The sequence below is a fragment of the Rhinopithecus roxellana genome, chromosome 19, assembly GCF_007565055.1.
Source record: "Rhinopithecus roxellana isolate Shanxi Qingling chromosome 19, ASM756505v1, whole genome shotgun sequence".
Lineage (NCBI taxonomy): Eukaryota > Metazoa > Chordata > Mammalia > Primates > Cercopithecidae > Rhinopithecus > Rhinopithecus roxellana.
Window position 1 is genome coordinate 73,033,314 of NC_044567.1, and position 279,175 is coordinate 73,312,488.

Consider the following 279,175-nt stretch of genomic DNA (forward strand, 5'->3'; position numbering starts at 1 on the left):
TCGGGCGAGGTTCCTAGATCCGCATGTGAAGAGGGCCGAGGAAGTTCACGCCGGACGGCTGCCGGGAGTGGCTTTTTATGTCTAGGGCCTGGGAGTGGGCGGGCAGTAGGCGGGACACGGGCGTGTCGGGGGCGTTCCGTAGGCGCGGCCAGGTAGGGGTTTGGGTCTCCTCCATCGGACGTCACGTTGCGCCTGCGCAGTTGGTCTGCATTTTTGCCGGGCGCAGGCTGCATTTTCCCGCGCGCGGGTAAGTTGGTGATGAAGAACCCGGAAATGCGCCATCTTAGTCGTCTTTGTCCTCTCCCTCCGTCCAGACACTCAGGCCCTTTCACTTACCCGGGAAAGGTAACGGTCCTTAACGGCAGCCAATAACGGCTCCCAGCGGCTCAGGCACAGGCCAGGGCAGGCTGAAATCAAACCTTGGATTTTGGAACCTCCACGCCTGAAACCCTAAACCAGCATCGAACTACAACTCCCAGCATGCCAGGCGGCCGCCCGGTTCCGAAGGGTCGGTCCCACCAACCTTGGGCCCCTTCTTTTCTCAAAGCGTGGCCCAATGCCTAGGCTTCCGGGTATTAGTGGCCCCGCCCCTTGACCCGACCGGAGCCGTGCCTGGTGATTTCTGGGTATTGTAGTCAGTTTCCTGGGAAAGAGTCGCTCCTAGTGGCAGCTCCCCTCGCCAGAAAAACTACAAAACCCAGAATGCAGCGCAAATCCCCCTTGTCCAATAGGAACCCCCTATGTAGCGGGGCGCGGAGCCCCGCTCTCGCAACTCAAGATGGCGGACGAGAGTGAGACAGCAGTGAAGCCGCTGGCATCTCCGCTGCTGCAGATGATGGAAGGGAACGGGAACGGCCATGAGCACTGCAGCGATTGCGAGAATGAGGAGGACAACAGCTACAACCGAGGGTAACAAAATCCTCGGAGACCAATTCCCATCCAGCCTCCCACAACCTGGGTTCTCTGGGGTGCGGGGAAGTCACCGGGAGCTTAGTGTAGCCCCACCCTCATATTCTTATTGGCTAAGTCACTAGGATCCTGTCTGGCGATTGGTTACTACTTTTGTCATTTACCAAGGGGGGGGTGCTCTGGCTATTAAGGGCCGGAGACGTTCAGTACTTTTATTATGTAAAAGTTCTATGCAATGTTCCACTCGTCTGCTTCAGGCCAGTCCTGGGAAAAGAGCATGTTGGACGATGGTTTTCGATGGTACAACACAGGACAGTCTAGTAACAGTACAGTTCAAAGGGAACGTTACTTATAGACTTGTTGTTTGAGCAACGTGACTAGCAATAAACGAATAATAAAACATTTCGCAGCAGTTCACCCTCAGTGAGGAAATTCATCAGACTATACAAACTGTATATATAATTATATTGTAAAATATCACTACGAGAGAATCCCAAAATATAAACTCACCTTATAAACCCTATGTAATTAACCATATGGTAATGCTTTGATTTACAGAGTTTCCATTGCTCCAGTCATAAGTATCCTGAACAATATATTAATATAATTAGGTCTTCGAACATCTTTGCCTTATTAACTTTGCAGAGTAGCCCCAGGCTTCGAGAAATGAGCGATGTTGCTTCTTGGAGAGTATTTGGAATCCTTGGGCTCCATACTGCCTATCCTGTACTTTAGGGTCTTGCCATTAGTTACTATTTGTTCCTAGGGATGAAGAAACGCAGCAGGCATTTGAATGTTGAGTTTTTTTTCCAAATTAGTTTTTACTTCTGTAAGCCACAGCTTATTCATCTTTCTTCACATGGTTAGTGCCTGGCACTGGCACTCACGCTGTCTCTCCCCATCTTCCTGTCTATATTTGTAGATATATTTTTAAACTGAAAGTCGTGAGAGATTTTTGGGTGTATAACTTGCCGAGTTTGAGGTAGTCTGATTTTCATAGCCAGCTTGTTATTTGCAGTATTGGTGGTAGTCCAGGTATAAAGGTAGAAGATTGAGGTCTTTGTAGAAACTTAAAAAAAAAAGAAAAAATTCGCTACCTTGTATAGAGGGGAGAACAAAGTATTACAGTCATGCGCTGCCCAAGGATTGTGTAGAAGAGATGGTCCCACAAAATTATAGTACATATTTTTATTGTATCCTTTCTATGTTTAGGTATGCTTAGATACACAAATACTTACCGTTGTGTTATAGTTGCCTGCAGTACTCAGTAACAGGCGGTAGCCTATTGCTCCTAGGCTACAAACCTGTATAGCATGTTACTGTAATGTATACCATTTAGCCTAGGCACTTAGTAGGCTATACCATCTAGGTTTGTGTAAGTACACCCTATGATGTCTGCAAGACAAAAATTACCTAACCATGCATTTCCCAGCACATATCCCTGACGTTCAGTGAAGGATGACTGTATTTAAGTGGTTTATAACCTGCTTGTGGTGAATCTTAGGTTAAAAGATCTACCTAGCTTTTATGTTCTTCAACCAGCATTAAAAATCACAGGAAGGGCTGGGCGCGGTGGCTCATGCCTGTAATCCCAGCACTTTGGGAGGCGGAGGCGGGCAGATCACGAGGTCAGGAGTTGGAGACCATCCTGGCTAACACTGTGAAACCCCGTCTCTACTAAAAATACAAAAATTTAGCCGGGCCTGGTGGTGGGTGTCTGTAGTCCCAGCTACTCGGGAGGCTGAGGCAGGAGAATGGCGTGAACCCAGGAGGCAGAGCTTGCAGTGAGCTGAGATCACACCACTGCACTCCAGCCTGGGCTACAGAGTGAGACTCTGTATCAAAAAAAAAAAAAAAAGAAAATCACAGGAAGAATGTAGAGGAATAGGAAGCTTGCCAAATTTAGTTTTTATTGCTATAACTCACAACAGATCTAATGTAATAAAAGTCTTGTTTTGAAGTTTGATATTCCTAAAAATGGAAGAGCTGAGAAAGAGGAAGTAGGAACAGGAAGAAGGGAAAGTGAAGCTCTCCTGAGTAGAGATCTGAATCACAGATGAGAGTCGGTGAATGTGAAAGTCATTCCAGAAGTGAAAATGTGGCATTTTCTTTGCTCTTTTTATAGTTGCTTTTATTTTTCTCTTTTTAACTGTTGTCCTGACCAGTGTCCTTAGGTTTGTGCCCTGTAATCTGTGAATCACTTTGCAAAACTGTGTGCGTGAAAGTTATTTTATTGGCCTGGTGTGGTAGCTCACATCTGTAATCCCAGCACTTTGGGAGGCTGAGGCAGGCGGATCACTTGAGGTCAGGAGTTCGAGACCAGCCTGACCAACATGGTGAAACCCCGTCTCCACTAAAAATACTAAGTTTAGCTGGACATGGTGGTGCACACCTATAGTCCCAGCTACTCGAGAGGCTGAAGCAGGAGAATCACTTGAACCTGGGAGGTGGAGGCTGCAGTGAGCTGAGATTGCGCCACTGCACTCTAGCCTGGGCAACAGAGCAAGAACCTGTCTCAAAAAAAAAAGGTGGTGTGCAGTGGCTCATGCCTGTAATCCCATCACTTTGGGAGGCTGAGACGGTTGGATCATGAGGTCAAGAGATGAGACCATCCTGGCCAACATGGTGAAATCCAGTCTCTATTAATAATAGAAAAATTAGCTGGGCATGGTGGTACATACCTGTAGCCCCAGCTACTCTGGAGGCTGAGGCAGGAGAATCACCTGAATCCGGGAGGCGGAGGTTGCAGTGAGCTGAGATCGCGCCACTGCACACCAGCTTGGCAACAGCAAGACTCCATCTCCAAAAAAATAAAAATAAAAATAAAATTATTTCATTTGTAATAGAAGTAAGTAATAACCTTAAAAAACGTTGACAGTTTGCATGGTGTTTCTCTGCATGGTTATGGTCTGGGTGAAAAAATTATGTTTATTAGCATCCCAAATCTAAAGGTCTGTGAAAATGAGTTTGGAGGTAGCAGGTGAAAAACCAAGGGCCTAGTCTGGAGGACAGAGTCTAATTCTGGCACTAAGAATCCGGGGGAGAGTCAACATTTTTACATGAACTTTAAGAGGAAATGGTTTTGGGGAGAAGCAGCAATTTGGGAAAATGTAGCATGGCACAGTGGAAAAGCATGGACTTTGGAATCATTTAAATCTGGTCTCAGGCCAGGCGCAGTGGCTCACCCCTGTAATCCAAGCACTTTGGGAGGCTGAGGTGGGCAGATCACTTGTGGTCAGGAGTTTGAGACCAGCCTGGTCAGCATAGCGAAACCTCATCTGTACTAAAAATACAAAAATTAGCTGGGCGTAGTGGCAGGCACCTGTAATCCCAGCTACTCGGGAGGCTGAGGCAGGAGGATCGCTTGAAACCAGGGGGCAGTGGTTGCAGTGAGCAACCTCCACTGCACTCCACTGCACTCCAGCCTGGGCGACAGAGCAAGCCTCTCATCTGAAAATCTCCTCTCAAAGCTTGGCTCTGATACTTAATGGTCCTGTGACCTTGGGAAAGGTACTTAACTCTGAGTTATAGGGATTAAATGAGATAACATCTGGAATGCACTCCTCTTCCTCCCTCCTCCTCTTTCTTCACATCTTCCCTAACCTCCCAGCTTGTCCCTCTGCTCTTATCACATGCTGTATTGTTGCTTTTATCATAACAATAAATGTAACTACATGTTTGGTAATTTTTCTTAATGTGTCTGGTACCTGTCTCATCTGACAGTAAGGTGCATGTAAACAGGATTGTGTCTTCAAAATGCCTAGCACTTAGTAGGCATTAGTGAATATTTGCTGTATGAATGAATGGCAGATATTAAAGTACCTAGCCTAATATTAGTGAAGTTTTATCTCCCCTCACCAAGTAAGAGGATATCAGATTTTTCTTACATACACGTTTTCTCTCCCCAAATAATTCTCATTGTAAGCCTTACTACAATTTTTATGAAATAGCTACAGAGGCCGGGCGCGGTGGCTCACGCCTGTAATCCCAGAACTTTGGGAGGCCAAGGCAGCTGGATCACGAGGTCAGGAGATCGAGACCATCCTGGCTAACACAGTGAAACTCCGTCTCTACTAAAAATACAACAAAATTAGCCGGGCGTGATGGCGGGTGCCTGTAGACCCAGGTATTCGGGAGGCTGAGGCAGGAGAGTGGTGTGAACCCCGGAGGCAGAGCTTATAGTGAGCTACAGAAACACCTACAGAAATCAAGAAGCTCCAATTTGTTGTGGAAGCTTTCCACTGTGTTTTGCTTCTTGAAATGTTTTTTTGTCTTTACTTAATATTATTTAAAATCTTCTCAAAAATCATGTAAAAGTTGACAGAGAAGTTTTCCTTTCAATGCTAGAGAGTCTAAAATGTGTAATATACAATAAAGGTTAATCATAGTTCAAGCTAACCTTTATTCTCTTAGGCCTTTTTTTTTTTTTTCTTTTTTTGAGATGGAGTCTCGCTCTGTTGCCCAGGCTGGAGTGCAGTGACATGATCTCTGCTCACTGCAAGCTCTGACTCCCAGGTACACGCCATTTTCCTGCCTCAGCCTCCCAAGTAGCTGGGACTACAGGTGCCTGCCACCACGCCAGGCTAATTTTTCTGTACTTCTAGTAGAGACGGCGTTTCATCGAGTTAGCCAGGATGGTCTCAATTTCCTGACCTCGTGATCCACCCACCTCAGCCTCCCAAAGTGCTGGTATTACAGGCGTGGGCCACCGCGCCCGGCCATTTTTTTTTTTTTTTAAAGAGACTGTGTCTCACTGTGTTGCCCAGGCTAGTCTCAAACTCCTGGGTTCAAGTGATCCTCCTGCTTTAGCCTCCCAAAGTGCTGAGACTGTAAGCATGAGCCACCACACCCAGCTTCCTGGGCCTTTTTTTCAGGAACTAAAGTCACAGTGCTCTATGCTAATAAGATGAGCTAAATTCATGTACTGGATTCATGGGAAATGCAGTTGTATTATTTCCTTTTTTTTTTTTTGGAGACGGAGTCTCACTCTGTTGTCCAGGCTGGAGTGCCGTGGCATGATCTTGCTCACTGCAACCTCTGCCTTCCAGGTTCAAGAAATTCTCCTGCCTCAGCCTCCTGAGTAGCTGGGACTACAGGAGCACACTGCCACACCCAGCTAATTATTCGTATTTTAGTAGAGACGAGGTTTCACTAAAACTGGTCTCACGCTCCTGAGCTCAGGCAGGTCTCGAACTCCTGAGCTCAGGCAGTCTGCCTGCCTCGGCCTCCCAAAGTGCTAGGATTACAGGTGTGAGCCACCACGCCCAGCCAGTTGTATTAGTTTCTTATGTCTCTTTGTATATGAGTTTAGTTCTTGACTTTTCTAGTCTTGTGTTTCCTCCATAATTAAATCAGCATAAACATTTGATGAATATAAAACTTCATGTAGTTGTGTGTAGTGTAACCTCAGCACATTGGGAGGCTGAGGCGGAAAAATCACTTGAGCCCAGGAGTTTGAGACGAGCCTGGGCAACATGGTGAGACCCCATCTCTATAAATAAAACAAAAAACCCCAAACCCTTCATGTAATATAGGTATACGTATATATGTGTACATGCATACATATGCAATGTGTATGGATGCATCTCTTCAGTTTTTCTATTTAAAAATTTTTTAATTTAATTTTTTTTTCTTTTTTTGAGACGGAGTCTCACTCTGTCGCCCAGGCTGGAGTACAGTGGCACGATCTCGGTTCACTGCAAGCTCTGCCTCCCGGGTTCATGCCATTCTCTTGCCTCAGCTTCCTGAGTAGCTGGGACTACAGGTACCCGCCACCACGCCCGACTAATTTTTTGTATTTTTAGTAGAGACGGGATTTCACCATGTTAACCAGGATGGTCTTGATCTCCTGACCTCATGATCCGCCCGCCTCGGCCTCCCAAAGTTCTTGGATTACAGGCGTGAGCCACTGCGCCCGGCCTAATTTTTAAATTATTATTATTACTTTGGAAACAGGGCCTCACTCTGTTGCCCAGTATAGTGGTGTGATCATGGCTTACAGCAGCCTTTGACCTGGACTCTAGCAATCCTCCCACCTCAGCCTCCCAAGTAGCTAGGACTGTAGACACGCACTATCATCCCTGGCTGATTTTCTTTTTAAAAATTTTCTATAGAGATGGGGTCGCGCTTTTTAGCCCAGGCTGGTCTCAAACTGCTGGCCTCAAGTGATGCTCCCACCTTGGCCTCCCAAATGGCTGGGATCGTGGGCATAAGCTCCTGCGCCCAGCCAGTTTTGTTTGTTTTTTACTGCACTCAATTTCCCCCAGTTACGTGCCTAGCATAATTATCCTGAACAATTTAGAGGACAGTCAGACTAAGATAATCTTTATGCAGCATCCCCCTGTAGTTCGTGATTCATCTATATGGTTTAATTTGATTTTTTTTTTAATGAGAGTCTTTCCAAGAAGTATTGCCAAAGAATAAATCTCATCAGGTGGCAGATTTTAATTTGGGGATAATAAATGAAGTTTGTCCGAGTGTTTTGGAACAAAAAAGAACTTTTAGACTATTGTGTTCCAGGAGTCTTTCAGAATTTATTTTGCAATGTCTTCAGTATCATTGAGATCCTGGTAAGCATGGGTCAAGAGCCCCCCGACAAGAGGTGTCTCGTCTCCATCCGGCTCTCTTACTCCTTGGGACAGGTTAACATGGATTCTTTATAAGTTCTCCTCACTTCCTGGTTATGAGATATTATCCCTTATGAAAACTTAGGAGGAAAGAAAAGTCTTTCTGAAAATACATTCCTTAAAGCTAGCCTTACTTGCTTTTGTTTTCTTCTTCAGCTTCTCCAAGAGTCCTTCTTTCCCTATTTATTTGATGGCTTATAGCTGCAGCTAGCTCTTGGAAAGAAGAAATCTTTTTAGTTCCTTTTTAATTTCTCCCTTCAACTTGTGGTTTTTCAAAACTAGATCAAAGCAGAATGGAAAGAGAAACCTCATCACTGATATCAAATAAGTGTTCTAATTTTGTTTCCCAATTAAGCGGCAATTAAAAAGAAACTAATCAAGAGCTGCTTCAAAGAGAAGAGACTGGAAAGCAGAAGAAATGGAAAGTAAATGAGAGCCTATTTCAGGGACTCGCTGCTTATGGCAAAGCAGTTTTGCTGATTTTTCACATTGTTCAACTAATATGCTCTCACGCTAAAATTCCCCAGCTTTACTAAGTTGGCAGTTAACCCTTTCCCTATAGAGCCCATAGATTCATGAGCCATACATTTAGTAACTTCAGGAGGATGCTGCTTTAACTCTTTCTCTTTAGCTTTTTATCTGAAATCTCTACCCTTCAAGCCTCTCTTCTAATTCCTCAAAGAAGATGTCCTTGTGATTGTTACATTTAAGGGACACAAAATATGGTGTTCTCTATTGAGAGTGCCAAAATTACTAAACCGGAATTCCTCCACAGGCTCAGTATTAGCCTCAAAAATGTCCCAGCACTTTGAGAGGCTGAGGTGGGCAGATCACTTGAGGTCAGGAGTTCGAGACCAGCTGGGCCAAAACCCCATCTCTACTAAAAATACAAAAATTAGCTGGGCGTGGTGGCGTGGGCCTATAGTCCCAGCTACATGGGAGGCTGAGACAGGAGAATCACTTGAACCCGGGAGGCAGAGGTAGCAGTGAGCCCAGATGGCGCCACTGCACTTCAGTCTGGGCGAGAGAGAGAGACTCCATCTCAAAAAAATAAACAGAAAAAAAAACAACTTTCTAGAGCTGCTCTGAGAGGCAGCTGAGGAGTCACTATGGTTAAGTGTTTAGTAAAAGTTACTATTATCACTACGGAGTGGGCATTGTGCTAAGCCCTTTACGTGGATTATATCCTCCATGATTTCACTTATGAAGACTTTAGGGTTTTTGTTTGTTTGTTCGTTTCTTTTTTTGAGACAGAGTCTCAAAAAATGGTCTCTGAACAGCATTTGATTTTACCTTGGAGTTGCAAAGTCAAAGTCTTAACTTGCCAAACAAACTCAATGTGGAATTTACACATTTGTCTCATTCCAGTTTTAAGCAGTTTAGTATAGCAGAGCTTTTGTGACCTCTGAAAACCAGTTATCGTCCATGACAAGAATTGGCTTGTTCACCCTCAGTACTCTCAGAAAAACACTCTGTCACCCAAGCTGGAGTGCAGTGGCATGATGTTAACTCACTGCAACCTCTGCCTTCCAGGTTGAAGCAATTCTTGTGTCTTAATCTCCCAAGTAGCTGGGATCACAGACATGCACCACCATACCCGGCTAACTTTTGTAGTTATAGTAGAGACGGGGTTTCACCATCTTGGCCAGGCTGGTCTTGAACTCCTGACCTTGTGATCCATCTACCTTCGCCTCCCAAAGTGCTGGCATTACAGGCGTGAGCGATCATGCCTGGCCAGACTTTATTTTAATTTATTTATTTATTTATTTATTTATTTATTTATTTATTTATTTATTTATTTCAGACAGAGTCTTGCTCTGTTGCCCAGGCTGGAGTGCAGTGGTGTGATCTCAGCTCACCACAACCTCCACCTCCCAGGTTCTAGCGATTCTCCTGCCTCAGCCTCCTGGGTAGCTGGGACTACAGGCGTGTGCCACCCTGCCCAGCTAATTTTTGTATTTTTAGTAGAGACGAGGTTTCACTATGTTGGCCAGGCTGGTCTTAGAACTCCTAACCTTGTGATCTGCCTGCCTCAGCCTCCCAAAGTGCTGGCATTACAGGCGTGAGCCACCACCGTGCCCAGCCAGACTTTAGTTTTTATAGTGAGGCTTGAGATTTGCATCTCCACTGGTCTCTTTGACACCTCAGAGGACCATTCTGAACTTGCTAGATTTCTTTCCCCTGCTGAATTGACTTCTGCATCTTGAATCTGCAGCAGTGTGAATCCTATCTTTGGATCCATTTAACAGCCTATGGACATTCCCAAACTTGGGAACCAGTTTGTCTCTCCATGATAGACAAATATTTTTTTCAGAAGTCATTCTAATCGCGCCACTGCACTCCAGCCTGGGCGACAAAGTGAGACGCCGTCTCAAAAAAAAAAAAAAAGTCATTCTAGTGGGTGAGATTTCTGCCAGCATTGAGCCACTGCTCAAAACATTCTTGATAATGGTCTCTGAACAGCATTTGATTTTACCTTGGAGTTGCAAAGTCAAAGTCTTAACTTGCCAAACAGACTCAATGTGGAATTTACACATTTGCCTCATTCCAGTTTTAAGCAGTTTAGTATAGCAGAGCTTTTGTGACCTCTGAAAAGCAGTTATCGTCCATGACAAGAATTGGCTCGTTCACCCTCAGTGCTCTGGCTTACTATCCCAGGGAGGGCCGAGGGTGGCAGCAAAAGTGGTCTTTTGTAATCCCTTCTTATAACCTGCTGTTCTTTTCACAGACCTCCCACACTCTGTCACTCAGGCTGGAGTGTGGTGGTGTGATCTCGGCTCACTGCAACCTCTGCCTCCTGGGTTCAAACGATTCTCCCGCTTCAGCCTCCCAAGTAGCTGGGATTACAGACACCCGCCACCATGCCCAGCTAATTTTTGTATTTTTTAGTAGAGACGAGGTTTCGCTATGTTGGCCAGGCTTGTCTTGAGCTCCAGGCCTTAGGTGATCCACCCGCCTTGGCCTCCCAAAATGCTGGGATTACAGGCATGAGCCACTGTGCCCAGCCCCAGGGTACCTTGATGGCAGTACTAAAGTGTTTTTATTTTTCCCATCATTTGGGATTCACAAGCAGTTTTTGATATGACTAATTGGTGGGAATGTGCAGAGTCGGGGGCAGAAGTACAGGGATTAGACAGCTGATACTGATTCATGCCATGTCGTTTCCTTCTGGGCATCTTTGCCATTTCTTTCACCTCTCTTTGGGCTTTCTGAGTACAAATAGGATTACTAGTGAACTTACCATACTTCAAGAGTTAATTGATTTGCAAAAGGATTTCCTGATGTCTAAAAGTAGAATCAAAAGGATATTAGAGGTTAGGGTTTATTTTAACAAGTTTCTCTGGAAAATTTGTATTTCAGCCCAAAAAATTCACTTTTTTTTTTTTTTTTTTTGAGACAAGGTTTCACTCTGTCACCCTGGTTGTAGTGCTGTGGTGCAGTCCTCCTACGTCAGCCTCCCAGGTGGCTGGGACTATAGGCTCATTTTTTGGTCTGTGTATGTAGAGACAAGGTCTCACTATATTGCACAGGCTGGTCTCCAACTCCTGTCTTTTTTTTTTCAGAGGTAGAAAACAAGTGGCGATTGGTCCAAGTGCAGTGGTGTTTATGACTAATTTGTCATAACCAGTTATAGATTTCTTTATTCCTTTTCCACTCCCCCTGCTTCACTTGACTAGCATTTAAAAAATACAAGTAAAAAACAAGTGGCCATGAGATCTGAGAGCTATAGTGAAAAAAAAAAAAAAAAAAGAAGTGGCCAAATTTGTGAATTTTATTTCCCAAACTTTTTTTTTCTTGTGTTGTAAACCTGTGGTCTGTGTTTAAGACATTGAAACCATTAGAAATAGTTAGAGTGGAGCTTTTTTGTTTGTGTTTTGTTTACTTATGAGAGATGGGGTCTCACTTTGTCACCCAGGGTGGAGTACAGTGGCTGTTCACAAGCGTGGTCGTGGTGCACTACTATGTCATCAAATTCCTGGGCTCAAGAGATCCTCCCGCCTCAGCTTCCTGAGTAGCTGGGACTACAAATTCATACCACCACACCTAGCTGGACCTGTTTTAACTTTTCAAGGAGTAGGACAGAGCCTAAGGAGAGAGAAGACAATGAATAAGAAAATTAGGGCTGGACATGGTAGCTCACATCTGTAATCCCAGCATTTTGGGAAGCTGAGGCAGGTGGATAGCTTGAGTCCTGGAATTCAAGACCAGCCTGGGCAACATAGTGAAACCCTGTCTCTACAAAACGTATAAAAATTAGCCAAGTATGGTGGCGTACGCCCGTAGCTACTCAGGAGGCTGAGGTGAGACGATCGCTTGAACCTGGGAGGTTGAGGCTGCAGTGAGCCACGATTGTGCCACTGCACTCCAGCCTGAGTGACAGAGCAAGAACCTGTCAAAAAAAGAAAAAAATTTATATTTTTATTTGAGACGGAGTCTCACTCAGGCTCAGTGCAGTGGTGTGATCTTAGCTCACTGCAACCTCCCCCTCCCATGTTCAGGCAATTCTCCTGCCTCAGCCTCCCAAGTAGCTGGGATTACAGGTGTGCACCACCACACCTGGCTAATGTTTCTTTTTTTTTTTGGTAGAGATGGGGTTTCACCATGTTGGCCAGGCTGGTCCCAAACTCCTGACCTCAGGTGATCCACCCACTTTGGCCTCCCAGAGTGCGGGGATTACAGTTGTGAGCCACCGCGCCTGGCCTATTTTATTTCAATTAAAAAAAAGAAAGTTGATAATTTAAATCTCAATCAGTAGCTCAAGAGCACAGCATTTCCATTGCTCTCATAGAATTAACACAGCTGTCCTGTGCAAACAGTACTAAAGATGTTTTGCTGACCCTCTTTTGGGCTGTAGCTTTTCAAGGTCTTATTTTAGTCTATTATGCCTGTAAAGCATCAGTCAGGCATGTAACTGTTGAACTGTTAACTGTGTGCTCAGCACAACTAGAGGCTGTTGGAAACAGCTGTATAAGATGTAGTCTGGCCGGGTGCAGTGGCCAGTAATCCCAGCACTGTAGGAGGCTGAGGCAGATCACTTGAGGCCAGGAATTCGAGACCAGCCTGGCCAACATGGTGAAACTCCGTCTCTACTAAAAATACAAAAATTAGCCAGACATGGTGGCACATGCCTGAAATCCCAGCTTCTCAGGAGGCTGAGGAAGAGAATCGCTTGAACCCAGGAGGCGGAGATTACAGTGAGCCAAGATCACGCCACTGCACTCCAGCCTGGGCAACAGAGCAAGACTCTGTCTCAAAAATAAAAAAGATGTAGTCCTTGTTCTTAGGAAATTTTTAACGTTATTGGGAAGCCAAGAAAGCCATATAGTATTATATATAAAAGTGTTTTAGGAGATTATAGTTTTAAAACAGGCGGACATCAGAGAACTAGAATAGTCAGAGCTTTCTGGATAAAACATGGCTCACTTTCCTCATTGCTTCTAATTCTTACTCCTCTCAAACACCAAAGCTGTGTTCTATAGCCTAGTGTGAGGAAACAATATTCTCTTGGCTTTGGAGGATTCTCAAAAGTCAGTTCTTATAGGGAACGAAGCCATAGCCTTTGGGGGGAAATGGCCCCAAGTCTTTAGAGATTGATGGCTCCTCCCTAGATGCTAGTTGGGTAGTTGATAACCAATTTGCCTCACATTTCTGAGCTTTGGTTTCCTCATCTATAAACAACAAGTTAAACCAGATGGTTCTGAGATTCCAGTGTTGGAGGCTCAACTTCCCCTCCCCTATGATAGAGCTTTTTCTTCCCAGGCATGCAGTTTTGAGCGGATTGCATCATCCAGTAAGACTGAGAGGAGGCCCCTCGCTGCTCGTGTTGTCTGGAAGTTCCTCTTCGCTTGCCGTTCATCTGCCAGCTTGCCCTTACCTCCCACCCGCTCACATACCTAGCACTGCGTTCTATTTCTAGAAATGAGTACTGAAGTTCGTTTTCCATCTCTTCCCCAAGGTCTGAATGTATACAAGAGCGTCCTTAGGATGTCTTAGGTCTTCGAACTTGGAATATTTTGGCCTTCATTAAAAGATGACATTTCTTGATTGCTTTTCTGCTCTGTTCCTGGATATTTTATTCTAATTCACCCTGTATTTGCTGGGTTGGTCATTGATGAATTGATCAACTTTAGAATGTAAGTCTCATAATTTTTCTATGAGCTGCCATCTCCCTTCTTGGGGAGGAGGCACTTCTGTCGCTGCACCAAGGCAAACTTGACTTAATTCTCTACTCTGTTTTGGAACCAAGTGAAACAAGTTGGACTTTGATTTGCTATATTCTAAGATTCTGGTTCTGGCCAATCTCAGTTTGAATTAAGGTGAGTGGCAGCTTAGATCTCTGAGAGATTTCTGTTTCAGTGTGCTGAATCATAGTATGCCCTAGGATTCCCACCCAGTGGGTATGGACTTCAAATCCCTTTGAAAAGGATGCCAGCCAGGCACGGTGGCTCATGCCTGTAATCCCAGCACTTTGGGAGGCCAAGGCAGGAGGATTGCTTGAGCCCAGGAGTTCGAGCCCAGCCTAAAATTAGCCAGGCATGGTGATGCACGCCTGTAGTCGCAATTACTAAGGATGCTGAAGCAGGAGGATTGCTTGAGCCCAGGAGTTGGAGGCAGGAGTTGGAGGCTGCAGTGAGCCATGATCGTGCCACTGCACTCCAGCCTGGATGACAAAGCAAGACCCTGTCTCAAAAATGAACAAATAGGCAGGTGCAGTGGCTCACGCCTGTAATCCCAGCGTGTTGGGAGGCTGAGGTGGGTGGATCACTTGAAGTCAGGAGTCCAAGACCAGACTGGCCAACATGGTGAAACCCTGTCTCTACTAAAAATACAAAAATTAGCTGGGCCTGGTGGTGGGTGTCTGTAATCGCAGCTACTAAGGCGGCCGAGGTATGAGAATTGCTTGAACCTGGGAGGTGGAGGTTGCAGTGAGCCGAGATCACACCACTGCACTACAGCCTGGGCAACAGAGCGAGACTCAGTCTTTTAAAAAAAAAAAAAAATGGCCGGGCACGGTGGCTCACGCCTGTAATCTCTGCACTTTGAGAGGCCAAGGCTGGCAGATCGTGAGGTCAGGAGTTTGAGACCAGCCTGGCCAACATGGTGAAACTTTATCTCTACTAAAAGTACGAAAAATTAGCCGGGCATTGTGGTGCGTGACTGTAGTCCCAGCTACTCGGAAGGCTGAAGCAGGAGAATCGCTGAACCCAGGAGGCGTAGGTTGCCGTGAGCTGAGAACATGCCACTGTACTCCAGTTTGGCAACAGAGCAAGACTCTGTCTCAAAAAAAAAAAAAAAAGGCCAGGCATGGCGCTCACAGCCTGTAATCTGATCTTAGCACTTTGGGAGGCCGAGGTGGGCAGATCACCTGAGGTCAGAAGTACAAGACCAGCCTGACCAACACGGTGAAACTCCATCTCTACTAAAAATACAAAAATTAGCCGGGCATGGTGTTGTGTGCCTGTAATCCCAGCTACCCAGAAGGCTGAGGTAGAAGAATCGCTGGAACCTGCGATGAGGAGGCCGCAGTGAGCCGAGATTGTGCTGTTGCACTCCAGCCTGGGTGACAAAGCGAGCCTCCATCTCAAAAACAAAAAACATGAATCAACAAACAAACAAAAAACGATGCTAGATTCCTGGAGAAGGATTAGCCTGGCTTCTGTGGGGTCCTCTAGTTTTGTTTTCCCTTAGTCCAAATTGAGGCCATTCTTTTGTGAAATGGCATTGGCTTGCTAGGATGCTTTTGAAGTCCTACTTTCAAGGCCTTCAAGTCCTACTTTCAAGCTTGGTTTCCTATGAATCATTAAAATTATTATAATTATCATGAAAGCTAACTGTAGCAGACTCCTTGCAAGTCTGGTTTTGGTGAATTGGTTGTCTTCTGTTTGGGGGTGTTGACTGTAAGACTATGAACTCATAGTGTGTCCTCATGGATGGGGCTCAATATTTGGTAGCTCAGTGAAAATGACTCGTTAAAGGAAAAAAAAAATGCAGCTAGGCACAGTGGCTCACGCCTGAAATCCTAGCACTTTGAGAGAATGAGGCAGGTGAATCACCTGAGGTCAGGAGTTTGAGACCAGACTGACCAACGTGGTGAAACCCCATCTCTACTAAAAATACAAAAATTAGCTGGGCATAGTGGCACATGCTTGTAATCCCAACTACTTGGTAGACTGAGGCAGGAGAATCCCTTGAACCTGGGAGGCGGAAGCTGCAATGAGCTGAGATTGTGCCATTGCACTCCAGCCTGGGCAACAAGAGTGAAACTGTGTCTCCAAAAAAAAAAAAAAAAAAACCAACAAAAAAAGACTTCCCTCTGTTAGCCATGTGCTTGATATACAAGTTGAAACAGGATTGTTGCTCAGTAACTGGCTGCGTGTACAAATTCAAGCCAATATAAGGAAAATGAAATTTGCTCTCTGATTTTATTTTCAGTCTTGGAGATTTCTAGACACTTGTATTGGCAATGCATAAAGCAGAACAAGAGTTCAGCCCAAGATCCTTACACAAAAATTGGATTCATGAGGTGATAGCTACATGGAAGTATCTCCACACAATAGCAAGAACAAAGGCAGGAAGGTAGTTTTTACAGTGATTTTGCATGTTTGTAAAGACTTTTAAAGTTAAAAGAAGTAATTTCTTCTATTTTCCCTGTGTGAAGTTATGTTTAGTAAGTATCCAGTTGGTTAATCTACAGCAGTTCTTCACCTTACCTTTTTGATTCTTTCTTTTGTAGAAGTATAAAAAGTTACTTGTATGGTAATTCATATGCTGGGACTAGATAATTTGTTCCATAAGCTGATATGAATAAGAATTTATGTTATAAATCGTATCCAACAGTGGTACACTGCTTTGTCTCCTAATGTCAGCCTGGATTTTTTTGTTTGTTTGTTTATTTGAGACGGAGTTTTGCTCTTGTTGCCCAGGCTGGAGTGCAGTAGTGCAATCTTGGCTCACCACAACCTCTACCTCCCAGGTTCAAACGATTATCCTGCCACAGCCTCCCGAGTAGCAGGGATTATAGGCATGTGCCACCACGCCTGGCTAATTTTATATTTTTAGTAGAGACGGGGTTTCTCCGTGTTGGTCAGGCTGGTCTCGAACTCCTGATCTCAGGTGATCTGCCTGCCTCGGCCTCCCAAAGTGCTGGGATTACAGGCGTGAGCCACCACACCTGGCCTATGAGCAAGTTTTTAAATCCTTTTTTTTTTTTCTTGAGACGGAGTTTCGCTCTTTTTGCCCAGGCTGGAGTGCAATGGCGTGATCTCAGCTCACCGCAACCTCCGCCTCCCGGGTTCAAGCGATTCTCTTGCCTCCACCTCTCGAGTAGCTGGGATTACAGGCATACGCCACCATGCCTGGCTAATTTTTGTGTTTTTAGTAGAGACGGGGTTTCTCCATGTTGGTCAGGCTGGTCTTGAACTCCTGACCTCAGGTGATCCACCCGCATCAGCCTCCCAAAGTGCTGGGATTACAGATGTGAGCCACCGCGCCCGGCCAAGTTTTTAAATCTTATAATGCTGCACATAATCCTGAGACTGATGTGAAAATATCTGGAGTAGGAAAACTACAGAGTTGTCCTGGGCTGCAGATGGTCCTGTGTGCGATAACAAAATTGAGTTATTAAGAAGAAGAAGTTATCTTTAGGCCATAAATGACTTTATGGTTTCTGTTCTTTGCCATGGCCTTGGGGGTTTTGCTGAGCATCTGGTTTTAAGGAAGTTACCTTATTTCCCCTTTGAATGTTCTCAGTCTTCCTTCTATGTTAATGCCTTCTGGGTCTCATTAATATCATACCAAGTAGGTGCACTTGTGTCTAGACTTCATGACCTTATGCTTGGACTAAAGGAACCTCCAGACTTAACTCGATCTCTCCCTGTCACAGTCTTTCTGCATCAGGGACATTGAGAGGCCCGGCCAGATGGAAGCTGTGGGAGGCAAGGGTGGACAGCCTAAGTGGGAACTGAGGGTGATGGGCCTAGGGAAAAATTGGGCTTGACACCTTCCAAGTTAAGAAGCTGCTGTCACTCCAGGATTTCAAGCATGAGAGAGACACATGGAAAGCCATTTTCACAGAGGTGAGTCCCACAGCTATATAGAGTTCAGGTGATACAGAAAGATTGTGAAGGCAGAGAGATCCAGAAAAGGCTGGAGGGGTAAGGTCATGAAGTCTGGATGTGAGCCTTTCTCCCAGGAACAGGAAGAGATAGGATAATCTGAAGACGTTCTATGAAGGGAAATGACAGCATGTGATTTCAGATCACTTTCTGTCTGTATATATGCATATATACAGTATCTCTCTGTGAGATGAGAGTAATATTGATAATAACTCCCAGGCATTTTGAGACCCTGAAGTCTTTCTGAATTATAAATGGTATTTACCATAATGTTAATGAAAAAATGTATTTTATGTTGTTTTAATTCTTGGGGTTTTGGATTTTTTTGTTTGTTTGTTTGTTTTTGAGACAGTGTCTGGCTCTATTGCCCAGGCTGGAGCATAGTTGTGTGATTTTGGCTCACTGCAGCCTCCTCCTCCCAGGCTTCAAGCCACCCTCTCAACTCAGCCTCCCAAGTAGTTGGGACTACAAATGTGCACCACCACACCTGGCTAATTTTTGGATTTGTGGTAGAAACGGGGTTTCACCATGTTGCCCAGGCTGGTCTCAGACTCCTGATCTCAAGTGATCCGCCTGCCTCGGCCTCCCAAAGTGTTGGGATTGTGGGCATAACCCACCATGCCAGACCTTTCAATTCTTTGAGAATTGGTTATCTAGAATATACAGTTAAAATTATCCCTGCGTTTAGCTGATCCTACAGATTAGGATTCACTGTACTCAGGTTGGACTTCTAATTTTGACTTTTCTTTTTTTTTTTCCCTTTGCTTTTTCTTTTCTTTTTTTTTTTTTTTAAGACAAGAGTCTCACTCTGTCTCCCAGGCTGGAATGCAGTGGCGCCATCTCCGCTTATTGCAAGCTTCGCCTCCCAGGTTCACGCCATTCTCCTGCCTCAGCCTCCCGAGTAGCTGGGACTACAGTCGCCCGCCACCACGCCTGGCTAATTTTTTTGTATTTTTAGTAGAGACAGGGTTTCACTGTGTGAGCCAAGATGGTCTCGATCTCCTGAGCTCGTGATCTGCCCAGCTCCGCCTCCCAAAGTGCTGGGATTACAGGCGTGAGCCACCATGCCTGGCTTTCTTTTTTTTTTCTGAGATGGAGTCTTGCTCTGTCGCCCAGAGCTGGGGTGCAATGGCGTGACATTGGCTCACTGCAACTGCCGCCTCCCGGGCTCAAGCAATTCTGCCTCAGCCTCCCAAGTAGCTGGGATTACAGGCACGTGCCACCACGCCTGGCTAATTTTGTATTTTTAGTCGAGACGGGGTTTCACCATGTTGGTCAGGCTGGTCTTGAACTCCTGACCTCATGACCTGCCCGCCGTGGCTTCCCAAAGTGCTGGGATTACAGGCATAAGCCACCACGCCCAGCCAGTTTTGACTTTTCAGTGTAGCTAAGAGGCTGAGCATGGTGGCTCACACATGTAATCCCAGCACCTTGGGAGTTCAAGGCAGGAGGATCACTCAAACCTAGAGTTTGAGACCAGCCTGGGTAACATAGGGAGACCCCTGTCTCTATTTTTTAAATTAAAAACAAAATTAATGAGGCTAAGAAACTATTTGCTTCATTGATCGGGTGTGTCATGTAGGGAAAAGCAGCGTAAGGAAGTCCCCTTGATCACATGCACACATGTACACTTGCATACACACACGTTTCTTGTAATCTCTCTATGGCAGGAGTAACTGGGTGCTATTGTTATTTTAGTTTCCCAAGATTCTTAATGCTGGGTTTTGCCAGTGGTGATCCCGCAGTCTGAGCTTGCCAACAGTTGTCCTCAATTCTGCAGACCTGATTTAGGCATTTCTTTTTTTTCCCTTTTTTTTTAAGACGGAGTTCCGCTCTTGTTTCCCAGGCTGCAGTGCAGTGGCGCAATCTCGGCTCACAGCAACCTCCACCTCCCAGGTTCAAGCGATTCTCCTGCCCTAGCCTCCCGAGTAGCTGGGATTACAGGCATGCACCACCACGCCCAGCTTATTTTATATTTTTAATAGAGACAAACTTTCTCCAGGCTGGTCTTGAACTCCGGGCCTCAGGTGATCCGCCTGCCTCGGCCTCCCAAAGTGCTGGGATTGCAAATGTGAGCCACCTCACCCAGCCTTTTCCTTTTTTTTTGAGACAGAGTCTCTCCTTCTGTCGCCCAGGCTGGAGTGCAGTGGCATGATCTCGGCCCACTGCAAGCTCCGCCTCCCAGGTTCACACGATCCTCCTGCCTCAGCCTCCCGAGTAGCTGGGACTACAGGCACCCGCCACCACGCCGGGCTAATTTTTTGTATTTGAGGTAGAGACAGGGTTTCACTGTCTTAGCCAGGATGGTCTTGATCTGACCTCGTGATCCACCCGCCTTGGCCTCCCAAAGTGCTGGGATTATAGGCGTGGGCCACTGTACCCAGCCACCTTTTCCTTTTTTTTGAGATAGGGTCTGTCTCTGTCATCCAGGCTGGGGTGCAGTGACGTGATCTCAACTCACTGCAGCCTCCACCTCCTGGGTTCAAGCGGTTCTCCTGCCTCAGCCTCCTGAGTAGCTGGGAGTACAGGCATGTGCCACCAGGCCCCAGCTAGTTTTTGTATTTTTAGTAGAAACAGGGTTTTGCCATGTTGGCCACTCTGGCCTCAAACTCCTGACCTCAAGTGATCCACCTGCCTCAGCCTCCCAAAGTGTTGGAATTACAGGTTTAAGCTACTGCACCTGGCCGATTTAGGCATTTCTCATGATTGACCATTTTGGACACAGATTGCAGGAATGTTAATGTGCCTTTTTCCTCATCCCTCACTCCCTTTCGTACTGTCTTGTGCTCCAGATCCAACTGGGGAAAATCATGAAACCTAATACATTTGGGAGGTGGAGGAAGGAAGGGCAACGCATTCCAGAAAGCCCACCACTGCCTTTTGGCTGTCATCCTTTTACATTCAGAGTTCAAGGAAGTATTGTGGTATGAATGCCTTGTTAACAATTATCATTCGCGTTTGGTGCCATTACCCTGGCAATCTAAAGAAAATGAGCAACATAAAAGCAAGAACGGAAAAGGCCCTTTCACACAAATAGGACATCCCTTGCCCAGCACTCCCTCCCTGAAAGCCGAGGGGGCGCGAGTCAGGAGGAGTGCTGGTGTCCTCCAAATGCCCTTTCTGGACCTGGGTTCTTCAGCCTGCTTCTGAAGCCAAAGGCTTGATTAAGGAAGGTCTGACTCCACAGAAAGCTCTTTGTCATGGGTAGCACAAAACAGATTTTTTAAAAAAAATCCTGCATCAGTATTTACTTTTTGTTACAGTGGTTTGAGTCCAGCCAATGACACTGGAGCCAAAAAGAAGAAAAAGAAACAAAAAAAGAAGAAAGAAAAAGGCAGTGAGACAGATTCAACCCAGGATCAGCCTGTAAAGGTAACAAGGAGGTTCTGTTTTTTGTGACTGAGTCACTTTTTCACATGAGAGAGTTTTGAGGTGAATGTATAAGAACAACTTGGATTGACATTCTCCACTGGTATTACTTCAAGATGGAAGAGTTGGATCCCACTGCTGTCCTCTGCTGCCCTAGACCTAGGTGATGAAACTGCTCTCAGTACCCTAAAAGACACGGCAAGTCAGACACTGACTCCCAAGCATGGTGCCCATCAGAATGGACAGGTGCATACTGCATGTGCTGCTGTGCCAGTGCCCCGGGGAGCTACGTGTGACAGCCCCTGGTGCCTAGAGCAGTGATTCTCTGTCTTAAGTCCCCACCACTCTGACAATGAGAGGCCCCCATTTCTTTTTGAGACAGGGTCTTACTCTGTTGCCCAAGCTAGAGTGCAGCCTCCACTCCTGGGCTCAAGTGATCCTCCCACCCCGGCCTCCCAAGTAGCTGGACCTGCAGGTGCATGCCACCACACCTGTCCAATTTTTTTTTTTTAATTTTTTGAGTCTCACTGTGTTACCCAAGCTGGGTCTTAAACTCCTGGGCTCAAGCAGTCCTCCTGCCTCAGCCTCCCAGAGTGCTGGGATTACAAGCATGAGCCACTGCATTCAGCCAGAGACCTCTTCTTAAGACCTTTATATATTTGCAAACATTCTCTTAATGCCATAGTCATTATAATGAAAACCATGAGTCCCACAGAGTCTTTCTGAGTTCTACTCCATGAGAAACACTGGCCTAAGGCTTACAACCCGAGAGTGATGCACTGGCATGAAACCCAGAGATATGGGTAAGGATTGTTTTGTTTCTTAAATAAAACAACATTACAAAATAAAACAATTTCAGGTAAGTGTTGTCTTCCTCAAAGTAGCTGACAGGGGCAAGGGGACAACTCAAACATATTCATAATTCACCTTTTAAAACTGTCTCTGAGACCAGGCACGGTGGCTCATGCCTGTAATCCCAGCACTTTGGGAGGCCAATGCGGGTGGATCACTTGAGGTCAGGAGTTCAAGACCAGCCTGGCCAACATGGTGAAATCCCATCTCTACTAAAAATACAAAAAATTAGCTGGGCGTGGTGGCAGGCGCCTGTAATACCAGCTACTTGGGAGGCTGAGGCAGGAGAATCGCTTGAACCCAGGAGGCGGAGGTTGCAGTGAGCTGAGATCGTGCCACTGCACTCCAGTCTGGGCAACACAGTGAGACTCTGCCTCAGAAAATAAAAATTAAGTGGCCAGTCACGGTGGCTTACACCTGTAATCCCAGCACGTTGGGAGGCCAGGGCGAGTGGATCACGAGGTCAGGAGTTTGAGACCAGCCTGGCCAACATGGTGAAACCCCACCTCTACTAAAGATACAAAAAAAAAAAATTAGCCAAGCGTGGTGGCACGTGCCTGTAATCCCAGCTACTCAAGAGGCTGAGGCAGGAGAATCGCTTGAACCCAGGAGGTAGAGGTTGCAGTGAGCTGAGATTGCACCATTGCACTTCAGCCTAGGCAACAGGGTGAGATTCCATCTCAAAAAAATAAATAAGGCCGGGCGCGGTGGCTCAAGCCTGTAATCCCAGCACTTTGGGAGGCCGAGACGGGCGGATCACGAGGTCAGGAGATCGAGACCATCCTGGCTAACACGGTGAAACCCCATCTCTACTAAAAATACAAAAACTAGCCGGGCGAAGTGGCGGGCGCTTGTAGTCCCTACTCGGAAGGCTGAGGCAGAATGGCGTAAACCCGGGAGGTGGAGCTTGCAGTGAGCTGAGATCCGGCCACTGCACTCCAGTCCGGGCGACAGAGCGAGACTCTGCCTCAAAAAAAAAAAAAATAAAAATAAATAAATAAATAAATAAATAAATAAATAAATAAAATTTTTAATAATAAAAAACTGCCTCTGAAACAGTTTATAAGCCTCGCAAAAGTCCATTCTCATTCCAGTATACCCACGTTTTGCTTTCTGCCTCAAATGTTATGCTTCAGCTTGAATCTACTACTTTATTGAGATATGACTTCAAGTAATTTTTTGCTATTTCAAATATAAAACCCACTATGGAAAAAATACCATTATTATTTAATACCATGTTGCACTTCATTTAAATTAGCTCCAAACCAACCATCACCATCCCTACAAGGTAGGTGGGGGTCTTCCCTTTTTTTTTTTTTTTTTTTTGAGAAGGAGTCTCGCTCTGTCGCCCGGGCTGGAATGCAGTGGCCGGTTCTCAGCTCACGGCAAGCTCCGCCTCCCGGGTTTATGCCATTCTCCTGCCTCAGCCTCCGAGTAGCTGGGACTACAGGCGCCCGCCACCTCGCCCGGCTAGTTTTTTGTATTTTTTAGTAGAGACGGGGTTTCACCGTGTTAGCCAGGATGGTCTCGATCTCCTGACCTCGTGATCCGCCCATCTCGGCCTCCCAAAGTGCTGGGATTACAGGCTTGAGCCACCGCGCCCGGCCTTTTTTTTTTTTTTTGAGATGGAGTCTTGCTCTGTCGCCCAGGCTGGAGTGCAGTGGCGCGATCTCGGCTCACTGCGAGCTCCGCCTCCTGGGTTCATGCCATTCTCCTGCCTCAGCCTCCCTGAGTAGCTGGGACTACAGGCGCCCACTGACACACCCGGCTAATTTTTTGTATTTTTAGTAGAGACGGGGTTTCACCGTGTTAGCCAGGATGGTCTCGATATCCTGACCTCTTGATCCGCCCACCTCGGCCTCCCAAAGTGCTGGGATTACAGGCGTGAGCCACCGCGCCCGGCCTGGGTCTTCCCTTTTTATTTATTTAGTTTATTTTTGAGACTCTGTCGTTCAGGTTGGAGTGCAGCAGTACGAACATGGATGACCGCAGCCTCAACCTCCTGGGCTCAAGCAGTCTTCCCACCTCAGCTTCCCAAGTAGCCAGGACTACAGGTGCACACCACAACACCCGGCTCATTTTTTGATTGTTTGTAGACACAGGGTCTCCCCACGTTGCCCAGGCTGATCTCTAACTCAGGCTCAAGAGATCTAGCTGCCATGGCCTCCTAAGTTGCTGAGATTACAGGAGTGAGCCACTATACATGGCCAATAATGTATTTAATAAACAGCAAGGGGAAGAAAATTAAAATGCCACCTCCCAGGACTAAGCAATATGAACATGTTAGTTTATATTGTTTCTTTCCTTTATAACCTAAGTGAAAAATAGAAAAGTAAATAAAAGTATTAGAAGAAAATGTATGTATTTTTATTAACCTAAGTCTGACATAGGACCCAGAAGCCATAAAACAGAAATTGACAAATATAAAACTTTGTAGAAGTCAAAAGATAAACAACAATCTGGGAAAATATTTGCAACATATGTATTAGTTTAAAATGATTGAATAGGCAGTTCAAAAAGAAAAAAATGTTTAATCAGTGAATGAGATGGTTAAAGTCATAATGGAAGAAATGACCATTAAAGCGATAATTTTTTCTCTTAGATTGGTGTAGATTAAGGCTTGGTAAATTTTTTTTTTTTTTAAATAGGGACAGTGGTCTCACTATATTGCCCAGACTGGCCTTGAACTCTTGGGCTTAAGCAGTCCTCCTGCCTCAGCCTCCCAAAGTCCTGGGATTACAGGTGTGAGCCACCATGCTCAACTGAGGCTTAGTAAATGTAATGGTGAGGGTCTGGAGCTACTCTCTTACACAGTTTGTTGGATTATTGATCTTTTTAGAGAGCAAATTGATGATAAATAATTTCAAAAGTGCATACCTTTTGACCCAGCAAGCCTCTTTCTTAGCTTCATCCTACAGAAATATATATCCCAGTGGGTAAAAATAGATGTATAAGAAAATTTATGCTGGGTGTGGTGGCCTATAATCCCAGCATTTTGGGAGGCTGAGGTGGGCAGATTGCTTGAGCCCAGGAGTTCGAGGCCAGCCTGGGCAACACATTAAGACCCCCATCTCAACAAAAAAACAAACAAAAAAATTATCTGGGCCTGGTGGCACATGCCTATAGTCCTAGCTACTCAAGAAGCTGAAGTGGGAGGATCCCTTCAGCCCATGAGACAGACGTTGCAGTGAGCCATGATTGTGCCGCTGCACTCCAGCCTGGGCGACAGAGTGAGACCCTGTCTCGAAAAGAAATTCACTGCAACATTCTTGTATTACTGAAGAACAAAATCACTAAAATGCCCATGAGTAGGGGGCTGGCTAAATATACTGTGGTCCATACATACAGTGGATACAGCAGATTTAGTTGGTAGAATGGGTTTTCATGTGTTTCCATCTGGAAAGGTCTCTAAGACATAGCTTTAAAGAGCAGTTTGTACGATAATATTATATGGTCCACTTTTAGTTTTTGAAAAGTGTGTATGTGCATTTGGAACTTGCATGCAAAAAAGTCTGGAATTATATTTGCCTATTCTCACCCTCCCAAGTGAAGACTGTTGATGACAAGCATTATATTTGGGGGATGGGATTATTGGGTGTTTACTTTCTATGTGTCTTACACATTTCTGCATTGTTTGAAATTTACATTGAGCATGTATTACTTTTGCCATCAAACAACATAAGACTAGTAAGGAGAGAAACCCTGCAGGCAGCACCCACCCATCATACAGCTCATTGTCAACCACTTTTTCTTCAGTTGTAATGACGTCTGGGATTAGGACAGAGGAACCAAAAACCCTTTCTTTGAGTTGTACCCCATAACTCTTTTTTTTTTTTTTTTTTGAGATGGAGTCTTGCTCTGTCACCCAGGCTGGAGTGCAGTGGCGCAATCTTGACTCACTGCAACATCTGCCTCCCGGGTTCAAACAATTCTCCTGTCTCAGCCTCCTGAGTAGCTGGGATTACAGGGACATGCCGCCATGCCTGGCTGATTTTTTGTATTTTAGTAGAGACAGGGTTTCACCGTGTTGCCAAGGCTGGTCTCGAACTACTGAGCTCAGGCAGTCCACCTCCCTCGGCCTCCCAAAGTGTAAGATTACACCACTGCGCCCAGCACTCTTTTTTTTTTTTTTTTTGAGATGGAGTCTAGCTTTGTCACCCAGGTTGGAGTGCAATGGTACCATCTCGGCTCACTGCATCCTCCACCTACCAGTTTGAAGTAATTCTTCTGCCTCAGCCTCCCCAAATCGCTGAGATTACAGATGCCTGCCACCATACCTGGCTAATTTTTGTATTTTCAGTAGAGACAAGGTTTCACCATGTTGGTCGGGTGGGTCTTGAACTCCTAACCTCAAGTGATCCACCTGCCTTGGCCTCCCAAAGTGCTAGGATTATAGGCATGAGCCGCTGCACCCAGCCCCCCTTAACTCTTGAACTTATAATTAATCAAAAGTCATACTAATATAATGCACCTTTTCTCTCCCCAACTTTGTCTTGTCCAGATGAACTCTTTGCCAGCAGAGAGGATCCAGGAAATACAGAAGGCCATTGAGCTGTTCTCAGTGGGTCAGGGACCTGCCAAAACCATGGAGGAGGCTAGCAAGCGAAGCTACCAGTTCTGGGATACGCAGCCTGTCCCCAAGCTGGGTATGTATATGCTTGCTTTCTTTACCAGGTCGGGGTGAGGGATCTGCCTCAGCTGTGCCTTCATGAGGGTTTCGTCCTGAATTATTGTAGGGAGGGCAGTAGAGTCCTGGAGTTCCTTGGTAGTTGTTTTCAGAGGGTGGTCTTTAAAAATGCAGCATAAAGACTATCATTCAGAGACCTTACCATTTTATAGCAGCGCACATTGAGAACAAATAATGATTCTTGCCAACAGCAGTGGCTCACACCTATAATCACAGCACTTTGGGAGACTGAGGTGGGAGGCTTGTTTGAGCCCAAAAGTTCGAGACTAGCCTGGGCAACATACTGAGAACCTTGTTTCCACAAAAAGTAAAAAAAAAAAAAAAAAAAAAAAAAAAAAAAATGCACCTGTAGTCCCAGCTACTCAGGAGGCTGAGGTGGGAAGATCGCTTGAACCTGGGAGGTCAAGGCAGCAGTGAGCTGAGATCAGCCTACATGACAGGAGTGAGACCCCCAACTCAAAAAATGAACAAACCAAAAAACCCCCCAAAAAACAGAACTGTTGGCACATGAAGAGTGGGAATGTCTGCCCAGAGGTCTTTTTTCCATTTAAGTTTATAGAGAGTTTGTCTTGTTTGTCTGGGCACATGTTTATTCCTGGAATGGGCAAAGTCCCCAGCCTCTTTGTCTCCTAGCCAATGCATGCTTACTAAATGCAAAGTGGTTTGAGATTTTGCTTAGCAGTGATGGTTCAACACTGGGAATACCATATATAGGTTTCATCACACCCCTTAAAAAGCTATAATGAACTGCTAAAGGGGTGGAATAAGCAGATTGTCTAAAAGGATTCTAGAAGGGACTGGATCCTGTTAGACGTGCCTGCCAAGACTGAGCCAAGCCAACCTTGATGGCTAACTTCAGGACTCAGCTGACAAAGTTTCTGAAGTGGTTGTATCATGATTGTGGACCCATTGGTGGCCTAGTTCCTGTTTTCTTTGTGACTGGGAAAGTAAGTATGTTGAAAAAAAAACATGTTCCAACACCAAATGTAAATGACTTTCAGCTCGTCCACATTACTTCTTCTCTCCAGAAACACAATGAGACTTAACTAGTGTGTTCAGTGCAGAGCAGGAGGGTAGGGCAGGGCCAGGCAGGGTAGGGCCAAAGACTGGTGAGGGGAAGAAGGCAGCTGTGCCCAAGGAGATTTGTCTGCTGCAGAGGTTGGGAGCAGCTACTCCATGAGGCCTGCAGACCTGCAGGATGGGCATTGCCTAATTGCTAGTAGAAATGCAGTTTGTCAGGCCCCACCCCAAAGCTGCAGAATCAGAACTGCCAGAGGATTTCTGTCCATTTTGAAAGTTTGAGAAGCTCTGCTCTAGAGCGGATGCAGTTCTCAGAAGCTTGTTCACGACAGAAGCAAGCTGAGTAGGTGCATCCCCACAGGTGAGGGAGAGCAGGGCACTGCCCGGGTGGATAAGAGGGGTGCCGATTCCCCCATCACCTTGTGTGTTTGGCTGCCCCCATCGGCCAGGTCCCAGGCCCACTGGCTAAGCCCTCCAGCAAGGCTTTGGGCCACAGGGTGGGGTCCCAGTGACCAGGTTCTCGCTGAGGAGCAGGAACGATGTAGAGAGCCACACATCTCATCTCCGAATGAAATCCCTGATGAGGTGTTACATGGTGGCTGCCATATATCTTGGCTGTGTTTTCAGATGGCATTTTGGAGTTTTGGTTTGATTTTATTTTTCCTGAGGAATTTGCAAATGAGTAACCTTGCTACATTCTTCACAGATAGTGTCTCCTGGTAAAGAGGCAGATTGAGGCCAGGCTCAGTGGCTCATGCCTGTAATCCCAGCACTTTGGGAGGCTGAGGCGGGCGGATCACCTGAGGTCAGGAGTTTGAGACCAGCCTGGCCAACATGGTAAAACCTTGTCTCTACTAAAAATATAAAAACTAGCTGGGCGTGGTGGCACGGGCCTGCGATCCCAGCTACTCGAGAGTCTGAGGCCGGAGAATTGCTTGAACCTGGGGAGACGGAGGTGGCAGTGAGCTGAGATCGCACCACTACACTCCAGCCTGGGCAGCAGAGCAAGACTGCATCTCAAAAATAAATTAAAAAAAGAAAAGAAAAAGAAAAAAAGAGGCAGATTGGGATTAATTTGCTTCTGTTCCTCTTCAGCCCAGCAATACTTTGTTTTCCTCTCACCTGTAAATGTAGCAAGTGCTTCAGTTTAGTTCTCAGAAAGCTCAAGAGAAAACCACACAGTTGCTCATACAGGCCCTGACACTTTGAGGAAGGAGGAACAAGGTCTGGGTTTATTTCTTCTGACTTTGCCTCCTGTGCGGTGTGTGGTGTGGGACTCTGTGGAAGAGCGGTTGCCCTGAGCATCTGACTAGTCTGTCTTTGAGGTCCAGGGTCAGTCAAGCCCCAATTAGGTTCCTTTGTTTGTGTCAGCCTGTAGAAAGTGCCACCTTGGCAGGCGTGTTAGCCTGCATGGCTGAGGCATCACCCTAGTTCTGAGTTTTCTCAGGGGTGGTGTTACCTACAGCTTCTTGCCCTAATTTTTTTTCACGTAAATGGAGGACTAATGATTATAAATCTCATGCATTGTGTTTTTACAGCACTCCCCAGCTTCTTGGGAGAGTTTTAATTAGATGGTATTCCGCTAAAGAGACCTACAAGTCTCTCCCTCTCTCTTATTTATTTATTTATTTATTTATTTATTTATTTATTTATTTATTTATGAGACAGAGTCTCTCTCACTCTGTCACCCAGGCTGGAGTGCAGTGGCGCGATCTCAGCTCACTGCAACCTCTGCCTCCCGGGTTCAAGCTATTCTCTGCCTCAGCCTCCCAAGTAGCTGGGATTATAGGCGCCCGCCACCACGCCTGGCTAATTTTTGTATTTTTAGTAGATATGGTGTTTCACCATCTTGGCCAGGCTGGTCTTGAATTCCTGACCTCGTGATCCACCTGCCTCAGCCTCCCAAAGTGCTAGGATTATAGGCGTGAGCCGCCGCACCCGGCCCTCTCTTTTATTTTCTTGAGACAGGATCTCGTTCTGCTGCCCAGGCTGGAGTGCAGTGGCATGATATGGCTCTCTACAGCCTTAATCTCCTGGGCTCAAGCAATCCTCCCACCTTAGCCTCCTGAGTAGCTGGGATTACAGGTGCCTGCCACCATGCCTGGATAATTTTTAAATTTTTTGTGGAGATAGGATTTCACTATGTTGCCCAGGCTGGTCTCAAACTCTTAGGCTCAAGCTGTCCTCCTGTTTCAGCCTCCCAAAGTGCTGGGATTACAGGCGTGAGCCACTGCACCTGGATGAGACCTGCAATTCTTTAGAAGCTTAAAATTATCCTAGGTTTTTTATTTTAAGCTTGGAAAGGCCTTCTTAGGCCGGGTGTGATGGCTCAATGCCTGTAATCCCAGCACTTTGGGAGGCCAAAACAGGAGGATTGCTTGAGCCCAGCAGCTCAAGACCAGCCTGGACAACAGGGTAAGACCTCGTCTCTACAGAAAAATTTAAAAATTAGCCAGACAGGCCGGGCACGGTGGCTCAAGCCTGTAATCCCAGCACTTTGGGAGGCCGAGACGGGCGGATCACGAGGTCAGGAGATCGAGACCATCCTAGCTAACACGGTGAAATCCCGTCTACTAAAAAAAATACAAAAAACTAGCCGGGTGAGGTGGCGGGCACCTGTAGTCCCAGCTACTCGGGAGGCTAAGGCAGGAGAATGGCGTAAACCCGGGAGGCGGAGCTTGCAGAGGCTGAGATCCGGCCACTGCACTCCAGCCTGGGCGACAGAGCACGACTCCGTCTCAAAAAAAAAAAAAAAAAAAAAAAAATTAGCCAGATATGGTAGCACATGCATGTGGTCCCAGTTTCTCAGGAGGCTGAGGTGGGAGGATCGTTTGAGTCCTGGAGGTCGAGGCTGGAGTGAACCATGATTGTGCCACTGCCCTCCAGCCTGGGTGACTGAGCGAGTCCCTGTCTCAAAGATTAAAAAATAAATAAATAAAAAGGAAAGGCCGTAGCAGAACTGTTTTAGTCTGTATAACAACTGTAAGAGCCCTCAGATGAACTTTTGATCCCCCCCCTTCAGATCATGTCATTCTTTTTAAAGTCACCCCTTTCCCACTCATGTCAATGGAAGCAGTATCCTTTTCTGTCTTTGGTCAGTGGAATGCAGCGTGGCCACTCTGTTTTAAAAAGTAACTATCACAGGGGAGGATGTGCACTCACCTGGTTTCCATGGGTCCCAGAGGGAAGCTTCCCCTCTCTTTTCCCTCTCCCTGGTTTTTGTTTGGTTTAATGTTTTCATTAAAGCATCTCAGACATTCTCATTTCTCTGAAGTCCTTCACAATTGCATCGCATTGCTTAGTTTGGGGTCTTTGATGTTTGATGTCACAGAAAGAATTTTGGGGAAGAGTGTGCAGAAAGAAACCCATTGAAAGCTCAGGGTTTTCTTTAAACTTCCAGATTCTTTTAAAGCAAGTTCGAAGTGTCATCTTTAGTCATTTATTCGTTCATGTCGGCCTTGAGAGAATCGGCTGTATTCTTGCTGTGCTCTGCAGAGCAGCCTTCCACCCCTGCTCAGCAGGAGGTACTCAGAGGCCATTGTAAGGGAGAGGGCAGGCTGCTCCCCACAGAGCAGGACAAGCAGAGGCCATGATGCTGGCACCAGACCAAGGACAGCACAGGAGCCTTGGGCTGCTTCTTGGCATCAAGGGTACTCCACAGTGGGAGTCTAGTAAAAGTGGCTGCTCCCTTCTCAGTGTTTCCTGTAGCTCTACTTTTTCACACCCACCCTGCCCCACATAGTCCACCTGCAGCCTAACTGACTCCTAATTATCCTTGAGGTCTTGCCTTTACATATTTCCTCTGAGAGGTCTTTGCTGACACACACAGACACAGGTCCCGTAGCACCCTGTACTTCATCCTTACTGGCCCTTGCCATGCCGGGTGGGACGCGCCTCCTTGCTCGTCTCTTTGGTGTCCATGATGGTGAGGACCTGTGTCTGTTTCATTCGCCAGCCCCTGCCACAGAACTGGCACATTCTAGGATTCAGTGAACACTTGGTGAAGGAGTGAGGGAATGGAAGTGCCTATTACGTGTAGGACCTCGTAGCCAGCCTAAATGAGAAGATTTAGCCTTGAGGTTATTTTAGTACAGTAGGGAAGACCATCAGTATTCTTGGCCATGGAAATAATTAAAGGGGAAAAAAGGTTCTGAAGTGTATAGGGAAAGGTATAAATTCAATACAAGTTGGGAAATCAGCACCTAGATAAGACTAGAGGGTCTGGCCCTCAGCTTTGTAGGCTCAAAAATGTTTAATATACATAGCTGTCAGTTGGAAGCAGATTGACTTAAATTCACAAGAGCTACTTTATGAATAATCAAATGGTGGGTTTTGGCTGGGTGTGGTGGCTCATGCTATAATCCCAGCATTTTGGGAGGCCAAGGCAGGAGGATCACTTGAGTCTAGGAGTTCGAGACCAGCCTGGGCAACAGTAAGACCTCATCTCCCCTCTATGAAAAGTAAAATTAGCCAGGCGTGGTGGCGCATGCCTGTAGTCCCAACCCCTCGAGAGGCTGAGATGGGAGGATCGTTTGGGCCTAGGAGGTTGAGGCTATAGTGAACCCAAGTTACGCCACTGCATTCCAGCCTGGGCAACAGCAAGACCCCGTCTCACCTGGTCATGAGCTTCCTGACTAGGGAAGAAAAATATGACCTCTCTCCCAAGCAAACCTGTTGGGAAGCCTGATTACCAATAGAGCAGGCTGCTTCCCTGCTGTGTCCCTGCACTTTCCAGATCCTGACCCTCAGCACGTGGATAATGACTCATTTATTTACTTTTTCCCCAGAAGATGGTATGTCTTGTGAGGACAGGGACTTGGTCCTTTTTCCTGCTGTACACTAGGGGCTGGCATGGTCACTGAGTCACTGGTGCATGGTTGGTGCTCAGTAATGTGTCTGATGAAGAGGGTGAGATGATCAGTGCTGGCGGTGGTGTCGTGCACTGTGGCCTTATGCAGCTCTTTCCACCACCCTTGCCCCACAGATTCATTCTGGGAAGGTCTAGAACTGCCTGTTACATGTTAGAATGAAATGTTTGGACTTTGGGAGGCCGAGGCGGGTGGATCACTTGAGGCCAGGGGTTTGAAACCAGCCTGGCCAACATGGTGAAACCTCATCTCTACTAAAAAAAAAAACCTCCAAAATTAGCCGGCGCGGTGGCGGGCACCTGCAATTCCCAGCCACTCGGGAGGCTGAGGCAGGAGAATCTTTTGAACCGGGGAGGTAAAGGTTGCAGTGAGTCAAGATCGCACCGCTGCACTCCAACCTGGGCGATAGAATGAGGCTCTGTCTCAAAAAAAAAAAAAAAAAAAAATTGGATCAAGAGTCTGAAAGTCAGTAAAAGCATGAATTGAGTGCCTAGTCTATACTGAGGCCTTTGCTAAGAACACTGTTACTGAGTTGGTCCCTTTTGAAGACGCCTGTTTTCCAAAATGCACTAAACATTGCATTCTTCCCAATGTAAACATGAGTGAGCCCACTGTAGAACCGAAATCATCCCAAGGGTGAAAATTCAGTGTGAATCTCTCAGCATTTATGAGTCCGATTGAGCTCGGATAGGAATGAGGGCTGTGTCTTTGGAGCAGTCCCGCAGAGGAGGGGCCTATGCTGCTCAGGGAGGGGATGTTGTGTCACGGTGACTTCCCGGCAGCACTGTGTAGACTTGGTGATTCAGCCCAAAGGCACTTGCAGGACTCTAAACACTGAGGGCCTGAGTTGGCAGGAGCAGTTAACTGGCTCACACTGCTGAAAGCCAAGGCTGGCAGGGCCACGATTGAGCCTGGCGCCTAGAAGCCATCATCTGGTTCAGAAATGGGCCCAGTACATTGTTGTTGCTGTTGACACAAAAGCAGCCTTGTTGTGACTCCTTACAAACCCATCCAGACTGATGGGCCTGGGCCAGGGCCCTGACAACACTCTTTACACCAACCAGGAGGCAGGAAGCCAAATTACTAAAGATAAGTGTTTGTCATTCAGTGACCCAAGGGAGATTTAAATGGATTTCCCAAACACGAACCACCTTGGATCCCAGTGATTGTCCTGAGGTTTTGCCATGAATTGGCCCTCAGTTAGGGGCTAAGGGTAGCTGGAAAGACGGTTTGCAGTTGCCAAGCACAGAATGTTCTTCAGATGGAGGGCTCCTAGGGACAAGAGGAATTTGCTCTGGTTGAGTTTTGAGCTGAGCCATTTACTGCCCTGAGGGGGCAAAGGGTGAGGCTCACAGCTATGTTCTTCTTTCAGGTGAAGTGGTGAACACCCATGGCCCCGTGGAACCTGACAAGGACAATATCCGCCAGGAGCCCTACACCCTGCCCCAGGGCTTCACCTGGGATGCCTTGGACCTGGGCGACCGCGGTGTGGTGAGTGGGCCCTCAGAAGGTTACACCTGCGGGTAGGAGCCACTTTCACAGTAAGCCCTGCAATCTCACCAAGACCACGTCTCCTCGAGCCCTAGAGAGCTGAGCCAAGGAGGTCTGAACAGACCCCCTTCTGTAACTTCCTGGGGTATGGCCAAGACTCCACATAAATAGCTCTTAGCTTTTCTGGCAGGTTGAAAGTTAACCTCTGTAGCTCTCCAACGTAGATACCTGTTTTTCATTTATTCTTTTTTGTTCATTCATTTATTTCCTTGTTTTCTTTCTAGTCTGTCTCCTGACTGGAGCAGCTGGGGCTGCTAAATGAGGCTCTGTCCTCCCCTTTCCACCCTGGCCACCCAGAGCCCCTTGTTTTGACCTGAGGGATTTATTTCCCTTGTAAAGAATGATGAAAATGTCGCCAGGCAAATCCCACCACTTTGAGAGGCCGAGACAGGTGGACCATGAGGTCAGAAGTTTGAGACCAGTCTGACCAACATAATAAAAGCCCGTCTCTACTAAAAATAAAAAAAATTAGCCAGGTGTGGTGGTGCACGCCTGTAATCCCAGCTACTTGGGAGGCTGAGGCAGGAGAATCATGTGAACCTGGGAGGGGGAGGTTGCAGTGAACTGAGATCGCACCACTGCACTCCAGCCCAGGCGGCAGTGTGAGACTCTTTGTCTCAAAAAAAAAAAAAAAAAAAAATTCTGTTGACATTTTTTTTTTTTTTTTTTTGAGACGGAGTCTCTCTCTGTTGCCTGGGCTGGAGTGGCAGTGGCATCATCTCAGCTCACTGCAGTCTCTGCCTCCTGGGTTCAAGCCATTCTCTTGCCTCAACCTTCCGAGTAGCTGGGATTACAGGTGAGTGCCACCATGCCCAGCTAATTTTTATATTTTTAGAAGAGGCGGTGTTTCACCATGTTGGTCAGGCTGGTTTCAAACTCCTGACCTCAGATGATCCTCCCGCCTCGGCCTCCCAAAATGCTGGGATTACAGGCATGAGCCACTGTGCCTGGCCTTTTATTTATTTTTTGTTTTTTGAGACAGTCTGGTTCTGTTGCCCACGCTGGAGTGCAGTGGCACGATCTTGGCTCACCCCAACCTCTGCCTGCCGGGTTCAAGCGATTCTCCTGCCTCAGCCTCCTGAGTAGCTGGGATTACAACCATCTGTCACGGTGCCTGGCTAATTTTTGTGTTTTTAGTAGAGACAGGGTTTCACTATGTTGACCAGTCTGGTCTCTAACTCTTGATCTCATGATCTGCCCATCTGGGCCTCCCAAAGTGCTAGGATTACAGGCGTGAGCCACCGCGCCCAGCCTTTTTTTTTTTTTTTTTTTTTTTTTTTTTTTTTTTTTTTGAGGTGCAGTCTTGCTGTCTTTCAGGCTGGAGTGCAATGGTACCATCTCGGCTCATGCAACCTCCGCCTCCTGGGTTCAAGCAATTCTCCTGCCTCAGCCTCCGCAGTGGCTGGGATTACAGGCGTCTGCCACCACACCCAGCTCATTTTTTTATTTCTTAGTAGAGATGGGGTTTCATCTCATTGGCCAGGCTGGTCTTGAACTTCTGACCTCAGGTGATCTGCCCACCTCAGCCTCCCGAAGTGCTGGGTTTACAGGCTTGAGCCACCACACCCAGCCAACAGAATTTTTTAATACCAAAGTTAGGCCAGCAGATGGAGATAGCTGAGAAGGCAGAAAAAGGCCTTTGTGGCTAGGTGTGGCTCACACCTATAATCCCAACAATTTGGGAGTCTAAGGTGGGAAGATCGCTTGAGCCCAGGAGTTCAAAATCAATCAGCCTGGTCCATATAGTGAGACTGCCCCCCTACAAAAGAAAAAATAATAATAGTTAGCCTGGCATTGTAGTATGCACCAGTAGTCTCAGCTACCCAGGAGGCTAAAGTAGGAGGATCGCCTGAACCCAGGAGTTGGAGGCTGCAGTGAGCCATGATCACACCAATGCACTCCAGCCTGAGTAACAGAGTGAGACCATATCTCGAAAAGAAAGGAAAAAAAGGCCTTTGTTTGAGCCAGATGGTAAAAATCAGACAAGGTGGGAAATAGCAGTGACTCTCTGTGGAGTAATTTCTTGACTAGCTTTGAGAGTCATCCCTGCACAGCACTTCACAGAAGTCAAGACCAGTGGCTCTCCCTTGTTGATGGCGCAGAATGATGAAGTGGTTGGTTAGTTAGGTGGCATTCTCGGTCTGCCACTCTGCTACGTGATGGCTCCGTTTTCTACTCTAACTAGGGTGCTTGCTCCAAGAGTTCCTAACGTGCCAGGGGGCAGAGGGATTTGTGAGACTCCACGTCATTTTTGGTGGTTTGCTTCATCCTTCTGAAAAGCCTAGAGCCCCGGGGTATTGGAGTTGGTCTCCTTCCTGGCAGAATACCTCCAAGTGAGCTGCTTATTTCTTTACAGCTGAAAGAACTATACACCCTCCTGAATGAGAACTATGTGGAAGATGATGACAACATGTTCCGGTTTGATTATTCCCCAGAGTTTCTTTTGTGGTAAGTTGTAGGGGCTTTCTTGAGGTTCTTGAGGGCAAGGTGTAGAGCAGAACCACCACAGGACACCAGAGTTTTCATCCCTGCCAGGGGCCAACCTTTGAATGGCAAATTAGTGTGTCATTTTTGAGTTCCTGCATCTGAAGGAGACTTGCTTTCACTGGCGCTTAGAATTGCAACCTTGTTTAAGACAATTGACAGGGTGAGGGAGACCTTCGTAGAGTTGGTACCCAGGGAAGAGGTATGCATTATCTGGTGACTTTATGTAAGAAAGGAAGGCGCATGAGACCTACTAAGACTGAAAGAAAAGAAGGCACATTTTCTATCTAGTTCCTGAGCATGCTCAGTAGTATAGCCTTGCCTGGCTGAGCCATTCACCTGCCCAGGCCACGTTTAATATCCAGGAAGAGAGAGGCATGCGCCGAAATAGAGAGGGACTACCTGAAAGGGAAGGAAGAATTTATACCAGAAGGAGGGAGACGGGAGACCAGAGCTCCAGGGTTGCCACAATCAGCTCTCAACCATGGGACCCACCGTCCTCTGAACCAAAGATGCCAGTCCCTTGGTTCAAGCTGTCAAAATGAACACACAGAAATTGGATCAGGCATGAAATCCTCAGTATGATAACCTTGGGTTGGATGAGTAACTAGGCCCAGTGGGATGAGTAGCCAGAAATGGTGATGACTCGATTCCGTGTGTCCAGGAGGGCTTGGCCCTAAAGAGAATTCAGCTATTAACCCCCAGGGAGGTGGTAGCACCAGGTCAAAACCAAATTTGGCTGTGGAACCCAAACAGCTTGTCCAGCCTGCCGGCAAGCAGCACAACAACCCCAGCCTCTCTTTTCCAGGGCTCTCCGGCCACCCGGCTGGCTCCCCCAGTGGCACTGCGGGGTTCGAGTGGTCTCAAGTCGGAAATTGGTTGGGTTCATTAGCGCCATCCCAGCAAACATCCATATCTATGACACGTAAGCACCAGCACCTACCTCCAACCCCCACAACACCGCCATCCTGCTTGGTCTGGGAGGGAGGAGAAAAAGGCTGAACAATGTGCCCCATGAAAGAAAGAGGGACAGTCTCAGGAAGGGAGGACGCCCAGCTGCTGGGACTGCAGATTCATCATAGGAACCCCCTGTTCTGCTCAGAGTCCCAGCTGGCTCCCTTGTTTGTGGCCCGGGTTGGAAGGAGCCCAGCCTGAGAGCTGGTGTGCCTGCTCAGCAGAGGCTTGTTTTTATTATTTTTTAAATTTTATAGAGGCAAGGTCTTGCTGTGTTGCCCACGCTGGTCTCAAACTCCTGAGCTCAAGTGATCCACTCACCTCTGTCTCCCAAGAGTGCTGGGATTATAGGCGTGAACCACCGTGCCTGGCCAGAGGCTTTTTTAGTCTCACTGTGTTGCCCAGGCTGGAGTGCAGTGGTGCAATCTTGGTTCACTGCAACCTCCACCTCCAGGATTCAAACAATTCTCCTGCCTCAGCCTTCCAAGTAGTTGGGATTACAGGCATGCACCACCATACCTGGCTAATCAGAGGCTCATTTTTGAATGCCTGTACCAGTCACACATGGAAGCACTTGAACAGCAGCAGAAATGAGCCAGAGCCAGTGTGACCCAGATTCAGATAGTCCTTGGGGCCTGTGATCTCTGCTCTTCATTTTCCCTGGAAGTGTCCAAACCATCTGCCTGCCACAGTCTTCAGGGCTTATCAGCTGTGTTATTGAGGGAATCAGAACCTTGAAACCCTAGAATTGCCTTGACCTGCCCCATGGGTTCCCTGTGCTGCTTCCCTGCATGCTAACAGTGGGATTCCCCAGCCGACTCCTAGGGATTCATCAGGGAGATGCTGGTGGTGCCTTCAAATAAAGGCGTTTGCTTGAGTCCCACCTTCCTTTGGAAATAGACTCTGTTGAAGTGAGGCAGGCTCCTGGCCTGGTGGAGCATGGTGGGGAGTCCCAGTACTGAGTACAGGTGGCAGCTAAAAGTACACCTGTGCTGCAGACCTGGTCCTTCCAGGTGTGGCTGCACGTGCTTGAGGGGATCACCATTCCCTTCCCTGTTAAAAACCTTGTCACCTGGATGTTTCCCCCTCTTAGAGAGAAGAAGATGGTGGAGATCAACTTCCTTTGTGTCCACAAGAAGCTGCGCTCCAAGAGGGTGGCTCCAGTCCTGATCCGCGAGATTACCAGGCGGGTTCACCTGGAGGGCATCTTCCAAGCTGTTTACACTGCCGGGGTGGTACTACCAAAGCCCGTTGGCACCTGCAGGTAAAACTGTCTTCCTGTAAGTCCTTTAAAATACTGGTGTCTGCACTCTAGTTGAGGAGCATGGGCCACTGTGAGTTACAGCTCCGCCTTTAGCATCCCACCTCTGGAGTATCTGGTAAGGCGGGCACCTGGTGCCTGCAGGAGCCAGATCGGGAGCGTGGAGAGGGCGGGAGGGTTGTAGGGATGGCAGACTGGCAAGTCTGTCCCTGCCTTGTCTGGAGGGCTCTTGGTGTCTGCTGGCTGCTGCTATTTGGAGATGGTGGGGGCGGTACTGGTGGTTTTTGTTTGTTTTTAGGGATGAGCTCAAATCTGGCTTTTTATGGGAAATGTCCTAAAATTTTAAATGGTTGGCTCAATTTGTTTTGAATATTGTGTGCACCAAATAGAGCAAGTCTGCTATGTGATCTAAGGGCAACCTCTGCCTTAGAAAGTTGTTTGAAACAATTGAATAATCTCTCCCTAGAGAACTTTAAAAGTAAAAACACCAGGTGTGAAGGCAGAAGAGGAGGAGGGAGGAGGGTGAGTGCCTCTGCCATCATCTTCTGGGCATGACTACAGCCCTTTTCCGTTGACTTGATTCTAGGAGTGAGGATTGTTCTCCCCAGACAACCGCTGTAGCAAAGGAATAGTTTTGGAAATTCAGCAAGAAAAATAGGGAGAAAGAAGATCTAGGAGGAGCTTTGTCAGCACTCACTGGGGGGAGGCTAGAGAGCAGGGTGACACCACTGGCTCCGGAGGCACCTGATGTGTCTCTCACGCCACCTGCTGGCCAGCTGGGGTCTCCCTGCCATTGTCCTTGTAATAGGGATTGGCCAGAACCCTGAGGACAGGACATTTGTGTCCCCACAGGTATTGGCATCGGTCCCTAAACCCACGGAAGCTGATTGAAGTGAAGTTCTCCCACCTGAGCAGAAATATGACCATGCAGCGCACCATGAAGCTCTACCGACTGCCAGAGGCCAGTGGTGCCCCGGGTGGTGGACAGAGAGAGGGCAAGGAGAGCCTGGCTGTCAGCAGGAGAGAAGGGCTCTGGGTGGAGAGGGGGCTTTCTCCTACCAAAGGCCAGTGGTGCCCCGGGTGATGGGCAGGGGGCAGAGAGAGGGCAAGGAGAGCCTGGCTGTCAGCAGGAGAGAAGTGCTCTGGGTGAAGAGAGGGCTTTCTCCTACCAGAAAAGTGAACCAGCCCATAGTCTTCAGATTTCCTGGACTTTCTATTTCTGTTATCTGCAGCAGGATTTTATTTTAGTTTAACTTTCTCAGTTCCTTTGAGCCTGTGCCTGGACTAGCTTCTCTGCCATCTGTTGAAAGGCTCAGAGAACACCTATTCCCTGTAATTTTAGCCTAAGTAAAGCTTAAATAGAATGATGAATCCACTTAGTGAACCTTCATACACATGGCAGTGTGTTCCAAAGCCCAGCGCAGATGCACTCGAGGGTCTGTGGCACCCCTCTGCCGGGCCAGGTGAGGGGTGACCTGAGCTTGTGAAGGAAGCCCTGATTTCTAATCCCAATTTCCCTACCCAGATTTGGCACTGAAGGACTGGGCAGCTTTAAAGTGAGCTGCTTTTCTATTCTGGGTCTCAGTTTTCCTAGTTTCCCAAAGAAACAAATGCTCCAACTGTGGCTGGCTTCAGGTAGGGATTCTTTTTTTTTTTTTTTTTTGAGACAGGGTCTCACTCTGTTGCCCAGGCTGGAGTGCAGTGGCAGTCACAGCTCACTGCAGCCTTGACCTCCCAGACTCAAGTGATTCTCCCACCTCAGCCTCCCAAGTAGCTGGGACTACAGGTGTGCGCCACCATGCCCAGCTAATTTTTGTTTTTATAGAAACGGGGTTTTGCTGCTGGGCACAGTGGCTCACGCCTGTAATCCCAGCACTTTGGGAGGCTGAGGTGGGCAGATTACACGGTCAGGAGATCGAGACCATCTGGCTAACACGGTGAAAGCCCATCTCTAGTAAAAATACAAAAAATTAGCTGGTCATGGGATGGCGGGCGCCTGTAGTCCCAGCTACTCAGGAGGCTGAGGCAGGAGAATGGCATGAACCCAGGTGGTGGAGCTTGCAGTGAGCCGAGAACGCACCACTGCGCTCCAGCCTAGGCGACGGAGCAGGATTCCGTCTCAAAACAAAACAAAACAAAAAAAGAAACAGGGTTTTGCCATGTTGCCCAGGCTCATCTGAACTCCTGGGCTCAAGTGATCCACCCACCTCCAGCCTCTCAAAGTGCTGGGATTCCAGGCGTGAGCCACCTTGCCCATCCCAGTAGGGATTCTTAAAATCCCTTCTCAGGCCGGGCGGTGGCTCACACCTGGAATCCCAGCACTTTGGGAGGCCAAGGCGGGCAGATCATGAGGTCAAGAGATTCACTGCCAACATGGTAAAACCCTGTCTCTACTAAAAACAAAAAGTAGCTGGGTGTGGTACGTGCCCGTAGTCCCAGCTACTTGGGAGGCTGAGGCAGGAGAATCACTTGAACCTGGGAGGCAGAGGTTGCAGTGAGCCGAGATCGCGCCACTGCACTCCAGCCTGGCGACGGAGCAAGACTCGGTCTCAAAAAAAAAACAAAAAAGAAAATTCCTTTTTTTTTCTCGGAGTGCTTCTGGTTGGCCATCAGTCCACACAGTTACTGAGTTCCTGCTGACGTGAGGGCTGCCTGCCTGGACTTCTCAGCCTCTAAACAAGATTGATCACTCTGAAATCAGGCTAATCCACCAGCGGATTGAGGTCATTAGTGTCCCATCTTGAGAGACTGCTGCAGTACCGTTAGACACTGCCAAAAGCACAGGTTTGGGGGACTGTGGTATGTGTCTTCTTCCTTCTGTTCTCATGACAAATCTGCCCTGCCTTCTAGGCCGGTGGGCAGGCAGGCAGAGAGCATTCTTATAGTGCTGCAGCAGCGAGAAGACTGTCTCACCCATATCGGGGTGGAAACCCCAGCATGGCTGTGTTTTCAGTCCAGGATTTGAGGCATCATTATGGGAGCTGCCATGTAGAATGAGGTCAGTGAGTGTTCCCTAGAGAGACGAGGATTTAGCAAGGAATTTTAGAGGCTGGAGGTTCTAGAACTGAAGTTTTAAAAGCAATTCCTGCACTGGGAAGCATTGTGTCAGGCACTGACTGAGGCCTGTAAACTGTGACACCACCCTGTTTGCAGATTGCCCCAAGCCCACCTTTGTGTATCTGAGCCTCTGGGGATGTTCTACTAGCCCGGTGTTTGCTCCACAGCATCATATGGTTTCATTCCACTGAAGCATTTTTCTAGCAAAAGCAGCTGCTGGGTGGTGGGACGCTGACTGGGGATGAAATCCTGGGAGTGTGCTGCTTTTCTTCTGCATTTAACTTGCAGCCATGGCTCTCTGAGAAGTAGTGGTGTCACAGTGTCTGGGTGGGCAGACCCTGACTAGGCCCTGGGGTCTATGAAGTGCTCTAAGTCTAGCAGAGAGAGAGCAGTGAGTATGGGATGGCATCAGTCACAGTTCAGTGAGAAGCTTGTGAGGACCGCTGGGCCGCATGGGCAGAAAGTACAGCTAGAAAGGCCAGCCTGGCCCAAGGGTAGAAAGTCTTGTGCTCTGGGGCGGGGAGTTTGAAACAAGGGTGGAGCATGAAGGGTTGTGTTTTCTTAGGAAGTCAGTCTGGGGCCATGTGGCTGATTGATTGATGCAGCAGCCTGAGTCCGCCTGGACTAGGAGGGAAAGGGCCAGAAGATATGGAAGAGGCAGGCCCTGTGCCTGAGGAGAGATGCACAGGGGTGCAGGGAACCTCCAAATGACCAGGGATTCTCTCTTGAGGGCCTGATCTATCCTCACCATGGATAGACCCAGGGTGATCAGCTCATCTCACTCCATCTCTTCTGTCTTGCTTCCAGACTCCCAAGACAGCTGGGCTGCGACCAATGGAAACAAAGGACATTCCAGTAGTGCACCAGCTCCTCACCAGGTACTTGAAGCAATTTCACCTTACACCCGTCATGAGCCAGGAGGAGGTGGAGCACTGGTTCTACCCCCAGGAGAATATAATCGACACTTTCGTGGTGGAGGTGAGTCAGGGAGTGGTGTTCCAGGCCTCTAATGGGTTCCCAGAGAGGCACCCCCCTGAGTGGCCGGGTTCCCAGGGCTTGAGTGTTGGCACCCTAGACTTCCTTGACCATCCGTGTTTGGTCCTCCCTAAAAACAAGGAGTTGGTGCTTGAATTTGCTGAAAAGATACCTTTGGATCTGGCTTGAGCCCTTCTCCCCCTCTGCCCCACTTTGATAACACAGAATAGAACTGAGCCCCGCTTAATCCTTCAGGAAAGCCTGCAATTCCCTGCCTGTCCCAACTTAACCCAGTGCTGACCAGACATAGGAGACACAGTCTGGGGGTATGTGAACTGCAAGAAGAGGTCCCTGGTGGTGCCCCTGCTGGGAAAGAGGTTTGGCAGTTTCATTCTACGATCATGGCTCTGTCCTCAAGTGCCCTGAGCCAACGTCCCTCCTCCTCCCCACGTGTCCTGTTGCAGTTTCCACCTGTTTATCTAGAGGGGCAGAGCTGCCTGAAGGCAGAGCGAAAGAAAACGTTTTGTTCCTGGGCCACAGTACCACTGTGCATGCTTGACATTGCCTCTTTATTGCCTTCCCTTCAGAACTCAAATGGAGAGGTGACGGATTTCCTGAGCTTTTATACGCTGCCCTCCACCATCATGAACCATCCAACCCACAAGAGTCTCAAAGCTGCTTATTCTTTCTACAATGTTCACACCCAGACCCCTCTTCTAGACCTCATGAGCGACGCCCTTGTCCTCGCCAAAATGGTGAGGAGCAGACCAGGGGCTCTCTGGAGATGTGTGGGGAAGGGGCAGTGGAGCCATGGTGAGCACAGCTCCCGGGATGCAGCCTCCCATGGGCTGGGAGGCTCCGAGTCCTCCTCACCTCCTGTTCTGCTTAGGCAGGGTTCCTGCAGTTTTTAGCCAGAAACTCAAAACTCGGAAGGAGCAAGGAGCATCCGAAGTGAAGGCATTGAACTCCTCCTGATTCATTTCAGTGAGTTTCGTTCTCACAGGAGGCGCCACCAAGGAGCCTGAATAGCCAGGCCTGCCCTGGGAGGACACGGGTTCTCCTCACAGCTTTCCCAGCGTGGGAAAGGGGTGATTGCTCTCTGTCGTGGTGAGTCATCGGAGTGTCTGACTGCCAGCAGCGGGTGGACAGCCCGTCGGTCAGTGCTTCGCTGTGGGTTCTGGTGACCTCCTGCACCCAGCCCAGCCTGCTGTGGGCAAGCTGGTCCCTGCCCTGTGAGAGCTTCTGCTCCAGTTGGTGAGGTTTAGGAAGCATCTTCACAGTCTCCAAGCGACACAGCAGGTGTCATATAACATGAGGTGCACTGAGGGCCTGAGAGTTGGGGTCTACATGGAGTAAGGAAGCAACACAAACCCCAGGTAGCTGATGGCAGCCAGCTTCTCAGAGGAAGGGGCTCAGGGCTTGGACTCCAGAGAGGACTGTGGAAATGACTAGAGTTTCAGGGAGGCATAACCAGGAATAGCAAGAGCCCCAGTCTGGATACTGAGTACCTATGTGTATACTCAGAGGGAGACTGGGCAGAGGCCAGGCTGGAGGGGGCGCCCAGAGTGTCCTGAGAACGCCTGGAGAGCGGGGATTAATGCGGAAGCAGCAGAGCTTCTGAGGGAACCTTATTCTTGTGGCTGCCCACAGGACAGCTTTGAAATGGCAGCAAAGGGTTAGGAAGGAGGCCATCCCCACCTGTCCTCACCTGTTCTTGTTTCTCCGTGCTGCTTTGCAGAAAGGGTTTGATGTGTTCAATGCACTGGATCTCATGGAGAACAAAACCTTCCTGGAGAAGCTCAAGTTTGGCATAGGGGACGGCAACCTGCAGTATTACCTTTACAATTGGAAATGCCCCAGCATGGGGGCAGAGAAGGTGGGCACCACGCAGCCAGAGTCCAGGCTGCCCGACCCAGGGAATCAGTGTCTCCAGCAGAAACCAGGCCATGGGTTGGGGAGACAGCTACAGTCTGGGTCCTTGTTACCTGGAGTTGAGCCTTTGAAAATGCCCTCCCTCCCTTTCTGGCTAACACTGTGAAACCCCTTCTCTACTGCAAAAAAATAGAAAAAAAATTAGCCAGGCGTGGTGGCGGGCACCTGTAGTCCTAGCTACTCGGGAGGCTGAGGCAGGAGAATGGCATTAACCTGGGAGGCAGAGCTTGCAGTGAGCCGAGATCGTGCCACTGCACTCCAGCCTGGGCGACAGAGCGAGACTCCGTCTCAAAAAAAAAAGAAAAGAAAATGCTCTCCTGGGCGACACAGCGAGACTCTGTCTCAAAAAAAAAAAAAGAAAATGCTCTCCCTCTGCCCTCTGCTGGCCAGACCAGCAGGTCAGCGTTCCCCTCTCAGCAACTAGTGTGAGATGGCAGAGGGGACAGAGCCACACAGGAGCAGGAAAGTCATCTCCAGTGAGGCCTTCCCACTTGAGGGAACCGTGGAAGTTGAGTTGCCCACGGTTTGCCAGGAGGGTAGGGCTGCGGGATCTCTGAGGAGATTTCCTCTCCTGAGCTGCTGCCCTCTTCCTGGCATGACACTTTCTTAGCCCTTCCTCCCCCAGCGCCACAGGGGACATGAGGGTGAGCTGGAGCGTGGACCACTTTTCCCTGGGAGGTCTGATGGACATGTGAACCCTGGTGTGGAGGTTGAGCATGGGGCCAGCTGGGTGTGAGTCTGCTCCCACAGTGCAGGCGGTGGACCCCGGGCCCAGCCAGTCGGAACTTCGGGGATGGGAGGTGTGGGAGAGTCTTTGGACTACTGTCGACTCAGCTCTGCCTCTCCCTGTTGGCTCTCCTAGGTTGGACTGGTGTTACAATAACCAGTCACCAGTGAGATTCTGGATAAAGCCACTGAAAATTCGAACCAGGAAATGGAACCCCACCACTGTTGGTCCAGTTTTCACACACGTGAGAATCCCTGGCAAAGGGAGCAGAACTGAACCGGCTTTACCAAACCGCCAGCGAACTTGACAATTGTATTGCGATGGCGTGGGCTGCGTGATGTCACCTCCGGTCGTGTCTCTGGTCTCCGTGTTTTCCAGTTAATTACATCTTCATGCAGCCGTCATCAAGGGAATGTAACTGCTGAAAACTAGCTCGTGATTGGCATATAATGGAGTTAACGGGTGAATAATAAAAGTATATATATATATTATATATATATAAATATTTTAAATATCTTTCATGTTCCAAATGTGCAAGGATGTTTGGTCTTTAATGTAAAGCTGAATCCAGATCATTCCTCAGAATGAGGACCCGAGGACAGTGGCAGACAGATGCGTTGGCACAGTCATGGTTTCCTCCAGAGGAGACATTGACTTATCTTGGGGAAAAAGAGGATCTGGAGAACCTCATCCAGTTCCCCTTCTGAATCAGCTGGGATGACTGGCTTTGAGAAGGAAGGGAAGGTGGAACAGGCTCAGATCTCACTGGATGGCACGTGGAGCTCTTGTCTGGGGCTGACCCTGGGCAGGGACTTTCCTGCAGGGCCAGACCTGCCTGCATTTTGAGACACAGCAATGGGACGGTCCGCAGAAGCAGACCTCATTGATCGAGTCCCTTCTTCCATCCCCTTGACCTGCTCCCTGTAGGAGGTAATCCTGCCAACTGATTCAAAAGGGCTCTTGAGCCAGCTGTTGCCAACCTTAAAGGGATGAGTCCCCTGTGAGATTTTGCTTTTCCACTGCCTGGGATGACTGGCAGTTTGAAGAGGCCCTTGGACCTCCTTTGTAGCATCAGGGACCTTTGGAGACCATATCAGTGTAAACCCTGCTTAGCTCATCTTAGAGCAAAGAGCCAGCACCCTGATGTCCCCAGGGGGTCTGGGCAGGAGTGGCATGGGGTCAATACCCAGACCCCTTCAGCCACCAGCCCCTGGCCTGTGCCTTCCAACCCATTAGCCATTTCTTGTTTCCAAGATACAGCCTGCAAGTGGCAGCAAGAAGTGATTAGAGGCAGATCTGGACTTGGCAACAGAAATGGTTTCCCATCACCATTGTCTGAGTCTGACTTTTGCTGATGCTGTTTTGTGGATTTTTATGGTAGTGATGGTTGTTGATGCTGCCAGTTTCCCAAAAAATAATCAAGCCTCTGGCCGCATGTCTGTCGATGTAGGCATTCTTGAGTGGTGTTCAGCCACGTGGCCTGGGCAGAATTGGGCTGTGGAATTGTCAGGAACCCACTTCCAGGCTTGGATGTAATTTTTGCTCTAGAGAGAAGCAAGTGGTGGGGAGGAGGTAGCATGACGTGTGGCGTGTGGGGTTTCCTTGCTGCCGTCACCTCTCCGCTCATACGGGAATGAAGCCTTAGCCAGGAGGCCAGGCTCAGCCCTGTGCCACTCACCGAAGCCACGCTCTGCAGGCCAGCAGGGGCTTGTTTCAGGCTGTGGGTTTTGGTGTGGTGTGTCAGAGGCTAATTCTGCAGAGTTGCCAAAACCAGGAGACATCGTATGCTTGGGATGGGGGCCGTGCCACCTGTGGGGATGCTGCCCGCTCTGCAGGATGGGGGCCGTGCCACCTGTGGGGATGCTGCCCGCTCTGCAGATTGCTGCTAGAGCCAGCAACTTCACTAAGGTGGATTTTCGTCAGAGGCCTGCAGGGGCCTCCCTTTTCCCATTGTTCCTGTGCTGCAAACTGTAGGCCCCAGCAATCGTGACTGACGTTTGACTCCTTGACTCCAAGAAACCAAGACCAAAGAAGCTGCTGTTCTTAGCAAGATGCGCACTGCATTCCGCAGACGGGAGGAGTCGGAGGCAGGGGGCTTGCTTTGCAGCCTCACAGACAACAACAGTTGCACAGCACCTCAAGCCCCAGAGTGACTCACCCTGTCCAGACCTTTGAGGATATCAAAGAATAAAGTGCACAAGTCTTTCCTACGTTGGGGGAACCTGGAACTTGGAAAGGCTCCCTGTCCTAGTCTTGGTCTGTTCTGGGCCAGGTCCCAGCTTGAGCTGCCTCTGAGATTTGGGCTGTGTGGATCTCTGGAGTGAGCTCTGTTTCGGTTGACCCAGGTCATGGAATGGAAACGGTGAGGCCCCAGTGGCTGTTCTGGAAGAAACAGATCTCCTGGCAAAGGCCCAGGCATCTCCCTCACTGAAACCAGGTTCCCTGCTCCTTGGACTCTGCTTTATCTCACGGTGAGAACCCTGCTCAGGTGTGCAGGGAATGGCTTGGGGGCTGCTTGCTGCTCGTCTGATTTTTGTCCCAATAGTCCCTGCGTTCTTCATTCAAACCCTTCTGGGACTTCAGGTCAGAGAGCACCATCCTGGGGGTCAGGGCCTCCCCACAGGAGCCCTGCAGTGTGGTGGCGTCATGGCTGGCTTGAACCAAGCAAAGGAAGGACCCTGAAGCCTTCACGCTAACCGTCCTTGAGCAGCCGCTGTTGGAAGGCCTCCCTGGGTCTGGCCCCCACCCTCTGCCACCCAGTCCTCCCAGCTGCCATGTTTCAAAGACCACCTTTACCTCCTGCCTTTGGATTGACTGCATTTGACCACGGACTCCAGTCTGTATAGGGAGAGAGCTGAGTTGGAGGCCTCCGCTCCGGATCGAGGTCTGTATAGGGCTCGTTTCCCCACACATGCCTATTTCTGAAGAGGCTCCTGTCTTATTTGAAGGCCGGCCCACACCCAGCTACTTTAACATCAGGTTTATGGAAAATGTCAGGCCTTCCCCACAACTCCCATATAACTGGTATCACTCCCCTACTTGCTGGCTCTCGGAAGCCCAGGGGAGTCCCTGTGGTCCTGAATTCTTTCCCCGGAGATGACCAGCATTTAACCAACCTAAGGGCCCAAAGGCGTTGGACAGCTGCATGGAGCTGTGGTCTGGGAGAGGGAGGGGCACCAGATGCTAGGTCAGGGGAGGGGGCAGGAGTGTCCCTCCCGTCAGTGCCTACCCACCTGTGGGGCAGCCTTCTGACGGCCTGGCCCACCTTCCCCAGAACCAGGGGAGGCCTGAGGCTTCAGTTTTGCTCTGCTGCAAAATGAAGGCAGGCCCACAAGCCGACTGCACCTAGGGAGGCTGTTTAGGACAAATTTCATTCCATTAAATTAAAAAATACTGACCAGCTGGCAGGCAGGTGCCACATCTGGGAACAGGGATGGGGGAGCTTCACCTTTTTGTCGTGGCTTTTCATTGGGCTGTGGTGGGGGGGGGCATCCATTCCCAGGGAAGGGGAGGAAATACCAAATGCATTGTTCTGCTCAATACATCTCACTTGTTTCTAATAAAGAAAGCAGCTGAACAAACCCTTTTGTCTTCCTGGTATTCCTGGTCAGCAGGTGACAGTGGAAGAAACGGAGTGCTGAGGCCTAGGCTGGAGCCAGGATGACAGGGCTTGGCCACAGAGGCCCTCAAGCCCACAGCATCAGGCCAGCTTCCAAAGGCCTTCCTTTAAGGCTGCCCTTCTTCCAGGGCAAAGTTGGTGTTGTCAGACCTTTCCCACCCGCCAGAGACGAGCTGGTATTGACCCAGGTTCACTCCAAGTTAGAGCAGCAGCTGGGCTCTCAGCCAGCACCTGAGCACCTCAGTGCAGGAGCCGGCCCAGGCTTCCCCAGCTGAGCACAGAGCAGCCCCCTTGGTCCAGGTCAGCAGTGGCTCCTCCGGTGGAGGTGCAGGCCCCGCACCTTCCCACTATGCCCAGGTGTCATGTCTCTCCTCCTGCACCATTGGCCAGGTGGTACTTTGAGTCACTAGGGGTGCATTTTAACATGGCAGGTTGCTGGGCCCCAGTAGCTGTGTTTAAGACTTCCCATTCCCCCTGTTCTCATCCTCTGGAACTTACCCTTTCCCTGACCCCCTGATCCTTTCAGGTCCATGGCTGGTGCCTCCAAGCCCCTTTCCAGGAAAGCTGACAAGACACAGGACCTGCATGACCCCTCTAAAGCCCCCCAACCCTCCTGTCCCAAACCAAGTCACTCAGGCTCCTACGGCCCACACCTTCTTTCCTGCCCTTAGCTTTGGACTGAGAGAACATAGCCCTATGTGTGGTTTCCACCCATGGGCCTCTGGGTTAAAAAGCTGTGATTTTGGGCTGGGCGCAGTGGCTCATGCCTATAATCCCAGCACTTTGGGAGGCCGAAGCAGACGGATCACAAGGTCAGGAGATCGAGACCATCCTGGCTAACACGGTGAAACCCTGTCTCTACTAAAAATACAAAAAATTAGCCGGGCATGGTGGCGGGCACCTGTAGTCCCAGCTACTCAGGAGGCTGAGGCAGGAGAATGGTGTGAACCTGGGAAGCAGAGCTTAGAGTGAGCCGAGATTGCACCACGGCACTCCAGCCTGGGCGACAGAGCGAGACTCCGTCTCACAAAAAAAAAAAAAAAAAAAAAAAAAAAAAGGTGTGATTTCTCCCTCACTTCCACTTCCCAGTTCACTTCCTTAAAGACTCTTGTCCTTTTGGCAGGTCAAGGCGGGCGGATCACCTGAGGTCAGGAGTTCGAGACCAGCCTGGCCAACATGGTGAAACCCTGTCTCTACTAAAAATACAAAAATTAGCCGGGTGTGGTGGTGCGTGCCTGTAATCCCAGCTACTGGAGAGGCTGAGCCAGGAGAATCGCTTGAACCCAGGAGGCGGAGATTGCAGTGAGCCGAGATTGCGCCAATGTACTCCAACCTGGGGGACGAGCAAGACTTTGTCTCAAAAAAAAAGACTCTTGCCCTTTCAAGGCAGCTGTCTCAGCATTGGGCCCTCGTCCTAGCCTTCACCCCTTCCTCTTGGTACCACATACGAAACCAAAGAAGCCAAGCAGGATGGGGACCCAGACCCCCCAGCCAGAGCTGGCTCTGCAGGGGCTGGGCAATGCTAATAGCTCTTCATTCGCTAAAACTGGACTTAGCCTCCCTGTGCCTCCCATCCTGAGGCTGCAGTTTGGCAGCCTGACCCTCTTGACAGCCCTGAGTGCCAGATGCCTGGGCTGCCTGGCCCGGCCCATTCCTTCTGGGCCCTTTTGATTCTGATTATCCTCTTTCAGACAGACAAATTCACCAGAGCCAAACGCCACTCCCAGCATGAAGGAGTGGGGGACACTGCCACTTTCTGCATCAGTTCTTGGAGTTGCTAGAAGGTGGAGTCTGCCCCAGCCTTGGTTTTGGTTTCTGCGGGGCTTGGGGCCAGTTCAAGGCCTATCCCAGCCCAGTTCCAGGCCACCCTCTGGGGACTAATGTCAAGTTCTGCCCTTGTCCAGTGCCGGCACTGTCGCCTGGCAGAACCTAAAACACCAGGCCTCCACATTGTCACCCTGACGGGGGGTGCAGGAATTTTTCCGGATTCTGTTGTCTAGTGTCCAGTGGCTCTCCCAGCATTCCTATAGAGGGGGCCCAAGCAGTGTTTCCAGCCTTTGTGTAAAAGGCTGGCTGGCTGGAGGAAGGAAAGCCTGTGTCCTTGGGATTTGCCCTACTGAGCAGACAGGGGCCTTGAGCCCAGCCAAGCGTGGAGAGTGGCAGCCTGTCTGAGGGTCCCTCAGACTCCTGTCCCCTCCTCATTCAAGGCCCCTCTGTGTGTGTGTTGTGGAGAGGCGCTGACCTTGTGAATTGGCATCCTCACACAGTCTTGTGATACTCGCAGCAGCTTTAAGCCAGGAGCAGGGGTTGGGCTATTTTGAGCTGTGGCATCTCCTGCTGCCACCCCCTGGCTGTCTTAGACAAGTCCATGCCCTGTTGAGGGGAGAGGGCCAAGGGACTCATCCAGCCCTGTCCCTCCTCATGGGCCTGTGGGGCTGGCAGCATAGAGGTGATCAGGGAGTGGTGGTGGTAAAATAAATGAGCTTCTTTATTTTTTAAACTAGATAGGCTCATTCTACTGTCTTCTCCAGGGCTCTTCTATGAAACAGTTACAAACCTACTGCTAGGCCGGGGCAGTGGCTCACACCTATAATCCCAGCACTTTGGAATGCCGGGGCAGGAGGATCACTTGAGGACAGGAGCTCGAGACCAGCCTGGGCAACAAAGGGAGTCCCCCCCATCTCTACATAAAATTTAAAAATTAGCCAGGTGTGGTGGCCTGTGTCTGTAGTCCCAGCTACTCAGGAGGCTGAGATGGGAGGATCGCTTGAGCCTGGGAGTTCAAGGCTGCAGTGAGCCGTGATTGCAACATTGCACTCCAGCCTGGGCGATGGAGCGAGACCCTGTCTCAAAAAATAAAAACCAAAACCTACTGCCAGTTTCCCCAGGGCTTCATGCCTCAGTGCTCCCTTCTTGCTTTGAGAAGGGAAGGGGAACTCAGGTTCCAGAGCTGGAGGGAGGAGTCCAGGAAGGCCTAGGGTAAAGGAGGGCTTAGGGGCTAAGCCCGGTGTCCGGACCAAGTGGGGTGGACTGTGCTCCTCTGGGGGAAGGAGGCTGGGATGGCCCACGGGAGGACAGAGGGGAACTGAGGGCCCACAGGTGTCCTGCTCCCCAAGTCTCCTGGCAGCAACAGGTTTGGCTCCTCATAAGTCACAATGAGGGGTAGGCTGAGGACAGGAGCTGGGGCCATCTCAGGGCCCCAGGGTTGGAGCTCACTGAAGTCACGTGAGCACCTGTTAATTCTTCAGGAGGGGCCCAGGCAGCCCTCAGCACCCAGGTGAGACCAGCGCCTGGTGAGTGGGCTGAGTGGGCCAAGTGGGTGGACTGGGGGGCTGGTACTCCCACCATCTGACTCCGGAGGAGGAGAGGGCTCTGCAGGGGATGTGGACTGGCACTCGCAGAACCCCAGGGTGGGTGAGCTGGGCCCTCAGGGGCGCAGGATGCGGATTTGAATGAAGAGCGTAGCTGGTGACAGTGAGGCCCCGTCCTTGGAAAGCAGGTGTATGTGGCGGTACCCTGTGGGGAAGACAGCCAGGCCTCAGGTCCTCTGCGTACCCTGGGGGTCTGGCCCAGCCTGGACCCACTTCAGGGCAGGAAATTCGAGGCACAAAAGTGAACAGGGTCTGCAGGGCCTGTACCCACATCCCTCTCCATCCCCACCAGCTTCCACCAACCTTGCTTTAGGCTGCTAAGAGGCAGTGTAAACTGGCCCACAAAGTCATTGGGGGAGGTGGCATCATAATCTTCCACCACAAACCGGACCAGCGCCAGCTCTGGAGCCCGCAGCTGGAACTGCAGGGTCTGCCCCCAGTGGGGGTTGAAGCCTAGGGCACAGGGGTGGCAGTCAGAGCCCCGAGGCCCCAGGATCCACCCTGCACCCCCCTTTGCTCTCTGCAGTCTCCCCCCGACACTTCTGCCAGCAGCTGCCCACCATTGTTGAGCACATAGTCAGTCTCCTGCCGGGCACAGTCTGCGGGCACCCCATGGATCTCAACGCGCACCAGGGGGTCCACAATGGAATGTGGCTTCTCAGCATTCAGCTTGGGCAGCTGCTGTGCAGTCAGCACCTGTGGGGTGAGGGAGGGAGCAGCTGGGGCCCACGCCCACCTTGGCCATCCCCTCATGGGCCTCAAGCTCAGACCACCCGTCACTTCCAACCTGTCCCCAGCCTCCCTTGCCTTCCTCCACCTCACAAAGAGCCTCTCCAGAGCCAGTGTGACCCTAGGCTGGGGCCCGTTGCAGCCTGCTGACCTGGATGCTGAGAGTGGTTCTGGGAGGTCCCGGGTACTCGGGGTCAAAGGTTGAGTCAGGTTGCCGCAGGCAGGCAGGTTTCAGGACGTAGCCACACTGCCCATTGACCAGGAAGCGCCCGGCATTGAGGTCCATCTCGTAGCCTGGCGTCTGGAAGTTCAAGGCCACTGTGGACACAGCAGGGTCAGAGCAGGGGCTCTCAGCGGCCCTGTTCTCACTACTCAGTTTCAGGGGACTGCATTCCTCTCTACAAAGGGCCTGGGGTCCCACTGTCTGCTCAGTGCTGCTCTGCCCCCACCATGACTTTAGGGGAGGGGGTCATGGACCCAGCCCCCACTATCACCTGTACTTCTGCCCTGGGATCCCTCAAGGCTGGGGTGGAAGGTGCTGAAAAGCCCCCACCCGGCTGGGCGCGGTGGCTCAAGCCTGTAATCCCAGCACTTTGGGAGGCCGAGACGGGCGGATCACGAGGTCAGAAGATCGAGACCATCCTGGCTAACACGGTGAAACCCCGTCTCTACTAAAAAATACAAAAAACTAGCCGGGCGAGGTGGCGGGCGCCTGTAGTCCCAGCTACTCGGGAGGCTGAGGCAGGAGAATGGCGTGAACCTGGGAGGCGGAGCTTGCAGTGAGCTGAGATCCGGCCACTGCACTCCAGCCCAGGCGACAGAGCGAGACTCCGTCTCAAAAAAAAAAAGAAAAGAAAAGCCCCCACCCTCAGGGCCAGGCGTGGGTCAGAGCCAGGGGTCCGAGGAAGCCTGGGGTTGTTTCCACCCTTACCCCAAGGAGATGATACGGCCTCCTTTGGTGGGGCTCAGTGTCCCCCAGAGCCCACCCTTATCAGTGTTGATTTAGTGGGACTGCCAGGTGTGTGGGGGTTGTGTGTGTCCAGGGGACATGGGAGTGGAGGTTTTAATTTCTACCATCCTAAAAATGCGAGACCTGTACACTGTCAAGAATAAACGAGCTTGATTTGATTTTCCCACCTACATTGCTGGCAACTTTAAAAATAATCAACAAAATGCGTGTTTCCACCGTCTGGAAGCCTGTGTGGGCCCTCACTGCTGAGGCCTCTCCCACACTGTGGCACCCCGCCTGCTCCCGCTCATGTGGCCGGCCCCCCCTTACCCAGCTGACAGCCCGAGTTCCACATCTCCTGGGGACTATAGTTGGCCGAGTTCATCCGCAGCCCCAGCGGGTACACGCGGGTCAGCTGGCGGGCGTTGTGCCTGACAAAGCTGTTCCCTAGGGCAGAGTTGGGGTGAGACTGTGACAGACCCCGGGGTCCCTCACCCAAAGCCCGGGCCTATAACCTCCAGGGAGCAGAGGCCAAGCCCGTCCCCAGCTCGCCCTGCCCCTGCTCCTCACTCTCTTCTGACCTAGGGTGAGAGGGGAGCTCACTGAGGAGGCTGCAGGGATCCCCTCCACCCACACAGCCTGGCTCCATATCCCCAGCCCCCAGTTCCCCGCTCCTGACAAAGTTCCAACCAAGTACACTGAATGCCCACAGCCCTCCAGCTCCACCGTGGTTCCTGGAACTCTTCTCCAGGCCAAGCTTCCAGGCCTTCAACAACCTGTTCCTCCTGTCTGGAAAGCCCTCCCGCCTCTTCACCTGGCTGCTTCCTAGTCCTCCAGGTGATGTGTCTTCTCTGCATCACCTGCCCCAGGAACTCCTCCCCAGTGTCACAACAGCGGCTGGGCTCCCCCAACCCCCAGCCCAGCCTGGCCCATCTCCTTCTATGGCCGGCCCCACCACAGGGCTCTGAAGGCAGACAGCAGGCCGCCCTCAGCTTGCCACTCTCCCCTCCATCCACCCTGGCATGTGCAGGGCCCTCATTCCCTCAGCCCAGCCCCTCTCTGGGGTCCTCTTGACCTCTTTACTGTCCCCCAAAGCCCCCTCAACTCCTTTCCAGGCCCCCTTCAGGAGGTGCCCCCATCGCCCTCTCGCCCCCAGGCACCCAGGGCCCTGGCTCCTACCTGCTTCCCGGATGAGTTTCTTGGCTTTGCGCTCGCTGAGGGAGCTGACCTGGCAGGGCTGCAGGACGTCGGGGGCAGGGTGCAGGGTCCGCAGGCGGGTGGCGTGGCAGTATACGACCAGGGCCGACAGCTCCGGGGAGATCTGCTTAGCCTAGAAGACCGGCCTCAGCAGGGCTCAGCGGGCCCCCGCTCCCCACACCCCTCCTCCCACCTTCCCCCGCTTCCCCACCCCCCTCACCCCAGCCCACCAGCTCTCACCAGCCGCCTCTGTGCTGCAGCCTCCGCCTCCTCTTCTTCCTCCTCGTCATCGTCCTCCTCCTCCTCCCGGTCTGACAGAGCCCGGCCATCCTCGCTCCGAGCAGCAGGCAGCTTCTTCCCCTTCACCAGGACCCGGCCCTTCAGCTGCTGTGGGGGCCAATGTGGAGGACGAAGGGTTAGGCCTTCTTGCCCCTATGGCGGCCGGTCAGTCAGTTATTCAACCACCACCGTGTGAAGGGCTGGCTGGGGGTGGGAGGCAGGAAAGGAGACACAGAGATGAGTGTCTAATAGGAAAGAGTGGAGAACAGCCTAGGAAGCCATCAGGAAGGGATGCTTAATAAGGTCCCTCAACATCAGAATATACACAGCAGCCACTACAATGCACGCGGCAGCTCAGGACTGAAAGGGAAGCGACCCTCTTCAAAAAAGATCTGACGTGGAAGAAGTGAGGCTACAACCTGGAATCACATAGTCCTTTTTTGGTACCATTTAAAAGAGAAGACAGTACACACATGTACACAGGTAACGTGTGTGGGGAAGTTCGAGAAGGACACGCAAGAGAGTTGGAGATGGTTACTTCCTGTGAAAGAGGACAGGTCACTGGAGGAAGGGAAGAACCGTTCATTGTGTCCCTTGGTACAGCTCAGTTTTCTTTTACCATATGGGTGTGATTTTCATACTAATAACAAAAATCACGTCTCACACACACACGAGGGTGAGTCAACCCTGCCTGCATGTTGGGGATTGGAAGTAGGAGGGGAGTTTTCTCAAGGAGCCCGACAGGATAAACGTCTGGAGAGGGCCGAGGGTGCACTCTGCGGTCTGGGGGAGAGCAGGAGGCTGCCTCAGACCTAAGAGTTAGGGAAGTGGATAAGGTCACAGGAAGAGGCAGCTGAAGTTGAGCTGAATTCTAAGCAGGTGATGCTTGGCAAGTGTGGATGGCTGGGAAGGGACTTCCAGGTGGAGAAAGTGTCAAACGGGGCCTTGCAGGAGGGAATGGCAGAGCCTGCAGGACTCTACCGGCAGGGACACAGGGCCAGCAGGGCAGAGCCAGGTCATGGAAGAGGGTGTGTGTGGGGGGAGGTGGGGTCTAGTCAAGAATGGAGAGCCAGAGGGCAGCAGCAGGACGAGACCAGGGGGTGGCAGATGTCAGATGAACGGAGGAACAGAGAAAGGTTAAGGCAGGGAGAGGTGAGGGGTCCTGAGCCAGAGAGGTGGCACGACCAGTTGGGGGAGGCGGACTCCCACCAGACTTCCCTCCATCCAGGCTGGGGGCTGGGGTGCGTCACCTCTGGGGAAGGCAGCTCCTCAGGATTTGGGGAGTCCAGCGCCTGTGTCACCAGCATGTCCCCCAGGATGGTGCGGAGGTGGCGGGCCATGGCAGCCTGCTGCTCCAGCCCGCAGTGGTTCTCCAGGGATAGGATGACAGGGTAGGGGGACAGCTGTGTGGGGAAGGGCAGTGGCTCAGAGCCACTCCCCTCCCTCTGCCAGTACCTCCCAACATCGGGCTCCCAGACCCTTCAGGACAAGCAGGCAAAGCAGGGCTCTGGAGAACCCAGGGAAGGGCTAGACTGTCCAGGAGGCTGAGGGAGGCTGCAGGAATGATTTTTTTTTTCTTTGAGATGGAGTGTTGCTCTGTCACCCAGGCTGGAGTGCAGTGATGCAATTTCAGCTCACTACAACTCCATCTCCCAGGTTCAAGCGATTCTCTCTGCCTCAGCCTCCGGAGTAGCTCGGATTACGAGCACCCGCCACCACACCCGGTTAATTTTTGTATTTTTAGTAGAGACAGGGTTTCACCATGTTGGCCAGGCTGGTCTCAAACTCCTGACCTCAGGTGATCTGCCCACCTCAGCCTCCCAAAGTGCTGGGATTACAGGTGTGAGCCACCACGCCCGGCCAATTTTTGTTGTTTATGCTTTGGTCTAGCTCCATCACCCGGGCTGAAGGGCAGTGGCGCAGTGTCCCCGTGTTCTCCAGTCCTGAGCTCAAGTGATCCTCCCACCTCAGCCTCCTGAGTAACTCAGCCTACAGGCACCTGCCCCCACACTCAGCTAATTTTTATTTTTGTTGAGACAGGATATAGCTATTTGCTCAGGCTGGTCTGGAATTCCTGGCCTCAAATGATCCTTGCATCAGCCTCCCAGAGTGCTGGGAATACAGGTGTGAGCCACCGCACCTGGTCCCATAAATGCTTTTTACATGTGAATGACATTGACCATGTCAATGATGTTGAAAACTCTCCTGCCATCATTTGCTGATGGGAAGATCTGCACACTGACCGAAGCTGCAGTGTTTATGCAGGTGCCACTGGTGAGCTTCTCTTACAGCTTATTCTTTGGAAGTCATGATTCAAATGTCCTTCCCGGCCGGGCGCGGTGGCTCAAGCCTGTAATCCCAGCACTTTGGAAGGCTGAGACGGCCGGATCACAAGGTCATGAGATCGAGACCATCCTGGCTAACACGGTGAAACCCCGTCTCTACTAAAAACTACAAAAAACTAGCCGGGCGAGGTGGCGGGCGCCTGTAGTCCCAGCTACTCGGGAAGGCTGAGGCAGGAGAATGGCGTGAATCCGGGAGGCGGAGCTTGCAGTGAGCTGAGATCCGGCCACTGCATTCCAGCCTGGGCGACAGAGCGAGACTCCGTCTCAAAAAAAGAAAAAAAAGTCCTTCCCTCCCCCAAAGGTTTTCTTCTGGACACTCTGTGATTTTAAGACATTTTCCAAATGTGAGAGGGAACATGTTTCCCAAATATGAGAGTGGCATCTCATTCAGCTTTATTCCACCCCATTGGCCACTTATCCCAGCAGCGCTTGGTGAATGAATGATTCTCTGGGCAAGGGTTTCCTCTGGAAGGACTGAGCGCAGCTGGCACGTGGGTGTGGACGGAGGTCATTGTGAAGGCTCTGGGGCTGGGGCTGGGCATCCCAGGGGCTCACCGTGAAGGCATGGTCACGCACGGCTTGGACCACATCCCGGAAGAGAATCTTGGAGGTGAGAGTATGTCCGTGATAGATGACGGGCTCCCCTCCTGGCCCCTCCCAGCAGTCCAGCTCCACGCAGCGGCATCCCTGGGCAAAGGCCCTGTGGGTGGACAGATGGGTGGACGGGCAAGGTGTTGCGAGAGTGCCACAGAGCAGGGCAGCAGGCAGGCTGAGCTAGGAAGGCCCCAGGAAGCCAGCCCCATGTCTCTCCAGGTGGGGCTCCCGGGCACGTTCACCCCCTACTACAGTACCTAATGTAGGCCTCGGTGCTGCTGGGTCCCCCAATCTGGGAGTCAGTCAGATAGGTGTTGTGGGAGGAAGAGATGAAGTAGTGGGCGAGGGGCTGGTTCATGTCCTGGAACACACACGTGTGGGTGGTGTCCAAGGCAGCCCCCTCCGGCGACAACAGGTACATCATGAAGCCATCCAGTGTCATCAGCTCGTGCTGCTTGGCTGCAGGGTGGCAGAAGAGGGCATCAGGCCACATGGGAATCCCCCATGTCCAGCTTTCAATGCCCCCAAGGCCCACTCAACTTAGGAATAATGACTAGACAATCTACTGACTAGACTCTACGTAAGTCATGCCACTTAACCTTCGACCAGACCCTGGGAGGAAGGCAGGCTGTTGTGCCATTTTACACATGTGGAAGCTGAGTCTGGAGGAGGCAAGCTAATCCGGCCGAGACAGTGCCCGCAGCCAGCCCGCAGCAGAACCCACTTAGCTGGGAACACGGCCCCGTCAGGTGCCACGACCTGGCCGTGCCGCCCCCCACCTGTCTCGTTGAGCTCATAGGTCTGAATGAGCTGCTGGGCGCGGGCCAGCGTGGCGCCCTCCTCGCCCTGGTCCTCCAGGAACTCCAGCAGCTCAGGGGCACTCAGCACGCGGTCCTCGCCTGAGTACTGATGGAAGATCTCCTCCAGCTCCGGCCGCTTCAGCAGCCGCCGCAGGAACTCCTCAATCTCAGCCCCCTCTAGACGGTCATTGTTGGAGTGGTCACACTCCTGGGAAGCAGTGGGAGAAGCTCAGAGGAGGCAGACACTCCAGGAAACCTGGCCCCTTTAACCTATCTGTCATCTACCACATCTGAGAAGGCAATGTTCCCCATTTCACAGGTGGAAAAACAGAGTAAGACTTGTGACTTCAGCTTTGTTTGTTTTTTGGGTTTTTTGTTTGTTTGTTTGGTCTTGCTCTGTTACCCAGGCTGGAGTGCAGTGGCATGATCATAGCTCACGGCAGCTTCTAACGTGTGATCTCAAGTGATCCTCCCACCTCAGCCTTCCAAATAGCTGGACAGCTGGGACTACAGGTGTGAACCACTGCACCTGGCTAATTTTTGTATTTTTTGTAGAGATAGGGTCTTGCTATGTTGCCAAAGCTGATCTCAAACTCCTGGCTTCAAGCAGTCCTCCCGCCTAGGCTTCCCAAAGTGCTGGGATGACAGGGGTGAGCCACTAAGCCTGGCCTGCAGGGCTGGACTTTAAGGGAGGTCTCTCTGGTTCAATGCCTGCCCCTCTGCACCATGACCTACCCCAAGAATCAAGATGTGGAAGGAAAAATGGTGACCCTGGGGCAAGACAGGGCCCCTGGGCCCTCACACTCCCCTAGGTGGACATGTTACCATCCTGACATGCACATATTCACACCCAGGGTCACTGAACAAGTCAATGAGAATTCATGGAGCATCCCTGTGAAGCTGTGGCCCAGGGGTCCAGCTGCCATGGGCTCTCCTGTCTTTCCAGGTCACAGGTGGGTCCCACTGTCCACATGCACACAGAGGTCTGCCATGGGCTCCAGCTGGGCCGTAGCTGCAGAGCCCACTCCTGTGTGCCCCTGTGCTCCCATGCATGAGGTGCCAACACGTGCCACAGTGGAGGGTCTGCATGGAGAAGGGTGCACACGTGTATCTGTGCACATGCATGCCTGTAGGCTGACTCCTGCCTGTGCCCCTACATGCAAAAGGTGCCCTGCAGACTCAGGGAAATGAAAACAGCTTTGCTGCTCACTTTGGAGGGGTAGGAACTGAGGGTGAGGAAAGTTCTGGGCCCTGGCTCCCCACTCCCTTGCTGGCCCAGTGGCCTCAGGGGAGGCCAAAGGCTAACTAAACCCAGATGTTGCCTTTATGCAGGGAAAGGCTGCTGCTCCAAAAAAGCTGCAGGTGGAGAGGGCAGGGGAGCTGATGACTCAGATGGCTGGGGGCAGGCAGAGGTCAGAGTGATGGCAAAGCCAGGGGCTGGGGTTCAAGGCAGAAGCCCACCTTGAAGAGGAGGTAGGCGTACATGTCGTTCATGTCCACGTTGACCATTCTCAGCAGGCTCTTGATCTCCTTGAAGCTCATCTTGCTGTCCTGGTTGGAGTCAGCCCGGTGCAGATAGGAGTGGATCCAGGTGTGGGTGCTCAGGAAGTAACAGTAACACGCCAGGCTGTCCCCGGCCCCCAGGTAACTGGCCGGTAAGTCAAACCCACCTGGATCTGGGGGCTCCCTGGTTTAGGGGCTGTACTTTCCCCTTGGCCTGTGGACTCCCCGAGCACGGTAGCAGTGTCTCCTCCCCAGGACTGGGGCTCACCAAAGACAGGAGGCCCTGTCTCCCTCCTCAGAAGGCCTCAGGCCTCCCTGAAGGAGGCGCCGAGCCACCCCCTCCTGGTGGGAGCTCGGACCTAGACAGGGCACGTGTCCCCACTCTCAGTTTCAAAGACCTAAGGCTCCGACCCAGACTGTGCGCCCTCGGGACAGGGACCCTGTCTCCCCTGGGCCTGGGGGCTCTCCAAGGATGGGGCTCTCCAAGGATGGGGCTCTCCAAGGATGGGGCCCTCCCTCCCAGCCCCGGCAGGATATTGGTCCAGTCGCTCGCGCTGGCTCATGGCGTCCAGGCGCGCGCGGAGCTTGGTCAGACCGCGCACCCAGCGCTGCGCTTCCTCAGCCGTGGGCGCCGCCAGGTCCAAGTTCTTGCGGCGGCCCTTGAAGGCGATGGTGAGGCAGCGCGCCGGGGCGAAGGCGCCCCCGAAGCGCCGCAGGCCCTCGGACTGGTGGCCCTCGCGGACTGCCTCGATGTGCTGCACGAAGACTGCGGGAAGGTCCGGGTCAGGGCGGAGGACCCGGTCTGTCCCCACCTCCCTGCCCACCCAGCGCTCCCCGGCCGCTCACAGATGTGCTGCGATGGCGCACGCGGGATGCGCCGCTGGAACCACACGCTCAGGCCGTCCTCCTGCAGCCGGTACAGCCGCTCCTTGTGCCAAGTGCGCGAGCGGATCTTGCGGAGCCGGGAGCCCCGCAGCATGGCGCGCACGTCCTCGTCCTCCGTCAGACCTGCGGGGGCGGGAGGACCCGGGTTTCAGGCCGTCCTTACCCGGAAGCTCCCCCTGCTGCCCCTTCCTCCAGCCTCTCCAAACCCAGGCCTTCGCCCCACAGTGAGCTTCCCTGCCCCTCGCAGGCCTCCCCCTTCCTCCCCGATTGTAAGAAGCCTCCTGCACTGGGTTTGGCTTTAGGCTTTGGAGCGCTAAGCGCCCCCCAACCCCCACCCGTACCCCATCTCCCTCCTTCCTTCCAAGCAGCTGCCTCTGTTGTCCCTCAGTGTGGAACTGTCCTCGGGCAATGCCTGGGACTCAGGCCTCACTAAAGGTTGTCCTTTCTGGCCAGGCGCGGTGGCTCATGCCTGTAATCCCAGCACTTGGGAGGCCGAGGTGGGCGGATCACTTGAGGTCGGGAGTTCGAGACCAGCCTGGCCAACATGGTGAAACCTCATCTCTACTAAAAATACAAAATTAGCCGAGTGTGGTGGCACATGCCTGTAATCCCAGCTACTTGGGAGGCTGAGGCAGGAGAATTGCTTGAACCCAGGAGGCAGAGGTTGCAGTGAGCCAAGATCATGCCACTGCACTGTAGCCTAAGCAACAGAGTGAGACTGAGTCTTAACAAAAAGAAAAAAAAAAAGTTGCCCTTCTGCCACTATCCCCCACCACATGGCTTCCAGCCCTCAAGTTCAGAATTTGCCACCAACAGCCTTTTTCCCTTGATGTGAAACCACAGCCATCAGGAAGGTCTCACCATCTAACCTAGATCTCTCTTGCTGTAACCCAAGCACCTTGCCACTGCTTTCCCAGAGACAAGGAGGACAGCAGAGGCCACCCCAGCTCCAGGATCACAGGTCAAGGACTCCAGGATCAGCCCTGCCCAGCTGATCTCCAGGTGTCCTCTTTGTGTCTGGTGGGGCCCTGCCAAAAGGAAGGTGTCCTGTGACATTTGGTGCTCCCTCTTGCCCAGCCAATGCTACCCACCACATGACCCTTCAGCTCACATGCACTCTGCAACCACAGTGTCCCCCTTCCTTAATAAAAGCAAATGTTGGCTGGGTACAGTGGCTCATGCCTGTAATCCCAGGTACTCAAGAGGCCAAGATGGGAGGATCGCTTGGAGCCAGGAACTGGAGAACAGCCTGGGCAACAATGCAAGACCCTGTCTCTACAAACAAACAAAAAAAAAAAAAAAAAAAAAATTTTTTTTTTTTTTTTTGAAACGGAGTCTTGCTCTGTTGCCCAGGCTGGAGTGCAGTAGTGCAATCTCGGCTCACTGCAACCTCCACCTCCTGGGTTCAAGCAATTCTGCCTCAGCCTCCCAAGTAGCTGGGACTACAGGCACGTACCACCACGCCCCAGCTAATTTTTGTAGTTTTAGTAGAGACAGGGTTTCACCATGTTGGTCAGGATGGTCTTGATCTCCTGACCTCATGATCTGCCCTCCTCAGCCTCCCAAAGTGTTGGGATTATAGGCGTGAGCCACCGTACCTGGCCTCTGGAAAAAATTTTAAATTTGGCTGGGCGTGGTGGTTCATGCTTGTAATCCCAGCACTTTGGGAGGACAAGGTGGGCGGATCACTTGAGGACAGGAGTTCGAGCCCAGCATGGCCAACATAGCGAAACCTCATCTCTACTAAAAATACAAAAAAAATTAGCCGGGCATGGTGTCATGCACCTGTAATCCCAGCTACTCGGGAGGCTGAGGCATGAAAATCACTTGAATCCGGGAGGCGGAGGTTGCAGTGAGCTGAGATTGCGCCACTGCACTCCAGCTTGGGCAACAGAGTGAGACTCTGTCTCTAAAATATAAATAAATAAAAGCACCTCCTGTATGCAGGCCCTGCTCATGTATTAACAGACAAGGAAACTGAGGCTCAGGGAAGCTTAAGTAAGTTGTCAGAATTCCATATTGGTAGAAGCCACTTTGGGCTCTGGAGGTCGGGCTCCAGAACCTCTGCCCTTGGGCCCTGCATTGCACCGCTCTTCTAGGGCTTCTAAATTCAGAAGTCTGGGGAATAAGTCTCAACTCTGTCACTTCCCAGTTATTTAAATCATAGCCCCGGTGGCACTAACCTGGCACTAAGCCTCATGTTCTCCATCCATAAAATGGAGACCACAATCATACCTGCTGCAAAATCCAAAATGCAGAGGTTTCTACAGCGTGACTGACACTGTACCCTGGAGAGGTTCGGCCTTCTTCTGGCTCTGGCCCCCTGGAACATGTGATGCCCAGCCCAGATGGTGCCACACCCTGCTCTACAATGCCTCAACGAGAGTCACAGCCAAAGATTGTTGAGCCATGGGACAATAGAGGAGGTGGGAACTGGGTAAACGGAAAGTCCATGGCCTTTGGAGGTGGGGCACAGCCCGGAGTGAATGAGGGCCCAGAGTTTCCAGAGAACCGGAATCTAGATCTGTGTGTGAAGCCTCCAGATATTCTAATGTTGGCAACGAAATCAAATTGAAAAAGACAAAAACCAATAACCCCTGTATGGGCCAAAAGAAGTATGACAGTGGGCCTCTCTTCCTCCCTTTATTTCAACAGACCCTTAATACTGGGTTTGGCTTTGCGACCCCAAGGCCCTTGCTTGCCCAGTTGCAAACTCTGACCTAAGGAATTGAGTCTATATCTCTGGACCATCTCCTCTCACCGTCTCTTGGACCCTTTTGGAGGATCCTTCTCCCTTCTCTTCTTCCTACCTGAGTCCTTGAAGGACCAGTTCAGATATCACCTCCTCCAGAAAGCTTTCCTTGATTTGTCCTCAAGTGGGTGTTCTCCTTCTCTGACCACGAACAGCACTTTTTGCTTTAATTAAAACACAAAGCCCACCTATAAACTTCAATAAATCTGAGGCCAGAGTGATGTCTTATCTCCTCACCACAGTGCTCATCCCAGAGCTAGGCTCCCAGCTAGTGTTGACTGAAGGGGCAGGCAGGTAGACAGGTAGATGGGGGGACTGAGGGAATTCTACCCCCAGCTCTGCCCCATCTGTCCGGAGTTCAGGGCAAAGGCCTGGCAGGTCAGGCTTTCTCAACCTTAGCTGTGCATCGGAATTACCCGGGGGAGGCTGCAGACACCATGGCCCAGGGCATCTCACCCAGCTGGTGTGGGATGGGGCCTGGGCATCTGTATTTTTAAAAACCACTCTGACTGTGACTGAAAATCAGGGTCTCAGGGGCAAGAGGAGAAATCCACCTCCTTAAGAGGCCATGTCCCCTCTGGAGCCAGCCTGCGGCCCTAACGGCTCTAGAGGGTCCCTCAGGGTCTAGACTGTGGCCCTCTGAGTGAATGCCCACTTGGTGCCCCCTGGTCAGGAAGGGGAAAGTGGAACCCTCCTCTCCAAAGAACTGGGCATACATGGCATGTGCCAGGCCGAGGGGTTCACCAGACCCCCCCCCCCCGCCACCCACCAGGTCTAGGTAGCCTCTAAATGGTCCTATCCTGAACAATGACAGGGTGAGGGCAGAACGGTTAGGGGGAGCTTGCAGTGCCACCACACTTAGGCACACCCTCCTACACCCCCTCCGCCGTGGGAAAGGGGACTGCTCGTTGCCACGACAACCAGGCTCTGCAGCCGAGGCCACCTCCCCTACCTAGGCCAGCCCTCTGATGCCAAGCGCATGGGTGTGGGGGAGGTGAGTGACTAAGACCGGAAATGGGGGTGAGTCACCGGGGCTTGCTCTGTCCAGAGCCTTCTGCAAACAGGCCATCAACATAGGCACCCTGAACGCCTGACTGGGCCCCCACTGGGGCAGGCTCCCAATGGAGGGGGCCCCTACTCCTGGCCCCTTACCCTCAGCTCCCCAGGAACCTGTTGGGGTAAGGGGTGACATTCCAGGCTGCCCCACAAACTGGCACTGCCCCCCAACCACACACCCAATGGAAAAGCCAAACAGAAGGAGGGTGCAGTCCCCGGTGGGGCCAGGTGCTGAGTCCCTGAGTGGGTGCTTCTGTTTCCCCATTGTTCATGCTTCAGAACCCTGGAGCAGTGAGAGGACTAGGGTGTCCAGCAGGAAGGGCAGGACCAACAGGTAAGGAGGCAAAGTCAGAGGGGGGGCTCAGGGCCAGGACAGTGATGCTACAAGGACCGTGGCTCTCCGTCCAGCCACCCAGTAAACATTGATAGGTCCTGCAAGGCCCAAACCCACAGATGTTGCCTTGACCTTGTTCCTACCTGCTCTGAGCAGGTGCACAAGCCGCCCACCTCCTACTGTTCCCGTAGGGTTTCTATCTACTTGAACCATCTCTGCCTTGATCCTGCAGCTGCTGGGCCAGTGACTGAGTGGGTGGAGACAATCACAACATAATAGCGGTGAAAATGAGGGTAAACGAGAGCCAAAAGGTGGAAACAACCCGAGGGCTCATCGACACATGAGCCTGTGACCCCAGCACTCTGGGAGGCCGAGGCGGGCGGATCACTTGAGGTCAGGAATTCGAGACCAGCCTGACCAACATGGTGAAACCCTGTCCCTATGAAAAATACAAAACATTAGCTGGGCATGGTGGCTCACACCTGTAATCCCAGCACTTAGGGAGGCTAATGCAGGAGAATCGCTTGAAACCGGAAAGCAGAGGTTACAGCGAGCTGAGATTGCACCACTATACTCCAGCCTGGGCAACAGGGCGAGACTCTGTCTCAAAAAACAAAACAAAACAAAACAAACAAAAAATGAGTGCATAAGCAAAATATGGTTTATCAATACAATGGAATAATATTCAGCCATGTAAAGGAGTGAAATCTGATGCATGTTCCAATATGGATGAACCTTGAAAACATCATGCTAAGTGAAAGAAGCCAGACCCCAAACGACAAATACTATGTGATTCCACCCATGTGAGGTACCCAGAGCAGACAAGTTCATAGAGACAGAAAGTAGCTGGGAGGGTACCAGGGGCTGGAATGGGGAGGTAATGGAGAGTTACTGCTTGATGGTTAGTTTCTGTTTGGATGATGAAAAAGTTTTGGAAATAGGCAACAGTAATGGTTGCACAACAGTGTGAATGTAATTAATGCCAGTGAATTAACCACTTCAAAATGGTTGCAATGGCCAATTTCATTCTATATATTTTGCCATAATTTTTTTTTGAGACGGAGTCTCACTCTGTTGCGCAGGCTGGAGTGCAGTGGCGCAAACTCAGCTCACTGCAAGCTCCGCCTCCCGGGTTCACGCCATTCTCCTGCCTCAGCCTCCCGAGTAGCTGGGACTACAGGTGCCTGCCACCATGCCCAGATAATTTTTTTGTATTTTTTAGTAGAGACGGGGTTTCATCATGTTAGCCAGGGTGGTCTCGATCTCCTGACCTCATGATCCACCCGCCTTGGCCTCCCAAAGTGCTGGGATTACAGGTGTGAGCCACCGTGCCTGGCCTATTTTTTTTTTTTTTTTTTTTTTTTGAGACAGAGTCTCGTTCTAGTTGCCCAGGCTGGAGTGCCGCACGATCTCAGCTCACTGCAACCCCCACTTCCTGGGTTCAAGTGATTTCCAGGTAATTGTTGTGTTTTTAGTAGAGACAGGGTTTCACCATGTTGGCCAGGCTGGTCTCGAATTCCTGACCTCAAATGATCCACTCACCTCGGCCTCCCAAAGTGCTAGGATTACAGGCGTGAGCCACAGCACCCGGCCTATTTTACCATAATTTTTAAAGTATAATGATATAATATGCTGGAAACCATTGTATACATTATTTCTTTTTTCTGAGACAGGGTCTTGCTCTGTAGCCAGGCGGGGATGCAGTGGTACAATAATGGCCCACTGCAGAGCCTTAAACTCTTGGGCTCAAACAATCCACCTGCCTCAGCCTCCCGAGGAGCTGGGACTACAGACTTGCACCACCAGGCCTGAATAATTTTTAAATTTTTTTGTAGAGTTGGGATCTCAATGTGATGCCCAGGCTGGTCTCCAACTCCTGGCCTCAAGTGATTCAACAGCCTCTGCCTCCCACGGTGCTCCCCACTGTGTACTTTCAATGGATAAATTATAAGGTATGTGAATTAATATCTCAAAAATGCTGTGAAAGAGACAGCCAGCCAGGTCGGCACCCGGTGGAGCTGAGATGTGGTGGAAGTTGGGGGAGTCTGACCCCAAAGGGCTGCGAGTAGCCACAACAGGCACAAGCACATGGAGCCTGGTTTAGGCCCGGCCCATAGTAGGTGCTTAGTAAATGATCACAAAGAAGGAAACTAAGACAGGGCTCTGGGGAAGTGAGTCAGTGCCCCAGGTGGAAAGAGGCACCCACACATTCTGATCCATCTGTCCCCTTAGTCCCATGGCCTCCAGCTGGTACCTTCCCCTGACCAGGACAGCGGCACCTCCCGCCCAATTCAGTGTTGTCAGCTGGGGCTCAGACACCTTCCCAAGCTGCCCGCTTATCTCAGCCTCCAGAGAAGGGTCAGGCGTGGTGAGGAAAGGGCAGGCCCAGTTTCTCAACTTCCACAGGCAGCCCGGTGGTTTGGGGCGTGGATGGTCTGGGGCCTGAGCAGTTCTGTGAAGGTAGCCAAGACCAGGGACCAGAAACTACCTCATGTCAGAGCCGGAAGGGGCCCCAAATCCCACCCTCTTCACAGGTGCACCACTGAGCTCAGAGAGGACAAGCCCTGTGTGCTAAAGACAGTGCAGGCTGCCCCAGGCAGGGATGGATACAGAGGCTGTGCGGTGGAGACAGGCACCAGGGCAGCTGGCGGAGAGGGTGGGAGTTCTGTCCAGGCATGTCCTGGAGGGGTGGCATGCAGGGTGGGGTGTGTGCGGGCTATATACATAGACAGGGCGTGTGTGTGTGTGTGTGTGTGTGAGGGGGAGAGAGAGAGAGACAGTGTGTATGAGTGTGAGCGAATGTGAGTGTGTGTGCGAGTGTGATTGTGTGTGTGTACAGAGTTCATGGGTGGAGAGGGTGGAAGGTGGGCCAGCCTGGGGGAAATAGGCGGCTCGCACTTGGGAGGTGCACACAGGGCTCCACAGGAATGCGAGTCATGCAGGGAACTGCTACAGCCAGCAGCCATGGCCAAGGCCAAGCAGGGAGTAGAGAAAGAGCGTTTCCAGGTGGCCGGGGCCGTGAGGCCCTGGGAGAGGACACAAAATGGCAAGGGGTCCCAAAGACCCTCCCATCCTAATCGTTTAGCCAGCAGGCAGCCTCTGAACCTCAAACACCAATCATGTCCCCCATGACCCAGCTGGCTGCCACACCCAGGGCTGGAGCCTGGCGGGGGCTCAGTGCCAGAGTCCAGAACATTCCTTGGAGAATCAACAAAGTCAGGAAAGGCAGGCGGTGCTTCCCTTGGCCCTGGGCCGGACACAGCAAGGAGGGGTGGCAGCACCCTTTTCTGTGGGGACAGAACAGGCATGAAGCCTGGTTGGGTACAGAAGTCAGGGTGGGGGACAGGGAAAGATGTGAGGGAGACCACAGGGCCTGGCAGAGCCAGCCCCCTAGTGCCACCTGGCATGCTCCTGCTTAGCCTGGAGGGCCACCCAGCTTACCCACCACCCAGGCCAGGCACCTGCCAGGGCTAGGGGTTGTTCTGAAGACCCTCACCTGTCAAGCCCACCCACAGCAGTCTCACTCACCCTGCGGGAGACATCCCAGGCAGGCCATGGGCCGAGCCCTCTCGCTCAGGGGCACTTGATAGTGTATGCAGGCCGGACAGGGAAAGGGGCGGGATTCTGCCCACTCAGGCCTCTGCCCGTGGGGAGGATGGGGGCAGGGGCGGAGCATCAGGGCATAGGCACACACAGGGCTCTGGGGATACAAGGCTGCCAGAGAAAATCCAGGACACACGTTAAATGTGAAATTCAGATAAAAAATAATTTTTTAGTGTAAATACATTCCAAATTTCACATTTAGTGGAATTCCCAACTTAACTGGGTGTTCTGTATTTTATTTGGCAGCCCTGTGAGGACACTCGTGGGGGCTGGCAGATGCCCCGTGGGAGAGGAGAGGCCAGCAGGCCCCCTGCAGGTATCAGCTTCTCTATCAGTCACTGTGTGACAAGCACAGACTCTAGGCCACACTGCCTGGGTTCAAATTTTCTCTCAGCTACTTCCTGGCTCTGAACCCTAGGCAAGTTACCAAACCTCTCTGAGTCTCAGTTTCCTCATCTGTAAGAGAAGGCTACTGGTACTACCTACCTCATATTATTGTGAGCATTAAATGAGATAATATGCGAAAAGCACCTGGGACAGTGACAAAATTGTTCATTAGTATTCACCAGGCTAGCCAAGAATGGTAGCTCACACCTGTAATCCCAGCACTTTTGGGTATGCAAGGCAGGAGGATCCTTTGAGCCCAGGAGTTCAAGACCAGCCTGGACAACATAGTGAGACCCCAACTCTACAAAAAATAAAAACAAAATTAGCTGGATGTGGTGGTATCCAGTCTCCCAGTCTCCAGAGTCCCAGCTACTCGGGAGACTGAGGTGGGAGGATCACTTGAGCTCAGGAACTTGAGGTTGCGGTGAGCCATGATCATGATCATGCCACTGCACTCCAGCCTGGGTGACGGAATGAGACCCTGTCTCATAAACAACAACAGCAACAACAAAAAGTATTCACTGGGAGCCATCATGGAAAAGTAGGCTCTGGCAGTGGGCAGGCATGTGGCTTTGGGCAGTGATTACACCCCTCTGCCTTGAGCTTCCCGTCTGTAATGTGACATGAGGACAGCACCTCCCGCACAGGGATGCCTGAGGATTAAGTAGGATCAGATCTGATGCAAGCTCAGCACAGTGCCTCGCGCATGGCAGGTGATCACTGGGCTCTAGCGCTCCTCTCTCTTCAATGATTCCCTGCAAGTCAGCAGCCCAGCCCAAGAGCGGGGGACTAGAGTGGGGACAAAGGATTCCCACTCACTGTGGGGGTGTTTTCTTCCTCCTTCCCCGCTCATCTGGGTCTCCCTAGTGTGGCCCTAAAAGTTTTTCCTTCCTCAGGCCCCTCTGAGCCACTCCCTGCCCTAGTCCCTTGACCTGATTTGACATAAAATCTATTCTCTGTTAGGCTAAGGGGTGTGGTGATGGCAGGGGCAGAGCAAGGCGGGGGAGGCTACCTGGGTGACAGGCCTAGGTCTTGGCCCCTGATGGCCCAAGGGGCTGGGCCCAAGACTGGGTTCCCTTCTCCACCCTGTCCCTGGGCTCCCTATGGCCTGGGGAAGGGACATTCCCAACAGACTTGGACTCAACATTCCTCTCTCTGCAGTCACTCAGCAGGACAGGGCAGTGGTGAGGAATGAGGGTGGCTGAGATGACATTCTGATACCTACATAGTTCCCGAGAGTGTCACCTTGATGAGGTGCCCAGAGCTCCCGTGCAGCCTTACTCAGCTGACGGGTACTGACGCCCGGGTTCAGCTGTAATTATTTGTCTGAATGTGACTCTGTCCACTCAACTGTGCACTTCCTGAGGGCAAAGCTCTGTGCTACTCATCTCTGTAGCCCCAGGCCCTGGCACAGCACCCTGGCCCACTAATGCCGCTCAAAACACGTGTGGGATGAAGAGGCCGATGGGCACGGGGCCACCCCTCAGCCCTTCTGCGGCACCCATGACCCTGCTGGGACTGACTCCCAGGGCTGCCCTCAGCTATCCCCAAACCACACCCTTTCTTTCTTTTTTTTTTTTTTTTGAGATGAAGTCTTGCTCTGTCGCCCAGGCTGGGGTGCAGTGGCCGGATCTCAGCTCACTGCAAGCTCCGCCTCCCGGGTTTACGCCATTCTCCTGCCTCAGCCTCCCGAGTAGCTGGGACTACAGGCGCCCACCACCTCGCCCGGCTAGTTTTTTGTATTTTTAGTAGAGATGGGGTTTCACTATGTTAGCCAGGATGGTCTCGATCTCCTGACCTCGTGATCCGCCCGTCTCGGCCTCCCAAAGTGCTGGGATTACAGGCTTGAGCCACCGCGCCCAGCCCAAACCACACCATTTCTTAGCCCAGAGAATGACACCCGTCGATCACAGCATAAGTGCTTGTTCAGTGCATGCGCAGTTGAATGGATTGCAGGGTAGAGACAGTGTCCTGTGTCTCAGGAAACAGAGTGCCAGGCACAGTGCCCCGACAGAGTCAGCACTCAGGTGGAATGAGTGAAGGTAACGAGAAGGCAAAACTGGCAATCAGGACCCCTGAATTCTGCCCCAAGTTTCACACAGGGTCCCTGGCAGCCTTGTTCTTCTGTTCCAGAGCCCAGTCTATCTCCTGGGAGTTCTGGGGTCCATCCCGGGTATCCCCCAAGTCTGGTCCCCACCCCTTGCCCAACTAACTCCTCAGCCTCCCTCCTTGGGTCTCCCTGTTTCTCCCATGCCTTCATCCAACCTGCCCCCCACTCTCCACACTCACTCCTGCCTGAGCCCTTTCTGAGGCTCCTGTTGCCCTCCAGATAAAGTCCGTGACTCTCCGGGGAGGGCCTGGAGGAGCTCCTCCCACCCCCAGCCTCTCCTCTTTGCCACTCCGGTCTTCCTCAGCTGGGGCCAGCCAGAGCCCTCACTGGCTCCCCAGCCCCTCATGTGCTGTCCCCTGTTCCCCCATCCCCAGGGTCCTGTTCTTTGTTTCACCGTCTGATCTCCCTGCTGGAACCTCAGCTCTCTCATGCAGGAGCCCCAGGGTGGAGCATACCATAGGCACTCCACAAGTGCTTGTACCATACCATGGGCACTGCATAAAGTGCTTGTTCAGTGCATGCGCAGTTGAATGGATTGCAGGGTAGAGACGGTGTCCTATGTCTCAGGAAACAGAGTGCCAGGCACAGCACCCCGACAGAGTCAGCACTCAGGTGGAATGAGTGAAGGTAACGAGAAGGCAAAACTGGCAATCAGGACCCCTGAATTCTGCCCCAAGTTTCACACAGGGTCCCTGGCAGCCTTGTTCTTCTGTTCCAGAGCTCCACACCTGGCTTCTCCATCACTGAGTACCAACGGCAGGTCCAACGCAGCACTTCAGTGGCGCGGTCCCTTCCATGTCAGACAACACTCTCGCATGCACCCTCTCATTCAAGCCCTCCACCACCCTGCGGGTCCCACTTTTCCCAGACTCTGAGAGAGTACCAGGGCTCATGTGGTGGGGCACCACCAGGGTGCCAGTCACACTTTGCCCTTTGTTGGCTGTGTGGTCACAGGCAAATTCCTTGCTGTCTCTGAGTCAGTTTCCTCACCTGTGAAATGAGGATTCACCTCCCACCTAGGAAGTAGAGGAAGATTGCAAGACACCACCTGTGTAACCCACCCAGTGCCAGCTGCCTCTGTGATGTTCCAGTGAGCCACAGTCACATTCCTTCTCCACGACTGACCTCCCCAAATCTGACATGAGAGCCTTGGCTTTCGGGCTTTCTAACTGGTTAGACGAGTCCTGCCAGGGCAGTGTGGCTGTGGCTGCCCCTGTGGGGCGGCGGGTTGGAGGACTACTGCGGAGGCTAGCCTCTTCTGCAGAGGCCAATCACAAACTCGCATCCTTCCTAAGGGCCACCAAGATCCCGAGACACCCTGGCAGACCCTAGATACTGCTGGGGAGCCGGGCGAGGGACACCCCAAGCCTCCCTCTCCCGCTCCACTCTCCCTGGGGACCCCACCAGCGCCCCGTGCCCGAATTCGCGCTCCAGACGCCCCGCGGGCGCCCCCTGGTGGGAAGCAAAGAACATCCTAGGAGCCTGGCTCGCCTCGGGACTCTCGCGGATGACCCCAGGTGCGACCCCCGGCTGGACGGCGCTGGCCCTCCGCCCCTAGCCATAGCCTCCCAGCCCCGTACAGCCTGGGGAGTCCACGAACCGCTCCCTGGAGCGCCCCAGACTGGGCCCCTGGGAACGGTCCGCGCCCACCCCACCGCCCCCTGCCCGTCACTGACCCATCTTCTTCAGCGCCCGCAGCCCGGGCCTCTTGGTGCCGCCATCGGAAGGAGTCGGCGGGGACGGGAGCGCGACCGGCGCCGCGACTTGGGCGGCCACCGGGGGCTCCTCGGGCGGGCGGCGGCAGCGCCTCCAGCGGCCGCACAGCATGGCTTGGCAGGGGGCCGGGGCCGGGCCCGGGGTCTGCACACGGGGACAGGGCAGCGGGGCGCCGCTCCGGCCCGGCCCCGGCTCTGAGCGCGGCGGCGAGCGAAGAAACTTAGCAGCGCTGGAGGGAGTCGGAGGAGGCAGCAGGAGGTGGGGCGGGATGGGAAGGGGGCGGGTCCAGGGCGGTGCTGAGGCGGGGCCAGGCGGTGGCCTGGACCCTCGGAGCCTCAGCGCTCACCCCAGCTCGTGAGTCCGCCTCCCCTTAGTCCGGGCGAGCCTCTGATCTTGGCCGTGACGGTGACCAGAGCCCCCATGCTGCGGGGCTGGGGTTGGGAGCCGGCACCGGGGACGAGGGCCGTCCTCTGGCACAGACACCCTCTCCTTCCCGGGGACCCTGACTCGAGGCGGACGCAAGATCCCCTCTTCCTTCCCTTCCGCGTCCGCGTCGTGCCGCAGGCCTCAGCAGGGAACCAGACCAGGGACGGGACGCAGGGCCGGGAGCGAAGGCAGAACCCCGGGAGCTGAGCCGCGCGAGACAGCGCGAACCCGAAGGGATGGGCATGGGGATGGGGGAGGTTGGCAGTGACGTCATAGGATTAACCTCCCTGTGCCAGGTCAGGTGCTGCCCTCTCGGAGAGCCACAGGCTCGGAGCTGACGGACCTGGGAAGCGTGAGGCGGAGCCAAGCCTGGAGTCCCCAGCAACTAGTTCTGGGTTCGAGGCTGGGACAGGCCGGCACCCCAGCCCGGCACCTGCGATGTAGTTGTCCGCGACGTCAACCCGTGGGTGGGCATCCGCGTGCGGGTTCTGGTGGCCGAGTCGGGTGTGCACTTATTAATTATATGCAAGCACCAGAGTGCGTGCGCGAAGTGGGGGACGTCTAGGTGGCAGCGTTTCTGCAGCCGGTGGCCTGGGTCCGGCAGAGAGATGGGCGCACACCGCCACTCAGCGGCGGCCAGCGGCGTGGCATCCTACAGAGAGGCTAGTGCTCAGGGCCTGGATTTGCCACCTGCTTGCCCTGCTCTACCCCATCCTCAGATCTCCCACGCCCAGGGATTCCGCACTCTGGCTTGGGTCCCTACGCCTCTCTGGGGTCCTGAATTTTCTTCCTGATTATCGTCTTCGCCTTTGTACTTTTGATCCTGCCATTCCTTCCTCCAGGAACAACCCTTCCTTATTCTCCTGGTTTACTCTTCTGTTGTTGTTGTTGTTGTTGGATAAACTAAGTCTACATTTCTTTTAATTGTTATGGATACTTAATAGTTGCAGAGAATTATGGAGATGCATGTGATGTTTTGGTACAGGTATAAAATGTGTAATGATCAAATCAAGGTAATTGAGGTACCCATCACCTCAAGCATGTATCATTCCTTTGTATTAGGAACATTCCAATTCCACTTTTAGTTATTTTTATTTGTATTTTATTTATTTGTTTATTTATTAGAGACAAGTTCTCACTACTTGGTTGCCCAGGGTGGAGTGCAGTGGCATTATCAGAGCTCACTGCAGCCTCAAAGCAATTTTCTTACCTTGGCCTCCCAAAGTGTTGGGACTACAGGCCTGAGCCACCACGTCCCATCCAGTTATTTTGAAATATACAATAAATTGGCCAGATGCGGTGGCTCATGCCTGTAATCCCAGCACTTTGGGAGGCAGAGGTGGGACGATCACTTGAGGCCAAGTATTGAAGACCAGCCTGGGCAACATAATGAGACCTCTGCTTCTACAAAAATTGTTTTTAAAATAATTAATTTAAAAAGATACAATACATTATTGGTAACTATCATCGTTGTATTGTGCCACCGAATACTGGATCTCATTCATTCTAACTGTATTTTTGTACCCATTTCCCCCCCTCCCCAGTACCCTTCCCAGCCTCTGGTAACCATCATTCTGCAATCTACATTTTGCTTTTTTTTTTTTTTTTTTTTTTTTGAGATGGAGTCTCACTCTGTCGCCCAGACTGGAGTGCAGTGGGGCAATCTTGGCTCACTGCAATCTCCACCTCCCGGGTTCAAGCGATTCTCCTGCCTCAGCCTCCCCAGTAGCTGGGATTACAGGCACGCACCACCACGCCCGGCTAATTTGTGATTTTTAGTAGAGACGGGGTTTCACTATGTTGACCAGGCTGGTCTCGAACTCCTGACCTCAGATGATCTGTCTGCCTTGGCCTCTCAAAGTTCTGGGATTACAGGCATGAGCCACGGTGCCCGACCATCTTCCAAAACTCAGCTGTGATGTCCCTCCTCCAGAACGCCTGACGACAGGACATGACTTTTTTTAATCCCCAGTGCCTAAACGTCTAAAGAGGTGAGGGGGTTGCCTAGGATCGGCCAGGCCTGGATATCAGCGAACAGATGGGGATTTCCACCAGGGGGCGCTAGGACGCCACGACCTTTCACTATGTGCACCAGGGGGCGCTGCCGCCCGCCTTGGCCATCCCGGGCTGGGAAGTCCGACCCTAGGATTAAGCCCCGCCTAATTGGGAAAGGCTCTGAGAAACTATTTGCATTTTCTTGAAAGGGCCGCGCTGAATGGTTGAGGTAGATACGCCGACTGTGAAACAAGCTCTCTCATTGGCTTAAATTTCCCCCCTCGCTCTGCGTCGCCATCCCGGCCCCGCTGGACCCCGGCGACAGTAGGAAGCCGCGGGGTGGTGGCGAGAGAGGACCCAGGTGTCCCGGCAGTGGGCGCCGCAGGGCGCAGGCTGGGCCAAGGTGCAGGCGGCCAGGGTGGGAGACTGTTCGCCCCGCCCTGACTCCTCCTCTCTTCTCTGCCTGTCCAGGAGTTGGAGATGTGCAGCTAAAGAAAGCGCATCTGGGGACGGACACATCTGGCACTGCGGCCCTTGCCACCTGCCTCTCCACCCACCGAGGCCCTGGCGACCCTGGCCCCACCACGCTACCTTGAGGTAGGAAAAGGAGGCTCCTCAACCACAACTTCTGACCTCCCAGGGTGTCTCCCTCGGGCTTCTGAAGAGCTTAGTTTGCCCCTCTGGGAAGTGGATCCTTGGCTTATGGTGCCGGGGGTACCCTGGAGGCCCCCTCACACGAAGGCTGCTTCTTGCAGAGTCGCTCAAAAGTAGGGCCCCAGGGCTCGCAGCAGCATGGGCACCGAGAAAGAAAGCCCAGAGCCTGACTGCCAGAAACAGTTCCAGGCTGCAGTGAGCGTCATCCAGAACCTGCCTAAGAACGGTGAGGCTGCGGGGACTCGCATTCAGGACGCCTGGGGTCTGACTCTGAAGAAAAAATGGTCCTGATCACTGCAGTTTTTACAGACAAGCCCCTGCCTGAGCTGTCCTGGGGGTCCCCTCCACTTCCTGCCCCAGTCCAGATGCCCTGGGTGGGACCCATCTCCACCTCTGCCCTTTCCAAGCGGGGTTCTCCCGCCCCTCCGCCCCTTGGAGCTGGGAGTGATGTTCTGCCCTGGCTTCCCAACTCTGCCCAGGTTCTTACCGCCCCTCCTATGAAGAGATGCTGCGATTCTACAGTTACTACAAGCAGGCCACCATGGGGCCCTGCCTGGTCCCCCGGCCTGGGTTCTGGGACCCCATTGGACGATATAAGTGGTGAGCTCCCGGCTGGCTGGGCAAACAAGCCTCAGCTGTCAAGCAGCCCTCTCACAGCCCTCTGCCCCCAGGGACGCCTGGAACAGTCTGGGCAAGATGAGCAGGGAGGAGGCCATGTCTGCCTACATCACTGAAATGAAACTGGTGGCACAGAAGGTAGGGGCTGTAGGTTCCCTGTCCCCAGGCTCCTGGACAGGTGGCCTGCCCCTTGCCCTTCCAGTTCTGACCCTCACTCCATTTCCTAAACATGGACCCCCTCATGGGAATCACCACCTTCATGTTACCCCCAGCCCTGCCTATCTTTGGCCCCTGACTGGGCACAGGGTGGAGGTGTGTGACAGGGCAGGAGCAGGGCAGAAGGGACAGGAGGCCACTCCCTCCCCAACAGACCCCCTCCCCCACAGGTGATCGACACAGTGCCCCTGGGTGAGGTGGCAGAGGACATGTTTGGTTACTTCGAGCCCCTGTACCAGGTGATCCCTGACATGCCGAGGCCCCCAGAGACCTTCCTGAGAAGGGTCGCAGGTCAGACTCCCAGGCTGGGAGCTCCAAAAGTGCTGAGTGAACTCGGGCTAGGTCTAGCCTGAGGTGGGCTGGGGGCAGAGGGCTCCAGGTGACATCCCTGTTGGAACCCCCACGCCCCTGAGAGGTGGATCTCAGGCAGCATCCACGGCTCATCCTGAATAGGGGCTTGATCACACTGGGAGGTGCCAACCTCTCCCCAGCCCCACCTCTGGGTGCTGTGTCTTGGCAGGTTGGAAAGACCAGGTTGTGAATGGAGATGCTGGGGCTGTTTCAGAGCCTCCCTGCCTCCCCAAGGAACTGGCACCCCCAAGCCCAGGTGAGTGCTTGAGCAGGAGGGGTGGACCAAACCCAGGCTGGGGGAGGACTGGAGGGGAGAAGGCTGGATGCCACTGCTGTGCCCTCCACAGACACTGAGGCTTCCTGTGCTCCCAAAGGCAGGGACTGGGGTCTAGGATTCCTGTTCCAGGGCCTTGCTTCTGGCACACATCTGTGCCTCAGGTGGTAATATCTCCAGTGCCTTGTATCTCTAGTGTCTCCTAAACAGGTGCTTCTGTCCAGTGCACACCCCTGCTCTCCCTCCACAGCTTCCCTCTGGGCAGTAACTCTACCAATCCCTCCAGAGTCCCATCCATCCAGAGACCTGGACTCCGAGGTTTTCTGTGATTCCCTGGAGCAGCGGGAGCCTGAGCTGGTGAGACTAGTCCCCATTCCCCTTTTTCCCACCCTACTGTGCTCCCGCTCCCACCCTCAGCCCTCTGACTCATCTCAGCAGGTTTGGGCAGAGCAGCGGGCAGCATCTGGAGGAAAGCGTGATCCCAGGAACAGCCCCGTGCCCCCTACAGAGAAAGGTGAGCTCCTGCCCAACCTTTCACCCACTTCTGCCTTTTCTTGTGGTCTTGGCATCCCAGGCCTTCTCTTGGCTGCCTTTCTAGGGCAGAGGTGAAAGTCCATTGCTGGGCACTGAGCGAGAAGCCTCTGTCCAGGAAGGACTGCCAATCAGCCAGATACCTGCCTGGGTAGGCAAAGTCCCCGCCCTCCCTCCTGTCCCCAAAGGGCACCCAGGAGTCTGTACCTTCTGCAGGTGCTGAGTAAGGCCAGCGGGATGGGAGTCCTAGCCCAGCTCTCCCACCTACAGCTGCACAGCCTCAGGAAGTCATCTATACTCTCTGGAACCCCCATTTGGAAATCTCAGAAGACAATGAGTTCTGCCCTCTTCCCTTCTAGAACTCCTGTTGTGTGTCAGGTCCTGTATGGACATTTTCAAAAGTATCTCCTTTATTCCTCTGATCAAGCAGCCCTGTGAAGGAGATGACATCTTCTCCTAATTTTTAGATGACAAAATGATGCCCAGAGAAGTTAATGACTTTGGCCGGGCTTAATGGCTCACGCCTGGAATCCAGCACTTTGGGAGGCCAAGGCAGGCAGATCACCTGAGGTCAGGAGTTTGAGACAAGCCTGGCCAACATGGTGAAACCCTGTCGCTACTAAAAATACAAATATTAGCCAGGTGTGGTGGGCACCTATAGTCCCAGCTATTCGGGAGGCTGAGGCAGGAGAATCGCTTGAATCCAGGAGGCAGAGATGGCAGTGAGCCGAGATCATTGTGCCACTGCACTCCAGTCTGGGCGACAGAGCAAGACTGTCTCAAAAAAAAAAAAGAAAAAAAAGTTAGTGAGTTGATCTGCGTCATAAGCGGCCATGCTGGGATTAAACCTCCAGCAGCCCATTACTCAGCTACATAAATGGACTTTGCAAGAATCACACTTGGTCCAGGGATTGGGTTGCACTCCCACACTTTCCTGGGCTTGCCCCAGCCTGCCGCCCCACTGCCCAGAGCTGAACTGCCTCCTGAGCCCCCTTCCCTGTGTGTCTGTGCTCCGCAGAGGGGAGCACAGCGGGGCCCCAGGAGTTGGATGTGTGGCTGCTGGGGACAGTTCGAGCACTACAGAAGAGCATGCAGGAGGTGCAGGCGAGGGTGCAGAGCCTGGAGAGCATGCCCCGGCCCCCCAAGCAGGTGAGTCCCCCACCCCATCGGACAAGATGATGGCAGATTCTGGTCTCTATTCTGGGCTCCTCATCCAGCCACTTTTGTTTTTGTCCTCACGCCTCCACCTGCCCACATCTCTCTCCAGAGAATGGCGTGGCTCCTGCAGCAGACAGGAGGTGGGGGTGAGGGTGGAGGGGGCTGACGTGCTTCCACTCTGAAGGCAGAGTGGGCCGGGCCCTTTGCCGTTCTCCCCTCCCTCTGCCTGGAGAGAAGCTAAGCCTCAGGACTAAACCCGCGTGGGAAGGGTCATGATGTGTCTGCTCTGGGCACTGAGGATGTTGGTCCCTGTTGTCCCTCTGTCAGGTCTACTATTCCCAGAATTAGGATTTGCCCCAAATGGTTCAGCCCTTGCATCCCTCTCAACTCCTAGCTCTGCTTGCCCCTGACACTTGGGCTCCTGGGCTTCTGCAAACTAAATAACAGCTGCCATTGCTGGAGCCCCGCTAGGCGCCAAACACTCATGGGCATCTTCCCACTGAATTCACACAACAGCCCTAGGGATAGAGTTTCTTTTCACCTCCGTTTCAGAGAGGGAAACTAAGGCTCCAAAGGGCTAATTTGCCTGAGGGCACATAGCCTGGGAGAGCCTCTCTGAGCTGCTGTGAGGATTCAACCATGCATGTTGGTGCTTCCGTGGTGCCCACCACACAGAAAGCCTTCTCCAGTCAGTTCTGTTGCTACTATTGCTGTTAATATTAACACTAAGCGATGGAGTTGGCAGTGGTCCCTAGTCTGTCTGCCTGCAAAGCTGGTACCCACCATTAACTGTGAGTGGGTCTGTTCTTGAAAAGCCTGAGGTGGTGGGGGCAGGAGAGGGCTGGATTCCCAGAGGTGAGGGATCTCTGGGGTGACCTCTAACCCACTCAGCACAGCGGGGGTGAGCCCACAGCAGCAGGATTTCCTCAGATCCACGATGGCTAACTTTTCAACACAGCCCCTCCCCCTCAACAGGGCTTGCTTTCTTTTCTTTTTTTCTGTTTTTGTTTGTTTGTTTGTTTGTTTTTTGATTTTGAGATGAAGTCTTGCTCTGTCGCCCAGGCTGGAGTAGAGTGATATCGGCTCACTGCAACCTCAGCCTCCTGGGTTCAAGTGATTCTCCAGCCTCCAGAGTAGCTGGTACTACAGGTGGCACCACCATGCCCGGCTAATTTTTGTATTTTTAGTAGAGACGGCGTTTCACCATGGTCCCCAGGATGGTATCAATCTCTTGACCTTGTGATCCACCCGCCTCAGCCTCCCAAAGTGCTGGGATTACAGGTGTGAGCCACCACGCCAGGTCCCCTTTTCTTTTTTTCCTACCATTTACTACTTTTAAATGTTGAAGATTTTAAAGTAGATTACAGGCCAGCATGGTGGCTCACACCTGTAATCCCAGCACTTTGGGAGGCTGAGGAGGGAGGATCTCTTGAGACTGGGAGTTCAACACCAGCCTGGGCAACATAGCAAGATCCTGTCTCAAACAAACAAACAAAAAAACAGATTATAAACATCATGATGTTCCACCCCGAAAGAGTTGGGTTCATATCTCTCAAAATAGGCTGGGCGTGGTGGCTCACGCCTGTAATCCTAGCAATTTGCAGACCTGCCTGGTCAACATGGCGAAACCCCGTCTCTACTAAAAATACAAAACTTAGCCGGGCGAGGTGGCAGGCACCTGTAATCCCAGCTACTCAGGAGGCTAAGGCAGGAGAATCACTTGAAACTGGGAGGCAGAGGTTGCAGTGAGCCGAGATTGTGCCATTGCACTCCAACCTAAGTTACAGAGCAAGACTCCGTCTTAAAAACAAAAAAATATATCTCTGAAAATAAGAACATTCTACCTAGCCCAAACATCATATTACACACAATTATTAATTTCTTTTTTTTTTTTTTTTTTTTTTTTTTTTTTTTTTTTTTTGAGGCGGAGTCTTGCTCTGTCGCCCAGGCTGGAGTGCAGTGGCCGGATCTCAGCTCACTGCAAGCTCCGCCTCCCGGGTTACCGCCATTCTCCTGCCTCAGCCTCCCAAGTAGCTGGGACTACAGGCGCCCACCACCTCGCCCGGCTAGTTTTTTGTATTTTTAGTAGAGACGGGGTTTCACTGTGTTTGCCAGGATGGTCTTGATCTCCTAACCTTGTGATCCGCCCGTCTCGGCCTCCCAAAGTGCTGGGATTACAGGCTTGAGCCACCGCGCCCGGCCTATTAATTTCTTAATATCATCAGATATCCAATCTAAATTCCAACTTCTCCAGTTATCCCGAAACTACCTTTTCCAACTGCTGTTTTTCCAGTCTAGGACCACACATTGCATCTGTTCCCCTTTCAATTCTCTGTTAATCTAGCTTAGTCCTTCTCCTTGCTGTTGACTTGCTGACCAGTCTGAGCTGGTGTCCTATAGAATGTTGCACCTTTTGGGTCTAATTACATCCTCATGGGTGATTCCTCGATATACATTTCCTGTGAACTGGAGATTAGATCTAAACACTGGATTAGAGTCAAATTAAACATTTGGGCCGGGCACGGTGGCTCACAGCTGTAATCCCAGTACTTTGGGAGGCTGAGGCAGGCAGATTGCTTGAGCCTAGGAGTTTGAGACCAGCCTGGGCAACATAGTGAGACCCTGTCTCCACAAAATATATTTTTAAAAATTAGCTGGGAATGGACTGAAGCAGGAGGATCGCTTGAGCCCAGGAGATTGAGACTGCAGTGAACTATCATGGTGTCATTGCACTCCAGCCTGGGCGACAGAGTGAGACCTTGTCTCAAAAAAACACAAAACGCAAAAAACCACAACATTTTGGACCAGACTACATCAGAGGTGATGTTTTTTCATGGCAGAGGACACATACTATCTGGATGTTCCACCATTAGTAACTCTAGCATGGACCACTGGCATGGTTGAAGGGAGTCTGATCCCACCATTGTAAAGTCATGTTTTGCTCCTGCAGTCAGATAATATCCAGTCCCGCATCAACTCCATTTGCCAGTTTTTGACAATTGCTAATCCTTGCCTGAGTCAATAATTTAGTGATTGCCAAAAAAAAGCTGACTTTTAAATGCTATGATTCCTTTAACATCTATTAGCTATCATTTGTGTACTGTTTCCCTTATCATCTTGAGTTTCCCTGAAATACAGTGGAAAGGAAGGATAAATGCTTCATTCTTTCTCTGTAGTTACCTATTTTTAAAGTAAGAAATTGGGGCCGGGCGCGGTGGCTCAAGCCTGTAATCCCAGCACTTTGGGAGGCCGAAACGGGTAGATCACGAGGTCAGGAGATCGAGACCATCCTGGCTAACACAGTGAAAACCCGTCTCTACTAAAAAATACAAAAAACTAGCTGGGCGAGGTGGCGGGCGCCTGTACTCCCAGCTACTCGGGAGGCTGAGGCAGGAGAATGGCGTGAACCCGGGAGGCGGAGCTTGCAGTGAGCTGAGATCTGGCCACTGCACTCCAGCCTGGGCCACAGAGCGAGACTCCGTCTCAAAAAAAATAAAAATAAAAAAAAAGTAAGAAATTAATTTAGGCTAGGTATGGTGGCTCACACCTGTAATCCCAGCACTTTGGGAGGCTGAGGTGGGCGGGTAGATCACCCAAGGTCAGGAGTTTGAGACCAGCCTGACCAACATGGTGAAACCCCATCTCTACTAAAAATACAAAAATTAGCTGGGCATGGTGGCAGGCCTCTGTAATCCCAGCTACTCAGGAGGCTGAGGCAGGAGAATCGCTTGAACCCAGGAGGCGGAAGTTGCAGTGAGCCGAGATTATGCCGCCACGTTCTAGCCTGGATGACAGAGCAAGACTCCATCTCAACAAAAAAGGAAAAAGAAAAAAAAAAAAGGAAAAGAAAGAAATTAATTTAAAAGCCACCTACCTAAATGGTGACAAAATTCCAGTTTTCTCTTGAGTATCACTGTGGGCTCATGGATTTCACAGATTCCGTATTCCCAGGAGCCACAGTCCTTCTTCTTCTTCTTCTTTCTTTCTTCTTTCTTCTTTCTTCTTTCTTCTTTCTTCTTCTTCTTCTTCTTCTTCTTCTTCTTCTTCTTCTTTCTTTTTTTTGAGATAGAGTCTCACTCTGTCAGTCAGACTAGAGTGCAGTGGCGCAATCTTGGCTCACTGCAACCTCCGCCTCCCGGTTCAAGCAATTCTCTGCCTCAGCCTCCCGAGTAGCTGGGATTACAGGTGCCTGCCACCATGCCCGGCTAATTTTTTTGTATTTTTAGTAGAGACAGGGTTTCACCATGTTGGCCAGGCTGGTCTTGAACTCCTGACCTCGCGATCTGCCCGCCTCGGCCTCCCAAAGTGCTGGGATGACAGGTGTGAGCCACCGCGCCCGGTCTGCCCCAGTCATTCTTTTTGATGCTCAGTCACAACTCTGGCCATTCGAGACCCTTTCAAACCGGGTCCTATGTTCTTATAACACGACCTGATGAATCTTTAAAAGCGGCCTTGCTTTCCTGGTACAAGGCGCCCCACATTCACTCCCACCTTCCCTGCCCTAGGCCTGGAATCAACCACTTCTCCAAGGAGCCTTGGCTCCTTTTTAGTGGAGAATGATAGTTGGAAACTAAAATCTGGGTACCCAGGGCTCTCATTTGAAACATGTGGCACATCCTTAACGACAGAGGCCTTCAGGTAATACCAACGGCCATTGCTGTGTGGCCCAGAGAAGATGGCATGGAAGCCGCTCCCTCTATCCACAGCCCTTCCAGCCTCTCTGGACACTGGGATTGCCCTGGGAAGGAAGATGTGGGAGGGAGTTGGCATTCAACCTGTCAGGACCACCTGGGGGCCACTTCCCTTCTAGTGTTGCAGACTTGGGGCAGGGTCTTTCCAGTCTCCCACTGAATTGGAAGCAGGTTCCTAGGGAGGTTGTGCTGAGGCCTGGACTGGCCTCTGACTCCTTCCCTCTTGGCTGCAGAGGCCTGCAGCCCAGGCCCAGTGCTCGGCCATGGCCCCTTGGGCTCCCGGGGCCCACGCTGCTCTTCTTCCTCCTGTGGCCCTTCGTCGTCCAGTGGCTCTTCCGAATGTTTCGGACCCAAAAGAGGTGACTGTCAGTGGACGGGTCTCTGTAGCCAACTAAGACTATGTTATGTGCCATGAGCCTTCCTAGGGTTTAGAAGAACAGCATTCAAAATTCCCCCTCCTGTCAGTGTTTGCCTTCGCACCTCCTCCCCTAACGCAGCGCGGGGTGCAAATAAGACCCCACCCCTCCCTGCACCTTCACAGGGACGCTTCCTTCCCTCCCCGCAACCACCCCAGGCTTCCCTGGGAGGCTGCAGTTGTGGTGCACGTCCCCGGTGCTGGGTTGGCCGTGACTCGGGGGCGGGGCTATCGGGTCTCAGCCCCTGCCCTCCCCACCCTCTGGGTCACCTGACTCTCTTCCCACCCCTGCTTCTCCCCGAGGAGGTTCAGCTCTTGGGCAAGTTGGGACTCGGGCCGGCGCCTGGAAGAATGATTGGCTGGGAGGCTGCGGGAGGGAGGCCAGGAGGCCCCGACCAGTTGAGTGAGCAGGCCCCGGGGGAGGGGGATGAGCGCAGTTTGCTCGCCTTCCTCCCCTGCCGGCCCCCTCCGCCCCCACACACACTCAGGACGTCTTCACTGAAGATTCACTTACAAACGAATGTTTCACTCAATAAAAGAAAACCATAATCTTCTACTGTCTGGTCCCCTACGGAGGGAGCGGGGAGCGGGGCCTGGAGCGGGAGAAGCACAAGTCCTTTTCCTGCTCCCCACCCAGTGCCCCCTTGATGGCCCTGAAAGAAGGCCGGCGGTTGGTGATTCTGAATGGGGAATATTTTCCCTCCTCCCTGGGCAAGCGAAGGGAAAACAGGCCTCGGTGTGGAGGGGAGAGGGAAGGGAACCAAGGGTGGCCCGGGTCGGGAGGGGAGCACCCTTGGGAGGGCGGAGCCAACGGGGGCGGGCCGAGGGCGCGGCCCTGCCCGCTGCCCCGTCGGGGACGCGGGGTCCCAGCGAGCTGGGGGTGGCGGGGAGGAGCGGAGCAGGGCTGGGCGGGGTCGAGGAGCTGGTTTGGCCCCCGCCCGAAGGGGACGGCGGCAGCTCTAGCTCCGCGCCCCGGGCGTAGGGATGGGGTTCCGAGCCCCAGGCTCCAGAAATGTCCGCTGCCCCCTACTCAGCTGCCTGTTCCCAGTGCCTCACCTTGATCTCTGGGCCTGGGCCTTCCCAGGGAATTTTCTGGAAGGCCAAGGCCCGGCGAGAACCTCGTCGTCGCCCAGCCTTGAGTAGAGGGCAGGACCCTGCGCGCCTGGAAGCCCCGGTCGGGGTGGGCCGAGCGCCCGCGTGCAGTCGCCTTCCGGGGGGTACAGGCCAGAGGCTTTGGCCTCCCTCTGTCAGCACCAGCTCTGTCGTCGTGGGCCGCCTTGGCTCAAACCACGGCCTGGCCCGTATTCAACAGCGAAACTGGCCGCTCTGGGCGCCGCCTGGTGCCAGCGCCTCCAAGTCCACTGGCCAGGGTCCCTACCAGAGTCCCCCGCCGCTGCCACCACCTGGGCCCTAGGACCTTCCTACCCCTGGGCAAGGAAGAGGCAGTTCTGAAGGTCCCTGGCTGAGATCCTTAAACTCTTGAGTTCCCTGTCAGCCTCTAGTCTTGACCACCGCCCCAGGCTTGGCCATCATTAACCCCACTGGAAGCCACAGTCACTCTTTAGTCGTCAGTCCTTTCCAAGCCGGGAAGGCATCCCTGAGGCTAGACGGTGCGCTCTGCACCGCTCAGCCCAGGGACACAAGCACAGGCTGAATAGCCCCTGTGATATGGCTGGACTGCAGCAAGCAGGACAGACAACAGCAGGGCCACCTTGGTGGGGGATGCAGGTCCAGGGCTGAAGCCAGCTCCACCACTTGCACAGTAGCTGTGGAACTTGGACAAGATTTTTTTTTGTTATTTTGAGACCGAATCTGGCTTTGTTGTCAGGCTGGAGTGCAGTAGTGCGATCTGGGCTCACTGCAACCTCTGCCTCCCAGGTTCAAGCGATTCTCCTGCCTCAGCCTCCCGGGAGTAGCTGGGACTACAGGCACATGCCACCACGCCCAGCTAATTTTTTGTATTTTTAGTAGAGATGAGGTTCACCGTGTTAGCCAGGATGGTCTCGATCTCCTGACCTCATGATCAAAGTGCTGGGATTACAGGTGTGCGCCCCCGCGCCCGGCCCTTGGGGAAGATTCTTAACTGCTCTGGGCTTGGGTGGCCTTGTTTGTGAAATAGGGTTGATCTCTTCTTCATAAGGCAGTCCTCGGGTTTACCAGTGATGGGGCATGTTAAATGTCTGGCAAAGGGTTAGAACCCAGCTAATAGTAAAGTTGCCTGGCCCCTTGACAGAATTCTAGAATTCCACAAGCTATTCCTCAGTCCACCTCTCCTCCAATATGACAAATGAGACCATACAATGGAGCCCAGTCCAGGACACTGAGGCTGGGCTCAGCTGTACCTTCCAAATGCCCCAAATTGGGGTACCCCAGAATCATCTGGAGTCTGAAGATGTGGTAACAATTTGGAGGTCTCTGTGATAACCAAGTTCTCTGCAAAACCCCTTTTTCCTCCAGGAGTGCTCTGAGGGGCAGTTCTTGGTCTCAGGAAGCCTGCTAAGGGATGAAGCCACACAGAGTGGGGAGCTTTTCAGGTGGACCCGAGTTCTTGGAAGCCCAGAGAAAACAAACGAAAGTGTTCATTTCAGAATACATAGCTGTGCCCAGAGGCCCGCGTGCTTGCTTGCAGCTCCCCTTAGAGGCATCTACATTGGCCATGCCCATCACCACTGGCCCCCGCCCCCCAATATCTCATACTGCCCAGAGCCACCGAGGTCCCAGACTAGCCCTTTCCTGGCACATAATGCTTGGTCTTCCTAAAATGCCCCTCTTCGGCCGGGCGCGGTGGCTCAAGCCTGTAATCCCAGCACTTTGGGAAGCCCAGACGGGCGGATCACGAGGTCAGGAGATCGAGAGCATCCTGGCTAACACGGTGAAACCCCGTCTCTACTAAAAAATACAAAAAAAAAAAAAAAAACTAGCCGGGCGAGGTGGCGGGCGCCTGTAGTCCCAGCTACTCGGGAGGCTGAGGCAGGAGAATGGCGTGAACCCGGGAGGCGGAGCTTGCAGTGAGCTGACCGTCCTGGCTAATACGGTGAAACCCCGTCTCTACTTAAAAATACAAAAACTAGCCGGGCGAGGTGGCGGCGCTTGTAGTCCCAGCTACTCGGGAGGCTGAGGCAGGAGAATGGCGTGAACCCGGGAGGCGGAGCTTGCAGTGAGCTGAGATCCGGCCACTGCACTCCAGCCTGGGCGACAGAGCGAGACTCCGTCTCAAAAAAAAAGAAAAAAAAAAAAAAAAAAAAAAAAAAAAAAAAAAAAAATGCCCCTCTTCATGCCACTTTGCCTGAAAGTTCTTCATCCTTCAGAGCCAGCCAGGAAGTCACTTGCTCCTGACACTTGTCCATAATTCCCAACTCCCACGCACTCAGCTCATTGGCTCCCACCGGGATTTCCCTCACTTGCCATTTTGGCTGGCTGTGGTCTGATGGCCTCCACAGTCCATGAGCAACTTGAAGGCAAGGATGGCATCCCACCCCTCTTTGTACCCTCCTGGATGCCAAATGATACAGGGGCCGAATAAGGTTGAAGTTGTTGGGAATGAAAAGAACGAAATCCAGAGTTTTTCCCGATTTTAAGAAAAAACGGGGTTTTGTGTTTGTGACAGAAAGAAAAATGGCATGGGGAGGTCACAAAGACCCGCGCTGTAGCCAGAACTGCCCCATGGTTGTCATGTGACCTTGGACAAGTCACTTATTTTCCGGGTGTTTTAGAGATGCCTTATCTGTAAAATGGAGACAGTCATTCTTATCGTGCCTAACTCGCCAGGCTGTGGTGAGGTCACATGGTTCTGTGCGTAAAAGGTGCACAGTGCAAACGTGCTGGAATGTCAGGGATGCTACTAAGGAAGCAAGAAGAAGAAAGGGTCACTGGGTGTGTGGCGAGGGAGAAATGGAAAGGGCGCCAAGATTTTAGGCCCCAGTGACTGGTATGGAGGGTTCTCTGGGTCCTCTCAGTCCCTGTTTACGGAGGGCAGGGCGCTTGGGTCTGGAGAATTTCACTCTGAGAAACTATGCCCCCGGGGGAATCGGCCCCCCAGCCCTGCGCCAGAATCTCCTGCCGCAAGTTTCGGGGCAAGGTCTCCTCCATGCTTCCCTCCCAGTCTTGCCCAGCGCCCACTTACGAGGAAGGGCCTCTGCAGGTGAGACCGGCTTCCCTCTCGGATAGCCAGGGCTGATGATTTCAACTCATTAATCATTCCGAACCTTTCCCAACAAACAGCCTCATGGCTGGCCCAAACCTCCCCTGTCCCGGCTCAGGAAATGATCTCGGTCGGAAGTGAAAAGACCAAATCGGCCCCAGGAGGCCATTTTCTTCGACAGAAGCTGAGGCCTGGGGGCGAGGCCTTCCCCCCGCCCCGCTTCCCTTCCATTCCCCCCCCCCCCCCCCCCACTTTCCGATCTCGGCCCAAAGAAGAGGCTTGGCCGCGAATCACCGGTTTGCATTGGCCCCTGGGGCGTGGGCGGCTTTCTGAGACCAGGCTGGGGCTGGGACTCCGCCACCTTCAACTAAGGGTACCGAAGTCAGTCCGGGAGTCGGCGTCACTGGGACTCGAACCTGTCTTTTCGTCTTCCGAGGCCTAGTGCGAACCTGCTGCGCTAAACTCAGTCACACTGTCCCTTTAAGGCGGCACTTTTTATTCTTCATTTGTTTACTTCTTCATGCGCTTTTCGGGCTTTACAAAATGTGCTCGCGATATCCTTCCGCAAGTGTCAATCTCAGGCACTCACCACCCGCCTTGAAGCCGTTTCTGTAACCTTAAGAATCGCGAGTTAGCAGCCGTGGGCCGACATCTCTCTTTATAGGATTTAATTCTTATACATTTTAGGGACTACTTTTTAGGAATAAACCATTCTTGCGTTAGTTAATAAAGGTTCATAACCTTCGGAACCCTTCCGCTGAGAACAGAATAGGATAATAGCCTTTATAACGCACCTTTTCATAAAAATATCCTGTGTGGACTCTCAAAGGCCATCGAATCTTCTCGTATTCCTGAAACAGAATGGTACGGTCCAGAACCCGCCCCATCTTCTCGGCGATTGGCCGTCCTTCCTCAGCGAGTCGTGTGATTTTTCACCAATGGCCGCTCGCGTTTCTTTAGCGAGGGCTAAGCGATGGAAGGAGGTGGCCAGGGAGACGCCCCCTACGCGTTCTGGGATTGGCTACGTCGCACGGCGCGCGAGGACGGCGAGCCCGAAAGATAAGAACTACGACTCCCGGCTCCCCGCAATGGGAACTCCATTACGCATGCGCATGGGCGGGGCGAACAAGCTTCTATATAAAAAGGGCGCAGAGGGCTGGGAGGCAGCAGTTGGAAGTTGGCAGGTGGAGAGGCAGGTTGGGAGGGAAAGTCGGGGGAGGAGGCGGAAGAGGAGCTGTGGGAAGCGGGAGGAGGGAGGGAGGAAAAGAGGAGGAGGCGGAGGAGAACTGAGCAGAGCAGAGCAGAGCATCGAGCCAAAGGGGAGATGAGTTGTCTGTCCTCTGCTGAGGCTCCGGCCGGGCCTAGGGAACTGGGAGCTTGGGTGTAAGCGACACCCGTGGAAGTGGGAGGAGGTGGCTCCGGGACTTTAACCCCTTGTGGGCTCTGCGGCAGGGGATTTAACCCTTTGTGGATCTGGCCCCTCGGAGGCAGCGTCATCGGTAGTTTTAACCCCTTCGGGGCTGGGTTTCACCCACTGGACTTACCCTCATCACCTTGCTTACCAACTCCTTTATTGGGGTGCTCCGCTTGGAGGTTTGAGGCCCACCTCCGCACATTACGTACTGTTCCTGCCGCTGCACCCCCTTGGACCCGCTAGCTGGCCGCACTGTGGGCGCTTAACCCTTTACTGACTTGAGCTCCCCAGATTGCAATTGGAGTTTGCTGACAGAAGGACTAGCTAAAGGCGTCACTGCAGGAATTACAAACTGAAGAGGACTCTGTTGGACTGTTTTTCTTTTCTTTTTTTTTTTTTTTTTTGTTTAAGAACTCCATTTTTTTTCCTTGAGGACTTACTAGCCAAAATTTCTCAAACTTCGAGGACTCTACTAGCCATGGCCGAGCCATTCTTGTCAGAATATCAACACCAGCCTCAAACTAGCAACTGTACAGGTGCTGCTGCTGTCCAGGAAGAGCTGAACCCTGAGCGCCCCCCAGGCGCGGAGGAGCGGGTGCCCGAGGAGGACAGTAGGTGGCAATCGAGAGCGTTCCCCCAGTTGGGTGGCCGTCCGGGGCCGGAGGGGGAAGGGAGCCTGGAGTCCCAACCACCTCCCTTGCAGCCCCAGGCCTGTCCAGAATCTAGCTGCCTGATAGAGGGCGAGAAGGGCCAGAATGGGGACGACTTGTCCGCTGGCGGCGACTTCCCGCCGCCGGCAGAAGGGGAACCGAAGCCCGAGGCCGAGCTGCTCGCCCAGCCTTGTCGTGACTCCGAGGCCAGTAAGTTGGGGGCTCCTGCCGCAGGGGGCGAAGAAGAGTGGGGACAGCAGCAGAGACAGCTGGGCAAGAAAAAACATAGGAGACGCCCGTCCAAGAAGAAGCGGCATTGGAAACCATACTACAAGCTGACCTGGGAGGAGAAGAAAAAGTTCGACGAGAAACAGAGCCTACGAGCTTCAAGGATCCGAGCCGAGATGTTCGCCAAGGGCCAGCCGGTCGCGCCCTATAACACCACGCAGTTCCTCATGGATGATCACGACCAGGAGGAGCCGGATCTCAAAACCGGCCTGTACTCCAAGCGGGCCGCCGCCAAATCCGACGACACCAGCGATGACGACTTCATGGAAGAAGGGGGTGAGGAGGATGGAGGCAGCGATGGGATGGGAGGGGACGGCAGCGAGTTTCTGCAGCGGGACTTCTCGGAGACATACGAGCGGTACCACACGGAGAGCCTACAGAACATGAGCAAGCAAGAGCTCATCAAGGAGTACCTGGAGCTGGAGAAGTGCCTCTCGCGCATGGAGGACGAGAACAACCGGCTGCGGCTGGAGAGCAAGCGGCTGGGCGGCGACGACGCGCGTGTGCGGGAGCTGGAGCTGGAGCTGGACCGGCTGCGCGCCGAGAACCTCCAGCTGCTGACCGAGAACGAACTGCACCGGCAGCAGGAGCGAGCGCCGCTTTCCAAGTTTGGAGACTAGACTGAAACTTTTTGGGGGAGGGGGCAAAGGGGACTTTTTACAGTGATGGAATGTAACATTATATACATGTGTATATAAGACAGTGGACCTTTTTATGACACATAATCAGAAGAGAAATCCCCCTGGCTTTGGTTGGTTTCGTAAATTTAGCTCTATGTAGCTTGCGTGCTTTCTCCTGTTCTTTTAATTATGTGAAACTGAAGACTTGCTTTTCTTGTTTTCCTTTTTAGAAGATTTTTTCCTTAATGTGAAAGTAATCTGACCAAGTTATAATGCATTTTTGTTTTTAACAAATCCCCTCCTTAAATGGAGCTATAAGGTGGCCAAATCTGAGAACAATTAAATTCATTTTAGTTATAATAAATTTAATATTTGTAAATGTAACATAGTTTCAGTGTGATTTCTAGAGCTAATTCAAAATAGTATTATTTTATGTGACTGCATTTTTGGGGAGGGGTACCGAAATCGTTAAATTTGTCAGTTTGCAAAAATATCAGTCTTTAATGGGAGAATTTTCAATTTGCCAATTTTTTCCTTGAATGGGTTTAAGTATGCTACAATATACAGTTCAGGCAAAATATAAAGATTTAATTATCTTCAATACTTAAGTGTGCTTGCTTTCTAGTGCCTTGGTTTTCTTTCTTGATGCTGGAAAAATAAACCGGTGTTGAGTGTTTAGGCAACTAGAAAGTGGCTACAATCCAAAATTTTAAATTTAAGTCTGCCTCGGCCATTCAAAAGTCTAATAACAAAAAATGTAAACCTAATTTGACAGTTTGTTAGGTTAGACAACTGTCAGCATTTCATTCCTACAAGTTGGTTTTCAGTAATCTCTTCCTTCCCCCCAGTAAGGCTGGAAGAAGTTCCTGGACGCCTGGAAGAGGCTCTTAGCAAACTTCTTAGTGCAAGCAATGGTTAGATTAATTTGTGGGGCAGCTCTTTAAGACATTCAGAGGTAGGAAATACTGGATTTATAAAGGAAATGGCTGTTTGGGGGATTCCAAGGACTTACCCTAATTGTCCAATACTACGTGCTCTGTATACAAAAAAAAAAAAAAAAAAGGGAATAGGAGCTATCCACCTTTCCATGTGGTTCAAACTAAAATTAGAAATGTCCCCTCACTGCAGATCAAATGTAAAGCTTCCAGTTAAGGAGCTAAATGAGGTCCTCAGCTGAACGAGGAACCCTGTACATTTCCTTGCACAGCCCAATTCTAAATCGCCTAAACTATGCTGATAGCTTCTTAGGTTCCTGAGTAGTTCTGCTCTTAAATGTAGGGAGGCCCTGAGAACTAATTTTTGCCCCAAAATAAAAATAGAAATAAATTATGAGATTATTCCCTCCTGTCACTTTGGTTAACCCAGTCCTTCACCTGCCCTGTGTCAGTGTTTCCTGAGGGCAACTGCGTTGCTCAAATCACTAACACAGAGGTTCCTTAACTTGGGGCCTTAGAAACCACTGTGGGCCTTGGGGTCCATGAACCCCATGAAATTATTTGTAGACTTGTGTTATATGTACATTTTTCTGGGGAGAAGGTTCAAGGGATTCATAAGATTGTCAAACTCCTTGAAGGTTCAGAACCCCTGCAGGGAAGGGGGAAGAAAACCCTCCCATTAGGAAGCATGCTTTTGCAGTTAAATGGCGGTCATTGAGGTGACAGGGACTTCAAGAGTAAAATGCACCTTGTGATGCATAAGAAGCATACACAAATCAATACATCAAGGGAGATTATACCAGTAGGACTGAATCAGGGCCTTCAAAGCTGGACTGAGTTGGTCCTGTTCTGGCACATATGGTCCACTGGAGACAATGTATGATTGTGTTTTTCTTTGGCCTAAAAATTATATTAAACATTTATTTTGAAATAGTTTTCTTCGTGTTTTTAATTTTTCTTCTGCTATGACGTCATGCAGCAGCCCCAGAAAAACAGCTGCTTGGAAAGGCAGCAACAGTGCCCTCTGGCTTTACAGTGCAGAGCTGAAGGCTCATTTTGACTGTAAGATGCAGTAGTGATTATCTCTGATATAAGACCCTCTTCTTTTTTTTTTTTGAGATGGAGTTTCGCTCTTGCTGCCCAGGCTGGAGTGCAATGGCATGATCACCGCAACCTCTGCCTCCCAGGTTCAAGCGATTCTCCTGCCTCAGCCTCCCTAGTAGCTGGGATTACAGGCATGTGCCACCACGCCTGGCTAATTTTGTATTTTTAGTAGAGACGTGGTTTCCCCATGTTGGTCAGGCTGGTCTCCAACTCCGACCTCAAGTGATCCGCCCGCCTCAGCCTCCCAAAATGCTGGGATTACAGGCATGAGCCACCGCGCCCAGCTGAGACCCTCTTCTTAAAGAGGGATTCATCTATGAAAATCTTGTTTCCCCTACTATTAGAAAAATACTTACAAAATGAATCTTGGAAAGACTATAAATGCATTTATCATCAGAAAAAGTATGTTTTAGAAGACAAATTCAGTCCAGTCTTCAAATATACAGATATCTAAGCTGGGCCCAGTGGCTCATGCCTGTAATCCCAGCACTTTGGGAGGCTGAGGTGGGCAGATCACCTGAGGTCGGGAGTTAGAGACCAGCCTGACCAACATACAGAAACCCCGTCTCTACTAAAAATACAAAAATTAGCCGGGTGTGGTGGTGCATGCCTGTAATCCCAACTACTTGGGAGGCTGAGGCAGGAGAATTGTTTGAACCCGGGAGGCGGAGGTTTTAGTGAGAGGAGACTGCGCCACGGCACTCCAGCCTAGGCAAGAAGAGCGAAACTCTGTCAAAAAAAAAAAAAAAATATGTATATATATATATAAGTAACTCTTATACATCAGTTTACCTTAAGCTATGCATGTCTGAATTTTGCTTTCAAAGGCACTAACATTTTACCTTTTTTATTTTGCATTTATATTCTTACAATGATGAGGCTTATTGAAAATTTCAATTTTGTATTAATACTTTCTATACTTTTTCTTTTTTTTGAGATGGAGTCTCACTGTCGCCAGGCTGGAGTGCAGTAGCGTGATCTCGGCTCACTGCAACCTCTGCTTCCGGGTTCAAGTGATTCTCATGCCTCAACCTCCCAAGTAGCTGGGATTACAGGCGCACACCACCGCACCTGGCTAATTTTTGTATTTTTAGTGGAGACGGGGTCTCGCCATGGTTGCCAGGCTGGTCTCAAACTCCTGACCTCAAGTGATCTGCCTGTGTCAGCCTCCCAAAGTGTTGAGATTACAGGCATAAGCCACTGCACCCGGCCTTTTTTTTTTCTGAGATGGGTCTCTCTGTGTCGCCTAGGCTGGAGTGCAGTGTCGTGATCTGGACTTACTGCAACCTCCATTTCCCAGGATAAAGCGATCCTCCCACCTCAGCCTCCCAAGTAGCTGGTACTTGCCACCATGCTTAGCTATTTTTTTTCCTGGGTTTTTTTTTTTTTTTTTTGGAGAGACAGGGTTTCACCCTGTTGCACAGGTTGGTCTCAAACTCCTGGGCTCAAGCAATCGCCCTCCTCAGTCTCGGCCTCCCAAAATCACAATTGTGAGCCACCAAGCCCAGCCTATTCCTACACTTTTTTTTTTTGGGGGGGGCGGGGTTGAAGTCTTGCTCTGTCGCCGAGGTTGGAGTGCAGTGGCACGATCTCGGCTCACTGCCAGCTCCGCCTCCCAGGTTCACGCCATTCTCCTGCCTCAGCCTCCCAAGTAGCTGGGACTACAGGCGCCCACCACCATGCCAGGCTAATTATTTTGTATTTTTAGTAGAGACCGGGTTTCACCGTGTTAGCCAGAATGGTCTCGATCTCCCGACCTCATGATCCACCTGCCTCGGGCTCCCAAAGTGCTGGGATTACAGGCATGAGCCACCGCACCCAATCTCCTAGTTCTACACTTTCTATTGAAACATTTAACTAGCATATTGCTCTCCTGGCAGAGAGGAGAATTAGTTACCTATATTTTAATTAAAAAAAAAAAAGTTAGGTGGGGCATGGTGGTTCATGCCTATAATCCCAGCACTTTGGGAGGCTGAGGTGGGTAGATCACCTGAGGTCGGGAGTTTGAGATCAGCCTGACCAATATGGAGAAACCCTATCTCTACTAAAAATACAAAATACAAAATTAGCCGGGCATGGTGGTGCATGCCTGTAATCCCAGCTACTCGGGAGGCTGAGGCAGGAGAATCACTTGAACCAGGGATGCGGAGTTTGCAGTGAGCCCCAGCCTGGGCAACAAGAGTGAAACTCCACACACAAAAAAAGAAGCTGGGTGCAGTGGCTCACGTCTGTAAACCCAGCACTTTGGGAGGCCCAGGCAGGTGGATCACCTGAGGTCAGGAGTTCCAGACCAGCCTGGCCAACACGGTGAAATCCTGTCTCTACTAAAAATACAAAAATTGGCCGGGGGCGGTGGCTCACACCTGTAATCCCAGCACTTTGGGAGGCCAAGGCGGGCGGATCACGAGGTCAGGAGATCGAGACCATACTGGCTAACACGGTGAAACCCTGTCTCTACTGAAAATACAAAAATTTAGCTGGGCGTGGTGGGTGCCTGTAGTCCCAGCTACTTGGGAGGCTGAAGCAGGAGAATGGCATGAACCCGGAAGGTGGAGCTTGCAGTGAGCCGAGATCACGCCACTGCACTCCAGCCTGGGCGACAGAGCGAGATTCCGTCTCCAAAAAAAAAAAAAAAAAAATTAGCTGGGCATGGTGGTGGGTGCCTGTAATCCCAGCTACTCAGGAGTCTGAGGCAGGAGAATCACTTGAATCCGGGAGGCAAAGGTTGCTATGAGCCGACATCATGCCACATTGCACTCCAGTCTAGGCAGCAGAGTAAGATTCTGTCTCAAAAAAAAAAAAAGCTTTTTTTGTTTTTTTTTTTTGAGAATTGGGGTTTCAGCTGGGCCCAGTGACTCACACCTGTAACCCTAGCATTTTGGAAGGCCAAGGTGGGCAGAATGCTTGAGCTCAGTAGTTTGAGGCCAGCCTGGGTAACATGGTGAAACCCTGTCTCGAAAAAAAAAAAAAAAAGCTGTGGTCTCCCTTAGTTGCCCAAGTTGCCCAAGCTAGAGTGCAGTAGCACTATCATATCTCACTGCAGCCTCAAAATTCCTGGGCTTGAGTGATTCTCCTACCTCAGGTTCCTGAGTAGCTGGGACTAAAGGTGGGTACCAACACACCCAGCTGATTTACCTATATTAAACGGGGCTTTGATGACAAATGATCCCCAAGCCCACTCTAGTCTTTCACTTAAGTCCTCTGTCAAGCCTTTTAACTGAGCTACTCAAAAGACCAGGCTTACAAATTAGCAATTTCAGTTTGTTCCCTTTTTCCTACTGGGGCCTAGGTATTCAATCAGGAAAAACTGCTTCCCAAACTGACACAGCTAGCTGGACAGCTTTTCTTAGAGCCCTCAGGAGACAGGGTCCTTTAGACTTCAGAGTTTTAGGAGAGAGAGCCAGGGAGTTCCAGATTGGTTTAGTTCTGAAAAATATACTAGGTATCTCTAAAGAGGGGAGGCATAATAAAGATTAGACAGGCCAGGCACAGTGGCTTCATGCCTGTAATCCTAACACTTTGGGAAGCCGAGGCAGGAGGGTCACTTGAGCTCAGGCACTCGAGACCAGGCTAGGCAACATAGTTACCAACACAGGCAACAAAGACCAGCCTCCTCTCTATTGAAAAGTAAATTTAGGCCAGGCATGGTGGCTCACACCTGTAACCCCAGCACTTTGGGAGGCTGAGGCAGATGGATCACTTGAGGTCAAAAGTTCAAAACCAGCCTGGCCAACATGGCAAAATCCTGTCTCTACTAAAAATACAAAAATTAGCCAGGCATGGTGGCGGGCACCTCTAATCCCAGCTACTCAGGAGGCTGAGGCAAGACAATTGCTTGAACCTAGGAGGTGGAGGTTGCAGTGAGCCGAGATTGCACCACCGTACTCCAGCCTGGGCAAAAGAGCAAGACTTTGCTTGGAGAAATGTAAATAAATATACTCTGCCCTAATGACTGCAAAAGTTAGAGAAACCAAAGAGGGACTCCACAGACCTAAACAACGAAAGCCACAACCTAATAGTCTACCTACTCAAAGGCTGGCTATATTTAGTCAAGCATTAGGTAATGCATCAGTTGTTCCCTTGATCACTTATACCCGTAACAGCTAGCAACAAATATTCACAACAGTGTGGTGGAAAAGTTGGTTATAGTTAAATAGTATTTGAAAATTAAGTACTTAAGTACATTTGAGTTTGTGGGGTTTCGAGGTTTGTTTTTTGGGGGAAAGTACTATTTTTCACATTTGCACAACATCACTGCGATAACAATTCTGCTTTATTCTTTCTCACACAAAGTGTTAATGATTGAGGCTAGAAATAAAAGTTATTTTTTAAAAAAAAGAGAATGTTGCCAGGCTCAGTGGCTCACGGCTATAATCCCCGCACTTTGGGAGGCCGAGATGGGCAGATCACCTGAGGTCAGGAGTTGGAGACCAGCCTGGCCAACATGGTAAAACCCTGTTTCTACTAAAATTGCAAAAATTGGCCGGGCACAGTGGCTCACGCCTGTAATCCCAGCACTTTGGGAGGCCAAGGTGGGCAGATCACAAGGCCAAGATATCGAGACCATCCTGGCCAATACAGTGAAACTCCGTCTCTACTACAAATACATAAAAAATTAGCTAGGCATAGTGGCACCCACCTGTAGTCCCAGCTACTCGGGAGGCTGATGCAGGAGAATCGCTTGAACCCAGGAGGCGGAGGTTGCAGTGAGCCGAGACTGTGCCACTGCACTCCAGCCTGGTGACAGAGTGACTTTGTCTCAAAAAAAAAAAAAACTACAAAAATTAGCCAGGTGTGGTGGTGAGCCGCTGCAATCCCAGCTACTTGGGAGGCTGAGGCAGGGAGAATTGCTTGAACCCGGGAGGCAGAGGTTGTGGCGAGCCAAGATCGTGCCAAAAAGAAAAAAAAAAGAATGTCAAATTCAGCCCTAAACACCATGGCAACTGCTGACCAAAGGATAATAATCATACTTTGCAACTGCAAAGTTTCAATCTTTGGCCAAATTTTTGCCAAAAAAAATCAAGAACAGGATGTCAGGGCCTAAACAAAGGAGCATAAAAAATTAACTGGCCAGGCACCATAGCTCACACCTGCAATCCCAGCACACTGGGAGGCCGAGGTGGACAGATCACCTGAGGTCAGGAGTTCGAGAACAGCCTGGCCAACATGGTAAAACCCCATCTCTACTAAAAATACAAATACAGGCCGGGCACGGTAGCTCATTGACTGCAATCCCAGCACTTTGGGAGGCCGAGGCGGGAGGATCATCTGAGGTCGGGAGTTCAAGACCAGCCTGACCAACATGGAGAAACCCCATCTCTGCTAAAAATACAAAACTAGTCCGGCATGGTGGCGCATGCCTATAATCCCAGCTCCTCAGGAGGCTAAGGCAGGAGAATCGCTCGAACCTGGAAGGCGGAGGTTGTGGTGAGCTGAGATCACGCCATTGCGCTCCAGCCTTGGCAACCAGGCGAAACTCCATCTCAAAAAAAATAAAATAGGCTGGGCGCGGTGGCTCACGCCTGTAATCCCAGCACTTTGGGAGGCCGAGACAGGCAGATCACGAGGTCAGGAGATCGAGACCATCCTGGCTAACACGGTGAAACCTCGTCTCTACTAAAAATACAAAAAATTAGCTGGGTGTGGTGGCAGGTACCTGTAGTTCCAGCTACTCGGCAGGCAGGAGAATGGCGTGAACCTGTGAGGCAGAGGTTGCAGTGAGCTGAGATTATGCCACTGCACTCCAGCCTGGGCAACAGAGTGAGACTCTGTCTCAAAAAAATAATAAAAAATAATAAAATAAAATACAAATACAAAAATTAGCCAGGCATGGTGGCAAGTGCCTATAATCCCAGCAACGCAGGAGGCTGAGGCAGGAGAATCCCTTGAACTCAGGAGGCGGAGGTTGCAGTGGGCCAAGATTGCGCCACTGCACTCCAGCCTGGGTGACAGAGCAAGATTCCATCTCAAAAAAAAAAAAAAAAAAAGAAAAAAGAAAAAAAAAATGATTAACTGCGGAAACCAAAGAGAAGCAAGCATCTTCATCCCAAAGAGGGGGAATCACTGTAAAGAATTAGTCCTTTTCTGCAATTATATAGGCAGTAGGAAAAATTTTAAATAACTCCTACCTCTGTCAATAAATCCTACTTACACATAGTCACTGGTCCCTAGGATTTGGCCATCAGGCAAAATGAGCATCCATGACTTCATGGAAACAACCAGTGGGCACCCTGAGAGACTGATCCTCATTCAGCCTACTTGGATGGCTCTTTTGTGGTACTATGGACAACTAAGGCCACACTTTGGTAAGGCAGGCTTTCCAACTGCCCCAATGATCTTTGAAGCATTCGTTGTGAAGTTCTCATATAACAAAGTTACAGGGAGTAGGTGTTTACACAGCGACTTAAGACTAGTTACTCCTCTAGGTATTTATGAGGGAGACAGCACTGATACCATTTTCAAATGAGGAAACTTATGAACATAGAGTTTGTAGAATTTGTCATAAAGAACATAAGAGTTTGTAGAATTTGTCATAAAAGCATAACACAACTCATCTCAGAGGGGAGAGCTGAGGAGGAAGTTGAAAGTCTAGTTGAACAGTAGATGAACAACAGACTAAGCAACAAAATGACCAGCTTGGCCTCATCATCAGTATTTGGCCTCTGGCCCAAGCCAACCAAGTCAATGGCAGCACACACAGAAATAGAGCTTGGAGTTCCTAATTTTCAGTCCTTTAGTCCTGTGTTTTCTTTAGATAAACCAGGAGGCCATTAATATGCCGGTTTTATTCCCAATTTTTCTTTTCTTTTTTTTTTTTTTGAGACGGAGTCTCACTCTGTGGCCCAGGCTACAGTGCAGTGGCCCCATCTCAGCTTATTGGACCCTCCGCCTCCCGGGTTCATAGCTGGGAGTACAGGCGCCCACCACTGCGCCTGGCTAATTTTTTCTTTTCTTTTATTTTCTTGAGATGGAATCAAGCTCTGTCGCCCAGGCTGGAGTGCAGTGACGTGATCTCGGCTCACCGCAACTTCCACTCCACGCGCCCCCTCCCCCATTTCAAGCGATTCTCCTGCCTCAGCCTCCCAAGTAGCTGGGACTACAGGCGCGCACCACCACACTCAGCTAATTTTTGTATTTTTCGTAGGGACCAGGTTTTACCATGTTTGCCAGGACGGTCTCAATTTCTTGACCTCCTGATCTGCCTGCCTTGGCCTCCCAAAGTGCCGGGATTACAAGCCTGAGCCAGCGCGCCCGGCCTTTTTTTTTTTTTTTTTTTTGAGACAGGGTTTCAACATATTGGCAAGGCTGGTCTCAAATCCTGACTTTGTGATCCTCCTGCCTTGGCCTCCCAAAGTGCTGGGATTACAGGCGTGAGTCACTGCACCTGGCCTATTCCCAATTTTTCTTAGCAAAGAATGGAAAAGCCTGTGGGTCAACCTTAAGGATAGTAACTTTCATTTACAAATGAATAACAAATTTCTGCCGCTGGTACTGTATTTGCCATTCAGTAGCATTCAAAAGTTTCACTAGATTACTTTATAATGGAGGATGAATCACAAATGTCTAGGATCCTCCCCCATTAAATTCTTGACAGAAGCCTCACAAAGATCATCTTTAAAACCCTTTTCTGCTCCTATGACTATTTAAGTCCCACCAAGTTAGTGAGCTTTTTAAAGCTCACATCTCTTGATCAGTGTAGAGGCAACATGCCATATGTAGGTAAAAAATCAACCCACAGTAGGGATCAAGTGTACTGAAGCTTCAGTTAGGAGTAAGTGGTTCCAGTTTTGGATTGAGAACCCTAGTCAATGATGATCCTATTCTGTGATCCAGTTGTAAGATATCTGGGGAACAGAGGGGAAAAAAGTTAACGCTATGGAATTGTCACTCCAACTGAAGAAAAATTATTATTATTTTTTTTTGAGACGGAGTCTCGCTCTGTCGCCCAGGCTGGAGTGCAGTGGCCGGATCTCAGCTCACTGCAAGCTCCGCCTCCCGGGTTCACGCCATTCTCCGGCCTCAGCCTCCGGAGTAGCTGGGACTACAGGCGCCCGCCATCTCGCCCAGCTAGTTTTTTGTATTTTTAGTAGAGACGGGGTTTCACCGTGTTAGCCAGGATGGTCTCGATCTCCTGACCTCGTGATGCGCCCTTCTCGGCCTCCCAAAGTGCTGGGATTACAGGCTTGAGCCACCGCGCCCGGCCCTGAAGAAAAATTATTAATAGGAGGGGCAGAACTTAAGTTCTGGAAAACTTTTTTTTTTTTCTTTTGAGATGGAGTCTTGCTCTGTCACCCAGGCTGGAGTGCAATGGTGAGAGGCTCACGGCAAACAGTGCCTTCTGGGTTCAAGCGATTCTCCTGCCTCAGCCTCCCGAGTAGCTGGGATTACAGGCACGCACCACCACACCCGGCTACTTTTGTATTTTTAGTAGAGAAGGGGCTTCACCATGTTGGCCAGGTTGGTCTCAAACTCCTGACCTCAGGTGATCCACCCGCCTCCACCTCCCAAAGAGCTGGGATCACAGGTGTGAGCCAGCATGCTGGGCCAAGTTTTGGAAAACTTTTAGTAAGGCTGAAGGCTTAGGCATGTTTTGACCATTTGTAACTGATAATGACACTCATCACAAGGTACCCACAAAATTCACTGCCAGTCACCCTGCTACGTCAAAGCCTCTCCTACTTCAGAACCTACCTAGCCATAATTTTAACTGACACTTTAGCAACAAAACTTTTATTTGAAGATATCCTTGAGCCACAAATCTCTCTGGATTTAGATTTCAAGCAGTAGAAAATAAGATGGTTTAACCTGCAATTCAATAAAAGAACTTCACATCAAACTTCAATATTTAAGAAGCTGCTACAGCTATACAGTAAGGTTAAGAGTTTATTCTTTCAAAGCAGGTCTCCTCATCTCTTAAACGCTATATATATTAAGTAGATAAAAACTACAATTTCTATTTTGGTAGCATTTAGGATCTACAAAAGTGATCTTTCAATTACTTGGAATTTCAAAGTAGAGGTTACTTAGTAACAATGCACCAGTAGAACACAAAATACTCTGATTTTGTTTAGTCCGTGGGGAAAAAAAAAAAATCTTTAAACTGGAAAGATTCTGTAGCCTTACGAAGATTATTACATTGGAATTGGAATTACTGTAGTTCGTTTTTCCCTCTAGGAGGGCAGCCATTTCTCTACAAGTTTTGTAAAAGTTAAGACTCGGATTTCAAAATGCAAGCAGATGTTGATGAAGCATACGAAATGGGCAACTCCATTTCTATTTCGGAGCCGCAGTGACTCCGACTTTGTGCCCCAAGCCTGTAAAGCACAAAACCTCATCCCTTTGGTGTAAACCTTCAAGAGAAGTAGGGCAGCACACTTCAGGCTTTTCACCAACAGGCTGGCGACATGCTAGGTCAGGGTGTCCGGAGAATCGGGGCTGAATGGGAGAGATCTTGAGGGCAAGAGCCTCAGACCTTCAGGCACCGGGCTCGTGAAGGTTTCCACGTGCCCCTATCTAGCTGGTCCCAGGGGGAATTAGTGGTTGCTACAGTAGTTTAAGAGGGCCGTGGTTTTTCGCACCCCGGACGGCGAGATGGAGCTTTGGTGTAAGCGAGGTAAGGTGGGTGCACTGGGATCTCCGCTCTCGGAGCCTCCAGTTGACTGCCACGCCGACTTGCGGCCAGACCTGCGACCTCCGCCCTCCCCCGCGGCGCCAGCCTCTGGAATCTGGCGTCGCCCCCACTTCTCCAGTCGAAGTGGGAGTCCCTCTGTGCGGGACCTCGCCGCCATACCCAGGCCGAATGGGGGTGGGGAGGGAAGTTGGCAGAGCTCGGCCTCAGGATCCGCGCCCCTGTGGAAGGACGGCAGAGGAGAGCCGTTTCACCAGCCTCTCCCCTGCTGGGGTCTCGGGAAACACGCGGTAATCACCGAAGAACCCCGCACTCTGTGAGAGGCGAGGCTGCGGGGTTGCCGGGACATTTTGAGGACCGGGCTCGGCCGGGGAGACTCCAACCTTCACCCTCCCTGGCCCCCGGTCCCACTTCCCGCCTTCTCCCGGCGCCGCCACTTCAGGCAGCCCACTCGGCCCGGCCTCTCCCCGCGCCCGGACCACCCCCCACGGGGTGCTCTCACTGCGCAGCGAGTCCCTCCGCTGCCTCCTCCCAGCCCAAAATGGCGGCGATGGCCGCCGATCTTCTCGTCGCCTTCCTCAAAGGCCAAGGATCCCTCCGCGCATACTGCCCCGCCCATCTTAGCCGGATCTCTTTTCTGCCCCGTAAAGATTAACGCCATCAATGAACTCTTTAACTGAGTTCGGAGAAGGCGGGTCCAGTTGTGCCTCCTCACAGCTAATCGTTGCCAAAAGTGAGAATATTGGCAGAAGGCTTAACCAATCAAAGAAGGCAGCGATGCACGCGCGTTCTGTCCCCGCGCAAGGGTAGATGGGTTTTGGAGTCTCGGGTGTGGCTGTTGACGTGACAGGCGCTTGGATCGCTTTTCAGGCTAAAAGAACTACAATCCCCAGCAGGCACCGCGCGTCCAGGCTTTCTCCTCCCCCCATCTTAGTGGCCTGAGCGGCTTGACCACAGCTGCTGCAACTGCAGCAAGAGGTAGGGCTGAGGCGTTGGGAATTGCACCGACAGGCAGTCGCACAGAAAGACACAGAGATGTAGTGGTGTGCATAGCCCTTGACAGCGAATAGGTCAGTTCCACTTTTGCAAAACCTCTTTCCATGACTCTCTCCCCTCTTCCAAGAAATCCATCCTTATCCCAGTTGGGTTTCCCGCTCAGCTGCATGTAGCGCAAAGACCTCTTTCCCCTTTCCCCTGTTTCCCTTTCTGAGAGGAAGGAGGGAGGCAGGCCATGACCTTAGAGGAAAAGGCCTCAGCACTAGGCTTGGCCCAGGTCCCAGCTGTGCTTCTGGCCTTTGGAGCCCAGCCTGGGGAGAAGGTTGGGGGTGCAGGGCTGCATCAAGATTGAGGCCCCTGGAGACAGTGGGAAAGGACTCCTGAGCTTGCTCCATGTTCTCCCGTGGCGGCAGCAGCTCCGCTGCACTCCCAGCCTTCCCAGGCAGTCCTCCTTTTCCCCTTTGGTGGTTGGGGAAACAGAGCTTACACCCGGCTTCCTGGCTGCCAGTCTGGGCCTCGATGACTTCCAGGAGGACAGTACAGGACATGAACCCTGGTGAGAGACCCGAGGAACAGGACAGGGAAAACGGCCCCTGAATCCCATTTGGCCCCTTGCTGGCTGGAGGTGTGAAAACCAGTGGTGGAGGCAGCCTTCGGGGCCTGCATTTGAGAATAAGGGTATGAAGAGCTGGGGTACAAAATGGCTGCCGCTGCCTGGGCAAACAATTCTGGACAGCCAGAGTCTTCCTGAGAACGTTCCTTCAGGACTTGGGTTTCTGATGTTGTTCAAAGCAGGTGTCACTAGTTCCAGGTGTCTGCTGAAAGATTTGGAACGGAAGATGATGGCCACTCCGAACCAGACCGCCTGTAATGCAGAGTCACCAGTAGCCCTGGAGGAGGCCAAGGTAAGCCCCTGCCCTCCTGCCCACCCGAGTACCCCAAGCATGGGTCCCACAGCTGAGATCCAAACTTCTTGTCTCAGATATGTTGGTAGATTTGGAAAACCAGTATTTTGATGAGTCCACTAGGCAATAGGCCGGAATCCCAGTCTGTGCTAGCTTATGAAATCTTAGTAACTGGCAGGGTGCGGTGGCTCACACCTGTAGTCCCAGCACTTTGGGAGGCCTAGGTGGGTGGATCACCTGAGGTCAGGAGTTCGAGACCAGCCTAACCAACATGACGAAACCCTGTCTCTACTAAAAATGCAAAATTAGCCTGGCATGGTGGTGGTGGGTGCCTGTAATCCCAGCTACTTGGGAGTTTGAGGCAGGAGAATCACTGGAACCCAGGGGGAAGAGGTTGCAGTGAGCCAAGATCTCGCAATTGCACTCCAGCCTGGGCGTCAGAGCGAGACTCTGTCTCAAAAAAAAAAAAAGAATCCTAGTAACCCTTTCAGGTAGGAAGTATTTCTAATTCCCAGAAGCTAAGGTTCTGAGACCTGAAATACCTGTTCCAGAATCATGCTGTCTACAAGCAACAGACCCAGGGTTTAAACTTAGGGCCTTCTGACAACAGAACATTGCCTTGACCTCAAGTTCAAAGAGGGCATGGAGGGACTGGGTTGAATGTTTGCGTTTTGTCCAGGCCAAGAACCAAGTCTGAAGCAGGAAGAAAAGTTTTTGGTTCATAATTTGGAATAGACCCAGGCAGGCAATTCACTTGAGACCAGGAGTTCAAGACCAGCCTGGCCAACATGGTGAAACCTCATCTCTAGTAAAAATACAAAAATTAACTGGGCAGGGTGGCACATGCCTGTAATACCAGCTACTCAGGAGGCTGAGGCATGAGAATCACTTGAACCCAGGATGCAGAGGTTGCAGTGAGCTGAGATCACACCACTGCACTTTAGCCTGGGCGACAGAGTGACACTCCATCTCAAAAAAGAAAAACAAAAAAAAAAAAAACAGGCCAGGCGCCGTGGCTCATGCCTGTAATCCTAGCACTTTTGGAGGCTGAGGCAGGTAGATCATCTGAGGTCGAGAGGTCAAGACCAGCCTGGCCAACATGGTGAAACCCTGTCTCTGCTAAAAATACAGAAATTAGATGGGCGTAATGATGGGCGGCTGTAATCCCAGCTACTCAGGAGGCTGAAGCAGAAGAATCACTTGAACCTGTGAAGTAGAGGTTGCAGTGAGCTGAGATCGTGCCATTGCACTCCAGCCTGGGCAACAAGAGCAAAACTCTCTCAAAAAAAAAAAAAAGAAAGAAAAGAGCTCGAAGCTGGGTGCAGTGGCTCACGCCTGTAATCCCAGCACTTTGGGAAGCCGAGGTGGGCAGATCACTTGAGGTCAGGAGTTTGAGACTAGCCTGACCAACATGAAGAAACCCCATCTCTACTAAAAATACAAAATTAGCCAGGTGTGGTGGCGCATGCCTGTAATCCCAGCTACTTGGGAGACTGAGGCAGGAGAATCGCTTGAACCTGGGAGGCGGAGGTTGCTGTGAGCAGAATTTGCACCACTGCAGTCCAGCTTGGGCAACAAGAGGGAAACTCCGTCTTCAAAAAAAAAAAAAAAAAAAACAGTTCGAGACCAGCCTGGCTAACATGAGGAAACCCCGTCTCTACTAAAAATACAAAAAAATTAGCTGGGCATGGGTGGCGGGTGCCTGTAATCCCAGCTACTCAGGAGGCTGAGGCAGGAGAATCGCTTGAAACTGGGAGGCAGAGGTTGCAATGAGCCGAGATCACACCCCTGCACTCCAGCCTGGGCAACAGAGTGAGACTCCATCTCAAAAAAAAAAAAAAAAAAACCCTGAAATTAGCCCAGTGTAGCCCAGTGTGGTGGTGCATGCCTGTAATCCCAGCTGCTTGGGAGGCTGAGGCATGAGAATCACTTGAACCCAGGAGGCAGAGGTTGCAGTGAGCTGAGATCACGCCACTGCACCCCAGCCTGAGTGATGAAGTCACACTGTCTCAATAAAATAATTTGGAATGGAGGTAGGGGGTTAGGATATAACCTGCAAAAGAGGAGAGAGAAAGATTGTATCAGACCCTCAGAGGATGCCACTTTCCAACTTGGCAACAGGAACCCATGCTTGTTCAGCCTGTGTTCTCTCACTACCTGCCCTTACCCATTCTTCCTTAGTCCATGCCTCCCTATAGATGAGCAGGGAGCTTAGGACAGGGGTCAGAGAGCTTCTGACCCACGCTGCCTAGCCTATTCCGTGTTTTCTGGATTGACTGAATTTGGAATTCATGACGTGTCAGGGCTACAATGTTCAGCCAGGTCACACAGCTTATCTACAGTAGTGGTCATGGTGGTAGCGGGCCAAGTCTTCAGGAGGGAGGCAGTAGGTAGGGCTAGGGGGCTGGGTTTGCTTGGGTGAGGGTGGAGGATCAACAGGGCACTTTTACTGAGGGCTGGGAACATGTGACTGATTGTGCACACCAACAAGCCACCCTGCCTTGGCATCTCAGGGGCCTTGCCTGTCCCAGGTGGGGCGACAGCTCTATCTCATTTGGCCCAAGCCACTGGTGGAGACAAGGGCTATTGCTTATATTTAGTGATCTCCCTGCAGGTGAAGTAACACAACAAACTCCACATACCTACATACCCCATACACATACACAGCCTGACATACCTTCTTTTCCCTGAAATTCTCTTCAAGGTCTGCAGAATACACATGACACATGCCTGGCTCTTAAGGGCTGCGCATACACTACATTCCTCAGTACACACCCTGTGTGCATGGACCCATGCTCACATGTCTCTGAACTGCACTGCATATTATTCAACACCATACCAGTGGTAGTAGTTATTATTAGAAATTGCCCAAACCACAGACTTAGAGCAATTCATTTCCCATCTCCCACACCCAGTACTCCCACCCTTCCCACAACAGAGATAAACAGATGCCCTGAGCCTATACTGTCTTGACAGAACCTTTCTACCTCTTAGATAAGTTCTGGAACTCTCTCACTGCAGACTGGAGGCCGACCCTCCCTCTCCTTGGAGAGGACCTCTTTCCTGCCATTCATTTTGGAGAGTGATGCCAACTACCAACTTCTGCCTGGAATAAATATGTTCCATCATTTTATTTTATTTTTTAATTTAATTTAATTTATTTTTTCTGAGACAGTCTCGCTCTGTCGCCCAGGCTGGAGTGCAGTGGCGCGATCTCGGCTCACTGCAAGCTCCGCTTCCTGGGTTCAAGTGATTCTCTTGCCTCAGCCTCCCGAGTAGCTGGGACTACAGGTGCCCGCCATCACGCTAGGCTAATTTTTGTATTTTTAGTAGAGATGGGATTTCATCATGTTGGCCAGGCTGGTCTCGATTTCCTGACCTCAAGTGATCCACTCGCCTCTGCCTCCCAAAGTGCTGGGATTACAGGCGTGAGCCACCGCGCCCGGCCTAATTTTATTTTTTGAGACAGAGTCTTACTCTGTTGCCCAGGCTGGAGTGCAGTGGCATGATCTCGCCTCACTACATCCTCCGCCTCCCAGGTTCAAGCGATTCTCCTGCCTCAGCGTCCCGAGTAGCTGTGATTACAGGTGCCCACCACCATGCCCGGCCAATTTTTTTGTATTTTTAGTAGAGATGGGGTTTCGCCATATTGGCCAGGCTGGTCTCGAACTCCTGACCTCAGGTGATCTACCAGCCTCGGCCTCCCAAAGTGCTGAGATTACAGGCATGAGCCACCATGACCGACCTGCTACATCTTCTTTATGCCAGAAGGATAGAGAGAGGAGTCTTATTTTTCTGTTTTTTAAAATTATTATTTTTATTTTATTTACTTATTTTTTGAGACTCCAACTCTGTCACTCAGGCTGGAGTGCAGTGGCGTGATCACAGCTCACCGCAGCCTCAACCTCCCACTTCAGCCTCCTAAGTAGCTGGGATTACAGGTGCTCACCACCATGCCTGGCTAATTTTTTGTAATTTTTGGTAGAGATGGTGTTTCGCCATGTTGCCCAGGCTGGTCTTGAACTCCTGGGCTTGAGCAATCCACCTGCCTCGGCCTCCCAAAGTGCTAGGATTACCAGCATGAGCCACCATGCTCGTCTGTAAGTCTTATTTCCCAATATCTTTTGGATCTCCCTATCTTATAAGCTTTAGGCCACTTAACAGATATTTACTGAGCACTGCCCTTGTGCTATGCATAGGAATATAGTGGTGACTTGGACAGACAGCCAAGATGCATTCTTACATGAGGAAGACAGATGTTAAATGGCCATATGCTAAATGCTATGTGCTAACTGCGTGACATGATAGAATCACTAGGGAGGGGAGATGGGGAGTCTACTTTAGGTAGGGTGGTCAAGGAGGGGCTCCCTGAGGAAGTGACATTGGAACTAAGCTCTAAAAGGTTAAAAAAAGGTGGCTGGGGGCAGTGGCTAACGCCTGTAATCCTGGTACTTTGGGAGGCTGAGGCAGGTGGATCACTTGACGTCAGGAGTTTGAGACCAGCCTGGCCAACATGGTGAAACACTGTCTCTACTGAAAATACAAAAAGTTAGCTGGGCATGGTGGTGGATGCCTGTAATCCCAGCTACTCCGGAGGCTGAGGCAGGAGAATCACTTGAACCTGAAAGGTGGAGGTTGCAGTGAGCTAAGATCGGGCCACTGCACTCTAGCCTGGGCAACAGAGCGAGACTCTTGTCTCAAAAAAAAAAAAAAAAAAAAAAAAGCCCAGGTGTGGTGGCTCACGCCTATAATCCCAGCACTTTGGGAGGCCGAGGTGGGCAGGTTACTTGAGGTCAGGAGTTCCAGACCAGCCTGGCCAACAGGGTGAAACCCCATCTGTACTAAAAATACAAAAATTAGCCTGGCATGGTGGTGCACACCTGTAGTCCCAGCTACTCAGGAGGCTGAGGCAGGAGAATCGCTTGAACCGGGGAGGCGGAGGTTGCAGTGAGCCGAAATGGCACCACTGCATTCCAGCCTGGGCAACAAAGTGAGACTGTCCCACACACACACACACAAAAAAAAGATGAAGAAAAAGTCAGCCATGCAAGTAGCTGGAAGCAAGATCAGCTACATAATTTGTGGGGCCTAGTGCAAAAGGGCACCTTATTCAAAACTTATTAAAAAGTTAAAGATAGTGGCCGGGTGTGGTGGTGCATGCCTATGGATCCAGTTACTTGGGAGGCTAAGGCAGGAGGATTGCTTGAGCCCAGGAGTTTGAGGATGCAGGGAGTTATTATTGCACCACTGCATTCCTGCCTGGGCAATAGAGTAAGACCTTGTCTCTAAAAATAAAAGATCTTTTTCGTTTGTTTGTTTTTGAGATGGAGTCTCGCTCTGTCGCCCAGGCTGGAGTGCAGTGGCGCAATCTCAGCTCATTGCAAACTCCGCCTCCTGGGTCCACGCCATTCTCCTGCTTCAGCCTCCTGAGTAGCTGGGACTACAGGCGCCCGCCACCACACCTGGCTAATTTTTTTGTATTTTTAGTAGAGATGGGGTTTCACCTTGTTAACCAGGATAGTCTCGATCTCCTGACCTCGTGATCTGCCTGTCTCGGACTCCCAAAGTGCTGGGATTACAGGCGTAAGCCACCTCACCTGGCCTGTTTGTTTTTGAGATGGAGTCCCGCTCTGTTACTCAGGCTGGAGTGCAGTGGTACAATCTTGGCTCACTGCAACTTCTGCCTCCCATATTCTCCAGCCTTAGCCTCCTGCGTAGCAGGGATTACAGGCATGCACCACCACACCTGGCTTATTTTTGTATTTTTAGTAGACATAGGGTTTCACCATGTTGGCCAGGCTGGACTCAAACTCCTGACCTCAGGTGATCTGCCCACCTTGGCCTCCCAAAGTGCTGGGGATTACAGGCCTGAGCCACCACGCTGAGCCTAAAAAAAACTTATTTCGGCCAGGTGCGGTGGCTCAAGCCTGTAATCCCAGCACTTTGGGAGGCCGAGACCAGCGGATCACGAGGTCAGGAGATCTCGACCATCCTGGCTAACACGGTGAAACCCCGTCCCTACTAAAAAATACAAAAAAAAAAAAAAACTAGCCGGGCGAGGTGGGGGGTGCCTATAGTCCCAGCTACTCGGGAGGCTGAGGCAGGAGAATGGCTTGAATCCGGGAGGCGGAGCTTGCAGTGAGCTGAGATCCGGCCACTGCACTCCAGCCCGGGCGACAGAGCGAGACTCCGTCTCAAAAAAAAAAAAAAAAAAAAAACTTATTTTAGGCCGTGCGCAGTGGCTTACTCCTGTAATCTCAGCACTTTGGGAGGCCAAGGCAGGTGGATCACCTGAGGTCAGGAGTTCGAGACCAGGCTGGCCAACATGATGAAACCCTGACTCTACTAAAAATACAAAAAATTAGCCGGGCGTGGTGGCACATGCCTGTGATCCCAGCTACACGGGAGGCTGAGGCTGGAGAATTCCGGAGGAAGAGGTTGCAGTGAGCTTAGATTGCGCCACTGCACTCCAGCCTGGGTGACAGGGAGACTCCGTCTCAAAAAATGAAATAAAATAAGGGTTTTTAAAAATAATATGTTTAAGACAAGGACAGCATGAAGCCAGGTGTGAGGCCTCTGTGGAACTTAACAGGTCACCTGCCCATGAAGCCAGCTGTGTTTGAAAGTCAGGCTTTCTGGGAAGAGGGAAGAGCCAGTGGCATTTGGGCTTCTGATCAAGCAAATGCATCAAGATCCATCTTCTATCCCAGTTTTCTTCTTCTCCTACTTTACTCATTTGGACAGTATTTATGGAACTCCTACTCAGTGCCAGGTATTATTCTAGGCATTGAAATTACAGAGTGAAACACACAGGCAAAATTCCTGCTGTCACCATGAGTTTACTTGGGGAAGGCTGGGGGACAGACAGTAGACAGGTCACTTTGTAAACAAATGGTTGCAAAAGGGTGTGGGGCTAAGAGTGACCAAGTTAGCTGAGTGTGGGAAGGTTGGCTTCAAACTGGGTAGAGAGGGAAGGGTTCCACCTCCAAGGACAGGCTGTCTGATCCATCCTTCTTCCTCCTCCCTCTCTTTAGACCTCTGGTGCCCTGGGGAGCCCCCAAACACCCCCTGGGCCTCATGACTCTGGTGGTTCCCTGCCCCTGACACCCCGGATGGAGAGCCACTCAGAGGATGAAGATCTTGCTGGGGCTGTCGGTGGCCTGGGCTGGAACAGTAGGAGTCCCCGGACCCAGAACCCAGGGGGCTGCTCAGCGGAGGCTGTGCTGGCCCGGAAGAAACACCGTCGGCGGCCGTCGAAGCGCAAACGGCACTGGCGACCCTACCTGGAGCTGAGCTGGGCTGAGAAACAACAGCGGGATGAGAGGCAGAGCCAGAGGGCCTCCCGGGTCCGCGAGGAGATGTTCGCCAAAGGTCAGCCCGTGGCCCCCTACAACACCACCCAGTTCCTGATGAATGACCGAGACCCGGAGGAGCCCAACTTGGATGTGCCCCATGGGATCTCCCACCCAGGTTCCAGTGGGGAGAGTGAGGCCGGGGACAGTGATGGGCGGGGCCGAGCGCATGGTGAATTCCAGCGGAAGGACTTCTCTGAGACTTACGAGCGCTTCCACACGGAGAGCCTGCAGGGCCGCAGCAAGCAGGAGCTGGTGCGAGACTACCTGGAGCTGGAGAAGCGGCTGTCGCAGGCAGAGGAGGAGACTAGGAGGCTGCAGCAGCTGCAGGCGTGTACTGGCCAGCAGTCCTGCCGCCAGGTGGAGGAGCTGGCTGCCGAGGTCGAGAGGCTCCGGACTGAGAACCAGCGGCTTCGGCAGGAGAACCAGATGTGGAACCGAGAAGGCTGCCGCTGTGATGAGGAGCCGGGTACCTAAGGGTGCTTCCCAGCCTGGTGGACCCAAGGAGAAGGTCCCATTTTGTGCACACTCAGGCCAGTTGGGTCTCAAGGAGGCAGGTGGCAGATGAAAACCACCGTCAACACCCTTTGCCCCCTGAGAACAGCTAAATGGGTTCAGACTCCCACCACCGTTTCCACAGTTGGCTCTTTCGTGTCATCTTACTCTTTACAGAGAAATTAAATGGTCTTGGTGGGACCAAATGGGAGTGCCTAGGATTGATTTCCCTAGGGCTGTTGTGAGAACCAAAACATTTGCCCCAGCGAGGTCTGAGTGGGGTCCCAGTCCCCACTGCCCCACGCCTGGCAGGACAGCAGACCTCTGGATAGGGACCTCCCAAGTTCTCCAGGATACCTGAATCCTGCTCTGTGGGTGTTGGAGCAATCAGACTGCACCAAAGGTTTTCTAGGTGGGAGGGAACTCCATCAGGAGCCCCCAGTTTCAGCCAGAAACTGAAGCTCAAGATCGCTGTGAGGAGTGGTGAGCTTTCCCTAGAGGAGAGAACGGGGGTTTTTGGAGAAGACCCAGGCCCAGGGGTTCCTTCAGAGTTTGCTGCTGAGCTTCCTGTATTCTCCTCACAGTTTAAAGGCTGTACTAGATGGGTTCTGTGTGCCTTGTGCCTCCTTGTTCTTGACAGCCCCCAACCGGGACCCCTCTCAGCAGGGGCTTGGGCCTGAGGTTAGTCATCATGTGTTTTTGTTTGTCCCTTACCTCCCAAGGGTACTAAGGGAGGTGCTCTCCTGGTGGAAAATAAAGTCAAGAGACAGAGGGGGACAGCACATGGATCCCCAGCAGAGCATAGCAGCCTGGCTCTCCTGGTGCCTGCCATGCGTCTGTGCGTCTTGCTCCTCTCAGCCTCATCATGTGGGTGTGAATTCCCTCTGAAGTGTGTGAGGCCCTCGCCTATCTGTGCATCAGAGACAGCTGGGTCAGCCTGGGTAAGGCAGATACCACTAGCCAGCGTCGGGCTCTGAGACAAGCTCACTCACCCCCTCACACTCAGACCCACCCTTCCCCAGGCACCCTGTCTCTTCCATCCCTTCCTGGTGCCCTTGCAGGCTAGTGTTGGGTGTCAGGCAGCAATGAACATGGATAACTAGTGGTGGTGGAGGAAATTAGTCAACTCACCAGTGAGCCAGTGCTGGCTGTGCCACCAGGCAAGGGGAGGGGCAGAGGCCTGGCTGCCCAGCCTGGCTTCTCTTCCAGGCCCTCATCTTGACAGGCCACATTGGGCAAGATGAGGCTCAGCCCAGGAGCTGCTGGGGATGGAAATGTTGATGTAATCTTGTGTGTTGCCAGGACAACTTTCATTTCTATCCTGCCACACCCAGGCCTGGCCAGAGCCTCCTACAATGAAACACATAACAGATTCTAGGAACGCATGGGTTTCAAGAGAAAGCAAAATTCCATCCTGGGAGACCTGCCCCTAGAACCCTGGGTCCTCAGACAGCTCAGTCAGGAAGGGCAGCAGGAATGATCATCCCCACTTTGCAGATGGGAAACCGGAGGCTTAGCGAGGAAGTGGCTTTTCGGATTCCAGGAGAGCCTCTGGAGGCCTGCCTGCCCCTGTGGGGTGCTGTGGGGTGCTAGCCTGGGACCCAGAGGCCCCTTGGCATTTGCTGGCAGACTCCCAGCTGCATTCTTCAGCATGGAGCCTGAGGGAGAGAGGAGGCCTGGGACAAAGGTGGACAAAGGTGGTTTACCCGGAGGTGCCTGTGTGTGTGTGTGTGTGTGTGTGTCTAGAAGGTGAGAGAAGATTCCAGAGGGCTGCTGGAGTGTCGGGGGAGGGGTGTGGGTGAGGGTGCTGGGGGCGCATTGTGGGCTGGTTGTGCCAGGGAGGGGCAGGTGAAGAGTCTGGCCCTTCTTGGCCCAGAAGCTGTGGAGCCTGGAGAGAGGAAAGCTACCAGCTGCTCCCCCAACATCCCCCTTCACATAAAAGGCTGAAGGGCGCAAATAGGGCAGCACCTCGGTGGGTTAATTCCCGCACCCCCGCCTTACCCTGCTGGAGGGCGGGTGGGGCAAGAAGAGAACAAAGGAGAGGATGCGAGCCGAGCCGGGAGTGTGGGAGGGCCTGAACCCAAATGGGAGGCGTCCGTGAAGAGGGTCCCTGTCCGCCCCTCCCCCCGTCTGGCTCCCTGATTCCTGGGTAAGGGGTGTGCAGGGAGGAGATCGTCGTGGGGCCAGAGCTGGGGCTTAGCACTGGAGAGAACTGGTTCAGCTGTGGGTGGGAGCCAGGCCTGAGTCCCTTGGTGCCCCGCCCCCTTTGCCGCTTCCAGTTGTTCCCACACCTGCTGCTTGGTCTTGAAGCTTGGGCCTCCACTCCGCCCACTGCAATGGTAGAAGCTCCAGTTTACGAGACACCCCTATCCCCACATCACACGCCCTAACTGGGGAAGTTGGGCTTGGACACAGCCTCCCTGGGCCTTTCCAGAGCTGCCCTCACGCCCTGTGCTTTCTGGGACCCTCTTGGTCAATTGGGCCGGGGGAGGGAAGTGCAGAGAACAGATGTTTCACGGGAGTGACTGTTGAAGCTTCCCACCACCCTCCCACCACCCCTGCCCAGCCTGGCTTAGGATCCCTTTTTCTTCCCCGGCAGGAACTCCCTGACCCCAGGTGGAAACTCCTGTGCCCAGTGGACAGACCCTGCCTGCAGTAGGGTCAGGGAATGAGGGAGAGGGGTGGGCAGAGGTTGGTGAGGTGGAGCAGGAGGAAGCTGCCAGGGAGTGGGGAAGGGGGTCCAAAGGGAAGTAACGGTATTGGGGGGAAAGGTGGCCAGGTCCCATTGCCCCTGTTGGGAACAGGCAAGTGTGGCACTGGCCCTTTAAGTGGGGGTGCCAGTTAGTGCCCTCCCCCAACCAACCCAATTCATGGGCACACTGAGCATGTGCAGGGGCTGTGCATGTGGGGAGGAGAGGGGAGGGAAGGGGAGGGGAGAGGGGGGCATACATTCCGGAGGGAGCTTCTCATCCCCCTACTTCCGGTAGCTGCCCCCACTTCTCCTTCCTGGGTCTGACAAAGGAGCCCATGGTGCTCACCCAATCCCTTCCCCCACCCCAGGCCCCAGGGGGTGCTGCCCTCTGCAAGTGCTGAAGCTGTCATGGGTGCTGGCCAGGCCCTCTCTGCCCTGGGGAGTCTCCTGGCCGCCTGGAGGTGGCACACACGTAGCCCAGTGCCAGCCTCACTTCCCTGGTGTGGGCGGCAGTGAATCTTCCTGCTGCCTACGTGTTCCATTTCATTCCATTGGTGCCAGGGTTTTTAAAAGAACCATCCACCTGTGATGCCACTTTGAAAGTGAAACAGCTCAAAGGATGCAGGCCCTACCCCCCCCCACCAGGACCTTCCAGTCAGAGAGGAAGCAAACAGCCCAGAGGCTACAAGGGCCTTCCCTGAATCCCGCTCCTTCTGCTTCTCCCCTGCTGGCCAAGGGATCAAAGTCAGCTTCCTCCAGACTACCTTCACCTGCAGCCTCCCTCGAACCTTTCCACCACCTCAACCTTACCTGTTTCTGCCAAGTCTTCCCCTCTCCCAGCCCTCAGCCCTTCCTGTTACCTCCCTACCCCTTTAGCACTTGTCCACTCTTAGCTACTGGTACCATTATTTTTCTTTTTTCTTTCTTTCTTTTTTTTTTTTTTTGGAGACAGAGTCTCACTGTTGCTCAGGCTGGAGTGCAGTGGTGCGATCTCAGCTCACTGCAACCTCTGCCCCGCCTGAGTTCGAGCAATTCTCCTGCCTCAGCCTCCGGAGTAGCTGGGATTACAGGCGCCTGCCACAATGCCCAGCTTATTTTTGTATTTTTAGTAGAGACGGGTTTTCACCCTGTTGGCCAGGCTGGTCTCGAACACTTCTGACCTCAGGTGATCTGCCTCCCAAAGTGCTTGGATTATAGGCATGAGCCACCGCGCCCAGCCTATTTTTCATTCTTTTTTTGTTTGTTGTTTGGGTTTTGAGACGCAGTTTCACTCTTGTTGCCCAGGCTGGAGTGCAATGGCGCAATCTCGGCTCACTGCAACCTTTGCTTCCCAGGTTCAAGCAATTCTCCTGCCTCAGCCTCCCAGGTAGCTGAGTATAGGTGCCCGCCACCATGCCCAGCTAATTTTTATATTTTTAGTAGAGACGGAGTTTCACCTTGTTGGCCAGGCTGGTCTCAAAAACTCCTGACCTCAGGTGATCCGCCCATCTCAGCCTCCCAAAAGTGCCAGGATTACAGGCCTGAGCCACTGCACCCAGCCTATTTTTCATTCTTGAAGTGAAATTTACATGCCAAGAAATCAACCCTTTGAAAGTGAACAAAGGCCAGGCGTGAGTGGCTCATGCCTGTAATCCCAGCACTTTGGGAGGCTGAGGTGGGCGGATCACCTGAGGTCAGGAGTTCGACACCAGCCTGGCCAACAGGGTGAAACCCCATCTCTACTAAAAAATATAAAAATTAGGTCGGGCACGCTGGCTTACGGCTGTAATCCCAGCACTTTGGGAGGCCGAGGCGGTAGATCACGAGGTCAGGAGTTTGAGACCAGCCTAACCAACATAGTGAAATCCTGTCTCTACTAAAAATATAAAAATTAGCTGGGCGTGGTGGTGGGCACCTGTAATCCCAGCTACTCAGGAGGCTGAGGCAGGAGAATCACTTGAACCCGGGAGGCGGAGGTTGCAGTGAGCCGAGATGGCACCACTGCACTCCAACCTGGGCGACAGAGTGAGACTCCATCTCAAAAAAAAAAAAAAAAGGAAAGAAAAAAAATTAGTTGGGCGTGGTGGCATGCGCCTGTAATCCCAGCTACTCAGGAGGCTGAGGCAGGAGAATCACTTGAACCCGGGAGGCGGAGGTTGCAGTGAGCCGAGATGGCACCACTGCACTCCAACCTGGGCGACAGAGTGAGACTCCATCTCAAAAAAAAAAAAAAAAAAAAGAAAGAAAAAAAGAAAAAAAATTAGTTGGGCGTGGTGGCATGCACCTGTAATCCCAGCTACTTAGGTGGCTGAGGCAGGAGACTCTCTTGAATCCAGGAGGCAGAGGTTGCAGTGAGCTGTGATCGCACCACTGCACTCCAACCTGGGCAACAGAGCGAGACTCCTTTTCAAAAAAAAAGAAAAGAAAAAAGTGAACAAATTCCAGCGGAAGGACTGGAAAAGTGAACAAATTCCAGCGGAAGGACTTCTCTGAGACTTACGAGCGATTATAGGTGGTGGCTCACACCTGTTATCCCAGCACTTTGAGAGGTCCAAGTGGGAAGATTGCTTGAGCCCAAGAGTTTGAGACCAGCCTGGCAACATGGTGAGACCCAGTCTCTACCAAAAAACAGGCAAACAAACAAAACAGGTGTGTTGGTACACATCTGTAGTCCCAGCTACTCAGGAAGCTGAGGTGGAAGGATTGCTTAAACTCAGGAGGTCAAGGATACAGTGAGCCGTGATTGCGTCACTGCACTCCATCCTGCGTGACAGTGAGACCTTGCCTCAAAAAAAACAAAACAAAACAAAACAAAAAACTGGTCTCAGTGGCCCATGCCTGTAATCCCAGCACTTCAGGAGGCTGAGGCGGGTAGATCACGAGGTGGGGGGATGGAGATCATCCTGGCCAATGTGGTGAAACCCTGTCTCTACTAAAACTACAAAAAATTAGCAGGGCATGGTGGCACGTGCCTGTAGTCCCAGCTACTCAGGAGGCTAAGGCAGGAGAATCGCTTGAATCCAGGTGGCGGAGATTGCAGTGAGCCAAGATTGTGTCACCGCACTCCAGCCTAACAACAGAACAAGACTCCATCTCAAACAAAAAAAACAAAACAAAACAAAAATGTGAACAACTCAGTGGCATTTAGTACATATTCATGATGTGTGCAACTGCCACTTCTAGTTTCAAACATTATCACTCCGAAAGGAAACCCCATACCCATTAAGCATTTACTCCCCATTCCCTCCTTCCCTCGCCTGGCAGCCACCAATCTGCTTTCTGTTTCTATAGGTTTTCTCATTCTGGATATGCTGGTGGTAAAGCCACGAGGGGAAAACTCTCTGGTTTCCTGTTGTCTGTACCTGAAACGCACAGACTCCCTGAGGGTGCTGCTGTAGAGGGAGCACTGGACCAGGAGTCCTGAGCCCTGTGATCCATCCCAGTTCTGCTTCTCACTCAGGGGCTCTTTTTCTTCATTTGTTTCAGGGGTTGGGAGGTGGCCTCAGGCCAGTCTAGGATCCTGCATCCTCCAGGATCCATCCCTGGCCAGGGGGCTTCTACCTGGAACAATGCTGCCTGGCCTACCACCCCTTTGACCTCCTGCCTCCTCCCTGTGAGTCCAGGGAGTGGAGGTGGAGCCAGGGGACAGTGTGATTAATATGGTGGGGTTTAGGGTAAGACACAGGAGATGAAGAAACTTGAGCTCAGAGAGGTTGAGAAACTTGCCCAAGGCCACACAATTCCTGCCATACTGGAGCCGTAGCCGGTTCTCTGATTGTAGTTTGAGCCCTTGACCACCTTCGTCTCCTATCTTCAAAGAGATAAAGTAAATTAAAGGCTTAGCCAAGTGCCAGCTGTGTGGGAGGTGCGCTCAGATGTAAGCAGCTATACATTTTACGACTTTCAGGACATTGTGTAATCATGAGTAGCTCCATTACAAGGTGGTTCTTGGGAGTTCTCACTGTCTCCTTCCCTTAACTTTTTTTTTTTTTTTTTTTTGAGACAGAGTCTCGCTATGTTGCCAGGCTGGAGTACAGTGGCGCGATCTCGGCTCACTGCAACCTCCTACTCCCTGGTTCAAGCAATTCTTCTGCCTCGGCCTACCGAGTAGCTGAGATTACAGGCACAGGCCACCGTGCCCAGCTAATTTTTGTATTTTTAGTAGAGACGGGGTTTCACCATGTTGGCCAGGATGATCTCCATCTCCTAACCTCGTGATTTGCCCACCTCGGCCTCTCAAAGTGTTGGGATTACAGGCATGAGCCACCGCGCCCGGCCCTCCCTCCCTTAACTTTGGAGCAGGTTTCCTCTCTGCCCTCTCTATCAGCTTCTCTAGGAGGACAGTTTTTTCTTTTTTCTCTTTTTCTTTATTTTTTTTTTTTGAGACAGAGTCTCGCTTTGTCGCCCAGGCTGGAGTGCAGTGGCGCGATCTTGGCACACTGCAAGCTCCGCCTCCCATGTCCACACCATTCTCCTGCCTCAGCCTCCCGAGTAGCTGGGACTACAGGCACCTGCCTCCACGCCCGGCTAATTTTTTGTATTTTTAGTAGAGACGGAGTTTCACCATGTTAGCCAGGATGGTCTCTTTCTCCTGACCCCATGATCCACCTGCCTCAGCCTCCCAAAGTGCTGGGATTACAGGCGTGAGCCACCACGCCTGGCCTTTTCTTTTTTTTTTTATTGAGACAGAGTCTCGCTCCATTGCCCAGGCTGGAGTGCAGAGGCGCAATCTCCACTCACTGCAGTCTCCACCTCCTGAGTTCAAGCAATTCTCCTGTCTCAGCCTCCTGAGTAGCTGGGACTACAGGCATCTGCCACCACGCCTGGCTAATTTTTGTATTTTTAGTGGAAACAGGGTTTCACCTTGTTGGTCAGGCTGATCTCAAACTCCTGACTTCAGGTGATCCACCCGCCTCGGCCTCCCAAAGTGCTGGGATTACAGGCGTGAGCCACTGCGACAGGATGAGGACAGCCTTTGTGGGGGGTGGGAGGGAGCCCTGGACCCTGAGCCCTTCAGGCAAGTGGGTGTGTGGGAAGCACTGTTTTTCTTTCCCCTCAAATAAGGAGGAGATTTTATTGTTCTTCTCCGCATCCCTTCAAGCTGTATTTATCCATATTTTCATGGCTCAACCTCCACCCTTGCCCCTCAAACAGGAAGCATTAATGGAGCCAAAGAAAGGAGGGGACTGCTCAGGCCTGGCCTGTCAGGGGGACAGGCTGCACAGCTGACACCCAGTTGGCCACTGTGTCCCGGTGGCTTGTAAGCATGGACATTCCAGAGACCACCTGCCCCAGAAGTCCCCTCTATACCCCATTTAAGATGGAAAACCCCAGAGGAGCCCTCAAGGCACCTGCTGTGTCCTGCCTCAGGGCTCAGCCATGTGGTGACTGCTTTGCCACAGTTCAAGGACCTGGACAGGCTCCCTCCTGGCCCGAGCCTTGAGCCGAGCCCTGAGCCTTGAGCCGAGCCCTGTGGCCACCGGGCTGGCAAGTTCCCAGCCTGAGGACCATGGAGGCCCCAGGCCCCACATCCTTCCGGGCTTGACCTCCATGCCTTTGCTTCTCAGTGCCAGTCAGCTGTTTCCTTCTTGAGCCTCTGAGAAAGAGGATTTTTTTTTTTTTTTTTGAGACGGAGTCTCGCTCTATCTCCCAGGCTGGAGTGCAGTGGCGCAATCTCGGCTCACTGCAAACTCTGCCTCCTGGGTTCACACCATTGTTCTGTCTCAGCTTCCCAAGTAGCTGGGACTACAGGCGCCCGCCACTACGCCCAGCTAATTTTTTTGTATTTTTAGTAGAGACGGGGTTTCACCGTGTTAGCCAGGATGGTCTCAATCTCCTGACCTCGTGATCCGCCCGCCTCGGCCTCCCAAAGTGCTGGGATTACAGGTGTGAAGCTACTGCACCTGGCCAGTCATTTTCAAGTGTACAATTCAGGCCGGGCTGACCAGGCCAGTCTTGAACTCCTGACCTCAGGTGATCTACCCGCCTCAGCCTCCCACAGTGCTGGGATTACAGGCATGAGCCACCGCATCCAGCCTATTTTTTTTTTTTTTTTTTTTTTTTTTTTTTTTTTTTTTTTTTTTTTTTTTTTTTTGAGACGGAGTCTTGCTCTGCCGCCCAGGCTGGAGTGCAGTGGCCGGCTCTCAGCTCACTGCAAGCTCCGCCTCCCGGGTTCACGCCATTCTCCTGTCTCAGCCTCCCGAGTAGCTGGGACTACAGGCGCCCGCCTCATCGCCCGGCTAGTTTTTTGTATTTTTTAGTAGAGACGGGGTTTCACCGTATTAGCCAGGATGGTCTCGATCTCCTGACCTCATGATCCGCCCGTCTCGGCCTCCCAAAGTGCTGGGATTACAGGCTTGAGCCACCGCGCCCGGCCATCCAGCCTATTTTTTAAAACTCCTATCTGTACCAGACCTTCTACTTTTTTGGAAGCCTTTCCCTATGACTGCCTTCCTGCTGCTTTCCATCTTGCCAGAGCCCAGCTTCCCTCCCTTTGTAGAACTCCTATGTTCAATAAATCATTGCTTCTCAATTTTACTTCCCACTGGAATCACCTGAGAAAGTTTTCACAGTTCCAGTGCCTGGGTTCCATGCCCAGAATTTCTTTTTTTTTCTTTTGTTTCTTTCTTTTTCTTTTCTTTTCTTTTTTTTTTTTTTTGAGACGGAGTCTGGCTCTGTTGCCCAGGCTGGAGTGCAGTGGCGCCATCTCAGCTGACTGCAAGCTCCGCCTCCCGGGTTTACGCCATTCTCCTGCCTCAGCCTCCCGAGTAGCTGGGACTACAGGCACCCGCCACCACGCCTGCCTAATTTCTTATATTTTTAGTAGAGATGGTGTTTCACCATGTTGGCCAGGCTGGTTTCCAACTCCTGACCTCAAGTGATCTGCCCACCTTGGCCTCCCAAAGTGTTGGGATTACAGGTGTGAGCCACTGCACCCAGCCCAGAATTTCTGATTTAATTGTTCTGGGATTTTTGAGGCTCCCTGGGGGATGCTCAGGTACACCCAGGGCTGAGCAGCTTCTCTGCCCGGCTTGCCCTGACCAGGAGTCCCAGGTGTGGGGTGCCTTGCACCTGCCCACATCCCTAGGAGGATTCCAAGATGGCACTACTTCCAGGGTTTAGATACCAGGCAGAGGAGCTTTAGAGGGTCAACCAGGAAATGGGCAGAATTCAAGTTAAGGGGAAGGAGGAATTTCCACCACTCAGCTGGGCGGTCAGGCTGTCCCCAGAGACTCCTGGCTCCCATCAGTGGATGTGCCAGGGTGCCTGTGAAAGGGCAGGAGGTCAGACTAGAAAACATGCCAAGTGCCCCTCCAGCAATCAGATTCTGAAATTCTGCCTAGCAAGGAGCTGTTGCTTTTTTGCCACAACAGCACAACGCCCTGCCCTGGTGTGTGTGTGTGTGTGTGTGTGTGTGTGTGTGTGTGTGTGTGTCTTCTGCCCTATCCAGGCAAGGGGGCCTCTTCACTGGGGTTTACTCCAGGCCTTCTGCTGGTGGCATACAGGGGGGCGAGTGCTGTGTATCAGCTCCCTGAGAGTTTCAGAATGAAATGCTATCCTTGCTTCCTCTTTAGTGTCTTCTTGATTATCCCAACCCCATTTCTTTTGCTTCACTCAGAGCAGAGGTGGGGAGGAAGGAGGCCACTTGGAGCTCAGGACAGGGAGGGTTCTCTAGAGCTAGCTGAATTACTGTGAGGTCTTGAAAAGTGCAGAGATTGAGAGCACAGACTGGTGTTGGACAGCCCAGGTTCAAATCCTGACTTTGGGCAGGTGCAGTGGCTCACGGCTGTAATTCCAGCACTTTGGGAGGCTGAGGCAGGCGGGTCACTTGAGGTCAGGAGTTTGAGATCAGCCTGGCCAATATGGTGAAACCTCGTCTCTACTAAAAATACAAAAATTGGCCAGGCATGGTGGTGCATGCCTATAATCTCAGCTACTTGAGAAGCTGAGGCAGGAGAATCGCTTGAACCTGGGAGGTGGAGGTTGCAGTGAACTGAGATCATGCCATTGCACTCAGCCTGGATGACAGAGCAGGACTCCATCACACACACACACAAAAAAAACAGTTCTGGCCGGGCGCGGTGGCTCACGCCTGTAATCCCAGCACTTTGGGAGGCCGAGGTGGATGTATCACAAAGTCAGGAGATCGAGACCATCCTTGCTAATACGGTGAAACCCTGTCTCTACTAAAAATACAAAAAAATTAGCTGGGTGTGGTGGCGGGCGCCTGTAGTCTCAGCTACTCGGGAGGCTGAGGCAGGAGAACCACGTGAACCCGGGAGGCAGAGCTTGCAGTGAGCTGAGATTGTGCCACTGCACTCCAGCCTGGCGACAGAGCAAGACTCCATCTCAAAAAAAAAAAAAAAAGTCCTGCCTTGCCTGGCTCACTGCCGCTCCCTACCCTCCGCAGAGCAGGCTAGGCACCTTTCCATTGTCCTGCCTGGACACATACATCCCCCTCTCCTGGTGAAAAGATGCCATGACTCATCAGGAACACAAGCATCACCACAGCACCATTTGTTCATTCAACAGATATTGACTGGGTGCATTTTTTTCCTAAGGTTGCTATAATAAAGTGCCCCTGAGTGGTTTAGAACAATGGAAATGTATTGTTTCAGTTTTGGAGGCCAGAAGTCTGAAATCAAGGTGTTGGTAGGGCCACACTTTGTTTAAAGCCAGTAGGAGAAAGATCCTTCCTTGTCTCTTTATTTTTATGTATAGAAACGGGGTATTGCTATAATGCCCAGGCTGGTCTGGAACTCCGGGCCTCAAGTAATCCTCCCACCTTGGCCTGTCAACAAGCTGGGATTACAGGCATGAGCCACTGCAACTGGCCTTCCTTGCCATTTTTTTTTTCTTTTTTTTTTTTGAGACGGAGTCTCGCCCTGTCACCCAGGCTGGTGTGCAGTGGTGCTATCTCGGCTCACCGCAAGCTCCACCTCCTGGGTTCAAGTGATTCTCCTGCTTCAGCCTCCCCAGTAGGTAGGATTACAGGCACACACCACCATACCCAGCTAATTTTTGTATTTTTAGTAGAGACAGGGTTTCTCCATGTTGGCCAGGCTGGTCTCAAACTCCTGACCTCAGGTGATCCTCCTGCCTTGGCCTCCCAAAGTGCTGGGATTACAGATGTGAGCCACCATACCCGGCCAGTAGTCTTATTTTTAAACAATAACTATCATTTATGAAGCACTTTGGAATATTCAAAGTGCTTTCATTAATGAGTTTATTTTTTGTTTATTATTATTATTTTTTGAGATGGAGTCTCATTCTATCTCCGAGGCTGGAGCACTGTGGCACGATCTCGGCTCACTGCAACCTCTGCCTCCCGGGTTCAAGTGATTCTCCTGCCTCAGCCTCCCGAGTAGCTGGGACTACAGGTACCTGCCACCACACCCAGGCATTTTTTTATATTTTTAGTAGAGACCGGGTTTCACCGTGTTAACCAGGCTGGTCTTGATCTCCTAACCTTGTGATCCGCCTGCCTTGGCCTCCCAAAGTGCTGGGATTACAGGCGTCAGCGACTGCGCCCGGGCCATATGAGTTTATTTGGGTGACATGGTGAGATCCATTTCACGAGTGGGAAGACCGTCTTTTGGAGATCTGAAATTACTTGTTTAGGGTCAAGTGACTTATAAGTAGTAACACAAGCAATAACAATATCTCCAGCCCTTGTTCAATGCCAACCATTGTGGTATGGCTTGAATGTCCTCTCCAAAACTAGTGTTAGGGTGTAATTACCATTGTGACTTTTTTTTTTTTTTTGAGATAAGAGTTTTGCTCTTGTCACCCAGGCTGGAGTGCAATGCTACAGTCTTGGCTCGCGGCAACCTCTGCCTCCCAGGTTCAAGCAATTCTCCTGCCTCAGCCTTCCAAGTAGCTGGGATTACAGGCATGTACCAACACGCCCGGCTAATTTTTGTATTTTTAGTGGAGACCAGGTTTCATCACGTTGGCCAGGCTAGTCTGGAACTCCTGACCTCAGATGATCCGCCCGCCTCGGCCTCTCAAAGTGCTGGGATTACAGGGGTGAGCCACCGTGCCCGGCTCATTGTGACAACATTAAGAAGTGAGACATTTGGCCAGGTGCGGTGGCTCACGCCTGTGATTCCAGCACTTTGGAAGGCTAAGGCGGGGGGATCATGAGGTCTGGAGTTGGAGACCATCCTGGCCAACATGGTGAAACCCGTCTCTACTAAAAAAATAAAAAATGAGCCAGGTGTGGTGGCACGTGCCTGTAGTCCCAGCTACTCAAGAGGCTGAGGCAGGAAAATCACTTGAACCCGGGAGGCGGAGGTTACAGTGAGCCCAGATTGCACCACTGCACTCCAGCCTGCCGCCAGAGAGAGACTCTGTCTCAAAAAAAAAAAAAAAAAAAAAAAAAGCAGTGAGACATTTAAGAGAGGATTAGGTCATGGGGGCTCTGCCCTCATGAATGGATCAATGCCGCTATTGAGGAAGTGTGTCAGTTGTGGGATTGGGTCCTGATAAAAGGATAAGTTTGGCAGATTTCCTCTCTCAGTCTTGCATACTTCCATCATGATGCAGCAAGGAGGCCCTCATCAGACGGGGCCCCTTGATCTTGGACTTCTCGCCCTCCAGAACCATAAGCCAAATAAATCTCTTTTTAAAAAATAAATTACCTAGTCAGTAGTTTTTTATGCTTATTTGATGCTTATTTTTTATGCTTATTTTTATGCTTATATCTTATTTGATCCCCATAAGCATTTTGCAGGATAAATAAATTGAAGTAAGGTGTCCAAAGTCACATCGTTAATAACAGGTCACATCCGGACTGGGTGTGGTGGCTCATACTTGTAATCTTAGCACTTTGGGAGGCTGAAGTGGGAGAATCACTTGAGTTCTGGAGTTGGAGACCAGCCTGAGCAACATAGTGAGACCTTGTCTCAATTAAAAAAAAAAAAGTCATATCAGGACTTGAGCCCAGGCAGCCCAGTTGCAGCATCCAGCTCAGCCACCCCATGTTGCTCATTACATCAAGATACAGCCTCGGCTGGGCGTGGTAGCTCATGCCTGTAATCCCAGCACTTTGGGAGGTTGAGGCAGGCAGATCACAAGGTCAGGAGTTTGAGACTAGCTTGGCCAATATGGTGAAACCCCGTCTCTACTAAAAATACAAAAATTAGCCGGGCGTGGTGGTGGGAGCCTGTAGTCCCAGCTACTTGGGAGGCTGAGGCAGGAGAATTGCTGGAACCAGGGAGGCAGAGGTTGCAGTGAGTCGAGATTGCACCATTGCACTCCAGCCTGGGCGACAGACGACATCTCAAAAAAGAAAAAAAAAAAAAAAAAAAAAAACAGCCTCAGGTCTCTATTGCTGCCCTCTGCTCTACACCAGCAGGTCAAACCTTAATGTCCCCTCCATGCCTAGCAGAGAGCCACCTCTTTGCTCTTCCTTATCAACTGCATCAATTGCTACCTTCTATCTTCCTTTTTTCTTCTACCTTCCCTTTATTTTTTCATAGAGATGGGGTCTTGCTGTGTTGCCCAGGCTGGTCTCAAACTTCTGGCCTCAATAGATTCTCCCGCCTTGGCTTCCCAAGGTGCTGAGATTACTGGTGTGAGCCACTGTGCCCAACCCCTTCTCCCTTTCTCCCTTCCCCTTCCTTCTTCCCTCCTCTTCCCCCCTCTTCCCCTCTTACTCTGGACAGAGTTTCTTTTTTTTTTTTAGATGGAGTTTTGCTCTGTCACCCAGGCTGGAGTTCAGTGGCACTGTCTTGGCTCACTGCAAACTCCGCCTCCCAGGTTCAAGCAATTCTCCTGCCTCAGCCTCTCAAGTAGCTGGGATTACAGGCCTGCAATACAACACCTGGCTAATTTTTTTTTTTTTTTTTGAGATGGAGTCTCGCTCTGTCACCCAGGCTGGAGTGCAGTGGCGCGATCTCAGCTCACTGCAAGCTCTAACTCCCGGGTTCATGCCATTCTCCTGCCTCAGCCTCCTGAGTAGCTGGGACTACAGTCGCTTGCCCCCACGCCCAGCTAATTTTTTGTATTTTTGGTAGAGATGGGGTTTCACCATGTTAGCCAGGATGGTCTCAATCTCCTGACCTCGTGATCTGCCCTCCTCGGCCTCCAAAAGTGCTGGGATTACAAGCGTGAAGCCACTGTGCCCAGCCACCTGACTAATTTTTGTATTTGTATTTTTTAATTTTTTGAGATGGAGTCTAGCTCTGTCACCCAGGCTGGAATGCAGTGGTACGATCTTGCAACCTCTGTCTCCCGGGTTCAAGTGATTCTCCTGCCTCAGCCTCCCAAGTATCTGGGACTACAGGCACATGCCACCACACCCAGTTAAGTTTTTATATTTTTGGTAGAGCCAGGATTTCACCATGTTGGCCAGGCTGGTCTTGAACTCCTGACCTCAAGTGATCTGCCCATCTCGGCCTCCCAAAGTGCTGGGATTATAGGCATGAACAACCCCTCCCGGCCGAGTTACTTATCAAATGTTTAATTTAGTATATGATATTTTAGTCATAAAATATTATACGATATTTTAGGCTGGGCATGGTGACTCAAGCCTGTAATCCCCGCACTTTGGGAGGCCGAGGTGGGTGGATTACCTGAGGTCGGGATTGGAGACCAGCCTGACCAAAATGGTGAAACCCTGTCTCTACTAAAAATACAAAGATAGCCGGGTGTGGTGGCGCATGCCTGTAATCCCAGCTATTGGGGAGGCTGAGGCAGGATAATGGCTTGGACCTGGGAAGCAGAGGTTGTAGTGTGCTGAAATCGTGGCATTGTACTCCAGCCTGGGCAACAAGAGTGAAACTCCGTCTCAAACAAACAAGCAAAAAAACAAAATATACAATAAAATATACAATATTTTATACAATATTTTATATTTATGGCTAAAATATTGACGGGGTTTTGCCATGTTGCCCAGCAAAACCCCGTCTCTACTAAAACACCTATGTACCCATCACCTGGTTTAAGAACTATCAACTCTTAATGTGTGGGAAGCATTTAATGCTGTGTAGGAAGAAAAAAAGTTGCAACATTGTGGTGATTGCTGACGCCCTAGCATTATTCTGCTCTCTAATTGCACTCTCCCTCCTAGAGGTAATTGGGATCCTAGCTTGGTGACAATCATTTCCATGCATCTTTAGAAACACAGTTGCTTTTGACTGACAATAAGGGAATTTCGAGCTTGATTCTTGACAAGGAAACATAGCACAAGGTAGGTCTAAAGATGGAGGTGTAGCTTGAATGGAATCTCTTTTGGAAATATATTATGATGAAATATTTCAGACACAGAAAGGCATATATGGAATAATAGAATGAACCTCTTGCTTAGGAAGTAAAACATTAAAAATACTACCCTCCCCTCCTCAAAATAGTCCCCAGGGTTTTCCCCCCGATTGCATCCTTCTTCCTTTTTTTTTGCTCTTTTTTGCCCAGGCTGGAGTGCAATGGCACAATCTTGGCTCACCGCAACCTCCACCTCCCCGGTTCAAGTGATTCCTCTGCTTCAGCCTCCCGAGTAGCTGGGATTACAGGCATGCACCACCATGCCTGGCTAATTTTGCATTTTCAGTAGACGGAGTTTCTCCATGTTGGTCAGGCTGGTCTTGAACTCCCGACCTCAGGTGATCCTCCTGCCTCAGCCTCCCAAAGTGCTGGGATTATAGGCATGAGCCACCATGCCCAGCCTTTTTTTTTTTTTTTTGAGAAGGAGTCTCACGCTGTTGTCTAGGCTGGGGTGCAGTGGCGCAATCTCAGCTCACTGCAACCTTTGCCTCCTGGGTTCAAACGATTCTCCTTCCTCAGCCTCCCGAGTAGCTGGGATTACCTGCGTGTGCCACCACACCCTGCTAACTTCGGTATTTTTAATAGAGACAGGGTTTCTCCATGTTGGCCAGGCTGGTCTCGAACTCTTGACCTCAGGTGATCCGCCTGCCTCGGCCTCCCAAAGTGCTGGGATTACAGGCATGAGTCACCCTGCCCGGCCATATATATATATTTTTAGTAGACACAATGTTGGCCAGGCTGGTCTTGAACTCCTGACCTCAGGTGATCCGCCAGCCTCGGACTCCCAAAGTGCTGAGATTATAGGCGTGAGCCACCATGCCCGGCCTGATTTCATCCTTCTAGATGAACTGCCCTTCTGAATTTGGGGCTTATCATTTTGACCTGGATCTTGGGAGAGGAGCAGCGGTTTGGGGTCAAGTAGGTGTAGGAAGGGGAGTCACCAACAGAACAGCAGGGTAAAGACCTAGGGGAATGAGTTTGGGGGGCAGGTGTTGGCATGGCTGGTAAGCTGGGTACCTGTTGGGGAGGGGCTGGGACAGGTAAGTAGCTAGCCCCATTCTCCTCTGGGCTCTGGTTTCCGTATTTCCCTCTGTCATTGTCCTAATCACACAGACTCTTAATGATCTGTTAGCTTGACTCCAAGATCCTGAGGGTAGGGAACCTCTTGGTCATTGTCACCCCAGTGGCTGACACAGTGGCACAAATGACTTTTTGTTAAATACTAAATTGATCCACGAACGAATGAGTAACTGACTGATTTCAGCCTGCCTGGTGAGGGAGTTGCTGGTAGCAAGAGGACAGTCTGAGCGCAAAGTGAACGAGAGCATTTTTGAAGAGAATTGTCATTTTATTACCATTCAGTACAGTAACACCTCTGCCTTCATCAGTGTGGCCTAGTAGAGACCTTGCTTGAATGTGTATCAGTCAGGGTGAGAAATCTGCTGTGCGGGCAGGTGTGCGATGATGCAGTAACCAGATGGGCTTCTTGCAGCTTCAACCACCGCCAGCGTCATTCACTACCCTTGAAACTATCAGCTTTGATTGGAGTTAAAGGAATAATCAGTCTCCCACAGAAGTAGGACCTATTTCTCTTCCTTCAAAATAATCCTCAAAGCCTGTGAATCTCTCCAGTGTGCCTATTATGTGGTTAGCTCTGCTCATGGCTGCAGAGGCAGCTCGTTTTGCATTCCTAGAAGCCCCTCTCAGGGCTGGGCATGCTTCAGTGGGTTTTGAGTGGTGAGAATTGCTTTTCTCAGAGGCTGCATTCCACATGAGGCCTAATAAACAAATAACACGCATCTGCAATTAGTGGCATCTCTGCACGCAGACTTAATGTGCTGAAGGCTGTTTGTTGATTTTCGTGCACTGTTCAAAGCGATGCCACAAGCTGTTTGGGCCAGTCTTTGGCTTAGAGAGCCCCTTCTTCCATTTTGTCCCATGAAAAGGACAAAGCAGTGATATAAAAGAGCCCAATAGGTTGAGTTACATCTATCACATAGGCAAATCTGAAAAGGTTTCCAATAAAGATCAAATTATTAAAAGATTTGGCTGGGCGTGTTGGCTCACACCTGTAATCCTAGCACTTTGGGAGGCCAAGGCGGGCAGATCATGAGGTCAGGAGATCGAGACCATCCTGGCCAACATGGAGAAACCCCGTCTCTACTAAAAATACAAAAATTAGCTGAGTGTGGTGGTGCGTGCCTGTAGTCCCAACCACTCGGGAGGCTGAGGCCGGAGAATCGCTTGAACCTGGGAGTCGTAGGTTGCAGTGAGCAGAGATCGTGCCACTGCACTCCAGCCTGGTGACAGAGAGAGTCTGAGTCTCAAAAAAATAAAGAAAGAAAGAAATTTGAGTAGTATTTATCCATAGAAATTTGGGGCCACCTGATTCTGAATTTGCAGGTTTTTTTTTTTTTTTTTTTTTTTTCCAGACAGGATCTCACTCTGTTGCCCAGGCTGGAGTGCAGTGGCGCCATCACGGCTCACTGCAACCTCTGCCTCCCGAGTGCAAGTGATTCTCCTGCTCCAGTCTCCTGAGTAGCTGGGATTATAGATATCCATCACCACACCCAGCTAATTTTTGTATTTTTAGTAGAGACGGGGTTTTGCCATATTGGCCAGGCTGGTCTTGAACTCCTGACCTCAAGTGATCCACCTGCCTCGGCCTCCCAAAGTGCTGGGATTACAAGCATGAGCCACTGCGCCCGGCACCGAATTTGCAGAGTTCTGATTAATGAAGTTTTGTTCTTTCACTGTGCCCTGTAATTCAGTAATTCTGTCATTCAGTTCAGATACAGATAGTGCTGAGTCAGGGTGGGGTTTCTACTATTGCTGCCCCTCTCCAGTCACCCCCCGTTTGCAGAAGCGTAGGGAATGCCCTGGACTTGGGATTTGGCATAGGAGGGTCTGGCATCAAACCCTGGTTCTGAGGCTTTACTGGCCAAGTGATCAAGTGATCTTTCATTCAACAAGCACTTGTTGAGTGCCAGCACTGGGTTAGCGCTGGAAAGACAAAGATAAATAAACCACAATTTCCTCTCTTCCTCCTTTTCTTTTCTTTTCTCTTTCCTTTTTTTTTTTTCTCTCTCTCTCTCTTTATTTTACTGAGGAGTTCTTTTAACTATGTCAATCAGAAAAATATAAAGTATTCAGAATAATAAAATGAACACCCATGATAAGAACCATCCTGCTTAAGAAATAAAGCAGCTGAGTGCAGTGACTCACGCCTGTAATCCCAGGATTTTGGGAGGCTGAGGTGGGCAGATCATGAGGTCAGGAGATTGAGACCATCCTGGCCAACATGGTGAAACCCTGTCTCTACTAAAAGTACAAAAATTAGCTGGGCGTGATGGCATACGCCTGTTGTCCCAGCTACTCAGGAGGCTGAGGAAGGAGAATCACTTGAACCGGGGAGGCAGAGACTGCAGTGAGCTGAGATCGCGCCACTGCACTCCAGCTTGAGTGACAGAGTGAGACTCTGTCTCAAAAAAATAAAAAATAAAAATAAATAAAGCCAGAAATACTTCTTTTTCTTCTTCTTCTTATTATTATTATTTGAGACGGAGTCTCACTCTGTCGCCCAGGCTGGAGTGCAGTGGCGTGATCTCAGCTTACTGCAACCTCCGCCTCCTGGGTTCACGCCATTCTCCTGCCTCAGCCTCCTGAGTAGCTGGGATTACAGGCGTGTGCCACCACACCCGGCTAATTTTTTGTATTTTTAGTAGATACGGGGTTTCACCGTGTTAGCCATTATGGTCTTGATCTCCTGACCTCTTGATCCGCCTGCCTCAGCCTCCCAAAGTGCTGAGATTACAGGTGTGAGCCACTACGCCTGGACAATTTTTAAATTTTTTGTAGAGATGGGGTGTCACTATGTTGTCCAGGCTGGAGTCAAATTCCTGACCTCAAGTGATCCTCCTACCTCAGCCTCCCAAAATGCTGGGATTATAGACAAGAGTCACCACTCCCAGCCTAGAAAAACTTCTGAAACTTTTTCCTTTCTGCATATCTCAGTCCCTTCTCTCCCACTGAAAGAAAATCTCTGTTATGAATTCAGTGTTATCCCTCCTCTGCTTTTTTTTTTTTTTTTTTTTTTTTTGAGACGAAGTCTCACTCTGTCACTCAGGCTGGAGTGCAGTGGTGCAATCTCTGCTCACGTGAACCTCTGCCTCCCAGATTCAAATTATTCTCCTGCCTCAGCCTCCCAAGTAGCTGGGATTACAGGTACCCGCCACCATACCCAGCTAATTTTTGTATCTGTAGTAGAGACGGGGTTTCACCATATCTCACACTCCTGGCCTCAGGTGAACCACCCACTTCGTGGGATTACAGGCATGAGCACTTGGTCCACTGCATGTCTTTTATTTGTACTACCTAGGTATGCATGTTTAAATAATATGTAGTCTTAAGCACTTTAAAAATTTCTGTGAATCATACTGCCAAAATCTCATAACTTGCTGCTTACTTAAAACGTTTTAAGATTTATTTATGTGGGCTGGGCATAGTGGCTCACGCCTGTAATCCCAGCACTTTGGGAGGCCAAGGAGAGTGGATCACCTGAGGTCGGGAGTTAGAGACCACCCTGGCCAACATGGCGAAACCCCATCTCTACTAAAAATACAAAAATTATCCGGGTGTGGTGGCACGTGCCTGTAGTCCCAGCTACTTGGGAGGCTGAAACAGGAGGATCGCTTGAACCTGGGAGGCGGAGGTTGCAGTGAGCCAAGATCGCACCACAGCACTTCAGCCTGGGTGACAAAGGGAAACTCCGTCTCAAAAAAAAAAAAAAAAAAAAAGAAAATATTTATGTGATACATGTAGCTTAATTCATTTGTCTTTGTTCTTTGTCTGTTTTTGTATTAAGGGTAATTTTTTAATGGAAGTATGTAATATTTATACAAAAGAGTAGATAAATAGTAAGTGTACAGCTTAATGAATTTTCATAGTCAACACACCTGTGTAACCACACCCAGTGAAGAAACAACTGTCCAGGAATGGTGGCTCATGCCTGTAGTCCCACCACTTTTTGGGGACCAAGGCAGGCAGATCACTTGAGCCCAGGAGTTTGAGACCAGCCTGGGCAACATGGAGAAACCCTGTCTCTACTGAAAATACAAAAAATTAGCCGGGCACAGTGGCACGTGCCTGTGGTCCCAGCTGCTTGGGAGGCTGAGGTGGGAGGATTGCTTGAGTCTGGGAGGCAGAGGCTGCAATGAGCTGAGGTCTGGCCATAGCACTCCAGCCTGGGCAACAGAGTGAGACTTTGTCTCACAAAAGAAACAACAAAAGAAGAGAAACAATTCTATCTGTACCCAGAACCATCCAAGCCCTGTTTTTTCTTTCTTTCTTTCTTTTTTTTTTAAGTAGCACGATAACGTTTATTTATTTATTTATTATACTTTAAGTTCTAGGGTACATGTGCACAACGTGCAGGTTTGTTACATATGTATACATGTGCCATGTTGGTGTGCTGCACCCATTAACTCGTCATTTACATTAGGTATATCTCCTAATGCTCTCCCTCCCCCCTTCCACCACCCCATGACAGGCCCCAGTGTGTGATGTTCCCCATCCTGTGTCCAAGTGATCTCATTGTTCAATTCCCACCCATGAGTGAGAACATGCAGTGTTTGGTTTTCTGTTCTTGCGAGAGTTTGCTGAGAATGATGGTTTCCAGCTGCATCCATGTCCCTACAAAGGACACGAACTCATCCTTTTTTATGGCTGCATAGTATTCCATGGTGTATATGTGCCACATTTTCTTAATCCAGTCTGTCACTGATGGACATTTGGGTTGATTCCAAGTCTTTGCTATTGTGAATAGTGCCGCAATAAACATACGTGTGTATGTGTCTTTATAGCAGCATGATTTATAATCCTTTGGGTATATACCCAGTACTGGGATGGCTGGGTCAAATGGTATTTCTAGTTCTAGATCCTTGAGGAATCACCACACTGTTTTCCACAATGGTTGAACTAGTTTACAGTCCCACCAACAGTGTAAAAGTGTTCCTATTTCTCCACATCCTCTCCAGCACCTGCTGTTTTCCTGATTTTTTTCTGATCGCCATTCTAACTGGTGTGAGATGGTATCTCATTGTGGTTTTGATTTGCATTTCTCTGATGGCGAGTGATGATGAGCATTTTTTCATGTGTCTGTTGGCTGTATAAATGTCTTCTTTTGAGAAGTGTCTGTTCATATCCTTTGCCCACTTTTTGATGGGGTTGTTTTTTTCTTGTAAATTTGTTTGAGTTCTTTGTAGGTTCTGAATATTAGCCCTTTGTCAGATGAGTAGATTGCAAAAATTTTCTCCCATTCTGTAGGTTTCCTGTTCACTCTGATCGTAGTTTCTTTTGCTGTGCAGAAGCTCTTCAGTTCCCATTTGTCAATTTTGGCTTTTGTTGCCGTTGCTTTTGGTGTTTTAGACATGAAGTCCTTGCCCATGCCTATGTCCTGAATGGTATTACCTAGGTTTTCATCTAGGGTTTTTATGGTTTTAGCCCTGTTTTCTTATTGTTGTTTTTTCGTTTGTTTTGTTTTTTGAGACAGAGTCTAGCTCTGTCACCCAGGCTGGAGTGCAATCGCACGATCTCAGCTCTCGGCTCACTATAACCTCTGCCTCCTGGGTTTAAGAGATTCTCCCACCTCAGCCTCCTGAGTAGCTGGGACTACAGGTGTGCACCACCACGCCCAGCTCATTTTTGTGTTTTTGGTAGAGACAGGGTTTCGCCATGTTGACCAGGCTGGCCTCGAACTCCTAACGTCAGGTGGTCTGCCTGCTTAATCCCAAAGTGCTGGGATTACAGGCATAAGTCAGTACGCCCAGCCCCAAGCCCTGTTTTTAATAACTGTTCCCCCAGGGTAACCTCCATCCTGACCCCTAAAGTAGATTAGTTGGCTGTTTTGGAATTTTCTATGAAAATAAACATGATACATGTACCTCTTCGGTGCTCAGTTTCTTTCCTTCAACATTATATCTGTGAGATTTATCCATGTGGTTATGAGCAGTAGCTGTTCATTCTTTTTCATTGCTGTATAGTATTCCATTGAATTAATATACTGAAATGCCTTCATTCATTCTGCTGCTGCTGGACATTTGGGTTGCTTCCAGTTTGGGGTAATTATGTATGATTAGTGCTTCTATGAAAATTATTTTACATGTCTTTTGGTACACATGTGCATGCATTCCTCTTGAGTTTTATATCTAGGATTGGAGTTGCTGGGTCACACTATATGAGTATACTCATTTTTAACAGAAAATGCTAAATGGTTTTCCACCCTCACCAGTTGAGTATGAGAACTCCTTTGCTCCACGTACTTGGCCCACACTTGGTGTTGACTGCTTTTTTCATTTTAGCAATTCTAGTGGGGATGGACTTCCTTGTTTTGCTTTGTTTTGCTTGTTTTGAGATGGAGTTTCGCTCTTGTTGCCCAGGTTGGAGTGCAATGGCACAATCTCAGCTCATAGCAATCTCTGCCTTCCAGGTTCAAGCGATTCTCCTGCCTCAGCCTTCCCAGTAGCTGGGATTACAGGCATGCACCACCACGCCCAGCTAATTTTGTATTTTTAGTAGAGACGGGGTTTCTCCATATTGGTCAGGCTGGTCTGGAACTCCTGACCTCAGGTGATCTGCCCTCCTTGGCCTCCCAAAGTGCTGGGATTACAGGGGTGAGCCACCACTCCCGGCCCAACTTCCCTGTTTTAAGTTAAATTTATTGTGCTAAGCATTTTACATGCACTTTTTTTTTTTTTTTTTTTTTTTTTTTTTTTTTTTTTTTTGAGACTGAGTCTTGCTCTGTTGCCCAGGCTGGAGTGCAGTGGCATGATTTCGGCTCACTGCAACCTCTGCCTCCTGGGTTCAAGTTATTGTCATGCCTCATCCTCCTGAGAGTTGGGATTACAGGTACATGTCACTGGTGATGCCTGGCTAATTTCTGTATTTCTAGTAGACAGGGTTTCACCATGTTGACCAGGCTGGTCTCGAACTCCTGACCTCAAGCAATCTGCCAGCCTTGACCTCCCAAAGGGCTGGGATTACAGGCATGAGCCACCATGCCAGGTCTTTATATCATCTTCTTATTTTACCTGCATATCAACTCCATGGGAAGGTATTGCTGTTAACCCTGTTTTACAGATGGGAAACTGAACTTAAAGTTAGGGAACTTCAAGGCCACATAGTGAGAGCTAGTGCAGAACCTCCAGGCTTTACTGTCCCTCGTTGCTGTGGTCTGGCGCTGTCTGGTAGTGATGGGGGGGGGGTTGCCGAAGACAAATCATTGGAAGCCGATGACACAAATACAGTAACTGGGATATTATTCGAGGTGCACTGGGGGCCTCAAAGCCGAATGAGATGAATTCCACTGCAGGGGCTGGAAGGAGTCACAGAGAAGGCCTGGACTGAACTGGATCTTCAGACAAATGTAGAGCGATGGTACCCACCTCTGATGGTCCTAGTGAGGATTTAAGCTGCTTTAAGCATTAGGTAAAGCTCCTGGCACTCGCACGTAGCGGGTGCCTAGTGAAGGGCTGTTGAAGGAGTTAGTGAACGCATGTAGGATCGGGAGACCTACGCACCGTTATGGTCCTTCCTGGAGCCAGGGGATGGACAAAATGACGTCTCTAGGCCTCTTTCATCCTGAGTTTGAGTAGGTCAGGGGAGAGCCTAGGGTAAAGGGCCAGCTCCACTAGCCCAGGCAGGGAATGACTCCCCCTCCCCAGCCCCTACGACTGCAGAAGGGCGGCGAGAGCAACTCCTTTCTAGACAGGGAACAAATAATGTCACAGGGCATTGTCTGCGCCGCTCCCCAGCACCCTGTCACCTCTTCTCCAGCTCTACCCTGAGCTCTGGATCCAGCAGAAGGAACTGGAGTCTAGGACCCACAACTCCCAGAAAAAGGCCCAGGCAGGGGGATGGGCTGGGGAGGTGTGTATTTGTTTTGAAAGCCTGTTTTGGGTGGAGGAGGAGGAGGAGGAGGAGGAGTTGTTAGGGAGATGGGGTGGAGGAGAGGGGGAGGATTCATTTGCAGCTTAGATTTTAGGGCCAAGGATTGAAGCCTCTTCCTGCCCTCCTCCCCTCCTCCACTTGGCGTCATCCCAAGGAGTTGCCTTGGGGCTTCCGTGATGGCGGCGGGAATGCGGGGAAGCTGTGGGCCTGGGAGCCCGAGGCGAGATGGGGGCAAAGAGAAGTGAGGCTGCTCACAGACCCTGGCGGGCTGTGTTCTGGAAGAAAACCATGGGCTCACCAGCTCCAGGGCCCGACTGAGCCTCAGCCAGGTTCTGCCAGAGCTGGCTCAACAGCGGCACCTGCCGGCTGGGGCCCTCTCTGAGGGGCAGGGCTCCTCCACCGCCCTGGGAGCCCCGCGGGTGAGTCACTCCTGGCTCGGTGGCCTCCCCAGCTGTCAGATCAGAAAATGTTGTGAGCTGAGGAATGTTCCGAAGCGGAGGGCCTCTGCCCTTCTGGCCGCCATCTGTGCCCCTAACACTACCCTATTCACCCGGGACACTGACCGAGGGCCAGGGCCGGGGAAAAAGAGTAGGATGAAGGCCACTCACTTTAGGGAGGTCCTGGTTTGGGTAGTTAATTTTTTTTTTTTTTTTTAATTTGGAAATACATTTTTTTTTTTTTTTGAGATGGAGTCTCGCTCTGTCGCCCAGGCTGGAGTGCAGTGGCCGGATCTCAGCTCACTGCAAGCTCCGCCTCCCGGGTTCACGCCATTCTCCTGCCTCAGCCTCCTGAGAAACTGGGACTACAGGCGCCCACCACTTCGCCCGGCTAGTTTTTTGTATTTTTTTTTTTTTTTTTTTTTTAGTAGAGACAGGGTTTCACTGTGTTAGCCCGGATGGTCTCGATCTCCTGACCTCGTGATCCGCCCGTCTCGGCCTCCCAAAGTGCTGGGATTGCAGGCTGGAGCCACCGCGCCCGGCCTAATTTGGAAATACTTTAAAGCTTACAAAAGAGCTTCAAGAATGATACAAAGATTCTTCATCCCTTACCTAGATTTATCAGCTGATAAAATTTTGCCCCATTTGCTTTCTTTCTCTCTTTGTATATGCAGTAGATAAAAACGTAGTTTTAGTTAGTTGAACGTGCGGGACAGGAAAATGAAAAATAAAAAATTAACAAAACAACATAGTTTTAGGCCAGTAGCAGTGGCCCACGCCTGTAATCCCAGCACTTTGGGAAGCCAAGGCAGGAGAATCACTTAAACCCAGAAGTTTGAGACCAGCCTGAGCAACATAGTGAGACCCCGTCTCTACAAAAAAATAAACAAAATTAGCCAGCTGTAGTGATGTGTACCTGTAGTCCCAATACTCAAGAGGCTGAGGTGGGAGGGTCGCTTGAGCCAGGGAGATTGAGGCTACAGTGAGCTGTGATTGCACCACTGCACTGCAGCCTCGGTGACAAAGTGTGGCCTTGTCTCAAAAAACGAAAAACAATAAAACCATAAAAACGTAGTTTTTTTTTTTTTTTGTATATTAACTGAACTGAAAGTGGCAGCCATCGTGCCCCTTTGCCCCCAGATACTTCAGTGGGTATTACCTAAAAACAAGGATATTTTCTTGCATTACCACAGTTCAGTGAAATTTAACATCAATACAATAATTTACTGTCTATATATCAATTTTTATCAATAACGATCCTTTAGAATATTTTTTCCCTCTAGTATAAGATCCAGATCAGGATCACACATTGCATTTAATTTGCTTCCTCTTCTCCCTTTTTTTTTTTTGTTTGTTTGAGATAATGTCTCACTGTGTTACCCAGGCTGGGTGCAGTTTCATGATATTGGCTCACTGCAGCCTCTACTTCCTGGGCTCAAGAGATCCTCTCACCTCAGCCTCCTGAGTAGCTGGGACTATAGCCACGTGCCACCACACCTGGCTAATTTTTATTTTCTTCTTTTAGAAATCAGGTCTTGGCCAAGCACGATGGCTCACGCCTATAATCCCAGCACTTTGGGAGGCCAAGGCAGGCAGATCACGAGGTCGGATGATCGAGACCATCCTGGCTAATATGGTGAAACCGTGTCTCCACTAAAAATACAAAAAATTAGCTGGGCGTAGTGGTGGGCGCCTGTAGTCTCAGCTACTCGGGAGGCCGTGGCAAGAGAATGGCGTGAACCTGGAAGACGGAGCTTGCAGTAAGCTGAGATCATGCCACTGAACTCCAGCCTGGGTGACAGAGGGTGAGTCCGTCTCAAAAAAAAAAAAAAAAAAAGAAAAGAAATGAGGTCTCACTATGCTGCCCAGGCTGATCCACCCACCTCTGCCTCCCAAAGTGCTGGGATTACAGGCGTGAACCACTGTGTCCGGCCATTTTTCTTTCTTTCTTTTTTTTTTTTTTTTTGAGACACAGTCTCGCTCTGTCACCAGGCAGGAGTGCAGTGGCGTGATCTTGGCTCACTGCAACCTCCACCTCTTGGGTTCAAGCAATTCTCCTGCCTCAGCCTCCTGAGTAGCTGGGATTACAGGCACTTGCCCCCATGTCCAGCTAATTTTTGTATTTTTAGTAGCGATGGGGTTTCATCATGTTGGCCAGGATGGTCTCAATCTCCTGACCTCATGATCTGCCCTCTTCGGCCTCCCAAAGTGCTGAAATTACAGGCATGAGCCACCATGCCTGGCCATTTTTCTATTTTTCGAAAAAAGTGGGGTCTCCCTATGCTGGTCTTGAACTCCTGGGCTCAAGCAATCCTCTTGCCTCAGCCCCCAAAGTGCTGGGATTTCAGGCGTGAGCCACCACACCCAGATATTTAGGCTTCTTTATTTTTATTTTTTTATTTTTTGAGACCAAGTTTTGCTCTTGTTTCCCAGGCTGGAGTGCAGTGGTGCGATCTCGGTTCAGCTGGGTTCAAGTGATTCTCCTGCCTCAGCCACCCAAGTAGCTGGGATTACAGGCTCATGCCACCACACCCAGCTAATTTTTGTACTTTTAGTAGAGACAGGGTTTCGCCATATTGACCAGGCTGGTCTTGAACTTCTGACTTCAGGCCATCTGGCTATCTGAGCCTCCCAAAGTGTTGGGATTACACTGCAAGCTCCGCCTCCCGGGTTCACGCCATTCTCCTGCCTCAGCCTCCTGAGTAGCTGGGACTACAGGCGCCCGCCACCTCGCCCGGCTAGTTTTTTTGTATTTTTTAGTAGAGACGGGGTTTCACCATGTTAGCCAGGATGGTCTCGATCTCCTGACCTCGTGATCCGCCCGTCTCGGCCTCCCAAAGTGCTGGGATTACAGGCTTGAGCCACCGCGCCCGGCCTCATCTTTCATGACATTTTTTTCAGAGTAGGACTCCCCCACACATTTTTCCTTTTAATCGAATGTACCTTATTTGCGGTTTGTCTGGTATTTTCTTATGGATAGATTCAGGCTATGTCTCCCTGGTGCAAATATAAGCAATATTATATTGTTTGAGTGGAGTTCTCCACTTTAAGGGATTCATGGAACTTCTGAACCTCTGAAGTTGATTAACCCCTGAGTTGTCTGTCAAAAAAAATCAGATTTTCTTTTTTTTTTTTTTTTTTTTTTTTTTTGAGACGGAGTCTTGCTCTGTCCCCCAGGCTGGAGCGCAGTGGCCGGATCTCAGCTCACTGCAAGCTCCGCCTCCCGGGTTCACGCCATTCTCCCGCCTCAGCCTCCCGAGTAGCTGGGACTACAGGCGCCCACCACCACGCCCGGCTAGTTTTTTTTTGTATTTTTTTTAGTAGAGACGGGGTTTCACCGTGTTAGCCAGGATGGTCTCGATCTCCTGACCTCGTGATCCGCCCGTCTCGGCCTCCCAAAGTGCTGGGATTACAGGCTTGAGCCACCGCGCCCGGCCAAAAAATCAGATTTTCAAAACAAGTTAAGAAGGACATCATTAATTATGCATGTGTTATCTCTGCTGATGGCTGGCTAGGCTCTGCCTTCTCTCTCTCCCTTCCCCTCTGACGACCAAACTTGCCCTTGAAATTTCAGCAGCTGCTGTTGAAAGCATTCTTTTTGAAGGCCACTAGGGACACCCTAATTGCCCAACTCAGTCGCTTTCATAGTCTTCATGCTCTTGACCTCTTCTCAGGGCAACGGACTCACCCGCCCTTCTCCCTAAAACCACAGAAGGCTGCGCTTGGCTGCTGCAGTCTCCGCCCATCTCCTTCATCAAAAATGACAGAATGCCAGTTGCTCTGGGAGATACAGAGGTGGATCCACTGTGGAGCCAGCTTTGCAGGTGGTGGCTTGTCCAGCAAATTCTGCAGGTCCTGGTCTTTTTTTCTTTTCTTTCTATTTTGAGACCGAGTCTCACTCTATTGCCCAGGCTGAAGTGCAGTGGCATGATCTCAGCTCACTGCGACCTTCGCCTCCTGGGTTCAAGTGATTCTCTTGCCTGAGCCTCCTAGGTAGCTGGGATTACAGGTGCCCACCACCATGCTCGGCTTATTATTGTATTTTTAGTAGAGATGGAGTTTCACCATGTTGGCCAGGCTGGTCTCCAGAACTCCTGACCTCAGCTGATCCAGCCGCCTTGGCCTCCCAAAGTGCTGGGATTACAGGTGTGAACCACCGCACCGGGTCTGGTCCTGGTCTTTCTTGTATACTCCTGACACCCCAGCTAAGATGTTCTCCCAGCTCCTGTCCTCAGATGGAGTGCCTGGAATTGTTCTTTCCCCTGGAGAGCCTCACCTTCCAGTGGTTTCAACTTTGCCTCTCCTTCAACAACCCAGGAGGGCAGCCCTAAGTCTCCGACCCCGACCCAGTGGATGTCCAGGCAGAATTATGTCAGGAGTGGGTCTGGGTTTAGTGTTTCTTCCTCGGTGGCCTCTAGGGTAAACAGACCTCCCCTCGTACTCCTTTCCCAGGCTGTGAGCTCTTTTTAGGCAGGCTGGGGCCTAATTTTTCTCTATCCCTTGGTGCTGGGCATGCAGTTGGCCCTCCATCAATATTTGTGGAATAATGGCCAGGTGCAGTGGCTCACGCCTGTAATCCCAGCACTTTGGGAGGCTGAGGCGGGAGGATTACTTGAGGTCAGGAGTTCAAGACCAGCCTGATCAACATGGCAAAACCCAGTCTCTACTAAAAATACAAAAATTAGCTGGGCGTGGTGGCGCATGCCTGTAATTCCAGCTATGCGGGAGGCTGAGGCAGGAGAATCCCTTGAACCTGGGAGGCGGAAATTGCAGTGAGCCGAGATTGGGCCATTGCATTCCAGCCTGTGACAGAGTGAGACTCTGTCTCAAAAAAAAAAAAAAAAAAAAAGTTATGGAATAATGAGCAAAGAGGTTCAGTGCTTGCCTAAGGCCTGGCCTTGCTCTTGGCTTTCGTCATAGGGACCTATGGGTTGGCTGTCTGTCGGGAGGGAGACCTTTGGAAACTGGCTGTCCCTAGTACAGGGGAAACAGTGGAGAAAGTTGGGTCCCAATTTCTGGGTTATTATCTTGGCTCTGCCATTTTCTTTTCCTTTTTCCCCCCAGTTATTGTTTCCTGTTTTTGTTTGTTTGTTTTGTTTTGTTTTTGAGATGCAGTCTCGCTCTGTCGCCCAGGCTGGAGTGCAGTGGTGCAATCTCGGCTCACTGCAAGCTCCGCCTCCTGGGTTCACGCCATTCTTCTGCCCCAGCCTCCCGAGTAGCTGGGACTACAGGCGCCTACCACCACGCCTGGCTAATTTTGTTTTTGTATTTTTAGTATAGACGGGGTTTCACCATATTAGCCAGGATGGTCTCGATGTCCTGACCTCATGATCCTCCCGCCTCGGCCTCCCAAAGTGTTGGGATTACAGGCGTAAGCCATGGTGCCCAGCCTGTTTTGTTTTGTTTTTGTTTTTTTAGACAGAGTCTCACTCTGTTACCTAGGCTGAAGTGCAGTGGTACAATCCTCGCTCACTGCAACCTTTGCCTCCTGGGTTCAAGTGATTCCCCTGCCTAAGCCTCGTGAGTAGCTGGGATTACAGACACCCACCACTGTACCCAGCTAATTTTTGTAGTTTTAGTAGAGACGAGGTTTCACCATGTTGGCCAGGTTCATCTCAAACTCCTGACCTCAGTTGATCCACCTGCCTTGGCCTCCCAAAGTGCTGGGATTATAGGCATGAGCCACTGCGCCTAGCCTCTGTTCCTTTTAAAAATCATTTCAATAGATTTTTGGGGAGCAGGTGGTGTTTGGTTACATGGATACATTCTTTAGTGGTGATTTCTGAGATTTTGGTGCACCCACCACCCAAGGTTGTACCTGTACCCATTGTGTAGTATTTTATCCCTCGCCCCCTTCCAGTCTTCCCCTAGAGTTCCCAAGGTCCATTGTTCATTCTTATGCCTTTGTGTTCTCTTATAAGTGAGAACATATGTTTGATTTTCCATTCCTGAGTTACTTCACTTAGAATAATGGTCTCCAATTCTATCCAGGTTGTTGCAAAGGCCATGATTTTGTTTCTCTCTTTTTTTTTTTTGAGACAGAATTTCACTCTTGTTGCCCAGGCTGGAGGGCAATGGTGCGATCTCAGCTCACAGCAACCTCTGCCTCCCAGGTTCAAGCGATTCTTCTGCCTCAGCCTCCCAAGTAGCTGGAATTACAAGCATGTGCCACCATGCCCAGCTGATTTTGTGTTTTTAGTAGAGATGGGGTTTCTCCATGTTTGTCAGGCTGATCTCGAACTCCTGACCTCAGGTGATCCACCCTCCTCAACCTCTGAAAGTTCTGGGATTACAGCCTTGAGCCACTGCGCCTGGCAGGATTATGTTCCTTTTTATGGCTAAGTAGTATTCCAGGGTGTGTGTGTGTGTGTGTGTGTGTGTGTACAACATTTTCTTTAGCCACTCATTGATAGGCATTTGGGCTAGTTCCATTATTTTTGCAGTTGCAAATTGTGCTGCTATAAACATGTGTGTGGAACTCTCTTTTTCATATAATGACTTATTTTCCTCTGGGTAGAAACCCAGTAGGGGGATTGCTGGATCAAATGGTAGATCTACTTTTAGTTTTTGAAGGAATCTCCTGGTCAGGCGCGGTGGCTCATGCCTGTAATCCCAGCACTTTGGGAGCCCGAGGTGGACGGATCACAAGGTCAGGAGATCGAGACCATCCTGGCTAACGTGGTGAAACCCCGTCTCTGCTAAAAATACAAAAAATTAGCTGGGTGTGGTGGCAGGCACCTGTAGTCCCAGCTACTCTGGAGGCTGCGGCAGGAGAATGGCGTGAACCCAGGAGGTGGAGCTTGTAGTGAGCCAAGATCGCGCCACTGCACTCCAGCCTGGGCGACAGTGCAAGACTCCGTCTCAAAAAAAAAAAAAAAAAAGGAATCTCCATACTGCTTTCCATAGTGGTTATACTAGTTTACATTCCCACCAGCAGTATAAAAGTGTTCCCTTTTTACTACATGCATGCCTACATCTATTATTTTTTGATTTTTAAATTATGGCCATTCTTGAAGGAGTAAGGTGGTATCGCATTGTGGTTTTGATTTGCATTTCCCTGATAACTAGTGATGCTGAATATTTTTTCATATGTTTGTCGGCTATTTGTATATCTTCTTTTGAGAATTGTCTATCTATTCATGTCCTTAGCCCACTTTTTGATGGGACTGTTTGTTTTTATTCTTGCCGTTTTGTTTGAGTTCCTTGCAGATTTTGGATATTAGTCCTTTGTCAGATGCATAGTTTGAGAAGAATTTCTCCCACTCTGTGGGTTATCCATTTACTCTGCTGATTATTTCTTTTGCTGTGCAGAAGCTTTTTAGTTTAATTAAGTCCCATCTATTTTTCTTTGTTTTTGTTGCATTTTCCTTTGGGTTCTTGGTCATGATATCTTTGCTGAAGCCAATGTTTAGAAGGGTTTTTCAAATGTTATATTCTAGAATTTTTGTGGCTTCAGGTCTTAGATTTAAGCGTTTGATCCATCTTGAGTTGATTTTTGTATAAGGTGAGAGATAAGAATCCAGTTTCATTCTTCTACATATGCCTTGCCAATTATCCCAACCACCATTTGTTGAATAGGGTGGCCTTTCCCCACTTTATGTTTTTGTTTGAGTTGTTAAAAATCAGTTGGCTGTAAGTATTTGGATTTATTTCTGGATTTTCTATTCTGTTCCATTGGTCTATGTGCCTGTTTTTATACCAGTACCATGCTGTTTTGGTGACTATGGCCTTATAATATAGTTTGAAGTTAGGTAATGTGTTGCCTCCAGATTGGTTCTTTTTGCTTAGCATTGCTTTGACTATGCGGGCTCTTTTTTGGTTCCACGTGATTTTTTTTTTTTTTTTTTTTTTTAGATGGAGTCTCATTCTGTTGCCAGGCTGGAGTGCAGTGGCATGATCTCGGCTCACTGCAACCTCCGCCTCCCGGGTTCAAGTGATTCTCCTACCTCAGCCTCCTGAGTAGCTGTGACTACAGGCACGTGCCACCATGCCCGGCTAATTTTTGCATTTTTAGTAGAGACGGGGTTTCACCATGTTGGCCAGGATTGTCTCAATCTATTGACTTTGTGATCTGCCTGCCTCCACCTCCCGCAGTGCTAGGATTACAGGTGTGACCCACTGCACCAGGCCCCACATGAATTTTAGGATTGTCTTTTCTAGTTCTGTGAATAATGATGACGGTATTTTGATGGGAATTGCCTTGGAGTTTTGGATTCCTTTTGGCAGTATGGTCATTTTCACAATATTGATTCTACCCGTCCATGAGCATGGGATGTGTTTGCATTTGTTTGTGTTGTCTGTGATTTCTTTCAGCAGTGTTTTGTAGTTTTCCTTATGGAGGTCTTTCACCTCTTTGGTTAGGTATATTCCTAAGTATTTTATTATTATTTTTTGCACCTATTGTAAAAAAGGTTAGATTTTTGATTTGATTCTCAGTTTGGTCATTGTTGGTATATAGCAGTGCTACTGATTTGTGCAGATTAATTTTGTATCCTGAAAGTTTACTGAATTTGTTTATCAAATCTAGGAGCTTTTTGGATGAATCTGTTTTTTTTTTTTTTTTTTTTGAGACACAGTCTTGCTCTGTTGCCCAGGCTGGAGTGCAGTGGCCGGATCTCAGCTCACTGCAAGCTCCGCCTCCAGGGTTTACCCCATTCTTCTGCCTCAGCCTCCCGAGTGTCTGGACTGAGGGAGGGAGGGAACAAAAGAACAAAGGGACTAAAATGGCGCATTCCTGGGTTTCGCACCATCTGATTTGCTCCAGGCGACCACCAGAGTAACTGCCAGAGAATAGGCAAGTAAGCAGGTTAAAAGAAAACTTTATTAACTTGCCAATGTGAAGGAGGGGCGAGGTTCACCGGTCTCAGGCGGTGGAGGCCGATGAAGTCGCTCTGGCATTCTCGGGCGAGGTTCCTACGTCCACACACATGCAGGGGCCAAGGAAGTTTGTGCCACGCCCCGCCCCCGACCCGCCTATGTCCCGCCCACTGCCCTCCCACTCCCAGGCCCAGGATATAAAAGCCGCTCCCCGAAGGGCACACGGGGCGAACTTCCTTGGCCCCTGCTGGTGTGTGGACCTAGGAACCTCGCCTGGGAACGCCGGAGCGACTTCGTCGGCCTCCACCGCTGGAGACCGGTGAACCTCGCCCCTCCTTCACATTGGCAAGTTAATAAAGTTTTCTTTTACCCTGCTTACTTGCCTATTCTCTGGCACTTACTCTGGTGGTCGTCTGGAGCAAATCACCGAGTAGCTGGGACCACAGGCGCCGGCCACCTCGCCCGGCTAGCCTGACCTCGTGATCCGCCCATCTTGGCCTCCCAAAGTGCTAGGATTACAGGCTTGAGCCACCGTGCCTGGCCCTGGATGAATCTTTAGAGTTTTCTAGGTATATGATCATATGATTGGTGAACAGTGACAGTTTGACTTCCTCTTTACCATGGATGCCCTTTCTTTCTTTCTCTTGTCTGATTGCTCTGGGTGGGACTGCCATTTTCTTGACCTTGGATATGTCACTGAGCCTCTCAGCACCCCAGTCTCTGCATCTTAATGAAATAATGGAACTAGTAACACCAACCTAGATTTATTGCCATAAGGATGAAACTAACGACACCCTTTCACAGGCCCAGCGCCTGGTGTTCAGCGGGTCTTCGATAATTGTTCCTTCTGTTAGCATTCATTAAACACCTACTGTGTACCAGATGCCAGGCTGTGCTCCCCTAGCCCCAAGAATGTACCTAGGTTTTCTAGGGGGCCCCCTTAGTCCACTCTCTCCTCTCAGCTCAGCAGCTCTGGGCAGCTGTGAGTCCCAGTCTATTTGGCTGCAGATTGGATGGGGCCTCACCTTCCCTACTTTGTTTGTTTGTTTTTTTGAGATGGAGTCTCGCTCTGTCACTCAGACCGAAGTGCAGTGGCATGATCTTGGCTCACTGCAACCTCTGCCTGCCGGGTTCTAGTGATTCACCTGCCTCAGCCTCTCAAGTAGCTGGGATTACAGGCGCCTGCTACCACTTCTGGCTAATTTTTTTATTTTTAGTAGAGATGGGGTTTCACCATTTTGGCCAGGCTGGTCTTGAACTACTGACCTCAAATGATCCACCTGCCTTGGCCTCCCAAAGTGCTGGGATTACAGGAATGAGTCACTGCACCCGGCCTGTTTATTTTTTGAGACAATATCTCACTCTGTCACCCAGGCTGGAGTGCAGTGGTGTGATCACGATCATGGCTCACTGCAGCCTTGAGCTCCTAGGCTCAAGCGATCTTCCTACCTCAGCCTCTTGAGTAGCTGGGACAACAGGCACAGGCACACACCACTATGCCTTGCTAATTTTTTAGTTTCTATAGAGACAGGGTCTCACTATGTTGCCCAGGCTCATCTTGAACTCCTGGGCTCAAGTGATTCTTCCGCCTTGGGCTCCCAAAGCATTAAGATTACAGGCAGGAGCCACTGCAGCCAGTCCCCATCTGCACTACTTTTTGTGAGACTTAGGGCCTTGAAAGAAATGACTACATTTTCTTCTCCTGGCTGTGTTATCAGAGCTGGTTCGGACAGACTGACAGACCAGTAAAGGTGACAGCTATGGTTTGTAGACTCTCAGCTGAGCCAGACACAGTCAGAGTGTGAGAAGTGACCAAATGTCTTCTTGGCAGACTCTTTCAAAGATTAAGACACTTAATCTAAGATTAAGATTTGGAGGCTAGGTGTGGTGGCTCATGCCTGTAATCCTAGCACTTTGGAGGCTGAGGCGGGAGGATCACTTGAACCCAGGAGTTGGAGACCAGCCTGGGCAACATAGGGAGAATCTGTTTCTACAAATAATTTTAAAAAAATTAGCTGGGCATGGTGGTGCATGCCTGTAGTCCCAGCACCTCAGGAGGCTGTGGCAGGAGGATTACCTAAGCCCAGGAGGTGGAGCCTGTAGTGAGCCATGATTTTGTCACTGCACTCCAACCTGGGCAATGGAGCAAGACTCTGCCTTAAAATAAATAAATAAATAGGCCAGGCACAGTGGCTCACACCTGTAATCCCAGCACTTTGGGAGGCCGAGGCGGGTGGATCATGAGGTCAGGAGATCAAGACCATCCTGGCTAACACGGTGAAACCCCGTCTCTACTAAAAATACAAAAAATTTAGCTGGGCTTGGTGGTGGGCACCTGTAGTCCCAGCTACTTGGGAGGCTGAGGCAGGAGAATAACATGAACCCGGGAGGCGGAGCTTGCAGTGAGCTGAGATTGCGCCACTGCACTCCAGCCTGGGTGACAGAGTGAGACTCCGTCTCAAAAATAAATGAATAAATAAATAAATAAATAAAAATATAAAGATTTGTTGTTAACCAAGAAGCTCCTCCTGGCCTCCCTCAGCTGTCCCCTCAGAGACACCATGAAAAGTAAGAGGGCCAGCCTGGGTTTGAATCCTGGCTCTGCCACTTTCTAAGTGGGTGACTTGAGTTACTTCATCATTAGCAGCCTCAGTGGCCACTAATGTAAAATGAAACTAGAATAATCTCTAGTTCACAGGGTTGCTGTTTGTATCTCATCCTTTAGATTCTCTCTTCCCAGACTCAGTGATCACCCTCAAACTCAGCCCTTGCATGTTTTGTTTTTTTGAGACAGTGTCTGGCTCTGTTGGCCAGGCAGTGCAGTGACACAATCATGGCTCACTTCAGCCTCTACCTGGCTCAAGCAATCCTCCTGCCTTAGCCTCCTCAGTAGCTGGGACTACAGGTGTGCACCACTACACTCGGCTAATTTTTAAACTTTTTTTTTTTTTTTTTGAGATGGAGTGTCACTCTGTCACCCAGGCTGGAGTGCATTTATGCGATCTTGGCTCACTGCAACCTCCGCCTCCCCGATTCAAGCAATTCTCCTGCCTCAGCCTCCTGAGTAGCTGGGACTATAGTGAAACGGCACCACACCTGGCTAATTTTTGTATTTTTAGTAGAGATGCGGTTTCACCATATTGGTTAGGCTGGTCTTGAACTCCTGACCTCATGATCTGCCTGCCTCGGCTTTCCAAAGTATTGGGATTACAGGTGTGAGCCACTGTGCCCGGGCTTTTTAAACATTTTTTGTAGAGACAGGGTTTCACTATGTGTTTACCACCATGCCAGTCTATTTTTATTTTAATTTTTTATAGAGACAGGGTCTCACTGTGTTGCTCAGGCTGTCCTTATACTCATAGGCTTAAGTAATTCTGAGTAGCTGGGACTTTGGGTTTGTGCCATCATGCCCAGCTATTTTTTTTTTTTTTTTTAATTTTTTGTAGAGACAGGGTCTTGCTATGTTGCTCGGGCTGGTCTCTAACTCCTGGACTCAAGCCATCCTCCCACCTCAGCCTCCCAAAGTGTTGGGATTACAGGTGTGAGCCACCACAACTGGCCAGTCCTTTAGTCTTTACCCCTTCTCCTTTGACCTCAGAACTGACTATTGCCAAGTTTATCGTACAGATAACTTCCCTCCAAGCTATTGCTGCATCTTCATCATCCTCATCTGCACTTCCATTTTTAGGTCACTATGTGCTAAGGACTTTATACATGGCTTTTTTTGTTTGTTTTTGAGATGGAGTCTTGTTCTGTAGCCCAGACTGGAGTGTAGTGGCATGATCTCAGTTCACTGCAACCTCCACTTCCTGGGTTCAAGCGATTCTCCTTCCTCGGCCTCCTGAGTAGCTGGGACCACAGGTGCCCGCCAACATGCCTGGCTAATTTTTGTATTTTTAGTAGAGACAGGGTTTCACCATGTTGGCCAGGCTGGTTTTGAACTCCTGACCTCTGGTGATCTGCCCGTCTCAGGCTCCCCAAGTGCTGGGATTACAGGCGTGAGCCATAGCACTCGGGATATATAAGGTATTTTTGATGTTCTGTTGTAGATACTTTCTAATTTCTGTTAGGAGTTCTTCAAGCCACACATTTTTGATTAATTAATTAATTTATTTATTTTGAGACAGGGTCTCTGTGGTCCAGGCTGGAGTGTAGTGGTTTGATCATGAATCACTGCAGCCTTTAACTCCTGGGCTCAAGCAATCCTCCCACCTCTGTTTCCCGAGTAGCTGGGACTACAGGTATTTGCCACCATGCCAAGCTATTTTTATTTTTAATTTTTTTATAGAGACAGGGTCTCACTATGTTGCCCAGGCTGGTCTCAAACTCCTGTGCTCAAGTGAGTCTCCTGCCTCAGCCTCTGAAAGTGCTGGGATTACAGGCATTAGCCACTGGGTGCAGCCCCATGAATTATTTAGAATTGCATTTTGACTTTTTTTTTGAGACAGAGTCTTGCACTGTCACCCGGGTTGGTATGTAGTGGCACGATCTTGGCTCTCTGCAACCTCCGCCTCTTGGGTTCAAGCGACTCTCCTGCCTCAGCCTCACGAGTAGCTAGGATTACAGGCACCTGCCGTCACGCCCGGCTAATTTTTGTATTTTTAGCAGCAATGAGGTTTCACTATGTTGGTCAGGCTGGTCTCGAACTCCTGACCTCGTGATCCACCCTCCTTGGCCTCCCAAAGTGCTGGGATTACAGGTGTGAGCCACTGAGCCTGGTGCATTTTGGCATTTAAAAATGCATGGGATTGTTTATTTTTAAAAATTATTGATTTCTAATTTAATTCTATTGCTGTTAGAGAATGTGGTCTATATGATATTTTGAGCTGATGGAGACTGCTTTATGATCTGATATGTGGTCATTTTTGTAAATGGTCCATCTGTGTCTGAAAGTAAAAGTGTGTTCACCAATTGTTTGAACTGGAGTATTTAAAATACTCTATTAGATTATGCTTGCTGATTGCATTGCTCAAATCTTTTAAATCCTTACTGAATTTTTTGTCTGCTTGATGTACCAATTCCAGAGGGAGGTGATTTAACTCTTCCATTGGTGGATTTGTCTATTTTTCCCAGTATTTCTGTTTTATGATTTTTGAAGCTATGTTATTAGGTACATATATATAGCTTATTGATAGATTGAGGTAAGCAAGTATCCTTACCATCTCTCTCTGCTGGGTGGATGTTTTTTCCATTACTGTCACAGAATATCACCTTTTGGGCACCCTTGACTTTTTCTTTCTTTCTTTAAAAAATTTTTTGTTTTTGAGACAGTGTCTTGCTCTGTCACCCAGGCTGGAGTGTGGTGGCATGATCTTGGTGCACTGCAGCCTCTGCCTTCTGGGCTTATGTGATCCTCCCACCTCAGTCTCCTGAGTAGCTGGGACTATGGGTGTGTACCATCATGCCCGGCTAATTTTAAGTATTTTTTATAGAGATGGTGTTTCACCATGTTGCCCAGGCTGTTCTTGAACTCTTGGACTCAAGCGATCCTTCTGCCTCAGCCTCTCAAAGTGCTGGAATTACAGGCTTAATCTGCCACGCCTGGTCCACTCTTGACTTTTTTGAAGGGTGCATTATCTCTGATTTAATCTCCTTCTCTTTATGAGGCCCCAGGCTTTGTCTTGTTGCTTTCTGGATTTGTGCCTTAGAGGAGTCTTGTTTTCTTGCCAGCTCAGACTTGAATTGAAAACAACACACACATCTGGGTGCAGGGGCTCATGCCTGTAATCCCAGCACTTTGGGAGGCCGAGGTGGGTGGATCGGTTGAGGTCAGGAGTTCGAGACCAGCCTGGCCAACACGGTGAAACCCCGTCTGTACTAAAAATATAAAAATTTAAAAAAAATTTAAAAAAATAATAAAAATATAAAAATTAGCCAGGCATGGTGGTGCGCGCCTGTAGTCCCAGCTACTCAAGTCTCAGGAGGCTGAAGCCAGAGAATTGCTTGAACCTGGGAGGTGGAGGTTGCAGTGAGCCAAGATCACAACACTGCACTCCAGCCTGGGCAACACAGCAAAAGAACGAATGACAGAAAGAAAGAAAAAGAAAGAGAGAGAGAGAGAAAGAAAGAGAGAGAGAGAGGAGGGAGGGAGGGAAGGAAGGAAGGAGAGGGAGGGAAGGAAGGAGAGGGAGGGAGGGAAGGAAGGAAAGAAGGAAAGAAAGGAAGGAAAGAAGGAAAGGAAGGAAGGAAGGAGACCCACATATATTTTATTTTTTATCTAGCATTTCTAGCTGTTTTGTACCACAAGAGTTTTTCTGAACATACATAGTCCACCTTATTGCTGGAAATAAAAGTCTCTGCTAAGTGCTTTACATAACATTTTATTTAATATTCAAAACAATTCAATAAAATCCTGTCACCATTTTTTTTTTTTTTTTTTTCAAAGAAGAAAACGGAGGCTCAGGGAGTTAGTTTATGACTGGATTCAGATCCTACTTCTGACACTTTCCAGCGATATGACCTTGAATAAGTCAGACACTCCAGAGGACGCTGAGCTCAGTAAGCACAGTGGCAAGCCCTGCCCTGCCGGGATGCTGTTTGCCTTAAAGTAACACACAGAATGCCTCAGTGTCTGGCACATCATTGGTACTCAGAAGACGTCAGTGATGACTGCTGTCTAAAGGGAAGGTGTATGTATCTGGGACATGTAGCCTGTACTCTCTTCACTGGGAAACATTGACAAGGACGGGTCAGTAACTGACTGAATTACCTGGAGGACTGTAAAAGACAGATCCCTGGCCGTACTCCCCCCAAATTCTGATTGTGATGCATGGCCGGCTTTGGGAGCCTGTGTCACTGGGGTGAGGCTCATGTGGTCTTCAGTGGTCCACTCTCTGGGGCTGTCCTCTAGTGAGTTACATAGACAGGATAGCTTTGGGCAGGGTGCAGTGGCTCACACCTATAATCCCAGCACTTTGGGAGGCCAAGGTTGGCGGATCACAGGTCAGGAGTTGGAGACCATCTTGGCCAATATGGTGAAACCCCGTCTCTACTAAAAAAATACAAAAATTAGCCGGGCATAGTGACTGTAATCCCAGCTACTCGGCGCCTGTAATCCAGCTACTCGGGGGTTGAGGCAGGAGAACTGCCTTAACCCGGGAGGCAGAGGTTGCAGTGAGCCGAGAATGTGCCACTGCACTCCAACCTGGGGACAGAGCAGGCTTCATCTCCAAAAAAACAAAAAAGAAATGATAACGTAGTGACTATCATGAGTTGCCAAGAAGAGGGAGGGAGCCCTCATGGTTAGATAGCAAGCAATTTGCTTTCATTTTAATTTACTTTTTTTTTTTTGAGAGGGAGTCTCGCTCTGCCACCCAGGCTGGAGTGCAGTGGTGCAATTTCGGCTCATGCAACCTTTGCCTCCCGGGTTCAAGTGATTCTTCTGCCTCAGCCTTTCTAGTAGCTGGGACTACAGGCACACACCGCCACACCCAGATAATTTTTGTATTTTTAGTAGAGACGGGGTTTCACCATGTTGGCCAGGCTTGTCTCAAACTCATGGCCTCAAGTGACCTGCCCTCCTCAGGCTCCCAAAGTTCTGGGATTACAGGTGTGAGCCTTGTGCCCAGCCACCTTTTCATTTTTGAGACAGAGTCTCACTGTGTTGCACAGGCAGGAGTGCAGTGGCGTGATCTTGGCTCTCTGCAGCCTTGACTTCCCTGGCTCAAGCGACCTTCCCATGTCAGCCTCCCAAGTAGCGCCCAGGCTGGAGTGTAGTGGCGTGATCTTGGCTCACTGTAGCCTCCGCCTCCTGGGCTCAAGCGATTCTCCTGTCTCAGCCTCCCAAGTAGATGGGATTACAGGCACCCACCACCATGCCCAGTTAATTTTTGTATTTTCAGTAGAGATGGGGTTTCACCATGTTGGATAGGTTGGTCTTGGACTCCTGACCTCAGGTGATCTGCCTGCCTCAGCCTCCCAAAGTGCTGAGATTACAGGTGTGAGCCACCGCACCTGGCTTATGGCTAATTTGTAAACTTTTTATAGAAACGAGGTCACTATACTGCCCAGGCTGGTCTCTAACTCCTGGGGTAAAGTGATCCTCCTACCTCAACCTCCCAAAGTACTGGGATTACGGGCATGAGCCACTGCACCTGACTTTAACTTTTTGAATAGGTAATATATGTACATGTTTCAACAATCAAAATGAAATATAAAGAAATTTACTGGAAAGTTCTGTTCCCACCCCTGTCCTTGCCTACCTCCGCCCCCCAGCAACAGGTTTCCCCCAGCTCCCTATAGGTCACCACTGTTATTACTTTCCCTATGCAAATTCAAGCAAATATAAACATCTATTTTTATTTCCACCTCCCTTTCATTCATTGGCTACACTGTGCAAAGCTCTTTTCTTTTCTTTTTTTTTTTTTGAGACAGGGTCTCACTCTGTCACTCCTGCTGTCTCACTCTGTCACCCCTGCTGGAGTGCAGTGGCGTGATCATGGCTCACTGCAGCCTCGACTTCCCCAGCTCAAGAGCCCTCCAACCTTAGCCTCCTGAGTAGCTGGGACCACAGGCGTGCACTACCACTTCCAACTAATTTTTGTATTTTGTGTAAGGTGTAGTTTCACCAAGTTGTTCAGGCTGGTCTCAAATTTCTGCAAGTGATCTGTCCCCCTTGGCCTCCCAAAGTACTTTTAGTAGAGACAAGGTTTCCCATGTTGGCCAGGCTCATCTCAAACTCCTGACCTCAGTTAATCTACCCGCCTCGGCCTCCCAAAGTGCTGGTATTACAGGCATGAGCCACCATGCCCAGCCTCCTCTACCTGCCTTTCTTTCAAAAAAGACGACATACTATGTATACTGTTCTGAACCACATTTTGTGCTATTTTTTTTATTTTTATTTTTTTTAGATGGAATTTCGCTCTTGTTGCCCAGGCTGAAGTGCAATGGTGCAATCTTGGCTCACTGCAACCTCTGCCTCCTGGGTTCAAGTGATTCTTCTGCCTCAGCCTCCCGAGTAGCTGGGATTATGGGCATGCGCCACTACACCTGGCTAATTTTGTATTTTTAGTAGAGACAGGATTTTTCTATGTTGGTCAGGCTGGTCCCGAACTCCCAACCTCAGGTGATCCACCATCCTTGGCCTCCCAAAGTGCTGGAATTAGGGTGTGAGCCACCATGCTTGGACTTTTTTTTTTTCTTTTTTAAGATGGGGTCTTGCTCCGTCACACAGGCTGAGTGTGGTGGTACAATCACAGCTTACTGTAGTCTCAACTTCCCTGGCTCAAGCAATTCTCCCACCTCAGCTTCCTGAATAGCTGGGACTACGTTCATATACCACCATGCTGTCTTTTTTTTTTTACTTGCTGTAGAGATAGAAGTCTCATTATGTTGACCAGACTGGTCTTGAACCCCTAGACTCAAGTGATCCTCCTGCCTCGGCCTCTCATCTTAGCTCCCAAAGTGCTGGGATTATTGGAGTGAGCCACTGCACTCAGCCTATACCACATTTTTGTTTCAAAATATATCCTGAAGATCTTTCCATTTTTCTTGGCATCCTTATTTTATTTTATTTTATTTTTTACAACTGCATAGTTTTCCATTGTGGGGCTATATCAAAATTTATTGAACCCTTCACTGTCCAATATAGTAGCCACACATGGCTACTTAAATTGAAGTTAATTAAAATTAAGTAAAATTTATTTGTTTCCTCAGTTGAACTAGCTATAGCTTGAATACTCAGTAGCTATGAGGGGCCAGTGGCTGCCATATTGGACAGGGACAGATAGAGACCATTTTCATTATTGCAGAAAGTTCTATTGGACAGTGGTTTAACTGATTCCCTAAAGCTGGACACCTAGTTTGTCTCCAGTTCTCAGGCAACTTGGGGATGATGGGCCCATTCCTGGAATACAGCAGAGCTGGGTGAAAGCTGCACTGGGAGTTCTGGGCCTTCAACCTCAGACCTTGCAACCTGGGAGGCTCCTGAAAGAGGAAGGCTTTTGGATTTGGGGCAGAGACTTGACCAGGGTCTGGAAGAGAGAGTGGCCCTAAAGAGCAGGCCTCCTCAGAGGTCGCAGTGACCCGAGATCACGCCACTGCACTCCAGCCTGGGTGATAGAGTGAGACTCTGTCTCAAAAAAAAAAAAAAAAAAAAAAAGAAAAGAAAAGAAAAAAAGTAAAGAAAAGAAAAGAAAAAAAGAGCAGGCCTCCTGCTCAAACCTCAAACCTAACCCCTCCCTCCGGGCCTGCCAAAATGCAGCTCTGTTTCTTTCACTCAATATTTAGCACATACTCCTTGAGTAACTCCCAAGGATGTTGTCAAGTCCTTCACTGGGGATGTAGGTATGAGAAAGACACAGTCCCTGACTTGGAGAAACCTGCGGCCCAAAGAAAAAGACAGATAATCACCTGCTCTGTGACCAGGAATTTTAGAGTCATCACCTAAGATCAAAAGGCCTGATAGGCCGGGTATGGTGGCTCATGCCTGTAAGCCCAGCACTTTGGGAGGCTGAGGCGGGAGGATCATGAGGTCAAGAGATCAAGACCATCCTGGCTAACATGGTGAAACCCCGTGTCTACTAAAAATACAAAAAAAAAAATTAGCCAGGCGAGGTGGCGGGTGCCTGTAGTCCCAGCTACTCAGGAGGCTGAGGCAGGAGAATGGCATGAACCCGGGAGGCAGAGCTTGCAGTGAGCTGAGATCACACCACTGCAATACTGTCTGGGCGACACAGCGAGACTCTGTCTCAAAAAAAAAAAAAAAAAAAAAAAAAAAGACCTGATAATAACCTGTTTGTGAGGATTTGGGGAAACAGGTGATCTCATTCGTTGTTGGGGGTTGTAAATTGGTACAAAATTTTTGGAGGGCAATTCTGTAAAAACCTATAAAACATTTAAGAGCACATAATCTTTGACCCAGAATTGTCATACTTATAAATTTATTTTACACACACACATATGTCTACGAATATATGTACTAAGATATTTCCTGCAATTAGCATTGTTTGTAGTAATAAAAGGCGGACACACATAAATATCCACTAGGAGGGGAATGGTGAGTAAATTGTGACACACCATATGATGGAAAACTATGTTGACTATCTACAGGCAGGTATATTATTACATGAAAATAGCAGGTGCTCAACAATGTAGAGTGTGTGCTATCATTTGTGTCACACACACACGCACACACACACAGCATATGCTCCAAATATCTCTGCAAAGATACATCAGAACTGTTAAGAGGCTGGGTGCAGTGGCTCACACCTGTAATCCCAGCACTTTGGGAGGCTGAGGCAGGTGGATCACTTGAGGTCAGGAGTTCAATACCAGCCTGGCCAACATGGTGAAACCCTGTCTCTACTAAAAATACAAAAATTAGCTGGACGTGGTGGCGCATGCACCTGTAGTCCCAGCTACTCAGGAGGCTGAGGCAGGAGAATTGCTTGAACCCAGGAGGCAGAGGTCGCAGTGAACTGAGATCATGCCACTGCACTCCAGCCTGGGCAACAGAGTGAGAATTCATTTCAAAAAAAAAAAAATAAATAAAAGACAAACTGTTAAGAGTGGTTGCCTCTGGGGAGGGAATGGGCAACAGGGAGGCTGACTGGCAAGAGACTTTTCTTTTCCTTTCTTTTCCTTCCTTTCTCTTCCTTTCTCTCGTCCTTTCTCTCTTTCTTTCTTACAGAGTCTTGCTCTGTTGCCCAGGCTAGAGTGCAGTGGCGCGATCTTGGCTCACGGCAACCTCTGCCTCCCAGGTTCAAGTGATTCTCCTGCCTCAACCTCCCAAGTACCTGGGATTACAGGCACCTGCCACTACGCCCAGCTAATTTTTGTATTTTTATTAGAGATGGGGTTTCACCATGTTGGCCAGGCTGGTCTCAAACTCCTGACCTCAAATGATCCACCCACCTCAACCTCCCGGAGTGCTGAGATTACAGGGGTGAGCCATCGCACTTGGCCAGGAGAGACCTCACTTTCTTTGCACATGCTTTTGCACTTTGTTTCTCTTTTGAACTGTGTAATAACCTTTTTCCTTTTTCTTTTTTTTTTTTGAGGCAGGGTCTCGCTCTGTTGCCCAGGCTGGAGTGGAGTGCGTGATGCGATCTTGGCTCACTCCAGCCTTGACCTCCCAGGCTCAAACAATCCCCCCACCTTAGCCTCCTGAGTAGCTGGGACTACTGGTGCCCACCATCATGCTCAGCTGTTTTTTTTATTTTTTGTGGAGATGGGGTCTCACCAAGTTGCTCAGGCTGGTCTTGAACTCCCGGGTTTTAGCAATCTTCCCTCCTCAGCCTCCCAAAGTGCTGGGATTACAGGTGTGAGCCACCGTGCCTGGCCCCTTTTTCCTTTTTTTTTCCCCCCTCGAGACAGAGTCTTGCTCTGTAGCCCAGGTGCGAGTGCAATGGCGCCATCTCGGCTCACTGCAACCTCCGCTTCCCAGGTGGCGTGAGCCACCGCGCCCGGCCCCTTTTTCCTTTTTTTTTTTTTTTTTTTTTTTTTTTTGAGACGGAGTCTCGCTCTGTCGCCCAGGCTGGAATGCAGTGGCCGGATCTCAGCTCACTGCAAGCTCCGCCTCCCGGGTTCACGCCATTCTCCTGCCTCAGCCTCCCGAGTAGCTGGGACTACAGGCGCGTGCCACCACGCCTGGCTAATTTTTTTGGTATTTTTAGTAGAGACGAGGTTTCACCGTGTTAGACAGGATGGTCTCGATCTCCTGATCTCGTGATCTGCCCGCCTTGGCCTCCCAAAGTGCTGGGATTACAGGCATGAGCCACCTCGCCCGGCTCCTCGGCTCCTCGTTTTCCGTTTTTAAGGAGGCTCCTACGGAGTAATGGTGAAGGGGAGAGAAGAGATCCCTGGGGAAACCTTCTCAATTACCTGGGTTCTGAATATCCCCAGTGACTGCACAATACCTCCACTGAAGGTGACAACAGTCCAGAAATGTCGCTTCTGCGGTGAATCCATCCATTGCCGCTGGAAGCCTTGCCCTGTCTTGGCTGTCATACCGTCTGTGGCCAGCAGAGGGTAGCACAGATCCACCAATGTGTTAGTCCCAAGCTTCAGTCATCCCTTCTAGGATTTCCTCCTCAGTGGGCCAAGATGGGAAAGATACCTCCTGCCAAGCCAATGAAATTTACTACGTAATAATTGATTCCATCTTCTCATTTTTTTTGGTAACTTACAGTTCTGATCGGCGAGAGAGAGAGAGAGAATGTAGGCTTGCAGAAACAATAATTTTCCACACAAGAGGTGTTACTTAGCCCAGCTTTATTTCCACCAGGCCTTGGATGAAGAGTGGCTGGCAATGGCTTGAGAAGCCCCAAGGATTGAGGATACAGTGTGGTAACTACTGCATTAGTGGCTCCCCGCCTGGCTTGGGTTTCCAGCTGCAGGGTATGCTCCTACCCTTCTCTTTTCCTCTCACAGAAGTAGTTCTGGGCAAGACGAAGCATGAACAGCTGGTCCCATAGGATGACTTGAAGCAGCCACTCTCCTAGAGGGGTTAAACGTCTGTCCCTCACCAGGGGCGGTGGCTCAAGGCTGTAATCCCAGCACTTTGGGAGGCCGAGATGGGAGGATCACGAGGTCAGGAGATCGAGACCATCCTGGCTAACACGGTGAAACGCCGTCTCTACTAAAAAATACAAAAAACTAGCCGGGTGAGGTGGCGGGCGCCTGTAGTCCCAGCTACTCAGGAGGCTGAGGCAGGAGAATGGCGTAAACCCGGGAAGCGGAGCTTGGAGTGAGCTGAGATCCGGCCCCTGCACTCCAGCCTGGGCGACAAAGCGAGACTCTGTCTCAAAAAAAAAAAAAAAAAAAAAAAAAAAAAAAAAAAAAAAAAAAAGTCTGTCTCTCACTAGGCTGCAAGCAGCCCAAGGACTGAGGCATTTCTCATCTGCCACAGAATCTGCAGGACTGAGCACAGTGATGGGCACATAGCTGGTGCTAAGTAAAGGTTTATTGTTCAATTGAAAGAGACAGCCATTGAGGAATCAGGGAATCCATTCTTTAAAAAAATGTTTGTTTGTTTGTTTGTTTTTCATTAAAAAAAGTCTTCCAGACTGGGCGGGGTGCCTCATGCCTGTAATCTCAGCACTTTGGGAGGCTGAGGCAGGCGGATCACTTGAGGTCAGGAGTTTGAGACCAGCTTGGTGAACAGAGCAAAACCTCATCTCTACTAAAAGTACAAAAATGAGCTGAGTGTGGTAGCACGCGCCTGTGGTCCCAGCTACTGAGGAGGCTGAGGCAGGATAACTGCTTGGACCTGTGAGGTGGAGGTTGCAGTGAGCTGAGACTGAGCCACTGCACTCCAGCCTGGGAGACAGCAAGAGACTCCATCTTAAAAGAAAAAAAAATCTTCCACAACGGTTATCTTATAGAGACAAGAAGAAGAAGAAGAAGAAGAAAGAAGAAAGAAAGAGAAGAAGAAGAGGAAGAGGTCCTAGCTAATCTCAAGGGCAAGGACCCAAGGGCAAGGTTCTGGTCTGTCTGGGAGGGAGAATACGGCAGTGTTCAGGGAATGGGTCATTTTCCCTGCATGCCCAAGGAGAATCCTGCTTTGACTCACCTTGGAGGTCCCTGGTCAGGCCACGAAACCAGTGATCACATCTCTCACCCATCTGGGGTGCTGGTGACCTTGGCAGAAGAAAGGCTTAAACCAGGTCAGCCTGGGGGAAGGGGCTGGCTCCTTCCAGGGTCTTCCTCCAGATTAGTTGTTAACTTTCCATCTCTTGCTTAAAGTCTCAGTGGCTCTGAATGTGAGGGCAGAAGGAGGAGGATGCTGTCAGGGGAGGGGACACTAATGGCTCCTGACCTGGCCTAGAGATAATCCAGGGCTCCTTCAGCCAGCCCTCCCTCCTCAGTGCCCTGGAAGTGTAGGGAGGGGCCAGTTGGGGATCCCCACAAATTAAATGGGGAATGAGAGGAACAACTGAAAGTCTCAAATTCAGGCTATAGATAGGACCCCAGCCCTTAGGTTGCTCCCCCATACTCTCCCATCCTACATGAGATGGGCAGTGGAGGGCCAGGACAGCAACTCCAAGCCAGTGTAGGTTTTGGAGGTAGACAGTGAGGAGGCTTGCTTCTGTCCTTTGTTAGTTGAGTGCCCTTGGACAGCTCACTTACCTACTCTCAGCCTCAGTTTCCCCATCTCTAAAATAAGGCTATCAATACCTACCTTCTCTGGCCATTGTCAGGATGAAGGAAAGAGCTCTGGAAGTATTTCTGTAATTAGCAGACATCAGAGATTGTTATTCTCCAAGGTGAGAGGCCAGCCTAGATCCCTGGCAGTGACAGTGTCAAGATTCTTTTTCCCTCCTCTGCAGTGCCCGCTCCTTTTCCAGTCTTGCGGCTGGCTCTCATCCTCCTTTCCGCAACCCCCCACTCCTCCTTGGGACCACCTTGGCTGGCCCAGCTTCTTGCAACCTGCCCTATTCCATAGGTGCCCGCATTCTAAAACCTGTAGGGGTGTCCTGCACAGGCGCACGGTTGGTAGAGGTGGGACAGGTGGCTGGGGGTCTCCACTGGCCTGCGTCCGCGCCCCCCACCCTGTTTAGGAGTTCCTGTTTGGAGATGGCTCCCCCAGGTCCTCAGCTCGTCTCTGGGCTAAGCAGGGGAGGAGAGAAATAAAAGGTGGGGGACTTGGAAGGGGGTTCCCACCTTCTCAGTCGGGGACCCGAGAGGGGGACGCAGCGCCAACGCTGCACCACCATGGGTCTCCGAGCGGTGCTCGCAGTCGCTGAGATCCTCGGTGCGGAGAAGATGTGCCCCTCCGATCCCCAGGCCGTGACCCCTTTCACCCAGACCCGGCCAATCCCTTGCCCCAGGCGAGCGGGAGAATGCGGTTCTAGGACCCGGAGGCGCAGCCGAGCGCGCCGCCGCCTCGGCCTCGCCTCGGTGGCCTCCCGCTCCGGCAGGTGAAGCGGCGCCGGCCGCCCCCTCTGCAGCAGGTGAAGCGGCTCGGCAGCCCCCTCCCCGCCCACCATGGCTGCGGGGGTCCCCAGGCCGGCGCCCGGCGCTCGCCCCCTCCCTCCAGCCCGCCCCCCTGGGGCTGGGTGCGCGGCGGCGGCGGCGGCGAACTGCGGTTTGCGCGCACGGGGAGCGACAGCAGAAGTTCGAAAATCGCCGCGGGGGGAGCCAGCGCCGCAGCTTCCTGCCCCCGGCCCAGCCCTCTGGCCCCGGCGGCCTGCAGCCTGACTTCCTCCCCCAACCCTGCAGCTCGCCGCCCGGTCCCTCGGACGGGGCCGCCCCGATGGGACGCCGCGCCCTGGCCCCTGCGCGCCGCTGAGCCGAGCGCCCCTCGCCGCCGAGACCCCGCCGCCGCCACCGCCAGCCGCTGCCCCCTCGCCCCCGCCTGGGCCGGGAGCCTTGTCCCCGTCCCCCGGAAAGCTGGATTTCCGAGGCTGGAGGCGCCTGGCCGGCTGGGTGGGGACCACCATGGGCAACGCGGCCGGCAGCACCGAGCAGCCCGTCGGCCCCGCCGCGCCGCCCCCCAAGCAGCCCGCGCCTCCCAAGCAGCCGATGCCCGCGGCCGGAGAGCTGGAGGAGAGGTTCAACCGCGCCCTGGTGAGTGCGACCCGGAGGCGCGTCGGGCGCGGGCGGGGGGCGGCAGGGGCGCGGCAGGGGCTGGGCGCGCGTCCCCGCCCCCGGGGACTCAGGTGCCGCTTGGAGATCCCCGGTCTGGCAGCTGCCCCCTCCAGGGGGTGGGAGCGACAGTGGCCCTTTTTTCAGAGTGACTTAGCACTCTCCCCCCAAAACTTTCTTCAGTAATCGCCCGATCTCCCTCCTTAAGACACCTCCACCCCAGCTGGGTTTAAAGGTCTAAACAAGTATGTCCTGTGAGGAAGTTGGGAGCGGGGCACGCACAGGGGTCCCGAGTCGCCCCATTCCTCACTGCACGCAGGCCCACCGCCCGGGCGCCGGTCTGGGGCATCTGCCTTTCTGTGTCTGGGGTCAAAGATGAAAGGGTTACAACCTCCCGGGAGAGGGAGACCTGCTGGAGGTGTTGGGTCCAGATTTGTTGGGCGCCTGGGCTGCGGGGAATCGGGTTGTCGGCTCATGGCCCGGACCTATCTGTGTTTCTCCCCCGCCATATGTCAGAGCCAGGGTGCCTGTGGCTCTTATCTTGGGGCATCCCTTCCAAGCCACTGAAGGGAGTAAGATGAGTGAGGGTAGGGTCAGGACGGGTGGGTCGCCCAGGCGAGGGGTGGAGCAAAATCTGGAACCACTCCCCACCGTCGCCTACCTGGGGAATTAGAGAGGGGCGCTGGGGAATAGGCCTCTGGGGAGGGAACCGTCAGCTCAGGCCGAGCCTGGAAACAGTCAACATGTTCAGTGGGGTGGGGGCTCCAGAGCAGACTCAGGGGTCCCCAAGACCCTGCATGAGGCAGAAGTAGGGAGGGGAAGAGCTGCTCACTCTCCCTCCCCCCACCCCCGCCCCCATGCGCTGGCCCTGGCTCCCTCCTCTAACTAATTGCCTGGTGGCCTGCCTGCTGTCAGCCTTCCCTTGCTGGACGCTGGGTGACAGGCAAATGAGGCTGTGCCTTCTCCCAGATGCATTTCCCAGTCTGTGCAGACAGCCCTGCAGGTCTGAGGGTGGGGGTTCAACGGAGGCACAGGCCGCAGAGGGTGCTGGCTCAGTTGGTAGCCCTCCATCTCCTTGACATCATTTCCCCTCTCCTGGCCAGTCATTAGGCTGTCTAGATCCTCAGCTTGGCCCCAAAGGGTCGCCTCCTAACAGTTCCTGAAAATGTTGGCTTCTCTCTCCTCCCAAGAGAAGGCTGGGGGGAGTTTGGAGGAGCTATGGGGTGGCGAGGGATCCATCCTTGTGAAGACACCTTGCTTAATTAGAGGAGGGCAGGGACACTGAGGGACGCTTCACAGCAGGCGGGTGCCTGACTTCTCCATCCCTCTACCTGCCCTGCTGCCCGCTCCCCAAGCACACTACTTCACAAAGCTGTGTGAGCAGATGGGGGAGGGGGGAGAATGAGGAGACACAGTCTCTGGGGGCCATCTGGGGAGCCTGCGTTGGTGGTGGGTCCTTGGACCCCTGCCAGCCTGGTTGGAGGGACATGGGTCTGTCTTTCCCCCAAGTGTGTGTCTATGGACCTCTTGGGGTGAGGTCCTGACCCCAATCTTCTGTTTAGCACGCTGATGGGGAGGAGCCCTGTGAATAATTCAGACCAGGGGAAAATCCACAAGTCAAATGGTGAAGTTCTGATGTGTATGTAAGACTTGTTTGCCCTGCTTGGATTTGTGGCTGTAACTGATTGGCAGAGTCTGACACTAAATGCCACTGGGAGTCCCTGAGTACCAGGATGTGGAGGGGGGATACCCACAGGTGGGTCAGAGAGGGTGTGCTGGTGGAGAAAGTGGAGGTGAGTAGCAGCAATTTAGGGTAGCAGCACCCACCAGGGCTTACTCCCTATCGGGTGCCCAGGAACCCCAGTGTGTTTATACCGTCTTCCTGAGGTGGCTCAGCCTGTCTTATATCCTGTGTGGGCAGGTTAAACCCAATCTAAGGACACTTGGCTAAGACCCTGGTTCCTCTCATTCCCTACCAGCAGGGGCATGAGGCTTGCCCCAGGATAACAGCCTTGACCTCTGCCTGAGGCTGCCCAGGGCTAAAGAGTTGGTTCAACCCTCAGGTCTGGCAGTGGGTATCTCAGAGTGGGTCACTATCTGAACCCCCACCCTAACCGCCATGGCCAGAGCTGAGCCCTGTCCTCAGTCAGTGTCTAAGAGGAGAAGAACCTTAGATTGCTGAGGGGATGGGCCCACCGCCATCAGTGGCCCCCAGTCTCGATGGGAGAAGCACAGTCCTGCCCTCAGGGACTTGGTCCAACAGCCCCAGCCTCTTCCTTCCCATTTTGTCCCTAGTGGGGCGTAGGATCCTGAGACCCTAAACTCTCCTTCCTCTCCTGGCTGTGGGACCTTTCTTGTGGGTGAGGGATGTCCCCACTTACAGCCAGACAGGAGGTGCAGGGAGCCCTTCTCCCATGCAAGGGTGGGTGGTGGGGGGCTACCTTTCCAAGAAAGCTGTGAAAGAAAGGGGTGCCCCCTGCTTAAAATGGGGGTGGAGAGAAAGAGCAGGTTGAGCCAGGGTTTCCGGCTGCTGCCTTAGCAACAGCAGAGGAGCGATGGCTGCCCAGCCCCACGGGCCTGCTGCGATGGTGGGAACACCAGCCGGCGGGGTGCCAAGCTCTCGCCTCTCCCACGCCCATGCCCAAGGCTGGGTGTCTTCCAGCCCCTTCATGCCTTCCCCTGGGAGGCACGCAGGGTCAGGGACTGGGATGACAAGGCGACCTTTCCAGGCGTGCCAGAAGAGCCACGCTTACACCTGGGCCTGGGACATCCCTGATCTGCCGGGCAGGGAGAATCCCATAACCTTGGGGCAGAGGGATCAAGGAGAGGTGTCAGGGGTGGTGTGCGTGAGGCCAAGAGCCATGCTGGCACAGTAGCAGTGGAGAGGCATTTGCCTGATGGGTGTTTAGCTTGTGCCCAGGGGCCTGGGTGCCTGGCCAGGCTGTGTGGGCAGGTCAGGATGGCCCCATGTTGGGTTTGGGCCTGGAGTCCTGCTTGCAGCTGGGGCCCTTCCCTTCTGGGGCTGGCAGTAAAGGGCAGGAGGGACTGCAACTAAGGTACTGCCCCCTGGCCACTCCCACCTCTGGGACGGGGCAGATGAAGTGTGGGGACATGGAGCCATGGGGTCGCTTAGGCCTTATGCCTCCCATTTGCAGGGCAGAGGATGTCAAGGGGGCTGCGGCCATGTGGTCTGATGTTGGGCTGGGCAGAGGAGAGGGGTGACAATCCCAGCAGGCAGGGCTGGCACACATTAACCCTGGAAAGCCACGGATGTGGTGGGCATGATTCACAGTGCCATCTGGGGCTGACAGGCAGAGAGCTGGGTGAGACGGGCAGGAGCAGGTGCTCTCGGGGCCATCTCTGCTTTTTTCCTGGGAACACGGAGCCCTGGAAGGTGGCTTGGGTGGCCTTTGAGGGGGCAAGGGTTACTCTATGGGAAAGGCAGGGACGTTTCCTGAGCTTTGGGGTCATGATGTTTGGGGATGGAGATGCATTTTTGTCATTACCTGCATGACCATGGACAAGTTACTTAACCTCTCTGAGCTGTAGTTTTCCTCATCTGTAAAAAGAGAATAACAATGGCATCTGCTGGCCTCCTAGGATTGTTGAGAGGGTGAAATAGAGGACTTCACACAGTGTCTGGCACAGAGCAGATGCTCAGTAGCCGCCCTCCACTGTGAGGAAGGGGATAAAGCTGGAGCTGATCTGGTCTTCTCCATCTCAGGGCCCATTCAGTGGAGGGAGCCCAGACCCTGCCTCTCCCCTCCCTCCACCTCCGCTACCAAGAGCACCCAAGGTTGCTGTGCATTCCCCAGGAGTCCCAGATCCTTAGCTAGTGAGGGCCAGGAAACCTCCCCACCGTCATGCAGGTCACCAGCAGTGGGGCCCAGACCGAAAACTGCCTGGTGGCCGGAAACCACCAGAGGGAGGGCCCACCTCTCCTGGAGGGTGGGGCAGCGGTGGTGCTAACGGTAGCAGTGTGCACATGGGAGGGGGAGGGGAGGCCTCCACTTCCCCCTGAGAGAGGGTGTGCTGGGGGGAGGTTCCCCAGTGAGTAAGAGCTCGGTGTGGGCAACAACAGGAAGCGTGGGGCACTGGGTGGCAGGAAGTGGGGCTGGCTGTTCCTGGTTCCTCAGATGGGGGACGTGGGCCAGGCTGTCTGCAGAAGACCCCTGGGGGCCGGGACCCACATTTCCCATTCTCCGGGTGCTCCTTCTTTGGAGGAAGCTGGGTCTTCCTTGCTAGCTTGCCACTAAGGCCACCCTGGGCAAGCACCTTAACCTCCTCGAGCCTCAGTTTCCCATTTGTGAGATAGGGATTATAATAGTATCTATTTTGTAGGCTTGTTGAGGTTTAAATGAGTTTTGATGTAAAGCGCTTAGAACGGCACTTGGCACCGAATGTTTGGGGATTGAGAGATTAATCCTGAGTTGAAGAAAAGTGTCTGGGGAACACTTGTTACTGTTGCTATTGTCGGTGTTGCTTTTCTCCTACCAGCCCGGATGATACAGGTAGTGGCTTCCACCCTGCTTGCCCTTGTCCCAGCTGTGGGGACCCTTGAACTCTGATGGGAGAAACTGTTAGCTCTTTGGGTCCTCAGCACCTGATCCTAGGGCTGGGTCTCCTCATAGCTCTCCTGTAAGCCTGGAATTGCTTATAAGAGCTCCAGAAAATCTATATGCCAAAGTTCAAAAAAGTGGGTAAAATCAATTGTGTTTGGAGATGCGCTGAGAGCACTACAGCTAAGGCTGAGACCATATAGAGGTGGGCAGGTGGCAGGGAGATGGACGGGGGAGTGGGGGCTGGGGGACAGGCTCAGCTTCTGGGCCCATCGGGCTGAGGAACGCCTGTGGGGTTGGCCTGAGATGGGATTGATGTCCAAGTTCAGGGGTACCCTAGGGCTTGAAGGGCTAGGCCATAGGGAGAGATGGGCAGGTGGATTGGGACATAGGCTCCACTCAAACTGAAAGTGAAACCCTAGGGTGTGGCTGCATCCAGATGTGGATGCAGCCCCTTCAACCTCCTGGGACACTGTCTCAGAAGTCAGCACTGGTGTGGGGGAGGTGGGGGAAGGGCCCTTAGCAGAGTCTTTTGGGGGCTGGCCTTAGGTGAGCAGATGCTGGGGGTCCCCTCTCACACCCAGGGCAGGGAGGGAGGAGAATGGTCCCCACACATTCTAATAGAAAGATGTGGGGAATCAGTTCCTTTTCTCGGCTAACCCTAAAAGATGAATCCTGTCTCTTTCCTCATCTGACCCAGAGCACTAAAGGCAGCAGGGAAAGTAGGCTGAAGGCTAGTTAAGGTTTGGCCAAAGCCTTGGAGACAAGCCCGTGTTTCTGGATGTTTTCACAAACTTCTGCTCACTCTACCATCCCCCCTCCGGGGTCTTCCATGGACCCCTGCCCCTCCACCACTCCTGCCTCTGTGAAGTGCTTCTTCATATTGTTAGACCACCGAAGAGCTTTGTTAAATCCAAACTCAGCTTCTCACTGAGTGTTCCAGGAGCTCTGTGAGTGTGAGGCTCCGGGGAGGGAGTGCGCCCATTTTATGGAGGAGGAAGCTGAGGTCCAAAGGGGCAAAGAAGCTGTCGGGCTAGCTGGGCCCAGAGCCTGGGTCTTTTGAAGCCAGCTCTGGGTCCTCCATGTGGCAGCTCATAGCTGTCCCTCCCCGCCCCCCTCAGGAGGCAGGTATCCTGCCCACCTGGACTGCCAGCCCCTCCCCTCCTACTTGAGCACTGTTAGCCAACTCTCTGTGTGTCCTCCAGCCCCCATCCCAGCTGCCTTGCTGACGGCCCTGGTCTGGGGGTCTGTTCCTGTTTTCAGGATGGCCTCACCCCACCCCGAGTGAGTGGCATCTGATGGCCCCTCTCCTACTCCCTGGAGTGCCCAGCTCCTCGGTGGGCACAGCCACAGCTGAGGAGCAGCTGCTAATTAGTGTTCGGCGCTGTCAGAGCTATTTTTGATTTCTGAGGCTAAATTTAGCCCGTCTGGCAGGCTGGCATGTGGGCCTGGGGCCCTGAGAAGGCCCAGGTGGGGAAGGGGCATGGGCGCCCTGCCCTCCACCACTGTTCAGACAGGTGCTCCAGGCCCTAACAGAGGTTTCCCCTCCACAGTAACAACCGGGGGCTCTCCTGGGGGAGTGGACCCGGGTGGTGGCTCAGAGTCAGCTCCAGGCTCAAAGCCAGCCCAGCTCTCCTCTTACTGGCTTCATAACCTTGGGCAGGTCACTAAACTAATCTGTGCCTACACCTGTGAGATGGGAATGTTAACGGTGCCAGTGATGGCAGTGAGGGTGGAAGGCGGTCGTCGGCACGCAGGGCTCGGAGCAGTGCCTTGCACAGTAGGCATTCTGGCGGAGCTGGCGACCTGACTGTTGGGGATGTCATTATGACTAGTTACTGCCTCTAGAAGTGCTGCTGGGGCCATTCCAGAACCCAAAAGTTCCCTGGGTGGGTGAGGGCCTGGGAGGATTCATGTCGGGAAGCTGCTGTCCGCTCTGTGACTCCGTGCTGGGCTCAGCCGTCCCCTCACTCCCTGGCCGCCATCTCCGTCTTTTGTGCTGGCCATGGCTCCAGTTTCCCTGGCACTGCTGGCCCTGTCTCCCCTCTTTGTCCCTTTCTTCCACCTTGCTCCCACCTTGGCCCTGCCCCACCCTTTGTCCCTGTGGGGTGGGGGTGACAGAGAGAGATCATCAGCAAGATGGATCAGAGAGAGAGACAGACAGATGGACAGAGACAGAGACAGAGAATGACCCCACCTCCTTGGTACTCCTGGGCGGTCTTCCCCTGCCCGCCGCCGCCCCCCGCCCCGCCCCGCCCCGCCCCTGTGGAAGCCGGAGCTGTCCTGGCCCTTGGAGGGCTGGGGGAGGGCGGCCGATGAGACAGCGGTGGTTTCCTCAATCCAGGCTCACTTTCGCAATGGGGGAGAGGGATGACGTACTCCCACCCCCCCAGTCGCTGGGGGCGGGGGGCCTGGTGGAGGGGCAGTTTCACCTCTCCAGTGGGGCCTGGCCGGAAAGCTTAAGCAATGGAGGCTGAGCGCACCCAGCTTCCTGTTGTCTGGGCCTGACCCGAGACACTGATTTTGGGGGTAAGGTCTGGCTGGATCCCCAGAACTAGGCCCGGCACCCTGGAGAGGAAGCTGGCTGGGGAGCCTCAGGTGGGTGTGGCTCCCTGAGTGCTCCAGCTGTGGCCTCTCCTCAAAGCCACATGACTGAGGGTGTGGAGCGTGAACCACCAAGGCTGGCAACAGGAGCCCCTTGGGGGCTCCCACATCCCCGATGGAGACCCTTATTCAACTCAGAGCTCCTTGAGGGCAGGACTTGTCTGTTTGGGCCAGACATATAAAAGGCTCTCAATAACCTGGGGTTTACTAAATTGAAGGGAACTGGCCTCATCTTTTGGGTCTGTCAGGGAGACAAGCCAAGTCTGGGGGTCCAGAAAGCCCCTGGTGCTATTGACACCTGGTTGATTCTGCAGCCCTGGGCTGGCTGTAACCTTCTCTGTGGTGGCAGAGGTACCACACCCTTGTCGTCTGTGGCCAGGGGAGGAGGAGGACCCAGGCAGAGCTCTGTTAACCTTTCTCAGCTCCTGGGGGAGTCCCAGCTGGGCGGCCCACACCACAGACCCAGGGCATTGACTCTTCTCCCCAGTGCTGTGGCGGAGTGACCTTCTCCCCAAATCTCCCCACCCCTGAAGCTGTGATCTGGAACTCCCTGCCTGCTGACATGGCCGCCGTCAGCTCCCCCAGCCCTCTCCCTCCTTTCTCAGCTTTCTCCCCGAGATGGGAGGGGCTGGAGAGGGATGAAGAGAAGGCTGCTGTCCACCCTCCTTGCAGGAGGTTTTCTGGCATTCGTGAGGCACTGGTGCCCTAGGCCTTGTCTGTATACACGTGGGATCTGGTGGCACGTGGAGGTGGGACACTGGCCACTGGCCACACTTCGGCCTGACTGGTGATGGCTCCCATTAGTTTCCCACCAGAAGAGGGGAAGAGACGATGCCCCGACAGGGAAACTGGAGCCCAGAAGTGTCTCAGGTCCCCAGAGAGGTAGGCTGACAACCCACGCACCTGTCTCCACACCAGGCAGGCTAGGGAGGCGGTGTGGGGGGTGACACAGCGCAGGCAGACTCAAATTCAAATCCTGCTGTCCCTTCTAGCTCGTGTGCCCCAGGAAAGGTGCTCTGTCTCTCTTGGCCTTGGCTTTCTCATTGGATAATGCTACTTATCTCCTAGGGTCAGAGGATTCGGGGGGTGATGTACCTCCTGGGGAGCCAAGTGGGTTCCCCCAAATGCCCATTCTCCCCTCCCCCCTTGTTGGGGCCCCAGGCTCAGGGGTCTTACTTTGTCCTCCCTCTCCCCAGAACTGCATGAACTTGCCCCCGGACAAGGTCCAGCTGCTGAGCCAGTATGACAACGAGAAGAAGTGGGAGCTCATCTGTGATCAGGTAGGTGCCAGCACTGCCCAGCCACCCCCTCCCTCCCACTGTCAGCACCCAGCCCTGACCAGGCTGGGGCTATGGGGAGAGGGGCACCGCCATACTGCCCATAGGACCAAGACTCTGCTCAGTGGCTAATGTAGCACCTGGGGAGGGTGCTGGGGTCTGTAGGACTCCCGAATCCCCTTCTCTTGAACTCCCCAAAAGAACTTGTGAGTCACGAGCAGGGCTGGGTCAGCTTCAGAGGAGCTGGCAGGGCTGGTTCAGGGGCACTGGCCGGGGCAGCTGGGGCCTTGTCACTGTCACTGTCCTCCTTCTGAGCTTCCTGAGAAACCTCTCTGGACTGGGGAAGGAAGGGGGCAACCCTGGGGTTAGACATCTTCACCTGACCCCATGGGAGGGAGGGGGGAAGGGGCGGGAATTCCTGCCCTTTTACCTTAGGTCCAGAGGAGCTGCAGTCCACCAGCAACTCCCCAAGGCCAGCCACTTTGGACCCCTGCTTTGGTGCTCTGTCCAGGCGCCTGGGCTCACGGGTCACTCAGCTGCCCCCGCCCCTCCAGCTTCAAGGGCTGTGGTCAGCCATGGGCAGACCCTCTCCCAGTGCCAGGCTGGGTGGGGCTCGGCCGCTGCAGGGATTCTGTGAAGGAGGGAGCTGCAGAGGCTGGGGGTGGGGAGTTGGGAGCTGAGAGCCTCCCCTGGGAGCCAAGGCTGGGCCTTCGCCTGCTGCTAATGAAGCAGATGGCCTGAGCTGGCTGGGCAGCAGTCCAGGGGTAAGGGCTGGGCAGTGGGAAGAGGGTGGGGAGCTGCCCCTGGAGGCTCTGGGGCTGTGGTAGGGGTCCCCTCGGAGCAGCTCGGCCTGGCATCTCAAAGGTTGGGGGCTCAAAGGGCTGGAAGAAGTGAAAGTCTGAGGGGTGGCTTGGCGAATCTGAGGGGTTTGGGTTGGAAGGGTGGGGGCCCCTCTGGGGAGGGGGTCTTTGCCATGGTCCCTGCCTCTTTGTGTCAGTGGCCGCTGGAGCCTGCAGTGGGGTGGGGGAGTTAGGAATTGCATCACTGAGCACAGGAGAGGAGCACACAGGTTCCTGCCAACGCAGGACTAACCCCTGCATAGTCCACCCCAAAGCTGTGTCAGGGCTGTGGCCTGGGAGGCCATACGGGAAGGGCAGACTAGGCCTAGGCTGGGGGTCTTTAAAGTGACCCGATGCTAGCTGGGCGTGGTGGTGCACACCTGTAGTCCCAGCTATCTGGGAGGCTGAGGTAGGAGGATTGCTTGAGCCGGGGAGTAGGAGGCTGCAGTGAACTATGATGGTGCCACAGCACTCCAGCCTGGACCACAGGGCAAGAAAAGAGAAAGGTAACATGAAAGCAAAGAAAGTGGCTTGGTGGACTGTTTGGGTTTATACCGTTGGTATTACAGAGGCGTCTTAAGAAAGCCTGGGACCTCAGAGCTGAGAATGGAACATTGGGACGAGAACTGGTCATTTGCCCTGGGGTAGCTCTGGTTGGTTTTCTGTACACCCCATTCCATCTCCCCAGGAGCGGTTTCAGGTCAAGAACCCCCCCGCAGCCTACATCCAGAAACTGAAGAGCTATGTGGATACTGGTGGGGTCAGCCGAAAGGTAGCAGCTGATTGGATGTCCAACCTGGGGGTACATGTCTCCCCTCTTTACTCTGTCCCTTTCCCCCACCTTTTCCAAGCTCTGGACAGCTGGAGTAACTGTGTGTACAGACTTTTCTATGTGCATGTGTGGGTGCATGTATGAGTATGTGTGTGTGTGTTCGTGTGTGTGTATTTATAGGCGACTAAGAGTGCCCTGGGCATGCCCTTTAGACATTCCCCCGTGCATCCTGTGTGTGCTTACATGGACACATTTTGTGTACTTATACTGTGTGTATACACATGTGCAGCCCATATGTCCATACGTAGGTGTGTGTGTATACTATGTGTGTACTTTGTCCACTTATGGATGTGTGTGTGTGTGCACCCTTGAGTCCGTATACAGGAGAGAGAGAGAATGTGTGTGTCCATGTATGGATGTGTGGATATCCTATGTCTGTATTTAGAGTGCATGTATATGGATGTTCATGTGCTGTGTGTGCACGCACACCCTGCCTCTGTGAGTGTGTGCATGTATCGGGGTGTGTGCACCCTGTGTGTCTGTGTATGGGGGAGCACACGCAGCCTGTGAGTTCTTATTCTGCTAGGCAGGTGTGTGGAGGTGGTGGGGGAGGCTGAGCATGAAAGACCACTTGTGCCAGTCGGAGGAGGGTGGGCGCTGCTGCCTCAGGACTTGGTGGGCCTGTGGGAGGCTGGGCTCCACCCACCAGCCTTCCCTGTTCTCGGTCCCCAGTTTAAGAGGCGAGTTCAGGAGTCCACGCAGGTGCTACGGGAGCTGGAGACCTCCCTGAGGACAAACCACATTGGGTGAGTGAGGGCTCAGATCTTGCTCTCCGGGGCTAGGAAGGCCCCTGCCTCCAGGCAGCCCCTGGAGCTTCCCCTTCCTGCTCCCCCTACCCCCCACAGGGCTGTGCTTGTGGACCACCTCCTGGGGGTGTCCAGGACAGCTTCCCCTCCCCCTCCTGCCCATGCTCTGACTGGCACCTCGAGGCATGGCTGGGCTGTGGGACCCACCTAAGTCTCCCAGAATCCCCTGGTATCATTGGGTCTTTGAGGGTTGAAAGGGCATGCCAGGGGCCCTTGCTGTCCCTGTTCTGTGCCCATCTGGGGCAGGACCTCCTTCCTCGCTGGAGCTCAGGGAGCCCTGTGCCCACAGGTGGGTGCAGGAGTTCCTCAATGAAGAGAACCGCGGCCTGGACGTGCTCCTCGAGTACCTGGCCTTTGCCCAGTGCTCTGTCACGTAAGCCTCCTGCCCCCAGGCCTCATGCCACTCCTCAGAGCTTTGACCCCCGTCTCCCTGCGTCTCACCCACTCCCCTGGCCAGTTCCAAGCCGGGCAGCCCGAGTCTACCCTAGAACCCTGCATTTGGCCTTGAGCGACGCCCCTTCCAGAAGCCTGTCCCCGACAGGGAGGGGTGGCCTCTCTTCCACCACTATGTTCAGCACAGTGCCAAGAACACAGCCTCCTCCTCCTGCTCCTTAGTCTCACCTGCAGGTCTGTCTCTCCTTGCGTTTCTTCTGCCCCCTCTTAAGTTGTCCTTGCAGTGTTGGCCTCCAGCCCCATTGCATCCTGTCCCCAGGTATGACATGGAGAGCACAGACAACGGGGCTTCCAACTCAGAGAAAAACAAGCCCCTGGAGCAGTCGGTGGAAGACCTCAGCAAGGGCCCGTCCTCCTCTGTGCCCAAAAGCCGCCACCTGACCATCAAGTATGTGGGCCACAAGGTGGGGTCGTGGGAGAACAGAGAATTCAGCCCCCACACTGCTGCATCTAGCCAGCCCACCCAGGGCCCTTGGGGTTGGTGAGAGGGGTAGCCAAGCATTAGGGGTCAGAGTAAGGGACTCATACAGAGTTTGGGACACCAGTATGTTAAGAAGCCATCAGGGGTGGGGCTGGGTGCCGTGGCTCAGGCCTATAATCCCAGCACTTTGGGAGGCTGAGGTGGGCAGATCATTTGAGGACAGGAGTTTGAGACCAGCCTGGCTAACATGATGAAACCCCATCTCTACTAAAATACAAAAATTAGCCGGGTGTAATCCCAGCTACTCAGGAGGCTGAGGTGGGAGAATCGCTGAAGCCCAGGGGATGGAGGACGCAGTGAGCCGAGATCGCATCACTGCACTCCAGCCTGGGTGACAGAGTGAGACCCTGTCTTAAAAAAAAAAAAAAAGGGCCGGGCGCGGTGGCTCAAGCCTGTAATCCCAGCACTTTGGGAGGCCGAGACGGGCAGATCACGAGGTCAGGAGATCGAGACCATCCTGGCTAACACGGTGAAACCCCGTCTCTACTAAAAAATACAAAAAACTAGCCGGGCGAGGTGGCGGGCGCCTGTAGTCCCAGCTACTCGGGAGGCTGAGGCAGGAGAATGGCGTAAACCCGGGAGGCGGAGCTTGCAGTGAGCTGAGATCCGGCCACTGCACTCCAGCCCCGGCGACAGAGTGAGACTCTGCCTCAAAAAAAAAAAAAAGGAAAGAAAAAGAAAAAAGAAGCCATCAGGGGTGGGCACCTAGAAGTTGGAGTCTGGATGGGTCTGGGATAAGAAGGGAGTTTCTGGGTTGGTGGGACCCCTCTTGTATGCATCTAATCCCCTGTTTTCTCCCATGCGGCCTCCAGGTGTCCCCCTTCTCCCCGGTACGTAGCCACCTAGGGGCAGGTGCATGCCTGGCTGACTCCCTCCCAGGGTGGTGGCGGGGTAGGATGAGGTATTCAACTGATGTCCCTGGGTTCAGTACTGTGGCTGGGTCCCTCCATCCTAACACGGGCATCTTACTGGGAGGCAGGAAGCAGGCAGTAGGTTGACCCTAGAGCATCTTGTGGATCCCCAGCTTCCTACTTTGGGTCTAGGGGATTGATTGCATAATTAAGCCTCAAACTTTCACAATGTTATTTGTCCATTCATGCAATTATGCATTCAACAAACATTTATTTTTTAGCACTTAGTATGTATGAGGCGTGTGGCAGGTGCCCAGGAGACAGGTCACTCTGCCCTCAGGGACCCACAGTCTAAGTGGGGGACAATTTAGTGTGACAGGCTGTCATGGAAGTATGCCTGGGAGCTCTGAGAAGGGAGGTGGCCACCACTTGGGGCATCAGGAAGGCTTCCCAGAAAAGGTGACACTGGCACTATGTCTCACAGACAGATACAGGCTTTATAGGCAGCCATGGGAACAGGGAAGGGCATTCCAGGCAGAAGGAACAGCATGAACAAAAACTCTGACATATTAGCACAATGACGGGAAAGGGTGATGTGGCAGGAGGGGGTGAAAGCGGGGCCTCCCACTGTTAGTGGGAATGTGATAGAATCGTCAGGGAGACTGATATGTGGAAGTCCGGGTCGGCAGTTCTGCAACAATGAAAACATCACACATTTGTTGGCGAAGAATAAGGGAGTACAGTCATACAGCACTTACTATGTGCCAGGCACTGTTCTAAGCCCATTTCATAGTCCCAACAACTCTGACAGGAAGCTACTATTATTAGCATTCCTATTCTAGAAGCGAGGAACGTGAGGGACAGGGAGATTAAGTGACTCGTCTAGTAAATGGTGAGCTGGGATGCTCCTGAACCCTGGCGGCGTGAATTCAGATCCGCCTCTCACATTGGAAGATGAGCCCAAGTCGCCATGAGCGCCACCTTGTGGTGATCCTTCCCATGTTTCTTCCTTCTGTAGGCTCTTGCCCTACCAAGCCCCTGGGAAGCGTCTTTGCTTCCCGTGTCCCCCATCCTCCAAGCATGCCAGACCCCAGGTCTAGCTTCCGTGTCCCTGCTCCTCCAAGCATGCCAGACCCCAGGTCTAAGGACTGAGGAAGCCTGCCTCCCCTCAGCCAGCCTCTTTGGTTGGGTAGACGGGATGTGGTGCCCTCAGGTTCCATATGTACCTCCTCTTACCCCAGAGGCCATCTGAGTGGTGGGGGAACAGGAAGCTGGGGCTCACTCTGACCCCTGCTGCCTCCTCCACACCCCGCCCAGGCTGACCCCCGCCCACAGCAGGAAGGCCCTGCGGAATTCCCGCATCGTTAGCCAGAAGGATGATGTCCACGTCTGCATTATGTGCCTGCGTGCCATCATGAACTACCAGGTCAGCCGGGGGTGTGGGACTGGGGGACTAGGGAGCCCAGCCTGTCCTCACTGGGGGCTACACAAGCTGCTGAGGCTCTAGGATCCACTGTCCCTTTACCCTGTGCTGTGCTGGGGAACTTGCGCATCTGGGCTGTTGGCTCGGACTTTTAAGGCTGATGTGTCTTGAGGGGAAGCCCATGTTTTTGCTGCCTCTATCAGGTTCTCTGAGTACCCCTGCCCATGGCTGGGACATGGAGGAGCCTCACATAGGGACAGGGCACACCTACCAAGAAGGGCTGGACAGAGGGCCAGGGGAGAACAGTCTCAGGTCGATTCATTTGGAGGCCCGATGGGTGAAGCTGGGCCCTCTTTTACTTAGCCAGCCTTTAAGACAGCTTCACGGTGTTCAAAGTGCCTGATGCTGGCTTTTGGAAACACAAAGGTATTTTAAAAAGAGGCCAGGTGCAGTGGCTCATGTCTGTAATCCCAGCACTTTGGGAGGCCAAAGCGGGAGGATTGCTTGAACCCAGGAATTCGAGATCAGCCTGGGCAACATACCGAAACTCCATCTCTATGAAAATAAAAAAATAAAAAATAAATAAAGAGAGGCCAGGTGTGGTGGCTCATGTCTGTAATCCCAGCACTTCGGGAGGCCCAGGCGGGCAGATCACCTGAGGTCAGGAGTTTGAGAACAGCCTGGCCAATATGGTGAAACCCCGTCTCTACTGAAAAAAATACAAAAAAAATTAGCGGGGGGTGGTGGCAGGTGCCTGTAATCCCAGCTACACGGGAAGCTGAGGCAGAAGAATCACTTAAACCTGGGAGGCAGAGGTTGTGGTGAGCTGAGATGGCACCACTGCACTCCAGCCTGGGTGACAGAGGGAAACTCCATCTTGAAAAAAAAAAAAGAGAGAAACAAGGCCAGGTTTTGGTGGCCACAGAAGAAGTTGCAGTTGGATATGAAGAACTTCCTAAACTCGAGGGGCGGTTAAAGATCAGCGTGGCATGGCACTGACTCTGCTGGGGTGCCTGAAGTCCTGGGGGGCCCTTCCTGGAGACACTGACTTCTCCTCTCTTCCCAGTCTGGCTTCAGCCTTGTCATGAACCACCCAGCCTGTGTCAATGAGATTGCTCTGAGCCTCAACAACAAGAACCCCAGGTGAGGTCCAGGCCCTAAACCTTTCCCATATCTAGAATCTTCTCCTACTTAGCCCCTTGCTTACTCTGTCCTCCAGGTCTCAGAGGCTCATTTCGCACCCGCTATGCTCCTCCTAGCCAGGCCTGTGCCCACCCTTGCTGTGGGTCCTGCCTGTTCTCAAGGGACAACCTGCCCCTTCTCTCTCCAGAACCAAGGCTCTGGTGCTGGAGCTGCTGGCGGCCGTGTGCTTGGTGCGGGGAGGACATGACATCATCCTTGCAGCCTTTGACAACTTCAAGGAGGTACCGGAGTCCCTCACCCAAACATGCACTTCCCCCTATGGTGTTGCTTGGAGTCTTGTTGGCAGCTGTGGCCTTTGGTGGAGGCAGCTGGGGACATTGGGTGGGCATTTGGGGAACGCCCAAAAGTTGAAGTTGAGCCACATCACTGGCTTAACAATCTGGGATGGGGAAGTTCTGAATAGAAGGTGCAGGATCAGGTAAAGGCACCACCTGGGTGGGGGTAGGGACAACTACAGGGACCTGCTGAACCTCTGACTCAGCCTTGCCAGATCCAAACTAGCCTTGGTTCATACCTCCAGGAGTTGTGGACTCTGGCTAACAGGCGTGCAAGAAGTAGATGTGTGGGGATGCATAAGATGCATAAGATATCTTCATTCATTCATTCCTTTAATGAATATTTATTGAGTAACTAGTATGTGTCAGGAACAGGGCACCTGGGGCACATCAGTGAACAAAGGAAACCAGACAGGAAAGGACAGAAACGATATAATAAACGAGCAAATTACATAGTATGTTAGGAAATGATAAATGCTGTGAGAAAAAAGCCAGCAATGTTGCAGAGGGATGGGGACAACATACCAAAACCCCATCTCTATGAAAATAAAAAAATAAAAAATAAATAAAGAGAGGCCAGGTGTGGTGGCTCATGTCTGTAAATCCCAGCACCCTGGTTGCAGGGTGGTCAGGGAAGGCCTCATTGAGAAGTGAGATTTGAGCAAAGCTGTGAAGGAAGCAAGGTAATTGCTGTGGAAATGAGGGCTCTCCAGGGAGTTGGAACAGTAAGTGGAAAGGCCCTGGGGTGGGAATGTGCCAGGATGCCAGTGTGGCTGGAGTGGAAAAAGTGAGGGGGAGTGGGAGATTGACAGGGAGTGGAGGTTTTGAGCAGAAGAGTGATGTGGCTCAACTTCGAATTAACTGGAAAGGAGCCTGTTGAAGCACAGGTGTGGCAGCCAGAAGGTAGCTTAGGACGTGTGTCACTGGGCCTCAGTGAGAGCCATTCCCTTTACCCAGGTGTGTGGGGAGCAGCACCGCTTTGAAAAGCTGATGGAATATTTCCGGAATGAGGACAGCAACATCGACTTCATGGTGAGCTCAGGAGCCCAGCAGCCTGAGGCCTGGGCCAGGCCCTCTTGGGTGCAGGGAGCAGCTAGGGTCCTGGGTGCTGGGCAATGGGCTCTGCCCCAGCAAAGCATGAAGACTGAGTGGTCAGTAGGGGAAGGGTGGATGTTGGCAGGGGGCTGGGAGTTAGTGGAGTGAGTTAGTTCACATGGAGGTGAAATGTTGGGCAGGCCAAGGCTGGGAGTTAGTGGAGTGAGAACTGGGGAGAAGGAGCGAGGCTTGGGATAAGTGGAGGTGGAAGGCACTGAGCAACGCCACCTAGAGGATCATAGATCTGCCCATGTCCCTGGCTCCCAGGTGGCCTGCATGCAGTTCATCAACATTGTGGTACACTCAGTGGAGAACATGAACTTCCGTGTCTTCCTGCAATATGAGTTCACCCACTTGGGCCTGGACCTGTACTTGGAGGTAAGCCCTGTACTGCCCCCCAGACTTAACTGCCTGCCCACTGCAGAGTATGGCTGAGTGGTTAGCGGCATGGGTGCTGGCGTCAGGCAGACCTGGGTTTAAATCCTGGCCCTGCCATTTCCTGCCATGTGACCTTGGATAGGTCTCTTCCTCTCTCTGAGTGTCAGTTTTGCCATCTGTCAAATAGGAGAATCATAGAAGATAATCTTGACTCTAAATGCATAGGCCAGTGCCTGGCACATACAAGGCCCCCAGTCTATGGAATTATTTTTGCAGGCACCAGAATAGGTCAAGGTGGCCCAGGGTCTGGCTCTGGGAGCACCAGCCTCAGACAGGTGCTCTGACTCCAGCACATAACAGGGAACCCAGAGAAACAGGGTGGAAGCAGGAGTTGGCTCATGCTGGATGGGCCCAGGACATGGAGGAGTTCCTTGCCCTGGGGAAGGTAGGCAGAGCAGCTTGGTGCTTCCTGGCCCAGCCTAAGCAGAGAAGCTGCAGCTCCTTCTCTGCTTCTTTTAGGAGGTTTCCTGGAGGAGCGGGGCTTTCGGGGTTGGATTTTTGAAAGCCAGGATTAAGAAAAAGTAGAGAGCAGACTGGCGGGGGGTCTATCCGTACAATGGAATATTATTCAGCCACAAGAAGGAATGAAGTATTGACACATGCTACAACATGGGTGAGCCTTGCAAACATGCTAGGTGAAAGAAGCCAGACACAAAAGGTCACACACTCTATGATTGCTGCTTCTTTTTTTTTTTTTTTTTTTTGAGATGGAGTCTTGCTCTGTCGCCCAGGCTGGAGTGGCGATCTTGGCTCACTGCAATCTCCACCTCCCGGGTTCAAGTGATTTTCCAGTCTCCCGAGTAGCTGGGATTACAGGCGCCTGCCACCATACCCGGTTAATTTTTGTATTTTTGGTAGAGACGGGGGTTTCACCATGTTGGCCAAGTTGGTCTTGAACTCCTGACCTTAGGTGATCCGCCTGCCTCAGACTCCCACAGTGCTGGGATTACAGGTGTGAGCCACCTCGCCCAGCTTTCTATGATTGCTTTATATGAAATGTCCAGAATGGGTAAATCCATAAAGATGGAAAGTAGATTAGTGGTTGCCAGGGACTGGGGGAGGAGAGAATGGCAAGTTACTGCTGACGCCTATGGGGTTTCTTTTTGGGCTGATGACAATGTTCTGGAATTAGATAATGGTGATGGTTGCACAACCTTGTGGCTATACTAAGAATGACTGAATTGTATACTTTAAAATGGATTTTATGATATGTGAATTATATCTTAAAAAATAAAGAAAAAGTAGGCTAGGGCTCAGGCCCCTTCCTCTGGGTGGCAGTGGTGGTGGGGGGTTTGGAAAGACTCCCTCCACACGCATACCAGGCCTCACCCTGCTCCTTCCATCTGGGGGACAGAGGCTTCGGCTTACCGAGAGTGACAAGCTGCAGGTGCAGATCCAGGCGTACCTGGACAATGTTTTTGATGTGGGGGCGCTACTGGAGGACACAGAGACCAAGAACGCTGTGCTGGAGCACATGGAGGAACTGCAGGAGCAGGTGGCACTGGTGAGAGTGGGTCCTGACCCCAGCCTGGCACATCATAGGCCTACAGGGCACACGCAGGCATGGGCACTGGGCAGCAGTGTTCTAGTTGTGCATTGGACGTGCTGCCTGCCTGGCCCCAGAGCCTGGCCTGAATCCAAAGCCTGAATCTGTTGGGTGTCTTTCTCAATGAGTGTGGGTGAGTGCCCTCACTGACAGGCCCCTCCTCTACCCAGGCTCAGACCCCAGATGAACTGAACTGAGTGCCTGGGGCCCCTCCCAGCTCAGTCTCCTCCTCTCCCTCCACCTCCCGCATCACTGGTACCTTGGTTTCCTCTCCTTATTTGCTTGGGTTCGAGTGCCAGGCTCAGCCCACCCTTGGCACCTGGGCTGAGCGGATCTGGGAGCCTCCCCCAGTCTTCCAGGCAGGCATGCCTGATGCCGCCCCCTCACCGGCGGTGCCAGTGCCGGGCTGCGGGTCGGGGCTCACCATGTGCCGGTGCTACAGCTGACAGAGCGGCTTCGGGACGCGGAGAACGAATCCATGGCCAAGATTGCAGAACTGGAAAAACAGCTAAGCCAGGCGCGCAAGGAGTTGGAGACCCTGCGGGTGAGGCTGGGGCGGGTGGTGGGCCGGGCACCCAAGAACAGGCCAGCTGCGGCTTCTAGGCTTGACATCTCCCTCCACCCCGGGAAGAGGATGGGGATTTGGTGCCAAGGAGCCTGGTGGTGGGCATTGACCCCTCCCGTGGGGTTCGCAGGAGCGCTTCAGCGAATCGACCGCCATGGGCGCCTCCAGGCGTCCCCCCGAGCCTGAGAAAGCTCCTCCCGCTGCCCCGACGCGGCCCACGGCCCTGGAGCTGAAGGTGGAGGAGCTGGAGGAGAAGGGGTTAATCCGTATCTTGCGGGGGCCGGGTGATGCTGTCTCCATCGAGATCCTCCCCGTCGCTGTGGCAACTCCGAGCGGCGGTGATGCTCCGACTCCGGGGGTGCCAACCGGCTCCCCCAGCCCAGGTGCGCAGGAGCTTCAGGCTGGCGGGCATGCGGGGCACGGTCTGGAGGGGAGCCCAGGGGCATCTGTGGCGGGCAGAGTTGGGCGAGGGAGGTTTGGATTGTAGGCTCGGCTCAGGTAGGAGCGCATGCGTACAGCGGGGAGGCGCGGAGGAGCCCACCCAAGCCAAGGAACTGACTCGCGCCTCCCCCACCTCCCCTCAGATCTTGCACCTGCAGCGGAGCCGGCTCCCGGAGCAGCGCCGCCGCCGCCGCCCCCACTGCCCGGCCTCCCCTCCCCGCAGGAAGCCCCGCCCTTGGCGCCCCCACAGGCCCCGCCTCTCCCTGGCAGTCCGGAGCCCCCGCCGGCGCCGCCGCTGCCCGGAGACCTTCCGCCCCCACCCCCGCCACCGCCACCGCCACCACCTCCGGGCACTGACGGGCCGGTGCCTCCGCCGCCTCCGGGAGGTCCTCCTGATGCTTTAGGAAGACGCGACTCAGAATTGGGCCCAGGTAAGTGGAGTGGACCACCTTGGGCCCGGGACTTGGGGGAGATGGAGGGAGGGACCTGGGCCTCAGTGTCCTCCAGAGTCTTCTGCCTAGGGGCCTCCTACTGCCTCCTGGCTGCCCCGTCAGCCCTCCCTGGGCCCAGGTTCCCTCCAGTACCCCCAGTGCTCACCACTCCTCCCAAACCCCCGTCCCAGGAGTGAAGGCCAAGAAGCCCATCCAGACCAAGTTCCGAATGCCACTCTTGAACTGGGTGGCACTGAAACCCAGCCAGATCACCGGCACCGTCTTCACAGAGCTCAATGATGAGAAGGTGCTGCAGGTGAGGGGCCCTGCCTGGCTCCGCATATGGGCACTGGAGTCAGATGGGGAGTTGCCTGGATCAGGCTGGGCACTGGGGGTAGTCATTTTCTCCGTCATTTCCCAGGTGAGCAGGGGGAGGCCCAGGGATGGGCATTAAGCCAGGCTGGACCAGTACCTCTAACAGGCAGAATCCTGCCTTCCCAAACGCCTTCCCCTCCATCCCTGCAGAGGGGTGCATCCCCCCATCCCACTCCTTCTGCCTCCAGGCCTCTTTCCTCCCACTTTCCCACAGGCAGCCAAGGCTTCAGCCCTCCTGATTCCACTTCCAGTTTTCCAAAAGGATGTGTTCTCTTGTCTGTAGGCCATTGTTGCCATTGTTCCATTCTGTTCCCTTTGCCTGGAATGTCCTTTCTCCTTTTTACCACTGGCCAGTTCAGCTCTTCCTTTAGCTGTCCTGGCCCCAATTCTGGGTCCCCCGGGTTAGGCGGCCCTCCTCCTCCAGGCTCCCTGTGCTTCCCCTGTGCCTCCCATCAGGGCCTGTGGTCAGGCTGGGTTACTGGTTCTTTGCTGGTGGCCTCATCAGGGCCAGATGGGTGGCTCCAGCACTGTACTCAGCCAGGAGAGTGCCAGACCCCGGCCCCACCCAGCCCTACCTTCTCACCCTGTACCCTCAGGAGCTGGACATGAGTGACTTTGAGGAACAGTTCAAGACCAAGTCCCAAGGCCCCAGCCTGGACCTCAGCACTCTCAAGAGTAAGGCAGCCCAGAAGGCCCCCAGCAAGGCAACACTCATTGAGGCCAACCGGGCCAAGAACTTGGCCATCACCTTGCGGAAGGGCAACCTGGGGGCCGAGCGCATCTGCCAGGCCATTGAGGCGTGAGTGTCCCTGGCCTGGACTTGTGGGCAGTCCGGCCCCTCTGCTAGGCTGGGGTTGTCAGGCAGATCCTAGTAAAAGAGCCTCAATGGTGAGCTCTTTCATCAAGCTTCATACCAACCCTGGTCCAGTAACCTTGTCCCCATTTTAAGGTGGAGAAAACTGAGTCCATGCCTAAATCAGGATGTCCCACTTCCTCCCTGCCTGTTTGCCTAGCTGTGAGCACCCAGACTGTGGGATTTACAGCTGGGCGTCTTCCACTGATGTATGATGGGGACCCGGCTCTCCAGTTCCCAGTTTCTCTGGATTCCTACCTCTTGCTCTCTGAAGCTGTTGGCAAATAGAAAATACTGAAATTCATTTATTAAATCAAGGCAGGGGTAGCCCTGCTCCCAGGGACTGGTGGGTATGGATGATGCCCACTCTCCCCTCTCCTCCCTCCCACAGGTACGACCTTCAGGCTCTGGGCCTGGACTTCCTGGAGCTGCTGATGCGCTTCCTGCCCACAGAGTATGAGCGCAGCCTCATCGCCCGCTTTGAGCGGGAGCAGCGGCCGATGGAGGAGCTGTCGGAGGAGGACCGCTTCATGCTACACTTCAGCCGCATCCCGCGCCTGCCGGAGCGCATGACCACACTCACCTTCCTGGGCAACTTCCCAGACACAGCCCAGCTGCTCATGCCGGTGTGGGCGGAGCGGGCAGGGCGGTGTGGCTTGGGTGGGGATGGGCAGAAGGCACCTCCCAGCCTGGGCTGCAGCAGGGAATCTGGGAGTACTTGAGCCTCCAGATGGAGGAGGCCCCAACTTATCTTACCTCCCCCATCCCACCCCTAGCAACTGAATGCCATCATTGCAGCCTCAATGTCCATCAAGTCCTCTGACAAACTCCGCCAGATCCTGGAGGTGAGGGGCCAGGAGGTGGGGCCCACCCTTGCCTGTTCCGGATAGTGTGAGAGGGAGACCCAGGCCCTGGCCACCTGCAATGCAACCAAGATAATGTTCCCTTCTCATGTACATGCTGAGAAAGACAGATCTAAGGGGGGTGGTGAATGGGAAGGGGTACAGCAGCCATGTCTGTAGCAGCTCACCTGGGACCCTGCCGGAGGGCTCAGTCCCCTTTAGCGTTGCTCTGTGAGCAATGTCACCTGCTCAGTGGAGGGCCCAGGAACCAGTAGAAATGGCCGGTGGAAAGGCAGTGACCACACAGCCTTGGAGGGGACGCTGGCAACAAGTTTTGGGTTGGACTACCAGAGGACAAAATTGGGTGTGCCCATAGTGTTAACTGTGCACATGTGTGAGACCTGTGTGTACACATGTACATGTGCTGTGAATCTGAGGGGCCTGTCTATGCGGGAGTACAGTAGGGGCTGAGTGTGTGGGGCCTGCTCCTTGCCACCTCTTCTCCTTGTGCAATATATTTAAGCAGTGTCCTCAGCCCTGGCATTCTGCTGAGCCTTTCCCTGCCTCTCCCAGATCGTCCTGGCCTTCGGCAACTACATGAACAGTAGCAAGCGTGGGGCAGCTTATGGCTTCAGGCTCCAGAGCCTGGATGCGGTAAGGACCCTGGCTTGGGGGCTGGGGCTGGGGACTGGCTGGTGGCCTGTGACTTACAACAGGTCCTTGTGCAGCTGTTGGAGATGAAGTCGACTGACCGCAAGCAGACTCTGCTGCACTACCTGGTGAAGGTCATTGCTGAGAAGTACCCGCAACTCACAGGCTTCCACAGCGACCTGCACTTCCTGGACAAGGCAGGCTCAGGTAGGGGGTACACAGGTCCTTGGGTGCGGGGAGGGGCCGTGGGCTGGGGTAGGTTGGGAGAAAGCTAGGTGGCCATAGGATATAATTGGTGGGAGGACTGCCTCTCCGATTCACTAACCTGATACTGCCCCATCCCTGGCCCAGTGTCCCTGGACAGTGTCCTGGCAGACGTGCGCTCCCTGCAGCGAGGCCTAGAGTTGACACAGAGGGAGTTTGTGCGACAGGATGACTGCGTGGTGCTCAAGGAGTTCCTGAGGGCCAACTCGCCCACCATGGACAAGCTGCTGGCAGACAGCAAGACGGCTCAGGTGGGCCAGGGCTGGCCTCACCTGGAGGTGGGGGATGTAGGAGCACTAGGTAGCCCAGCCTGGAGGGGTGTGGCTGTAGCTGGGACCCCTTGGGGGGGATGCAGCAGGAACGAGGGGCCACCCTGCCTGGGAGAAGCTGAGATCAGGTGGCCAGTGTCCTGAAGGGCACAGGCTGTGAGAGGTCTAAGCTGGGGGGCTGACAGGCTGTGCCCGCAGGAGGCCTTTGAGTCTGTGGTGGAATACTTCGGAGAGAACCCCAAGACCACATCCCCAGGCCTGTTCTTCTCCCTCTTTAGCCGCTTCGTTAAGGCCTACAAGGTATTTGGGACTGGGGCAGGCTGGGAACCCTGTAGGGCACTGAAGCCTTTCCACTGGGCAGCGGAGGGGTGGGACTGCTTCTGTTTAGGGGGTGGGTAGGGCAGTAGGGAGGGCCACCCTCATGGAGACTGCCTTGGCCCGCAGAAAGCTGAGCAGGAGGTGGAACAGTGGAAAAAAGAAGCCGCTGCCCAGGAGGCAGGCGTTGATACCCTGGGCAAAGGGGAGCCCCCAGCACACAAGGTAGGCAGCTGTTCCTGGGCTTGGTACTGGGCTGCAGGGATGCATGGCATCTCATCACCTTCTGGTGTCACCCCCACACCCTCACTGTTACAGACGGACCCTGCCCCAGGAGCCTGGGATGGGAAAGGGTTCTTTCTGCTCAAGCCAGCTGTCCTTGCTGTGGGGGACCAGGCAGATATTCCAGGGTTTTGGTGGTGGGGAGGCCTCCTGGAGCTGGAGCTATAAATTCCCCCTAGTCACCGCCAAAGGCCCGGCGGCCACAGATGGATCTAATCTCTGAGCTGAAACGGAAGCAGCAGAAGGAGCCACTCATTTATGAGAGCGACCGTGACGGGGCCATTGAAGACATCATCACAGGTAAGGGCTTGACCAGGCCTTGGTCTTATTCTCAGTCTGTCCTTCTATGCTGTCTTCTGACCCAGTCCCCTACCCTCTGGGGGACTGGCTGCCACACTGCTTCTTGCTACCTTTTCTGTTTTTCTTTCCTTTTTCCTTTCTCTACTCTCCTTCACCTGCCCCACCCCCACTCAGTGATCAAGACGGTGCCCTTCACGGCCCGTACCGGCAAGCGGACATCCCGGCTCCTCTGTGAGGCCAGCCTGGGAGAAGAGATGCCCCTCTAGCCCCTCAGGTACCCAGATGACCTGGCTTCCGATCCCACGCTGCCCACAGCCCCCCGGGACCCTTGGGGGAACTGAGGCATGCTGCCTTCTCCTGGGCCAGTGGATGGCTGGGATGTGATTTGGCGTTGGGGGGGGGGGGTGGGGGCGCGTGTCTGGCATACATAAACGGTACCCCTGCCACGTGCACACAATCTGAGTCCTTAGGAGGCTATGGTTGTGCCCTGGAGCCAATGCTCCCAGCTCTGGGCAGACTCCTGAAGGGTAAATGTGTCTCCTTCGGCTGCCAGATCTGCGGAACCAGCCCTACATCCGCGCAGACACAGGCCGCCGCAGTGCCCGCCGGCGTCCCCCAGGCCCCCCACTGCAGGTCACCTCCGACCTCTCGCTGTAGCCGCTATTTCTGCAGGTGGATTCTGCAAGGGTGTGGGGCGGTGCACAGGCTGAGGCTCAAGGAAGATGGTCCTCAGCTCGGCTGGCCGGGCAGCCCCTCCTCCGCTGTGGCCCGCCTCAAACGGGCTGGTGCATCCTCCTCTTGCCACAGAGGGCAAATGCTGCTTGCAGCACCCACCCCAAAGCCCCCTCCAAATAGCCATACTTAGCCTCAGCAGGAGCCTGGCCTCTAACTTATAAAGTGCACCTCGCCCCCGCAAGCCCCAGCCCCGAGGACCGTCCATGGACCTTATTTTTATACGAGATAATAAAGATGTTTGCAAAAGATACGCGTCGGCTCAGTGCCCGCCGCAGCCTGTTTCGCTCAGCAAACGCTTTACTTGTACAAGCTCTTCATAGCAGGCCTCTGCAAACCAGCGGGCGCCTGGGAGAAAGACTGCTTCTTTACTAGAGTTGGCGGCGAGGGAGCCCTGTTTGAGGGGACGGAGGCTCTCGTGGCTGGCCCGGGATCCCTGCGGGAGGCCGGAGGGGGCCAGCGCAAGGGCGAGCGGGCAGCTGGGGTCAGACCCGCCCCGCCAGCCCGCACCAGTTCTCCTTCCGGCTGCCCCGCTCCATTTGCGCCAGTCCTGCCGCCTACCTGGGCATCTGGTCCCTTTCCCTTTCGCCTTACCCAGTACGTAGTGACGCCATGAGTGACCTCGCCTTACATCTCCGCGTGTACCGCCTCCGTCTCCCCCTGCCGGGGCCCCATTTCTTCCGGGCATACCCACGCTCCTCGCCTGCCCCTCCCCTCCGCCAGCCGGTATTGCCCCATCTGTCTGTCCCGCCTCCGCGCACCTGTCCCGCCCCTCACTGCGTATCCCTCCCCCGCCCGCCGGCTCTCACCTAGGCCGAGCCACGCCCCGGGTTGGGCGGGAACTTGGGGCGGCCGGGCTAGTAGGGCTGGGTCAGGCGGAAGCCGGGGCGGCGGCTGGGCTTCGTGTCCTGCGTTCCGGGAGCGCCGACCCCTCCAGGTTAGGAATCTGAGAGTAGGGGCTGCGCGCACCTGGGGTGGGTGCCCGGGAGGAGGTAGAGGAGGAGACGGTCCTCAGAGCGGGTCCTGGGGGTAGGAGGCTAGGGCGGGGGTTGTGAGTGGCTGGGAGAAGTCCCTCCCGCGGGTCCCCGCGCACCCCGCCCCGTCGGGGACTCACCTACTTCGTGCAGTCTGTGCAGCGAGCGCGCCAGCTCCTAGTTGGAGAGGCCGCTGATGCGCGCCGCGTGGCAGAAGGTGAGGCCCGCGTGGAGCGCCCCCCAACCCCCGCAGCCTGGGCTGAGCCCCAGAGCCCACTGCTTCTTGAAGTAGTAGCTTGGAGAAGAGAGGCGGGGCGGCCGCCTCACACTCCCAGCCCCAGCCCTCTCTGTCTCACAGGTGCGGAAGCCAAAGCAGGGCCGGGAGCCACTGCTTTGTCCTGGGGCGACTTGGGGCCCAGGAAACAGACCCAGAATTCAAGGCTCCCGTCTCTAGGGCAGGAACATCAGGGGTTCCGTGGAGCTGGTATGGTTGTGCCCACCTCATCACCTCCTGTGCCAATTTGGAGGGCACAAAGCCCCGGCCCAGCAGCTTGAACAGCATTTCCAAGAACAGGGTCTGCAGTCCCTGGGGGTCACAGACCTGGCTGTTCGTCACCCGGCTTGGGGGCAAAAAAGGTGAAGGAGCGTGAGGAGGGGGCTCCCCCAGGCCAGGCCCACCCCTCCTCCACCAGCCTTGCCCCTCACCCATGCACTGAGCCAAGCGGTGGTTGTCATTGAAGACACCCAGGAAGTCACTGAAGCTTACGATTCCAACACCTGGGGAGAGAGGACAGGGGGCGCTGTGGGTGCCTGCCCCTGCAGAAGGCCTGCCTTACAGATGCCTGCTGGCAGTTCCAGGTGTTAGAGAATCTAGTCCTGCCTCTAGCCAAGGGCAGACCCTAGTTTGAATGGGGGAGAAATGACCCGTGCCTTGGGGTTTCCCAAATCAGGATTAGGATTAACACAGTAGCAACGTTTACAGGCCATGAGATAGGTGTGTTGGTCAGGGCAGGCTTCCTGTAAGAGGGAACTTTAAAATAGGAACAGGCCAGGATTTTGTGGTATTCTTTAGGGAGGTATACTTTAGAAGAATACCTGGAGGTGGGAGGGGACAAGAGGACAGGGATGGGGCACCCACCATCCAAGTCTGCCTGCCGCAGAGCCTCGAACGTCTCCTGTGGACTCAGTTGGATACCCACATTGCCTAGGGCACCTTTCATGCTGCGCATGTCCACGGTACCTGTTGGGCTGCAGCTGAAGAGTTTGAAGATATCCTGGAAGGCTGAGGATAGAGGGGGACAGGTGGCAAGATGAACCACCCACACAGGAACCCTGAGAGCTGCCCACTCTAACTCAGGTGGAACTGACGACTTGGCTCATTCCAACTTCCTCCTGGGTGTTTTAAATTTTTATTTATTTATTTATTTTTGAGACAGAGTCTCACTCTTTGCCCAGGCTGGAGTGCAGTGGTGAGATCTTGGCTCACTGCAGCCTCAACCTCCCAAGCCTCAAACGATCCTCTCACCTCAGCCTCCTGAGTAGGTGGCATCACAGGTATGTGCCACCACACCTGGCTAATTGTTTAATTTGTTGTACAGATGGGGTTTCACCGTGTTGCTCAGGCTGGTCTCGAAGTCCTGGGCTCAAGTAATCCTCCCGCCTTAGCCTCCCAAACTGTTGGGATTACAGACGTCAACTTCCACACCTGGCCTGTAACTTTTTTTTTTTTTTTTTTTTTTTTTTTTGAGACGGAGTCTCGCTCTGTCGCCCAGGCTGGAGTGCAGTGGCCGGATCTCAGCTCACTGCCAGCTCCGCCTCCTGGGTTTAGGCCATTCTCCTGCCTCAGCCTCCCGAGTAGCTGGGATTACAGGCGCCCGCCACCTCGCCCGGCTAGTTTTTTGTATTTTTTTAGTAGAGACGGGGTTTCACCAGGTTAGCCAGGATGGTCTCTATCTCCTGACCGCGTGATCTGGCTGCCTCAGCCTCCCAAAGTGCTGGGATTACAGGTGTGAGCCACCGCGTCCGGCCTGGCCTGTAACTTTTAATATAAAGAGTAGCAGTGGCTGTTGTGTATTGGTACATGTTATGTGCCCATCCAGTCCTCATGTCCAAAACTCATATTTGAAAAACATTCAAAATTCATGTCCAAGGTCACATCTGGCAGTCTGGCTCTGAAGCTACAGTGCCTTGGAGCCCTGCTGGTGCCTGGCGTGTCATAGGCACTGAACATTGTTGATGATGAATAAAGTGATTCTGCTTTGAGGGACCCTTGCCAATATCAGGACATGTTGTTTGGGGGAGCATGGGACTGTGGTTTCTTTTGCCTTTACCCCTATGGTCCTAGACCCCATGAGGCAGGGGAACTCAGATTTTTCCCGTCATTTTTTCTCCTCCTTTATCTTCTCCCTTCTTTTCCATCCTGTTCATCATCTATCTATCCATCCATCTAAATACCTGCATTCACCTATCTACCAATCCATTGAGTTTTCCTTTCCTCCCTCCTTCACACACACATGCGCGCGCACACACATACACACACACACACACACACACAAACTGTGAGCTCTAGGGTCAGACAAGCATGGAGGGATGGTTGCAAACACTGACTTCTTGCACTGACCCCAGCTTCAGGGCAGGCAATCCCTTGTAGTTCTTCCCTGAGCACCCCCTAATTTTCTTCCTTACTCCCAGTCCTGGGGCCCTCACCTGCCAGCTGCTGGGGTGTCTTGCCTGTCAAGCTGCCCCAGGAGAAAGAAAGAGGTTGGAAAGGTCTTTGCACCTGTTGCATAGAAATGCCAGGGCCAGCCAGGCCTTACCCCAAACCCAGCCCCCAAGGCCTGGCCCCTGGTCCCTGCCTTTACCTCTCAGACCCAGCATCTGGACCTGACTCTGCTGGATGGGCAGCCACAAGGCCCTGGATTTCTGTTGCCCTCCTCATGGTATGTTCAGCCTTTGTGGCCATGGCTACTGCTAGCTCCGTCTGGGTCAGCCGGGCAGTGTGCAGCTGCAGCCTCCCTTTCTGCATCCTGCCTGCCTGCTCCTCTGCTGGATCTCATATGAGCAGCCTTTGAGGCTGCTGTGGAGGCCTTAGAGGCAGGAAGGAGAGGCAGAGGGGTCCAGCCCACTCAGGTACTCAGACTCCTGAGTAGGTAGGTACTCAGACCTGGGACCAGGCCTGTGGGTATACAGTTCTGCCTCCTCCCAGGATTCTCCACATGAGACTGTACCACAGTCCTCTATGCAGGGGATTCTGGGGAAAGGGCTAGGGCAGTGATTCCCCCCACCCCGGGTGAGGGAAAAGGACCCTCCTCCAGACCTGGTCACCTGTTTGTTCTCAGTGATGACTCAATCTCTTGGTCTTCTGCCCTCTGCAAATTACTCCTAAAACTCAACAGTAAGGCCAGGCATGGTGCTCAGGACTGTAATCCCGGCACTTTGGATGGCCGAGGAGGGAGGATTGCTTGAGCCTAGAAGTTCAAGGCTGCAGTGAGCCGTGATGGCACCATTGTACTCCAGCCTGGGTGATGGAGAGAGAACTTGTCTCAAAAACCAAAAAACAAAACCCCTCAACAGTAAGAAAATGAACAGCCTGATTTTTTTTAAAAAAAGAAGAAGGGCAAAAGCCAAGTGTGGTGGCTTACATCTTTAATCCCAGCACTTTGGGAAGCTGAGGTGGGAGGATCACTTGAGGCCAGGAGTTTGAGATCAGCCTGGGCAACACAGCAAGATCCCATCTCTACAAAAAATAAAAAGCTTAGCCAGGCATGGTGGTGCACACTTTTAATCCCAGCTTTTTGGGAACCTGAGACGGGAGGATCACTTGAGCCCAGGAGTTCAAGGCTGCAGTTAGCCATGATTGAGCCACTGCACTCTGCCTGGGTGACAGAAAGAGGCCTTGTCTCAAAAAAAAAAAAAAAAAAAAAAAAAAAAAAAAATCTAAACAGGCACCTCGCCAAAGAATACATACAAATGAAAGTAAGCATATGAAAAAATGTTCAACATCATATGTTATCAGCAAATTGCAAATTAAAACAATGAGATACTATTATGCACCTATTCAGATACCAAAATCCAAAACACTACCACCACCAAATGCTGGTGAGGATGTGGAATAATAGGAACTGATGAATTGCTGGTGGGAATGCAAAATGGTGCAGCCAATCTGGAAGACAAATTTGGCAGTTTCTTACAAAACGAAACACACCCTTATCACATGATCCAGCAATTGTGCTCCTTGGTATTTATCCAAATGTTTTGAAAACTCATATCCACACAAAAACCTGCACATGGATGTTTATGGCAGCTTTATTCATAATTGCCAAAACTTGGCAACAACCCAGATGTCCTTCAGTAGGTGAATGGATAAATAAACAGTGATACACCCAGACAATGAATAGTATTCACCACTAAAAATAAATGAGCTATCAAGCCAGGAAAAGACGTGGAGGAACCTTAAACGTGTATTACCAGGTGAAAGAAGCCAACCGAAACAAACTGCATACCGTTTGATTCCGAATCATTCTGGAAAAGGCAAAACTGTGGCAATAGTAAAAGGACCAGTTGTTGACAGGAGTTGGAGGGGCCAGGTAGAGCGCAGAACTTTTAGGGCAATTAAACGACTCTGTATCACACTACAATCAAAACCCATAGAACGGGCCAGGCGCGGTGGCTCACGTCTGTAATCCCAGCACTTTGGGAAGCCAAGGTGGGTGGATCACCTAGAGTCAGGAGTTCAAGACCAGCCTGGCCAACATGGTGAAACCCTGTCTCTACAAAAATACAAAAATTAGATGGGCATGGTGGCGGGTGCCTGTAGTTCCAGCTACTTGGGAGGCTGAGGCAGGAGAATCACTTAAACCCAGGAGGTGAACAGAGGTTACAGTGAGCTGAGATCACACCATTGCACTCCAGCCTGGGTGACAGGGCACGACTCCGTCTCAAAAACAACAACAAACCCCCATAGAATGTAGAACACCAATAGTGAACCCCAATGCGAACTGTGGACTTTTGGTGATGATGATGAGTCAGTGTAGGTTTATCAGTTGTAACAAATGTAACAAATGTACCACTGCAGGATGTCCAGAACCAGGGAGGTTGTATGTGGGTGGGGACAGGGGTACATGGGAACTCTCTGTACTTTCCACTCAGTTTTGCTGCAAACCTAAAACTGCTCTAAAAAATAAAGTCTATTAATTTAAAAAAACCTATGGAAAGATTAGTCCTGAGAGCCCAGTGATTCTGGCTCAGTCCCCCACCGCCCCCAAGACACCCACCTCTGCAGCTCCTCCTTGTCCCTCCTTCCAGTCTCCCGCCCGCTTCTCCTCCTGGCCCTGACCCATTCTGAACTGCTCACCCCTTCCTACTCACACCCTCCAGGCCCTAGGCATCTGTCTCCTTGGACCCTCCGAAAGCTGGGCAGGCTCTTGAAGATCCACAAGGCTGGGCTTTCACTTAGCAGGGAACCTGAGGCCAGGCCATGGCGCAGCCTCCCCTTCTCCTTCCCCCAGGCTGCCCTGTCCACATCCTTGTCCATCCATGCACTCTGAATCCCCTTCCTTCCTTTGCTGCCATCTCTACTCTGCCAGGAGTCAGTCTATACTGCCTGCCCTCTCGGCCTCCAAGGCTAAACCCTGGGTGGGAGGTGTGTGCATTTGTGTGCATTTTTTTTTTTTTTCTTCTTTGAGTTGGAGTCTCGCTCTGTTGCCCAGGCTGGAGTGCAGTGGTGCAATCTCAGCTCACTGCAACCTCTGCCTCCTGGACTCGAGAGATCCTCCTGCCTCAGCCTCCCCAGTAGCTGGGACTACAGGCGCATGTCACCACGCCCGGCTAATTTTTGTATTTTTAGTAGAGATGCAGTTTCACCGTGTTAGCCAGACTGGTCTCGCACTCCTGACCTCAAGTGATCTGCTGGCTTCTGCCTCCCAAAGTGCTGGAATTATAGGCGTGAGACACCACACCCGGCCTTGTGTGCATATTTGGTACATGTGACTGTCACAGGCACATGTGTACATGGGGATGGGTGTCGTATGCTGCTTCCTCTGTGTGTGGGTGCTGTATGTGTGATGTGCTGGGCAGCTGGTGATGTCTGTGTGCACACGTCTAGGTGATGTATGGCTCTCTCCTGCATTTGAAGGTACTTCTAGCTCCGGCCTGTTACCCGTGGAGGACCAGTCCTTCGGCCTCATTTTCCTCCCCTTCAAACTCCTGGACACAATCCCTTCCCCATGCCAGGCCTTCTCCATGAAGAGTGCAGGAAGATCCCCCTCAGACCCACTTTCTCACCAGTCCATGCCCAGGAGGCCATCTCCTCAGATGATCCCAACACTTCCCTGGCCTCAGGCCAAGAGGAAGCCTCATTTCACAGTTTAAGAAATGGAAGCCTCAGAGGACACCGAGGTCGCCCCAAGACCAGCCACAAGTTTTTCTGCTGGCCTAGAGGGCTGGCCAGGAGGGAGTGAAAGGAACTGACCCTGGGGAGTGGACAGGTGAGAGATGGGTGGCCAGGACAAGGGTGGCGTTGCCCTCTGGGGGCAGGTGGAGCTGGGGCAGCTAAAAAATGGGGTGGCAGACCAGGACACAGCAGCCAGGTGAGCTCCCTGGCCCAGGGGCATTTGCACAAAAGGCTGAGCTGACGGCCAGCACTGAAGGCTTTATTGGTTCTGTCTAGTCATTTCTCTGGGGTTGTGGGGGCTGACAGCTTAAAATGGATTTTCACCAATAATGGATTCTGTTTCTCTTTTCCTGGCGGCACTGAGCTGCAACACAAAAGAGAGAGTGTCACTTGGGCCCCAGAGGTTGGTCGAAGGAGAGGGTTGAGCCCAGAGGCCCCTCTGAAGAGGTCACTGGGGGGAAGAGGTCTTCTGCTGCTGCCTGTGTCTGGGCAGCTGAGGTTACGTTCTGTGTCCATTCACCACGAGAAAGCAAGGTGTACTGGAGTGCCCTGCATCCTCATTCTCCCCTCAAGAAAAGTGGCCTGGACCCCAGGGTTGGGGCCAAACGGCTCTCAACAGGGCAGACCCCAGCCTGAGCATTTCCGACCTTGGTGAGGCCCAAACCCCAGGGTGGGAAGCTGCCTAATGCCAGCGTGGTCCTTCCCAGTTTGAACCCAGGCCCCTGTGCCCACCCTCCTTGGTCCCCAGGCCTCCTCCAGCCCTCGCCTTGGCTCTGCACCTCGGTCCACTGGAACCTTGTTCTAACAGCCTTTATGAGGTCACTGAGGTGGAGGCGTCACAGCCCACCACATCCTGCTCCCAGGTCCTCATTCCAGTGTTCCCCACCCCTACCCGGCTGTGTGAGGACCCCTCTATGTTCTAGCATAGCCCCTCTATGGGAGCTGTGGGGCTGGCCTCACTCACTCTTCCTTGCCTCCCGGCAGCACAGGGGACGTGGCTGGTGGCTGGAGAAGCTGCATTTGCCCTTTGATGGTGGCCCTCTTGATCCCTGGCTTGCTGAAGTCAAAGTAAGATTGAGTGAAGTTCTTGTCTTCCTGACTCCAAGATTTCAGTGGTGCTCTGGCTTCACGTGGTTTCTCTGGCAGGGTCTCTGCGTGCTTTTCTGGCTCTTGCTCCTCCGCAGTGATCAGGAGGGGCTCTGTGGAAGGCTCCAGAGCCTCCTGGGGTGGAGGTTTCATCATGTGTTCCAAACTGGGCATATCCGCCCTGCTGGAGGAGGCCATGGCCAGGGAAGATGCAAAGGTGATTAGCTCTGCCAGGCCAATGGGTGGCGGGAGATCTGAGGACAGGAGGGGGCTTGGCTCCTGGGAGCTTGTGGCCAGAGGAGCTGAGCGGGCATCAGGGCTCTGGAGCTGCTCCTTGGAGCACAGGGCGTCAGTGGGGATGGCCTCCCGGAGCTGGGAACTGATGGGCTGGCCTGCGCTGCCATTGTTGAGCTGCATGTTGATGGCCCGCTGCAGGCTGTTCTCTGAGGCTTGGATGAGCTTGTTTGCCCAGAAGAGGTGCTTGGAGGTCTGTGCACTGATGGAGTGATGGCAGGCGGACACGTGGTTCTCCTCCGTGAAACTCCCGTAGTTTGAATTCAGACTCCATGGTCTGAAGGTCTGCGGCGTGGGCGGCGCCATGTTGGAGTGGACGGACTCTATCTGGCACACCAGCTGCAGGGGCTCTTCGAGGTCAGACTCCTCGTTCCAGTTGGCTTTTGTGTCCAGCTCAGTTTCAAGCTTGAGGGCTGGGTACAGCTCTGACTCCAGTAAAGCCGGCACCTGTCCGATCTCCAGTTCTGGGTCTGGGTCTGGGGCCAGGACCACTTTGAGTTGGGGCTTCTGCTCTAGTATGTCTGCCTCCAGCTGAAATGTTTCAACTCAAAGCTGAGGAGGCAGGAGCGGGAGGTCCTGCCCCTGAGGCCCTCCCTGGCCCTGAGTCCCTGCCCCACCCCTGCCCCGGGTCCTGCTCTCTTCCCCCCGCCCCCCAACCGCATGCCTGCCTCCTCTCAGAGACCTGCCTGGTGAGGGTGTGTATGTGAGTGTACCCACACTGGCTGGTACTAGGGTCCCAGGATTGTCAAGGGTAGGGGCTGGTGGGGACTTAGGGAAGAGCCCTGCCACTTGCCTACCACCTCCCCATAAGAGGACACCCCCATTTTTACCTCCTGTTCCTCTTGTATCTGGTGTTGACTTAAGTCATCTCTAAGACAGAAGGAAACAGAGTGGGTGATGGGGATCTGTGGGGTGGGTGGTGGCTTCAGCGGGAAGGGGGTTTCTGGGGCCCTCAAAGCCCTCTGCCTTGTAACAGAGGCTGGCAAGATGCACCTCCCCCCGACCACCCCGCCACCAGCTCATCCACTCCCCTGGCTGTCCCACTCCACTGCCACCAGGAAGTCTGGAGTTGTATTCTGAAACTTTAGTGAGTTTAGGAAACTCCTTGCCAACTCATGCCCCCCCTGCCCCCGCAAAAGAGGAATCCAGTTGGTTGGAGGTAAGGCCCAGGAATCTCATTTTTATCAATCATTGCAGGTGAGCTGGGGCAACTCACTTCGCAAATTAGTGCCCAGAACACTAGTCCCCAGCAGGGGAGCCCCAGAGCAATGTCCTCCCACCCACCTGCCCACTCCTTCTTCAAGTGCCTGCCCACCCCCGCCTTGAGCAGCTCTGTCCTCAGCAAGCCAGGTATCTCTGAGGGGTCAGGTCCTATCCTGTCCCTGGGTGTGCCTCACCACCCCTCAGTCTTCCTCTGCCAGGGGCTGAGGGCATACACAGAAGTGGGAGGGTAGATACCCCATGCCCTCCCCAGTCTTTTGGCCTGGACACTGGCGCCGGGGAGGTTTTGAAAATGGCAGAAGGGAGGGAGATCCTAGGCTGGGGGATTGGTGGTGTTGGGGGCCAGGCTGGAGGTCCTGGAGGGCTCGGGGCAGGCCTGTGATGATCGGGGATGGTTCTCACCGCATCTCTGCAACCTCCACTGACCCTTTGCTGCAGCATGGAAATCCATGGGTACCTGGCAGGGGAAAGGAAGTGAGGGCAGGGAGCTGCAGGGTAGAGGACAGTCCCGGAGGGATTCCGGAGCCAGCCACCTCCTCCTGCCCTTCTTTTTCTCTGTTCCCGGCTGCATTCCCTCACCGACCTGCCCCGCCCTCCTTGTTCCCTAGCCGGTAGCCATTCCTATCCTCCAGTCCTGCTCCCTCCACTCTGTCTGTGCCTTGCCTCCTCGGAGGCTCCCTGTTCCATCTCCTTCCCCTAAAACCGTGACTGCTAACAGTACCCCGACCATGCGGGGCGCTTCCATAGCCTGGGCACTTTACCTGCTTTATCTCATTGATTCAACACAAAAAATTAGGACAGGTTCATTTGCCCAAGGCCCCCCAGCTGATCATAGCTGAAGTGGTGACTTGAATGCGGTTTTGACTCAGGAAATTCTTAACTCCCTGGCCCCCGGCTACTCCCAGGAGCCTGTAACTGCATGGAGTCCCCATCACGCCCCACGCGAACCTTCCCCATCTCCCCATTCCTGCTCCTCTGCCGGCTTCCTTTACTCTCTCTGGATCATCCATCACTGACTCCAGGCCAAGGCCTGCACCCGGGGTGTGTGATCTGAGGTGGTGCTAGCACCTAGGCGACGATTTATGAGCTCAGATCCCCCTCTGCAGGGGAGACTGACTCCTTGGGAATGTCCCCAACCCCACACCCATCCCTGGAAGCTTGTATCTTTTACTGCAGAAGCTGTTTCTTCACCCTGTGGGGGTGGGAAGCACCAGGCTGCCCTGTTCTCTGCTACCCAGGGTCATGCATAGGGGTTGATGGTGGGGCCATCATGACGACCCTGCCATCATGCAAGGTGGGTCCCCATCAGCCTGGGGTGTGGCAGGAAGTGACAGCCCTGGCTCTGGCTGGGAAGAATCACTCCCAGGAAGCGATTGGAAGGATGAGAATGTACTGCGATCTCTTCCTAGAGATGTAGCGGCTGGAGGGAGGGGTCCTTGCATGGCTGGTCCTGGGATTGGGACCATCTGCTTTAGCCTGGTCTTGGGGGATGTATCCCCCAACCCTCCACCTCCTTGATCACTATGCTTCCCTGGCTTCCTCACGTGTCTCTCTTCTCCCTCTGCAACTCCCCCTACCCCAGGTCCTGCTGTTCCCCAGGCTTCTGACCTCAGGACTTTTGCTACCTTTCCCTGGGCAGTTTAATCAACACCTACAGCCTCAACCCCTCCATAAATGGCAGCTGGGTATGGACAGGAGAAGAAATTACTGTTGTGTGAGCCTCTTAATAGCACTGAGGGCTGGGAGAAAAAGTCAGATGTTGACTCAGCTTGGGACTTCTGTGCCTAACTTGAGAATATTCTATTAGGGATTCAAATGATATTCTACAGTATATGAAATAATTGAAATAATTTTTTTTTTTTTTTTTTTTTTGAGATGGGAGTCTTGCTCTGACCCCCAGGCTGGAGTGCAGTGGCGCGATCTTGGCTCACCGCAAGCTCCACCTCCTGGGTTCACGCCATTCTCCCGCCTCGGCCTCCAGAGTAGCTGGGACTGCAGGCGCCCGCCACCACACCTGGCTAATTTTTTTTGTATTTTTAGTAGAGACAGGGTTTCACCGTGTTAGCCAGGATGGTCTCGATCTCCTGACCTCGTGATCCGCCTGCCTCGGCCTCCCAAATTGCTGGGATTTTTGCTACCTTTACAAAATTTCCCTGAGCCACCACGCCTGGCCCCGGCTCACTTTTTGTATTTTTAGTAGAGATGGGGTTTCACCATTTTGGCCAGGCAGTCTCAAACTCCTGGCCTCAAATGATCTGCCCGCCTCGGCCTCCTAAAGTGCTGGGATTACAGGCATGAGCCACCGTGCCCGGCCGAAAGAATTTCTATTTCCAGTGGTTTGTTGCTAGCACACAGAAATAGATCTATCTTTTGTATCCTGCAACCATACTAAAATCTCATGCGTTCTCATAGCTTTTTTTTTTTTCCTTTTAGATTCTGTCGGATTTTCTACATAGACAATAATGTGTGTGAGTCAAGACACTTTTACTTCTTCCTTCCCAATCTGGTTCCTCTTATTTCCTTTTCTTGCCTAATTGCACAGGAGACAATCTCCATACAATGTTGAGTAGGAGTGTGTGTGTACGTCCTCACTTCGTTCTGAGCTTAGGGGAAAGTGTTTAGCCTTTCACCATTAAGGATGATGCTAGCTGTAGGTTTCTTCATGATGCCTTTTATTAGCTTGGGCATCTTCATGAAGTTTCCTCTCCTAGTTTGCTTAGTTTTAATTAGGAATGGATGCTGGATTTTGCCTAATGCTTTTTCTGCATTTATTGAGAATTTTGCCTAATGCTTTTTCTGCATTTATTGAGATGATCATATGGTTTTTCTTTAATATTATATATGTAGACATAACATACGTTATAATACATTAACATATGAGTAATGTTATATTATTTGGGTGATAATTCTTTTATATTTTTGTATTCTGCTTATGGTAAAATACATAGATTTTTTTTTTTTTTTTGAGATGGAGTCTTGCTCTGTCCCCCAGGCTGGAGTGCAGTGGCCAGATCTCAGCTCACTGCAAGCTCCGCCTCCCAGGTTTACGGCATTCTCCTGCCTCAGCCTCCCGAGTAGCTGGGACTACAGGCGCCCGCCAGCTCACCTGGCTAGTTTTTTGTATTTTTTTAGTAGAGACGGGGTTTCACCAGGTTAGCCAGGATGGTCTCCATCTCCTGACCTCGTGATCCGCCCGTCTCGGCCTCCCAAAGTGCTGGGATTATAGGCTTGAGCCACCGCGCCCGGCCACGTTGATTTTTTTTGAGACAGGGTCTCACTCTGTTACCCAGGCTGGAGTTCAGTGGCGCAGTTACGGCAATCTCAACCTCCCTGTCTCAAGTGATCCTCCCACCTCACCTCTGGAGTAGCTGGGACTACAGGTGTTCACCAACATATCCAGCTGATTTTTGTATTTTTTGTAGAGATGGGTCTTGTTATATTGCCCAGGCTGGTCTTGAACTCCTGGGCTCAAGCTATCCACCTGCGTTGGCCTCCCAAAGTGCTAGATTATAGGTGTGAGCCACCGTGCCCAGCTATAAATTGATTTTTTAAAATGTTAAATCAGCCTTGCATTACTGGGATAAACCTCATTTGGTCATGACGTATTACCCTTTTAATATGTTGTTGGATCTGATTGGCTTTTTTTCAGAATTTTCACATGCATATCCATGAGGGATATTGGTGTATAATTTTCTTTTCTTTATAATGTCTTTGTTAGGTTTTGATAGGGAGGATGGCTTGAGCCCGGGAGGTGGAGGTTGCAGTGAGCCGAGATGGTGCCATTGCAGTCCAGCCTGGGCGACAGAGCAAGACTCAGTCTCAAAAACAACAACAACAACAACAACAACAACAAAAAAAAACAGAAAAAAGAGATGAGGACTCACTATGTTGCCCAGGCTGGTCTCAAACTCCTGAGCTCAAGCAATCTTCCCACCTTGGCCTCCCAAAGTGTTGGCATGAGCCACCGTCCCTGGCCTAATTTCTTACCTCAAATTCACACTCTGTATGTCCAGACTCTTAAGTGTGGCCACCACGGCTCTGCCTGTCTGACTCCTGTCTCCCTTTCTAGTCTGTCATCTCTCCATATCCACTCTCCTCGCCCCATTCATCCTTCATCCTTTCACCCAAATGAGAAACCTGGGTCATTTGTGACTCCTCCTCACTCCGAAGCTTCTGCCCTCCTACCCCTGATGCTCTCCTCATCTCCCAGTACCAGAGCCAACACAAACCCATGTCTTCCTACCCTTTGGCACTTGGTGCTGAGTGCTTTGCATATTCAATCTTCATACCTACCCTATGCCCAGTTGGCCACGGCTCTCCTCTCACAGATGAGGAAACGTGTATGAGGTCACACAGCTATTAAGAGCAGCACACGACCCAAAGGCAGGTCTGGCTGACTCCAGACTCTGGGATGCTACTCACTGCACTGTCTTAAATCTCTTTAGTCCTCCAGTGGGACCACTGCAACCATGTCCCCCTCCAACCTGGATTTTCAATGACCCCAGAGTGAGCCTGCTATATCTCACTTGCCTCTGGTCACCCCCAGACTCCATGTGGCCTCTTGGTCTGATCTCTACCTTCATTTTTCATCTCTTGGCATCCATCTCCTGTCCCTCACCCTAAGCCAAAGCTACCCCCAGAGTACCGCAGGCCCTTCTGCACCCAATGCCTTTGCAAATGCTATTTCTCATACCTGGAAAGCCTTCTTCTGGCAAAGTCCTACTCATGCCTGAAAGCCCAATTCAAATAATCAGTGTAATCCTCTCCATGACAGACCTGGCTGTCCAATCTACGTTTTTCCTTACAGGCGTGAGCCACTGCACCCGACCTCTGGTTAATTTTTTTTTTGACAGGGTCTTGCTCTGTGGCCCAGGCTGGAGTGGTGTCATCATAGCTCAGTGCAACTCCTGGGCTCCAGTGAGCCTCCCAAGTAGCTGGGACTACAGGCTCATGCCATCACACCTGTCTAATTTTAAACATTTCCTGTAGAGGACAAAGCCTCGCTATGTTGCCTAGGCTGGTCTTGAACTCCTGGCCTTATGTGATCCTCCCACCTCTGCCTCCCAAAGTGTTGGGATTGCAGGCATTGAGCCATCATGCCCACCTAATTTTTGATAATTTTTAATGCTGGCTCATGCCCTTCTAGGAGAGAGGATCCCCAAAAGAAAGCCACCATTTCAGTGGGGGATCTGACGCCCCTATGGGAAGGGGAGACCCAGGGCACTAGGGGCAAACATCTTTGCTCATTGGTTCAGAGAAGAGTACAAGACACCAAGGAAGCGCTCAATGAAAATCTGCTCAAGACTGCTGCTCCTCCCTGCAAAGCCTCAAGCATCAAGCAGGGACAACTGGATGTGATTTTTTGGATCTGCAGTTCAGGATAATTCATGAGTCGTTTCCTGTGCACAAGGCCATTGCTCCTTCTGTGGTCTTAGAACCCCTTCAAGAACCACTGACGCTGCAGTCCCTACTCCAAGGCGCGCATGCGTGTCCGTGCGCGCACGCGGGTGTGCACCACGCAGGGGCTGAGGCTGGGAGCCATAGTCAGGGGCACCGGGTGGGCTTTGGCAGGGGGTCGACCTGCCTTTCAGGTGCCGGGGGTTTGGGAGCAGGGGAACGGGCCCCGGGCCGATTCCTGACCGCCCCCTCCGCGCCCCGCCCCCACTCATTTTCGCTTCACCCCCCGCGCCCGAACCCCCGCCCCCGGGCGCCCGCCCGCTCCCACCTGTCACCCCCATGCAGACCGAGGCTCTGTCCTGGAGGCGGGGAGCGGGCTGGTAGATGCTGCCTCTCAGCCTCCAGTGTGCTCTTTGGCTGGGAGACTGGGGGGCGCTGGAAATATTGGAGGCCTGTGATGTCGCCGCCTCTGTGACGTCCCCGCCGCGACCCCGCAGGCAGGGAGCCGCATTTAGGTTCCGGGCGGGCGGGGGCGGCCCGAGTGAGGTGTCCTCCGAAGGCTGCGGGCCCGAAGCCAGAACCCCTCTCCAAAGACCTCGGGAGTGGGGTTCGCGCTTCCGCTGCGGGCCCAGAGCAACAGACAGGCGGCAGGTAAGTTTGACTCTGCTGGACCGGACTTGCACCCGCTCTGCACGCCAGGGGCTCAGGGCCGCCGCCCCTTTCGTGGTCCCAGGGCCCTTCCAACAACCGGCTAAACCAACCCAAGCTGCGCGCACACACACTTGTGCACACAGGGAGTGTGGAGCCACATTCGATAAGGCATCACGTGTGCCCCAGCTCCATGACCAAGGAACTCAGCCACAAGGGCATCCCTGGCCCCATCCAGGGCTCAGGAGGCAGCGGAAAGGGTTGAGTCCAGGCCTCAAGGACAGGAGGGGAGGGTGGAGGGCCTGTGGTGTGCATCCAGCATCCCTAGCTGGTCAGGGCCCAGAACCCATCCCTATTTCCCTTCTGGTGGTAGGGGGCTGCCTGACTTGGGCAGTGGCATAAAGCATGCAGGCTTTGTCATCCGCCTCCTCCACCCTTCAGCCTGGCAGTGTTTGGCGAGGGACTTCCCTGATGCCACTGGACACGGCATCTTGCCTAACTGGTCTGAATGAATAGCCCAGAGGTGGGACTAGAAGCACCCACTGGGAGTGGTGGGAAAGCACCCCACTCAAGGGCTGAAACAGTCCTTGTCCAAAACAAGGGGGACTTGAAAAGATCTCACCAAGAAGGCAGAGAGGCAGTTGTTAGTGTCGTGAGGTTCAGCAAGCCAGCAGGCAAGAGAGAGGACACCGATGGCCTGGAAACATTTGTCATCACCCCAAACTTTATTGCTTACAAAGAGTTCTCTACAACCCACACTCTGCAGTACCAACGCTGCAGTTCTTTATGTGCTGGGGGCCGGGGCTGTCTCCCCGGGAGCAGTCTGGCTGGATGTGGACAGCTGGACAAAGGCTGTCTTGGCAAGACGTGGGGATGAGCTTCTCCCAAGGAGTCTCGGCGTCCCCCGCCCCAGGAGGTTGAGGCTAGCTGACACCCCCCTGACAATTCACAGCTGACTTAATGCTACATGAGTCCTGAGTAGCTCCCCTGGGAGAAGAGGCTAAGCTGGGGCAATGGGGAAGTGGGTGCTATTAGAGAAATCTGGAAGAGGTTTGAGGAGTCACATGCATGTAGACAGCTCAAGACTGTCCCTTCACCCCATCTCCTGGCCTGCTATGCTCCTACAGAGTCACTGACCTGCCCTGCCAGAGGGCAGCCATGAAAGTGCTTTGAGGTCATCAGAGTGCAAAGTGCCGTCGGCAGTACCCTCCGGCCCGGGGCAGGGCAGGGTGAGTGTTCGTGTGAGCTGTGCTCTGGGGGGCCCGCACGCTGGACACTGACAGTAGGGCTGGGGTGCTGGAGCGTCTCCGTATGCTGCTTTCCTTAGTATTGATCATGTCCATCTACAGACCGTTCCTGTCAGGCACATCCTGCATCACCCTTCACCTTTACAGATGAGGGAAGAGCGCCAGCGAGTCTGGGGCAGTGCTGGGCCCGAAGGGGCTCAGGGTCTGCTGCTCTGGGGAAGAGTGGTAGCCAGCAGCAAAGGGGCACGTGTCTGGGGACTGAGAACCACTTCACTTACACACCTTCTTTGGTCCTTGGCTGAACCAGAAGTCAACTCAGGACCTGTGTTGCAACAATCTGAAAAGTGTGGTGTATTCTACCAGGGAGCCTTCTGGGGTCAGGCATTCCTTTCCCCTACACCCGAAAGGGATGAGCTGGCCAGGTGAGGCCGGGCAAGGGGGTCAGAGGCCTCCCGTTAACCTACGGGTGGGCATACCTGCTGACCTGGTTGTGCACTGAACCTGAGTGTGGGCCCTTACACACTCGACACCCTCACACCAGCCTGGAGGGTGAGGGGCTGAGGGGCTCGCCCACCCCTTCTGACCCAGGCTGGAAGCTGCTCTCCCCTGTCTGCCAGCAAATGGTCACTGATCCAAGTGGGCCAGGCCAACTCAACTGGAGCAGGGCAGAGAAAATCCTGTTTGTTTCCCGAGGGAACTCCTGCCGTCCTCCTCTGTCTCCTCATGTGGCAGAGTGTTTTCTTAGCAGGGTGGGGCAGGACTCAGGTGGGAAATCCTGGGAGGCGTTCTGCTTGCCCCCACCTTGCTGCGGCCAGGCCCTGGTCCCACTGCTGAGCCGGGGGCTGGCAGATCCCTGGGGGCGACTGAGCCTGTGTTTCAGGGCAGCACTGTGCGCCGAGCAGGAAGGCTGCTTCCGGCAGCGTGGAGCCGGCAGTGGAGGGTGGGGGTTAGGGCCTGTTCTCCAGCTGGCCATGCTTGACCCTCCAGCTCCAGGCGAAGCTGCCATCAGGGGCCAGCGTGCACTGCAGGTCAATGCCCGAGTCTGGCACCTCCATGTCATAGCGAACAGGCTGCCCATCTTTGGTCACCAAGCTGAAGGCTGCGGCTGGGATCTAAGGGTGGAGCAAACCAGTGGGCTGAGATCATGGCATGGGGCTCAGAAGCCACGTAGAAGGGTAAGGACATCTCCCTCCAGCCAGACTGGCAGCCCTAAGGGCACTGTCTGTTTGTCATTCCACAGGACTCAGAGAATCCCACCCAGCCCAAGTGTGGGTCTGGAGGACCTCTCCGTCACCACTGCCAGTCTTGCTTTGAGGCCCTGGGGGACATCAAAGGCCAATTCCAAGTATTCCCTAGAGTGCCATTCTACTTCTTTGAAAGCCTTCCTCCTGGAGGGTGGGGCCAGGTGCACTGGTTTCTGGGACTCTGCCGGTCAAGAGCGTACCTGCCCCCCTTACCTGGCTGCTGATGCCAGTGGCGATGTCTCCCACTTTGACCCGGTGGAACTCCCGGATGTGCAGGTGTTCACCATTGAGAGACTGTATTTGGACTTTCACACCTAGAAGGCGGGCAAGGTGACAGTCAGGAGAGCGGCTGCTGGCTCTCCAAGGACCAGGGTCCTGGCAGGGGCTGAGGGAATGTTTTTGTTAAAAGTCACTCTGCCCTTAATGTAGAGGGGAGCAGGTGTGGTGTGATGAAGCAGCAGAGATAAAGTTTAGGCTGGTCTAAGCACAGCTGCATTTTTGTTTGTTTTTGAGACAGAGTCTCACTGTGTTGCCCTGGCTGGAGTGCAATGGAGCAATCTCAGCTCACTGCAGCCTCTATCTCCCGGGTTCAAGTGATTCTCCTGCCTCAGCCTCTCGAGTAGCTGGGATTACAGGCATGCGCCACTACACCCAGCTAATTTTTATATTTTTAGTAAAGATGGGGTTACACCATGTTGGTCAGGCTGGTCTCGAACTCCTGACCTCATGTAATCCACCTGCCTTGGCCTCCCTAAGTGCTGGGATTACAGGCGTGAGCCACCACACCCAGTCACAAAGCTGCATTTTATAAGAAAAATAAAAAATTCAGGCTGGAACAGCCCTCATGTTATATACACCTGCTAGTTCTTCCTGGCCGCCAGCACCTGGGATCTGGCCTGTGCGTTGCTAAGAGCTGGGGTTGGCTCCTATGGGGAAGTAGTATTTCAACTTGGATGCACAGCAGAAAGGAACTGAACACAAAGATCCTCAAATTAGATTATGGGCAATTTAGATTGTTCCCCGAGTTGAAGTGGCCTCTGGCCAGCGATGGGGGCCTGCTGCCATGAGTCACACTTGCCCTGGAGAGCAGGGCACTCCGATCTGATGATGCCCTTGTTCTAGCAAAGCCACATCATAACCTATGCAATCAAGCTTGAAAACGAAGGAATTTTGTCTTCCTCATTTGACCTCAGCTCTCAGAGGGGATTCCTTTGGCTGAGTTTCTGATTAAAATGCTCATGGGTCCTGTTCCTTTTTCCCTTTAGAAGAGATTAATTGCTCAGTTTCCTGACTCCAGGTCATGAGCGACTGCTCTCCTCCCCAAGCTGGGGGAACCTTCTGGGACTCTATCAGCCGCCAATGAGGGCATAATGGTCCCTCACTGCCCAATCAGGAAAGGCTCGTGGGTGATTGGGACCTTTGCTCGAAACCCAACTTACTGGCCAGGAATCTCAAGTTCTGGGACCAGGCGCCCTCCTCCCTCCCACTGTGCCAGGGGAGGGGAGACACAATCCCTCAATGGCTGTCTAGCTCCAGGCAGATCAGCTGCCATGGGGGCTGCTGAGCAGGTGGGAATTGGACTGTACCATTGAAATAGCTTGGGGTGTCGGTGGGCCGCCCCCGGGCCAGCACCATGTTCCAGCTGGAGCTTCGAGCCTCAGCCTGGCTGCTCCAGGAGTGTACGCCTGAGCTCAGGGTGTCGCGCGAGCTTTGAGAGGCCTTTGATGGGTTCTGAAACAACAGGATTGGGTATGGACTCAGGGCCCTGGGCTCCAGGATCCATCTCTGGCTTGGGTCTCATTTGAGGCAAAGGGGCACTGCTCATGCCCTCAGCTGGAGGAGGGTAAGGGTTGCCTCCATGGGGGACCAAGGCCTGCCTCCCCATTATCTCTGGTGGCAAAACACATTCCCTAATCCCAGAAGGGTAGATTCCCATGGTTTCTCTCACTCTGAACCATGACCACCTCCCCCAAACTAGTGAGGACCCCTACCAGAAGGAAGGGGTGACCCCCATCACCCTCCCTTTACCCACTACTTGCAAAGTCCATTCACTAGCTGGACGCAAAGCTATTTGCTCTGTGCCAGGACCGGGAGAACCACACCCCTGGAGCCATGGCTGCGGGGCCACAACTGACTCACCTTCTCGCTGTCATCCGACAGGGAGAGGCTGTCGATGCTGAGGCACGAGAGAATTTGTTCCTGCTCCTCCAGAGAAAATGGCTGGGACAGGCTGTTCAGGAATAATTCTGCAGGGAAAAGTGGAAGATGGCTGTGAAAGACTGGGAGGAGGCTGGCTGTCTTTTCAGGGGTTCTTCCTGCACAGTCTGTAGAAGCTGAGCTGCTGGGGAAGGGGCTAGAAGAAAGCCCACACCGCAGGTAAGGAGAAGCGCCGGCCTCCGCGGCCACTGCTCAGGGCCCCAGCTGCAGCCATGGTTGTCCATACCTATTTCCAGCTGCTGCAGTTCCTGCTCTGGGAAGGTTGCTTTCCGCTCTGGTGAGCTGGGGTTTCTGGCAGGCGCTGGCTCCAGGGAAGACAGAGGTAAGGGTTCCCACATTCCAGACTCCTCCTTGCTCAAAGTCAAGGGAGGAGACTTGTTTGGCTCTGGGGGCTCTGGTGGGAGAGGAGGCTGGAGCTTAGGGGCTCTGCCTGTTGTCTCCTCAACTGGCCGAGGCGCTGGGGCCCTTGGCGAAAGCTCCCTCGGCTGGGCATGGAGGGTCTGGTGATAATTGGCTTGATTTGGTGGTGGATGTCTTGGTTCTTTATATTCTCCCCTCCAAGGGCTCTTCAGACCTCCCACTAGAAAACAGAGAGTACAATGGTGAGGGGAAGCGTGCTGTGCACAGACAGCAGTCCAGGCAGGAGCGGCCTCTCCTGAGAGCAGAAGGGCTAGAGGCGAACAGAAGGGAGGACCTGCCCCAGGCCACCATGGGAGGTGACTTCAGAGGGCAGCATGGTGGCCTCCACAGGAGACTTCTTCAGTAAGATGGTCCCAATATAACAGGGATGGGACTGGATTTCTGTCTTTAATTCCGTTTTCCTTCTAGGTGTCAGCAGCAAATTGAAAAACTACAGAATCAGTTCCAGAGGACTTTGTTAACAAGAAAGAGACGACTGAAAAAAGCCCTGGGGCTATACCAACTCAAGAGTTCCCAGGCAAAGTGGCGTCCTGGACCCGCCATCTCTCCTACCCCGTCCTGAGTCAGTACTTCCCCAGGCACCGTTGGTTCTGGTGTGGGGCAAGTTCAACCCTGGGACCACCCTCATCCTTATAACTACCAGCTGTCTTTGGTGAGGTACAAGATCTCTCTGGTTTTATTTCATTTTCATTCCTATAATCACGGCCTTTTTGTGCCCATCCCTCAGGTGACGTTCTATTGTGTTTGATGTATCATTTTTGATTGTGTTGTGTTCTTGCAAAATGTGTGTTTTATTTATCGATTTTTATTTTTGTATTTTTTGTTTTTTAAAGAGACGAGGTCTCACCATGTTGCCCAGGCTGGACTCCAACTCCTGGGCTCAAGCGATCCTTCCACCTCAGCCTCCTGAGTGGCTGGGACTACAGACGTGCAGCACCATACCTGGCTATTGATCAGTTTTTAGTTTACCAAACATTACCATCTGGGTCCCATTCTGTGTCGGGTTCTCTTTTCACTCGGCACCGTGGCTTTAGGATCCATCCATGCTGCTCTGTGAACACCGAATTGCTTTAACTGCTTGGTGCTCCATGTGGCATCCTCTTTTGTGTCTCTGTCCTCCCAATGAGGGACCCCATTGTACCCTATTCCCCTCCCACAAAGGAAGCTGTAGTGCGCATCCTCAGGCGTGTTCCCATATGGATCTGTTGGCATTCCTTTGTCAGTGCACCCAGGGGTAGAGGTCCTCGGTCTCAGTCTGTAGACATCTGCCTGAGTGCAGCCAGGTGCTCTCCAGAGTGGGCAGCCTTGTCCACATGCCCATCAGCAGCACCTGAGGGGTCCCAACAGCCCCACATCCCACCAACTTTCTGCTTTTTTCCAGTCAAATGGCTCTCGAGTGTTACCTGGCTTTATTTATTTATTTTTTGAGTCAGGGTCTCTGCTGCCCAGGCTGGAGTGCAGTGGTACAATCGTGACTCACTGCAGCCTCGACCTCCCAGGCTCAAACAATCCTCCCACCTCCTGAGTAGCTGGGACTACAGGCACATGCCACCATGTCTGGTTAATTTTTAAATTTTTTTTTGCAGAGAAAGGGTCTTGCTATGTTGCTCAGGCTGATCTTGAACTCCTGGCCTCAAGTGATCCTCCTGCCCCAGCCTCCCAAAGTGCTGGGATTACAGGTGTGAGCCACTGCTCCCGGCCTCTCTTTATTTTGTATTCTTGGATTCCTAGCGAGTTTCAGCCCCCTTTACACATCATAACCCTTGTGATATTAGTAAACATATATTTCATCTTTAACCCCATTTCTGGCACATAACTCCTAAAAGCTTTACTCTCCAAAGTGATCTCTTTCTGTGTATTAATGGATTGACTGAAGGCTGGCAGCCCCTAGGTAGCTTCAGGATGGAGGCTGGTCATCCGAGAGACATAGGCAGGATTAGAGGGCTGGGACTTTCATCCTACCATCCCACATACTGGGAGGGAAGGGGGCTAAAGGTTAAGCTGTTCGCCAATGGCCAGTGGTTTCATCAGTCATGCCTTTGTAATGAAGCCTCCACAAAAACCCAAGAAGACAGGGTTCAGAGAGCTTCTGGTAGCTGGGCACGTGGAGGTTCCTGGAGGGTGCCAAGCCCTGGAAGCTCCGCGCTCCCTCCCACATGCCTTGCCCTATGCATCTCATTTGTATCCTTTGTAATATCCTTTCTAATAAACTGGTAAATGTAAGGAAGTGTTTCTCTGAGTTCTGTGAGCCACTCCAGCAAATTAATCGATCCCAAGGAGGGGGTCGTGGGGTCCCTGATTTATAGCCAGTTGGTCAGAAGCACAGGTAAACACGTGGGCCTGAGACTGGCATGGGTAGGGGGCACAGTCTTGGGGATCAAGCCCTCCTGCTGCAGGCTCTGACGCTACCTCCAGGTAGATAGTGTTAGAACAGAACTGACTTAGAGGACACCCAGCTCGTGTCTGTTGCAGAACTGATTGCTGGCTTGGTGGGGTGGAAATCCCCACACATGTGGTCACAGGAGTCTTCTGGTTGATTGTAGTTGAGTGGGAGAATGGAAACAACACTTCGAGCTCGTGTGTGAATCTTCTCTTTCCCATCTCCTGAGCGCTGCCTCTGCGTCAAGGCGTGGTACTGCCACAATCTCCCAACAACCCCGAGGCTGCTGCACCCCCTACTCCAGAGGGGGAAACTAAGGCTCTGAGGGGTACCTTGCTCTGGACCTGCGGCCACCTGTCTCCTCTGTCTACCTCTGTCCTCTGCCCCCCGGGGCAGCCAGCGCGGGGCTCCTCTTACCTTGCTGTAGTGCCCGGTTCACCTTCCCTGCCAGCTCCGCTGCAGACGCACGGTGGACAGGCTCTTTCTTCAGTCCCTCCTGGATGGCCTGGGCTGTGAGAGGGGCACAGGAGGGTGGGATCTCCCTCACAGGCGGAGGCTCGCTGGCAATCTGGGGCGCAAAAGACAACAGGTGAGGCCTGCCTTCCCTCATTTCCTGATACCCGGCTGTTATTGCTCTCTGTGCAGCTCCCGCCGGCCCCTGCTGCCACTGTGCTGGGGTCTAACACAAGGAATGGAGGGGTCTGGGCTACAGTGAGGGCACTTTTCCCAGGACAGGGACAAATGAGCCCGTAAAACAGGCCAGAGCCAGGCAGCAAGATGCCCATAGCTTCCAGGCCTGGCCCGTTAGGAGGCAGGTGGATGGGGCCCAGGGTATGGACAGAAGGGAGTTCTCACCTGCCATGAACTTGGTGAGCCTCCGCAGCTGGATCTCCCTTTGTACCCCCAGATTTGGGTGGCAAGTATTTGAATTAGGATCCCACATGGATGACCAGGCCTCCCCTTGCTCCAACTGCCACCGCAGAGCAGCCCCTCAAGCCTGCGGCCCGGGCCCCAGGGCCCTGCAGCTCCCCATGTTGGCCATGCCAGGTGCCGTCACCGACCTTGAGGCAGAGCGGCCCTCGGAAGAACTGAGTCCAGGGGTGGCAGCCGTTGAGCATGTGCAGCATCATGCAGCAGCTGCTCCAGACGTCCACCTTGGCGTCGCAGCGCCTGCCCAACACCACCTCCGGAGCCATGTGGGTCTCTGTGCCAGGGATGTAGTCCCCTGAGAAGGCGGATAAGACATAAAGTCACCTGGAAAGTTGATGGGCAGGAGCCTAGGCAATGGTCACCCCAGTTAATCCTCGGGGTATCTTAAATTTGTCACTGTTAAAGTACTTTTTATTTTATTATCTTTTTCGTTCTTTGAGACAGAGTCTCGCTCTGTCAACCCAGGCTGGAGTACGATGGTGCGATCTTGGCTCACTGCACCCTCCGCTTCCTGGGTTCAAGTGATTCTCCTGCCTCAGCCTCCTGAGTAACTGGAATTATAGGCATGAGCCACCATGTCCAGCTAATTTTTATATTTTTAGGAGAGATGGGGTTTCACCATGCTGGCTAGGCTTGTTTTGAACTCCTGATCTCAGGTGATCCACCCACTTCGGCCTCCCAAAGTGCTGAGATTACAGGCATGAGCCACTGTATCCGGCCATGTTAAAGTACTTTAAATACAGAAATAACATCTCCAAGTCAAACTTGTAGGGAGGAGCTAGGCGGGGACTCTGCTGGGAACTTGTACCAAGCAATAGAGCATCCATGATATGGACTCTGCCCTTTGGACCAAACCCTTAAAGTGTTTTTTGAAAACAGGGCAGGGGCTGGACATTACAAATTAGGTTGTAGAAGGTTAATTACTGGTATGATGTTCCTGAAATACTAGTAAGTGAAATTTAAAAATCATAATAGAAAACTTATTTGCACAAAAGACTGAAAGGTAGATGGCAGATGTGAACAGTGGTTTTTTTCCTGGTGATCTGTATTTGTAATTTTTGTTTAGCTCTACTTTCTTCAAAAGATATTAGAAAAAAGGGTCAGGCTCATGCCTGTAATCCCAGCACTTTGGGAGACTGATGTGGGAGAACTGCTTAAATCCAGGAATTTGAGACCAGCCCGGGCAACATACTGAGACCCCATGTATATCTACAAAAAATAAAAAAAATGAGCCGGACATGGTGGTGCATGCCTGTGGTCCCAGCTACTCATACTCAGGAAGCTGAGGTGGGAGGATCAATTGAGCCAAGGAGCTTGAGGCTGCAGTGAGCTATGAGTGAGCCACTGCACTCCAGCCTGGGTGACACAGCAAGACTCTGTCTCTAAAAAATAAAAGTTAAAAAAAAATTAGAAAAGATACTTTTTTTTTTTTGTAACAAGAAAAAGCCCACTAAAGTTATTTTAAAAGGGCTTAAAACAACACGGGTGGAGGTCAAGTGTCCACATTCAATTTACATCTTCAGAATTACCAACACAGTCCTTCAACAACACACAATCATATACTTCCCAAAGATTCTTTTTCTGTTGGTCAGAATGAAATCATTTTATCCTTAATTCTATAAATGAAAAAAGCAGGGCACAAAATTGTGTTATAATGGCGCTAACTAGACACAGGGAAAACAACAGCCTGCAAGGAATTATCTAAAATATTCATGATTCGGTCGGGCGCAGAGGCTCATGCCTGTAATCGCAGCACTTTGGGAGGCTGAGGGGGGCGGATCACCTGAGGTCTGGAGTTTGAGACTGGCCTGGCCAACATAGCAAAACCCCGTCTCTACTAAAAATACAAAAATTAGCTGGGCATGGTGGCAGGTGCCTATAATCCCAGCTACTCAGGAGGCTGAGGAAGGAGAATTGCTTGAACCCGGCAGGCGGAGGTTGCAGTGAGCCGAGATTGTGCCACTGCACTCCAGCCTGGGTGACAGAGTGAGACTCTGTCTTAACGAAAACAACAAAAAAATTTGTGATTCTCTCTCTGGGCAAGAGGAATGGTGAGAATTCTGTTCTCCACCTCTTTTATATGCTTAACTCTATACTTCACAGTGGGCATGGATTATTTCAATAATCAGAGGAGTTAAAGAAAGATATTTCACTGGCTTTAGAGACCAGGCCCCTTGGTCAGCCTGTCCACTGTGCTTCCAGCCAACTGTGCTCAGAGGCGCAAGAGAGCTGGGGTCACAGGCTGGCAGTGCACTCCCCTGAAAAGGCCAGACAAGAGGCGGGGGGAGCCATGGGGCCTCCAAGGCAGAAGGCCTGGGACCTAGCAAGAGTCAACAGCCTTTCCCTCTCTTCCCTGTGTACAGGAGCATCAGCGATGAGCACCTGACATCCATGATCGCATTTCCGCGTAACAAAGAAACCTCGATAATCATCCAGACTGGGTGTGGGGCTTAAACACACAGGTGGACCTAAGTGTTCACATCTCAGTTCCCATTCTGGAAAGCATGGAAGGCATTTGGCGAATGAATGCACTGGGGGGCACAGCAGTTGGTGGGGGGCCTTACCTGTGAGCAAGGACTTCCCCAGGCCATCAGGTTGAAGACACACAGCATGGCCAAAGTCGCAGAGGGCTGCATGGCTCCCATCGCTGGACAGGAGCACGTTGTCAGCTGCCAGGCCGCCCCGGGGAGGAAGAGGAACAGGTGAGTCATGCCGGGTCCCAGCCCACCCTGGCTCGGTTTGGCCTGCCCTCCAGTGACGTAATTTTCTGGCTGACCCTACGTGGCAGCTGCTGCTTCTGATTAGTTTCATTAGTTGTGGAGGAAGGGAGGAGGGTATCAGTTCAGGCTAGAAGCAGACAGGATCTCTGAGGGCAAGGGGACAGGAGCAGGGTTTACTCTGGGGAACGCTGCCACTCTGCTCGCCTGCCCCAACCCCATACCAGGGGTCACCACTGGGTGGGAGCTTGACCTTCGGTTCTCTGTGGCCACCATCTACCAGAAACTACAGTGCTTGGCTAAGGGGTTGGAGAACATCATTCCCCTTCCTACAGGCAGAGTCCTGTCAGCCTGACTCAGGGCCTGCTACTGGAGATGACCAGGCTAGCCCAGAACTGAGAGGAGATCAGGCAGGATGGTGTGAGAGAAGAGCCTGCTGGGGACCAGGGCCGTGGGGCCTGGGCCTTACCTTTGACGTCCCCATGCAGAATCCTTCGTGAGTGGAGGTATTCCAGCCCCTCCAGGGCCTGGCCCAGGTAGTAGAGGGCCCGGTCCTCTGGGAGACAGCCCTGCTCCTTGACCAGCTGGCCCAGGGAGCCACCTAGGAGAACAAAGGCCAGGCTATACCTGGGACTTGCTCGAGCCTCCATGCCAGCCAAGGGCAAGAGCACAGGGCAGGTGGTGGAAAGCAGGGTCATAGGGTCAAGAGGTTAACAATGGATGGATCAGTGACCAAGGCCAACTTGGGCAAGACTCAGGGGGGAACCTCTGGCCCTGAATTTGGAGAAAGAGTGGGACCTGGCTCCTTACCTTCCAGCAGCTCCATGAAGATGTTGACCCAAGGCCCTTCCCTCACAGCTCCATACAAAGGGACAATTCTGGGTGAGGTCAATCCTGCACATGCCATCAGTTCCTCCGCCCGAAATACTTCCAGCCGCACCTGCAAGGGCCCAGAGGCAGCTGTGAGACAGACAGGATGAGGGGACCACAGCTGGGTCCCTGACATCCTGTCAGGACCCTGGTGCTCCACACACAGAGGCTGCTGACGTTTCCAGTGGCTATGCAGGGGCCTGGGGGGCCTGCTGGACCCTCAGAGCCTAAATATCCCGTGGCCTTGGTATCAGGAGCAACTTCCTGAACTTAATTAAAGTTCTGGAGTGCTGCCCATGTGCAAAAACAGCCGCATAAAAACTACATTCCGGGCTGGGCGTGGTGGCTCACGCCTGTAATCCCAGCACTTTGGGAGGCCGAGGTGGGCGGATCATGAGGTCAGGAGATCAACACCATCCTGACTAACACGGTGAAACCCCATCTCTACTAAAAAATTAAAAAAAAAAAAATTAGCCAGGCGTGGTGGCAGGCGCCTGTAGTCCCAGCTGTCGGGAGGCTGAGGCAGGAGAATGGTGTGAACCTGGGAGGCGGAGCTTGCAGTGAGCTGAGATCATGCGACTGCACTCTAGCCTGGGCGACAGAGCGAGACTCCGTCTCAAAAAATCCAAAAACAAAACCAAAAAAACTACATTCTGGCCGGGCGCGGTGGCTCATGCCTATAATCTCAGCACTTTGGGAGGCTGAGGCGGGTGGATCAAGGAGATCAAGGTCAGGAGATCAAGACCATCCTGGCCAAAACCCTGTCTCTACTAAAAATATAAAAATTAGCTGGGTGTGGTGGCATGAGGCTGTAATCCCAGCTACTCAGGAGGCTGAGGCAGGAGAATCGCTTGAACTCGGGAGTCAGGGGTTGCAACGAGCCGAGATCGTGCCACTGCACTCCAGTCTGGCGACGAAGTGAGACTCCATCTCAAAAAAAAAAAAAAAAAAAAAAAAAACGAAAAACCACCCCCCGCCCCCCAAGAAAACCAAAACCCTACATTCCTCATCCAGGCTGCTGGCACGCTGTCCGCCCTCAAATCTGCCAAACGTAGAACATTTTTTCCTCCAGCTAAATGTCTGGGCAATTTCTAGGATGTGGGTCCTTTTGCTTATCACCATCCATGTCTACTCTCAGAAGCTGGGCTTCTGACTTATCTGATGGTCAGGAACCAAGATTTGGACTCCATCGGGTGCATTTTGTTTTTCTTTTCTTCTTTTTTGAGACAGAGTCTCGCTGTGTCACCCAGGCTGGCATACGGTGACGTGATCTTGGTTCACTGCAACCTCTGCCTCCTGGGTTCAAGCGATTCTCCTGCCTCAGCCTACCAAGTAGCTGGGACTACAGGTGTGTGCCACCATGCCCGGATACTTTTTGTATTTTTAGTAGAGACAAGGTTTCACCATGCTGGCCAGGCTGGTCTCAAACTCCTGACCTTGTGATTCGCCCGTGTCGGCCTCCCAAAGTGTTAGGATTACAGGCATGAGCCACCGCGCCCGGCCTCAACACTTTTCTTAACTCTTGTAATTATTTGTTTCTTTCCCAGAGGACTAAAACATCCACATAGACAGAGCAGTGTTTATTCTATGTGCAGCTGTCTCCCAGCATCTGGGAACATAAGGAGGCTTCTGCGGAGGGGTTTGGCCGAGGGCACTCCCACTGCCGACTGGCAGGTCTGGGATCATCCACTCCTTTCGAAAGGGACCAGCAACTTGGTGGGAGGAAATAGGCCTTGGATATAAACATCGTGGGCTTAGATCCTGGCTCAGCCTTTTAAAACAAGGCAGCAGACTTCCCATCCACGTGTTTCCATATGCAAACAGCAGGGACAGTGGTATCTGCTCCTGGGTAGAGCAAGGATTTGGAAGGATGGTAACTGACACCAGGCCTGGCAACCAGTGGGCACTCAGGAAGTTCTAGCTCCCCAATTCCTCCAGCTCACATCAGAGAAGCTGGTACTTAGACTGACACTTAGACCTTTTTTTTTTTGAGACAGAGTCTCGCTGTATCACCCAGGCTGGAGTGCAGCGGTGCAATCTCAGCTAATTACAACCTCCGCCTCCTGGGTTCAAGCAATTCTCCTGCCTCAGCCTCCCGAGTTGCTGGGAGTACAGGCGCCCACCACTATGCCCAGCTAATTTTTCATATTTTTAGTAGAGACAGGGTTTCACCATGTTGGTCAGGCTGGTCTTAAACTCCTGACCTCAGGTGATCTGCCCGCCTCGGCCTCCCAAAGGGCTGGGATTACAGGTGTGAGCCACTGTGCCCAGTCTCTTAGACCTTTTTTTTTTTTTTTTTTCTGAGACAGAGTCTTGCTCTGTCACCAGGCCGGAGTGCAGTGAAGTGATATCTCAGCTCACTGCAACCTCCGCCTCCTGGGTTCAAGGGATTCTCATGCCTCAGCCTCCCGAGTAGCTGGGACTACAGGCACATGTCACCACACCCAGCTAATTTTTGTATTTTTAGTAGAGACGGGGTTTCACCATGTTGGCCAAGCTGGTCTTGAACTCCTGGCCTCATGATCCGCCCGCCTCAGCCTCCAAAAGTGCTGGGATTACAGGCATGAGCCACTGCGCCCGGCCTCTTAGACTTCTTAATAGACTTGCCCTCCTTCCCGGCTGCTGATGGTTCTCAAGTGAGCCTTGAGTGGCATCACCAGGGGGCGCTGGCAGTAACAGAACCAGCTTGGAAGCGATCTCCACAGACTTGCTGACTTGGCAAACAGCTCTGACACTGTGGGGTTTTTGGACTTTTGCCTATCAGTGGAAAATATCACCATTCTGGTTCCCTAATATCTGGTTTGACTAATCACCTCCTATGAACTTTGACTCTGCAGTGTTTCCAGCTCTAAAAAGCCTCTGAACCTGAGTTGGAACTAATTCAACAACAGGACTTGTTAGCAAATGTTTTCAGCCTAACCAACCCCAAACTGAGCTGAGGCACCCCGGGGCACTGCAGAGAACTCAGAAGGGTGCCAAATGGATATCTGACATTTGAGGGAAACAGCCATAGCAACATCTGCTGGACACCGCATGAACTACTTGCTCGAGACAGTTCAGCTTCAAAGTTCGATCACGTGACATTCCCTTTGATAATGTATCTCTATGAAGCTAGGTTTTTGGAGGTCACTGTGATTGAAAGTACTTCAAGGAGAAAATGTGGGAAATGAAGGTGGTGGTGTCCTATCTGATTTCAAGGGTTGAGATGTGCAACAAGGCATACGTCCCATTAATAATCCGGCTGTTTGGAAATGGAAGGACCCTTTTTCTTTCAACTTACGTGTCGCTTTTCAAATGGCTACTAAGTTGTTAGGATAAAGACTTATTTGACCTCATTGCTTCATACACAGATCTGTTGGGTATTTGTTTTGGCCTGGGTTGCCCTGAAACAATGACTGAGATATTAACAGGGCTGTGATCCAAAAGAGTTGGGGAAACTTGGCTTTAACTTTGCAGAAATCTGTAAGTCCTCTTAGAGTGTCCCGTCCATGCTAAAAATATTTCCAGTTACCCAGACCAAAGAGGGTGGGAGGAGATACTTCAAAACACAAGGTGCTTTAGAAGTCTGTGCCAGCGGAGAAAGCAGCCCAGCCTTTCAGGCCAAGCTGGCTGCCCGTGTGGCCACTCCTCCTCTCTGAACTTCCGTGTTCCTCATCCGTAAAATGAGGGGGCTGGACTGTGATGAGGATATTCATGAGAATTACGATCTAATGCCCACTTATCATTTCCCAAGCACTGGTAAAGCCCTTTCTAAGCATTAGTTATTCAGATCTTACAATAGCCTGTAAGCTGGTGGGATCATTATCCCCATTTTATAGATGAAGAAGCTGAAGCCTGGGCAAATAATTTGCCCAAGGTCACTGTGTATAAGAGATCACAGCCGGGCTTTTACTCGGGTAAGCCTGACTCCAGAGCTGCCAGCTACTCTGCCTCCTGAAGGCCTTTCCATGCTGAACTTCCTTTTTCTTTTTTTTGAGACAAGGTCTCCTCCCTCGGTTGGCCAGGCTGGAGTGCAGTGGCACAATCACAGTTCACTGCAGCCTCAACCTTCTTGGGCTCAAGTGATCCTCCCATCTCAGCCTCCCAAGTAGCTGACACTATAGGCACCATGCCCAGCTAATTTTTGTATTTTTTGTAGAGATGGCGTTTTGCCATATTGCCCAGGCTAGTCTTGAACTCCTAGGCTCAAGTGATTCTCCCACCTTGGCCTCGAACATGTTGAGATTACAGGTGTGAGCCACTGTGCCTGGCATCCATGCTAATGTTTTAAAATACAATCAGGAGCGAGTATCCCCGGGGGGAAGCACTGTCAGCAATGAGCCAACTGCCTGATCCAGAAGCCACTTCCCTCCACTCGACTGCCTGCACGCTGGACACTGGGAATCACCTTTTCCTCCTTGAACTTTCCTCTTGTTTTCTTTGGTATTCCTTTTTTTTTTTTGAGATGGAGTTTCGCTCTTGTTGCCGAGGCTGGAGTGCAATGGCATGATCTCGGCTCACCGCAACCTCTGCCTCCTGGGTTCAAGTGATTCTCCTGCCTCAGCCTCCTGAGTAGCTGGGATTACAGGCACCCGCCACCACGCCCGGCTAATTTTTGTATTTTTAGTAGAGATGGGGTTTCTCCATGTTGGTCAGGCTGGTCTCAAACTCCTGACCTCAGGTGATCCACCTGCCTTGGCCTCTCAAAGTGCTGGGATTACAGGCATGAGCCACCACACCCAGCATTCTTTGGTATTCTTTTTTTTTTTTTTTTGAGATGGAGTCTCACTCTGTCGCCCAGGCTGGAGTGCAGTGGCGCAATCTCAGCTCACTGCAACCTCTGCCTCCCAGGTTCAAGCGATTCTCCTGCCTCGGCCTCCCGAGTAGCTGGGACTATAGATGCCCGCCACCACGCTTGGCTAATTTTTTAGTATTTTTAGTCGAGACAGGGTTTCACTGTGTTGGCCAGGATGGTCTCGATCTCTTGACCTCATGATCTGCCCGCCTCGGTCTCCCAAAGTGCTGGGATTACAGACATGCGCCACCGTGCCCAGGTTGTTCTTTGGTATTCTTATCTGTTTTATAACATCAATAAAAAAAGGCATAAGAGCAATTTTATAAATTCTTTTGCAGATTCCAGGAACGTAAACTGTGTGAAAGGGACTACCACAGTACTGTGCACAGATGTCCAGTGAATATTAGAGGGTCCCGCCTTATTTTCTCAGCACCATCAAGGTATTCTCCTCTGATCCTTGTGCTATTTTCCTTCTAAACACATGTCCAGGACTGAAGGCTGCTCACCTTTACCCTAATATAAATGTCTATCCCCCATTACAACTCGGGTTCCTTCAGGTCAGGCCTGTGGATTTCACATCTTTCCCCAGCCCCTGCACAGTGTCTGTCACAGAGCCGGTGCTTGGTGACAGCTGGGTTGACTTGGCCAGGGTCACATTATCCCAGATCAGCGGCAGAGCCAAAGCGAAGCTCCCAGAACTTCACACTTGAGCCAGATGTTCTAAAAGGAGTGATTCTTAACCCTTTTTGGGCTACAGACCCCTTTGAGGATCTGGTAAATGATATGAATTATTTTTCAAAAATGTGTGATTGCCCATACATGCAACACACAAACACTTTTTTTTTTGAGACAGAGTCTTGCTCTGTCACCCACGCTGGAGTGCAGTGGCATGATCTTGGCTCACTGCAACCTCTGCCTCCCGGGTTCAAGCAATTCTCCTGCCTCAGCCTCCTGAGTAGTTAGGATTACAGGCATGTACCATCACACGCAGCTAAATTTTTTATATTTTTGGTAGAGATGGGGTTTCACCATGTTGGCCAGGCTGGTCTCGAACTCCTGACCTCAAGGGTTCTGCCCACCTTGGCCTTCCAAAGTGCTGGGATGACAGGCGTGAGCTACTGCACCTGACCGACAAACATTGTTTTGAATGAAGTTCCTAGAGTTCATGGATCCTATCAATCCACCACTGACTAGGATAAGAACTTCTACATGGCCGTTAAAAAGCATAAGAGAGTTGTATATGTGCCAATAAGGAAATCTGTCGTGATATATTATTGCATGACAAAAACATGGTACAGAATAATCGCTAGAGTAGGATCCCATTTTTTATGGGGTTGGGGGACAGGGTCTCACTCTGTTGTCTAGGCTGGAGTGCAGTGGCATGATCTTGGCTCACTGCAGCCTCTACTTCCTGGGCTCAAGTGATCCTCTCACCTCAGTTGCCCGAGCAGGTGGGACCACAGGTGTATGCCACCATGCCTGGCTAACTATTATTTTTTTTTGTAGAGACAGGGTCTCTACAAAGAAGTGCTAGAATTATAGGCATGAGCCCCACACTGGCTGATCTTTTTTGTTTTTGTTTTTTTGAGACGGAGTCTCACTCTGTCGCCAGGCTGGAGTGCAGCGGCACAATCTCGGCTCACTGCAAGCTCCACCTCCTGGTTCAAGCAATTATCCTGCCTCAGCCTCCTGAGTAGCTGGGACTACAGGCGCCCGCCACCATGCCCGGCTAATTTTTGTGTTTTTAGTAGAGATGGGGTTTCACCATGTTGGCCAGGATGGTCTCGATCTCCTGACCTCGTGATCCGACCCCCTTGGCCTCCCAAAGTGCTGGCTGGGATTACAGGCGTGAGCCACAGGCCTGACCTGATCTTACTTTTTTTTGAGACGGAGTCTCGCTCTGTCACCCAGGCTGGAGTGTTGTGGTGTGATCTTGGCTCTCTGCAACCTCCGCCTCCCTCGTTCAAGCAATTCTCTGCCTCAGCCTCCTGAATAGCTGGGATTACAGGTGCCTGCCACCATGCCCAGCTAGTATTTGTATTTTTAGTAGAGATGGGGTTTCACCATCTTGGCCAGAGGCTGGCCTTGAACTCCTGACCTCGTGATCCACCTGCCTCAGCCTCCCAAAGTGCTGGGATTACAGGCGTGAGCCACCGTGCTTAGCCCTGATCTTACTTTTAATTGCAAATATAGGCTCATTATAAAAGAATTCAAATGATACCAAAAAAAGCAAAAGTCCCCATTTCCCAGTCCCATTCTAAGAGGTAAATGCCCTTTGACAGAAATCTTTTCAGACTTTTAAAATTTCTTTTTTATTTCTATTTTTAACTTTTTGGTAGACATGTGATCTTGCTATGTTGCCCAGGCTGGTCTCCAACTCCTGGCCTCAAGCAGTCCTCCTACCTCAGCCTCCCAAAGTACTGGGATTACAAGCATGAGCCACTGTACCCAGCATGGACTTTTTATGCGTATATAAACAAGTAATTGTTTCTTCTATTAAAATAGGATCCTGGTGGGGCACAGTGGCTCACATCTATAATCCCAGCACTTTGGGAGGCTGCCCAGGAGTTTGAGTCCAGCCTGGGCAACACAGTGGGATCCTGTTTCTACAAAAAATAAAAAATTAGCTGGGTGTGGTGGTGCGTGCCTGAAGTCCCAGCTACTTGGGAAGCTGAGGCAGCAGGGCTGTTTGGGTCTCCAGGGCTGAGGCTGTGATCATGCCACTGCACACCAGCCTGGACAACAGAGCAAGATCCTGTCTCAAAAAAAAAAAGATCAAACAAAAACCTTAAAAAAAAAAAAACTGCATCAAATTCTGGACCCATGGCCAATCAGCATCTAGATCAGGATGTTCTAGAAGGAGGACGAAGGGAGTGCTGGCACCGCCACGTGACATCTCACATACTGGATTCTCCCCAAGAAGCATTGGGGGGGCACAGACTTACTCTGACCCGGTGTGCGGCCTGACCTCTGATGCTGCGCCCACCTCCCGGTCCCCACCCCCTCATCAGGGAACTGTTTCTCCTGCTCTTCCAGATGAAAACCCTTAAGGACACCACTGCCTTGATGGAAAGGAGGGGCTGTCTGCCCAAGCAGTGGCAGCTGTGCGGGCTGCCGAAGAGTCATCCCCACTGTATTCTCCGGGGTGGGAAGGAAGCGGTTCTGCGAGTGGCCAGCTCTGGTGGGCTTGAGCTGCAGCTCTGGTGCTGAGAAGTCCACGTCTTGTGCTTGGAGCTTTTCCAACTGCCTTGCAGTGGATGGGAGGGGCGAAACATGGAGTATGTATCCTCTTCCACTATATTAGGGTTGTTTACCTTGTTGCCTGGGAAGACTCTGAGGCCCTCAGCAGGGGAACAGCTGAGAAGCCCAGTGACTAAGCTCCCAGCGCTGGGTGCGCGTCTCTTCACACTCTCACACTCTCCTCCCACCACCTCTCAGGAGGGACAGCTGAGCCTTCTCCGGTAGCCTGGAGAGGGGAACTGCAGCTGAGCAGGTCAGGCGTGTGGTCTTGGCCTCCAAGTGGAAGATGATGATCCACACTGGCAAGAACTCAGCAAGAACTCAGCACGCACTCAGCACGTGCTGCCAGTCGGGGGTGGTGAGAGCAGAGTTTTCATATTTGACACAGTGTGTCTGAAGTTTGGGGTGGTACCTGCAGATAGTCCCCTCACCGGTCTCACCATCCAGCCCAAGGACACACTAGGGAAGCTGGGTTCATTCACATCCCAGTTGTCTCCTTTCCCCTTAAGGCCACAGGCACCCCGGACGGTGGTGGCGGTGTCTGCTCTGAATGGGGCCAGTGTGTGCCGGGCTTTTGTGCTCTGGCTACAGTGAGCATTTCCTGTGTCAGGCTGGTGCTCCAAAAGTTTTGGACTTTGGAGCACTTCAGATTTTGGGTTTTCAGATTGCGGATGCTCTACCTGTATTTGTTGCTTTCCTTTTGGAGATTGGAGCGTCTCTGACATAAGCCACTTGAAACAAGGTGTCTCTCTGAGCTTACTTCACCCTGCCCAAAGGGCCAAGGGGATGGTCCACAGAAATGCGCCTTAGGTCCTGGTGCTGGCTTTGAGGTTGAGAGCTTTGAGTGGAGACAAGGTGGCTTCCAATCAAGGTGATCCAAGAGTCAGGGGTGGGGGAAAGGTTGGTGATGGGGAGGAGGACCGACACCCGTGAGGCCTGTGGGTCTGCAGCTGCCACTGATGCTCCCTCTGGGCCCGGACAGTGTAATCTGACAGGAGGAGGCCTCAGTTCCAGGTCCAGCATGCCACACTGTCTTCTCTGCTCTCCCCTTCTAACATCAGTGAGATGAAGAGGTGGGAGAGGTGATTCCTGTCTTCTGTCTCTACTCAAAACTCTAGGACAACAAGTCTATCTTCTTTCCTCTTCTTCCTGAAGAGTGGTTGGAAGCCGAACTCTCAGGTCAGACAGACCTGGTCTGAATCAGGGCTCTGCCACCAGGCCACTGACTTCCTGTCTTGCCAAGCTTGATTTTCCCCACCAAGTCTGTCTTGTAGGACTGTGAAACACCTGGCCAACAGGGCAGAGCTCCGACTCCCACTGAGACTGGCCTCCTCCTGGAAGCGCCTGACAGGTGGAGACTACTGCTTTCCCCATCATCTGGCCCAGGTGGGGGGCGGCCCCCTGTGTGGTTCAGGGATTTTACCTCAGTGTGAATTTCATGACGCTCCAACCATCTTCCATGTTGGGACTTGCCCCTCAGGGCGCTGGCTATATTGAGACACCGAGGCCGCGTGTGTCGTCTCACACTGCCTCTCACATACACACATGCCAAGGGCAGCGGCCAGGCCAGGACACGTGACAGGCTGCTCCCTTCCAGTTCCAGCCAACCTCAGGTGGCCAGTGACAGCCAAGTTCTGTTCACAAGTCAGACCCACAGTCACCCTGCGACTGTCCTTGACAGAAAGCAGAGGGAACACACCAGGCCCCTTCCTGGCTTCCCTTTTCACTCAGCCCCTGAGCCCTGGCGTACCTTTTTGACAGCGCACTGGAAGCCAGTCTGCTTGTCCTCCATCCTGTGCACCTCTCCGAAGGAGCCTCTGCCCAGGCGGGGCTGGTGTGTGGCCCAGTGCACTTCTTCTCGGTACTCATAATCCACTGGCTTGAGTTTCTGGGGTTGGCAGGAGAGAGAGGCCAGTTTTAGTGGCCAGGGCAGCAGAGGGCTACAGGGCTACAATGAGGAAGGCCCTCCAGCTAGTGACCTTGCCAGGCTGCTGAGCTGAGCCCTCACAACCAGGCAGCCCTGGGGCGAAGACAGGGATCTGGGCCGGGCAGCACCGGAGAGGGGGTAGAGGAATGAGGTGAAGGCGAAGGAGGGGTTCATGGGCTGCGGCCACTGATCCTTGTGATGAAAAACATCCCAGACTTGTGATGGTGAAACAGAAACAGAACTGCCAATCACCTTGACAACGAAAAAACAAAACTCAGGAGCTAGGTGGAAGGAAGGGAGGAACAGTGAAGAGGGGCCGGGGTCAAGGATGATGTTAAAAGTGGATGGAGGGGCCGGGCATGGTGGCTCACACCTGTAATCCCAGCACTTTGGGAGGCCAAGGTGGGTGGATCACTCAAGGTCAGGAGTTTGAGACCAGCCCGGTCAACATGGTGAAACCCTGTCTCTACCAAAAAATACAAAATTAGCCCAGCATGGTGGTGCATACCTGTAGTCCCAGCTACTCGGGAGGCTAAGGTGGGAGAATCACTTGAACCAGGAAGGGGGAGGTTGCAGTGAGCTGATATAGCGCCACTACACTCCAGCCTGGGCAACAGAGTAAGACTCTGTCTCAAAACAAAACAAAAAATTAAAAAATAAAAAAGTGGATGGAATAAGATGGTGCAGTGGCTCACACCTATAATCCCAGCACTTTTGGAGGCCAGTGTGTGAGGATTGCTTTAGCCCAGGAGTTTGAGACCAGCCTGGGCAACACAGCAAGACCTCATCTCTACTAAAAAAAGAAAATAGCTGGGCGTGGTGGTACATGCTTGTAGTCCCAGCTACTCGGGGAGCTGAGGAAGGAGGATTGCTTGAACTCAGGAGATGGAGGCTGTAGTGAGCTATGATTGTACTACTGTACTCTAGCCTGGGTGACAGAGTGAGACTCTGTCTCAAAAAACACATTTATTAAAAAAAAAAAAAAAAAGTGGATGGATGGAATAAAACCCAGAAATCAAAGTTTGATAAAATCATTTAAAGTTATACACTTATTTGGGAAGTGAACAAGAGGAAAAAGGGAAGCAGGTGGGTGGTGAAAACAGGTCCCATCCTCATCTTCCGTCTCTGGGGGCCATGATAACATCTCCAGTGGCTCCTGGCTGATTCTCCTTGTCCTCAGCATGTGTATTATTCATGCAGTGCCCGCATTTAGCAAGCAGGAGGTGACCAACCAGAAGGACTCAGAACAGAAGATGCTAAAAAGGCTGTGAAAAGTGAGGTTGGCAGCGTAAGAGATGACACTTTTCATCCACAGTAAGCACTATCCTACTGTTTGATTTGTCACCACAGATAAGAGTGACTCTGATAAAGAGAGAAAAGCATCCCCCAGGTTACTGGTGGAGGGACGTATACAGGTGCTGGGGGATTAGTTACCTCAGTGAGCAGGACGCCCTCGCTGTCCTCAGTTTTGGGGCTGGGCTCCCGGGGTCTGGAGCCCCCTACTGCCCAGGTCTTGGCCAGGCTGGTCAGGCTGTGGGCCTGGCCTGAGCTCACGCTGCCTTGCAGAGCATGCACCAGGTATTCCTCCACAGAAAACTTCTCATGGGCACCACGAGACGGGCAGCTGGGCTCCAGGTGTGGGCCAGGCAGGGGCTTTGGACTGTCTACACAGGCCAGTTTGCTCAGGTGTGGGTGAGGCAAGGGTTGCTGGCTGTCTACACAGGCCAGTTTGCCCAGGAAGGACTCTAGGGGGTGAGGTTTCCAGGGCTGGAGAGGGTGGAATGGGAAGGGATGAGGCAGTCTGCTATAGGGGAAGGGGTGCGTGGGCAGGGGCAGGGGGCCTCCATCCTGGGGGTGGTGCAGTTTCCACACGTGGTTCAGACATTGCAAGGGGCTGATCAGTTTGTGGAGTTCCGATCGAGGCAGAGCTGGTCGCAGGCCCTCGCCAAGCTGCTTAAAACAGAGTTGACCAAGGCCTGGTTCCTTCAGAGGCTTGGTGAACTGTGGGGTGTTTCTCACATATGGGGTGCCGAGTGGAGACTCATCCTCCTGTTGGGAGAAACACAGCTGTCAGCACAGAGGGCCAGGGCCAAGGCACAGGCTCCAATTCCAAGGCCCCATGAACCTGCTGTCTGGGCAGTGGGTGGAGGGTCTCACCTGCACTGGGATGGTGCAGCTCTCCTGCTCAGGGGTCCTGGGGAGGGGTTTGGCCAAGGCCACTCCTGCATGAGCCAGGGACTTTGAGCTCTTCTTCTTCCGTTTCTTCCGGGCTTTGCTACGACGCTTTCCCTTCCAACACACACGGGCCATTTTGCCCTCGGTAGCATGGGCCACATTGTTGGGGATCTGATCAAGACTCTCAGACTGGCTGTCAAAAAAGGGACAGATTTGCATATTGAGCACGAGGAGGCAGGAAGATGCAATGGCCCAGACACTTGTATCTGGACTCCTGTAGATCCAAGGTCAAATCCCAGCTTGCCATTACTTGTGTGAATGCGGCCAAGTTTCTAAATCCCAAGGAACCTCAGTTTTCTCACTTATAAAATGGGTTTGGTATTTTCTGCCATGCAGGGTGGAAATGAGGTTTCAGTAATTTAGTTCATTTAAAAAGCCCAGCTCAGTGTCTGGCCCCAAGGCAAGTTGCCAAGAAGCTGTGCTTGTTACTATGGTGATGGGGTACAGACACAGCATTTCTTGGGGAGAGTCGGGGGAGCAGACACGGTTTGCTCACTGCTCTCCAAGGTCAGCTGCCCTTGGAGTTCCCAGGAGGGGGCCAGGCTCATGGCAGGCCTCTCAGCTCTGACTGAGCAGAGCTTGTTTCTGTTGCCTCCGGATGGAGGAACAGGTAAGGCTGGTCACCTCCACTCTCACGGTTCCTGGGGGTCCCTGGCTGCTGTTGAAGGTGATACCCTGGGCTGCTGCCTGGTACCGGGGAATCTGCCCTTCTCTGCTGGCCTCGGGGCTCATCACTGCCATGGCTCTAACTGGACTGGGGTCCCTGCCAAGTATGAAAGGACCTGGCAACAGATGGGTTGCTGCAACAGCTGTGGAGGAGATCATGGCCTCAGCCACCCTCCCTTGGCCTCATCTTCTGTCCCCACAGAGGAGGCAGACTCATGGCAGTCCTGGGGACCACTGGAAGCCTACAGGCTTCTCTTGGACAGCTGAAAGTATGTCTATCAAAGGCTCCTACTCTGGGCCAAAAGGCACCCAGGACAGCAGAAGGAATCCCACCAAATTCTAAGCCTTTCTTGGTTCCAAGGCAGCTGCCCTCCCCACAATCTTATCACTAGCAGGTTCCAAACTCCAGTGATACAAAAACCTGCCTGGTGATAGGGGAGGGAGCTTGAACTCTTGTTTTTTATTTTTCCCAGACAGAATCTCACTCTGTCACCAGGCTGGAGTGCAGTGGTGTGATCTTGGCTCACTGCAACCTCCAACTCCTGGATTCAAGCGATTCTCCTCCCTCAGCCTCCCGAGTAGCTCAGATTACAGGCATGCACTACCATGCCCAGCTAATTTTTGTATTTGTAGTAGAGACGGAGTTTCACCATGTTGGTCAGGATGGTCTCGATCTCCTGACCTCGTGATCCACCCGCCTCAGCCTCCCAAAGTGCTGGGATTACAGGCGAGAGCCATCACGCCCAGTGCTTGAACTCTTGTTTCAAAAAATCATCTGTGGGGGAATGCAGAGCCTGGGAACAGACTGAGCCCCACCCTGGCTTCCTTTCTACCAGGCCACCAAGTCTATCTGTCCCCTCCTTTTCTACCGCCTGCATCCCTACTTGGTGCATCTCCCAGGAGAAAAGGCACCGGCAGGTTTCTCACATAGAGGACAGTAGAAGGCCCCCTGACCAACCCGAACTGCGCTCACAGTCACGCAAGAATGGGAAGCAGCTTCTGTTCCCGGTACCCTCCCTGTTGATGGGAAACGAGGAGGTGCATTAAGGACTCTGAGGAGAATAAAAATAAAACGTCAAGTTGATGTGGCCCAGAAGCAGTCAGCCACAAGCTGTGAAAAGCCTTTGAAAAGCTTATTTGGCTGAGAGAGCGGCTCAGCCAGGAAAGCCTGGGCGAGTTCCAGGAGCTGAACCACAGGTGCTGAGGGAGGGAGCCCGGGGTCAGCAGGAGCGGCCCAGGCAAGCGCTGGGGACGAGGACGCTGGGTCCAGTCCCCGCCTTCCCACTCAGGTTTGTCTCCGCTGCTTACCTGTACTGTTTGGAACCAGCGATGAAAATGCGTTCTGAAAAGGTGGGGCTGAACTCCTGGCTATTCTCACCTAAAGCAAAAGGAGTTAGATTAGCAGAGTGGAGAAAAAATACGAATTCAGCACTTAGGGGAGAGACATTTTACAGAGACCCCCTCTGGCGCCTCTCCTTCCCCTCCTTTCCAGACAACCCCTGTCTGGCAGTCACCTCCCCACCAATGCCTCCTTCCCGCACTGTCTCCCCAGCTTCTCAGCTTATGGTCAAGAGCAGACCATGGCCTCAGCCACCTGCTCTGAAATAGCCATGCCTATAATATGGGGATCATAGGGTGCCTGCCTCACATCCTGTGAAGCTGAAGTGAGATGATCTCCAGAAAACGGTCAACACAGTGCCTGGCTCATAGGAAAAACAGCTCAGTAAATACCAGCTATTAGGTATTTATATACGTATGTACATATAAGTATGGATATATGTGTGTGTATTTTTTTTTTTAATTATGTCACTCACTGCATTTTAGTTTTTATTCTCTCATGTCTCCTCAAAAACCAACCAGGAGGAAGTGGGGGACGAGGGCAGGATGTGTGCGTGTGGAGAAACGCCAGCACGGCTGTCTAGCTCTCCAGGTTCCACTCCAAGAAGCCTCCCGGGTTGAGGGAAGGTGTTGGAGAGACAGGACTCCTGGCCCTACCCAGGCCTCGTGGGAGTTTCTGTCTCTAAGGGAAGCCACCATTACTAGTCATCATAAGGTATCATAAGTAGAAGCAGAAAGGACCAGACCAGGCCTCACCCTGCCATGGCCTGCCCCCCAGGACTGGCCCAGCAGGCTCAAGAGCATGGTGCTCATTCCTGGGGGTGGGGCCATCTCTAGGTGGAAGATGGTGAAGGCCCTACAGGCCCCAGTGGGGCTTTCCAGGAGACCTGGCCTTTCCTGTCTGGAGCCTTTCCAGATACTCGGGCTGCTCAAGGTCACAGCATAAGGTTGATGGCCTGCTTGATGATTCTGCAGAGTCCCGAGCGCTGTCTGTTACCTCTCTTCCCCTGCTCCAGTCATGATGGACACAGCCTCCCCTTGCCACATTCACCATCTGTGCACTTTTACAACCCCACCTTCCATGATTCTTGGCATAGACCTCTGGTTGTGTCTCGTGAGAATCTTATCTAGTAGTGGCACGGACCTCTCTCCTCCATAGGGAACCCCTGGGCCCAGCTACCCACCTGCAGGCCCACCCACCTGCCCCGTGCCCACAACAACCCCAGGCCCCTACACTCAGCCTGGGCGATGATAGAGATGGCAGCTGGCCCTGCCTCAGAGCCTTCCTTGGCTGTGCCCTTGGTAATCACGTCGTTCAGGATCTCCCACTTTCCGCAGAACACAGGGCTCTTCTCCACGGCCTCAAGCTTGTAGACGGAGCTCTGTTTCTTCCCCAGTGGCGGCGTCTTCTCCTTGGCTTTGGGGAGTTCCTTCTGCTGCCCCACTGCCGAGCCAGGGGCGCCTGGGCAGGCCATTTCCATCACTGCCATCTCCCAGGCTTGTGCTCACCCTGAGAGAGACCAAACACAGAGTAGGTCACTTAGAATCCCGGACCTGGGAGAATACAGGTCAGCCTTGGGTCGGTGAGAAAGGCAGGGGCAAAGGGTCTCTGCCTCTTTATGTGTGCCTCTGCCACCCACTCATCCTCCAAACATCCTCAGTGGTAACAGAGTCAACCTCTCAACATCTACACATGTTCCACATGGCACAGGCCCCCGGTCCTCCCAGGACCACAACATAAACAGCTTCTTCCACTGTGTCCAGCAAGGATGCCAGCCAGCTCCCTCTAGGACAGCTGTGGCACAAATGTCTGGGTCGGCTCTTTCTTGCCTTTATGGTGGCTGAATCTTTTTCTGTTGTTTGTTTTATGGCAAACTTTGCTTCCCCAGGACAGGGTGGTGAATCCCAAACTCCAAAACCATGGCCTCACCGACCCCCACATAAGCCTTTGGAGAGGACCCGTTGACATACACCATCCACAGCGACTTTCTCCAAGTGGAGAGAAGCAAGATTCTATTCTGTTCCCTAGTAGGAGGTAGATGTGTGTGTGTGTGTGTGTGTGTGTGTGTGTGTGTGTGTGTGTGTCCTACAAAGTCTAAAACTCAGCATGCAAATGGTGCTCAGCACGTGGTTCCTTGCCCAATGCAGTCTGTTTGTGGCTGTCCAGAAGGAACTAACATGCTTCCTCCTCTAATGTCCAGACTCATTGGCTGAAAACTTCTAGGTATCACTTTTCGTTCAGGCAACATCAGGAGTAGAATTTATACTAAAGGCCCTAACACCAACCTATACCTCTAGAAATAAAGAATAAAGCACAAGAATTCACGTCTCTCTGGGTTCTGTCTTGCCCAGCCCTAGGAAGCTGCAAAGAAGAGCAAACCAGAGTTGCCAACAACCTGTGCAAACAGCCTGCAGACTGGAATTGGCAAAAAAGAGAAGAGCACTGATTTGAGACTGTTACCATTTGGAAACCTTTTTAAAGACTGGGAGTTTTTAAAGGGCAGGACCCCTCTCAGGCATGACTTGCCTTAGAAACAGCCTGAGAAGGTCCCAAATGCAGAGAGATTTTTAATAACTGCTCTCTGATGGTAGGTTTGTCTTAAAGCTGCTACTAACAGAAATCATCTTCCTTGCGGTAACTCTGTGAACCCTGGATCACGACTCTGCTTCTGGGGCAGACAGGCACACCACCTGAAGCTGAGCTCTAAGGCCTCTGGCCTTTTGCCCTGTGATGCCTGAGGACTGAATGAGATGGTGGGAAACTGAGGTACTAAGTTGAAGCCTTTCTCCTTCTGAATCTGCCTCACTGGTCTTCCCACCTCGATGGCTCTGAAAGGTTCTGCCAGCTTGGCTGGGGTGTGTGGTGGGGTTTGTTGTTCACCATTGATTAGTCCCTTGCATCTCTGTCTTCAAGAGTCTCCTAGCTCTGAACTCGGAGCAGCTCCAGCTTCCGCAAGGATGCCTGGATTTGGTTCCAAACACCAGATGCTGAGGAGGCCGAACGGGTGGCCTCACTGTTACCTGAGGATCTTAAGAAGTCTGAGGGGGCTGGGCACTGGTGGCCCATGCCTAAAATCCCAGCACTTTGGGAGAATGAGGCAGGAGGATTACTGGAGCCCAGGAGTTCAAGATCAGCCTGGGCAACATGGTGGAACCCCGTCTCTACAAAAAATACAAAAAATCACCTGGGGTGGTGGCATGTGCTGTAGTCCCAGCAACTCTAGAGGCTGCAGTGGGAGGAATGCTTGAACCCAGGAGGTTGAGGCTGCAGTGAGTTGAGATTGCACCATTGCATTCTCCAGCCTGAGTGACAGAACAAGACCCTGTCTCTAAAAGAAAAAAAAAAAAAAAGTCTAAAGGGTGTTCTGAATCCAATTAGGTAAAAGCCCTTCAAGGCTGGCTATACCTCTTGTAACGGTACTTTCATCCCACCTCACATCTCCCCACCCCACTCGACCTCCAGAAAAGAAACTGACCTAAGCCCAGAGCCGATCCCACCTTTCTCAGCCTCTTTACCAGGGGAAACGAGATCTTAAGAACAGACCAAAAAGTCTCCAAACCTAACAGCAGTAGGGAGTGCCCACTGGGAGCTCGATGTGACCTTGACCTCCTCATTTCTATCTGAAGAAGCTGAGGCCTAATTCAGTGGAGACTTGCCCAAGGTCACCCAACCCACGTGTGACAGGGCATGGTCAGGACCCAGACCCTAGGTTCTTTAGGCTATGATGCCCACTCCCCAAGCTCCCGGGTTACAGGCGAATGCAGAAGGGGACACGAAGGTCCTCCCTGGTCAAGAAGCCCTGGGGCTTCCTGCTGGAGTGAAGAGACTCCTGAGGGCAGAGGTGGGGCCCTGCACACAGTGCCTCCCCAGTGTATAGCACGGGGGCCACAGACCAGGCAACTGACGCTGGCTGAATGAGGGACTCAAAGGACAAAGATTGCTTTTCCATAACCTTTGGAGACACGATGATCCTGAATGCTGAGGAGGAAGAGAGAGTCCTGCCTGATGAATGAGAAAAATGAGGCCAGGTGGTATAGCTGCTGCTCTGAGGGTGCGTGGCTATTAGAGATCTGGCTGTGTGGGGGCTCTGATAGCCTGTCCCTGCCCGGCATGGCCCAACGGAGGCTTCTGGATAGGTCATCCTGAGCTAGAACTCCTCCAGAGAGGGTGCAGGGCATCCCGAGTCCCAGAGTTGTCCTTTCATATCGGTGCTGGGTAGGCAGCTGTCCAGGGCCCTAGTCGCCCCTCTGTGGGCACACCAGGCTCCCCTCTCCCCAGAGAAGTGGAAGCTGAGGCTGAAGCAGCCATGCTCAGAGCCTCCTCTGCAGTTCCCTGATGACTCATCCAACAGCCTGGCAGGCAGACAGTAACAAGGAGGCTGTTGAGAAGCTGACCCAGCAGATGGCAGCTGAACTTGTGAAGGGCATGGGGAAAACAGGCTGACCCTCACCTCCCAGGGGCACAAATCACGGCCTGGGAGCTGTAAAGCTCCTCCTGTGGCTGGCTTTTCTGTGCCACATCACCATGACTCAGACCCTCACTGACAGCCTCCAAGTTCAAGAGGCTATTCTTGGGACACTCTGGCCTGACAGTGGCTCTCCCCAAACACCTCCCACACAGACACACATGCACACATACACATGCACACACAGACACATACACATACATATGCACTTGCTTCCTCTCTCCTTCCCTAATTCTATCTGTGCTCTCGTCTACAAAAATCATGGTTCTGTATTAAGCCCAGGACTACTGGCTAGGGGGCCTTCCCAGCCCTGGACTTTGGCCTCTGGCTGTCACCCCAGCTCATGGCCCTGCTGCTATGCCCCTTCTCCCTCCTGCAGTGTGTGGGGAAGACAAAGTGGGAGCCAGTTATGTCTCTGCCTTTGAAGGCAAGTCCAACTCCTGATCCATTCCTCAGACTAGACACTCTCCCCAGCTTCATTCAGGCCCCAAATGTATTGGGTCCTCTGCTCTCTGCATAAGAGTTGAGGACACGAGTAGTGGCAACAGTCAAACCCACATAGCTCACCCATAAGCCCATGAAATCAGAAGAGGAAAAGAAAGGAGCAGAATTTACTCCATATTCTTTGAGGCCTGATGCATAGACACTGTTGGTTCTTTCTTCTGTGATGCCTCAGTGACCTCCTGGCGAAGCCTGGGGGATAGGAATGATCTAGATGGTACCAGATCAACCCCTGGGCATAGGTGTATGAGGAGTTCTTAATCTGGGTTCAAGGATGGATTCAGGGAGGAAAATATAATTTGCATTTTTCCAGGGAAGACTTCGTCCACAGCTTTCGACAGATTCTCCAAGGATCTGCCATTCCTCAGAAGGTTGCTCTAGTCTCCCGAGAAGATCAGGGCCAGGCTAAATGCCTGATTCTGGCTCTATTCTTCTACTCCAAGGAAGAGCTCTCCAATGCAGCAGTTTCCAATCTGACCACAGATTAGAATAACCAGATAAGTTATTTAAATGCATTCCTCCTAGGCCTGCTGAACCAGAGTCACTGGGCATTAGGCCCAGAATCTGTACTTCTGACAAGTTCTCTGGATGATTCTGATGCCAAAGGACCAGGGACTGCCACCTGACCCCTGCTCTGTACTCAAGGCGACACTGTCCAAAGTGGTAGCCACTAGCACCATGTGGCTATTTACATTTAATTAAAATGAGGTAAAATTTTAAAATCAGTTCCTCTGTTACACTAGCTACCATACTCAACAGTACAGACACAGAACATGTCCATCATTGCAGCAAGTTCTATTGGATAGTGCTGTTCTGAAGTGATGAGAGCAGTGTTTTCTCTGACAGCAAAATTTCTGTTCCTAGGATTCTAGGGCAGGAATGAGGTTTACAGTAAACAAATTTTTGATTCACTGGAAGGTACAAAAGCAATGTTTTAAATGTGAATCTTCAAAGATGATAACCTTTTAAAGAATATATCATATTTCAGTTCCCTGTTTTAGCAAGTACAGCATAGTAAAAATGTCAGACTGGGAACCAGAAGTTAGGGGTTCTAGCCTTAACGATTTTTTTTTTTTTTTTAAGATCAGTGGGACCATTTTTGTCAAATGAAATCATACCTCAACTCCCAATAACTAAAAGAACCAGATGCATGGAACTGGCATGTAACTCACATTTGAAACTGCTGCCCTGGCTGAAGGAGCTCCACATGCTCAGTGTCCCTTCATCCACCGAGGACCTCTACAAAATCCTAGTTCTCCAAGAAAAGAGTTTGGAAACCAGTGGCCTAGGAAATCTTTTGAGGTTCCTTTTAGTTCTGAGAATGTAGCCCATCTGTCAGGATTCTCTGAGGGCCAGACAACTCCAATTCAGAACACTAACTGTCGCTATTTACAAATCACCTACCGTCATCTCATTTTCAGACATGAAGATATGGCTTAGGGAAGTTTAGTAGCACACTAAAAATTACGCAGTTGCAGGTTGCAGAGGTGGGGTTGAACCCAGACTGCTGCCTCCTAAGTCGACATCTAAACCTTGAGCTAGCCACTTAACTTCTCTGAGTTTCTTCTCTTAGCTTCTTCAGAGCTGTTTCCAGGACCGAATGAAGAAGAGTACATGAAATGCCGATCGGGTTGCCTGGCCAACAGAAGGGGCTAAATGAATGTTCATTCCCTTGTCTGTCACCAGGCTACTAAAAGCCATCACTGAGACGATGGGACTTCTCTGTTTCAGCACCATATAGCCAAGGTATCTTGAGCCTTACCTAGTTCATGCAACACTTGGAGACTTGATTCTCCACATACGAAAGGGAAATAAACATCTGTCTTACAGAGCCATCTTGAAAATGTCCACAAGGGGCCAAGGCAAATCCCTCTTATGACTATTTCACCTGGAAGTAAAACTTGTCCTTCTCTGAATGCCCAAAGGGGATAAATAGCAGAAGTAGAATGACTCAACTTCCTTAATAAGATATTGGTTGAAAACCAATCTTCTCCCGACTTCCTCTTTTAAGCCTCCAGCTTGCCTGGCCACCAGGCCACAATAGGCAAACCTCTGCCTATCAAAGTGAGGGGCTGGGCTGGGCGCAGTGGCTCACACCTGTAATCTCAGTACTTTGGGAGGCCAAGGCAGGAGGATCACTTGAGGCCAGGAGTTTGACACTAGCCTGGGCAACGTAGTGAGACTTCATCTCTACAGAAAATTTAAAAATTAGCCAGGCGTGGTGGCACATGCCTGTAGTCCTAGCTACTTGGGAGCCTGAAGCAGGAGGACTGCTTGAGCCCGGGAGGTTGAGGCTGCAGTGAGCCATGATTGCACCACTGCACTCCAGTCTGGGCAATGGAGCAAGACCCTGTCTCAAAAGAAAAAAAAAAAGAGAGAGAGAAAGGGAAAAAAAAAACACAAAAAAAGAGGGAACCAAGGGCAAGTATCAGGCAGAGCAAGCTGGCCTGGTAAAACAGCCATCTGGCGAGGCAGACCCAGAAGTCCCCATACATGCTCACCCTGACTCCCCTTTCTGCCTTTCCTGCAGCCCTTCCCCCAGTTTATTCCAGACTGATCCCTTCACTTGCCTGAGCAGGGCAGCACTGGGCAAGCCTGATTCCCTTCTTCTGCCTACCCTGTTCCTCCCATAAGGAGTGGCTGCTTGTCTTCCTCCCTTATCAATGTCTGCCCAGATCTCACCTATCCTTTAAGGCCTATCTACTCAATGAAGCCTTTTATGGTAAGCTTCTGCATCCACTCCATAAATATTCAATGAGTGTCTCCCAAGTGCCAGGGAATGGAATAGCCACCACCGTCCATAAATGTTTTCTGTGTACGGGGCATGGTGCCAGGAACTGCCTTGTTGATGCATTCCACACTAACCCTGCAATATTATCTCTAATTTTACAGATGAAGAAATTAAAGCTTAGAGAGGTACATTACCTACAGGAATAAATGAGGCTCAATTTATACGGTTAGAGCATCCAACATGGAGTTAGGGCTCAAGCCAGAACACTCTTGGCCCATTCTCTTGGGACCCAAGGATCTCCAGTTCCTTCCTAGAATATCTGGTTGGCAGAGGCATGTAGAACATCCAGGAACTGAGCAGTATTACTACCCATGTGGATATTACTACCCCTAGCATCTGCCCATCTACTGTTGGTAATAATTTCTTAGCCCATATAGACAGGAAGCAGAAGAAGATCCCTTACTGATGAGGGGTCTCATCAGTCAGGGCTGAATCAGCCATCAATTTGTCAGACTTTTAGTTCAGTTACACCACTAAATCCTCCTGGGGTGTTATGACTTAACTTGGTGGTTTTAACAAGTCATTTCATTTTCTTGAAACAATCAAACAAGTCCACATCTAATACACATATACACAAACAGGAGTTCTAATACACATATACACAAACAGGAGTTCTAATACACATATACACAAACAGGAGTTCTAATACACATATACACAAACAGGAGTTCTAATACACATACACACAAACAGGAGTTCTAATACACATATACACAAACAGGAGTTCTAGGTAAGGTGGCACTGCCTTCACTGACAGAACCACTGAAGGATGTGCTTTGCAAAGAAAAAAAGTAAACCAGAAAAAAGGAACAATGGTAGGCACAGGAACTCAAACAATATGTTGGTCAATGTAATTAATAGTTGAATATGAAAAATTGGTTTAAATCTTTTTTTGTTTGTTTGAGACGGAGTCTGGCTCTGTCACCCAGTCTGGAGTGCAGTGGTGGAATCTCAGCTCACTGCAAGCTCCGCCTCCCGGGTTCGCACCATTCTCCTGCCTCAGCCTCCCAAGTAGCTGGGACTACAGGCGCCTGCCACCACGCCCGGCTAATTTTTTGTATTTTTAGTAGAGACGGGGTTTCCCTGAGTTAGCCAGGATGGTCTCAATCCCCTGACCTCGTGATCTGCCCGCCTTGGCCTCCCAAAGTGCTGGGATTACAGGCGTGAGCCACCGCGCCCAGCGTTTTTTTTTTTTTTTTTTTTTTTGAGACGGAGTCTCGCTCTGTCGCCCAGGCTAGAGTGCAGTGGCGCAATCTTGGCTCACTGCAACCTCAGCCTTCCGATTCAAGTGATTCTCCTGCCTCAGCCTCCTGAGTAGCTGGGATTACAGGCATGTGCCACCACCCTTGGCTAATTTTTGTATTTTTAGTAGAGATGGGATTTCCCCATGTTGGCCAGGCTGGTTTCGAACTCCTGACCTCAGGTGATCTGCCTGCCTCAGTCTCCCAAAGTGCTGGGATTATAGGCATAAGCCACCATGTCTGACCAGTTTAAATCATTATAAAACATGAACATCTAGACACCAATAATAAGGAAGATGTGTGAAATGGGTTGTTCGATGGGTAAAAAGTAATATGATCTTTGCCTTTTTGGGGACTTTATGTACAAAAACGTTTAAATGTTACTAGAAAAATTAGTTAGTATGTATGTTGATTTGAGTAATGACTAAAATAATAGAAATACAATTCAGACCAGAAGAGTAAAGAAGGAAAAATAGAAAATGCTGTCAACTTGATACAAGGCAAGGAAAGGAGGAAAAAAGAAGCAAAAAGGACAATAAATGTAAAAAAAACACAAGATGGCAGAATTCAGGCAAAATATTAGCATGTCATTAAACCACGGCGCATGTGAGTAGATTACAAAACAGCAAACCAGATAGGATTTTAAAAGATCCAGCTAGATGCTGATGAAAAGAAACGTAACAAAATTATCCAGAAAAGGTGGAAGTAAAGACATAGAAAGAGATGTGCCAGGCCAATATTAACCAAAAGAAGTAATATTCATATCAGACAAAATACTTAAGACAAAAAGATATAATCACTTATAGGCACCCAACAAAGAGCCTCCAAATCCAATGACTGGAGGCAGCCTGAGGCTTTATGTTGAGTAAAGTCTTCGCCCCAGAGTGTCCTGTCTAGCTGCAGAGCAAGGATCTTATGCGTGGCAGTTCCTGGGCATGTACTGGGTCTGCTGGGTGTGGGGCCCTGTGCCGAGTGCTGGCAGTACAGTGAGGAAGAAGACACTGTCCTTTGAGGGTCTTACAGCCTACTGGGGGAAACAGACAAGAAGTCAGAAGAGTTCAGTACAATACAGGGATGCAAGGACAGAGACAGACACACAGCAGATGCGTCGGGAACACAGGGGGACACCTAGTCCATCCCAGGACGTGATGCCTGGGCTGAGTCTAAAGCAGTGAGCAAGACCTGCCCAAGAAAAAGGAGAGGGTATTCTGGGTAGAGGGGATGGCAAAAGGTAAGACACAGGGGTAAGTCAATGCAGCAATCACCAGCAGCTTGAAGTTGTCGGTGAGTAAAGTGTAAGTCAGGCAGTCCCAGGAGAGGAGGCTGCAGATGAAGTTCAGGTATCAGACCATGGACACACGCTTGATCCTCATACACCCCCAGGGTTTAAATTCTCAGATGAGTGAGGTGGGTACAATTCCACATTCCTCCCAGACTCTTGGGGGTCAAGTTCCAGATGGCAGAAGCCGCAGAGTAGGGGCAGATGGTGGATGCTGGGCATTAAATGAACGAGCCACTGGCCAGGCACAGTGGCTCATTCCTGTAATCCCAGCATTTTGGGACGCTGAGGCAAGAGGATCACTTGAGCCTGGGAGTTTGAGATCAGCTTGTACAACATAACAAGACTGTGTCTTTATGAAAAAAAAAGAAAAGAAAAGAAAATCCTGCCATTGGTACAGAACCCCCACCCTGGCCTGGGCCAACAATCTGACAAGTGACAGGCTTCTGAAAGGCTTGCTTCACTCTCTCCCTCAGGCGGAGAGGGAGAGTGGCCATGTGATCCCTGGGATGTAGAAACAGATGTCTGAAGGAGGAAGGGGCCTTACTGGGGCCTGCACTCAGGCACTGTGAGTGAAACGCAGCCAGAGGAACCTCAAAACTGGACTCATTGGCCGGCTTGAAGCCTTATTCCCAGGAGAGCAATTTCTGCATAAGCATTTCCCATTAAGAAGGATATGAAATGTGAAGGTACATTAATCATTAAAATCTTACAGATCAATTATTAAAAAGAAACAAATCAGACATGCCCTCAAAAAGTCAGTCTCGGCCAGGCATGGTGGCTCACGCCTGTAATTCCAGCACAGTCTCGGCCAGGCATGGTGGCTCACGCCTGTAATCCCAGCACAGTCTCGGCCAGGCATGGTGGCTCACACCTGTAATCCCAGCACAGTCTCGGCCAGGCCTGGTGGCTCACGCCTGTAATCCCAGCACTTTCGGAGGCCGAGGCAGGTGGATCAGTTGAAGTTGGGAGTTCAAGACTAGCCTGGCCAACATAGTGAAACCCCGTCTCTATTAAAAATACAAAAATTAGCCGGGTGTGGTGGCACATGCCTGTAATCCCAGCTACTCAGGAGGCTGAGATGAGAGAATTGCTTGAACCTGGAGGAAGAGGTTGCAGTGAGGCAAGATCACAACATTGCACTGCAGCCTGGGCAACAGAGCGAGACTCTGTCTCAAGAAAACAAAAACCAAAACTCAGTCTTGCTGCCAATCCCACAGGTCAAACTGCAGGGTAAATACAATTTATGGGGTAAAGTTTCTGACTGTCCTCCAATTCCCACCACATGCCTGATGATGGCTAGCCAGCCCTAGCCGTGTAGAAACTACTGTCTATAAGGCCCCTTCAGATGTTTAGGGCAATTCCCTCACATCTATTCTATTGGCATTGGTCTTACCCACTTCCAGCTTCTCTCTGACCTCCCACCCTGGTGCTGAGCTAATCCTGAAACATCATGTACTTAAGACAACCTCAAGCTCAAAGACATCTGCTGGCTCTGCACTGCTATGGGCTCAGTCTCAACTCTGTGGCCCATTATCTTTCTGGCCACTGTTTCCCCAAACATAGGGTTTGGCTTTGGCCAGTCTGATCTCTCCACAACCCCTCGGCTACTCAACTCTCCAGGTCCCACCTGTGCCATGCTGTTGTGTGGGCCACCCCATACATCCTGCTTGTCCTTCAAAGGCAAGGTTCAGCCTCCACCCAGGAAGCCCCTCCCATCAGCTCCACTGCACAACGGCCTCCTTTTCTGCCTGCCCACAGCACCTTGTCTCCTCTCTCCTCACCCTCCTCCTAGTCCTCACACCCCCACTCCCTTTTACTCATTCAATGAAATAATGTAGATGAAGGAACTCTGGGAACAATCAAGCATCACACCAAGTGAAGATACCCACTCTTTGTGTGCTCAACTCACAGAATTGCAATCTAGGTAGGGAACAAATAAAAAAAAACAAAACAGAAAAAAGCATAATCAAAGATGTTCGGGGCTGAGCGTGGTGGCTCATGCCCATGATACCAGCACTTTGGGAGGCCAAGGCAGGAGGATTGCGTGGGTCCAGGAGTTTGAGACCAGCCTGGGCAATATAGTGAGACCCTATCTTTACAAAAAAATACAAAACTTAGCTAAGCATGGTCGCATGTGCCTGTAGTCCTAGGTACTTAGGAGGCTGAGGTGGCAGGATTGCTTTAGTCTAGGAGTTCAAGCTTGCAGTGAGCCACGATCACTCCACTGCACTCCAACCTGGACAACAGAGTGAGAGCCTGTCTCAAAAAAAAAAAAAAAAAAAAGCCAGGTGCTGTGGCTCATGCCTGTAATCCCAGCACTTTGGGAGGCCGAGGTAGATGGATCACCTGAGGTCAGGAGTTTGAGACCAGCCTGACCAACATGGAGAAACCCCGTCTCTACTAAAAATACAAAATTAGTCGGGCATGGTGGCACATGCCTGTAATCCCGGCTACTAAGGAGACTGAGGCAGGAGAATCACTTGAACACGGGAGGCAGAGGTTGCAGTGAGCTGAGATTGCGCCATTGCATTCCAGCCTGGGCAACGAGAGCAAAACTCCATCTCAAAAAAAAAAAAAAAAAAAAAAAAAAAGTCACAGTATTTCTGTAACAGTAAAAAACTAGAACAAAAAAGTCTAATTACAGGGGAAGGATAATTATTAAATAAATCATGGAACATCCATTAAAAATGTTTATAAATCATTTTAACAATATGGAAAAATGGGATATTATATTAGTAAAAAGAGGATAAAGAAGTATATCTAAAATATGACCCTATATACATGTGTCCGCATATTATAATGACATTTATAAAAATGCAGATACCTAGAACATATAGCAATGGTTCTCTTTTGGTGGTGGGCTTATGGATGATTTAATATTTCTTTTTATACTTTTCTAATTTTTTCACTTTTTCAGTGAGCATGTATTAGTTTTCTCAGTTCTTTTTTTTTTTTTTGAGATGCAGTCTCACTCTGTCACCCTGGTTGGAGTGCAGTGACAAGATCTCAGCTCACTGTAACCTCCGCCTCCCAGGCTTAAGTGATCCTCCCATTTCAGTCTCCCGCGTAGCTGGGACAGGTGCGTGCCACCACGCTTGGCTAATTTTTTGTATTTTTGGTAGAGACAGGGTTTCGCCATGGTGCCCAGGCTGGTCTTGAACTCTTGAGCTCATGAGATTCACCTGCTTCAGCCTCCCAAAGTGCTGGGATTACAGGCATGAGCCACTGTGCCCAACCTTAGTTCTCAGTTTTAACAGATAATGTTTCTAAACGGTAAAACAAAAACAAAAACAAAAAACAGACGAGGTGCCAATGAAAAGCATGAGTCCTTCCCTCCCTTCCTCCATTCCTCTAAGGGGATCCCCAATAACAGTTTCTTGTATCTCCCTCTACTGATTTTTTCTGTAGGTATTACTTTTCTTTTCTTTTCTTTTTTTTTTTTGAGACGGAGTCTCGCTCTGTCACCCAGGCTGGAGTGCAGTGGCCGAATCTCAGCTCACTGCAAGCTCCGCCTCCCGGGTTCACGCCATTCTGCTGCCTCAGCCTCCTGAATAGCTGGGACTACAGGCGCCCGCCACCTCGCCCGGCTAGTTTTTTGTATTATTTTAGTAGAGACAGGGTTTCACCGGGTTAGCCAGGATGGTCTTGATCTCCTGACCTCGTGATCCGCCCGTCTCGGCCTCCCAAAGTGCTGGGATTACAGGCTTGAGCTACCGCGCCCGGCCACTTTTCTTTATTTTTATTATTGTTATTATTTTTATGAGATGGAGTCTCACTCTGTCGCCCAGGCTGGAGTGCAATGGTGCGATCTTGGCTTACTGCAACTTCTGCCTCTTAGGTTCAAGAGATTCTCCTGCCTCAGCCTCCTGAGCAGCTGGGATTACAGGCGCCCGCCACCATACCCGGCTAACTTTTGTATTTTTGGTAGAGACGGTGTTTTACCATGTTGGCCAGGCTGGTCTCGAACTCCTGACCTCAAGTGATCTGCCTACCTTGGCCTCCCAAAGTACTGCGATTACAGGCATGAGCCACCATGCCTGGCCAAATATTACTTTTTATCATGAAAACAATAAAAAAGAATCTCTTGGCATGGGATGAGAATTTAGGAGGCATTAGATCCACACTTGAGATTGGGGCTTTATAAATACGTGATGAGCAGGTTTCTCCTACCCTTTGCATGCACATGCACACACACGCAAGCACACACCCATGTGCAGGCAGGAAACTTCACCAGAATGTCTGTGGCTCTTCTGTTCTGCTCACTGAGTTTTGGCAGCTGGGCCGCTAAAACAGAAGGCTGGAGACGGTAAGCTTGTCCTTCCTGGTTTTGGTTTTCATTTCATTCCCTCCCTTGTTCTCTGATGGGGACTGAGAGTTTTTTTTTTTTATCAGTTGTGACTCAAGAAGTAGGAAGGTGCTCAGAAGATGGGGACTGTTTCCTGCTTTGACTTATCCAGTGGCAAATGCATGCGTGGTTACAGGCCTGTGCGAGTGCTGGATGGACCAGGTGCCCCGGGCACAAGTGGCCCCATAGAGTGAAAAACAGCAGAAGTGGACCAGGGAGAGAAAAATCAGGCCTTCCTGCACTGCTTGGGCAAAGGGGTGGGAATTGCAGGGTTAGTCCTAGTATGGGAAACCCAAAGGAGGCCAGTTTTCCTAGCTAGCCTCTCCTACCTTCCTTATATATGATCTTTCACCTTGCTTACAATTTTTTTTTCAGGCCAGGTGCAATGGCTCACACCTGTAATCCCATCACTTTGGGAGGCCGAGGTGGGTGGATCACTTGAGGTCAGGAGTTCAAGACCAGCCTGGCCAACATGGGGAAATCTCATCTTTACTAAAAATACAAAAATTAGCTGGGTGTGGCGGTGGGCACCTGTAATCCCAGCTACTTTGGAGGCTGAGGCAGGAGAATCACTTGAGACCAGGAGGTAGAGGCTGTAGTGAGCCAAGATTGTGCCACTGCACCCCAGCTTGGGCAACGGAGTGAGACTCCATCTCAAAATTTTTTTTCAACTACCAAAACAATTGTTCATTATAAAAATGTAAACAAAACAAAACTGTATACAGAAAAAAATTCCCGGCACCGTCCCCTCCTCTCTGCAACATAAAAAACACTTAAGTTTCATGTAAATCCCTCTAGTTCCAATTACTATACATATACAAGCATATAGTTTGGGACTATTTTTAAAAGAAACATGGGATTATACACATGTAATATCATACAAATTGCATCTTTCACTTAACAAGATACTATGAATACTGTTCCATCTCAGCACATGTAGATTTATTTCTTTTTTTTGTTTGTTTTGTTTTGAGACGGAGTCTCGCTCTATTGCCCAGGCTGGAGTGCAGCAGCCCATTCTCGGCTCACTGCAACCTCCGTCTCCCGAGTTCAAGTGATCCTCCTGCCTCGGCCTTCCAAGTAGCTGGGATTACAGGTACCAGCCACCACGTCTGGGTAATTTTTGTATTTTCAGTAGAGACGGGGTTTGACCATGTTGGTCAGGCTGGTCTTGAACTCCTGACCTCAAGCAATCCACCTACCTCGGCCTCCTAAAGTGCTGGGATTACAGGTGTGAGCCACCACGACTGACCTCTAATTCATTCCTTTTAAGGCTTCATCAGATTACATAAGATTGCAAGGTACAGATGTACCATCATTTGCCCACCTGGAAACTTTGTTTCCAATTTTTCACTTATAAGTAATAATGGAAAAAACCCTACCCTTATTCACATTTATGTGTACTTGTAGAAGGAATTCTAGGTGGTAAGCTCCTGGGACTGGAATTTCTGGGTGACTCTTTTAATGGGTTATCTCTTTTCTCCTGTTTCTATGTGTCAGAGAAGTAGGCAGCATTGGATAGGTGGTTTCCAAACACACTATTTATTTGCTGTGAAGATGCTATCCTTGCTTTCAACATGCTTACAGTCTAGATGGGGAGAAAATGGGTAGATGGATAAATAAATCATAAAGGAATCAAAATGATCTTAGCATCAGAAAGACCTTCAGAGGTAATTTATTCCAACATATTACTTACTAATCCTGAGGAATGGCCATTCAGCCACACGACAGGATGGCCTCGGAGTCAGAAGATTTGAGTTTGAATCTTAGTTTCTCAATACTCTGGTGTGTGACCATGGGCAGGTCACATAATCTGAGACTCAGGAGTTTTATCTGTAATACAGGGATCCTTAAACCCACATGACAGAATTTTACAGGGTGACTCAATGCAAGGAACAAAGTTTAAATTACATAGTACAGTGCCTGGCATGTAGTGGGCACTCTGGAAACATCAGTGGAACCTCCAGTGAGATGGAAGCTGCTACAAGATGAGCAGTCAGACCTTTGCACGACCAGAACTGTAAGATTTTTTTTTTGTGAGACAGTTTCGCTGTCACCCAGGCTGGAATGCAGTGGCATGATCTTGGCTCACTGCAACCTCCGCCTCCCGGGTTCAAACGATTCTTGTGCCTCAGCCACCCAAGTAGCTAGGATTACAGGCATGCACCACCATGCCCAGCTAATTTTATTTATTTATTTATTTTTCTGTAGAGACGGGGTTTTGCCATCTTGGCCAGGCTGGTCTCAAACTCCTGGCCTCAAGTGATCTGTCCACCTCAGCCTCCCAAAGTCCTGGGATTACAGATGTGATGGGCCATAAGTGTTAAGTTGCTTGAAAGTTGCTGCTATGAGGCACTGAAGGCTACCTCCCACAGCTTCTAGCCAGCAGCCCTAGCATCAGACGGAAAGTCTGGAACAGATGTGATCAAAGCAGGAGCAGGAGAATCCTGAGAGCAGAGGGACAGAGTTGTCGGCAAGAACCCATGAAGATGTTCTTTGAACAGCATTCTGCACACCCCATCTGGCTTCTGTGTCCACTGGCAGTGCCTCAGCTCTGCGTGATAAACTGGGACTCACAATTCCTTGGCAGCTAAAGCTGAAATTAGTTGTTCTGTGGTCATCTTTGGGTGTTGCAACAATCTGCTATTTGTATACATATAACCACATGCTGGCTGTTGGTAATCACACAAATGAATAATAATGGCAGCTATTATTATTCGCCATGTATTAGGTAATGCATGCATTTTTTTCTTCAAGCTTCACAACTCTGTGAGCAAGGCACTAATGTTATTCCTCTACAAGGAGGAAGAAACTGGGCCTCAGTAGGCCAGGTAAATTGTCCAAGGCCACGCAGAAGCAAAGTGGCAGAGGCAGGATTTGCACAAGGGACTTTTATGTCAAAGCCCATACTCTTAACCATGATACTCTATCTACTTCCAAATGATCTAAGATTTAAATATTGGGACCGAGATGCAGAAGCTGTCACAAGTCAAAGGTTGGTGAGAAATCCAGGGACTGGCCTGGGAGGAAGCACCTTAATTATGAAGCATGAACTACAGCCAGCCTATGTTCTGGAAAAAGCAACTTTAAAATGACAACAGGGAAGAAAGACTCCAAGCTGGAATTGTGGTGGGCCTGTGTTCCTCAGCCCACCCAGGCCTGGCATAGCCGGGCCCATCCCAAGGAGAAATTCTATGACAAATGCAAATGTGCCCTTTACTTTACAAAGCCTGGCTCCAGGCTTCTTGAGCTAATATTTACCACTCTTTTTATAACAAAGACTTGAGCACCATTTGCTATCTTCATAAATTTCATCAGTACTTTTGCCCCCAGGCCCTGATATAGGGCATTTTATAAGCTTTAAAAGAGAAGTATTACAATGGTATTTTCAATTCAACCTTCAAATCCTTTGCACAAGGAGAGCCAACAGCAAATAGAAAAGATGCCGCAGGGGGCATCACAGATGCACAGAGACCCAATATGCAGGAGAACATGTGGGGCAAAGTAGTATTGAGATAAAAACCTGCCACACGTGTACTTAATTTTATACAATAAGCCACAAGGAATGTTTAATGTATGTTGTATAAAAATTTTTTCAGGCCGGGAGCGGTGGCTCATGCCTGTAATTCTAGCACTTTGGGAGGCCCAGGCGGGCAGACTGCCTGAGGTTGTGAGATCGAGACCAGCCTGGCCAACATGGCAAAACGCTGCCCCCACTAAAAATACAAAAGTCACCTGGGTGTGGTGGTGGGTGCCTGTAATCCCAGCTACTCAGGAGTCTGAAGCACGAGAAGCGCTTGAACCCAGGAGTTGGAGGTTGCAGTGAGCTGAGATTGCGCCACTGCACTCCAATCTGGGCAACAGAGTGAGATTCTGTCTCAAAAAATTTAAAAAAATAAGAAATAATTTAAAAATTAAAAAATGTTCAAGTGTCATTGAAATCTGCAACTCAGGGTGTTTTGTGTAACTGAATATTCTGATGAAGTGGGGCTGCCCTGTATGCCACTTAACAACAACCGATTTCCAAAGATTAGAAGGCCATCACTGCCCTTGACACTAAAATCATGTGAAACACAGCCAGTTTCTTTGATGACTCAAAACGTACTTTGTGATTTTGCCAAGCTTTGAGATCATTGTTGTCAAGCAGCATTTTGGTTGTGAAAAACAACTCTCCTTATTTAACCTTTCGGGTGGATTCTGAGCAAGAAGTTCCCTAGGCTACGGTCAATCTCGCTGAAATACAACCACCCGCTGCTCCTTTCTGGGTTTGGAAATCTGGTTTTCAGAGGTGGGAGTGGGCTTCAAGCAGCGTCTACCTGTGTTCAGAGAAGATGAAGAAAGACAGGCTCAGGCTCCCTGCATAGGAGAATTCAAGTTCATTGCAGTCACTGGTGACTGACTGGTTCTGAAATTGAGGAACTAGTTTGAGGAACTTCAGAATAAACAAGAAACCCAAAGAACTCGGCTTTCCACGGAAGGCTTCCAACGCATGGAAGCAGGCACAGGTTCAGCTCCGCCCTGTGGCGGGGCAACCTCGACCCTGGCCTCGTTTCAGATGCTGCTCCACACGCTCTTTGACAAGCTGGCCCAAGTAACCAGCTTGAGGACATGATCGGCAGAGGGGTCCGTTTATAATGAGGGGTCATAGTCTTGTCCTCCACTGGGAAGGGAAAAAGGGGCTCGGGACATGGGGCATGACGAGGAATATTCTCAGAGGATCTCACACGATTCTTTGGTAAAAGAGGGTAAATCATGAAACAGCCCGTGGTTCTCTTGTCCTCCTCAAGGCCAGCAGGGCCTAGCAGGAGTTTGGATTCAAGTCTTGTACTTTCTGTCAACAGCAAATACTTAACCAGTGGCTACTATGTTTCAGGCACCATGCTGGCCAGCGGGAATATGAGGATGATGAAGAGGCTTCTCTGTTGAACCCCTCGAAAGGCCTTCTTGGAATGCTGAACCCAGTTACCTAGAAGCACTCCCTTGATCCACCTGCCTGCAACTCTCTAGTGGCAACAAGCCTATGGGATATGCCAGGGTGGTCACTGCCCTCCTAATTCCCGCCCGGAAGGGTGGGAGGTGGTCAGTCTTTATTAGCTGGCTACTCACTGTCTGATTCTACTTTGAACTATATTTTCTTTTTTGAGAAGAGGTCTTGCTCTGTCACCCAGGCTGGAATGCAGTGGTGTAACCACCGCTCACTACAGCCTCGAACTCCTGAGCTCCAGTGATCCTCTCACCTCAGCCTCTGAAGTAGCTAGGACTACAGGTATGCACCACCATGCCCAGCTAATTTTTTTTTTTTTTTTTTTTTGACAGAGTCTTGCTCTGTCGCCTAGGCTGGAGTGCAGTGGTGTGATCACGGCTCATTGCAACCTCCGCCTCCCAGGTTCAAGTGATTCTTGTGCCTCAGCCTCTCGAGTAGCTGGGATTACAAGTGCCCGCCAACACGCCAGGCTAATTTTTGTATTTTTAGTAGAAACAGGGTTTCACCATGTTGGCCAGGCTGGTCTTGACTTCCTGGCCTCAAGTGGTCTGCCTGTCTTGGCCTCCCAAAGTCCTGGGATTACAGGTGTGAGCCATGGTGCCTGGGCATGCCCAGCTAGTTTTTTAAGAAAAAATTTTGGAGGTGGGTCTCACTATGTTGTCCAGGTTGGTCTCCAACTCTTGGCCTAAAAGGTAATCCTCCTGCCTTAGCCTCCCAAGTCACTGGGATTACAGGCATGAGCCACTGTGTCCAGGCAACATTTCAGCACATTTCTCCTGAGTGTCCCTATGCTTCTGAAAATGCACTTCTTTCCCCCAGAGTGCCGAAGTTTCCCAATTGTTACCAAGCTCCCACTCCAAGCTGATGAGTGGTACAAGACCTCAGGATGAGAGAAATACGAAGGGGTTCCCACCCAGGCACCTGCAGAATCCAAGACGCTCTACGCCTGACAGCGCTGGCTCAAGCTGGAAAAGGAGGGCCACTGGGCTGCACATGGTGGCCTCCTCGCCCCCTCCAGTTCCTATTGTCATGGCTCCCGACCAACACCGGGGCTGACCTGTGAGGTATCTGCCTTCGTGCCCAGCTTCCCCCCGTCATGGTGAGGTCCTCCAGGGCAGTGCCTCAATTGTGTTTGGTTTTCTAGCACCTAGCAGATGTGGCCCATTTGACACACTTGGCAAGTGTTCCTGAGTGAAAGGACAGACATACTTCTGAGGAGTAAATGAGTGCCATAGGCTCTGGGAGTCTGGCTGGACAGGGACACGTGTCCACACTGTCCAATCACCTGGCAGGCTGGAGGGGAGGGAATCACAGCTTGGTGGCTGTATTCTAACTGCATCCCAGCAAGCAGGTGTCCTGAAAGCTGGCTATGGAGCCAGTCCTGCCATCCCCTTTGCTAAATGCTGACCTAGAGACCCAATTACTTCTACTGCTTGAGAAGATAACTCTTCTGAACTGGACAACACCTATCTGGGCTCGGATTTGCATGTATCTAATACATGCTAGAGGGAGGTGGTGCAGGACTCTGTCCTTCACATTGATCTGTACAAAGCTATTCCTGCCTCTTCAGGCACAGCATCTGCCAGTGGAGACTGTTGGGCAGGACTCAAGGAGCCTGGTGGGTCCAATCAACTCCTTTGGCCAAAGGACTCAATTTGTAACCCTTTTTTTTTTTTTTGAGACAGAGTTTCACTCTTGTCGCGCAGGCTGGAGTGCAATGGTGGATCTTGGCTCACTGCAACCTCCACTTCCCAGGTCCAAGTGATTCTCCTACCTTAGCCTCCTGAGTAGCTGGGATTGCAGGCATGTGCCACCATGCCCAGCTAATTTTTTTGTATTTTTAGTAGAGACGGGGTTTCACCTTGTTGGCCAGGATGGTCTCAACCTCTTGACCTCATGATCCGCTCGCCTCAGCCTCCCAAAGCGCTGGGATTACAGGTGTGAGCCACCGCGCCTGGCCTCCATTTATCTTAATTGGCAACCACATCCTCATTGGAGGCTGGCTAAGCCTCCTTTCCTCCCAACCCTCCTGGCTATCCCTAGTATCGACCAGAAATACCTACCTTTTAATTCTGGCCCAGTAAAAGGAAACATTAATGTCAGTAGAAGGTGGATTTTGGCTGCAATAATTCTTTGCATTTACAGGGGCCACTATCCAGATACGACATCATGAAATCATGCTTTACCCATAAGGAAGAGCCTCTCAATGAGAGGAGCCAGACAGATCAGCTAGGATAACACGCAGAGTATGCATGCACCTCCTGCACAGAAGAAAGATGCAGAAGAGCCTCATGCACTGTGAGTTTGGACCCCTGTAATCAATCATTGAAAGTTACTAAATACCCACTCTAGGTGAGATACTGCTTGGCTAGGTAGGAAAGTGCTCTAAAGGTGTGGCCAACCTTTGAGACTTCCTGGTAATTGTATTTTCTTATCAACCTTGACCTCCTTTTGATTACATGAACCTCATGGTATAAGAGAGCGTCCAACAAATAGCTTTCTGTTTACTTTTTCTTAGACCCAGGGCAGCAGCTGCTGTGGCTCCACCCTTCCCAGGCCTGGCAGAGCTTGCAGAAAGGCTGAGAGTGATAGGGTTGGGGTAGGAGAATAAAAGGAGGAGCTAGTTAAAAAAGAAAAAAAAAAAATCCTGCTTCAGGATTAGTTCCTTCATTCCCTGGCAGCAGAGCACAGTGAAGAGTCTGGGTTTTATAGTTCAGGCTCTGCCATTAACTAGCTGTGTGGCCTTGGGCAACCCACTTGGCTTTCTTGGGCCACCTGCATTTTCTCATTGCAAAAAATGTGAATGATCATGTCCAGGCTGTAATCCTAACAGCTCCTTCTGGACAGTGAGGTTAAGGTTATTGAGCCATGCCAGCAGGAAGTGACTGCCGGTTGGTCTAGATTGATGGGGTATGGGTACAGGGGATGGGTTGGTGGTCTGCCAGAGATAGGGAACAATATTACTTGCAAGAGAATAACCGTTCCTCGGTTGTAGCTTCATTAAAGTCAAGCACTCCTTGTACGTGGTCCTGGACATTGCTTATAGATGTCCCTGGCCATAAGCAGTCAAGTTCAACACCAACTACACTAGTCCAGAACAGTGTCTGAAGAAAATCTCTGCCTTAATGGTCACCTGATAGTGGTTTTAGCGGAAAGAGGGTCAGGAGAAGCTGTAGTAGCCAGAAACTGGGACGGAGGGATGGCTCAGGAGTTCCCCTTGCTGCTTCTTTCTGGGTCCAAACCCTGGTCCTAGAAGTGTAGACAACTGAGGTGGTGGCAGGCTTGGGATTCCTGAAGCTTCTTGAAATCCAGGGTTTAATATAACCTTTCCAATCACTGGAGCTCTGCAGAGCCTCCAACTCAGGTGGTTGAAAAGGAGGCAGGTGGAAAAGCGTTCCTAAAAGGTTTTTCACACCAAAATAGGGTTTGTCGCTCTGCTCTCTGCCAAGGGATTTCCCAGCTCCCTGGGGCCAAAGCTCCCCTCCTGCTTCTTTGCTGACTGTCACTGGAAGCAGGCCATTTTCCACCCTCAAGGTGGCTGGACTCAGGAGTCAGTGACACTGCTGATCTGGGCTCTGTGCCCTGTCTACGATCCCCCCTCCGCTGTCAGCCCCCAGGCCCTAGAAGCCTCCTGTTTGCCTCCTGCCCCCTGCCTCCTAGCCCGGGGCTGGGATGAGGATGATTTGTGGCAGAGGGCTCCTCACGAAGGTCTGCTCAGGACTTTCTTTGCAACTGTGCTGGGGAATAAATCGCCTGTCACCTACACCCCTGCACGGGTGACTCACCTTCCAGAGAAAGTGCTCTGCTCACCTAAGCAAAGCTGCTTGGAAAATGACTAAGGCACCTATCAAATGCATTCTGTGGGGTCAACCAGTTATGGAGCAAGGTCCAGGCACACTCTGCCTCTCACCTCCAGCTTGAAGTCAAGTGCAGAGCTGCCACGCCAGGCCTGCTGGTTTCATTTTCATCTGAACCCAGCTCCACATGAGGCTTGACATCCGGTGATCTATTTTTTCTAAAAACTAGCTTCACTTGAGAAATGACTCTTCGGCCATCAAGTCAGCTTCCCCAAGAGAAAACAAAATGTTATTTAAAGGGAATGGCAGCCTGGTGAGAGCCTATATTTTTGTTTTGTATTAAGAGGAAAAAAGACTTTAAAATATAATATGAAACTGGTTTTTTTTATCCCCTTGTGAGATTAAAACAAATGTTTTTCTTTTAAGAGATGGGGTCTTGCTATGTTGCCCATAGCTACTTGACCCCCTGGGCTCAAGTGATCCTCCCGCCTCAGCCTCTCAAGTAGCTGGGACTACAGAAACACACACCACCATTCCAGGCTTCCTGTGAGATTTAAAGGGAAACCTGCAAGTCCCTGACTGCAGATCCTGGGCTCCCAGACATAGTCCTGGAGAGAAGCTGACAAAGACATCTTTATGAGAGGGCAAGGATGGTGAGCTGGGGATGTCATGTGGTAGTGGGAACCCCACTCCTCAGAACCGAATGTTCCCTCCTAGTCCCCCAGACAAAGAGCAGGTCCTTGCTGACCTACATGCCATACAGTATTTTCCCTTTCTTCACCTCCAGGGTTAATGCAGGAACCTACATGATCACATGTGGGACACAGGAAGCCCCCAGACAGGCCCAGCTGTGTCTCCAGCTCAGAGTCAGGATTGTCAACTGGGCAGAGCCTGGACCTTTGTAGGCTTCTTTGGAGTACAGTGAGGACAGTATATAGTGTAAGGCAGGGAAAACATGACAGCTGAAGCTTTTAGACTGAAGAACTGTCCCCCTAAAGGTCCTACTGAGAAAATGACTCTGGCCTGTCAGGCAGTCTGACCCTTCTTGACATCATCTTACAGAAAACAGGTTTAGTCACAACGCATTAATTGGCAACTACTACTGCTACTATCACTGCTGCTATTACTACTACTACTACTGCCACCACCACCACCAATAACAACAACAGCAACAGTTACAGTCGCTATGTTCTGTGCCGGGCACTGGGCTCAGCACTTTATATATGTTCTGTGCCGGGCACTGGGCTCAGCACTTTATATGTGTCCTCTCATTTTCTACTCAAAACACTCCCATGAAGTATTTCTGATTCCATTCACAGATGAGGCACCTGATGATTAGAGAAGTGAAGTGATTTGCCTGTGGGCACACAGGCAGGCAGTGGCAGACCTCGACCTGACCCAGGTCTCTCTGACCTGACAGCCTCAGCCACCACATGTGACACGGAGACACCAAGGACTTGTTCTGTTGCTCTGGACAAATCACGGGCTCTCTGCCTTTGTTTCTACATCTGGAAAATGGGCACAAGCACACCTGTCCAGATAGCAGGCTATTCCTCTTTTAGCCTTTTATTAATTAACAATCAATATCAATTAACAATTGACTGGTACAATAAATAAATAAAAGCTGCTAGCCTGGTTTCGTTATATTCAAAACTGACATGTTTGGGGGAGGAAAATCCTTACCGTTTCATGAGCAAGTTAGTAGAAAAAGCAGTGACCTAGATGTCAGGAAAAGAGGGTTTAGATTCTGAGCAATCCTGTCTATTTCTCCTTCTGAGGCTTCACTTTTCTGATCTTTGTCCCTGCCCTTCTTCACATGAGCACTGTGTGAAAATAGAAAGACTGGCTATAAAATTATTCATCATGCCACATAATTTCAAGGGATTTCTATCAGGGAGCTGAGGGATTAAGAGATGTAGAAAAGCAAGAAGGGAAGAGGCTCCTTTAGAACACAAAGAGCACATCGGCCACTGAAGAAAAATGACTTTTTCTGCATTGTCATTCAGGCAGTCTAAGCCTAGAACGAAAAATCTCATACTTCGATGTCCTGCTCAGCTCAACAGAAATGTTCCCCTACAATTTGCCCTGGGTCTCGCCTTCCCTTTCTGGGCTACTGCTTTCAGCATTTTAGCCAGCACCACAGAGTAAATGCAAAACCTTCACACATGCATCACTTTGAATGCCCACCCAGCTCTTGCAGACGCTCAGCCCCATTCTGTTCCCTTACTAGGGAATCGTGGTGTGTGGAGACTAGAGGGGCTGACATCCTTAGAGTGCCCTAAATCCACTGACATGGAATTGTCCCCGGCCCACCAATTTCACACTGGTGCCATCAACAGTGCCCATAATGCTCAGATGTTTCCAGTTTAACTGAAATACTAAAATGGGGCAAACAGGAAGCATCAGACACAACTGCGGTAGTGACTTATTAATCACGAAAGCAGAATTTTAGTTGCATTTTAACCTTTTGCCAGGAAAAAAAAAAAAAACAACCTTGAGATGATGGAAGCCATCAGTAGAAATATGCTGCCTGTATGCGTATTGGGCTGACTTAGACTTTTTACTTAGGACTGACTTTGCTTTTAAGATTTCTGAACTTTCCCCCCAGAAAGAACATCTGTCAAACCAACCAGTATGAATCTGTCAGCTCTTCATAGGGGCAGGCAGGCTTGTTAGGAAAGCCCATGCGCTGTCCATTGAGACAGGAAAAAAAATAGGAAGTTAAAAGTGCCTTCACAGGCCAAAGTGATACAACACTGTTCAGAGGGTGCCAACAACGAAGAAAACAACCTTGGATAAAGCTTTCATCTCTTTCACATCTCCGCAGATCTCTCACCAGACCCTGGCCAGGGATGAGCTGTTATCAATCACCAAAACCAAACCAAACAAAACAAAAATCACAACAGTGGCCTAGGGCTGGACAACCAACCAGCACAAGTCATCTTCTCAGCAGTAAATGATATACACATATTCCAGGCAGATCACAAAGGAGTCAGTGTTCAACAGGAGAACCAAAATGAGGAACCAAACCTTCATCTGTTGAGGCGAAAAGGCCCAACCAGACATTTTTGTTTAATAGAGGGAGACTGATTTGGCAGGGTCTCTGTGGTGCCGCTCCCACAAACCCTTAACAGACAATACCAGTGACAAAAAACCCCCTTCAGAACTGCTCCTTAGAATCAGAAAACACTCAGAAGATGGCCTGAAGCTTGGCAGCGTCTTGCTGTCTGATTTCACAAAGAGCTGGTACATACACCTGGGTACTTATCTCTAAAATTAGAGTCAGAGATGATTACTTTTATTTTGAGATCTTCTGAGAAGTTCTCCACACCCTTCAAAATAAATGAGGATGTCCGAAAGGTGTCTGAAAAATTCAGAGGTCTGGCATCGTTCCAAAGGAACTGATTGATATCACTTAAAAAACACCAAGAGTAAATCCAAACACAACCAAAGTAAGGCAAGCACTTTTTAACTGTCCTCTCACACTGACAGCATAAAAACCACACCAAAAACTTCTCCCTCCTTTCTGCATCTCAGTTCTAAAATGTGGTCCTGATCTAGGATTCTGGAGAAGACCCATCCTTAGTCCCAGCTATGAGGCATCAGGCAAGATATATACCACTCCCACTCCCCTCATACACACCTGCCTCAGGTGCCTCACTTATAAAACAGGACACTACAATCTGTCTTACCACACAGCCATCTGAAGGAAAACAGAGCTCACAGGTATGAAGACACTAAGTAAAAAACACATCACTAATGTTAAGATACTGTCTCCTTCTAATCTTTCAGAAAGACCATGTTTCTAGTCAAGGGGTTTTCAACATTTTTCCTGGAATAAACTCCAGACTGCTATTTTATACCACGACCTCACCCTAATCATTTAATTTCACGTGCTTTTAGGATCCTTAGTTAAGTCATTGGTGTTCATTGTCTCCAGTGATCAAAAGTAGTTTTACCATTTACTTTGCTGATGTATGTACCTTTCACCACTTATTCTCTGCCTCATTCATACCTCCAGTCTACCCTTTAGGGCCGAGAGCAACTTTTTAACCTCGACTAGGAAGAAAACCCTTTTTCTGAAGTTAGCCAGCACTAAGGAGGCTCCCGGGCTAGTGGGAAACTGTACAAGTGGCCCCTCTGTCTGCCTGGTGCCCGGTGGTTGCAAGATGCCAGGGCCACGATGGGTTTCCAAGATGGGAATATTACATCTGAACTGACAGATAAAGTCCCGAGTTGGAGAGCCTAGAAGAATTACAGAGGAGGACTGGGTTCAGAGGGCGGAGGGAGGATGCTGCGGGCGGCCAGCACTGCCCTGCTGCATGCTGAGGACAGGCTTAGCTCGTGCTCCCCGCCTTGAGGTGTGACCTGAGAACTCCCCAGGAAAGGCCAGGAGGGTTTCACGACAGGGCAGATGCGAGGGCGCACTCCTGCAGGAGACACGTCCGCCCCACGCCAGGCGAGCTTCATCCTGGGGGCACTGGGGCGCAGAGCAGGCGGGCGGGCCTGGCGGCGGCGCGGGGCCCTGGTGAAGGGGAAGCAGGGCGCCCCTGCGCGCGCTCGGAGCCAGCGTGTGGCCAGCAGGAGTGCGCGGCCTGGAGGCCCGGGGCGAGCGCGGCGCCGGCAGCGCGTGCGAGGGCGCCCCCGCGGACCGCCGCGAGTGGGGTGGACGAGGTACGTCGGACTGCGATGGCCGGGCCGCCGACCCCACTGTTCCGGGACGAGGGGCCAGGCCGCTGCCCAGCCCGGGGCTGAGGGGCAATCCATCCCAGCCGCTCCCTGGGCGCCTCGTTCCGGGCCCCAGGGTCCCGCCCCGTCACCTACCGGCCAAGCGCCGATCTCCCCAACCAAGCGAGTGTTGCGCTCCGCTCGCCCGCGATCTCCTGCCGCCGGCCGCCGACCGCTGAGCTCCCGGCCCGCGGTCGCCCCGCCCCGGTCCCGGGCTCCGCCCCCTCGCCTTCACCGCCGCCCCCGGGGCCACGCCTCCCCCGGCGGCTGTAATTTTGCCTCGCTTCGCGCCTCCTTTCTTCGGCCGCACCGCGACCTGTGGCCCCGCCCATTTCCCCAAGCCAGCCAATTAGACGGCCGTCCCGGCAAGCCCGTCTTCCCGCTCTCTAGCAACGATTGGTTAACGAGGCCTGGTTTCCAGAAATGGGCACTATTTCCGGGCGATGTTTGTAGAGGGGAGATCGCTGGGCGGGCGGACAGAAGGCGTAGGCGACTAGGGTGTTGGTGGAACCACACATGCGCCCTCGGCTTCTGGCAGTCTTACCAGCTGCGTTCTTCTCGAGGTTACTGGAAGGAAGGGCGAGTGTGCGCATGCGTGGGCACTCCCTGCCTCTGACTTCGGTTACCTTGGCGACAGCTAGGCGCTCTCCCTGGTGGGTCGCGCGCGGTCCGCTTCCTCTCTGCTGCCAGGCGGTGGCGGCTGAGGCGGGAGGTGGTGGGGGTAGAGACGTTTTTATTGAGCTCTTACCGTGTGTCTGGTGCTGTAGAATCCCTGAAATGAATAAAAAGTTACAGTGCCTGCCCTCGAGAAGCTTCGGGAGCAAAGGGCTTACAGGGGCCCGACCTGTGGGTTGAAACCCAGGTACAAAGAGAGCATGTGGGTGAGTGGCGTGGTATGAGCGCTAAGCAAAGCATCTGCTCGCCGAGTTTGCAGACCACAGAGCCGGCAAGAGGATGAGAGCTTGATGTATGCAAAGAAAGGACCTGGAGTTCAGAGTATGCGTTGAAGTGTCAACAGTGCTTCTTTCAGAATGGGGGTCGGGGGTGGGGAGTAGGGAATGTATGGACATTTTTTCTAACTTTTGCTCCTCTGTATTATCTAGTGTTTCCACACTGAACTTGTATTTTATTTGTAATAAATTCCAGGCCAGGCACGGTGGCTCACTCCTGTAATCCCAGCGCTTTGGGAGGCTAAGGCAGGAGGATCGCTTGAGGCCAGGAGTTGGAGAACAGCTTGGGCAATATAGCGGGGACCTCGTCTCTGCAAAAAATAAAAGAATAACCGGGCTTGGTAGTTCGCACCTGCAGTCCCAGCTAGAGGGGAGGCTGAAAGTTTGAGGTTACAGTGAACCATGATCGTGCCACTGCACTTCAGCCTGGGTGACAGAGTAAGGCAGTCTTGAAAAAAAAAAAAATCCGGCCGGGCGCGGTGGCTCAAGCCTGTAATCCCAGCACTTTGGGAGGCCGAGACGGGTGGATCACGAGGTCAGGAGATCGAGACCATCCTGGCCTACACGGTGAAACCCCGTCTCTACTAAAAAAATACAAAAAAAAAAAACTAGCCGGGCGAGGTGGCGGGCGCCTGTAGTCCCAGCTACTCGGGAGGCTGAGGCAGGAGAATGGCGTAAACCCGGGAGGCGGAGCTTGCAGTGAGCCGAGATTGCGCCACTGCACTCCAGCCTGGGCGACAGAGCGAGACTCCGTCTCCAAAAAAAAAAAAAAAAAAATCCAAATTCGATTTGTTTTATTTGCAAAATAAAAGACGTACTCCTACCCTGGGCATCCCACTTCCACGAAGGGTCCATGATAGGTGTGGTGAGTGGCTCTAGTCCTGGGATAGGCAGGCCCCACCGAAGGCTGTCTTGAAAAGTAAGGAACATCCCATCTCTGAAAGTATTTGAGCAAAGACCACCATCTGCTTGAGACTACTTTGCAGACAGTCCAGAGCTGAAATCTTTCTGGATATATCTGTGCCAAACAGTCATCTCTGCTGGGGGATAGGGAAGACCATTTATTTAGGCAGTGGTCAAATACTCACAACCTGAGGGCCTCATCCACTCACCCAGGCCAGAAATATGCTTTGTTTGGCTGGCCCAATATTTTTTTAAATTTGAATTTGAATGCCTTAGAGCAGAGCCTACGGTTCCTTACAGCTCCCGCCACTCTTTTTTACCCAACCATCTAACCTTATGTCACCTGTCTGGCCAGTGGAGCATTTGAGGTTGTGGCTCCCATAGAGTCTGTGATTTAGAGCCAAACAGTCTCTAGTGCCCACCCTGGCTCCGCCACTGACGAGCTGGGAGATGGCAGGCAAAAAAGAAGCTGGACTGGTGGCCCCCAAATCTCTTTCCACCCCCAGGGTTTTGCATTTCAGTGACTCAAGGAGAGGCAGAGCTTGGCCAGATGTACAGGTTGGTATCGGCAAACTTGGATGCCCTTATTGTCTCTCCCACCACCTGTTTGCCTCTGGGCACAGCACTTCTCAGGAAAGATGTGGGCACACCTCCAGAGTCTGAGACGCTCCCTGGCTTGCCTTTGCCTTCTCTCTCTTTCACTATTCCTTCTTTAAAACACCCGGTGCCTCTGTACTTTGCCCAGATTCTCTTGACAGCTCTGGTCCTGGGTCCTCTGTACACTCCCACCTACCCAATCAAGATGATCTGTCTTTAAATTCATCCTTGAACACTAATGTGTATTAATCAGAGAGAGTGAACTGTGTTGACTCAAAACTGTTTGGCCAGGTGTGGTGGCTCACTCCTGTAATCCCAGTACTTTGGGAGGCCGAGGCAGGCGGATCATGAGATCAGGAGATCGAGACCATCCTGGCTAACACGGTGAAACCCTGTCTCTACTGAAAATACAAAAAAATTAGCCGGGTGTGGTGGCGGGCGCCTGTAGTCCCAGCTACTCGGGAGGCTGAGGCAGGAGAATGGCGTGAAGCCGGGAGGCGGAGCTTGCAGTGAGCTGAGATCGCGCCCCTGCACTCCAGCCTGGGCAACAGAACAAGACTCCGTCTCGAAAAAAGAAACAAACAAACAAAAAAACTTTAACTCTGGAGAGGGAATGTCACATCAGGTTGCAGGAGAGGAACAAACCACTAAACACTGGTAAGGAAGATATTCGGGATAGGCAAGGCGTCTCAGTTTCAGCTACTTTTCTGAGGTCTTTCCAAGCCCCACTGTGTGTGGGTGAGGTGAGAAACAATACACCCACCCAGAGTGAGCAGTGTGGTGTCTCTGAGTTGTGAAGTGCTTGCACCCTCTGGAAGGAGAGCTTTGGGACAAGATTACTTCCTTCCAGCCTAAGTCGAGACAACCTGGGAAAGCTTCTGGTCTTGAGTCACTTGTGCACCCTCAGCTCTACTTTAAATATAAGAAATTGACATTTACAGGATGACTCACACCTGGAGTAGTGAACTAGGTTCTCAGTACTCAAGGGTTTTCACATCCCATCCATTTCACTTCTGGAAATAGCGTGAGACTGTGCTATTCCAAAAGAATCGCAGCTTGTTTTCTGATACTTTACAAAAAGTAAGCCCGACAGACTTACGGTACTTCATGTGCATAACCTCACTGAATGTTCCCTCTAGGCCAGGGTTTCTCAGCCTGGCACCATAGACATTTGGGGTTGGATAATTCACTGTTGGGGGAGGGGGCTTGTATTAGCCCGTTTTCACGCTGCTGATAAAGACATAGCTGAGACGGGGTAATTTATAAAGGAAAGAGGTATAATGGAGTCACAGTTACACGTGGCTGGGGAGGCCTCACAATCATGGCAGAAGGAAAAAGGCATGTCTTACATGACAGCAGACAAGAGAGAATGATGAGAGCCAAGCAAAAGGGGAAACCCCTTACAAAACCATCAGATTTCATGAGACTTACGCACTACAATGACAACAGTATGGGAGAAACTGCTCCAGTGTTTCAGTTATCTCCCACTGGGTCCCTCACACAACACGGAATTGTGAGAGCTACAAGACGAGATTTTTTTTCTTTTTTGAGATGGAGTCTCCCTGTGTCACCCAGGCTGGAGTGCAGTGGCGCGACCTCAGGTCACTGCATCCTCCTCCTCCTAGGTTCAAGTGATTCTCGTGACTCAGCCTCCTGAGTAGCTGGGACTATAGATGTGCACCACCATACCCGGCTAATTTTTATATTTTTAATAGAAATGGGGTTTCGCCATGTCAGCCAGGCAGGTCTTGAACTCAAGTGATCCACCTGCCTCAACCTCCCAAAGTGCTGGAATTACAGGCATGAGCCACTGCGGCTGGTCTCAATATGAAATTTGAGTGGGGCCACAGCCAAACCACATCAGGGCTGTCTTGTGCATTGGAGGATGTTTAAAAGCTTTCCTGGCCTCTGTCTACTACATACCCATAGCACTCCCTCATCCACCCAATGTGACAACAATAAATGTCTCTGGACATTGCTGGATGTCACCAAGGAAGCAAAATGGCCCCCAGGTGAGAACCCTTACAGTCTAAACCCATAGAATAGGTAGTATTACTGTCCCCATTTCAGTGATGAGCAAACTGAAGCTCAGACAGAAGTAACTTGCCCAGTGTCACTTTGCTGTAACAGGAGACCCAGGATTCAAACCATGTCTGACTCCAGAGCCCCTGCCGTCCTGCATGCTGGACTCTGCAGAGAGACTTCAGGCTTCAGGGAGCCAGTTGCCCATCAGTTCTGTAGAATGATGAAGAGTGAGTAAATCAGTGAAGGAATGCTATCCTTGGATCATTTTTCCTTTTCTGTTTGCCTTGGAAGAAAGGAAATTATATTCTGGTTTTTATTGCCTTAGTCAGCACAGTTTATGGTGCTGAGCCATGTCCAATGAGAAAGTGGCTGATGAGTCATCTGAATGTCTGTGGATTTCAGGCCCCAAATTACTGTAAGATTCTGAAGTCACACTTGAGAATTCAGATGTGAGGCTGAGATGAGAGATGACTGGGGACTGTGGGGTGGATGTTCCTGCAGGAGAACGGTTTTCCTTTCCCTATCGGGACTGCCTGAAGTTGCAGCCACAGTGCTGTTGCTGCCCTCCCCAGCTTGAACCTGCCCCACTGCTGCTGTCAGCTGAGATCTATGGAGAGGCCAGGGAGGCAGGAAAGGAAATGGATAAATGGATGCAGGCAGAAGTGTGATCTATTCTCTCTTCCTATTTTGTGATCAGTGATCTCATATTGGTAGCTTGAAATTGGACATGTTGGGAGTATTTACACGTTGGAAGTTGGCAAACAGTATAAATCAGAACTACCCATCCCCTGAGTTGGTTGTTGAACACCTGCCGGCACACCACTGCATGCTGGTTCTGGCCTCTGCCTGCTGCCCACCAAACCCACCCCACATAGGGAGATGGCAGGGGGCACCACGAACCACAGAGCTGCTGGAGAAGAGGAGGGGCCATGGCGATGTGGGTGAGGGGGAGAGGAGTGCCAATTTCAGCAAAGAATGGAGGTGAGGGCTGGTGGGGGTCTCTGGAGGGTACTGGGCAAAGATGGCCTTACAAGAACAGGTCCTGGGCATACCTTCCAGAGATCTAGCCTCCTCTCCCAACTTTGGAGACTTCTTAGGGTGCCCTGGCTTGACACAAATTCTTCTCACTTCCTGATTTGGAGATTTTCCCCTGCAAACTCACCTGCTTACCTCCAGTCTCCTCTCCACACTATCCTCAAGCATTCTGATGGATTGAATCCTCCTAATAGATCGCATAGGTCCTGTCATTCCACTCCCAATGTGCTAGCATCTCCTGCCCTTCAATATCTCCCTCCTATCGCTTCTTCCTTTCAACCTACAAATGAGATCAAGCCGAGGACAGCCTAAAAAGAACAAACAAACAAAACCTTGCTAGTCCTGGCTTTCCCCTACACTGTTAGCCCAGCCTTCTTTCCCCCTTCACTCCCAAACTTCTTGAAAGTCTGCTTCATCTGCTGCTCGAGTGTGCCCCTTGCAGCCTAGTTTCTGCTCACCAGCCGTTTTCTCCATGGACTGCCTCCTAGTAGATGACCTTGTCTCAGTTTCTTATCTGCAGCCAGCCACAAATGTGATGCACTGAGATCCTCTGTGTCAGGCTTTGGGGAGGAAGCATGGAACCTCCAGACCAGTCTGTCCCCGCCCTTAGGGAGCTTCCTTGAACAGGTAGCAACAGATGAGGACTTAAGCCACTGCAAGCATGGCAAGAAGAGGGGAGAGTGTATTGTGTCAGGTAGGATCCAGCCAGGAAAACAGAACCCATTTTGAGATTTTTAAAAAATTAATTTTGATAGAGGTAGGGGTCTTCCTATGTTGCCTGGGCTGATCTCGATCTCCTGGCCTCAAACGATTCTCCTGCCTTGGCCTCCCAAAGCACTGGGATTACAGTCCTGAGCCTCTATGCCCAGCCCCATTCTGAGTTTTTATTTTTATTTTATTTATTTATTTATTTATTTATTTATTTACTTTTGAGATGAAGTCTCACTCTGTTACTCAGGCTGGAGTGCAGTGGCACGATCTCAACTCACTGCAACCTCTGCCTCCCAGGTTCAAGCAATTCTCCTGTCTCAGCCTCCTGAGTAGCTGGGATTACAGATGCCTGCCACCACACTCGGCTAATTTTTTTTGTATTTTTAGTAGCGATGGGATTTCACCATGTTAGCCAGGCTGGTCTCGAACTCTTGACCTCAGGTGATCCACCTGCCTCGGCCTCCCAAATTGCTGGGATTACAGGCGTGAGCCACCTTGCCTGGCCTCTGAGTTTTTAAACATAGAATAAACATAGAATTGAATGCAGGAAATTGATTACATAGGGGATGAAAGGTTGGAGAAGTTCTTCAGACAACAGGGGAAGTAACCAGGAATCCAGCTGTGACCCCTGGGTTGGAGGGACTGGACTGGGGCAGTGTAATCAAAGGCTGGGACTGGGGTCACTTGGAAGAAGTTGAAACCACAGAGAAGACACAACCATTTCCACAGATACCACTAAGACTGAGAGGGATGGGGAGAAATCCCTGGATTCTCCTTTCCTTCTACCTTCGAGTTTCCTGCCAGAGCCTCTCACTGGCCTGGGAGCCTAGAGGTGTCAGTCACTTGCAGTGCAGAGCAGAGCATGTAAGGGCTGGATGGGGGAGCACACAGCCCAGGACCAGCGCAGGTATGGCATGGGAGAGGATAAAGGGGGACTAACTTAGCGGAAGAGGCTCAGAGAAGGCTTCCTGAAGGGACTCAGCTGCAACCTAAAAGACGAAGGCAGTTAAAAAGGAGAAAGTATTTGCAGCAATCACCAGCATTTTTTTTTTTTGGCCAGTCCTCTTTCCGGGGCTTCTGAGATACTGTGTTTTTTGTCTGTTTCCCTCTCCTGTTCTTTTTTTTTTTTTTTTTTTTAGACAAGGTCTCACTGTGTCACATAGGCTGGAGTGCAGTGGCATGATCTCAGCTCACTGCAACCTCCACCTCCCAGGTCAAGCGATTCTCTTGCCTCAGCCTCCCGAGTAGCTGGGATTACATGCGCCTGCCACCATGCCTGGCTAATTTTTGTATTTTCAGTAGAGACAGGTTTCTCCATGTTGGCCAGGCTGATCCCGAACTCCTGACCTCGAGTGATCTGCCCGCCTTGGCCTCCCAAAGTGTTGGGATTATAGGCATGAGCCACCATGCCCGGCCTCCCTCTCCTGTTCTTAAAAATTGAGATACTCCAAGCTTCAGGCCTAAGCCCCTCATTTCTCTACACTCTCTCCCTTGGAGTCCTCATCCACTCCTGGCTATATTGAATCATTCAACCAACAGTAGTTGAGCACCTATTCGGTGCCAGGCACTTGACTAGGCCCTGGTGCCAGAGAGAGATGAATGAGTCATGAGGCCTGGCCTCAATAGGGGAGATGAACATGGTAACGATAGATGTGGAGGGTAGAAGGAATCCTTGGGTGAGGTAAGAACTCACAGAATAGATCAAAGAAGGCTTCCTGGAGGAGGTGATGCTTGAATTGGTTGCTGCCAGCTACACTAGCAGTAAGCCAGATGAATGAGGTGGGAAGAGCATTCAGGCAGAAGGAATAAAATGTACAAGGGCATGGAGACAGGGGACAGTCAAGACATGTTTGAAGAACTGGGTCTGGGATGCAAGGAACTGGGAGGGAGATGCAGCTGGCCCTACAGTCTACAGCCTGGATTGTGGAGGAGGGCCTCTAGGCAACTCTTAGTAGACTGGGTTGGAGAAAAGACAAATAACATTGCCAGAATGGAATTTAGAAATCTTTCTCTGATTGCAGTGGTGAAGAGTGCAGGCTGCAGACCCAGAGGCCAGTTGGGGGGCTTTGCAGTGAACCAGGTGAGAAATGATGGGAGCTAGACTCTCAGTGGCAGGAAGATGGGAAGCAGGAGAGATGAGCAAAATATGGACAGAATCAGTATTGAGAAAACAAGTATGATGACAGGATGTGGACATGGGTGGGGAGGGCGAGTCTGGGATGAGGCTGCAGAGGTTGGGAGCCACAGGAGGAGAGAGGATTCTGGAAGAAGAAGAGGAGCGCCGGCTTTGGACCTAGTATATCTGGACTGCCCTGGCTCTCTCAATTGTCCTCTCTTTGCTGTTGACTGCCACGTTAACACCGTCAGTTCTGACCATGATCCTGGGCTCCAAACCAGAGTTTCCAGGGGCCCGTAGAGTATTTCCACCTTCTAGCCACCTGGCATCTCCAGCTTTGCACTGTTCCCCAAACCTGTTGCTTGGCCACCCCTCTCTGTTAATGACCTCACCGCCAACCCCGGGAGTGTCCATCACCTGCCTCTTCTTGCTGTCTCATGCCAAGCCATACTGATTCTCTCTCCATGGTACCTCTGTATCTGTGGCTTCCCTGTGTCTCCCCTGTTTGATGATGATGTCCTTGTGGTATGTCAGCCTTTCCTCTTGCTTCCTGCCATTTATATTCCAATCCCTCCTAAACTGTCTGTCACTTCCTTGCCCAAAATTTTCAATGGCTCCCCATTGCCTACTGATGAAGTACAAGCTTGTTATCTGGCTCACAAGGGCCTCACAGTCTAGCCCCAACTCACCTCTTTTGGTCTTACTTTTCACAGCTTCCCTGCGGGCACCCTCTGTACTACTCATCATTGACCCAAACCACATGTCTGTACATCCTGACCCAAGGCTGCCCTGTGGACTGAAATGCATCCCTCTGCCTCTGCCTGTCAAATCATACCCATCCATCAAGTTCCTGATGAAACGCCTCCTCTCCAAACACCACATAGCCCAGCTATGTATCTGCCTACCTTATCTCTCTTAACAGACAGTATGCACCTTGATGGCAGCTTGTAATCACCAAATGGTGAGTTGGTATTTAGTAAGTGTATGTTGACCTGAAGTGGCTCCAAAATCATTCTTCAGATCAAGAACCTCCTGTGGGCTGGGCACAGTGGTTCACCCCTGCAATCCCAGCACTTTGGGAGGCCGAGGCAGGCAGATCACTTGAGGTCAGGAGTTAGAGACCAGTCTGGCCAACATGGTGAAACTCCATCTCTACTAAAAATACAAAAATTAGCCGGGTGTGGTGGCAGGCGCCTGTAGTCCTAGCTACCTGGCAGGCTGAGGCGGGAGAATTGCTTGAACCTGGGAGGTGGAGGTTGCAGTGAGCGAGACTCTATCTCAAAAAATAAAAGATAAAAAAAGAACCTGCTGTGGCTCCTTGTTGACCACTTCAGAAGCCTGTTCCATCTTAGTATCTAACTTTACTCCCCCACTGTTGCCTCCAAATATGTCTCATGTTCAGTTTCAACCCTACAGTAGAAGTGTGCAAGATATAAACATGAAAAAAGGCATTACTGCCCTCCAGAATTATGCATTCTCCTAGGGTTGATAAGCCATGCATACTAACGACTAATAGAATTGGTTTAAAATCATATCTTAGCCGGGTGCAGTGGCTCATGCCTGTAATCCCAGCACTTTGGGCAGTCGAGGCAGGTGGATCACTTGAGGTCTGGAGTTGGAGACCAGCCTGGCCAACATGGTGAAACCCCATCTCTACTAAAAATACAAAATTAGCTGGGCATGGTGGCATGCACCTGTAATCCCAGCTGCTTGGGAGGCTGAGGCAGGAGACTCGCTTGAACCCAGGAGGCGGAGGTTGCAGTGAGCCAAGATTGTGCCATTGCACTCCAGCCTGGGCGACAGAGCAAGATTCTGTCTCAAAAAATAAAATAAAACAATAAAATAAAATTATATCTTTTGCTTAGAGGCAGATATCTAATCTCTCCTTTTTTATGATCGGAACCCGGATTTTATTCATAGTGGTGACCTGCCCAGTGTGAAATGCTTCACCGGCTCTCTTACAGCTAGGGTGGTTGATGTAATTCTGGCCAGTGAGATGTACATGGAAGTCTCTAGATGGAGCTTCTGGGAAAGCTGGGGGGCTGACCCAGCTGGCACAAACCCTTTTGTCTGTTGCCCTTGGCCTTATCCCCTTTCTTTAGTCTGGAATGCACACCCAGTGCTTGGAAGTGTAGCAGCCAGCATTTGAGCAGAAGAATGCAAGCCTCATTCTATGATGGCAGAGCAGAAAGCTAGGCTTTGAGTCTCCAATAGCCTCATGGAACCATCATGCAGCTGGGGACTGCCCACCTCCTGGGGACTGCTGACCTTCAGCTTCTGGCATGTGATGAAGCCACTGCAGTTGGGTTTCTGTGACATGCAATACTGACTGGGACAGTAAGAGTTGTAAAATTTAGCCAGCTTGAGAATTCTCAACAATGAAAAGTAGCCCCAGGATAAAATTACACTGCAGCAAAAGCCTTAAGTGTAATAAGCTGGCCAGACGCGGTAGCTCACGCCTGTAATCCCAGCATTTTGGGAGGCCGAGGCGGGTGGATCACAAGGTCAAGAGATGGAGACCATCCTGGCCAACATGTTGAAACACCGTCTCTACTAAAAATACAAAAATTAGCTGGACATGGTGGCGCATGCCTGTAATCCCAGCTACTCGGGAGGCTGAGGCAGGAGAATCACTTGAACCTGGGTGACGGAGGTTGCAGTGAGCCGAGATCACATGCTACTGCACTCTAGCCTGGGTGACAGAGTGAGACTCCATTTCAAAAAAAAAAAAAAAAATGTAATAAGCTTATGCTCATTAGGGATTGTGTAACAGATGGAAACAGTAAAGGTCTGTAACCTGCATGAGTAGAGATAGCTTCTCTTGTTTTCTGAGAAAGGGAATCTCACCTGGGAAAGCTGTGGAAGGAGATGAGTGACTTCATGGGCTAGACAGGATGCCGGAAATGTCAGTCAAGGACTGCGTGACTCCTTGTGCTAATCATAAGAAGTCTTGATCAGGACCAAGATATATTTCACCCGATTCAGACAAAGGATGCTCAAATTAGGTAGAGGGAAAACCCAGGTGTTAAGATGCAGAGATTAGAGCAGATGTCTGTCTGTAGAGACAAGAATGCTTTCACGCAATTCATGCCATCTGGACAGGGCTTTACTATAAATCACAGTTCCCCAAAGGGAGGCATGTGGTTCCCCGGGGTGCACTAGATGATGTGTGGTGGCCCACAGCTCTGAGAAGCATTGGATCTCATGCTGAGCTAGTTATTCTCTAATTCTTTTTTAGATTTGTCTATTTCTTGAATAATTGATGCATGCAGTTTGTACAAATTCCAAAAGAGCACGCTTCTCCCACCTCTGGCCCCAGGCTCTTTTTTTCTTTTTTCTTTTGAGATGGAGTCTTGCTCTGCTGCCCAGGCTGGAGTGCAGTGGTACAATCTCGGCTTACTGCAACCTCTGCCTCCCGGGTTCAAGTGATTCTCCTGCCTCAGTCTCCCAGGTAGCTGAGATTACAGGCACCCACCACCACGCCCAGCTAATTTTTATATTTTTAGTAGAGACGGGGGTTTCACCATGTTGGCCAGGCTGGTCTCGAACTCCTGACTTCTGGTGATCTGCCCATCTCGGCCTCCCAGAGTGCTGGGATTACAGGTGTGAGCCACTGTGCCTGGCCGCCAGGCTCTTTTGAAACAACCGTTCTCGGCCGGGCGCGGTGGCTCAAGCCTGTAATCCCAGCACTTTGGGAGGCTGAGACGGGCGGATCACGAGGTCAGGAGATCGAGACCATCCTGGCTAACATGGTGAAACCCCGTCTCTACTAAAAATACAAAAAACTAGCCGGGCGACGTGGCGGGCGCCTGTAGTCCCAGCTACTTGGGAGGCTGAGGCAGGAGAATGGCGTGAACCCGGGAGGCGGAGCTTGCAGTGAGCTGAGATCCGGCCACTGCACTCCAGCCTGGGCGGCAGAGAGAGACTCCGTCTCAAAAAAAAAAAAAAAAAAAAAAAAGAAACAACCGTTCTCCCATCCAGGTACTAACCAGGCCTGACCCTGCTTAGCTTCTGAGATCAGACGAGATGGGGAGTGTTCAGGGTGGTAGAGCAGTAGATGAAGCAACCATTCTTACCAGTTCCTTGTGTATTTTTCCAGATATACTTCAGCATGTGCAAACAATACATTCCTATAGCCTCTTTCTAGTAAAAAGTTAATGGAGGCATACTGTCCACAACTGCCCTGTACCTTGCTTACCTCACTTAACTTATTAGTGAGTTCCACATTATACATATAGTACTGCCTCCTTCTTTTATAAAGACTCATACTATTCAACTCTATGACTGACTGGTATATAATTTACCCAGTTCACTGTTGATAGACTTGTTTCCAACCATTTCCAACCATTATAAGAATTGTTACAATAAATATCCTTATACGTATTTCATTTTGCATATTAGTTAATCCATGCATTCAACAAATATTTTTTGAACACCTACTATGCCCCAGGTCAGGTCTAGGCACCAGAGGCAGAGCAGTGAACACAATAGATGGAGTCCCTGCATCACGGAGCTGCCCTTCTGTAGTGGAGAATAGCCATAGGATTAACTCCTAGAAGTGGGTCACACTTTCAGTCCTTCTAATGAAGTCAAGTAGAAAGGCACACTCTGGTGCCAATATGTCTTTTTTTTTTTTTTGAGACCAAGTCTCGCTCTGTTGTCCAGGCTGGAGTGCAGTGGCGCAATCTCGGCTCACTACAACCTCCACCTTCCTGGGTTCAAGTGATTCTCCTGCCTCTGCCTCCCGAGTAGCTGGGATTACAGGCGCGTGTGCCACCAAGCCTGGCTAATTTTTGTATTTTTGGTAGAGATGGGGTTTCACCATTTTGGCCAGGCTGGTCTCAAACTCCTGACCTCAAGTGATCCACCTGCCTGGGCCTCCCAAAGTGCTGGGATTACAGGCATAAGCCACCACACCTGGCTGAGTGCCAATATGTCTTTAATGTATCTCGCTCTGACACTTGTAAATTGCTTTAAGACAGAAAGTGCTGGCCTTAGGTTTAGAGTGTATGACAGGCCACAGAGCCTAGCTAGAGTTGAATAACAATGTTTGGTTGTTGCTGGATTTATTTTTTATTTATTTTATTTTATTTTATTTTTTTTTTTTGAGGTGGAGTCTCGCTCTGTCGCCCGGACTGGAGTGCAGTGGCCAGATCTCAGCTCACTGCAAGCTCCGCCTCCCGGGTTTACGCCATTCTCCTGCCTCAGCCTCCCGAGTAGCTGGGACTACAGGCGCCCGCCACCTCGCCCGGCTAGTTTTTTTGTATTTTTAGTAGAGACGGGGTTTCACCATGTTAGCCAGGATGGTCTCGATCTCCTGACCTCGTGATCCGCCCGTCTCGGCCTCCCAAAGTGCTGGGATTACAGGCTTGAGCCACCGCGCCCGGCTGCTGGATTTATTTTTATATAGCAAAAGTTATTGATTTTCCATCTATAGTCAAAATATGAAGGTTCCCTTTAAAATACTCAAGTTCCTTTCAAAATAATTTTTTAAACTTATTCTTTTTTTTTTTTTTGGAGACAAGGTCTGTCTCTGTCACCCCGGCTGGAGTGCAGTGGCACCATCATGGTTCACTGCAGCCTCAACTTCCTGGGCTCAAACAATCCTCCCATCAGCCTCCTGAGTAGCTGGGACTACACATGTACCACCATGCCTGGCTAATTTTGTTTATTTTTTGTAGAGACAGGGTCTCATTATGTTGCACAGGCTGGACTCCAACAACTGGACTCAAGCAATCTTCCCACCTCAGCCTCCCAAAGTGCTGGGATTACAGGCGTGAACCACCGTGCCCAGCCTCAAAATAATTTAAGTAAAAATAAATAAATAAATAAAGGAGTCAATATAGAGAAGAATGTTAAGTAAATTAATAACATAGGTGGAATTCAGATATAGAAAAAACCCACAAAGGTGATAGTCAAATGAGTGAGGTTAGGAAATCATCAGATTAAACAAAGCAAGGAGAAAAGGTTAGGCTCGTTATATTGTATTTGATGTTTATTTTTGTATCTTCACTCATCTTTGGTGTTGAAACATTCTCACCTCCATAATTCTTCCTAGGCAGCTGGTTTGCTTATCATTTATTATTGTTTACTACTTGTTTGGTGATTCTTATGCTTAGATTTCCTGGAGCTCCTGGTCATGAAAATTTTGCTTTGTGGGTTTTTTTTTTTTTTTTTTTTTTTTTTTTTTTGAGATGGAGTCTCGCTCTGTCACCAGGTTGGAGTGCAGTGGCGTGATCTCGGCTCACCACAACCTCTGCCTCCCAGGTTCAAGCGATTCTCCTGCCTCAGCCTCCCGAGTAGCTGGGATTATAGGTGCACATCACCAAGCCTTGCTAATTTTTGTATTTTTAGTAGAGATGGGGTTTCACCATGTTGACCTGGCTAGTCTTGAACTCCTGACCTTGTGATCCACCTGCCTTGGCCTCCCAAAGTGTTGGGATTACAGATGTGAGCCACCGCGCTGGGCGCTTTGTTTTGCTTTCATGAACTTTCACCAATTGGCATTCTCTTAGAAGATCTCTTTCACTCTGAATCCCCCAAAGGCCCCGCTCTCTTTGTCATTGCTGGCTCTAGAGGGGTTGGAGATGCTCCTCCTGGGGGCCTTGAATGCAACACCCTTAGTCAGATTTTCATAATCAGGCTGAGGCTTGCCCAGTAATTCTCTAAAAATATAATATGATGAAACAACCAAGCCCAAGTAAGCCTTCGAGGAGATCTCAAAGCCAGAAGCTTCTGAACAGTGCCCACAACCACCAGTGGGGCTGTAATCACCCACAGCTTGTTAGCTAAAGACACAAACAATTAGCTTGGTGGTTGGAAAGGTAAACAGGGGGCATTTCACAAGTGTGCTCTTTAGGTCGAGTAGGTGGTAGTAAGTCTCTAGCTGTGGTTATTGGCTTTCTTTGTGGCACAGGTTGGACAGTGGGTGCTGCCTCTAGGCCCTGGACAGAGTATCTTTGAGGCGGGCGGTAAGAGGGACCAGAGCTGAATGGAGAGGGAGTAGATGGGAGCAAGCAGGGCTCCAAAGCAACCGAAGGAGCACCTGGGAGCCTGAGAAATAAGAGACAACAAAAAGTAAGGCCATCCATTAGAGGGGCAAGTCCTTGAGTTTTGAAATCTAGTGGAGTTCTCAATTAATGACTGAGGGCCTACCATGTACCAGGCCCTGACTTAAACTTTTTCTTGTTTCTTTTGAGATGGAGTCTTGCTCTGTTGCCCAGGCTGGAGTGTAGTGGCACAGTCTTGGCTCACTGCAACTTCCACCTCCTGGGTTCAAGTGATTCTCCTGCCTCAGCCTGCTGAGTAGCTGGGATTACAGGTGCCTGCTACCACGTCCAGCTAATTTTTTGTATTTTTAGTAGAGGTGGGGGGTTTCACCATGTTGACCAGGCTGGTCTCGAACTCCTGACCTCATGATCCACCCGCCTCGGCCTCCCAAAGAGCTGGGATTACAGGCATGAGCCACCATGCCCGGCCTGACTTAAACATTTTTATAAGTACCAGCTCAGTGGTTCTCAAGCTTTTTGACTTGTTCATAAATGTTTTTGAGGACTCCAAAGAGCTTTTGTTTATATAGATGATATCCGATGGTGTGATGGTACATGTTTAGCAATTGGTTCTCTGCTGAAAAGTCCTAATTTGTAGCACTTACCAATTCCATGGTGTAAATACTTCCACCACGGCCAATTTCTTTTTCTTTCTTTCTTTTTTTTTTTTTTTTTTTTGAGATGGAATCTTGTTCTGTCGCCCAGGCTGGAGTGCAGTGGTGCGATCTTGGCTCACTGCAACCTCCGCCTCCCGGGTTCAAGAGATTCTCTTGCCTCAGCCTTCCGAGTAGCTGGAACTACAGGCATCTTGAACCCCTGACCTCAGGTGATCCACCTGCCTCGGCCTCCCAAAGTGCTGGGATTACAGGCATGAGCCACTGTGCCTGGCCCACCATGGCTGATTTCAAGATACCAACCTAACATCACTGAATGTGAAATGGGAAGACATCTGCACAGTCAACTTTCCCAAGCCAGTGCAAGCAGACTGCAGTGTACCACTGGAATTTGTATTGATGTTTACAGTATGGGAAATTAAAACTCAGAAATTAAAAAAAATGCCTTCATTAAAAATACTAATAACAAACCCATTACATATGAATACAAACATTCTTTTTGAAAATAACTATTTAGCAAAAATAAAAAATAATTAGTGAAGACAGTGGCATTGTTTTATGTTTTGCAAATCCCTTTAGCTTAATGTAAGATAGCAGCATTCACAGATCTCCATTCGATCAGTTGTGATGTCCTATATCATGTGGTCGTTGGAAAACTCCACAAAAGGGCACTAAAGGTAAATAATAACTTAGCATTACTATGGAAATAGTTTTGACCTCATGGACCCCCTGAAAGAGTCCTAGGGACTTCCAGGGAGTACCAGGACCACACTTTGAGAATAGCTGTACTAATGCATTTAATTTTTCCAAGGAGCCCAGTGAGGCAGGTTTCTTATATCCCTCTTTTGCAGATGAGGAAATTGAGGCACAGAGTACTTACCCGAGGGCACTAAGCTAGAAAGTGCCAAAGTCAGCCAGACGTGGTGCCTCACACCTGTAATCCCAACACTTTGGGAGGCCAAGGCGGGAGGATTGCTTGAGCCCAGGAGTTTAAGACCAGCCTGGGCAGTAGAGTGAGACCTCGTCTCTACAAAAGATTTAAACTAAATCAAAATAAATAAAAAAAGAAAATGGTGACTGGGCACAGTGGCCATGCCTATAATCCCAGCACTTTGGGAGGCCGAGATGGGCGGATCACTTGAGGCCTGGAGTTCAGTACTAGCCTGGGCAACATAGTGAAACCCTGTCTCTACTAATAATACAAAACTTAGCCGGGCGTGGTGGTGCATGCCTGTAATCACAGCTACTTGGGAGGCTGAGGCAGGAGAATCGCCTGAACCTGGGAGGGAGAGGTTGCAGTGAACTAAGATCACACCATTGCACTCTAGCCAGGGGTGACTCCGTCTCAAAAAAAAAAAAAAAAAGAAAAGAAAATGGCAAAGTCAAGATTCCCACCCAGTCAGTCTACACAGATGGGCAGTTGAGTTGGTGACTATCACTTATTAGATGTGTGATCTTGGCGACAATTAACCTCTCTGAGCCTGAGGTACTGTCATTTGACCAATCCATCATCATCCCCTAGGTTAGGCAGGACTCGACTTTCTCCACTGTACCCAGCTCTCACTGATGGGGCCTCATCTGTGCTCCCTTAGGACCTTCTCTTTTTCTCTGCTCACCTGACACTTTATACCACACTACGTGGCATTGTTTAATTGCTCCATCAGGCTGTGTGCACCCCATGAGGACAGACACCACATCTATCTTGATTACGTTTGTGCCATCAGTGTCTGCAGCAGGTCTTCAAAAGTCTTTGCTGAAGAAATAAGTGAAGAACTCTATGGATAGACATTTTGCAAGAAGGCAGGACATAGTCCATCCTACCTAGGGCTCTTCTCTGTGCCTCGAGGGAGAGAAGTGGCAGCGTGGGAGTGGAAAGGGGATAAAGTGATCCTACCCCCAAATAGCACTTATATACACTTGGCCAAGCCTGCTGCATCATCCTAATTACAGGACAAATCACAGGCTAAGGAAAGCCTCCTCCTAAATTCTCCAAAGAGATCACCCCCTTCTTGCCTGGTGTCTCCTCCACTCAATGTTCCCATTACTTGGCACTCAGACGCTTGAGTTAGCAGCCCCTCCAGGTATTCCTTCATTCTTCCAGAAACTTCTGTATCCCCTGTGCTGCTAGAGGTCCATGTAGTACATATAGAGCTGCCTCATTCCTTGGAAAGACTGCATACTACCCTACTGTATAATTGGCATATAATTTACATATGGCGGGCTCTGCTTTTTCCCTTCACATCCTGGCCTATGTGATGAGTTACCGGCACCCACCCCCACTACCCATTTTTAGGGCAGTTAAAGTTAAATCTTTTTATGTCATCACCTACGGAAAGGGTCCAGGGACAAAAGAGTGGCCCACACCACTTGGGGCCCAATTAATGATTACTCTTGTGGAGACTGGGGACTCTGGCAGGTGGGAGTGGTTAAATAGAGGCTCTCCGTAGGGCCTCGCAGCTTCCTCTTTTGCTATCTATACGGTCCTTTCCAGCGGTGACCTTCTAGGAGTCTCAGAAGCCCCAAGAAGGGAGAAGTGTAATTGTGGGGGAGGGAGGGAGCAGTGCAGAGACAACCAGTCAGGGTTCTGCCTGGAAGGTCAGGGGGCTGAGCTCTGGCACCAGAGACCTTTAAGAAACAAAAGGAACTGAGAAAGCAGCCAGGAGTCTGCTCAGCCTGGAGTTCCTGGAATTCTGCTTTGTGGGTGAGCTTCCTGTGGCAGCCAAGGGCCCTTCTGACGAACAGTACATGAGAATGGGAGGTGAGGAGGGTGGGTAGAGAGGTGGCTGGGCCTGCCAGCTCTCCTGGCATTGCCAGCTCCCCAGACTGGCTCCAGATTTCCTCCAGGAGCTGAGCTGAGATTCCTGGGAATCTCAGCCACTTGGGTGAATGGCTGCCTGCCTGCTGAGCAGAGGTTGGGTGAGTCTACAAGTCAGGTTCTCTTCCCACCCAGGATCAAGCTGTCTGCCCACCTGGTCTGGAGTAGGCAACAAAACTAAGGCCATGATCTCTGGAAAGCCATCTCTAAAACATGAACTTTACATAGGAGAGAACAACTGGCCCCACAGCCATTTTTATTAATATGATTAGGTGGTTGCCACCTTGGAAGGCACTGTGAGCCTGGCCTGGGCTGCAGGACTGATGGATTTCAGTAAAAGGCAGGAGAAGAAGGGATCAGGAGCAGGAGGCGGGAGCCAGGGAACACCAGCAGGGGTGGGATTCTTACGAACTTGGGGTCGGAATCACTCCTGAGGTTGCAGACAAATCCAGGGATCCCATTTCCTCCCTCCACCCACTGTTAGTGCAGGTGAAATCTTGCTAAAATAAAAATCAAGGGTAGCCTTGGTATACTGTCGACTTTTCATACTATGTCATAATCGTTCACACATGTGCCTCCCCTTCTAACCTGTGAGGTCCTGGGGGATGGAGGTCTGGGTTGGACTCACCTCTGGACACCAGCGTCCTGCACTGGGCTTGGCACAGGGGAAGGGCTCAATAGGTATTACATGAACGAGTGAAGGAACCTGACTGAGTCCTCCCCATATGCCAGGCCCACCCAGGGGGGGCTACCAGCAAGGGCAGTTGATTGGGATGGAGGTGTGGACGCACCTGTCTGGCGGCTGCTTTCTTTGTTTTCACTGCTCATAGCTTCCTCCTCCTCCTCCTCTCCTTGGAGCTGCCCTGGTCT

The 279,175-nt window shown here is 51.3% G+C and overlaps 9 protein-coding genes and 4 long non-coding RNA genes across 42 annotated transcripts; 6 read left to right on the forward strand and 7 right to left on the reverse strand.

The window, feature by feature from the left end:
- The first annotated feature begins 737 nt into the window (after positions 1-737).
- NMT1 (N-myristoyltransferase 1) lies at positions 738-48,968 on the forward strand. Of its 8 annotated transcripts, none has more exons than XR_746884.2 (13): positions 738-909; positions 20,914-21,022; positions 26,373-26,517; positions 33,819-33,937; positions 36,354-36,445; positions 37,290-37,406; positions 38,529-38,699; positions 39,549-39,657; positions 42,561-42,731; positions 43,316-43,483; positions 44,467-44,604; positions 45,523-47,858; positions 47,971-48,968. XR_746884.2 is itself a non-coding variant. In XM_010354007.2 (12 exons), the coding sequence occupies exons 1-12, from the start codon at positions 779-781 to the stop codon at positions 45,541-45,543; spliced, it is 1,491 nt and encodes a 496-aa protein (XP_010352309.2). In that variant the 5' UTR covers positions 738-778; the 3' UTR covers positions 45,544-48,968. The 8 variants fall into 8 exon arrangements, 6 of the variants coding, with proteins under 6 accessions (XP_010352309.2, XP_010352312.2, XP_030778505.1 ...); XR_004054887.1 differs by having other exon boundaries at positions 45,523-45,862; positions 47,362-48,968; XM_010354007.2 differs by having other exon boundaries at positions 45,523-48,968.
- A 2,499-nt stretch (positions 48,969-51,467) lies between these two features.
- Positions 51,468-73,856, reverse strand: PLCD3 (phospholipase C delta 3). Its single transcript, XM_010354012.2, has 15 exons — positions 73,577-73,856; positions 61,620-61,781; positions 61,311-61,539; positions 60,732-60,861; positions 59,250-59,478; positions 58,728-58,929; positions 58,432-58,576; positions 56,782-56,934; positions 55,493-55,639; positions 55,235-55,385; positions 54,386-54,502; positions 53,258-53,424; positions 52,938-53,073; positions 52,681-52,830; positions 51,468-52,522 (listed from the first exon to the last, which is right to left on the reverse strand). The coding sequence occupies exons 1-15, from the start codon at positions 73,725-73,727 to the stop codon at positions 52,434-52,436; spliced, it is 2,358 nt and encodes a 785-aa protein (XP_010352314.1). The 5' UTR covers positions 73,728-73,856; the 3' UTR covers positions 51,468-52,433.
- A 96-nt stretch (positions 73,857-73,952) lies between these two features.
- On the forward strand, positions 73,953-85,513 carry ACBD4 (acyl-CoA binding domain containing 4). 14 transcript variants are annotated; one of them, XM_030922730.1, is made up of 12 exons: positions 73,953-73,970; positions 76,509-76,634; positions 76,793-76,917; positions 77,171-77,291; positions 77,363-77,447; positions 77,696-77,816; positions 78,046-78,132; positions 78,347-78,507; positions 78,586-78,664; positions 79,700-79,830; positions 84,764-84,889; positions 85,249-85,513. In XM_030922730.1, exons 3-12 carry the CDS (start codon positions 76,830-76,832, stop codon positions 85,492-85,494), a joined length of 1,245 nt encoding a protein of 414 aa, XP_030778590.1. In that variant the 5' UTR covers positions 73,953-73,970; positions 76,509-76,634; positions 76,793-76,829; the 3' UTR covers positions 85,495-85,513. The 14 variants fall into 14 exon arrangements, with proteins under 14 accessions (XP_030778590.1, XP_030778589.1, XP_030778588.1 ...); XM_030922729.1 differs by lacking the exon at positions 73,953-73,970 and adding an exon at positions 75,853-76,033; XM_030922728.1 differs by lacking the exon at positions 73,953-73,970 and adding an exon at positions 76,311-76,398.
- A 4,490-nt stretch (positions 85,514-90,003) lies between these two features.
- HEXIM1 (HEXIM P-TEFb complex subunit 1) lies at positions 90,004-93,924 on the forward strand. Its single transcript, XM_010354023.2, has one exon. The coding sequence runs from the start codon at positions 90,979-90,981 to the stop codon at positions 92,056-92,058; it is 1,080 nt and encodes a 359-aa protein (XP_010352325.2). The 5' UTR covers positions 90,004-90,978; the 3' UTR covers positions 92,059-93,924.
- A 9,012-nt stretch (positions 93,925-102,936) lies between these two features.
- HEXIM2 (HEXIM P-TEFb complex subunit 2) lies at positions 102,937-113,684 on the forward strand. Of its 6 annotated transcripts, none has more exons than XM_010354024.2 (3): positions 102,937-103,710; positions 105,517-105,626; positions 112,661-113,684. In XM_010354024.2, exons 1-3 carry the CDS (start codon positions 103,689-103,691, stop codon positions 113,453-113,455), a joined length of 927 nt encoding a protein of 308 aa, XP_010352326.1. In that variant the 5' UTR covers positions 102,937-103,688; the 3' UTR covers positions 113,456-113,684. The 6 variants fall into 6 exon arrangements, with proteins under 6 accessions (XP_010352326.1, XP_030778604.1, XP_010352327.1 ...); XM_030922744.1 differs by having other exon boundaries at positions 102,943-103,710; positions 105,527-105,626; XM_010354025.2 differs by lacking the exon at positions 102,937-103,710 and adding an exon at positions 103,940-104,795.
- Positions 102,967-104,297, reverse strand: LOC104654740. The gene is made up of 2 exons (XR_746886.2): positions 104,228-104,297; positions 102,967-103,946 (listed from the first exon to the last, which is right to left on the reverse strand). It is a non-coding gene; the product is annotated as an uncharacterized LOC104654740 (long non-coding RNA).
- LOC115894752 lies at positions 112,446-115,126 on the reverse strand. Its single transcript, XR_004054914.1, has 2 exons — positions 114,605-115,126; positions 112,446-113,967 (listed from the first exon to the last, which is right to left on the reverse strand). It is a non-coding gene; the product is annotated as an uncharacterized LOC115894752 (long non-coding RNA).
- Positions 115,127-160,218: 45,092 nt separating this feature from the next.
- LOC115894753 lies at positions 160,219-162,811 on the reverse strand. Its single transcript, XR_004054916.1, has 4 exons — positions 162,732-162,811; positions 162,123-162,306; positions 160,468-160,670; positions 160,219-160,375 (listed from the first exon to the last, which is right to left on the reverse strand). It is a non-coding gene; the product is annotated as an uncharacterized LOC115894753 (long non-coding RNA).
- A 943-nt stretch (positions 162,812-163,754) lies between these two features.
- FMNL1 (formin like 1) lies at positions 163,755-189,388 on the forward strand. 5 transcript variants are annotated; one of them, XM_030922749.1, is made up of 27 exons: positions 163,920-164,119; positions 172,497-172,580; positions 174,105-174,218; positions 174,921-174,994; positions 175,344-175,427; positions 175,767-175,895; positions 176,801-176,818; positions 178,157-178,265; positions 179,329-179,405; positions 179,593-179,686; positions 180,698-180,772; positions 181,103-181,213; positions 182,628-182,777; positions 183,262-183,363; positions 183,515-183,767; positions 183,969-184,256; positions 184,448-184,572; positions 185,228-185,430; positions 185,876-186,110; positions 186,261-186,329; positions 186,900-186,980; positions 187,055-187,184; positions 187,329-187,492; positions 187,709-187,810; positions 187,955-188,050; positions 188,287-188,407; positions 188,961-189,388. In XM_030922749.1, the coding sequence occupies exons 1-27, from the start codon at positions 163,991-163,993 to the stop codon at positions 189,062-189,064; spliced, it is 3,321 nt and encodes a 1,106-aa protein (XP_030778609.1). In that variant the 5' UTR covers positions 163,920-163,990; the 3' UTR covers positions 189,065-189,388. The 5 variants fall into 5 exon arrangements, 4 of the variants coding, with proteins under 4 accessions (XP_030778607.1, XP_030778609.1, XP_030778608.1 ...); XM_030922748.1 differs by lacking the exon at positions 188,961-189,388 and having other exon boundaries at positions 174,105-174,188; positions 188,287-188,936; XM_030922746.1 differs by lacking the exon at positions 188,961-189,388 and having other exon boundaries at positions 188,287-188,935.
- Positions 189,389-189,401: 13 nt separating this feature from the next.
- On the reverse strand, positions 189,402-193,075 carry LOC104678378 (EF-hand calcium-binding domain-containing protein 3-like). Its single transcript, XM_030924117.1, is given in 7 exon segments — positions 189,402-189,575; positions 190,258-190,408; positions 190,614-190,718; positions 190,803-190,890; positions 191,252-191,395; positions 192,820-192,851; positions 192,975-193,075. Coding segments are annotated over 7 exon segments (795 nt in total).
- Positions 193,076-196,747: 3,672 nt separating this feature from the next.
- Positions 196,748-204,933, reverse strand: SPATA32 (spermatogenesis associated 32). The gene is made up of 5 exons (XM_010383628.2): positions 204,831-204,933; positions 199,508-199,562; positions 198,715-198,754; positions 197,469-198,415; positions 196,748-196,868 (listed from the first exon to the last, which is right to left on the reverse strand). The coding sequence occupies exons 1-5, from the start codon at positions 204,841-204,843 to the stop codon at positions 196,781-196,783; spliced, it is 1,143 nt and encodes a 380-aa protein (XP_010381930.2). The 5' UTR covers positions 204,844-204,933; the 3' UTR covers positions 196,748-196,780.
- A 919-nt stretch (positions 204,934-205,852) lies between these two features.
- Positions 205,853-259,772, reverse strand: MAP3K14 (mitogen-activated protein kinase kinase kinase 14). Its single transcript, XM_010383629.2, has 16 exons — positions 259,587-259,772; positions 232,590-232,865; positions 231,326-231,395; positions 229,274-229,484; positions 228,551-229,165; positions 226,940-227,077; positions 217,116-217,245; positions 216,775-216,906; positions 216,153-216,257; positions 213,720-213,883; positions 213,076-213,226; positions 210,085-210,438; positions 209,781-209,887; positions 209,228-209,372; positions 207,855-207,955; positions 205,853-207,509 (listed from the first exon to the last, which is right to left on the reverse strand). Exons 2-16 carry the CDS (start codon positions 232,843-232,845, stop codon positions 207,345-207,347), a joined length of 2,844 nt encoding a protein of 947 aa, XP_010381931.1. The 5' UTR covers positions 232,846-232,865; positions 259,587-259,772; the 3' UTR covers positions 205,853-207,344.
- LOC104678375 lies at positions 209,591-210,937 on the forward strand. Its single transcript, XR_004054917.1, has 2 exons — positions 209,591-210,017; positions 210,687-210,937. It is a non-coding gene; the product is annotated as an uncharacterized LOC104678375 (long non-coding RNA).
- Positions 259,773-279,175: the final 19,403 nt, after the last annotated feature.

Bases quoted from the DNA above. Each gene is read 5' to 3' on its own strand.
- HEXIM2 (XM_030922741.1), top strand. From the start codon at position 105,402: ATGAAGAGCTGGGGTACAAAATGGCTGCCGCTGCCTGGGCAAACAATT. The intron at 105,627-112,660 runs GTAAGCCCCTGC...CCCTCTCTTTAG, and splicing joins TAGCCCTGGAGGAGGCCAAG to ACCTCTGGTGCCCTGGGGAG.
- NMT1 (XM_010354007.2), top strand. From the start codon at position 779: ATGGCGGACGAGAGTGAGACAGCAGTGAAGCCGCTGGCATCTCCGCTG. The intron at 37,407-38,528 runs GTAAGCACCAGC...TCCCCCTCTTAG, and splicing joins AACATCCATATCTATGACAC to AGAGAAGAAGATGGTGGAGA. The intron at 42,732-43,315 runs GTGAGTCAGGGA...CCTTCCCTTCAG, and splicing joins TCGACACTTTCGTGGTGGAG to AACTCAAATGGAGAGGTGAC.
- SPATA32 (XM_010383628.2), bottom strand. The intron at 198,755-199,507 runs GTGAGAACCATC...CTTCTGTCTTAG, and splicing joins GTGGAGGTTGCAGAGATGCG to AGATGACTTAAGTCAACACC. The intron at 198,416-198,714 runs GTAAAAATGGGG...GAAACATTTCAG, and splicing joins AGATACAAGAGGAACAGGAG to CTGGAGGCAGACATACTAGA.
- MAP3K14 (XM_010383629.2), bottom strand. From the start codon at position 232,845: ATGGCAGTGATGGAAATGGCCTGCCCAGGCGCCCCTGGCTCGGCAGTG. The intron at 217,246-226,939 runs GTACGCCAGGGC...GGGCCCTTGCAG, and splicing joins TCCAGTGCGCTGTCAAAAAG to GTGCGGCTGGAAGTATTTCG. The intron at 207,510-207,854 runs GTAAGGGGGGCA...CTCCACCCTTAG, and splicing joins CCACTGGCATCAGCAGCCAG to ATCCCAGCCGCAGCCTTCAG.
- PLCD3 (XM_010354012.2), bottom strand. From the start codon at position 73,727: ATGCTGTGCGGCCGCTGGAGGCGCTGCCGCCGCCCGCCCGAGGAGCCC. The intron at 54,503-55,234 runs GTAGGAGCCAGG...ACTCTGCCCTAG, and splicing joins GAAACTCATCCGGGAAGCAG to GGAACAGCTTTGTCAGGCAC. The intron at 52,523-52,680 runs GTTGGTGGAAGC...TCTTCCCCACAG, and splicing joins TCTTAGCAGCCTAAAGCAAG to GGTACCGCCACATACACCTG.
- ACBD4 (XM_030922730.1), top strand. From the start codon at position 76,830: ATGGGCACCGAGAAAGAAAGCCCAGAGCCTGACTGCCAGAAACAGTTC. The intron at 78,133-78,346 runs GTGAGTGCTTGA...TTGTATCTCTAG, and splicing joins ACTGGCACCCCCAAGCCCAG to TGTCTCCTAAACAGGTGCTT. The intron at 84,890-85,248 runs GTGACTGTCAGT...CTTCTCCCCGAG, and splicing joins ATGTTTCGGACCCAAAAGAG to GAGGTTCAGCTCTTGGGCAA.
- HEXIM1 (XM_010354023.2), top strand. From the start codon at position 90,979: ATGGCCGAGCCATTCTTGTCAGAATATCAACACCAGCCTCAAACTAGC.
- FMNL1 (XM_030922746.1), top strand. From the start codon at position 163,991: ATGGGCAACGCGGCCGGCAGCACCGAGCAGCCCGTCGGCCCCGCCGCG. The intron at 164,120-172,496 runs GTGAGTGCGACC...CCCTCTCCCCAG, and splicing joins AGAGGTTCAACCGCGCCCTG to AACTGCATGAACTTGCCCCC. The intron at 186,111-186,260 runs GTGTGGGCGGAG...TCCCACCCCTAG, and splicing joins CAGCCCAGCTGCTCATGCCG to CAACTGAATGCCATCATTGC.